At 36.1% G+C, this 288,358-nt stretch overlaps 1 long non-coding RNA gene across 1 annotated transcript; it reads left to right on the top strand.

The window, feature by feature from the left end:
* Window positions 1–124,868: 124,868 nt before the first annotated feature.
* LOC147584255 (uncharacterized) lies at window positions 124,869–238,320 on the top strand. The gene is made up of 4 exons (XR_015245548.1): window positions 124,869–125,027; window positions 219,671–219,740; window positions 221,123–221,183; window positions 238,116–238,320. It is a non-coding gene; the product is annotated as an uncharacterized LOC147584255 (long non-coding RNA).
* Window positions 238,321–288,358: the final 50,038 nt, after the last annotated feature.

Below are 288,358 nucleotides of genomic sequence, written 5' to 3'. Positions count from 1 at the left end.
TTCTATCTAAAAACTCAGCATCCAGCCAAGGTCACTTAGATTCTTTTCCATATTTTCTTCTAGGAGTTTAATAATTTTGTGCTTACACTTAGGTATATGATGTATTTTGAATTAATTTTTTATGGAAGGTATAAGGTTTAAGTTTAGGTTATTTTTTTTTAACATGTGGATGCCTAATTGTTCCATCATCCTTTATTAAAAAGATAATCTTTTCTCCATTGAATTGCCTTTGCTCTTTTATGAAGGATCAGTTTGCTCTATTTGTGTGGGTTTATTTCTAGTTTTTTTAAAAAAATGTCCATTTATCTTTGTGTCCAGTGTTTCACCAATACTATACTGTCTTGACTACTACAGGTGTGTAGCCATTTTTGAAATCAGGTGGTATAAATTCTCCATTTTTTCCCCTCAATACTGTGCTGATTACTCTAGGTCTTTTACTTTTCCATATGAATTTTAGAAGCAGTTTGTCAGTATCTCCAAAATAGCTTGTTAGGATTTTAATCATGATTGTGTTCAATCTAATCAAATTGGAAAGACTAAACAACTTTACAATACTGTCTTTCAGTCCATGAACATGGAATAGCATGTCATTTCTTTAGATTTTCTTTGATTTTCACAGTATTCTTGATTTTTAGCATATAGATCCTATACATATTTTGTTATATTTGTGCCTACATATTTTTTGTTGTTTTGTAAATGACATTACGTTCTTTGCTAGTATATAGAAAAAAAAACATTTGTATAGTAACTTTGTATATAGTGACTTTATTATACTTATTATTCCCAGAACTTTTTGTTGATATTTTGGAATTTTCTACAGAGATAGTCATGCCCCTTTTGAATAAAGTTATATTTCAGGGAGCCTGGGTGGCTCAGTCCGTTGAGGTCCGACTTTGGCTCAGGTCATGATCTCACGGTCTGCAAGTTTGAGCCCTGAGTCAGCTCTGTGCTGACAGCTCAGAGCCTGGAGCCTGCTTTGGATTCTGTGTGTCCTTCTCTCTCTGCCCCTCCTCCACTCATGCTCTGTCTCTCTCTCTGTCAAAAATAAGTAAACATTAATAAAACTTAAAAAGAGACAGTTATATTTCTTCCTTTCCCTTTCCTGCCTTAGTTGTAAGTAGAACTTCCAATATAATGTTGAATAGAAGTAATGAGAGAAGACATCTTTGCCCTGTTCCAATCTTAAGTGGAAAGCATCTAGTTTTTTTTTTTTTTTATTTTTTTTACCATTAAGTATAATATTGTCTGTAGATCCCACATTATTTTTAACTGATACTTTAAAAATGTTTGAGAATATCTAAGATTGTTGTGATATTATTTTATTTTTTATATCTTCCACATCTTGTTCCTACCAATAAACCACTTAATTAGTATCCTCCAAGAACTATAAGTTTGTTTTAAAGATGGGATAGGATAGGATAGGATAGGATAGGATAGGATAGGATAGGAAAGAATATAAAGATTTTCTACATAACACTAACAATAAATAACATCTGATAAGAATCACTAAGCTCAAGCTGGTAAGACACTCTCTGGGGCCAAATTAAGAAGAAAAAGGAGGATTTAAGTTTGTTTCTTGTTTGGGAGCATCTGCTTGGAAATACCTGTTCACCTCATTCCTTTGGAACTATAGCCATTCTTTAGAGTACCTTTTTGTAATTCTGTACCTAGGAAACATTGTTAGTATTTAGTAGGTCAGTCATTAGTGGTTGAGGGAGTTTGCCCATTACACAGGAAATGAGAAACTAGGAAAAGGGAGTTTTAACTGTCATTACCTGGAAGGTGTGTTTCTCAAATTCCAAACTGGAATTCTGAATGAATCCCACCATAGTAACTATCTATATTTAGTAGTTATTTTCACTAAAACTCTTGTTAGGATACTGTTCTATCTATTTCAGGTATTACACATTCATTCAAGAAACATCAATGAGTATGTTCTTTGTGAGAAACATTGGAAACTTATCCAGTATACATATTATCCCTTTGCATGGGCATGCTATGAATTCTCAGTAGATGCTTTCCACATCTGGTTTTGGATTCTGACTGTCTGAATCAGCTCAGCATAATTAGCAGAGTTCTCCCTTTGCAGGGACAAAGCAAAATCATTATATAAAAGGTCATTTTCAGCCCTGATGAGACTAATATCTCTGGGCTTATCTTTTCACTGTCCTGTCAAGTTATTCTGACCAATATCTTCAGTTTTCATTTTGGTTGTTAGCTGGTGTGAGAGAGATACAAGAAAATGTAATAAATTTATAAGTCATTATGCATCCTCCTGGATTGATTTACATAAGAAAAGTCTTTTCGTGGAAGAAGAGAAATGATAAGGAGAGATGGAGAATGCAAGAACAAAGATAGCAGAGTTTGGGGATGAAAGAAGGGGATGAGAGAGAGATAGGGGTGTGTGTGGGGGGGGACGGGGAAGAGAGAAAGAGCAAAAAAATTGTAGAATAGCCATGATGAGTGAGACTGAGTAGAGAGAAGAGCGAAGGGGGATTTTGCTATGTATTAGGCAATATAACCCTTCCATTGTGCCAATTTTAGAATGTTTAATAAACATTTACATTTAAAGATTATTTTCCCTCAACATTGAAATATTATTTTATTGTTATTATCCCACTCAGGTAGGTTATTTAGTTACATTACTTTCCTTCTTTCTGCCTAACATCTTGTATGTAAACATTCTTTTTTTTTCAATTTTTTAAATATTTATTTTTGAGAGAGAGAGAGAGAGAGAGAGAGAGAGAGAGAGAGAGAGATAGAGTGCGAGCTGGGGAGGTAGAGAGAGAGAGGGAGACACAGAATCCAAAGCAGGCTCCAAGCTCTGAGTTTTCAGCAAAAGCCCAATGAAGGGCTTGAACCCACAAGCCATGAGATCATGACCTGAGACGAAGTTGGATGCTTAACTGACTGAGACACCCAGGCACCCCTTGCATATCATCATTCTAATCAGACTGATTGTGATTTTGATTTCAGCTTTGTCCCTATTATCAGTTGCAGGAAGCAGAAAAAATAGAAGTATTCTGGTTTCGCTCTTCCATTTTCCAGTATCCCACCAGTGCATCCCATTGACCAAGTATAGTGAGAAGCCAATGGACAAAGAAGCTAAGAAATGTAATTTGCAGAATCAATCCCCTGCAATTCAGAGCAGAGCAGGTCTATTGCTATTACAGACACTATCTGCTCATTATTGTCATGGTTATAAGCATTCTGTCCCAGATGAGGATGTAACCAAAATTTCAAATATAGGAGTCTTGAGTGCTATGCTTTTATCACCTACAGCTATAGACAGTCTGTGTATCAATGCTGAAACTACAAATGGTTCTCTGAACTTGGGTCTATCACAAAGAGCACCATTACTGCTGCTCCCCCCACAAGGACAACTTCCAGGTAAATGTACATGGCATCTACCTGGTTTCATGATTTGCACAGAAGCCAGAAAACTGGGCCGTATACTGCTTTTGCCAGTTAGTCTGCTTGTTGAAGGTACATTATCTCCAAGCAGTACGAAACAACATATTTCAGCTTCAGTACTGGAGGGTGCCTACCAGTGAGATGGGAGGATTCTGGCAGGGGCAGAATCAATGACCTGTTACTGTGTGGAGTTTTGGCCTTAATTTCAGGATACAAAGAGGAAATGACTCAATTGTGTAGATGGTGAGTTTCCCTGTGTGTGTTGAATCCGTGGTAGTGACACACATCCAACTGAGAAACTGCTGAATCCTACACTATGCTAGATTTTAAGCCATGAAAAAAAAAAAAAAACATCGTCTAAACTGTAAGATAAAAACAGTACAGGGGTGCCTGGTGGCACCCCAGTCAGTTAGGCGTCCAACTTTGGCTCAGGTCATGATCTCACACTTTGTGAGTTCAAGCCCCGTGTCGGGCTCTGTGCTGACAGCTCAGAGCCAGAAGCCTGTTTCAGTTCTGTGTGTGTGTGTGTGTGTGTGTGTGTGTGTGTGTGTGTGTGCCCATCCCCTGCTCATTCTCTGTCTCTGTCTGTCTCTCTGTCTCTCTCTCTCTCTCAAAAATAAATAAACATTAAAAATTAAAAAAAGAAATGGCACAGAACTGCATTCTGTATCCTCTTTCCAATCCTAACTGTGCTCTATGACATTATTCCCTTTAGTATTATATTCCTCACACAGATATGATTTTCACCTTCCAAAGTAATCAATCAACCCAACTGATTTCCTCTGTGGAACTAGTTTTTGAGTTTTCTGGGTCTTTAAAGTTTGTGATATTTGTCCACTTATTTTCTTACCTCCCTGCTAGGTAAGTAAGGTAGGTAAATAAGATCATATTATTCAGCAACACAGAGAGACTTGTGTTTACATACTCTCCACTCATGAAAACATTAATCCATTTAACTCTCCATCACAGAAATAATACACAATCCTTTGCTGACTCTTGATTAAAGGCACCCTCATAGAGAATAGCTCTGCTTTCTCCTTGGTTCTTATCTACATTTCTCTTCAAATAACAACTATCTAAGCAAACTACTATCTGCCTAGAAAGATCATTAGGGCATTCTCTGGTGGACCAAAAGCTAGTACAGTGTCACAAACAGGGACCTAAGGAAGAATTCCTAGCAGGAGACCGTTTCTATCAGGCTTCTTGTAAAGATGTACTACTAGTGCCTCTGTTGGAGTTGAAGGGCAGCATCTGGCTTCCATTTGGGTTACAAAGTTTACTGATTCATTCACCCCACAATCTTCTACCATTTGCTCCAAAACTGTCTGAATAATCTATTTCTTTAACATACCACCCTTCCCCTGAATGGATAAAGAAGATGTGGTATATATATACAATGGAGTATTACGCGGCAATCAAAAAGAATGAAATCTTGCCATTTGCAAGTACGTGGATGGAATTGGAGGGTATTATGCTAAGTTCAATTAGTCAGTCAGAGAAAGACAAAAATCATATGACTTTACTCATGTGAGGACTTTGAGAAACAAAATAGATGAACATAACGGAAGGGAAACAAAAATAATATAAAAACAGGGAAGGTGACAAAACAGAAAAGACTCATAAATATGGAGAACAAACTGAGGGTTGCTGGAGGGGTTGTTGGAGAGGGGATGGGATAAATGGGTAAGGGGCACTAAGGAATCTACTCCTGAAATCATTGTTGCACTATATGCTAACTAATTTGGATGTAAATTTTAAAAAATAAAAAAAAAAAATAAAATAAAATAAAATAAAAACATACCACCCTTCCTCAACCAAGAAAGCAGGCAGGAAAAGTCTCATTCCTGCGCCTCAGCACTTCAAGGACTCAACTTATATTCTGTCCCTACCCTCATTCTGAATGTCCTTGCTCTGTTCAGATGCCTCTCATTTCTACCCTCTTTGTATGTTATGCTCCTTTCCCTGCTCATTCACTGTGATTTGTGTTTTTTTCTGTTTTGTTTTTGTTTTGTTTTTTGGTGTGTGTGTGTGTATGTGTGTCTCATTGGACATCTGGCTTGCAGATTTTATTCTGGCCTCTGTGAAACTCTTAGGCCAACTGTGACCCACTCCTGTGCATAGCCCAGACTCTGAGAAACACTGTGGTGAAGGTCAAGCCTCTAGGCCCTGCTTATGTAGGAGTTCATCCCAAGTAAGTATGGCTACATTTGGCTTATATGAACAACATGGTTTATGCCGAATATTGCTAGCTATTGAGTCAAAGATAAAGACATACATTGATCAGAGATAAAGACATACATTATTTTCTAATCTTTACTTTCTAAGTGTTCAGATTCTAAATGTTAACACACACAGACACGTACAAACTTGGTGTTTCTCTAATAGTTTCCCTCTACTAATCATCCTGGGATGTTAATTAAAAAAATATTGAACTTGATCTTCCTTAAAGAGCACTAAGAAAGCCCTCAAGTAGAGTTTTAATTGTCTCTGGAGTCACATAGTAGCTTTAAACAATTAATCCTCCTCCTTAAATATGAACAGTTTTCTTTTTCCTCACCAACTGGGTAAATATTTCTATAAATTCCATCCATGAACATTAGTTTAAAATCCAAAAGAAAACATCTTCTTATGAATTAAACATTTCCTTAATATAATTAGAGTTGAGCCACCATAAATATACTTCATCATCCACAATATAGTAAACTAAAACCCAAATAAATGGTGTGAGATATACCAAGTTTCATTGCAGAATTGTGTTCCCTGTATCTTTTTCTTAAACATCACTACCTTTATATTTTTTGCACCTCTCTCCTTCAATCACAACTATCTAATCCAGTGTTTCTAAAATTCTAATGTGAGTATAAGTCACCTGGATACCTTGTTAAACTACAGATTCTGAATTATGAGGCCAAGGATAGGGCTTGAGATTCTGTATTTATAGTAGAGATGATGCTGATACTCTTTATTGCAGACCACACTTTGAGTAGCAGGTATTTAATCAACTTCTCCATATCACCTAATAAGGCATGAGAAGTATTTCTTTTCTCTCAGATGTTGGCAGCTTTTCAGGCAATAAAGCAGAAGCCAAGTAAGAGGTCCTGTCTTGTGGAATTTCAGACAGCAGCTCTGGCCTTATGGGATCTAGAGGCAGTCGCAGTAGCCATTCTGGGCAGCCCCCTGAACTTCCTCTTCACGGTTGTAGCCAAAGCAGCAGATACTCTGATGAGCTAGTTTTGTGGTGGTGTTCTGGTAGCATGCAGATGAAGATGCTTTTGTAAGCCAGAGAGTAGATTTGAAAACAGATAGAATTAAGATATTCTAGTCATAGTACCCACTGCAGAGTTTGAACTGTTTGGGGACAGCTTACTTTCTCTTGTTTATTAGGAGAAGGTTACTAAGTGGCTTTGACGTTTCCATGATATTGGAAACTTACATCCTTTGCAAATTGACACATGGTACAAAAGCAATAGCTGTTGAGCCTTGTGAGAAGTACACAAAGTATACACTTTCATAGGCGATTGTTTTCTCAAATCAAAATTGTAAACTTTTTATAAAAAATACATTTCCCCACAAGGGCTTAGGGTGAGCAGAGTGTCTATGTGAGCAATGTGTGAACTAAAATGCTGCTGCCAAAGAATCAGTGCCTGGGACCATTTCAAATCTATTCAGATTCTTTGGGTTAGACCAGTCTAACTGAATTATTAATAGAACTTAAATTCTGCTTGTATCTTTTTCTTTTCTAAAATAAAAATTATCTTTGTTTAACATGTCATTTTATCATAAATTTACAGTAGTGATAACATGATGCACACAGGCTTGAGTATCTCTCTTATTAGCATCTCTAGGAGAAGAACGGCAGAATTACATTTTCATGCAAGGCTCTAAGAAATAAAAGAATGACCTAGAAGAAGATTAAAATTGGAAATGGGCTAGATTCTGGGGCTAGATACCATCTAGAAAATGTGGTAAATCATCCATGTTTTTCACACAGCACCACTCTGCACTGTGAAATTACCTGGGTCTTTCAGCATGCTGGCTACTTCTTTGTAAGTGGTTGAGTAAATTTATCATCTCAGTGTCATATGAGCTCACTGCTGGCACCATTTCAAGAAATCTCATTATTTTTTGATGTCTATGATGGATTAAAGATGAGAATATTGCTGGCCTAAGGGTTCGTTAGTCCTGCCTGTCATATTTGTCAGCTACAAAGCAGCTCTGCCGAAGGGTTAGGAGGGCGTTTGGGATAGTGAGCCATTAAAATGCGGTTCCATTACTTACACTCAGTTAGATTGAGGAAATGGAGGGTAACAAGTGTGAGAGTTGTCCCATGGGATCCATTTTCTTTGTTACACACCCAGAAAAGAATAATCAAGATGACAGCAGAAACAGCAAGAAGCTCTCTTTACGTGGGATGGCCACATCTTGTAATTTCTCACTGTGGGTGAAAAGTGCTTATTTGGGTAACCTCACAGGCAACTCTGGGAATTCTGTGGCCTGGCTATATCCTGCATGATCAGCCCTGATTCTTATAGGGAACAGACTTTGCATGGCTCTTTGGTCTCCTGGAGGCAGAACAAGGTTGCCTGAAGTCTTCTGAGCCTAAGAACAAAGACTATCATGGCATATATTCAGTAACACACTGTGATTGGAAATATTCAAGATATTTTCAAGAATATTTTAAATCCCTAATAGCCTAACGTAAAATTACCTTTACGGTTTTAATTATTAATTAGCCACTGTGTTCACAAACACCATATAGCACAAGGTAAAGCAACTGATATCTACAATGATACTGAAAAATTGATGATCGTATTCATGGTAATGCTTTCTGAGTTTATTTCTTTTATGTTCATGTAGGAGGTAATACTTATGGTTCAGATGACCCAAGGATGTAGATACGTTTGGGGATTTCTTTCCTGAAATCCAGTATAATCATTTATTGCACCAAGTAGTCTACTAGATGATAGAGAAATAGTGGTTTTAAAAAAAAGCTTATAATCTATTATGGTAATTGACCTTAAATCATCTTACGCACAAATCCATACCATGTATTTTGTTCATTTCAAAGTATTTCTGAATTATTACTTTTTCTTTTCAAGATACTGTTTTGGGATTTCTGACTAATACATATGGTAAAAACACCACCACTCTCCTAAACCAACCAACAAACACTCATCACCTTCTTGACCTGCATAATGATTATAGTCTTTTAGGAAAGAAAGACATGTAAAGAGATCATACAATATTTTGTAATATATTTTATGAAGCTGTGATTCTGTCACATTCGCTTCCCTTCTTTTCCTTTCCTTTCCTTTCCCTTCTCTTCCTTTTTTCCTTCCTTCTATTTAATTATCAAACTAATTATTAGGTTGATAATACGCATCAGAGACTATGTGCCAAGTGCAGTTTGATAAGATCAATTTCTGCTTATTATGTAGCAGACACAATGAAAATTATTTTATAAGCATTAACTCAAGCAATTTTAAAAATGGTACTATTATTATTTTTATTTTATTGATAAAGAAATTGGGACTCAGAAAGATTAAATAATTTGTGCAAATTGGTGGAAATGTTGGCTTTTGAGCAAAGATCTATATGATTTCATAGTGTATATTCTTATCCACTATATAATTATACAGGAGATCTGTGTTATATTGTGAAGTGTTTTCCAAGGAAAACACAACTTTTAGCCAAAACTGAATAAAGAGAAATTATTTCCAAAAAATGAAAATATTTATCCAAACCCTTGTCACTTAAATTCATTAACAATGTCCCAAAATCAATTAAATAACACTAATAATATATTTTAATGCCTTTTATTAAATAATAGTATAAAACAGTGTGTATATGTACAATTACATATATATGTATGAACACGATAGAAAAACTTTAGTAAAAATATTTTTATCTTTAAAATCTTAGCTCTGGGCTTAATGGAAAATTACTGGGACCTGCTAATTTGCTGCATCGAAAACAATGGTTTTAAAAGTATAACTCAGAGAAAGTAGGACTTTGGGCAAGTAGTGGCATGTACCGGGGGAATATCCACAGTCACCTCTGTCAACTTGGCATATACATCCAGGAGGGTGGAGGGAGGAAATTTGAAGTTAGTTGAAGATCTGAAGTATCTGTCATTTACTTAACCTTTTTTGAGACAGTGAAGCAGGATGGAAGGATTATGTTTTCCATTATCCCACTTAATATAGAGGTCACATGATATTATACATTAGCTTTCTTTAAGCCAAATTTTCAGCATAGTCATGCAACTGTGAAGTGTAATGACTTAGAGCTCTGTCAGTGATGTTTGAGGGAACAAAATTGGAAATTATCTACATAAGCCATTGGCTCTTATGTAGTGCTTCTGAGGGAGAAAGTGAGTGGAAAGATAGATTAGGTGCTACTTCAGGAAACATAGCCTTTAATAGGGTTGAGCTGTTACTTGACACCTATGAGGACCACAGGGTCTGACTAAATGTGGCATTGGCTGCTGTAATGAGTTTAGGCCACTCCTGTGTATTTAAATTCTCAGAGCTTCCCTAGCTAGGCCTGTTCCTCTACATGCACTGTGGACTCTGGCTTTAGAAACAGCTCACTCACCCACTTGCTTGGCTGTGCACATCCATCCCGCGGGACAGGCCATTCATATCCCCTTACCCCTACAGGCTCTTGTAAGGTAAACAGGAGAACTGTTCACTTAAGGAAAAAACTGGATGTCTAAACCCCCAAGATAAACTATTCATCTCTGCCTTAATCAAAAGCCTTTTTGGTTCTTAGACAAAAAGCTTGTAAACAAGCTTAAATTTGTAGTCCTTATTTTTCAGTGTCATACATAAAATAATATGATACCCCCAAATACGATTACATGCACCCAGTGTTTCAAGAATTTAATCCCACTATACCATCCTCCATATTAATCTCTAAAGCTTTTTTTTTTGTTCTTACATCCCTTATTCAACTGTATTCAGTAATGTACTCCATCTACACCCTTTGTCCCCTATATATGTGACTGCTGGCTATAGAATAAAGTCTGTAGTCTAGAATATTAAGGACAAAATATTTAAGTTTCCAGAATTTTTTCCCCATAAAAATTTTCATGAGTTCAAAGATTCTTGAGTACAAGGATATTGTCTATTTTTTTTAATTCCTCAGTGCAGTATCTAGTATGATACCTCAAACATAATATGCTTTCATTAACACTTAAAAATACTTGCTTTTTTAATATTTATTTTTTCTGTTATCAAAGCCACATTATTTTTAAAATATTAGTTAAGTTACTTATTTGGAAGTAAAGAGTATTAGCAAATGAGGATCATTTGTCCTATAATTTTTTAATGTGTATTTATTTATTTTGAGAAAGAAAGAGAAAGAGGGAAAGAGAGTGCACAAGCAGGGGAGGGGCAGAGAGAGGAAGAGAGAGAATCCCAAGTGAGCTCCGTGCTGACAGCAGGGAACGCATGAACACATGAGATCATGACCTGAGCTGAAATCAAGTGTCAGGTGCTTAAATGACTGAGCCTCCCAGGCTCCCCAGGTCACATTTTTTTTTTAATTAAAATATTTCTAACATTTAGCTATGCTTTCTCTGTGCAATATCATGTTCTATTAAACTTTCATGATTCATTTTTAGCTATCCATATTTTTCTAAGAATAGGAAAATGTCTATTTGGTACTAGGAAAATTTTGCTGAAGCTTAGTATTTTACACAACAGAAACATTGTCTCTTTTCTCCCTTTAGCATAGCTGGTGTTTTTAAATACTATTTAGCCATTCTACTCTTTAAGTACCACAGAAATACGCTCTCAGGGATTTTTTTTCTCCTTATTTTCATCTCAAGGGTAAAGGACACTCATGTTTCCTCTGTATGTTTTCCACAAATTCCCTATATCTTTCTCTAATTGCCATAACCTGTCCTGGCATTTTCAACATTTCCTATTGAAAAATGAAAACTTTAGGGATGCCTGGCCAGCTCAGTCAAAGGAGCATGTGACTCTTGATCTTTGGGTTGTGAGTTCGAGTCCTACATTGGGTGTAGAGATTACTTAAATAAATAAAACTTAAAAAAAAAAAAGAAAGAAAAATGAAAACTCTAATAAAAATCTATTAGGTTTCTTAAGTTATTTTTATTTTCATAAAGCAAGGTGCAACTTAAATTAGATATTAATATTTTCTATTAATATCTATAATATGGTATTATAGATATGTATGATTATAATAAATAGCTAACTATATGCTGAAAAGTTTCATGTGAAAATAGCTATATTTCTGAAAAAGTTTAAATCAGGTGAAAATACAGAATTTAGAGATATGCTCTGGCATTATTTGACAAAAAAAATAAATAAAAAAAGAGAAAGGAAAGAGAGGGTCGTTCTGCCTCGAGACTCCAACTGCATGCAAATGGCAAAATTTTGCAGTGACAGACAGTGACAGAGAGGAGAAATTAGGAATCTCCAAACCTAGGTTTACTCCAAATCTGACTTTTCTTAAGTATAAGAAACAAAATGTTAAATAATAGCGCATAAAACTAAGTGCTATATTCTCATAAATCAACGTAACCAGAACAAACATTTCATTTAAAACATCACCTGAATATTCAGTATTTATGCTTGTGGAATTATTATACAAGTTATTTATTTTAAAAATACTATGAGTGTTTTTGTAATAATTCCATCTTAATTCCATCTTATGAATATTATCTATACTGCACAGTGTGCACTTAATAAGTTTCACGGATATCTTGAATGTCAAGACAAAGTACTGAGCTCTTAATTCAAAGACAAATTACTACATTCTAAAGCTGGGATCATTAAACCAAGGAGTTGGTTACTTTTTAATAATTGAGATGAATAAATAGATGTATGAATTAAGAATTCAGAGGTTTTATTTCTCTTTTGGACTTTTCACATAAATTCTACACTTAAGTTATATGTATGTATGTGTGTGTGTGTGTATATATATATATATATATACCCCTAAAGCTTTGAATCACTCTGTATTTTATAGCCCAAATCTGTTATTTTATTTATGCCAGCTCAAAAGCATTGTGGAAAACCATATGAATTCAGTGACACAATTGTCCATAGTTCTTCTCCAAACTCACTGATTAAGAGACAAGTGGTTATTTATCCCAATGTATCAGGAAGATTGTTCTGTTTCTTGTTTTGTGGTTTTAATGGCTCTGTACTCATAATACTCATAAGACTCTAGTATAAACATTTATAAATTATCATTCTCCCATGCTATTATTTATACATAAGTATTAATAAAAGGCAAATTATTTTCTTATTTCAAATATTATGATATTTTCATTACATATACTAATAGACTGGGACATTAAAATACCAAATGAAATGTACAAACTACACAAATGGTAGTAGCCAAATTAATCCTGTTAAGAGGGATACATTTCAGCAAACCTGAAAGAAAAGAAAAAAAATTTAAAAATAACACAGATTTTACTTCAAACTGTCTAAATGAATAATGAGGACAATAAAATGAACCTTTATATATACTCAGTGAATTTTCATCAATCAATTCTTAAAGTGTCTGTAACTATAAATCAGTAGTTTATTTCTGATAGCAAATTGTTTGAAGGATCAGGTCCGCAAATGATAGCATTTTAAAGGCAACATAATGGTGAGTTACTGTGTATAAAAGATGTGGATCATGCAGTCACAAGTCTTGTATGCAGACAGCATTGATAGAGTTGGGGAAATGGGGTTAAAGGAAGTGATTGATCCAGCAAAGGAAGCTTCTATATCTAGATAAGTTATGTCCTAGGTTGTATGAAAAATGTACAGTGGTGTCTTACTAAATCAACTTCCAAGGACGTCATATTGGATGGTAAAGGTATTCAAACATGGAAGACCACAATTTTGTAAGTGATATAAAAAGTGGGTACTTGACAGTGACTGTCCACCTAAATAGTAAAATAGACTGACAGACAATCTAAAGACTTAGTTAAAAACCCACTCACTGATCACTAGGAGCAAATGTGAGTTTACTAAAAGCAAGTCATCCCAAATCACCTTACTTCTTCCTTTGTGGAGTCTGTCTCAGTTGAGAGAAAAGCAGGGCCTAAGCAGCAGGTCTTATTTAAATCTTTGGAGTCAGAGAATCTGGGGAGAGAAAACAAGCCAATGTCTAAGAGACCGCTGAGTAGAATCAAGTCAGACACTTTTCTCAATAAAAATCAGGTATCATTGTTGCCTCAGCCCTAAGATGGAGGACTTCATGAGGTAGTGTTTGATACTGGAAGTCACTCTTCAAAGAACTCTGCCCTTTAGCAACATGGAGTTGAAGAAGTGCAAACGTTTTTCATCGGCACATAAATGAGATAATACATTACAGATGCCATTTCAGTTTAGTTAAGAACAAAATTCTGGAAACAAGTGCATGAAGTCCCATTTCTGATGAGATTTAAAAGCTAGTGTTCTTGTTCTTGTTGTTTTTCCACTAAATATACATTTTAATAAGTTTAAATCCTATGGACATTAAGGTTTAAAATGAATTAGTCTCAATATGAAGATGGTTTTAGGAGTCACCTTGATTTTATAGACAGCATTATCTAAAATTTCAAGATGATTTTTGCTGTTTTCTTAACCAGTTCTAACTTCAACAGAAGCTGAAAACAATCAAGAATCACTCTGTTTTTATCCTAGTTCCTCCTCACTCTAAACTGCAACAAACTACAGACATTTTTGCAACTCTAGTGTATTGTGCATGGTTTTAAGCCACACAAAGATAGAAAGTGTTAGTTAATAAAGATCATAAAAAGCACAGAAGAGTTTGGTTACTTTCTGGAAAATGTGCAGAAAGGTGTTCTTCAAAATATAGCATTTAAGGCAAAACATTTACACAAACCAGCTCTGATTTGATCTCTGTCAGAAACATTGTGTCATCTCTTTGATTTTTATTTGCTAGATTAAATTTCACTGAACAAAATATATGAGTAGCAGTAATTTCCTCAGGAACATTGTTATTTGAGAAAAGCATAACCACAAAAGGACTGAATAAATACACAATAATCAAACCCAAGCTGATTACATTTAAATAAATTTGTTAAATTATCTCACTTTTAAATTAACTGAAAACTCAAAAAATACCTATATGAAAATCAAGATTTAAAAATAAGGACATCTTTTCATTTACTTAAATTTATCAGCTTGCCAAAACAGTGAAAATATTGGACAGCAAGCAAATTTTATCTAAAGCTTATATCTCTGGACTCTGTCCAAGAATATAAATCCAATTAATTATTACCATGTGTGCACAACATCACTACTTATTTCTTAGGCCATGAATAAATTGCAGGGTGGGAGTAGGGTTGAGTTCACCCTTGATCCACAAGAACTCTTTGGAAATATCAAGGAACTAAACATTGTGTTTCCTTGGCCTTTCTGCTCTGGTCAGAAGAGAGAATACCTCTGTTTTGCCTCTGGTTTAGGCTGAGCATTGAGAAGAATACAAAGCATTCTGAAGCAGCTCTTTGGAACAAAACTAGAACTTTTCTCTGTAGAGTGACAAAAAGGTTGTGGCATCTATACTAAAGGATCATAGTCTCTAAATAGCCCTTTAAAGGAAGCCTAGCCTTCCTGGATAACTTGTAAGGAGGTAACATGTGCCGCTTGACATCTTGCTTAATCTTTTATAAAACCTGAATGTGAAGAGTGAAGAGGAGAGATGGAAAATGTCATAAAATGCAATTTTATCATAAGTAAGAAATGAGCAATCACATGAAGAATGTTATTCTTTCTTACCTCACCTGTAGTGACACTCGTTATTTTCTCCTATCATTGTGTCTTCTCCCTATGCTTATTATTTACTTTTAGTGTTTTCCACATTCTGTCCTTATATGGCTTCTTGTTTTAGTTGACTTTCTCTGCCTATGGAATCTTACTTACTGTGTACTTTTTTTCTCTCTATCTCATCCTTCACCTTCCCAAATCCTTCACCTTTGCCTTCTGTCATTGATAGTGCAGCAGTTGCACAACCCTTCAAACTCCCCTTTGAACATTCAGCACACCTTCTTGATCTGTAAGAGAACTACATCTCCACTAAGGACACTGCTTCCCCTGCACACCACCCAAGAAGTATACATTTTCCCTCAAACCCCTGGGCCCCAGAGTGAGATATTTCCTCATTTCCATTGTTAATGACCTCTTGTTTCCCTTTCATTAGAACTCCTGGATCCCAAAAGTATATCACCTAGCTCTACTGAATCTCATGTCATACCCCTGATTTCTGGGAGTACCATTGCCATTCTTTTGTGTGTGTGAATTCAATATTCAGGCAGATTAGTCCCAGCACTCTCACCTCTAAATTATTTCAGCATCTCTACACTAATGATATGGTCAACCTCATCAACTTATTCATTCACCCCCTTTGGTCAGTATTCTTTTCATCCTCCTTCAGTAGTTGAAATTCCATTGTCATTCATTACATTTATTCTCTTGTATCTCTATCTCTCTTGCCCCTCTCTCCTTTCATGACACTCTCTTGAGCAAAACTAAAATCCTGATTAACTCAGTCTTTCTTTTTCATACCTATATCTGTACAGCTGAACACCATAAGGACAATCTCAGAACACTATTCACTGTTCTCTCCTTAATGTTATGGCCACAAATGTCAAGTTGGCTCCTAATACTGCCTTTCAGTCATACCACACTTCAGGAGTCCAGGTACTTTCCCACTTTCTTGGATAACTATTTCACACCTTATTTCTTTTTTAGCCGCCAATATCTTCTCTCTCAGCTTCCCATTCATTGATGATTTGGTTTCTAATTTCACCAAGAAAGCTCAAGCATTCAGAAGAGAGCTTCTGAAGACACCCGTTCACCTTTCAGCATCTGACCCCACATATCTGCCTTACTGTTTGTTACACAGAAGAGTATCTACAGTCCTGTGTACACTAGAACCCACCCCTATTGCCTCTCCAGAACATTGTGCTGACATTTCTCTCCTCTCTTTCTAGATTATCAGTATTTTGCTCTCTATTGGCTCATTTCTCTCAGCCTACAAATATGTTCTCCCTACTCTTAAGAGAAAGAAATCCTTCTCTTGACACCAATTATCTACCTCCTTGTTTTTACAAAACCCTTTTCACAAAAAAAATCTACAGAAGAGTAGTTTATATTTTCTAATACCTGTCCTTGATCCTCTTCAGGCCTTACTCTAGAGACAATGTTTGCTTTATACTTCATAAAAAAGGTGCTCCTTTCAAGTTCACCAATCCCTCCATGTTGTAAAATCAAAGAGTAAGTATCAAAATCTCATCTTACTTGACTTACTAGACAGTATTTTCCACAGTTGGTCACTTATTCCTCCTTGACATACTTTCTTCTCTAATGCTTTAGGACATTACAAACTACTGTTTTGTTTTGTTTTGTTTTCCTAACATGTCAATCATTTCTTCCCAGTGTCCTTTGCTGACTCTGCCTCTTCTCCCTGATCTCTAAATATTGTAATGCCAAAGGACTAAGGTCTTGGATCCTCTTATCTTCAATAGCTACACTCATTTCTTTGGTTTCTCATTCAGTCTCAAGGTATTATATCTGTTTATATATATATATATATATATATATATATATATATATATATATATATATTATATATATAACTATATATAATATATATATATATATATATATATATACACAAAACTATGTATATGTATATATGTGTATATATGACATCCCATATTCCAGGCTTATATATCCAACTGCAGCCTGCTGGACATCTCCACATGAGTGTCTAATTGACATTGAAACCTGAAATAGCCCAAACTGAACTCTTAGGCTGGACATCTCAACCTCATTTGATGGCAACTCTATTTTCCAATTGCTCAGGTCAAAATCATTATAGACATCCATGACTCCTTTCAATCTCCCATATCCTAACAAAGCCTGGTAGCTCAGACTTTGAAACATTCAGAACGTATCACTCTGCTACCCACTGCTACCATGGTGGTGGAAGTTATTTTGTACTCTTGCTTGGATTACAATGGCAATTTCTAATTGTCTCTTTAACACTTGCTTCCTACATCTATTCTCAATCAGCCAGTAAACAGGAAAGTTTTAAAATGTGACTCAGGCCATGACAGAATTCTGCTCAAATTCCTTTAATATTTCACTGCTTCTATCTGAACAAGTCAAGGTTCCTAAGGTGGCCTACAGCCCTACATCTTCTGCCTGCTATGTGATGACTTCCTAGTCTATTTCTCCAACTTTCCTCTGATGTCCACATCAGTATTTCTAAAAGGTTCCTAGATATGTCCATGTGCAGGTCCTACTTAAATAATGAATGCTATAAAACACACTTAACTCCATACTACCAACATCAGCCTCAGGTTTGGTTACTCTGTCACAGTGTCCCCCTACTCCTAAGGACAGAAGTCATTGTGTCAGCTCAGCTTCTTCCCTGTTATGCACAATTTACAAATTTACCACTGAGCTTCTTGCGTCTGCATTCTTTTTGCATCTTAATGGCAAGTATTTCAGATAAGACTTTGGTAATTTCTTTCATGGAAAATTACAGTAATCTCTGAAATACCTTGGAAAAACATTGCTTGTCAATTTTAATCTTTCAACTCTATTACTATATTCCCAGAATGATGATTTTTAAAGCACCAATCTAACTGTATCATTTCATTTTTTGTTTAAAAGTTTTTGATGACTCTTGGTCTTTTAAAGAATATATTTTCAATTCATTATTGTGGCATAGAAGACCTTTCCTTTCTGACCACAGCCTTTCCTTTTCAGGCACTCTTCAGTTTAATTCACTTATCAATTTATTTAATGTATGCTAGAGGGGCTACTCTATGCCATACCCTATGCTAAGTACTAACTATTACTTAAGAGTATCTTTCTTTTCTGACATAGGCCTAAAGTAAATTCTTAATATATTCTTAAAATATATCAATTCTTAATATATTAATAAATATTATTATATATTATATATAATATTAATATATATTAATTACTAATGTATATATAATATATAAAACTATTATAGTCATATATATAACAAATCAAAAGGTTTTCTACTATTCATAATAATGAATAACATCATGTTTTAACTATGTTGATGTGATTGAAAGAAATCACATCTTCCTCGCCCCATTATTACCTTCCAGGTGCAGAAATATTTGGTCATGGTGAAACTTGATCATAACACCTAGCTCATTTGAAATGTATTTGATTATTAGATCCCACTCCATACTCTGATAATATCAACATAACAACCTAAGCATTACTCAGTTTGTTGAAATGTGTGTGTTTTATTTTTATGAAATCATATAGATCTTAATTTGATTATCTAATAATGATAAAAAGTAATAATCTTTGAATCCTATTTCCTATGAAAAGAAAAGTAGTAATTTTAAGTTTTCGTATGTGAGGATAGGAGGCATGTTTCAGCATTATAAAGAGGAATTTGATGAAGGACTTCTCAGAACAAGTAAGCAGTTGTGAAAAAGACAGATACATATTCTTATACAACTTTTTGTTTAGCTGAAATGATAGAAACAACAAGCAAACAAATACATGTTTAACTGCACAGAATAACTAGGAAAAAAATAGGTAGAGTCCTAGTTAGATGGGGTGGTCAGAGAAGCCCTCTCTGAGGAAGAGTTTGAGTTGAGACCTGATGTGGAGAAGGAGCCATGTGAAGAATGAATAGGTAAGCATTCAGGACACAGGGAACAGTACTTTGTTGGAATGAGTTTTTATACTCAAGACTCTAAGAAAGTTTCTATAGCTGGGGCACAGTGTATTGAAATGAATTTGGAAACAAAGATGGACACTGGATAAGAAAAAAACCTAGAGAGCCTTGTTAAGGAGTGTGCATTTTATTCTTGGTACTGTGGGAAGCCTCCAGAAGGATTCCTGAAAGGGAATTATTTAAATCAAATATTTAAACAATATGATTCTAAATCCTGCGTGAAAACAGATTGTAAAGAGACAAGGGTGAAAGCAGAGAGACCACTATAAGATGTCTATAAGATTATTTACAAGTGGGGGTGTCAAATGGACTGCTGGATATTCATGTCTGGTATTATAGGATATATTAGTCTGCTTGAGCTGCCCTAATAAAATGCCATAGATGAGGTGGATTCCACAATAGAAGTTTAACTGATTATAGTTCTAGGGGTTGGGAAGTCTAAGATTATGGTGCCAGTAGGCAGATTTGTTTCTAAGGCCTCTTCTCTTGCTCTTTAGGTGGGTGCCATCTGGCTGTATGCTCACATAACCTTGTGTGTACAAAGAGAAAGAGTAAACTCTCTGGTGTCTCTTCTTATAGGGGCACTAATTCCATAGGACCAGGGCCACACCTTCATGACCTCATCTACCCCTAATTACCCCCAAAGGTTTCAACTGCAAATACCATCATATTGGGTATTATATCTTCCACATATGAATTTGGGTAGGGAGGGGGACACTATTCAGACCATAATACAGGTCTGGCTAAACACCTGAAATTAGGCAAGAAATTTCTTTTTTATAAGAAAATTCAGACTGTAGGATGAATGAGGTTTCCAAGGGTGAGAACACTAGGGCTTTCATTTTATAACTTTATGATTTTACATAAACTCTTTCTTCCATAGAACTTAAATCTGCTTTCTACTTTGGCTTCCGTTAAAGATATTCTTTTTTTAAATTTTTTTTTTCAACGTTTATTTATTTTTGGGACAGAGAGAGACAGAGCATGAACGGGCGAGGGGCAGAGAGAGGGAGACACAGAATCGGAAACAGGCTCCAGGCTCTGAGCCATCAGCCCAGAGCCCGACACGGGGCTCGAACTCACGGACCGTGAGATCGTGACCTGGTTGAAGTCGGACGCTTAACCGACTGCGCCACCCAGGCGCCCCAGGTTAAAGATATTCTTATCCTTTATTGAGTACTACCCATGTGCCAGGCACTTTATATACATTAGCTGTAATCACAACTTTGTTGGGTAGGCATTATTTATCTATTTATTTATTTAATTTTTTTTAACGTTTATTTATTTTTGAGACAGAGAGAGACAGAGCATAAATGGGGGAGGGGAAGAGAGAGAGGGAGACACAGAATTGGAAGCAGGCTCCAGGCTCTGAGCCGTCAGCCCAGAGCCCAATGCGGGGCTCTAACTCACGGACCGTGAGATCATGACCTGAGCTGAAGTCGGACGCTTAACCGACTGAGCCACCCAGGCACCCCTGTTGGGTAGGCATTATTATCTTCATTGCACAAGTGAGGACCATGAAGCCTAGACATATGAATAACTTGACCATAGTCCCATAACCAGGATTCAAGCTCTGCTTTAAAGGACTCTAAATTCCTCCATTTCATCTATCTTCCTTGATTCCCTAAACCATTCCCACAAACCTCTAATCAGGTGGTGCTGTCTGCTAACAAATATTACTCACAATTCTTTTCTCAAGCTTCCTGAGTGAATTTAACTCTCATTTGTATTTATGTAACATTTTGACACACCTCCATTTAATAGGTTTCCTGTGTATTTCAACTAACCTTGAGAATGACTAAGTCATATGGTATAGTTTTGTACCACTCCCACCAGAGTGAAAGCAGGCATGCGGTAAATGAAATAAGTATCCCAAACAAAATTAATATTTAAAACTTGCAAATGAATTTTTGAGAAGATAACTTATCTGTGCAACATTTTCATTTGATTTTATTTCATTTACTCTTCATAAGCTCTGCTTTTTACTTTTTAATTATAATTTTAAAAATTTATCAAAATAAATACTACTTTTGCCTATAGAATTTTGAATTTGACTGTAGAATAGGAATTTCTCCAAATGTCCAAAATTTATCAAAATGAAATGGATATGACAGTTATAAGCCTAAAAACTTGATTTACCATTTCTTCAATTTCATCATCTGTAAAATAGTAATGACAATATATATTCCTAAACAATTTGGCAAATTTCTTGAGCTGTATGTTAATCCAACAAGGGCAATTACTATTAATGACCACAAAAATAATTAAGTGTAGGCAAATTCTTCATTTGTGTAGGGCTTGCATTTCTATTATACATACACATCAGTTCAGCATTAAAACCCAAAAAAAGCATCCTAGTGTTTTCAAACTTCTGAATTTATGTATAAAGCTGATTTTTACTTTGAAAAAAAAAAAAAAGAATGCTCAGAGCTTCCAACAAAACTGAGCACCAAACAAATATTCCTCCAATAATCTCTCTCAAATGAGATAATGTGATATGGAGAAAAGAGCAATAGAGTGATAAGCAGAACTCTATTCTATAGCCCTGATGCTGTAATATCTTTTTTATTTGTCTCAATTTCTCTATGGCTCAATTTCTTCACCAGCAAATAATTTAATTGTGTTAAATCTTAAACATCTTAAAATTTTGAGATTCTAATGTTCTGTGATTATTCTTTTGAAGGGGAAGCTCAAATATCCCAACCATTTCTTCAATACAGTGATTCAGCTTCAACCTAATACCCTTTATAGACCTTTATAATAATTAAGTAATTCATAAGTGGCTTTATAGTTATGGTAGAATTATTTAAAATGAGGTATTCTGTGTTCACATTGCCATTTTTTCCATATTTGTGTGAGTTACTTGGACTTTCTGTCTAGTATAATATTTTCTTATCTTTAAAATAGAGATTATTGTGAGATTAAAGGAGTTTGTCCACACAAATTCTACCTACAACAAGTAGTATTTGACACAGAGTGAACTCTCAACTAATGACAACCATTTTATCCCTCATCAGTTGCCAAATACTATTTCCAAACATCCTTTCTTCCATTCAGCCTCATGATAAAAATAGTATGTTGTTTTTTGGTTTTGTTTTATTTTTTTAAGTAGGCTTCACACCCAGTGTAGAGCCCAGTGAGGGGCTTGAATTCACAATCCTGAGATAAAGATATCAGCTGAGATCAAGAGTTGGATGCTTAACCAACTGAGCCGCCCAGGTGTTCCCAGAATACTATGTTTTATAAGAGGGAATTGAGGTACCATTCTCTGTGGCTTTCAAGTTCTTTTTTTTTTTTTAATTTTAATTCCTATGTAGTTAACATACAGTGTTATATTAGTTTCAAGTGTACAATATAGTGATTCAAGTTGCATATATTACTCAGTGTTCATCCAGATACATGTGCTCTTTATTTCCTATCACCTATTTCACTCATTCCCCTCACCTACCTCCCCTCTGGTAATGATCTATTTGTTCTCTATAGTTCAGAGTTTGTTTTTTGGTTTGTCTCTCTTTTTCATTTGTTTGTTTTGTTTCTTAAACTCCACGTATGAGTGAAATCATATGGCATTTGTCTTTCTCTGACTGGCTTATCTTCCTTAGCATTATACTCTCTAAATCCATCCATGTTGTTGCAAATGACAAGATTTTATTCTTTTTTATGGCTGAGTGATAATAATCACATATGCATGTATATATATGTATATATTATCCATTCATCCAGTCCAGACACTTGGACTGCTTCCATAGTTTGGCTAATGTAAATAATGCTGCAATAAACATAGGGATACATATATCTTTATATCTTTTCAAATTAGTGTTTTGATATTCTTTGGGTAGGGGTGCCTGCATGACTCAGTCAATTGAGTGTCAGACTTTGACTCAGGTCATGATCTCACGTTTTGTGGGTTCGAGCCTTGCCTTGGGCTCTGTGGTGACAGCTTGGAGCCTGGAGCCTGCTTCAGATCAGGGTCTCTCCCTAATGCCCCTCCCCCACTCATGCTCTCATTCTCATTCTCTCTCTCTCTCTCTCTCTCAAAAATAAATAAACATTAAATTTTTTTTTTAAATATTCTTTGGGTAAATACTCAGTGGTGTGATTCCTGGATCATAGGGTAGTTCTATTTTGAATTTTTGAGGAACCACCATACTGCCTTCCTCATTGGCTGCACCAGTTTGCATTCACACCAACAATATATGAGGGTTCCTATTCTCCACATCCTCACCAACACTTGTTGTTTCTTAAGTTTTTTTTTTTTTTTTATTTTAGCCATTCTGATAGGTGTGAGGTGATATCTTATTGTTGTTCTGCTTTGCATTCCCCTGATGATGATGAGTGATGTCAAGCATCTTTTCATGTGTCTGTTGGCCATCTTTACTCTTCTTTGGAGAAATGTCTATTCAAGTCTTCTGCTCATTTTTAATTGGGTTACTTGTTTTGGGGGTGTTGAGTTGTATAAGTGTTTTATATATTTAAGATACTAACCATTTATTAGATATGTCATTTAGGGGCGCCTGGGTGGCGCAGTCGGTTAAGCGTCCGACTTCAGCCAGGTCACGATCTCGCGGTCCGTGAGTTCGAGCCCCGCGTCGGGCTCTGGGCTGATGGCTCGGAGCCTGGAGCCTGTTTCCGATTCTGTGTCTCCCTCTCTCTCTGCCCCTCCCCCGTTCATGCTCTGTCTCTCTCTGTCCCAAAAATAAATAAACGTTGAAAAAAAAAAAATTAAAAAAAAAAAAAAATAGATATGTCATTTACAAATGTCTTCTATTCAGGAGGTTGCCAGTTAACTTTTGTTCGTTATTTCCTTTGCTGTGCAGGAAGTTTTTATTTTGATTTAGTCCCAATAGTTTATTTTTTAAAATTTTTTTAAAGAATACATCTTTTTTTTTTCAATTTCTTTAATGTTTATTGATTTTTTAGAGAGAGAGACAGAGTGCGAGCAAGAGAGGGGCAGAGAGAGAGGGAGACACAGAATCCGAAACAGGCTCCAGACTCTGAGCTGTCAGCACAGAGCCCAGCGCGGGGCTGGAACCCGCAAACCGTGAGATCATGACCTGAGCCAAAGTCAGACGCTCAACCGACTGAGCCACCCAACCGCACTGTCCCAACAGTTTATTTTTGCTTTTGTTTCCCTTGCATCAGGAGACATATCTAGGAAAAAGTTTCTACAGCCTGTGTCAGAGAAATTATTTCCTGTTCTCTCTTCTTGGGTTTTTATGGTTCCAGGTCTTACATTCAGGTCCTTAATCCATTTTGAGTTTATTTTTGTGTATGATATAAGAAAGTGGTCCAGTTCCATTTTTTTGCATGTTGCTCTCCAGCTTCCCCAACACCATTTGTTGAAGAGACTGGTGTTTTTATTTTCCCATTGCATATTCTTTCCTGCTTTTTTGAAGATTAATCGGCCATATAATCACGGATTTATTTCTGGGCTCTCTGTTCTATTGGTCTATGGGTTTATTTTTGTGTCAGTAGCATACTGTTTTGATTGCTACAGCTTTATAGTATAACTTGAAACCTGGAATTGCTATCCCCTCATTTTGTTTTTCTTTTTCAAGATTCCTTTGGCTATTTGGGATCTTTTGTGGTTCCATACACACTTTAGCATTATTTGTTTCAGTTCCATGAAAAATGCTGTTGGTATTTTCATAGGGACTACATTAAATGTATAGATTTTTCTGGGTAGTATAGACATTTTAACAATATTTGTTTTTACAACCCATGAGCATATGAATGCCTTTACATTTCTTTGTGTTGTCTTCAATTTCTTTCATTAGAGTTTTATAGTTTTCAGTGTACGGGTCTTTCACCTGTACACTGGTTAAGGTTATTCCTAGGTATGTTTTTTTTTTGGTGCAGTTATAAATGGGACTGTTTTCTTAATTTATTTTCTGCTGTTTCATTATTAGTGTGCGGAAGTGCGGTGGATTTCTGTATATTGATTTTGTACCCTGAAACTTTATGGAATTCATCTATCAGTTCTAGTAGTTTTCTGGTCAAGTCTTGTGGGTTTTCTGTATATAGTAGCATGTCGTCTGCAAATAGTGAAAGTTTTACTTCTTTCTTGCCAATTTTGATGCCTTTTATTTCTTTTTTATGTCTGATTGTTGTGTCTAAGACTTCTAATTCTATGTTGAGTAAAAGTGATGGGAGTGGACATGCTTATTTTGTTCTTGACCTGAGGGAAAAAGCTCTCTGTTTTTCCACATTGACTATGATGTTTACTGTGACTTTTTCATATAAGACTTTTATTATGTTGAGGTATACTTCCTCTAATCCTACTTTCTTTTGGGTTTTTATCAAGAATGGATGTTATATTTTGTCAAATACTTTTTCTGCATCTTTTGAAATGATCACATGGCTTTTATACTTTCTCTTATTGACGTAATGTATCACAATGATTAATTTGCAAATATTGAACCATGCTTGCATCCCAGGAATAAATCCCACTGATAATGATGAATAATTTTTTGAAGTATTGTGGAATTTGGTTTCCTAACATTTTGAGGATTTTTGCATCTATGTTCATCAGAGATCTTGGCATGCAGTTCTCTTCTTTGTGTGATATCTTTTTCCAGTTTTGGTATCAGGGTAATGCTGGCCTCATAGAAAGAATTTGGAAATTTTTCCTCTTTTTCTATATTTTGGAATAGTTTGAGAAGAATAGGTATTAACTCTTCTTTAATGTTTGGTAGAATTTGCCTGTGAAGCCATCTGGTCCTGCACTTTTGTTTGTAGGGAGTTGTTTTTTGTTTTTTGTTTTTTGTTTTTTGTTTTTTTTTTTACTGATTCAATTTCATTGCTGGTAATAGATCTGTTCAAATTTTCTGTTTCTTCCTTCTTCAGTTTTAATAGTTTATATGTTTATGGGAATTTATCCATTTATCCTAGGTTGTCCAATTTGTTGGCATATAACTTTTCATAATATTGTCTTGTAATTGTTTGCATTTCTTAGGTGTCACTTATTTCTCCTCTTTTATTTGTGATTTTGTCCGCGTTCTCTTTTTTTATGAGTCTGTCTAGAGGCTTATCAATTTTGTTGATCTTTTCACAGAATTAGCTCTTGGTTTAATTGATCTGTTCTATTGTTTATTTTAGTTTCTATATTATTTATTTCAGCCCTAATCTTTATTATGTCCTTCCTCCTGCTGGTTTTGAGTTTTGTTTTTTCTTTTATTTTCTAGCTCCTTTAGGTGCAAGGTTACCTTATTTATTTGATATTTTTCTTGTTTCTTAATATGGGCCTGTATTACTATAAACTTCCCTCTTAAAAAGGTTTTGTTGCATCCCAAAGATTTCGGACTGTTGTGTTCGCATTTTCATTTGTCTCCATGTATTTTTTTTTTATTTCTTCTTTGCTTCCTTTGTCAACCCATTCGTTGTTTAGTAGCATGTTATTTATCCTTCATGTATTTGTGATCTTTCCATATTTTTCCCTTGTAATTGATTTCTAGTTTCATAGCATTGTGGTCAGAAGAAATGCATGGAATTACTTCAATTTTTTTTCAATTGTTGAGACTTTTTTTGGACTAATATGTAATCTTCTCTGGAGAATATTCCATGTACACTTGACATGAATGTGTATTCTGCTGTTTAGGATGCAGTGTTCTTAATATATCTGTTAAATCCATCTGGTCTAGTGTGTGTTCTTGAAAAGTCACTGTTTTCTTGTTTATTTTCTATTTGGATGATTTGTCCAATTGTCCATTGTAAGTGAGGTGTTAAAGTCCCTTACTGTATCCTATTACTACTGATTAATTTATGTTTGTTATTAACTGTGTTATGTATTTGGGTGCTTCCATGTTCAATGCATAAATATTTACAATTGTTTTATAGTCTTTTTGGATTGTCCCTTTTATTATTATATAGTGTCTTCCTTTGTCTCTTGTTTTAGTCTTTGTTTTCAAGTCTATCTTGTCCAATGTAAGTATTGTCACTCCAGCTTTCTTTTAACATTAATTTGCATGACAAATGTTTCTCCATTCCCTCACTTTCAATCTGCATGTATCTTTAGCGCTGAAACGAGCCTGTTTTAGGCAGCATATAGATGGGTCTTGTTTTTTTTTTTAATCCATTCTGTCACTCTATGTCTTTTGATCAGAATGTTTAGTCCATTTACATTCAAAGTAATTTTTGTTAATTATGTATTTATTTATATTTTGTTACTTGTTTTTGTGGTTGTTTTATAGTTTTTCTCTGATTCTTCTCTTGCTCTCTTTCATGGTGTGCTGACTTTCTTTAGTGATACTCTTGGATTCCTCTTTTTTCTCTATGTCTATTGCTGCATTTTGATTTGTGGTTACCATTAGATTTGTATTTAAATATCTTCTGTGTATAGCAGTCTATATTAAATTGATGATCTTGTAAGTTTTAGGTTTATGGTGTCATATTTTACATCTTTTTTATAGATCAGAAAGGAGTGGCAGGGTATATTCTGACTTATTTTTATAGATATATTTATTTTTATTGCTTATGTGTTTTCTACTTTTCAAGCTCTTCCTTATTTATGGTCTTTCCTTTCCAGTTAAAGAATCCCCTTTAACATTTCTTGTAAGTCTGGTTTAGTGATCATGAACTCCTTTAGCTTTTGTTTGTTTGAGAAACTTTTTATCTCTTCTTCTAATCCAATTGATAGTCTTGATGCATGAAGTACTCTTGGCTGAAGATTTTTTTTCTTTAAATACTTTGAATATATCCTACCACTCTAGGATTTCTGTTTCTGCAAAGTTTCTGCTGAAAAGTTACCTGATAGCCTTATGGGGTTTTCCTTGTATGTAACTGTCTTCTTTTATTGCTTTTAAAATTCTCTCTTTATCATTACTTTTTGCCATTTTAATTACTATGTGTCTTGGTGTGGACCTTCTTGGATTGATTTTATTAGGGGATTTATGGACCTCCTCGATCTGGTTGTCTATTTCCTTCCCCAGACTAGGGAAGTTTTCAGCTATTATTTCTTCAAATATATTTTCTGTCCCCTTTTCTCTCTCTTCTCCTCCTGAGATCCCTATCCTGTGAGCATTATTATGCTTGATGGAGTCACTGAGTTCCCTAAATCTATTCTTATTTTTCATAATTCTTTCTCTCACCTGCCCAGCTTGATTATTTTCCATTACTCTGTTCTCCATGCTGCTAATTTGTTCCTTTGCTTCCTCTAGCCTGCTGTTTATTCCATTTAGTGTATTTTTAATTTCATTTATTGTGTTCTTCATTTCTGATTGGTTCTTTTCTATCTCTTTGTTAAGGTCTCACTGATGCTCTCCACTGTTTTCTCAAGTCCAATAAGTATTTTTATGATCATTAATTTAAATTCCCTATCATGTATATTACTTTTATCCATTTCATTTAGGTCTCTCTCTGTGGTTTTGTCCTATTATTTCATTTGGGGTGTTTTCTTCTATTTCCGCATTTTTTCTAACTCTATTTTTCTGTGTTACAAAAGTCAACTATGTCTTCTGTCTTGAAAGTAATGACCTTATAAAGAAGAGGTCCTGTAGTACCCTGAAGTGCAGTGTTTGCTATTCTCTAAAACTTGGTGTTTCAGGGAGCGTCTCCTATGTGTGTTGCATTTGCTCTGCTGTTGTGTCCTGGCTGTTTTTTCCTTCAGTCCAGTGTCCTGCAGAGGCTCTCTTTGCCTGTGTAGGTAGTTTTGTTCCCTGGCTAGCGTGGTGCACACAATTTTAACAAGGTATGTGTGGGTCTGCTTGAGAAATGAGACCAGCAGTCACCACTGCAGGGACTGGGGCTATGTAGGCAGTGTAAGCACATTTTTAACAAGGTGCACCTCAGACTTCCACAAGCCCCGCTGTTGCATCTGTTGCCACTGCCACCACCAGGACTAAGGCCCCACAAAGTGCATGAGTCAGGAGACATGATGTTGGCAAGGTTTCCAGAGGTCTTATAGAGGAGGAGACCCACAGCACTGGGACTGAGGCAGAGGTGGCTGGAAAGGGTAGATCCACTGAACCATGGGAGTGTGGGGCTTGGTATAGGCATATTAAGTAGTGAATATCAGTATTTCCCTAGTTCCCACAGGTGGCTTTGTGTTTATCCTGAGGGGCAGGAGAGGGAAATGGCACATGCCTGCTCCTTTGTTCCTGGAGAGTTTTTCCTGTGATCCTTACCCCTCTGAGACAGACCCTGAGATGAGTAAATAGCCCTTTCTCCTGTATGACCCAGGTATTTTTCAAACTACCACTTCTATATTGTATCTCCATACAGTCCACTTTGCTCCTGGCTTTCAAGTTCTTTTTAAGATAAGAATATTCTTCCAATAGCCTTCTTTCTTTTTTCCACATTTATGAATCAAAATCAATGAAAAAGTATGTGATATTTAATAGTCTGGGTTTTTCCAGTAAAATCTCTGGCGTATGTAATGCATATCTGTATATGTGTGTTTATATGTGTGTATACATATATACCTGTTATATCTTTTCAATGGCTCTCAGTTTTCATTTTTCATCTGTTATCCCTAAATACCTTGAAAATTGAGTCTCTTCTGTTTTTAGGTTACATATTTATGAAACTATACCTATTTTTTGGTTAATTAATTTGTATGTTAAAATGTGGTTCTCTATACATCATGCTGATAATTCTCTCCCTCACGCATTTCTGGAGAAGGCAAACAATTTACTTGTCTTTCAGGCCCTGATTCTGTTGAGAATTGCCCACCTGCAGCCAAACGCCTTAATATATACCCTACATTCATAATTATATCTCCACACGGCACCAACTTCCCCTCCTCTTTTCTGCACAGGTATTGGATGTCAGTATCTCATTTACTACCATATGATTGCAAACTGCTCTCTTTTGTAAGGGTTACATACTAAAGGCTCTTATCTTTGCATCCACCATAATGTAACTCCCTTTCCTTTTCTTAGTTTATAATAAACTTTCTCTCTTTTGAAACTTATTTTGAGAAAGAAAAATATATTAACATATAGTTCCTGAGTATATTTATGGCTAGGAGTGTAGCTATTTACCCACTAGTATTCAGATTTGTCAAATTCAAACTGGAGGTATTTGTGGATATATCCGCATGTATATCTATCTATATATATATTTTTAAAATACACATTCATATATTACATATTTGTATATCCACATGTATGTCTCTTTATATATTTTAAAAATACATATACATGCATATATATTTACATATTTGTCTGGAAAAATTAGGAGATATGTGCTTTGAGTTTGCCTCAATAATGCAAGCTCCTGTTTTGTCAGGTATCTGGAAAATAACTTCTATTCTTAAAATTGTTTCCTTCAGTGTATCATAGTATAAATAATATAAACAATACCTTACTGTTTCCTTTTTCCAATTTCACTGGATAGTCAAGTTTTTCCACATTCATTTTCAGGCTCAAGTTTGTTCTTTTTCATCTTTTCTCTTTAGCCTCAGCATGGGAAATATCTTCAAATAACATTACTGTTTCAAAAATGTAACTCTAAAAGAAGTAGGCACTATATTTTTTATATACCTCACATATAATTAAACCCACCAGGCAAATCTGTCAATTCCTGGTAAACCCCCCATTGATGCAGGACCTCACAGCATATGTGTGTGCCCAAAAGGACACATCATATATCTACTCATGTTCCTGTGTGCTGCCAGTTCTTTGAATTACAAAACATCTCTTTTATATCGTTTTTCCCCATTCAGAATAGCATGTGGACAAGGTGAAGATGTAGCTACATTTGTGTTTCAGACAATCACACATGATTCATGTATTAATGCAAAGATGTTCAAGATAGGAACTTTCCTCTTTCTAGCATCTTTCCTCTGAAGTAAATTACTGAGTGAAAATTAAAACAACAACAACAACAACAACAACACAAGAAAACAGAAAGCAATTATAATCTTTATCTAGCTCCATCATACATCACCAAAGGTGGAGAAAGGCAAGTGGAGAATAATTGGATCTCAAATACTCTTGCCACATCAGGTTTTCTTACTTCAAAAGGACCTCCCATCTCTCTGGATCTGCTGTCTGTGGGTCCCAGGTGTGGTTGAGATTTAGATTAATAAAGACACCTCAAGGCACAAGAAGACATTCTGAACATGATTAGTAAATGTCCATTGCTTTCCTGGGCAGACAATATATAGTCAGTCAATTTAATTCTGCACAAAAATGACCTCTGAGGCCCTTTTGCAGTCCTGAAATTGTATTATGAGGATACAATTAAGCTGAGCGAGTTTCTAGTGGGTGCACCTGCTCCCCTTCTCTTAAGGGAATGGCAACAATAGAATGGACTAACAAATTGATAAGTTGAAGGTGGTATTGGTGCAATATTTTGAATGCTTTGCCTCATAATTTTGCCTATTAAAAACACAGCTGGTATATAAGGGAGATTTGTAAGAGCACGTGTTTTGAAATTCAGGTTTGGTTTACATGTAATATATGAAATCATTTCAGTTTGTATATATATGATTGTGCATGGAGTGTATACAAAGATGACGTGATGTCTCAGAGGTAACGTTTATTTTATTATTTGAAAGAGATACCCCAATATTACTAGAACTCAAGGATAAAGTAATACTTTATATTTTAGTGGTTGGGGCAAAAAGTATGCATCTCTTTGCATGTGTAAAATAAACCTGAATCTGAAGTCTGAGAAATAGTTCCCAAACACAAGTGGACCCTATCTTGTCTCTGCTCTCTGGTAATTAAGTCTAACATGCAAAATAGATTCAAGTAATAAATGACTAGTCCTATCTAATGAGCTGCTCATTTCATTGTTTGCCTCAATTCAAAGGTGACTGACGTAAAATACAGGCCAAAAGGACTTATCAAAGCAAAATTGCGTCTCTCCATTGATATTGCAATTTGTGGGGCTCCTAGTCAAAGGGGAGATGACTTAAAGCACTGAAGATTAAGATGGGTCATTTCCCTAACCTTTAAAATAACTGATTGAAGAATTGGCTATCAGGCAGCTGGAAAAGAGCAATGTCGTATTGTATTGTTGCTCTGAAAAATGGTGTTGAGGGAGTATTCACAGAAATGTTTGAAGGCTGGAAGCTAGGACATCTTGAGAGCTTTCCCACTCGTGACCTTTCACTGTGCCCATTATGGACAGAAAGGAATGTCAGGATGCACCAAGGGCAATTTTCTAGAGAAAAGTCAGAAGGGGTTGATAGGAATGGAAGTTGACCTTTTCTACAGCACCATTCCCTTGTCAATGCTTCATAAATACAGATATACCAACCTGCTGCTGCCCTTCTATGACACGCTCTGATTTAGAAAAAAAAAAAAGATTATTTATCAGTTTTAATTTCAGTTCAGAGTTTTTAATTCTTTGTGATGATTAGTTCATACCAAAGTATTCATTGACATTCTTTGAGATCCCCTAACATAGTCATATATATTTTAAAAAGAAGAAAGGGAGGGAGGGAGGGAGGGAGGGAGGAAGGGAGGAAGTCATCTGTTTCTACCAGTTGTGTGTTTGCACACCACCTACCTGGAAACCTATTCACCCCTACAGATGGTCACATTGTCACACTTGGGTGTTAATTTCTCTGTTCTCCTTGTTCCAGCTGTTATTTTCTAGGAGGGCAGAAAGTCTCTCAGAAACAAGTACTATCAAGACATGTCTTCCCATCTGTAGTACATAAAGATGTATTTATATCTTGCTTTTAAGTGTGCTGTTTACTAAGCATCCCTCTTGTAAATTTTACAATCCTCTGGGAGAAATAGAGTTCTTTTCTGTATTTCATTCACTCTGTTACCATCTCTAATTCACTGAGGCAGGCAGATAATATTAGAGTGACAATTTTAATGCAGATAGAGCATTCAGGCAAATATGGTACAGATCTGAAACAGCCAAACATTGTTTCTGTCCCACTACAGACTTACATCTTTTAGGTGAATTATATCTTTTTACCCATAAACCCTTATAAATGTTATTTTGGCATCAGATTATAAATTCTCTTTTGCTTACATCATCTTTCTAATGAATTAGTGAGATTAATGAGGCACACAAATAAAGAGTCTTGGTCTTAAGATATTATGAAGTGCAAGTATTCCTCCATGAGAGCCAAATGGAAAATTAATTTTCCTTTTTCAGAATTGGCAAAGCAGAAAACAAGACTGGAACATCACCTCAAGGCTTGTTTAAGCAAAGTGTCTCATGCATTCTAACACTGTTTCCTGCTCCATTAATGCTTTAATATGAAAATCTCTGATGTTCAGCCTCATCCTATTTTATCCCCCTGCCAACTCCCTTCTTTAATGGCAGATTCCAAAATGTTCTCTCAGGTAGGAATGCTGCTGTCCAGGCTGAAACATCAGGGATATTTTCCCCAGAAGAAACAGGTAACATCACATCAAGATTATTGGACACAGAGCAGTTAGCAGCCAGTTGCTGATTGTATTAGTTTGCTAAAGCTACCATAACAAAGTACTACAGACTGAATGCCTTACCAAAGCATAAATTTATTGCCTCATAGTTCTAAATGCTAGAGATCTGAAATCAAAATCTTAGCAGGGTAGGCCCTTTTTGAGGACTGTGAGGGAAGGAACTGTTCTAGGACTCTGTCTTTGGCTAGTGGATGCCCATTTTCTTTCTGTATCTGTTCACCTGGAATTTTCCCTGTGTATGTTCTATGTCCAAATGTCCCCTTTAATAAGGATACCAGTACTACGGCATTAGGGGCTCACTGTATTCCAATCTGACCTCATCTTAACTAAATATATCTCTAACAACTCTATGTTCAAACAAGGTCTCAATCTGAGATCCTGGGGGCTAGGATATCAACATATGAATTTTGCCAGACTAATTCAACCCATAGTACTTATATATTTTAGGGACATTCCTCCTGCTTCCAAAAGAATATGAAAGGGGTATTCAACATTATATAACCTTGGAAAGGAAAATTGAAGCCACAGAGAAATACATTATATCCCATCATAATGGCTAAGGACCCACATGTCTTTCAGTACTAGAATAGATACATGAATTGTGAAATATTCATTGCAGTAAGGCTTTGGAGCAACCAGTTTATAAAATGGTCCAACCACGTTGAGAAAATGCTTCGTGCTATCTACTAAAATCACTTATCCTATAACCGCAAAATTTCAATCATAGACAGGTACCAAAGAAAAATGAGGGCATATGTTCAGCAAAAGGCATATACAAGAATGTTTACAGCAGCTTTATTAATAAAACCAAAAAAAAATTGGAAACAAGCAACATATCCTACAATAGTAGAATGGATAAGTGAATTTTGATATGGTCAGTGGACTACAACACAGTGATTAAAAAGAACAATCTGCTACATGCAACATCAAAGCTAATCTTATAGACACAATGTTAAGCAAAACATCCTATAACAAATAAATACATGCTATAAAGTCCTACTCATATGAAGTTCAGAAACAGTGATAAAAATCAGGATAAAGATTACCTCTGGTGGAGTGGTATTGACTGTGGAGCAGTAAGCACATGAGAAAAAAATCTTGTGGTATATTTACTGTTCTATATTTGATCTGGGCAGTAGTATGGTAGGTGTATACCATATTTTTGTATATGTGTTATACCTCAAAAAAAGTTGAAATCACACAAAAATACAATAAAAACTAAAGAAGAGATCAAGTAACTTGTAAAATACTATTCCCATAAAACCATTAATACAGAATTTAAAAAGCAAAAACTTGTAGTAAAGACAGAATCTGGTCTTAGCCTCTAGTTTTAGGATTTTATGCTAAATGGCTCCATGACTCGGCTATAACAAGTAATGGGGAAATTCCCACTTAACCTGATAAACACAGCTTGCTCCCTATTTGTTTAACTTAAAAAGTAGTGGCAGTGTGATGGTTTCTTCCTCCTGTTCTGCCCCATCCCACCCTTCTCTCAGACATCATGCCCACACTATTTTCTCCTCATTTAATATATATCAGGAAATTTCCATTTAATAATGGGCATTTATGGGAAATATAGGGCTCAGGGGGATGATTAAGATGTTCCTATATGATACATTTATTTTCAATCTTTTACATTTGAATCAAAAGTCAAGGCCCAGGCCTGGGGCATGTTCAGCTCATGCCAAAATACCAGAAGGGGAATATTTCCATTGGAATGATTCAGGCTACTCACCAAATATTTACACATCCTTTCACACCCTTAACTCTGCAATGAAGAATTTGTGAATTTGGAGGTATTCCAGAATCATATAAATCCCTCTATTTTGAATTCAAAACCAACTCTCTTGAAAAAGAAGACTAATCCTTGTTGAAAGCATCAGAAACATTGTTTATAAATGTCAGGAAATAAGGATTCTAAATAATTTCCCTGGCATTTCCTATGGTTCTTCATAGGAAGAATATATACTCACCAGGTTAAGAAGTTGAATCTTAAGGAACTCCCAGGATTTTAATACTGGGTTGTGCATAAAGGAAGGAACCTTTCCTTGTGTCCATCAAATAGTAAGCCGATATATGGTTTTAAAGTGTTACAGGAAGTCCTCTTTATTTCTCTTTATTGTCTACAACGTATTTTTTTTTGTTTTGTTTTTTTTTTTAATTTATTTTTTGGACAGAGAGAGACAGAGCATGAACGGGGGAGGGGCAGAGAGAGAGGGAGACACAGAGTCGGAAACAGGCTCCAGGCTCCGAGCCATCAGCCCAGAGCCTGACGCGGGGCTCAAACTCACGGACCGCGAGATCGTGACCTGGCTGAAGTCGGACGCTTAACCGACTGCGCCACCCAGGCGCCCCTTCTCTTTATTGTCTTAATCAATTACCTAATTAATTGCTTTCTTAGCAGTAAGCCCTAAGGCAAGCAATCACCTCTGACTCTTAGGAGAGCAGTAACTTGTAGCCTTAATTCCTCCTGAGCCCAAGTATCAAAAATAGCAGGTCAAAGACAATAAAGAATTGTTAAAAAAGATTAAATATTTCAATTAACAGACTATTAATAACATAAAAATAGTTTTAGTAGGGTGATATTAGAATTAAATCCTTAAGGTTTTAGTGGTTAAAATTTGTATAAATGACTAATATCATTGGCTGGGCTAAGTATGAACTCCACATAGTAATTTCAAATACTGCTGCCATGTATTTTGGATATTTTTCTCCTCCAAATCAGTAAAATGACTGTTGCCACCCTTGGTGAATGCTTCTAGTCAGGATGGAATAATGGTGAGGTTTGGTCCAGTCACTCTTCTATTTCATTCTTGCTCTAAAACCCAGGAGCCTACTTGTCAAGGATGGCCTCCCTGGCAGGAACAGCCCACTGTGCCATCTCTCTGGTGAAGGGGAAGCCATGCTCCTCAAATCAGACTTTTATAAAGTAGTTAAGGAGGAATTTAATATTGGGAAATTCAGACAACTTTAAGAGACAATTGAAGGTAAGGATCCATCTCTTAATCTCCATCTAATCATATCACATAACTGTTTGCTGGCTTTACTTCTCTAATGCTGGTCTTGTCTACAGTATTAAGACAAAAATGGTAAAAGAGTAGGGTGGTGGAAATCATCCATGAATACAAGCTTTGCTTTCTATGAATCTAGGGTATAGGGCTGTGACATTCTGTTATATCTCTGGTTCCAGCAGCTGTAGAAGTGCAGGTGTATGTCTTCTTGATAGTGAGAAGTAGATATGTTGTTAAATCAATTCCTTCTCTAGGGGTTTCTTCCGTTGAAGCTTCCTGTGACACATGTAGGAGATTTATGGCAGGAAAAAGTTTAGAATTGGGCCCGGTGTGAATACTTTTATTAGGCCCAACATGCACTGAAATAAAGTCCTACTGCTGCTGGGACAGTTTGCAAACACTCTTACTTATGAGTGTGTTTCTAATTCCCAAGAGCCCATCTCATTCCTGCACACAAAGCTGCCTGGGAAGAAGTCAGCTGGATTATGTAAGTAAACCGTGATTGTATTTTATTGTGCATGGCCAGTGGATTAAGAGGTAGATTCATTATGTACTAGAGATGAGGGTATTTACCCCCTCCCTCAGTGCTCTGACATCTAAAGCACTAACACAGGTTTTTAAATAATATATGAGCAAGTACTGGACCTTTTCCTCTCCCAGGACTCTCCTCAAAATCAGATCCTTGATATTAGAGCATGTGGAATTCCCCATTGACTAAGTCCCTGGACAGCATACAGGAGTGAATACCACCAAAATCACTTTCCTCTGCAGCTGCAAAATAATGACCACAAAATAGTTTCTCAAAACAAAGAAAACATGGACTTACAAAAGAGCACTGGAAGGAAAAAAAAAATTGTCCTCACCATGTCAAAACTTTTAATTAAAGAAAAATATTTAGAAAATTAGTGATTTCCTATCCTCAAATGTCAGTTTGTTCATTCTTCTGTGTTGATATTTTATCAGGACTCCATATAGCATGGCAACTTAACAGTATAAATACTTTTGTTGTTTACTTTTTTACCATGTGCCTGAAAAATGCTGAGTAATTGAGGTCAGAAAGTGTCAGTTCTTAATTCATTTACTAATTGCGATATTATTTGGGAGAACTTAGATTGTACCTAATTTTTTTTTTTTGTTAGATACTAGAGTTCTGAAAGGAGAAGTGGGAAGGGCATTGCTTATAAACACTGTTTTTGTTGTAGGAAATACCTTCCTAAATCTTCTTATTTCTTGCTAATAATTGGTAGATAGATAATAGGTAGGTAGGTAGGTAGGTAGGTAGATAGATAGGTAGATAGGATTATAACTATCTGGGACACCTTGGCATATGGAGAAAATGTAGGCAGCACCAAAGTTTTGGGTGAGACTTTATCTAGAATTAGTGGATGAAAATAACCATGTTTCTCATATAATTTTGTGAGCTATCAATTTAGAAATAATTTCTTTGGATTAAAACACAGGCTGCTTCAGTCAGAGGAGAATATAATTAGAAAATGTTTAATGCTAATAGAAGCAAGGTAATGAATTTGAAAACCTGTCCATTATCTTACAAAATCTGCATATAGCATGTGGTTATTTGCACATAAAACAAAGCTATATAATCAGTATGATGAAAGATCCACAATCACAGAAGCAGAAAAGGCTTAGTAAAATATTGTCCTACTGATGAGAATAGTAATTATGTGCCATAAAGAATTATGTAAAACCTACAAGGCCAGCTATGGAAATTCATGTTATCCCCAAAGTATAAGTCACATAATGATTATTGTAATGTTCTAGCCAAGAATTTTGGGAATAAAACACTTAACAAAGCATGGAAATCTTCTCAGAGCATATTCAAGGCAATTTTTCCATTCTGAACTTTGGAAGACTGAGAAATATAACTAGAAGAAAAGACAGAGATAAAAGCAGGGAGGCCTCCCAGGACAAATGAGGAGTTTGTTTGTATAATGCAAAATAGAGGCAGGAAAAAAAAAATCTACTCTCAGAACATTAAGTATTTAATCTTAAAACAGGAGTCCTGTGATGTACCATACAAAGACAAAAAAGTTAAAACACATTCATATACAATATCTATTATACTATTAATTATAATCAGTCATATTTTGTATTCAAGTTCCTTTATTGGTAATATTGTTTTAAATCATATCAAAGTAAAACATAGTTTAAATTGGTCCTGATGGGGCATCTGGATGGCTCAGTCAGTTAAGCATCTGACTTTGGCTCAGGTCATGGTCTCCTGGTTTGTGAGTTCGAGCCCAGCATCAGGCTCTGTACTGACAGCCCAGAGACTGGAGCCTGCTTCAGATTCTGTGGCTCCCTCTCTCTCTGTCCCTCCCCGACTCGTGCTCTCTCTCCCTCTCTCTTAAAAATAAGTAAACATTAAAAAAAAATTGGGACTGAAAAGATAAAAGTAAATATTTTGTCACTTTGTGATTCATTCTGTATAATTATAGTGGTATCACACTTTAAGAAGTACCATCTTAATATGTAAAAAACACATTTGACACATACTTTTGCTTCTTGTCTTTTTTTTTCTTGCATCAAGAAAACTTTGTTTTAGAATTGAGAGAATACCCTAATTTCAATATCTATCTGTAAATCACTTAGTCATACTTTTTGTTCATATGTTTGTTTGTTGTTGTTTTTGTTTTGTTTTTTACTGCCATGTAACGGGAGAGATATTCAGGTTGTTGAAAAAAGTGTGAACTTATCACCTCTGGTAGAACTTCCTTACCCAGTCCTTACTTGAATCTAGTATACACTCAACCTTGTTCCTGAATTATTCCATAATTCTCAAAATTACATTAAGTAGATCCATGAAGGAAATTTTAAAAAATGCTGTCAGCTTATTGGTGAATGCATTCCTGAATTATTACCTTATTTTAATGATAGTTTTCCCCCAAATTCAATAATCACAGAGTATTTATAAAAAAAAAAAAAAAAAAAAAAAAAAAAAGCAGCTGCCAACTCAGTACCACCATTCAGTGAAAAATTGCCCTTACGAGAGCAGGTCTCTCCAAAGAGTGGCTCTGTGCTTATTTGAGAAACCCTAAATTATGTTGAAATTACTGCAGATGTATGTGAAAACCATAGGAATATCAGACAAGTTCATTGTAAATAGTTATATTGTTTTCTTAGTTTTCTGAATTAAATTTATTAATTCTTAACTCTAAAACAGCAACAGAGAAATGATTTGATTCTAAGTGTGACTTCAGCCCACATTTGAGCTTTGCTGTCTGTGATGTGATGTTTCAGTAACCAACATTTTGTTTCATAAGGGATCAGAACCAATTCTGCAGCATTCAATGCCATAATCGTTGTTCACTTGTAGTCCTTCCTTTGTTTTAAATAAAGAGGCTCACAGATTTGCACTGTGCAGTTAAATTTGAATAAACACATACCCAAAGATTTCATGATTTGATATTTAAACTGTTTACCTTAGGTAATTAGAAACAGTGTCATCATATTCCTTGAAATATTTAAACACTATATATTTTTTTTTAATTTTTTTTTCAACGTTTATTTATTTTTGGGACAGAGAGAGACAGAGCATGAACGGGGGAGGGGCAGAGAGAGAGGGAGACACAGAATCGGAAACAGGCTCCAGGCTCTGAGCCATCAGCCCAGAGCCCGATGCGGGGCTCGAACTCACGGACCGCAAGATCGTGAGCTGGCTGAAGTCGGACTCTTAACCGACTGCACCACCCAGGCGCCCTAACACTATATATTTTTAAAATAATTTCCCTGAACATTGTTTGGATATGTCTTAATGGGAAAAAGTCAGATGTCAGATATGGTAGAAAGATACTTTTTACTGTGACTTTTAACTGTGAAGTCTGTATATGTGTAAAGGCTCAAATTAGAAAGAACAAAGTTGCTATAAGATGCACCTCATTTTAAATCTGGATACATGCTTTATTCTTTTCCTTTAAAGGAAGTCTCCATTTGCAGTCTATGTTTACCGTGAGAAACACTGATCAGTACATTTTACAGATTCCTTGATGGAGTCCATCAGTTTTTCTCTGCCCCATTTTTCAGAGCTACGTTAACTTGATCTAGATACATAAACCCACTGAAAGAGTTTGTACCATTGACTCATGGATTCAATAGCTGTTTATTGAGTATCTGCAATGGACCAGACACATTCTAGGTACTGTAACACAACAATAAACAAAACAGACAAAAACCGCTGCCTGCCTTCATGGAGTTTGCATTCCACTATTAGAGACAGATAATAAATCAAGAAAAAATAAATATTTAGTACATTAGATGTAAAATTTTTAAGAAGTAAGAAAAGCTTAAGAATAGAAAAGGAAAATATATGTTGTGCGTGTGTGTGTGTGTGTGTGTGTGTGATTTTACACACATTGGCAAAGGAAAACTGACTCCAAATAATTCAAGAAATGCATTGAGCTAATTTCAGTATATGCCCTGAGAGAAATAAACCATTTTATTGAAGAATCAAAATGGATGACTTTTCTTTCAATGAATCCTCATGAAACTGTTACAAGAAGCATTCTATTTAAGAAGTACATTGAACATAGTATAATGCAGAATGTTTTTTATTATAATATGTATTGATAAATATAGGTTAGTTTGATCTGTCTTCCCCATGATCTTTTACAAAACTGGAAGGTTCTGAGAAACAACAAGGAAGTTGTTTCACCTAAGTTGGAGGTCTAGAATTGCAAATGAATTAACAGTAAGGGATAAAAAATATTTTGGCTTCAAACTTAAGTCCACGTGTGTTAAGAGTGGATTATAAAACACACAAGAACAAGTGATCTTTCATGCTGCTTGGCAAACTAAATGTAAGCATCTTAATATAGGAACTGTAAAATAATATTGCACATTTTTGTTGCTCCAACAAGTACCTTGCATTATTTTAAATAAAATTTTGACTGAAGGAAAAGGATTACATCAATGCCTCAAAGCCTACTAAAGAAAGGGGGAATATTTTCCACAGAGAGACACTGGAAGTACTTGTTCCTGCCTTTGAAGAGATGTCTGTATGTCATGGTGAAGTCATCTAGGTTTTAGGAAGAGATAAGACAGCTTATAGTTCCTGTAAGATATCTCATATTCCTCTACTATTTCCACAATAGAAGAATTTATAAATCTCTTTAATCCATGTTCAAACCACTTTACCCCATGCAGTCTTTAAGACATCTGCTTACCTCTAGTAACAAATGAAGAGAAGGACCCCTTGTGAGCATAAATCAGGACTCTCATCATTGGGGATTATATGAGGAACTAAAAGAAAAGATTTTCACATGGGTACTGAATGCATTTATGGAGGTCCCTGTCCCGAGATCCTTTGGGATGAAAGTCCTCATGGGGTCAAAAACTGCTTTCTTGTATGCAGTACTTGGGCATGTTTTCAGCACAGGCCACCATTCCCCTGACATGCTATCTTTCAGATTCTGGTCTTAGCTAAACCACCCCTGGCAAGGAGTGATCTGTATGTGAGATATAATGAAGTCCTCTGAACAACTGGCTTCTAAAACCCCGGTCCTGCTGGGTGCAGTTGAGTTTTTTTAGCAAGACATTAAGTCACTGATTTTGCAATTTTAAGAGCATCACTGTAAGTTGTTTACAGAATTACTTGCTGTTTTTCAAAGAGTCAAGGACCAAAAGTTGAATGCTTCAGAAGTGTTTTATCTTTCAGACATGATGATTCCTGCTCAGCGTACCCACTTCCCTCTCTAAAATCAAAGGAAATATTACCCGTGGGTGTAGTGTGCCTCTGCCAATTTCATTTTTCATTAGAGACAATCAAAAAAAGATTATGGCATCTTTTCTTTTGAGCAGAGTTCTCTCTTCTTGAACATGGGTCTACTTAGCCAATTATTGTGAACATACAGATCTTTACTGGATATGATTTAATATCAACAATGACAACCTATCCCTGAGAAGCTGACTCATGTAAAAGAAATTCTTTTAGATTTGGATTTTTAAGAAAGGTAGCAAAGACATCCTTCTATAGGGAAAAATCCCCTTTAAATGGCCTACATAGAAGTTGTGTTTTCTAATTGTGTGGGAGACGTACCCAGCAGTGCCTGACACCTGTGTCAGTGGGGAGGGCCCATTAGTGTTGTAGTGGTGACCAGGGTCAATTGACCACGTAAGAAATACCAGGTGTACATGCCCCAGGCCAGTCTCACAGGCAGGCTCTGTTCTCCCAAATAAAGCTGAGAACAGAATGTCAGTGATGTACAACCTTGAGGGAGCTAGTTCTAACAGTGTTGTGTATCCAACTGTGTTGGAAATTACCCAGGGAAGCCTGTTTCAACAGGACTTCTAGCTGCAGTTGTAGGTCCAAAAGGTTCAAGGGAGTCTTTGAACTTGAGGATGCCTATCATTCCCAGGTTTTGAAAGCTTCTAAGAACTGCTACCTGCCAGTTGCCAGGAAACTGAGAAAGGAAGTTAATAAGCTAACTCACTTCAGGTATAATTTATTGCAGTTCATGTTTTTCCCTGTCTTTTTTGCACATTTGGAATGCAGTGTTACCTCAGGAAGATCTATTCCCCAGAATGTATTTTGAATCTCTTTTCTAATTCTTGCTTCACAGAGTTCCACAATCTCTGAAAACTATGTGCCTTTAGTTATTCTTGTTTTTAAAATTTGTTTGGGATCTAGCCATAATCCAGCTCGTAGTCACACCTATGGAGTAATAGATATGTAGTCTAATAGGTTCACCTTACTGCCTACTGACTATTCTAGTGGTGTGCCTAGATGGTTACCCAGTATGACAAGTGAAGAAATTGAGTACAAGAATCAGAAACTGGAATGTGAGGCTGCACTCCACAATTACTACTGTAGGAATTTTCTCAACCTCTCTAAGCTCCCATTTTACATGTAAAAAATGGACATGATAAAGTATGCCCTATATCTCCAGAAGCTGGCATATGAATCGAAGAACAAGTTATTTAAAAGTACTTTGTTAGAGGCAACATATTACAAAAGTGAACATTTTTTGAAGGTACTGATAATTCTGGGGCTTTTTCAAATTTAGGAGTCTCCCATTAAAGATCTTATCTCTTGGGCCTCTTGTATCTACATGATTATATAATTTTCTTCTCTAGATGATTGTTATATACATAGGAAGGAAGGCACTTGACATAGGGAAATAGCAAAATGAAAATATTTGCCTCCCTAATTCTTGCTCCCCTGGGGAGTGCACTGCCCAGGTGACAGGCCAGATAAGAAACATATAGTAAAAATTGCAAAAAAAATTGTTTCATGATTTTGAGCCTCTATTCTGAAAAAAAAAGTTATTACACTATGGGAAACATGTTATCTTGAAGAAAAAAATCCATTACTTAAAAGGATCCATTAAATAAAATAGAAATGGAATAACTTCTAGTGGGGGTAAGGCCATAGAGGTAGAGAGATGTTTTCAAAGCCTCTGATGTTCTACATTCCATGAAACATACCTAAGTCATAGAAAACATGATTCTTGCCCTCAAGGGGTGTACAATTCAGTGTACCGAATACCTTTGATCTAACTTAACCACAAATTGGCCAATGAAATGATTGCTAATAAAGCAAATGAATATTAGCTATGTTTTATGTTATTACTGCATATTACTTATGAGTTAATTATGGATGAAAAGGAAAAGTATATGACTGCTGAGTTGACCAATGTGGTTTTAAAATACTACTGATTTTCTGCTTTCATTTTTGTATCACCCTAAAGTTATCTTATACAGTTTTCCTCTTCATTTGAATGATCTAAATAATTTAATCATAATTGGAAATTATTTCTATTATATTTCTTGCCTTTTATTTGAGTCCCAAAATGTCAGTTTCTTTACTAAAATTATTTGAAGAATCTAAGATACTTCCTTTTCCCAGGTAGGCCTCCAACTTAAGAGTTATCTCTCCTAGCTCATAGCTATTTCCTTTTTGCTACTCAAGGTTACTTTTTTTTTATTTTTTGGCTATTTCTGCATTTTTTAGTCTTTCAAGAGTACTCAGTTGTAACTACAACTTACCGTGAAGATAGAGTATTTATTCTTTTTCTGTTTCAAACACTTATAGACCCAAAGAAAGAACATTGTGAATTCTTAATTTTTAAAAAAAGCATCCAGAGGAATAAATATTATTTACAAAGTAAAATATTTCCTGAAAATAACACAAAAACTGAAGCTTGCAAAAAACAGATAGAAATTTTTCAAAAATGAACATAAATCTAAACTCAATGCATTAATAATGGAGAAAAAGAAACTTTTTAAAAAGTAACTAAAGGTAAGGGGCACCTCGGTGGCTTAGTTGGTTAGGTGTCAGACTTTGACTTTATGGACTTTCCAGGACTTGACCTGACTGTCTTTCCAGGATTTAGCACAAAAGGAGCAAGCAAAAAACACCAATCACCGAGTTTTTCCCTGGAAGGATTCTAACTCCATGATCTTCCAGCTGCTCTCTGAATGTCCAGCTTCCAATCATCCTATATCAAGGTGCTGATTATAATCCTCCCCATTGGGACACTAACAGATCTTGGCACAGCCTCAACTACCGGGAGCCACTAAGAACAAAGAGTGGCTTTGATGAACATGGATCATCAAAAGGTTTGAGAAACAATCAAGACCTAGGCCTGGGCTGAGTGATAAAGTTAATCTCCTGCATGAGACCACTCTATCAAGACTAAGAAAGGTGACTTTTAATCTTAGGACCAGAAACCACACAGATTAAAAAAGAACGAGAAGGAGAAGGAGAAGGAGAAGGAGAAGGAGAAGGAGGAGAGAAAGAAGGAGAAGGAGAGAAAGAAGGAGAAGAAAGAGAAGAAGAAGAAGAAGAAGAAGAAGAAGAAGAAGAAGAAGAAGAAGAAGAAAAGAGAAAAGAAAAAGAAGAATATCCAAAAAAAAGAACAAAATAAAATTCCAGAAGCAGACCTTATTGAAAAGGACAGAAGTGATTTATCTCATAAAGAGTTTGAAATAATGGTCATAAAGATGCTCACTAAGGTCTGGAGAGCAACGCATGAACAGAGTGAGAATTTCAACAAAGAGAAAATAAACAAAAATGCCAAAACAAATTACATGGCTGAAGAATACAATAACTGCACTGAACTGGTCAATAGAGGGGTTCAAAAACAGACCAGATCAAGTGGAAAAAGGGATCAGTTAACTCAAATACAGGGAAATGGAATTCACCCAATCAGAGGAGCAAAAAGAAAAAAAAGAATGAAATAGAGGCAACAAAAGCAAAAATAAACAAGTTGGACTATATCAAAATAAAAATCTTCTGTACAGCAAAGAAAACCATCAACAAAATGAGGCAACCTTGTGGAATGCGAGAAAATATTTGCAAACCACATATCTTAAATACATAAAGAACCCATACAGTTCAATAGAGAGAAAAAAAAAAAAAGAAACAAGATGCCTGGGTGATGGAGTCCATTAAATGTCTGGCTCTTGAGTTTGGCTCACAGGTTCGAGGCCTGCATAGGGATTCCATTTGGAATTCTCTCTCCTTCTCTCTCTGCACCCCACCCAAAATAAATAAATAGACATTTAGAAAAAAATCAATCTGATTGAAAATGGGCAGAAGAACTCAATAGACATTTTTCCAAAGAAGACATACAAGTGGCCAGTAGATACATGAAGAGGTGCTCAACATCACTAATCATCAGGGAAATGCAAATCAAAACCACAATGAAATGTTAACCTCACACCTATTAGAATGGCTATCCTCAAAAAGACAAGAGATAACAACTATTGTCAATGATGTGGAGAAAAGGAAATACAAATTGGTGCAGCCACTATCGAAAACCATATAGAGTTTCCTTAAAAAATGTTTAAAGTAAAAGTATCATATGATCAAGTAATCTCAGCTCTGGGCATATATCCCAAGAAAATGAAATCAGCATCTTGGACAGATAGCTGCACTGTTGTATTCGTTGCAGTATTATTCACAATAGCCAACATATGGAAACAACCTGTGTCCATCTTGGATAAATGGATAAAAAAGATGGTGTGTGTGTGTGTGTGTGTGTGTGTGTGTGTGTGTGTGTGTGTGTGAAATCTAAAAATAAAAACATAAAAAAAGTCAAACTTATAGAAACAGACTAGGAAAGTGATTGCTAGGACAAGGACATCAGGAAATGAGGAAAGTTTGAGAAAAGGGTATAAACTTTCAGCTATAATATGAATTAATTCTGGGAATCTAATGAATATCATGGTGACTATAGTTGATAATGCTGTATTACATAATGGAAATCACTGAGAAAAGAGAAATTAAAATTTCTCATATAATATATACACATACATAAATATTTGAAGTGATGAATATGTTAAGTAATTGGATGAGAGGAATCTTTTCACAATGTACATCAAATCATCACAATATGCATGTTAAATATATTATGATTTTATCAGTATAACTTCAGTAAAGTTGAAAAAAGTGAGATGCATAGCTGAGATAAATGAAACCAAAAGGATCAGATAAATTATAAACATATTCAAATGGGATTAGCAAAAAGTAAGAATTTTAATGACAGTCTAAAGAGTTCAGTGCATTTCAGAGTTAATTTAGTAGGTATGATGAAGACTCAAATTTGTTTAAAGATATATTAAATAAGGTACAAAACTTTTCATATATATATGAAGCTAGCATCTTCATGTGTACATTCATTTCAATACCTGAACATAGAGAAACAACATTAATGTGAATGGATATTATGTAAAATTGCAGCATCTAACTAATGCAGCATTTTGAAAATGAGTGTTTTGGAATTCCATGGTCTTAAAACCAAGACAATTTCTAGTCTTTCTTTCTTTCTTTCTTTCTTTCTTTCTTTCTTTCTTTCTTTCTTTCTTTCTTTCTTTCAAATCCAAGTTAGTTAACGTATAGCATAATCATGGTTTCAGGAGTAGAGTTTAGTGATGAATCACTTATATATAACATCCATATATGTTGGGTCATCCCAACAAGGTCCCTCTTTAATGCCCATTATGCATTTAGCCCATCCCTCCATCCAACATCCCTCCAGAGACATTTTGTTTTCTTAAAATTAGGTGCTTTTGGAAACTAATAATAGCTTCACATATAGATGTAATCAAGGTATAAAGAATAGTATTTTTCAAACATCTCTACACATTGGAATCATATGTGGAATTTTTGAAAACACTAATGCCTAGAAAACACATCTAGAAACTCAGATTTAACTTGTATGAAGATAAGGATTTTTTGAAATTCCCTCAGTGATAACAATGTACAATCACATTTGAGAACTAGTGATGCAGAAAGAATAGGAATATCAGTTGATACTTGTTTACATGACTACAATAAGCTAGCTTAGTACAATCACTTTCTCAATGCACTCTCAATTTATTTTCCAGCTGGGACTGAAATTATTGGCCAGAGAGTGTTTATGCAACTAGTAACAGTCATTCCAATTAAACATTAGCAATGATTTTCTTTCTATAGGGTTACACAGTAGTGTCTGATATTCTGAACAGGTGCCTGCATTAATGTGAATTTGCAGTGACAAATATCAACAGAGCTGCTGATTAAATATGCCAACGCTACTTACTGACGATGGTTGCCAGGTCTGTCCTTCGGGACTGACTGTCAGCCACCAAAAACAATTAATAATGAAAATCTGCTACTCAAATTTGCTACATGAAGATTTTCAAAACGATTTTAATATTCCTAGTGATAACAATACTCTTTTCATCAAACAGAAAACATACTTAGGCAAACATTAACTTTAAACTAATGAATAGTAGTTGAGAATTTTATAAAATCTGCAAGATATGCCTCAGAGATCATATAATACACTATAACTCTTTCACTGATGAAGAGTCCCAAGAGATGACAAAATTTCCGTATTGGCACATACCCAAATGAGGAGAAAAAGTCTCACCTGGTATGAACATCTCTCTATTCTTTCTGTAATAGAACACCTACTCTTGGAGATTTTCAAATACTACAAGTAAAAAGTCATTAGTTGCTGGAATCAAACATTTCTATAAACCTAAAGATCGTTTAACAGCCTTAATGAAAACATAAGTTAATTTCTTAGAGCTCTTAGTTTTCTCATAGCTGAACTTTAGATCAATCCAAGTTAACTACTAAAATTAAGTGACTAACATTTGAATTTCTCGAAGGCTTGCATCAAATTTCCCCAGATATAGTTCCATTAATTGAATGCATTTCTTTAAAATTGTTGACTGGGCATATTAATTTCCATTTCCTAAGGAAGATATTTTTTAAGTATACCTCCACTTTGGATCAAGAGTTCCAATATTCCATCTATCTAATGGGAGGCAGGGGAGCCAGTCCAAGCCCCAATTTCCATTTATGGAACAGGGTTCATGAAGCATGGCTTTCATCCATGGAACAGCTTACACAGCACTATTGTAGGGCTGTTCTTTATTGTAGTTTGGAGTGTTCTCAAGGTCTCACCAATACTCAGGCCAGTGTGGTTAGCCTCTAAACTTCTATTTTAGTTACTAGTGTCTCCCTTTTGCCCCCATGTACCATTATTTTTGGCCTTAGTTAATGCTTCTTGACAAATATTACTATATTCACAGCTTCATATTGAAACAAAATTCTAGTCAATGCAGCTGCCTTTACAAGTCTTACAAGTCTTTATTTGACCTTTCCTGTGACTATCTTTCACTGGTAGAATTATGGAACAGCAAAGGACCTTATTTCTATGTGAACCTCCAAAATCTCAAAACCAGAATAGGGGATTCCTCTATACATTTTAATGTAGTAAATTGTATGGTCTCCCATAATCAGGCATTGCTATCTGTTGTGCTATTTCTAAATATATGACTCCATATTTCTCTAATATCCTGTCCTTGCTGTTCATTGATTTTTTTCAAGTATTTTAGAAAATAAGACCAATTATAAAAATGAAATTCCTATATAACATTGAAGACTCAAGGTTTTGTTTATTTTATTTTGTTTTACGGAACAGTCAGCTTCTAAGTCTTTTTCTTATTTGCTGTTTTAGTTATTGGTGGCTTGTTTGACCCATTATGTCATTCTTGCCTCAATTTAATTTTCCTGGCACCCAAGACCTGAGTTTGAATTTCAGCACGCCATTTCCTAGCTGTGTGATTCTCAGAAATATATTTATTTAAACTCATAATTTCAGGGTTCCTCTTAATACAAATGAAACTAATAATAGTACCAGTCCCAATGAATTATTGTTAGGGTTAAATGTAAAGCCCACAGCATGATGTCTGGTGCAAAGTAGAATTTTTAAATGTTAGTTATTTTTATTGTTTGTACATTTGGAGATAATTGTAACAGTGAAGAATGGGCCACTACAGAGGAAAAAAGGGGCCAAACTGAGGTCAAACTCCAATTTTGACTTCTATGACCAGTGAAAACCTTATGTCCTGTTCCAGGGGAAAGAAGGATTCTAAGTTTTTAGTTGTCTCCCGTACTATAACAAGAAAAAAAAAAGTAGTCATTGTAATCAAAAAGGTCAGTGCTACTCTGGGTTTAATGTTCATGGACTCCACACTACTGTACTAGCTACATGTTGTTAAAGCAATGAGAAGTTAGCACAAAAAAGCAGCAAAGGGTAATATGCTCTCAGTAGCTCTCAGTTTGTGTTTTGTTTTGCTTTGCTTTGTTTTGGTTTGTTTTGTTTAGGAAACTCATGTATTTCATTCATAGTTTTCAGTTGTTTTTGCTGAAGAACATTTTCTAGCTGTCTGATGTTTTTAGGGTGTGTTCTCTTTTCTGTTCAAAATGTTTAATTGATATATACAGAGCCTGCTGTATTATAATAGTATAAAGACCAAAACCAAAAAAAAATCTAGGTTATCCTTTTCTAGCAAAAAAAAAAAAAAAAAAAAAAAATCAAATAGTATACCAATGGCTTTGTTTCTTCCATATTATAACCTCAAGTATAATAGGAGACTTCCATATACTTTTCATATTTTTAAGGTTATATAATGTTTGACCAAAAATTTATATTGTCTATGAAAGACAATGTGAAGTAAATCACAAGTCCACTGTACTACCCTTTGTTTTGCACATTTGTGTAACTATACAACATGACACATCCCTTTTTAGAGGGTATTGAAATTGCAGGTATCTTCATCATGATTTCAATTCTAATACAAATATATCTACATCTTTTCTTTTAAAGGATAATTTAAATAGACAATACAAAAACTTGATATGTTTATAAGTTTTCTTATACTCTTCATAAATAAAAAAGCCTCAGGTAAGAAGACAAAGTCAAAACCAGAGAATTAATAAGCCTGAAAACTAAATAATTCCTCAGGTAAATGAGATATGATACACCAATATTAAGGATTTACCTAAAATAAGAATTAAAAGAACATCTGAGAAATAGTGCAGAAAATCAAACGAGAGAGGAGTTAGTTAGGCCCCAAAGTGAAAGTAATAATCCTCCTCCATAAGTCAATAAAGGAGGAGATTATAGTAGTTCCGAAAAGAGGTCAGAAATCCAAGAAATCCAAGAAAGATAAAAATAAGGATTTCGGTGTGATTCAGTTTAGCACCTAAACTGAGAGAAAAAAAAAAACTATAGTCTTTCCTGATGGACATTCAGGTATCAAAAAAATAAATCATTTATTTGCACTGCAGGCCAGAAAAGTTGAGAGGTAATATGCAAAGTTGACAGTTTGACAGGCTTACGTAGGTGTGGGAAACTTGGACTAAGAATTTGAGACTTCTTAATTGATGAATTTATAATTAATGAAAATGGGAGGAAATTCACAATGATTGATGGCTTTACTGTCAAAGTTAGGCTGAAATAGTTGCCAATATCAACAGGAGGTCAATATAATGAAAACACTACATATTTCTTTAAAGTTTCCCAGGTTATGAGAATTTTCGGATACTCTATTTGAGACTCTAAAGGATTCTAAAGCAGGTGTGACAGGCATTATTATTTCACCTTTACAGAGAATGAATTGAACCTCAGAGAAGGATTTTCCTAAGCTAACAGCCATAATTAGAACTCTAACTCAAGGTTTTGTTATTGTTTTAACTAAAAGTCTTACACTCTTTCCAATGTGCTATACACGAAAAGAAGTGGGGGGAAGGGTATATAAATATGCATGTTGTAAATAGACAATTTTTAAGAATGTTACATTTGTGATTCAGTTTATTCCTCATTAACACCCCGAAATTAATCAATAATAAAAACTACCATTTATTATGAGCCTATTATTCTATTATGCATCATATACATCTATTATCCCTAAGTGTTTACAATAGCACTGCAAGGTAATATTGGTATTTCTGTTATAAAGGTCAGAAAAGTGATTCTCAAGAAATATTAGGTGACTAGTCCATGATCATTAATCCATCAAAGTATCTTTCCAAAACACACATTTATCATATCACCTGACACCTCTGTTAAACTCTCCAATGGATCTCTAATGATATTAAGATAATGATTTCCTATGTACAATCTTGACCTTCTTCCTTCTCCAACTTCATATTAACACATGATCCTTCTTGCTATCATTCCTGCCCCCTCTCTTTGCACATAACTCTAGCCTCCTTCATTCAATTAATTCATTTCCTCAGAGAAGCCTTCTTGACTAAGCCAGTCGCTACTATCACTTTCTCTCATTGTTTCTCTCATATAATCTCTTTTATAGCACTTATAATAGTTATGATTTTATATTTATGTGTAAAATTATTTGAGTATTGTTTCTTTTCACCCCCAACTATGAATTGGATGAGGACTAGGACTCTTTTTTTTCTTATCATTTTATCCCTAGTTCCCAGTAAAGTGCTGGCCACAAAAGTCTTTTTAAAATGAAGACTATTTATTCTTTTATTCAACATACATTTGTAGAATAGTACAATTTAATGCACCATAATAAAATGATAGAATGTACCAGTATAAAACAAACATTATTTTGGATGAATCTGCTCTTTGATAAAGTAACTGTCATTCTTGATGTATATCTTCTTAGTTATTCTACCTTGTCTTATGTAGGTGAGGAATTTTTCAACATATTGGTAGAAAAGAGTTTTTCTAAGTCTTCTTGTATGTCTTTAATTTCCTTGATCCTTCAAATATCAATCAAAATAAGCATTATTTACAGAGATGATGATGATGATCATTCATTGCTTTCACCCAACTCAAAGGAATTATTCAATTGTACATACTTCTATGATAACTTGGTTTTGCTAAAATATTTCTGTTTTAAAATATCACTCTTAAACATGAATCTCTTTAGCCAGTAAATTTAGATTCTCCATTGCAGAACCCATGTCGAATTCACCTTTCTGACTGCCATAGTTCTAGAAGAGTGACATCCACATAGTCAGGACTCAAGAAATTCAGATTAACAGAAAGCTAATGATTACAGAGTCATCGTGGTGAGGATTGTCGTTATTTATTTCTATTTCCCAATAGAATTTCGTATTTTGTGATGTGTGCATTCCAACCTCAATTCTCCAACACCAACTTGATGTCCAACAGTTCAATTCAACTCTGATACTTACAACCAGGGTTAGCATCAGACTCCACAGGTTTAAGAACTTAAGGAGCATCTGGGTGGCTCAATGGATTAAGCATCCAACTTCAGCTCAGGTCATGATCTCACAGGTTCATGGGTTCAAACCCTGCATCAGGCTCTGTGCTCCCAGCTCAGAGCCTGGAGCCTGCTTCAAATTCTGTGTCTCCCTCTCTCTCAGCCCTTTCCCTGCTCACACTCTGTCTCTGTCTGTCTCTCAAAACTGAATAAACTTTAACATTAAAAAAAAAAAAAAAGAACTTAATACCACAAGCCTGCCCTCACTTCAGATGACAGGGATCACCTCTACTTCTAACTGATGGCTATAAATTTGGGGTTCCCATGACTGCCCTTCAGATCTGATAAGTTACTAAGTCAACAAACAGAACTCTGAAAATCCTCTATTTATGATTACAGTTTCTTACAAAGGATACTAGTCAGGAACAACCAAATGGAAGAGATGTTTAGGGCAGAGTTGTAGGGGTTAGAGCTTCCATACCCTCTCCAGGCATTCACTTTCCCAACACGTCTATATATTCTCCATTCCAAAACTCCTGGAGCCTCATTGTTTCAGGAGTTTTATATGAACTTTCGGTACATGTAATGATTGAATAAATTATTGACCACGTGACTGAACTCGGTCTCCAATCCCTCTCTCATCCCCAAAGGTCCATCATGAGTTGAGACTAAAAGTACCAACTTCTTAGTCATGTGGTTGACTTGTTATGAGTTACAAAAGGCACTCCTATCACCCAGGAAATTCTGAGGTGTTTAGGACCTCTGTGACAAGAGCAGAGACAAAGACCAAAGGCATATGCCACATGCAGGAATTGGGAGAGAAAGTTGGTTAGAAGCCATAGTCCTGCTCCCACCCTTGCTGCTCATATCACATGTTGAGGAACTCTGGCAAAAATGAGATAGATTGTCCTCCAAATTTAAGAATGTGAGTTCAATAAAATGATCTTTATTTCAAATTATTTTTAATAAACTGTAAAATGTCTTAAAAACAACATAAAAATATTCAAGTACTGATTTTAGGATCAAAAATAACATGTCAACAATTTCAAAATAATTCTCACTAATAAATCATATATATTTTGGGAAATATAGAAAAGGTATAGCATTTATAAATGAGCTTTAATTCTGGAGAAATTCTTCTTTCCTCAAAAAACACAACCATCAACTAAGGGCTACAGAAATACAAAGGTCAATTGTTCCATATCTCCATGTGGCAGGAACATTTTAAAATCCAGTTCAGACTTGACTGATTCTGGTACTTCCATTCTGCTATTTTCTATAGCAGAATTTCTAATTCTATATTTTTTGGAATTATTCTATAATAATATTATATTATTATACTATTCTATAATATTATTCTATAATATTCTATAATATTATTTCTATATTATTCTATAATAATATATTCTATATATATTCTCTCTATATAGAATATATATTCATTACATATATTCTATATATAGAGAATATATATTCATTATATATATTCTATAATAATATTATATAATAATATTCTAGAATATATTCTATAATATTCTATAACATATAATATTAATTATTCGATAATAATATTCTATTCTATAACAGAATATTATTATATTCTATATATTCTATAATATTCTATAATAACATTCTATATTAATGTTCTATATTAATAGAAAATATTCTATAATATTCTATAATCTATATTCTATATAATATATTATTCTATAATATTCTATAATATATTCTATAATAATATTCTATAATAATATTCTATAATATTCTATATTCTAGAAAATATTCTAGAATAATAACAAGAATAGGCGGGAGAGAGAAAATAGGATCCTCAAAATGTATATGCACAACCATGGCTCTGTGTGAGGGTGGGAGGAGGACACATACTATTAAATGAAAGAGTAGTTAAGGTCCAACTGCATCAACGTAGGAGAGGGAAACATATATGACATTGTTGTATGACAAGAAAGCTACCAATTAGCTACACAAAGATTTCAAGTCTTGCAAAGCATATATACAAAGCCATCATGTCGCACTTAAAATATTGAATAAACTAAACAATATATTTGAATTGACTGTTTTATTTCACACACACACACACACACACACACACACACACACACACACAACACTGCTCTTTTCTGGATGAGCTTATATGTACTAAGATGAAAGTTATATATAGCTTTTCCTCATTTCTCTTTGAAAAAAATATGGTATTAGGTGACTGCAAAGCTCGGTTGCCATCCAATTAGATGAAGTGAGTCTTTTTTTTTAAATATAATTTATTGTCATATTGGCTTACATACAACACCCAGTGCTCATCCCAACAAGTGCCCTCCTCAATGCCCATCATCCACTTTCCCCTCTCCCCCACCACCATCAATCCTCACTTTATTCTTTGTATTTAAGAGTCTCTTACGGTTTGCCTCCCTCCCTCTCTGTTTGAAACTATTTTTTCCTACTTCCCTTCCCCCATGGTCTTCTGTTAAGTTTCTCAAGATCCACATATGAGTGAAAACATATGATACCTGTCTTTCTCTGATTGATTTATTTCACTTAGCATAATATTCTCCAGTTCCACCCACATTGCTGCAAATGGCATGATTTTATTCTTTCTCATTGCCAAGTAGTATTCCATTGTATATATAAACCACATCTTCTTTATCCATTCATCAGTTGATGGACATTTAGGCTCTTTCCATAATTTGGCTATTGTTGAAAGTGCTGCTATAAATATTGGGGTACATGTGTCCCTATGCATCAGGACTCCTGTATCCCTTGGGTAAATTCCTAGTAGTACTATTGCTGGATCGTAGGGTAGTTCTATTTTTAATTTTTTGAGGAACCTCCACACTGTTTTCCAGAGTGGCTGTACCAGTTTACATTCCCAGCAACAGTGCAAGAGGGTTCCCGTTTCTCTACATCCTCACCAGCATCTACAGTTTCCTGATTTGTTCATTTTAGCCATTCTGACCACTGTGAGGAGCTATTTCAGTGTGTCATTGATTTGTATTTCCCTGATGATGAGTGATGTTGAGCATCTTTTCATGTGTCTTTTGGCCATCTGGATGTTTTCTTTGGAAAAGTGTCTATTCATGTCTTCTGCCCATTTCTTCACTGAATTATTTTGCTTACTTTTTTTTTTTTTATTTATATATGAAATTTATTGTCAAATTGGTTTCCATACAACACCCAGTGCTCATCCCAAAAGGTGCCCTCCTCAATACCCATCACCCACCCTCTCCTCCCTCCCACCCCCCTCAACCCTCAGTTTGCTCTCAGTTCTCAACAGTCTCTTATGCTTTGGCTCTCTCCCACTCTAACCTCTTTTTTTTTTCCTTCCCCTCCCCCATGGGTTCCTGTCAAGTTTCTCAGGATCCACATAAGAGTGAAACCATATGGTATCTGTCTTTCTCTGTATGGCTTATTTCACTTAGCATCACACTCTCCAGTTCCATCCATGTTGCTACAAAAGGCCATATTTCATTTTTTCTCATTGCCACGTAGTATTCCATAGTGTATATAAACCACAATTTCTTTATCCATTCATCAGTTGATGGACATTTAGGCTCTTTCCATAATTTGGCTATTGTTGAGAGTGCTGCTATGAACATTGGGGTACAAGTGCCCCTATGCATCAGTACTCCTGTGTCCCTTGGATAAATTCCTAACAGTGCTATTGCTGGGTCATAGGGTAGGTCTATTTTTAATTTTCTGAGGAACCTCCACACTGCTTTCCAGAGCGGCTGCACCAATTTGCATTCCCACCAACAGTGCAAGAGGGTTCCCGTTTCTCCACATCCTCTCCAGCATCCATAGTCTCCTGATTTGTTCATTTTGGCCACTCTGACTGGCGTGAGGTGATACCTGAGTGTGGTTTTGATTTGTATTTCCCTGATAAGGAGCGACGCTGAACATCTTTTCATGTGCCTGTTGGCCATCCGGATGTCTTCTTTAGAGAAGTGTCTATTCATGTTTTCTGCCCATTTCTTCACTGGGTTATTTGCTTTTCGGGTGTGGAGTTTGGTGAGCTCTTTATAGATTTTGGATACTATATTTTGCTTACTTTTAAAGTAAGTCTTATCTCTTTACTTTTTAAGATTCTGATGAAAGTTATGAACTTCTCTAGAAAAATATGTTTCATGTAAGTATAATTTTAGGTGGCTCACAGACAACCCAGAAGCCTGGGTAAAATCCTCAGACAGAAGGGAAAAGAATACAGATTCTCAAAAGTACTCATACTTGGGCAGACCACTTTCTGAAAATATGATGGGGGCAGCATACTTACTCTCCTTTTCGCACTAGAAAAACCAGTGTAAAATGTCTGTTTCCCTTTGAGCCATACAGAAATATATGATTTATCAATAGGAGAGTTCACTTTATCACATTTTAGGTTATATTATGAGATTATATTTCCACTTCAAATCCTTAAAGCTTTTGGTTTAGTAATACCAAGAGAAAAAGGAATATAAAAAGTATGTACATCAAGTTAACACCTTTATCCCTAATTTCATCAGTCTCTTAATTTACATTCCAAAGAAAAAACAGAAGATTCTGTATGTATAAATAATTGTTTCCTTTATGATAAGACTCATGCCTTCCATTTAACCAGTAAGAAATATAAAAAGAGTCACTTTTAATGATCCTCATATATTCATCTATTTAGCAGGTGGTGAATTCCCAATTTAAGGTAGATTCACACTGTAACTTTTAAGTAAATAAGGACTGGTGATATTTATCTTTAACAAACATCCTAGGTGATGGATTGATTAGTCACAAACCATTTATTTCTTCAATGAATTAGAATGAATTATAATTAGAATTCTAATTGAATTAGAATGAAACCCTTGGTTCATCTATAGTATCTCCATTTACCTCAGGGGCTTACTGAAAAATGCAAATTGCAAATAGCTTCAGAGATCCCCTGAATAAGACTCTAAGGTATGAGGTCTGGAATCAGCATTTTTAGGACACTCCCAATGTTATTCTAATTCACACGAAAGTTTGAGACCTCCTTCACTGGAGATTCCTTCCAGCCCTATGATTTTATGACTCTGGTTTGTGACTAATCAGCCTAAATTTTAGTCGGTAGACCACACAACTCCCTGCCAAACTTCCTCCACCAAATATAGCAAGAGTTGACAGATGCCCAAGCAGCAGTGGTCTTTGTGTGTGCCCATCCTAAAAGCAGCTGGGTCTTGTGGCCTTAGCCCCAGCTGTCTGGAACTAGGCAGCAGGTGTTGAGATGGCCAGCTGTTCTCACAAGGCAAGCCTGGCAGCTCGGCTTGCCCAGGTCTTGAATTTTCCCTTGGGTGGCCTTCCTTTTGTGGGTGGTCTGGCTCAATTCTAATTCTAGTGAGTGTGCATTCCAAGGCTGAAATACCCGGGCCAGAGCCTACAGAGAGCACATGTGTGTTTTATGTTTATAAATATGTGTTCACATATTGAATTGGATGATCACTTAACGTCCCTTCAGCCTTAAATTCTATGTGTGTTTGTGTGTGTGTATTTATGTATAATTATCATGCAAAATGTTCTCATACGTGATTTTTAATTGCAGATGAAGATGGGCATGGTCCAATGGTCTCTACTCTTTCTCAGCCCTCTTCAATTTTCAAAATTAAGTCTGTTTTAAGAATAACACTAAAAAAATAAAGCTTAAATACCACCAAAATACTACCAGAGTAAAATAACTGTAACTAAGCAATCTCAGAGAAAAGGAAATTTTGAGACAATACACTGTCCATGTGCAAAAGACATAAAAATTCATGAAAATGTAAAGGGATAAAGAAAATGCATCTTTTTTTCAAGAGTGTAAGGTAATATTATGGCTTTAAATTACTATTCTCACATTTATTCCTTTTAAACATATGTTGCAAAATGATATATATTACAACAATATAATAGTATATTAAATTTGTAAAATTACCATAAAATTGAGTTTAAACTTAAAAGTTATATTTTGAGTACATTGTATTTATATATTCTTTACATTTGAATTATTTTCATAGCTCTTATCTTCTTGTTATAGTAATAAACATGAGAAACTCCATAATTTGATACTGTCAGATAAACTTTTGCTGAGTAGATTTACCACAATTTCAATTGATGACTGTCTGATGACTTTATATAATGAATCAGAGATTAAGGTTTCTGAGTAAAGTATACAGTTTTTAATACTCTGAGTCAATACAGTTTTAATCTGCTTCACCTACATGTTGAAGACATGATTGAATAGGTTGAAAAACTTTATCTTGTAAAGTACTTGGTTATTTTTCCTTTTAAACTTCTTATGCTAGATGGCATTTAAAAATATTATCACAAATCTTTCAAGAAACAATAACTTTGTTAAACAATAATTTCTAGGAGTACATGTAATATTGAAATAATTATTCTTTTGGAGGAAAATATGAAATCTCTACACTAGCCTATGTGAACAAAAGTATTTGGAACAATAGTCTCCATGTTGCAGTAGAATGATCAAAGCTTTATCTGGAAGAGGAAAAACTGTACTTTACATTATTTACTGTCAAAAGGAAATGAGGTTTAACATATACATTTATATATGTATACAAATTATACAATTATTCAAACTGCTAATGAATGTCATTATTTTAACCAAATACCTTCCTTCAAATGTCTATAAACCAGTTCGCATAGCTGAAAGAGGCATACACAGATGGCCTGTAAACAGAAGTTATAAAATGAAGAGGAAATTTGATGGTTGGTTATTTAATTTGATCAGTAAGATATGCAAAGTGATGGGAATAAATTGATGTGTAATCCTGAACTGCCCATGGTGTCTACACTGATCCACTTAAGCGGCAAGCCCATGAACTTCATTCCATTTTGTGGGAATTAGGACAGAACTCTTGCTAGGCAAAATGTGGCAAAAGCAGCAGTGATTTGCAGGGCCTCCTCTTGGATGTCCTAGTTCTTACCTTTTATTCTGTTTAGGGCAAGCTTCCTAAGTCCCTAAAGGTTCTTTGTTCTTTTATGCTCTCCCTTTCTACTCCATAAATGTTTTCTTGTTCTGCAGAAATTATCTAAAATGTAGCCACCAAAATGTGAACATAAATTGATATATTTTTATTTTGATAAAAAATATATGACATATGAGGTCTCTCCTAATAATTTTTTGTGTATAGTACAGATTATTGAACTATAAGCACAACTTGTACAGCAGATCTCTAGAATTCTCCATCTTGTATGACTGAAAATCTAAACCCAGGGAACAGTAATTCTCCCTTTTTCCTCTTCCAAACTTTGGCAACCACTCTTCTACTTTCTGTTTTTAGAAGTTTGACTAATTTAGGTACCTCGTATAAGTGAAATCATGCAATGTTTATCCTTATGTTCCTGGCTTGTTACACTTAGCATAATGTCCTCAAGTTTCATTCACATGGTACAATATAACAGAATTTCCTTCCTTTTTATGTCTGAATAATATTCCATTGTAAGTATATACATACACTGTATATACCACATTTTCTTTATCCATTCTTCTGTTGAAAGATGATTTCTTTATCCATTTACCTGCTGAAGTAGCCACCCCCTACTTTGCTTTATTTTCAGTGGTCCCCAGGTATCCAAACTATTATGGTTCTGTGAGCACATTAAGTAAGTCCAGACAGAAACTATGTCCTTGGACAGTCCTCTGAATAGCTAGAATTTTGGAAGTAGCTCCATTCTTTGCTTTCATCCTAAGGATATGTTGTGGGCTGGGTATTCTTTTTGGTACCAAACTGTAGGCTTAGAAAAGGAACTGATGTAGGTTAAATGAAATTGCTTTTGTTATCCATTTCAATGTGGCTATTCCTAGCTCTCTGCTCACCTACAGTACTGTGACTTAACCAGATACTCTAATCCTTGTAAAGATATTTTGGTCCATATGACATTGTTAAACCAGCACTTATATTGGAGGAAAATACTGGGACTTCCTATTCCGCCATCTGGCTGATGTCACTGCTCCCAAATGAATGAATATTTACAACGTTATCATTATTAAATGTGTTTAAATAATTAACCGTTGATAATCTTAATCATGAAATTCTGAATAAAAGCATTGATTACAATATTTCATTCAATAATTGAGGGAATGGGACTCTGGGAGAACTTGCTGGGGAGAAGGCCCCTTATAGATGTCTCTACATGTACAATTAATGGTCCATCTCTGCATAAAGCCAGTCTTAGCACACCCATAGCTTTGATGATGTATTTTATAAAATCCTGCCACTCTAAGAATAACTAAGGACTTAGACTTCTTTTGTGAGAGCTTATGCAACAAAGAGTCTAAGAGCAAAGACCCTGGAGCCTGCAAGCAAGGTTCATGCCCTAGTTTTGCTACTTTCTAATCATGTATGTTCAGGCATTCAAGGAAGGCATTAACTACACTGTGCCTCACTTTTCTCATTTCGCATGACATTGATAACATCCTAGAAGTTGAACCTCATTTGGCTTAAATGAGTATTAAAAGTTTCAATATTTTTAAAGCATTCAGAATATTGCCTGGTACATGGTGTTATATAGGTATAAGCTATTACTTTTATAAAAATAGTTGCGGGGCGCCTGGGTGGCGCAGTCGGTTAAGCGTCCGACTGCAGCCAGGTCACGATCTCGCGGTCCGTGAGTTCGAGCCCCGCATCAGGCTCTGGGCTGATGGCTCAGAGCCTGGAGCCTGTTTCCGATTCTGTGTCTCCCTCTCTCTCTGCCCCTCCCCTGTTCATGCTCTGTCTCTCTCTGTCCCAAAAATAAATAAAAACGTTGAAAAAAAAAAATTTAAAAAAAAAAAAAAATAGTTGCTAAAAAAACATACTGCAACACAAAAATTAAATGTATATTTGTTAAAGATGACATAAGTAAGCTTAGAACAGAGAAAATATTTGTAACATAGGTAACAGATAAGTCATAATAAATTATACATAATATATAGCATATTAATACATAACAATTATATAAGAAATAACAGTAATAGCTTTACAAATTAAAACAAAAATGAAATTCAGTTTTACGATGATATTGGCATAAACAAAAAAGATTAATGATATCCAGCATTAGCAAGAAATCCGTTCTCAAATACTGAGTATAAATGGAATAACCAGGAACATTTTTTAATTTTTTTAAGTTAATTATTTATTTTGAGAGAGAGAGAGAAAGAGAGAGAGAGAGAGAGAGAGAGGGAACATGCATCAAAGCATGAGCAGAAAAGGGGCAGAGAGAGAGGGAGAAAGAGAAAACCCCAAGCAGGCTCTGTGTTCTCAGAGCAGAGAACTATGGGAGCCTCCATCTCACAACTGTGAGATCATGACTTGAGCCAAAACCAAGAGTCAGATACTTAACTGACTGAGCCACCCAGGGTACCCCAAAATTCCCAGGAAAGTTTAGAAAAAAATCATTAAAACACAAAAGTATTCATCAAAACATAAAATATCCTTATCTATTAAACAAGAAATCCCATCCTAAAATTCCTGTAGAAATCCTTAAAGGACCATTTAAGTTTGTAAAACATATGCCTATGCATATTGAAACATGCTTTTAATAGGTAACATCTAAAAATAAACAGACATTTAGTTATCAGTTGAAGTTAATAAATTATACTCCAGTTACCCTATGGAATATTAAGCAGCTATTTTATATATCACCCATTACAACCCTTAAATGCATAAGAGAAAATTCACCACTGTGTATCAGACTATTAACTCTGGTTACCCTGGTTACCTCTAGGGAAAGGAAATATTTGGAAGACTTTGACACATTTTGTATTTTATACTCTAATTTTATACCGGATATATTTTAATTTTAAAAAGGCATATTCTAGGGGCGCCTGGGTGGCTTAGTCGGTTGAGTGTCTGACTTTGGCTCAGGTCATGATCTCGTGGTCTGTGAGTTCAAGCCCTGCATTGGGCTCTGTGCGTTCGAGCCCTGCATTGGGCTCTGTGCTGACAGCTCAGAGCCTGGAGCCTGCTTTGGATTCTATGTCTCCCTCTCTCTCTGCCCCTCCCCCGCTCATGCTCTGTCTCTCTGTCAAAAATAAATAAACATTAAAAAATAAATAAATAAAAAGGCATATTCCAAAGCAAAAATGAATTATTTTCTATTGCTAATCAATCAGTAGCGAGGTATAAAAGGCTATATGTAGTAACATTCCAAAGAGAAAATAAGATTAGTAAAAAACACAACAAATGTTGGTATTTATCAACCCTAGATAGTGGGATAACAGGTGACTTTTATTTCCTCTTACATTATACTTTTGTAAAGTTTCCTAATTAACTTGTATTATATTTATATTATAGTCAGGGGAAAAAATAAGCTTATGTTCTTTAAAAAACTTTAATGTCCTCAAACCCCATGATTGAAGAATTTATTGGAATAGAGAACATATGACCAATTAAGTCTAGAGTGAAAATCAAACTTCCTCTCACCATTTTGTCCACTTGTAGGACCTGAATTTCTGTTATACATATCCTTGTCCTCCTTGATTTAATGAACCAAAGCACAGATTATAAGCAGCAACATAGCAACCTATATGAATTATTCAGCCTGAATACTCCTAACAACATATTGAAATAAATCTATCAATCATTAGGTGGGAGCTATGATTTAGAAAATGTGTTACAGTAAAGTCTCTATAAACATAATATAAGAAACCTGCTGAAAATCATTCATTAAAATTTATATTAAATAATTTGGTGTATAATGTTTCAGCCAATGTATATGTCTTCTTAAATGACTATAGAACTATTGTTCACTTAAAAATATTAGCCTCTAAAATTATGTAACTTTTTTTACCTTTCAATTTTCTTTTAGATTTTCTTTTTCTATTGCACTTGGCCAAAAACCTCTGAAATTATGTCAGAATTGTAGCTTTTGGAGGTAAAATCTCAAATGACCAAATGGATCAAATCAAATTTAATATGTGATTTTAAAGAGGCCAAGATACTATATTTTGAAAATTGATGTTTATTCTGGAAATATTAACTAAATATTTTGAAAAAATTACCAAGGAAGCAACCTTTTTTTCCTTGTACAGCTCTGTTACATTTGGCAGTCATTTCTAAAATCATTTTTCTATAACCATATTCAATTTAATGACTATCCAAGAATTGTACCATAGTGACATGGGTGGGAATAGGGCTGCTTATTAAAATTCACAATTCACAAATGGGCTACTCTCAATTATCCACATAGCGTGAAATTTGAAATTCAGAAAGAGAAGCCTCATTTTAAACAATAGTTTGGAGCCTCTAAATTTTTTCCTAAGCTTAAAACAAGCAGTCCAATTTCTGATTAAAGTTTTATCTCATTTTCCCGGAGCCCACACATGAAGGGGAAAAAAAGAGGAAGAAAGAGAGAAGGAAACTATATAACTCATAGTTTAAAAAAGGAAAATTGTCAGCACTATAGTCCTCAAGGACTCCCAGTAAAGTCAGCAATGAAGAAAAAATCTCTATAAAAATAAATTAAACAAAATGAGACTGTATGTTCTTGACATCAAGGGCGTTAATTATTGTGAGAGTCCAAATCTCCTTAGCAAAAAAAGAAAAATTAATCTGTTCTCCCTGGAAGACAGGGAATCTCATAGCTTAGAGTCTGAGGCAGTAATGATGTGGCTGTCTCGAATACAAGGTATATTGGAAGAGGTGAACCCTTTTTCCTCCTCCCCAAAAGATTGACCAGCTTTCCCAAAAAATCTATGGCTTGTTGTGATGAGCACCGGGTGTTGTATGTAAGTGATGAATCACTAAATCCTACACCTGAAAATGATACTACACTGTATGTTAACTAACTGGAATTTAAATACAAAATTGAAAGAAAAAAAATTAAGCCGAGTCACAAAATGGGTGTGATACAGAGAAAGAGAGAAATTGAAAGTCCTAAGGCATAAATTATTTCCTAAAGCGCTAGTTATTTTAAAATACATTTATTTAGGGGTGCCTGGGTGTCTGAGTCGGTTAGGTGTCTGACTTCAGCTCAGGTCATGATCTCATGGTTTGTGAGTTCCAGCCCCGCGATGGGCTCTGTGCTGACTGCTCAGAGCCTGGAACCTGCTTCCGATTCTGTTTCCATCTCTCTCTGTCCCTTCCCCACTCATGCTCTGTCTCTCTCTCTCAAATATCAATAAAACATTTTAAAAAATTTAAAAAAATACAGTTATTTTTACTATTATGCCCTACAGCAGTTTTTCTCAAATTTATGCATAAGTATCATTTGATTACTTTAGTAAAATACAGAGTCTCATTCTGATCCCAGGTGATGCTAATGTTACTGGCCCAAGCACCACAGTTTGAAAAGCAATGCCTACCATATACTTGATAATTACAAAGAAATGGACTCTCTTGTGAAAAAGAAATAAAAATAATCCTATTTATAATAGTATCAGAAACAATAAAATGCTTAGGGATAAATTTAACCAATGAGGTGAAAGATCTCTATACTGAAAACTACAACTTTGATTAAAGAAGATGAGAGATATTCTGTGTTAAGGAATCAGGAGAAATGATATTTTTTAAATGTTCATATTACTTAAAGTCATATATATATTTTTTTTTCAGTCCAATCCCTAACAGAATACCAATGGCATTTTTATAGCAATAGAAAAAAATTCCAAAAATGTGTATGGAACCACAAAAAAACAGCCAATAGCCAAAGTAATCCTGAGAAGGAAGAATAAACCTAGAGGCAACACACTTCCTGATTTCAAACTACATTACAAAGCTATCATAATCAACATATTATGCTACTGGCATAAAAATAGACACATAGCCCAATGGAACAGAATCAGAAGTGCAGAGATAAACCCTCACATTTACAGTAAACTAACATTTGACAAGGGAGCCCAGAGTACTCAGCGGGGAAAAGATAGTCTCCATAAATGCTGTTGGGGAAATTTGATGATCACATGCATAAGGAAATTGGACCCCTCTCTAACACCACTCATGAAAATTAACTCAAGTAGATTAAAGACTTAAACATAAGACCTGAAACAATAAAAACTCTAGAAGAAAACATAGGAAAAAAAACTTCTTGACATTGATCTTGGCAATGCTTTTCTTAGATATGTCAAAATTACAAGCAGAAATAAATAAGTGGGACTGCATCAGACAACAAAAAAAGGCTGTATACAGCAATAGAAACAATCAAAAGTGAAATTCAGCCTATGAAATGGGAGAAAATATTTGCAAACCACATATTTGCTAGGGGTTAATATCTAAAATATATAAGGAGTTCATGTAGCTCAATAGTAATATATATATATACACACACACACACACATACATACATATATACATATAGTATACATATACATACATGCATATATATACATATGTGTATGTGTGTGTGTGTGTATTGCTTGAAGGACCTGAGTAGACATTTTTCCAAAGAAGATGTACAAATTGCCAACAGGCACATGAAAAGATGTTCAACATTACTAACCATTAGGAAATGCGCATGTGAAAAACCACAATGAGATATCACCTCATACCTGTTAGGATAGATATTATAAAAGATAGTTGGCAAGGATGTGGGAAAAAAGGGAGCCCTGTGTATCTTGGTTGAAAATGTTAATCAGTATAGCCACTATGGGAAACAGTATGGTGGTTCCTAAAAAAGTTAACATTAGAACTACCATGTGATCCAGCAACCCCAATTCTGGGTATAGATCCAGAGGAAATGAAATCAGTATCTTGAAGGGATATCTGCACTCTTGTGTTCATTGCAGCATTATTCAGTTATTCACAATAGCCAAGATATGGAAACAACCTAAGTGTCTGGCTTATTTTTAAGTGTTTATTTATTGTTGAGAGAGAGAGAGCGTGAATTGCGGAGGGGCAGAGAAAGAAAGAGAGACCCAGAATGTGAAGCAGGCTTCATATTCTGAGCTGTCAGCACAGAGCCCAACGTGGGGCTCAAACTTGGGACAGTGAGATCATGACCTAAACAGAAGTCAGATGATTAACCAGTAAGCCACCCAGGCACCCTTCTAAGTGTCTGTTAATTATTGAATGGATAAAGAAGTTGTGAGATATATAGAAATAGATATAGGTATAGATATAGATATAGATATAGATATAGATATAGATATAGATATAGATATAGATATATGTAAGTCTTCAGGATAGCATGAAAGGGCCAACACGCTTGAAGTGAGACAACTTAACTAAAATTCTGACTTTGCTCAACCAACTCTTCACCAGATAGAATCTCGCTCCTCTTAGAAATGAGAATAATAAAATAATCCAAAATCTCGAAAGGCAATTTGTAGACTACCCAACTTGAGGGGACCTAATGTGATAAAAAAAAAATGTATTACCCAGTTTAAACCCAAGGAATTAATTTATATTTTGTTCAAAACATTTTTTCAAGGCATAGTAATAAAGATTCAATGAACTATCTTGCAAAACTTAAGAAACATTCCCAGCTTACCCATTTGCTAATCTTCAGTAGAAAAAAAACTTTAAACATTCAGTGAAATATAATTTCAAGAAAAAAAACTCACTGATTAAATATTGTTCGGTCAAATATGAAAACATATCATCATAAATCATTCATGATTTTCAAAGTATTAGATATTATTTTATTTCTCAAACTCAAATTTCTATCCTGGTTTTTATGAATTAATATTTAAAACAGAATAGACTTTTAAAAACTGAGAACAAACTAAGGGTTGATGGGGGGTGGGAGGGAGGGGAGGGTGGGTGATGGGTATTGAGGAGGGCACCTTTTGGGATGAGCACTGGGTGTTGTATGGAAACCAACTTGACAATAAATTTCATATATTGAAAAAAAATAAAATAAAACCGAATAGCCTGGAGAATTTTTAGAGTGTGAAATAATAAAATATTATACTATTTTCTTTCTTCTAAAAATTATGTCACACTGTATTAAAAGTTTTTAAGAGTTTATTTTTTTGTGATTGATTTGAAAATGGAGTTATCTTCTTATTCGGGAAGAATAATACAATATTCTGGCATGTATGGCAGAAACAGACATTTCTATTTGAAAGAATTTGATTATTCAGTATAATTACTTTTAAACATGTTACAACTTTCCACATTAGTCAAACAACAACAAAAATAAAAAAAATTAAACAAAAATCATTAATGAAAGAAATTTGAACAAAGAATTAATTCTAATCAGATATAACTCCTATTTTAATTTTTTAAACTAGGTATTGTTTAAATCCTACTATTTAGATCTTATACAAAATAAAGCAACAAGTAAACTTCATTTTTTCTTCTATATATTTATACTGTATACCCCTTATGATTCCCAAAACTGTTTTAGTGTTGCTACATTCAAAGACACACATACATGCATGAACATACATACACACAAAGTAAATTCAGAAAAAAAAATAGAGATAATAATTATATCAAAAACTAGACTAATGGCATAGCCTAGACTGAAGAATAAATATGAACTTTCTTGAAGTAATGCATAGGTGAGGATTTAAGTAAGGTATGAACATTGAATAGTCTTCAATATCACTTTTATTTAATACACAGAGATGTAAATTAACCAAGCCTGAAGTAAGAGATTTAACGTGAAAATTCGTTAAGGATTAAGAACATATAGATAACTAGGGACACCTAAGTGGCTGAGTCAGTTAAGTGTCTGACTCTTGTTCTCAGTTCAGGTCCCCATCTCATGTTTCATGAGTTCAAGCCTCACCCGCTTGGGAAAGTACACTTTAGGGTAGCACTGGCTCCAGAAGTCCCCACCAAGAAGAGTTAACTGAAATGAGTTTTCTCAGGTAATTGAATGAATTGGTTTTCCAAGTTGGTTTATTTAGTGTCATTGGTTTGGATATTTGAGAACATCTGCCACAAACTGATATTGGTGTTAGCATAAGTAATATTAAACTATTCTTTATGTATATATTTGAACAACAGTATGTTTTGCTTTGTGAAGCTATTTCTGACTGCCAGTGGTAAAATTATGTCATTGAAAAGGATAGTTGTTTCCTATTGGTTCTGGCAGAAGGGTATACATTAAGTTCATGAAAATGTGGCATTAAATTACTTAAATACAGTCAAAAAATTAAGTAAAAACTAGAGGACCCTACACAGTTTTATTTTACACAATTTGGGCATGAAATTTGATCCTGATATCATGAAAATAGTTATGTTTAATCTGATTCTCACTGGAATTTTAATCCAGAGCACTGGCATCATGGGTTAAGGTAAAAACAAAACAAGACAACAACAACAACAAAAATAACCCAAAAAACAAAAATAAAAACAAAAACAAAAAACTTAAAAATGAAATTAAAGGAAGGAAGAAAACTATGTAGAGAAGATTAATAATTAAAATCTCCTTGAGGGCAGAACTTTTTGATTCACTCCTTTGGAGAAGTTGAGTGCAGACTACATGAGTACTGAGTGCTTTTTTTAAGGCTTTGTTTATAAATTGAAAATTATTTCAAATTAAATATGTATTCATTTTTTGTCCTTTTTTATTCCTTCTCATTTTAGATTACATTGTATCCTTTCCACTCATAATTAATGATAACATAAAGTGATGAGTCAGAATTGAAGTGTTATACTTAAAGTAATGTCAAAATTTTACTTCAGAAAATGCTGTAGGAATGTTTCTGCCCTTTTTTATTAAAATCAAATGTAATTATGTGTTTCTAGCAAAACCCAGCAACTAGTTTGATTCTAGTCTCTTGCCAAGCCTGAGATATTAAATAGCTTTGATCTTGGCAATCAAAGTGTATGCAAATACCATCAAGAGGAAGTGCCTATGTAATAAACTTGCATCTGTGTCTATCAAAAGTCTGCCTTGCAGTGGCCTGGGATTTTTTTTTTCTTTAACTGTTATTTTTCTCCTTTAAATAAACATGTTATCATTAAACATATTGGCAGGCTCTTACTGGTGGGCCAGATTAATTAGCACAATGTCATGGAAAAAATTACATGTTTTCTAAATTAGTCTTCTTATGCATTCAAAGCATTTGAGGTATTTTAAAAATTATTTATTTACTTATTGAGAGAGAGAAAGAGAGCGAGGAAGGGAGAGAACAAAGGAGGAGAGGGGCAGAGAGAGAAGAGAGAGAATCCTAAGTAGGCTCCATGCTGTTAGCAAGGAGCCTGAGTCAGATGCTTCATCAACTGAGCCACTCAGAGATCCCTGAGGTATTTTGATGTTTAACACCATTAATCATTTAACAACATTTATATTAAATAAAATTGAAGTCATTGAAGCAGATTCTAACCTTTATATTTAACTTTTCTGTCTTCATGGATATTACAGCAAAACCTACTAACATATTCATAAATATCTTGAAAGTTTTTATATTTTAGGTACGATGACAAATTACTTTTTCCAAACGCATCACTGGAGTATACTGACTAATGTGCAGAACAGAATCCAACTATTATTATATATATATATATACATATATATATATATATATATATATATATGTATATATATATATACAAAAATTTTTGACCTGTATTTTTTGATAATGAATATTTCTAAAACTACAAATTTTTAAGTGTTATTTTTTAATGTGTAAATGCCTTCAAGTCAATTAATATAACAGACAATTCACATATGGAGAAAATGGATTTTAATATGAAAGAAGGTGAATAGAAAACATTTTCATGAATTACACATCATAGTATTTCGTAGTTTTTCAAGTGTGGAAAGTGAATCTTCTTTGATATAGGAAAATACTAGCAACATTTACAATAAAATCTTTGTATTTAAAAAGTTAACATTTGCTTTTTTGATAATTTGAATTAAACTTAAAGATCAATGTGGTGTCTTACGTTGTAATTTTGCTAAAGCACAGACTTGAATCTCAGACAGTTGTAGGCTATTTAGGTGGAACAAATCACTGAGCCTGTAGTGAACCTACTTGGCTAAGATCAACAGTCTTAACTGTTATTTTGTTCAGACTTCTATCATTGGTTAAAAATAACTCCCACATATATCCAAGTGATATTGTTTATCAAAGAGAACAAAATATGAAAAGGTCCAAAACAGTTATCTTTAAAATAGGCATTTAAGTAAGATACAGCAATGTGTCTTTAAAAGATTGTTAACACCTGATTTTCATTTAAAGGAGAATTATGCAGTAAAGTAATATTTTTGATGGGGAGGTTGCAAAGGTTGAAATGTACTTGCAAAAATCTAGTAATAGCTTATGACTTTAATCCATTTTATTTTCACTCCTGTTCTTTCTTTGTGTTGGAGTGTTTCATTTCCTATTAAAATATAAATTTCTTGATAAATATATATTTTGGATGGCTATTTAGCTGGTCTTAATCAAGTCTTGAGGAAGCTATAAAGACTTCCAAATAAATAAGTCATTCTTCAGGGAAAACTATCTGATTAAAATATTTACAATATGCCCCCTATAAATGCCATGTGAGTAATCCAAAAATAGAACTAAATTGAAACCAAAAATTATGTGTCTGTCTGACTGTTCATTCCATGAAAATAGAAATATTCTTGTGGTATAGAAATTATGACATCTAGGCATCTCAAAAACCACATTAAACAAGAAGAGTACATTATGGGAATAAGATCTTGGCCCTGGATTTCTTTGCCCCACAGGATAAATATCTGAAACTTTTTCATGGTGGCTTACCTAAATGTCTACTGACTTGTTGGGAAACAAACCATACAGGGCAAGAACTAAGCCATACACTTTACTAAGTCTACAGGTAAATTTGTATGCCCTTGAATACGAGATAATTTTAGCCCTGATTCTCCATCCCCCATTTGTCCCCTTCAACAAATAGGCACCCTGCTGAAACAACTATATTAGGTATATTCATTTTTGCATCATCACATGGACCGTAACCACAAGATATTGAAATGCACTCTACCCAAAGTCAGCCTGGTTTTAATCTTGTGGTAGGAGACACAACATAAGAGGCAATGAACATTGACATTCTAGTCAGTTATAAGATCTTGGCTATAATTACACTAATAGGGTTCAGTATCAATTTTTTTGACCTCCCAAGGAAAAGCTGTTCATATTTCACATATTTATGTACCAAATCTATAAAGTTTTAAAAATCTTGAATAGAGAAAAGAACCTTTTCAGTGTAATTTATGTCTGCTATGATGATATCTTTTCTACTCTCTCTTTTGATGTTTTAGGATACCAAATAAGAAAGCAGACAAGTTTCTGCCAAATGCTGCTTATTTACTTTTACCTAAGATTTTATTTTTTATAAGATCCATATGATTTCATACTAGTTTTTGCTTTTCATACAGTGTTTATATGTTTCACAAAAAGATCACTCTGAACCAGTTTTCAAGTTAATCAATCCCTAAATAATGATGTCACAGAATAAACATATTACATGTTTACCTTGTAACATTCAGAGTACATTCTCTACAACTATAGTCTATTATACTTGCCTATGGAAATCCTAGTGAAAATGATTACTTGTGCATCAGTGGGTCTTAAAAATGTAGTTGTAAGAGGACTACTATTAGTCCACAAAGTTTTCCCCAGGTGATCCACAGGTTGGTCTCTTGAGGGCTTAGTGTTATTATATGACAATGTCTAAATGCCCTACTCTGTTATGAACTAACAACTGTGACATTTATTTAAAAATAAACATCACTTCACATTACCATAGTAAAATACCAATAATATTGCTAATGTTGATGTTTGAGTTGTGCTCGCAGTTGGAGTGAGTGAGATACTTGGTGTGTCATATATTTTCCTAGAGTCACCCTTGACCTGAAAAATGTAGAATAATTGTAGTTCAAATGCTGACAAATTACTGTGTTTGTTCATATGTTTTTTCTCTGAATGGCTGTTTTTTCACAACAATCATCTTTAGTCAGTAGCAATTCTTCTGATCTGAGCCTTTTTGAAAAACATTTCTATAACTAGGGTCAAAGTATCTTGGTTTAATATTTGTTATTCTGGGATATACTTGAGTAAAATTAGTAATTATTTATAATTTCTTGATTATTAGCCTGTCTAGTTTCGCTTCAGTCAATATATACCCCCAAATGCAAAGTAAAATGGAAATACTATAAATTTCAAGCCACATAACTTGAGTTCAAATCATTTTTTGCATTTATTAACTATGCAAATCTCAGTATATTGATGAACCTTGCACAGCTTCTATCTACATTTAAAAATACCTATCCCTAAAAAAAAGATTTTGAGTGGGAGAGAGCCAAAGCATAAGAGATTCTTAAAAACTGAGAACAAACTGAGGGTTGATGCGGGGTGGGAGGGAGGGGAGGGTGTGTGATGGGTATTGAGGAGGGCACCTTTTGGGATGAGCACTGGGTGTTGTATGGAAACAAATTTGACAATAAATTTCATATATTGAAAAATAAATAAAAATAAAAATAAAAATACCTATCCCTCAGGGCAAGTGGGTGGCTCAGTCGGTTGAGCGTCCGACTTTGGCTCAGGTCATGATCTCATAATTTGTGAGTTTGAGCCCCACATCAGGCTCTCTGCTGACAGCTTAGAGCATGGAGCCTGACAGCTCAGAACAGGGAGACACAGATTCTGTGTCTTCCTCTCTCTCTGTTCTTCCCCTGATCACATGCTGTCTCTCTCTCAAAAATAAAGATTTAAAAAAACTTTTTTTAAATATCTATCTCTCAGTGTTCATATGAAGATTAATAAGGCAGCATGGTGGTCTTAATAATAAGCACGTGGTAAGCATATAGTGTCATTGACCGTCTCTCTCCCTCCTCCACCTCACATGAGGTATATTAAATTGATATAGCCACCATGAAGGGCAATATGATGGTACATATTAAAAATGGAAATGTGTGACACTTATGTCCTAGGATGCTATGACCATCAATTCTACTTATATTTGTCTCCCTTTAAAAAAAGATGCTCACATGTACCAAGAAACATCATTGCAGTGTTGTTTATAAAAGATGGCTCAGTATAGCACAGTGACTCAACCCAGACGCTTAATGTAGAATCTAGATCTGAATCTCAACTCTCCCTATCACTAGCTGGATAACCCTGTACAAGTCATTTTGCACAGATTTTTCCTCATTTGTAAAATGGAAATAGTAATGATACCTTCCTTGTGTTGTTGGGATTAAATAAATTAATACAGGTAAAACATATAGAACAGCATCTGCCAATAAATGCTAAGCAAATATGAGTATTTCTTTAATACAGCAAAATGTGGCAATATGAAATCTGAAAATATATAAGCATGTGTGGAAATTTAAATGGCATTTCAGTAGGAATCAGCTGATTTGTTTATTAAATGGTATATAATTGGCTCTTGATCCAGAAGAGTGAAGTTCCAATTGCTAGTTCATGCAGTTTACAAATTTAAGCTTCAGATGCATTAAATATTTAAATCAAATAATAAAGCCATTAAAGATATATTACAAGGAAATAAAGAAGGATATTTGTGCAAATTTGCTTGGCATTCTTCCTTCAAGGAACTGTAGTCATTTATCAACATGGCCCTACCTTAGCCCATGACATTGCTAAAACCTGCTCTATCTGCAGTATACCGTACTTTTGTTTATATGTGTCAAGGAACTTTTGGTATATTAGGGACATTCAGCCATACATATTAAACTTTTTCCACCTAAAAGATTTAATTTCCAATCTTTCTCTTTTATCTGTATAATTGACCATAATTTTTATGATATAGTCAAATTATGAATTTTTCTTTGTTACTAGTTTTCAGGTCTTGTCTGGAAAGGCCTCTTCCAGCCTCTCTCTCTCTCTCTTTCTATCTATCAATATATATATTTTTTTAATGTTTATTTATTTTTGAGAGAGAGACAGACTATGATCAGGAGAGGGTCAGAAAGAGAGGGAGACACAGAATCTAAGGCAGGCTCCACACTCTGAGCTGTCAGCACAGAGCCTGACCCAGGGCTTGAACTCATGAACTGTGAGATCATGACCTAAGCTGAAGTCAGAGGTTTACCTGACTGAGCCACCCAGGCACCCCCATCCAAAATATTTAAAAATTCACCCATAGTTTTTCTTGATTAATTTTGTGTATGCAAATCTTTAGTTCATATGAAATTAATTTTCCTAAAAAAATTTGAAAATTCAATTTTATTAAAAATATCTGACAGATTTTATCCATGTTATTAAATAATCCAGTTCTCCCTAAGTGATTTAAATTGCCCTCTCTATCTTTTTATCTTACACAAAACTTGATATGTATTTTGTTGCTAATACTTATCCTGATCCATTGATTTGGTGCCAAGTCTTATACATCAGTATTTTAATTTCTGTGGTTTATTATTTTCAATTTATATCTTCTATACCCAATTTTACCTCATTAAGCTTCTTTTAAAAGTATTCTTCTGGGGTGGGGCACCTGGGTGGCGCAGTCGGTTAAGCGTCCGACTTCAGCCAGGTCACGATCTCGCGGTCCGTGAGTTCGAGCCCCGCGTCAGGCTCTGGGCTGATGGCTCGGAGCCTGGAGCCTGTTTCTGATTCTGTGTCTCCCTCTCTCTCTGCCCCTCCCCCGTTCATGCTCTGTCTCTCTCTGTCCCAAAAATAAATAAAAAACGTTGAAAAAAAAAAAGTATTCTTCTGGCTATCCCTCTCATGACTATAAATCTAAGTGTTGCTTAAAAACATTGGTCTGATACCACCACCACTCAACTTCTACACCTGTATAGTCCTCTCCATCCCTAGATGACCTGAGCATTACCTTGAATTCATATAGCCTTTCTGTATACAAATGGAGTATATCGATCCATTTATTCAAGCCTTCCTTTATATTCTTCAGTTAACTTTAAACATTTTTTTAGATATGTTTTGAAGATTTTGTTACATATGTTTTGCTGGTATTGTGTTTATTGCACTTTCTACCATTTATATCATACTTTGTAATTAAAATAAGTGGGCAAATTAAAAATTCATTGACTTATATAATAATTTTATAAAAAGCTACTATAGTGAGCTGTCTTCTAGTTTTTATGACTGAGTACAACTGAATCTTCCTTTCCAATGTTTATACTTTTTTTTTTTTGAAAGAGAGAGCACGTGTGAACAGGGGAGGGTCAGAGGGAGAGTGAGAGAGAGAATCTGAAGTAGCCTCCACACTCAGCACAGAGCCCAACACAGGGCTTAATCCCACAACCCTGGGATTATGACCTGAGCCGAAATCAAGAGTTGGATGCTTAACTAATTGACCGCCCAGGCATCCCCCCCAATGTTTATACTTCTTATTTAAGGGCCCTATCTAGTGTCAGTCAGTTGCATTTCTAGAAAAAAACAATAAAGTTAAAAAACACTAGTGTTAGAGGGGCATCTGGGTGGCTCAGTCGGTTTAAGCGTCCGACTTCAGCTCAGGTCATGATCTCCTGGTTAGTGAGTTCAAGCCCCACGTTGGGCTCTGTGCTGACAGCTCAGAGCCTGGAGTCTGCTTCGGATTCTGTGTCTCCCTCTCTCTCTGCCCCTCCCCTGTTCATGCTCTGTCTCTCTCTGTCTCAAAAATAAATAAAACATTAAAAAAATAAAATAAAATATGGGGCGCCTGGGTGGCGCAGTCGGTTAAGCGTCCTACTTCAGCCAGGTCACGATCTCGCGGTCCGTGAGTTCGAGCCCCACATCAGGCTCTGGGCTGATGGCTCAGGGCCTGGAGCCTGTTTCCGATTCTGTGTCTCCCTCTCTCTCTGCCCCTCCCCCGTTCATGCTCTGTCTCTCTCTGTCCCAAAAATAAATAAAAAACGTTGAAAAAAAATAAAATAAAATAAATAAAAACACTAGTGTCAGAAACCCAAGATCTATTTTGGGTTAGAGTTTTTAATATAGATTTTATTAAGAATAAGTGTTAAATTTTATCAAATGTACTTTGACATCAGCTGAAATACTAAATGATTTTTCTGTTTTAGACTCTTACATAATTTTTGTCATAGATGTACTATTATTAAATTTTCTGGAAATATTGTATTAAGTTTTCACCCAGATATTAGCATCAGACTCAAATTCTAGCTATGTTACTTTATACTCTCTGGTTTTCATTTTCCTCTATCTGTAAATGGAGATAATGATAGAACTGAACTTATGTTTTATGAACAGTAAGTTGAATTAATGTATTTAAACCACTAAGAACAAATTCTTGAAAAGAGCTTATGCTCAAGAAACGTAAGCAGTTACTAATAGTGTTGATTTCAGATGCTGTCTCTGTCAGATTTAGGAAAGTGTTATGCTGCTTATGTACAAAATCTTAGGAAATATAACTGCCCATCCATGAAATCATATAACACTTTAAAAACAGCTTTTTAATTTCTTCCTTTAATATTGATTTAGTTGGGTTTCCTATCTCTTTTTGTAGCTAATTTGGGTATTTAATAATTTATATTAAAATGTCCATTTTAGCTGGCTTTCTAAGTAAAGGATTCTCTTTAATTAATTTTAATTAATTTTTAGTGTATATTTTCCCTTTCTAATGGCAAATTTTGTGTATGTGTATATTTTTGTTGTTGTTCAGTTCAGCTAGTGCTTCATTTATTTGATTGCCCCTTCTCACAAAAACAAAACAAAACAGCACCTGCACACCACTCAGTGAGAGTTTCTATTTGTGTGTTTGTCATCTAATTCATTATTTGTTTCTCTGTCTTTATGTAAAAATTCCTTTCTGTCCATTCTTTTATCACCTTTATTTATTTTTATACCCACTCTGTCTTACTTTACCAGCTTGAGAACAGAATGAGGTCACTTTCCATTTAATAATTCAAATCAATTGTGCAGAATCCTCATCCTGCCCATCTTGAGAGAAGCTTTGTATTTTCTACTGGAGATTCTCAATTCTGTGAGAATGTTCTATACGTAAAGTTTCAGCCCTATTTACTATTTCTTTCAGGAATAAAAATACCTGTAAAATCTATTCAGATGCATAGAAGCCTTGTGCTCTTCAAGTGTTACTGCCATTGCTCCCTCAGGCACTCTTGATGGATGGGTAGTCCTGGTCCTCTGCCCTGTCTAAAGCAAGCACTACCATCACTGCTCTGTAGTAGTTACCCAGGGGAGGTAAAGGTAAGTGTTAGAGAGAGGGGAGAAGAAATCTGTCTTCTCCAGTACTTTGTTCAATCATGGTTGATCACACACTATTTCTTTGTTTTTTCCTTTGTTTTAAAAGATTGAATTCCAAGTTAGTTAATATACAGTGTAATAATGGTTTCAGAAGTAGAATTTAGTGATTCATCACTTACATATGACACCCTGTGCTCACCCCAACAAGTGCCCATCACCCATTTAGCCCATCACCCCTCCAGCAACCCTCAGTTTGTTCTGTATTTAAGAGTCTCTTATGGTTTGCCTTCCTCTCTTTTTCTATCTTATTTTTCCTTCCCTTCCCCTATGTCACACTATTTCTTTATAGGAATTTATTTCTCTCCAGTAATACACACAAATATATGCACAAGCATATAAATACCTGCATATAGATGCCTAGTGGTCACTAGCCTACCATGCCTTGGTGAAGTGTTACAATAATTCCAGCAAAATCTTATGATAGGCTCTACTGCAGGTGTAGCAGAAATCAGGGCAAAGGGCTAGACATATGAAATTATTTGTAGTAGGATTATATTTGGAAAGTGAAAGAAAGGGAATAATGCTAGATTTCTGGCCTGAATAACTAATTGGAAGGGTGGTAATGTACTTTGTTGATATGGGTTAAGGCACAAAAGGAAGATTTTCTGAGCAAACAATTAAAACTTTTTTTTTTTTGAAATGTTAAGGTTGAGCTTACCTGTGAATCTAAGTGAAAAAGAGCAGACTCCTGGGTCCTTTCTTTGAGAAGCTCAGGAGGGTAGCATTTGATTAGACTACAGAAACCAGAAAAGGAGATGAGAAACAGCAGATTAAAGAATAAAAGGAATAACAGAAATAAATGGAAACCAAGAGAGAATGTTTCAGGAAGGAGGGCAGAAACATTTGTTTTTGTTGGGCTAGACAGTACCCTGGGCCAGTGCACACCTCTGAGCTCTAGGCCAAAAGACAGGGCACAGTAGATTAACATTAACTACCTTTGTGTCTTATGCTATTGATTCCTTTGTTAATATAAAGGCGTGTTAGGATTACCAAATCCTGACAGGGAGTCACACATCCCATCTGTAGTGTCTATCTCTAGAAAGAAAGTACTATAATTAATACAACTTCCTAAATTAAAAAACAACAAATTTAAAAACAAAATAAACAAAATCCAAGAACCATTATGTAAAGATTATCCCTCATAACAGATTTCTGTGAAAAATTCTGGAATGTGGCTCCTTATTACCTTCCTCTTGCCTTCCAATGTTAACTTCAGTATTCTCCCTTTCCTGAGTTAAACAGTTTCTTAGGTATATAGTCAGGTGGGTGCCACTGCGATTAGGGGCCTTTTGGTTAGTGCCTTGGTGAGAGATTTGGTATAAGGATTTCTCTCACATAAGCAGAAGAACCCTAGAGTTTCCAGTTAGTGTCAAATTCTAGGAAAAGCATAGACTTCAGAGAACCCTGTTTTTTCTGGGAGATCATTAGCTTCCCATGAGTGTGCTCATTCTTCCTGGGCCCCAGGAGACTGAGAAGAAGCCAAATAGATAGAATCATCCTAGCTTCTAAAGCTTGGAGATAATGGGCACCTTTTCCCTCATGCCTCAGCAAGAGACTGGAAACCTATACTTTTTGAAGCTCTTAATTATCTTTTGCACTCTCCCCTTCTCACCCCTTTATGTTCCCCACCCTTCTCTCCCTCTCCCCCCAACTTGAAACATTTGCTTGCTGCATTATATCTAATAGCCCATGCTGCTGATGAGATATCTGATGCCATGCTCATGCTTATTCCCAGGCCATTAACATCTTTCTTTCTCCTTGAAATCTTACAGAATTTTCTCTTTGTATTTATGGTTCTGTCATTACATTAGATAAAGCTTGTATTAGCCTTTCCGTTTGAAAACTTGTTTTTAGCCCAGGCAGATGTGTAGTGTTAGATCTTTAATGGTCTCCACCATTTTAGTATCGCTATTTTCTTGAAGTTCACATTGGATAAAATTTTACGTTTCTGGATTCATTCTCCAGATGACTTTATTTTTTTTAGTTCTTGTTCTCTGTCTTTTTGTCTGTCTTCTTTGTGAGTAGCTATTGCTATAACAAACCACCCCAAAATCAGTGGCTTACAACAGTAATTATTTAGTATTGCTCACAAGTCTGTGTGTCAGCTATGCAGTGCTTCTGGTCTTGGCTATATTCATAGATATTTCTGTGACTGTTTCTAAGATTGAAGCAATAAATGTGCATTATGAGTATTTTAATGATTTTAATATATCAGCTGTCAAGGAAGTTATTAAATACTAGTAGGATATTTAGAGGAGTCAGGAGGCAAGTTGAAGATACTCCTAATGGCCAAGATGAGATAATGTGAACATCAATAGTGGCAATAACTGCAATGTATCAAAGTACAATTAATGTGTTTAAACTCACGAGTACATAATGATGCTAAGAAAGAAAAGTGAAAAGCCTAATCAGTTACTTTTGAATGATATTAAGAAATTTAATTCTGAAAACTAAAAGTAAGGAATCAAGAATTTATCATATCTCTCCTGTACAAACTACATCTCTAGGTAACAAAATAATAGATAAAGTGACATTTTTCTTCATATAGGCATTCCAATAAAGAAGTCAAGAAGAAATGGTCAAATTAAACATCACAGTTGTGCAACTCCTAATGGATTAATGATTGAAGCAATGCACATCAGTGTCTGCTAACATTACAAAAAAGACAGCAAACCAGAATGTGCAATATTCTCATTAAAAACACAAGCCTCTAAATCCAAGTCAATTTACAGAAAATGTAGAAGGACATTTTAAACTATGCCATGTGAACACAAGCAACCAAGTTCACACTGGGAAACTCTACAAGACCAATTCTCCAGTTTCTCCAGCAAGTAAATTACAAGGGATAAAAGAAAATGATAAAGAGGGCAAACTCAATTATGATATTTAGGGATGCACACCTGATGATAAAATCATAAAGAAAAGCAGATAAGTGTTTACCATAGAATTTATCATAGTGGCTACTTTTGGAGGGAAAGAGGGATTGTGTTTTGAAGGGAGCACATGGTGGTCACAAAAATTATTCCTACTTGGGGAGTTGGTTAAATGATGGTCAAATTTCAGTAATTGAGTAAGCTCCATATACGTTTAAATATTTTATTTTTATGTATTTGTACTAAGTTTAAAAGTATTTTTAACTGAATGAAAAAGCAAAGCTTGTAGGATGAAGTTAAGCAGTACCATGAAGCTCACCAGCCTTACTTATCTTAACCATAAAAAAGACCCAATAGATCAATGCAATCGAGAGCTATACCCTGACAATCTGAACAAATTAGACCTCTCTGCCAGGGACCAACGCTTCCAAAGAGCTAATGGTCTGGCAAATGTCCTAACAGTTTCCCAGTCTTGCTGGGAAAGCTCTATGGAGTCCTGATCTTTTCCAGGATAAAAAGCAAATATGTAATGATACATTTAGATTTAATGGGGAGAATTTTTTTGCTTATATAGGATATTTAAGAAAGAGCTGCTGTAGGAAACAAATGAGTAAGACATATTTCTCGATCCTTTCGCATAATTTCCAAACACAAGATATGTGCCAATTAGAATCTGAAATCTTTCATATAAACCTATCTTTATTCCATATTACATAATGCTTTTGAATCCAAGAACAATGAGATAATAATTTTCATTTAGAATGAAAAAAAAATTATTACTCTGAGCAATCATTGTTTTTTTTTCTGTTCTTGTAAAAGTTTTTATTTAAATTCCAGTTAGGGGGCGCCTGGGTGGCGCAGTCGGTTAAGCGTCCGACTTCAGCCAGGTCACGATCTCGCGGTCCGTGAGTTCGAGCCCCGCGTCGGGCTCTGGGCTGACGGCTCAGAGCCTGGAGCCTGTTTCCGATTCTGTGTCTCCCTCTCTCTCTGCCCCTCCCCCGTTCATGCTCTATCTCTCTCTGTCCCAAAAATAAATAAACGTTGAAAAAAAAATTAAATTCCAGTTAGTTAGCATACAGTATAATATTAGTTTCAGGTGTACAATATACTGATTCAACACTTCTGTACAACACCCAGTGCTCATCACAACAAATTCGCTCCTGTTTAACCCATTCCCATATGCTCCTTTCTTCTCCTAACCATCAGTTTGTTTTCTATAATTAGAGTCTCTTTTTTGTTTTGCCTCTCTTTTTTCCTTTTGCTCATTTGTTTTGTTTCTTAAACATATGAGTGAAATTAAATGGTATTTGTCTTTCTCTGACTGACTTATTTAGTTAGCATTATACTCTCTAGCTCTATCCATGTCATTGCAAACGGCAGGATTTCAATCTTTTTTATAACTGAGTAATACTCCATTCTATATTTATACCACATCTTTTTTTTTCAATATATGAAATTTATTGTCAAATTGGTTTCCATACAACACCCAGTGCTCATCCCAAAACGTGCCCTCCTCAGTACCCATCACCCACCCTCCCCTCCCTCCCACCCCCATCAACCCTCAGTTTGTTCTCAGTTTTTAAGAGTCTCTTATGCTTTGGCTCTGTCCCACTCTAACCTCTTTTTTTTTTCCCTTCCCCTCCCCCATGGGTTTCTGTTAAGTTTCTCAGGATCCACATAAGAGTGAAAACATATGGTATCTGTCTTTCTCTGTATGGCTTATTTCACTTAGCATCCCACTCTCCAGTTCCATCCACGTTGCTACAAAGGGCCATATTTCATTCTTTCTCATTGCCACGTGGTAGTCCATTGTGTATATAAACCACAATTTCTTTATCCATTCATCAGTTGATGGACATTTAGGCTCTTTCCACAATTTGGCTATTGTTGAGAGTGCTGCTATAAACACTGGGGTACGAGTGCCCCTATGCATCAGTACTCCTGTATCCCTTGGGGAAATTCCTAGCAGTGCTACTGCTGGGTCATAGGGTAGGTCTATTTTTAATTTTTTGAGGAACCTCCACACTGTTTTCCAGAGTGGCTGCACCACTTTGCATTCCCACCAACAGTGCAAGAGGGTTCCCGTTTCTCCACATCCTCTCCAGCATCTATAGTCTCCTGATTTGTTCATTTTGGCCACTCTGACTGGCGTGAGGTGATATCTGAGTGTGGTTTTGATTTGTATTTCCCTGATAAGGAGCGACGTTGAGCATCTTTTCATGTGCCTATTGGCCATCTGGATGTCTTCTTTAGAGAAGTGTCTATTCATGTTTTCTGCCCATTTCTTCACTGGGTTATTTGTTTTTCGGGAGTGGAGTTTGGTGAGCTCTTTTCTTTTTTTTCTTTATTTATTTATTTATTTATTTATTTATTTATTTAGAAAATTTACATTTTATTTTTTTTATATATGAAATTTATTGTCAAATTGGTTTCCATACAACACCCAGTGCTCATCCCAAAACGTGCCCTCCTCAGTACCCATCACCCACCCTCTCCTCCCTCCCACCCCCCATCAGCCCTTAGTTTGTTCTCAGTTCTCAACAGTCTCTTATGCTTTGGCTCTCTCCCACTCTAACCTCTTTTTTTTTTTTTTTGTTCCCCTCCCCCATGGGTTTCTCTTAAGTTTCTCAGGATCCACATAAGAGTGAAACCATATGGTATCTGTCTTTCTCTGTATGGCTTATTTCACTTAGCATCACACTCTCCAGTTCCATCCACGTTGCTACAAAAGGCCATATTTCATTTTTTCTCATTGCCACGTAGTACTCCATTGTGTATATAAACCACAATTTCTTTATCCATTCATCAGTTGATGGACATTTAGGCTCTTTCCACAATTTGGCTATTGTTGAGAGTGCTGCTATAAACACTGGGGTACGAGTGCCCCTATGCATCAGTACTCCTGTATCCCTTGGGGAAATTCCTAGCAGTGCTACTGCTGGGTCATAGGGTAGGTCTATTTTTAATTTTTTGAGGAACCTCCACACTGTTTTCCAGAGTGGCTGCACCACTTTGCATTCCCACCAACAGTGCAAGAGGGTTCCCGTTTCTCCACATCCTCTCCAGCATCTATAGTCTCCTGATTTGTTCATTTTGGCCACTCTGACTGGCGTGAGGTGATACCTGAGTGTGGTTTTGATTTGTATTTCCCTGATAAGGAGCGACGTTGAGCATCTTTTCATGTGCCTATTGGCCATCTGGATGTCTTCTTTAGAGAAGTGTCTATTCATGTTTTCTGCCCATTTCTTCACTGGGTTATTTGTTTTTCGGGAGTGGAGTTTGGTGAGCTCTTTTCTTTTTTTTCTTTTTTTATTTATTTATTTATTTATTTATTTATTTAGAAAATTTACATTTTATTTTTTTTATATATGAAATTTATTGTCAAATTGGTTTCCATACAACACCCAGTGCTCATCCCAAAACGTGCCCTCCTCAGTACCCATCACCCACCCTCTCCTCCCTCCCACCCCCCATCAGCCCTTAGTTTGTTCTCAGTTCTCAACAGTCTCTTATGCTTTGGCTCTCTCCCACTCTAACCTCTTTTTTTTTTTTTTGTTCCCCTCCCCCATGGGTTTCTCTTAAGTTTCTCAGGATCCACATAAGAGTGAAACCATATGGTATCTGTCTTTCTCTGTATGGCTTATTTCACTTAGCATCACACTCTCCAGTTCCATCCACGTAGCTACAAAAGGCCATATTTCATTTTTTCTCATTGCCACGTAGTACTCCATTGTGTATATAAACCACAATTTCTTTATCCATTCATCAGTTGATGGACATTTAGGCTCTTTCCATAATTTGGCTATTGTTGAGAGTGCTGCTATGAACATTGGGGTACAAGTGCCCCTATGCATCAGTACTCCTGTGTCCCTTGGATAAATTCCTAGCAGTGCTATTGCTGGGTCATAGGGTAGGTCTATTTTTAATTTTCTGAGGAACCTCCACACTGCTTTCCAGAGCAGCTGCACCAATTTGCATTCCCACCAACAGTGCAAGAGGGTTCCCGTTTCTCCACATCCTCTCCAGCATCTATAGTCTCCTGATTTGTTCATTTTGGCCACTCTGACTGGCGTGAGGTGATATCTGAGTGTGGTTTTGATTTGTATTTCCCTGATAAGGAGCGACGCTGAACATCTTTTCATGTGCCTGTTGGCCATCCGGATGTCTTCTTTAGAGAAGTGTCTATTCATGTTTTCTGCCCATTTCTTCACTGGGTTATTTGCTTTTCGGGTGTGGAGTTTGGTGAGCTCTTTATAGATTTTGGATACTAGCCCTTTGTCCGATATGTCATTGCAAATATCTTTTCCCATTCCGTTGGTTGCCTTTTAGTTTTGTTGGTTGTTTCCTTTGCTGTGCAGAAGCTTTTTATCTTCATAAGGTCCCAGTAATTCACTTTTGCTTTTAATTCCCTTGCCTTTGGGGATGTGTCGAGTAAGAGATTGCTACGGCTGAGGTCAGAGAGGTCTTTTCCTGCTTTCTCCTCTAAGGTTTTGATGGTTTCCTGTCTCACATTCAGGTCCTTTATCCATTTTGAGTTTATTTTTCTGAATGGTGTGAGAAAGTGGTCTAGTTTCAATCTTCTTCATGTTGCTGTCCAGTTCTCCCAGCACCATTTGTTAAAGAGACTGTCTTTTTTCCATTGGATGTTCTTTCCTGCTTTGTCAAAGATGAGTTGGCCATACGTTTGTGGGTCTAGTTCTGGGGTTTCTATTCTATTCCATTGGTCTCTGTGTCTGTTTTTGTGCCAATACCATGCTGTCTTGATGATGACAGCTTTGTAGTAGAGGCTAAAGTCTGGGATTGTGATGCCTCCTGCTTTGGTCTTCTTCTTCAAAATTACTTTGGCTATTCGGAGCCTTTTGTGGTTCCATATGAATTTTAGAATTGCTTGTTCTAGTTTCGAGAAGAATGCTGGTGCAATTTTGATTGGGACTGCATTGAATGTGTAGATAGCTTTGGGTAGTGTTGACATTTTGACAATATTTATTCTTCCATCCATGAGCAGGGAATGTCTTTACATTTCTTTATATCTTCTTCAATTACCTTCATAAGCTTTCTATAGTTTTCAGCATACAGATCTTTTACATCTTGGGTTAGATTTATCCCTAGCTATTTTATGCTTCTGGGTGCAATTGTGAATGGGATCAGTTTCTTTATTTGTCTTTCTGTTGCTTCATTATTAGTGTATAAGAATGCAACTGATTTCTGTATATTTATTTTGTATCCTGCAACTTTGCTAAATTCATGTATCAGTTGTAGCAAACTTCTGGTGGAGTCTATCGGATTTTCCACGTGTAATATCATGTCATCTGCAAAAAGTGAAAGCTTGACTTCATCTTTGCCAATTTTGATGCCTTTGATTTCCTTTTGTTGTCTGATTGCTGATGCTAGCACTTCCAACACTATGTTAAACAACAGCGGTGAGAGAGGACATCCCTGTTGTGTTCCTGATCTCAGGGAAAAAGCTCTCAGTTTTTCCCCATTGAGGATGATGTTAGCTGTGGGCTTTTCATAAATGGCTTTTATGATCTTTAAGTATGTTCCTTATATCCCAACTTTCTCGAGGGTTATTATTAAGAAATGATGCTGAATTTTGTCAAATGCATTTTCTGCATCGATTGACAGGATCATATGGTTCTTATCTTTTCTTTTATTAATGTGATGTATCACATAGATTGATTTGTGAATGTGGAACCAACCCTTCATCCCAAGAATGAATCCCACCTGATCATGGTGAATAATTCTTTTTCTATGCTGTTGAATTCGATTTGCTAGTATCTTATTGAGAATTTTTGCATCCATATTCATCAGGGATATTGGCCTGTAGTTCTCTTTTTTTTACTGGATCTCTGGTTTAGGAATCAAAGTAATGCTGGCTTCATAGAATGAGTCTGGAAGTTTTCCTTCCCTTTCTATTTTTTGGAATAGCTTGAGAAGGATAGGTATTATCTCTGCTTTAAATGTCTGGTAAAACTCCCCTGGGAAGCCATCTGGTCCTGGACTCTTATTTGTTGGGAGATTTTTGATGACTGATTCAATTTCTTCGCTGGTTATGGGTCTGTTCAAGCTTTCTATTTCCTCCTGATTGAGTTTTGGAAGTGTGTGGGTGTTTAGGAATTTGTCCATTTCTTCCAGGTTGTCCAGTTTGTTGGCATATAATTTTTCATAGTATTCCCTGATAATTGCTTGTATCTCTGAGGATTGGTTGTAATAATTTCATTTTCATTCATGATTTTGTCTATTTGGGTCATTTCCCTTTTCCTTTTGAGCAGCTTGGCTACAGGTTTATCAATTTTGTTTATTTTTTCAAAAAACTAACTCTTGGTTTCGTTGATCTGCTCTACAGTTTTTTTTAGATTCTATATTGTTTATTTCTGCTCTGATCTTTATTATTTCTCTTCTTCTGCTGGGTTTAAGCTGTCTTTGCTGTTCTGCTTCTATTTCCTTTAGGTGTGCTGTTAGATTTTGTATTTGGGATTTTTCTTGTTTCTTGAGATAGGCCTGGATTGCAATGTATTTTCCTCTCAGGACTGCCTTCGCTGCATCCCAAAGCGTTTGGAAGGTTGTATTTTCATATTTGTTTGTTTCCATATATGTTTTAATTTCTTCTCTAATTGCCTGGCTGACCCACTCATTCTTTAGTAGGGTGTTCTTTAACCTCCATGCTTTTGGAGGTTTTCCAGACTTTTTCCTGTGGTTGATTTCAAGCTTCATAGCATTGTGGTCTGAAAGTATGCATGGTATGATCTCAATTCTTGTATACTTATAAAGGGCTGTTTTGTGACCCAGTATGTGATCTATCTTGGAGAATGTTCCTTGTGCACTCAAGAGGAAAGTATATTCTGTTGCTTTGGGATGCAGAGTTCTAAATATATATGTCAAGTCCATCTGATCCAGTATATCATTCAGGGCCTTTGTTTCTTTATTGACCGTGTGTCTAGATGATCTATCCATTTCTGTAAGTGGAGTGTTAAAGTCCCCTGCAATTACCACATTCTTATCAAAAAGGTTGCTTATGTTTGTGAGTAATTGTTTTATATATTTGGGGGTGCCTGTATTCGGCACATAGACATTTATAATTGTTAACTCTTCCTGATGGATAGACCCTGTGATTATTATATAATGCTCTTCTTCATCTCTTCTTACAGCCTTTAATATAAAGTCTAGTTTGTCTGATATAAGTATGGCTACTCCAGCTTTCTTTTGACTTCCAGTGGCATGATAAATAGTTCCCCATCCCCTCACTCTCAATCTGAAGGTGTCCTCAGGTCTAAAATGAGTCTCTTGTAGACAGCAAATAGATGCATCTTGTTTTTTTTACCCATTTTGATACCCTGTGTCTTTTGGTTGGCGCATTTAGTCCATTTACATTCAGTGTTATTATAGAAAGATACGGGTTTAGAGTCATTGTGATGTCCGTAGGTTTCATGCTTGTAGCGATGTCTCTGGTACTTTGTCTCCCAGGATCCCCCTTAGGATCTCTTGTAGGGCTGGTTTAGTGGTGACGAATTCCTTCAGTTTTTGTTTGTTTGGGAAGACCTCTATGTCTCCTTCTATCTAAATGACAGACTTGCTGGATAAAGGATTCTAGGCTACATATTTTTTCTGTTCATCACATTGAAGATCTCCTGCCATTCCTTTCTGGCCTGCCAAGTTTCAGTAGAGAGATCGGTCACGAGTCTTATAGGTCTCCCTTTATATGTTAGAGCACGTTTATCCCTAACTGCTTTCAGAATTTTCTCTTTATCCTTGTATTTTGCCAGTTTCACTGTGATATGTCATGCAGAAGATCGATTCAAGTTACGTCTGAAGGGAGTTCTCTGTGCCTCTTGGATTTCAATGCCTTTTTCCTTCCCCAGATCCGGAAAGTTCTCAGCTATGATTTCTTCAAGTACACCTTCACCTTTCCGTCTCTCTTCCTCCTCTGGAATACCAATTATGCATAGATTATTTCTCTTTAGTGCATCACTTAGTTCTCTAATTTTCCCCTCATACTCCTGGATTTTTTTATCTCTCTTTTTGTCAGCTTCTTCTTTTTCCATTATTTTATCTTCTAGTTTACCTATTCTCTCCTCTGCCTCTTCAGTCTGAGCCGTGGTTGTCTCCATTTTATTTTGCAGCTCATTAATAGCAGTTTTTAGCTCCTCCTGGCTGTTCCTTAGTCCCTTGATCTCTGTAGCAATAGATTCTCTGGTGTCCTTTATTCTGTTTTCTAGCCCAGCGATTAATTTTATGACTATTACTCTAAATTCACTTTCTGTTATATTGTTTAAATCGTTTTTGATCAGTTCGTTAGCTGTCGTTATTTCCTGGACGTTTTTTTGAGGGGAATTCTTCTGCTTAGTCATTTTGGATAGTCCCTTGAGTGGTGCGGGACTACGGGGCACTTCCCCTGTGCTGTCTGGAATAACTTGCATTGGTGGGTGGGGCCGCAGTCAGACCTGATGTCTGCCCCCAGCCCACTGCTGGAGCCACCATCAGACTGGTGTGTACTTTCTCTTCCCCTCTCCGAGGGGCGGGATTCACTGTGGGGTGGCGTGGCCTGTCTGGGCTACTTGCACACTGCCAGGCTTGTGGTGATGGGGATCTGGCTTATTAGCTGGGGTGGATCAGCAAGGTGCACAGGGGCAGAAGAGGCAGGCTCAGCACACTTTTCCTTCGGAGATCTGCCCCGGGAGGGGTCCTGCGGCACCGGGAGGGAGTCAGACCACCGGAGGGATGGATCCACAGAAGCACAGCGTTGGGTGTTTGCAGGGTGCTAGCCAGTTCCCTGGCAGGATTGGTTCCTTTGGGATTTTGGCTGGGGGATGGGCGAGGGACATGGCACTGGCAAGCGCCTTTGTTCCCGGCCAAGCTGCGCTTTGTCGTCTGGGGCTCAACAACTCTCCCTCCTGTTGTCCTCCAGCCCTCCCGCTCTGAGTATAGCTGTTAATTTATAACCCTCCAGATGTTAAGTCCTGCTTGCTGTTGGAACACATTCCCACCGGCCCCTCTGCTTTTGCAAGCCAGACTCGGGGGCTCTGCTTTGCCATTGGGCTGCCCCTCTGCCCAGGCTCCCTCCAGCCAGTCCGTGTAGTGCACACAGCCTCTCTGCCCTTCCTACCCTCTTCCATGGACCTCTTGTCTATGCTTGGCTCCGGAGAATCCATTCTGCTAATCTTCTGGTGATTTTCTGGGTTATTTAGGCAGGTGTGGGTGGAATCTAAGTGAGCCACAGGACACGGTGAGCTCAGCGTCCTCCTACGTCGCCATCTGATTTGTCCTTGGGTGAAACTTTTTTCCTCCTAGATTGCAGAGTAGAGAGGATACTGGCTCTCACTTTATAGTTCACCTCTATTTCTTCTCAAAAGACATTTTGGTATGGGATATTATGCCAATTACAACCACATTAAAACCGGGTATATCCACGCCACGACGCCGGCGCGCTGTGTTCGGGCCCTGGTGGCTGCCCAGCCTGGTGGCTGCCCTGGGGCTGGGTTCGGGCCCTGGTGCCTGCAGCCACCAGCCGGACTGTAGAGACTGCTGTTTCCTATACAGCCGCGCTGCCACTCCGCAGCCCCACATGTTCTTTATCCATTCATCAGTTGATGGACACTTGGGCTATTTCCATAGTTTGGCTATTGTAGATAATGGTGCCATAAATATTGGGGTGCATGTATCCCTTTGAATTAGTATTTTGTATTCTTTGAGTAAATACCTAGTAGTGCAATTGCTGGATCATAAGGCAGTTTTATTTTTAACTTTTTGAAGAACCTCCATACTGTTTTCCAGAGCTGTACCAGTTTCTATTCCTACCAACAGTGTAAGATGGTTCCCTTTCCTCCACATCCTTGCCAACATCTGATGTTTCCTCTGTTGTTGATTTTAGACATTCTGACAGGTGTGAGGTGATCTCTCATTGCAGTTTTGATTTGCATTTCCCTGATGGTAAGTGATGTTGAGCATCTTTTTATGTGTCTGTTGGCCATATGTATGTCTTCTTTGGAAAAATATCTGTTCGTGGTTTCTGCCCATTTTTTAATCAGAATCTTCATGTTTGGAGTCTTGAGTTTTTTAAGTTCTTTATATATTTATCTAGTGCAGGCTTAAAACTTCACATAGTTCATAAGCCCTACTATTTCTTTGTAGGAATATGCTATATGGAAGCCAGAAATAACTGTGTAGGCAATCATAGAGGATCACAATATTTTTATTCTTAAATGTGTATTTAATCTGAACTGGGCACTCTGGAATGAACATTTTCTTTTCCTGAATGAGGTCTGTCATCAATGAAACCTAATCATCAGAATATTAATCTCACAATATTATTTGTCATTATGCCATTATCAAGTCTACTTAGTAACCTTTAGCAGAAATAATTCAATCCTTATTACTCTTTAATATGCTCGAACATTAGCTCTATTTTGAATGTGGAATGAGCATTGGGGTAGAGAGGATCATGAAAAGAGCCAACAGCAAAGGAAGAAGGGATTCTCAGAGGCTAACACCATTAAAAAAAGCCTTGATAGTTGCAAACTTAAAAGATGCAAATTGAAAGGGTTTTACATGTAAAATCCCAAAAAGTGGACAAAAATCAGACAGAAAAGTCAGCTGCCTCCTCATGGCACTCCCATTGAACTTATTGAAGATGACTTGATTTCTAATTTCAGCATTAATAGGAAGAGAAATAAATTTAATCCTGCATAATTATAATAATTTAATTTTTCTGCCATCTGGATGTAAAATTTGGAATTATTGGGGTGGTTTTAATTAAACCAAAAATACCATTTAACATGACTAATAACAACTCCCTTATTGTAGGTTGGCTTATAAAACAAACTCAACCTAGCTGTATATGTACAAAAGGTACATTTAAAGTTAAAAGAAAAGTGGGAAATAAAATTCTGTGTAAATACATAACAGGAAAAAAAAAATAGATTAATCATGTTAATACCAGATAAAATGGTATTCAAAGCCAAGAGTAAAAATGAAGACAAAACATTATCATTTTTTTAAGTTTGTTTATTTTGAAAATGAGAACAAGAACACAAATGGGAGAGGGGCAGAGAGAAGGAGAGAGAGAATCCCAAGCTGGCTCCACATCATCAGCACAGAATCTGATGTGGGGCTCAAACTCCTAAACCATGAGATCATGACCTGAGCCAAGATCAAGAGTTGGACACTTAACTGACTGAGCCATCAAGGTGCCCCAAGACAAAACATCTTTAAAATAGAATCGTTCTGCTGCACATGAGTGGCTCAGTCAGTTAAGCAAGCCAACTTGGGTTCAGGTCATTATCTCACAGTTCCTTGGTTCCAGCCCCGCATTGCGCTCAGTGCTGATAACTTGGAGCCTAGAGCCTGCTTTTGTCTCCCTCTCTCTCTGTCCCTCCCCTGCTCATGCTCTGTCTCTCTCTCTCTCAAAAATAAACCTAAATAAATAAATAAATAAATAAATAAATAAATAAGTAAATAAATAAATAAATAAATAAATAAATTGGAATCTCTCCAAAAGCAATATACAGATTTAATGTAATTCTCATTAGAAACCAAATATTGCTATAGTTTCTGTTACTTCTTTTAAAATGTTTTTAAAATTTTTTTTACATGTTATTTATTTTTGATAGAGCACAAGTGGGGAGGGGCAGAGAGAGACAGAGACATAGAATCCAAAGCAGGCTCCGGGCTCCGAGCTGTCAGCACAGAGCCCGATGTGGGGCTGGAACTCACAAACCAGGAGATCATGACCTGAGCTGAAGTCAGACGCCTAACTGACTAAGCTACCCAGGCACCCCTGAATAACTGTATTTTAAAATAACTAGCACTTAACTGAGCCACCCAGGTGTATCTCTATTAAAATATTTTTAAATTAATATGGATGACTGAATGAGTAATAATTGCCAGATATATTTTTGGTGAAAAAAAAATTAATAATATAAGGTAACTGACAATACAAGATAACTGAAACCATTTTAATGTTATCATAATAAATATACAAACACAATGTTGTGTTTTACTAATGAGATCAATAAAATAAAAACAGGGTTCAGAAATAGATGTCCTAGATATGGAAAGCATATGAGAGAAATGTCAACTTAATTCAGAGGGAAATGGATCTTTCCCTTAATAAATAATACAGGCATAATTAGTTAATCATCTGAAAATACAAAAACTTATACACTCTTTTCGTACTATATAAAAATAATTCATATAGAGATAGATATCTAAATATAAAATAATAATAAACATGTTAAAATAAACATAAAGAGAATATTTATAAACCTTTAGATGGAAAGATCCTCTGCAAGACACTAAATCTGAGATCTGGGAAGAAAGAGAAATAGATTTGAATACTAAAATATTTGTAATTATAGCTCCATAAACAAAGTTGAGAGGAAAAAAGAGAAAAATAATTTTTGAAAAACATAGGATTAATTTTCTAAGTACCTACAAAATATAAAAGTAATAGTGTTTGACAGAAAAATAGATAAGAGGAAATGAAAATTACCAAAAACTTAAGAAAGCATACTCAATCTCATTAGTAGTCAATAAAATGCAAATAAAATAACAAAGGGACACCACTTTATATTCCTTTGTTGGAAAAAATAGTTTTTTTTTAAAGCTAATATCCAGTATTTTTGAACTTGTACAGAAATGTTGACTGGTTTATGAAATTGAAATCTTCATAAATAACAAGAAATATTATAGGAATTGTTAAAAATTGAAGAGGAACATAACTAAATTCAGAACATGATCCTACACTGAATCTTTTTTTCTATAAAGGACATTAATGTGACATCTAGCAAAACTTGATACAAGATTAAATAGTATTATGAATCAGCATTGATTTCTTGATATGGATAGTTGTAATTTGGTGATGTTGGAAAATGACCTCCTTTGTAGGAAATGCAAGCTAAAGGATTTGGGGATAGAGGAACATCATTTCAGCAACTTACCCTACATTCTTTGTTTTGTAGTTGCAAATTTTCTCTAAGTTTCAAATTGTTTTATACTCAATACTCCTTAACACAGAAAACAAACTTTTAGAAATCTATTCTGTAAAAATATAAAAACAGAAAGGACAAGATTATTTCTAATGGAAATTAGAAAAAAATCTATTTATCCTTCTATTAATTAAATTATCATATACCCACGATATGTAAAACTTTGTAGCCATATGAATGAATTAATAAAGCTTTGTGCTTAATTTGCACATCTGACCATGCATAGACTTACAGAGGACCAATGTGAGGAAAGGCCTCTGCTGAGTGTCATTGTGGTCCTGTTGGTTTTCTTGGTTGGCCTGTAGGGTGACTATGCAGATGAACAGAAAAATGCTAACAACCTATGCACCTAGACACAAAAACCCATCAAGAGAAAACTCATGTTTTTCATTCCGATAAATCATTTGAAGGCTTTTTTTTACTTTTTTTTTTTTTTGGTAGTAACAAACTAAACCCATTCAACATAATGTAATTTTCCTTCTTACATTGAAAATTTTCAGTCCACCACAACATAACGATGTGTTCCCATTCTTCAGATCCATACATTTCCATAAAATCAGGAACCAATGTCCTAACACTGTTGATCCTAGGCTTTTACTTATTTTATTAAAGTTATGATCTCCACAAGACAAATGGGAATGATGAACTGAAGTTAATTCTAAGTATAATTCTAAGTAGAAAGATGAAGCAGAAATACCAAAAAACAAAAAAAAAGTTTATTGTCCTTGAAAGAGTTACAATTACCTTTTTTATAATGAGCTGCTATTCTTTAAGAAAGCTCCAGGTTAAATATTTGTTGTTTTCAAAATTTAGTTTGTTGATGTTGGTGTCATTGAAATGCAGATGATAAGGGAAAGAGACACTGCTCCCCAAGGGTAGAGAGAACAGAATCAGCACTCTAGGGTCAGAAAATAATTCACAAAAAATCTAAACAAATTTAAACATCACTTTCTAAATACTTAAGTTAATAAGACATTTCATCCCCTCCTTTTTACATTTCTCTACCAAACATCAGTTTGGAGCTTCTACTCACTTGAGTGCCTTTGGGAATTTGAATTAGAGCCTGAGGAATGTTGGTCTCAGTAGGGCATGCCAAAGCTCTAAGGGCCACTTGAGCTTTATTTACGCTGACTCTAGATTGATCATAGCCTCATATTCAAGTTTTTGCTTTAGTATACACTCTTGACAATGGCTTATTTTGCCTCTTTGAAAAATAGTATTGCCATTCATTTCAAGCCAAGTCTGTTCTTTGATTCAGAGGCCTGAGAAAATTTTCTTCCACTATGAGAAGGAACAATACAGAAAAATTACCAGAGTGGGCACTGGATTTCTCCACCCTAATTTGGTGTAATTCATTTCAATATGGTTATGTTGAGCATTTACTATTAACCATGTTGTATCCAGCAAAAGGAAATATGTGACAAAGTTCTCACTCTCAAAGGACACATAGGGAAGTCTTTCTAGATCACTCCCTAACCCTGAACTGCTCTAGGTATTTGAAGTACCTAAGTTCTAAGATGAAGTACAAAATATTTGAGACTTTCTGCTAAAAATAATTTATATGGGTAAGGTTGTAATTTTATTGTTTTCCTCTTCAAATTACATTGTAAGTTCCTCAAAAATAAGAATTATCCAGTATCATATAATTCTTTTCCATCCCACTGCTATGTCCTACTCACAGTACATATACATGCACACACACATATTCCTCAAAAGCTCCTCTTCAGATGAATTGCTCACTACAAAGGTAAAATGATTTTTCATTAACTTAGCCTTCAAGAGTATACTATTTTTTGATTGCTGATTTCCTTTATTTGAGAAGTCAGATCAGATATCATTTTTTTTCAGTTTACCAATTTTCCCTCTAAAATATCGGTTTAACAAATATAAACATTCTTGATTAGTAATTACTGCGAGAGATAAAGCAGCTTCTCTTCCTCCTTGAAGAGAGGCTCTAACACTTACAATAACTCTTAGCTTTATAAAGGGAAGGATCTTCCTTTGTGCTCTCCTCATCCTTCATACTACATCCCCTAACCCCAGCCAGCAATGGAAAATGGCCATTAATTATATGCATATGGTTAGGATGGTGTAAGGACTGTGTTCTACACTTATGCAGTCTTCATCATACAAGTAGTTGATACAATTAAATATAGAAATATTTATTATATACCTTAGGTATTAGTTTTCTAGAACTGCCATTACAAAATACCACAGACTGAATGGCTTACACAAGAGAAATTTACTTTCTCATCGTCTGGAATCTAGAAGTCTTAAGATTAAGGTGCTGGAAGGGTTGGTTTCCTCTGAGGTCTCTCTCCTTGGCTTGCAGACGACCACCCTCTGGCTGCCTCATGACATTCCTTCTGTACGCACACATTCCTGGTGTTTCTCTGTGTCCCCTGATCTCCTTTTCTTATAAGAACAGCAGTCATGTAGAATCAGAGCCCACCCTAAGAAACTCATTTTAATTTAATTACCTTTTTAAAAGATCTGCTTCCAAATATAATCACATTCTGAGGTACTGGGGAGTAGATGTTTCAACATATGAATTTTGGAGGTCACAATTCAGTCCATAACACCTTATTAGCAGCTATTCAATGGATATAAAAGTGGCACAGTCCCTGGTTTTAATAAGTGGAACATATACTCTATTAGGGAGATAAATCGATAAACAAATAATAATAGTAGGTATGATGTAAGTACAACAAAATTAAGCCTGCAAAATGTTAAGTTTGAAAAGGAAGTGATTATACTAATTTGGAAGGATCAGGGAAGAGTTCAGGGAGCAAGTGACATTTGAGCATAAGACTTGAGGAATCCTTTGGATAGAAAATAAAGATCAGACATTAATTAAATGCCTTCTGAGGTTTTAATCTTCAACACACTCTTTAGGTCGATAGTTCTCATTTTTAAAGAGGAACATCAATATTTAGATGATTTTGGTAAGTTATAACATCAAGCAGCTTTCAAATAAAATGTCAGGATCTGTCTTACTCTACTTTCCCTGAGATGATGAGTTGACAAAGGAAGATTTTAAAAGAATATTTTAAAAAATGCAAAATGAGTCTATCAAAGTATTATAACAGTTTTTAACATGAAAAAAATCTATAAATATAACCCATTTCATAATATGTTAAAAGAGAAAATCACATGATCACTATAAATAGATACAACAAAATTATTTAATTATTCAACATTTGTATTAAGAAAAACATTCTTAGTAAAAACAGAAAATTTCTTAATCTAATAAAAGAAATATATGAAAAATCTATAGCTAGCATTAGTCTGAATAATGAAACTTAGGAAGAAGTCTCTTTAAAATCTAGAAAGAAAATTTAAAAGAAAAGAAATCTAGAAAAAACATAGTTTTTTGTTGTCTTTTTTTAACTTTTTAGTGAACATACTGGCCATAGCAGTGAGTCAAGAACAAGAAATAGACAAATTTCAGGAAAAAAGGTATGAGTGATATGGTTATTGTTAAAAAAAATCATAATACATGTTCCTAGAGGAGAACAGAGATATGGAATAGGGAAGGAGCCCAGAGATGATACAGCTGTTGGGATTTTCTTTGTAGGTTGACTGATGAGGTTTGGGATTTTGTTTTGTACATTTGCGTCATAGCCTACATATACACTGAATTCATTTTATATATTAAATATTATAAAATGGTAATTGTAAAATCTGCAAAATGTGAGCTTTCATTCTAATAACAAACTAATGTTTAAAAAGTTTCTCCAAAGTGACCTCCATGCAATATCCATGGTTTGGGCTTACACATGCAAGCCACTTTTATTAAATTCAGTGATATTTTTTCCCAAACTTAGTTCTCTTGAAAACAATCACACAATTGCTAAGTAAATATAAGCTACTGGAATAACTTATTTATATAAACAATATTTTGTACATTTTATACATAATGCAATGTCTGTACTCCTATACTTTTTTAAATGAATCTTATTGTCTCTCCCAACCTATTTTTCCCGTCTTTTCATGTTAATCTAGAATTTCTAAACGGGTTACCTATTAGCACCATGTAAGATGCCATTAGAAAGAAAGCACCATAGCAACAATATGTTTTCTATGTTTTTTCTACCCAAATAAGTATGTTCTGTATGCTTGAATGATACAGGAACCATGGAAACTAAGCCTTCCTTTATTATTTAAGAAGACACAGTCACCAGTTCTACAGAGGAAGGAAAGGGACGCAAGTAACAACCCATCCTGATAGTTTTCTTAAGTCATACATCATTTGTAGATGCTGCTTTTTAGAACTTGTGCTTATTAAGAACTCTATTTTCCAGGCACTGATCTGGTATACACTACTAAATAATGTATCATGTCTAGAAGGACAAGCAAAAAAACCAGAAATTACACATTAGACTAAATGCTGGGGTAGAGATGCTAAGGGAGCACAAAGAAGAGGCACCTTTCTTGAGAGTGTTAGAGGAAAAGTATTTAGAATACTACTAAAATGTGTACTGTATGGGCATCTGGGTGGCTCAGTCGTTTGGGCGTCCGACTTTGGCTCAGGTCATGATCTGACCATTCGTGAGTTCAAGCCCTGTGTCGGGCTCTGTGCTGACAGCTCAGAGCCTGGAGCCTGCTTCAGATTCTGTGTCTTCCTCTCTCTCTCTCTGCCCCTCCCAACTCACACTCTGTCTCTCTTTCTCTCTCTCTCTCTCTCTCTCTCTCTCTCTCTCAAAAATAAATAAACATTAAAAAAATTGTTTTAAAATGTTTACTGTAGGGATTTTATATATGCTGTAGTCAGCAGAATATCCCCCAAATCTGCCCATGCCCTATTTCCAGGTCCCTATGAATAAGTTATGTTACGTGGCAAGGGAAAATTAACGTTGCAGATTGAATTAGCGTTGCTAATCAACTGATCTTAATGAGATTATTCTAAATTAACCAGGTCAGCCAAGTGTGATCACAAAAGTCCTTTAAATATGGAAGAGGAAGGCAAAAGTCATATCAAAATGAAGCAACATGAGACATAATTGTCTATTGATAGCTTTGAAGATGGAAGGGGGCTATCAGCAAAGGACTGTAGGCAGCCTGTGGAAGCTAGGTACAAAAATTGGATTCTCCTCCAGGGCTTAGCCTTGATTAGCCTGGTGATAAACATTTTGGACTTCTAAATTACCAGAACAGTAAACTAATATAAATACATTGTTTCAAGCCACTAACTTTGTAATATTTTCTGACAACAATCACAGAATAGTATAATGCCTTTTATCAACTTAAGGAAGTGTGGTTGATTCCTAGCTTTCTAAGAAATTTTAATCATGAAAGAATGTTGAACTATGTAAAATGCATTTCTGTATCTACTAATACGGTTATGTTTTTAACCTTTTTATGGTGAATTATACTGATTGATTTTTTAATAGTGAACTAACCTTGCATTCCTGCTATAAATGACACTTGGTCATAATGTATTATTCCTTTTATATACTGCTATATTTGATTTACTAATATTTTGTTGTAAGACATTTGTATCTATGTTTATGGGAGCTATTCGTATGTAATTTCTTTCCTTGTAAGGGATTTTGTTTTGATATTGGGAGAATGAGATGGAATAAGAAATGTAAAAAATTCTATAGAATTGGTAGAAATTTTCCCCTAGACCCTCCTGAGCCCTCAGATAGTTGCTTTTTGCATTGTCTCTGTTGATTTTAGTTGTGACTAGTGTAACTAATGTAGCTTTCCCATAGTGGTCTCACTCAATATTTGCTGACAGTAGAAGGTGTGTGTAGTATTTGGTTTGGTTTCTGTTTGATGCATTGTGCTTCTCATATCTGGGCATTTGTATCTTCTATTATTTATGGAAAATTTTCAGTCATTTTTTTTCTTCAAATATTACCCTCCTCCTTTAATTTTATCATCCCTTTCTGGGTTTCCATTTAGACGTATATTAGAACTTTTTTTGCTCTGTCTTTGTCTCTTAACTATTCTTTCAATTTCCATTTCCTTGTATATCTGCATAATTTCTTCAGACATATTTTCCACTCTAATAGTTTTCAATTTAATTCTGCCCATTTTGCTGCTCACTTCTTCACCAGTTTTTAAAATTTCAATAATTTGTACTTTTTTCCTTTTAAAAGTTTATTTGTTGTGATATTTAATTTTACATATCAAACTTGGCTAGGCTATAGCAACCAGTTGTTTCATCAAAATTAAGTCTAGGTGTTGCTATGAAAATATTTTGCACATGTAATTAACATTTGCAATCAGTTAACTATATGTAAAACAGATTATTCTTGATAATGTGGCTAGGCCTCTCTTTATCAATTGAAGGTCCTTTTTTTATTTTTTTAAAATTATTTTTTAATGTTTATTTATTTTTTGAGAGAAAGTGAGAGACAGAGTGCAGGCAGGGGAGGAGCAGAGAGGGAGACAGAGAATCCAAAGCAGGCTCCAGGCTCGAGCTGTCAGCACAGAGCCTGATGCAGGGCTCGAGCTCACAGACCATGAGATCATGACTTGAGCTGAAGTTGGACGCTCAACCGACTAAGCCACCTAGCTGCCCCTAATCAGTTGAAGGTTTTAGGAGTAAAACCAGATTTTTTGAAGAAGGGATTCTGTATTAAGAATGTATCATAGAAATCCTGCCTAACTTATGGTCTGCCACCTTGCCCTATAATTTATAAACTTGTAGTCCTCCACAAGCACATAAGCCAATTCTTTAAAATAAATTTAGATAGCTAGAGCATTCAACTAATAGATAAATGATAGGGGCGCCTGGGTGGCTCAGTAGGTTGAGTGTCCGACTTCAGCTCAGGTCATGATCTCATGTTTCCTGAGTTTGAGCCCCATGTTGGACTCTATGCTGACAGCTTGGAGCCTGGAGCCTGGAGCCTGCTTCAGATTCTGTGTCTCCCTCTCTCTCTGCCCCTACCCTGCTCATACTCACTCTCTCTCTCTCTCCCAAAAATAAAATAAGCATTAAAAAAATATTTTAAAAAATAGGTGACAGTAGATAGAATAACATCTATCATAATATCCATTATTAAATATAAGATATGTAGTATGTATAGATTTATATATAGATATGTATAAGACATATATAGATTTATATATATCTAGATAGATAGGTATATAAGATATGTGTGTGGGGGGAGATAGATGGATAGATAGATCCTATTAGTTCTGTTTCTCTAAGAACCCTAAATGATACAGTGATACCAAATGATTTCTTAACTTTTCTGTAGTTTCTTGTTAATTTATATTTTTATTATCTCATTTTTATTTTGGTAAACATTTCCACCTTAGGGATTTAAAAGTTTATGTCTGATTTTTACAGTTTTTTAACTCTTAGGGAATCTAAATTTCTTGCTTATTGTTTTGATGGCTATTTCATAGTGATTTGGTTCTGTGTGTATCTGGTGATCTTTAGTTGTAAGCTCATATGTGATGAGTTTTATTATATGAATAATACACTGACAAAAATTGAGATTGTTTCCTTCTTGACAGGATTTTCATTTGCTTCTGCTGGGAGCCAGGCAGTGTTACCACACTGGGTCACTTCTGCCCTTTTTATGTTTTCAAGTTCCCTTAGAGTCTCATATCAGCTCTACCTATTTTATGTTATTGGTCTCAAACCAAATTTTGGGACCATTCAGCTGATACTGAAACCTGATCTCAGATAACCATATTTTTTGTGGGTTTTTTTTAATTGTTGGCTGCATAAGAAGTATCTTACTCCCTGTTGAGTGTTCATGAACATAGATACATGAATACACACTTTATGTAATATCTAATCATTTTGTGCCAGGAACATCCTTTCTTAATATTTGGTCTGACATTGCCCACAGCATATTGCCAGTCCTGAGGATTTTCTTAACTAATTAACAGATAACTGGGTAGTTGTAGAAATAAAATATTATTTTATTTGAAACCTACAGAATTTGCTTAAAAGAGTGCTTTCAATACACTAAATTATTTTTGTATAATGCTTTGAACTTTGTTTCTAATAGCGTATCAGAGAATTCTGGCCTTGGATATAAAATAGGGGGTGGCTGAACAAAACATATCTCTAGAATTCTATAAATTCAACTTTCGGTGATTTACCATCTCAAACAGCAATGTTGAGTGTAATATTTATCACTTGGAGCCTTACAGAGTCAAAAAGTCTGCTTGAAACATTTTTATACTTAGAGGAATCTTATTTTTGGTGGCAAGAGGGAAACAGGGATTGGAAGGACCATCAGTCAGGAGCTAAAACAATTTCTCTTATGTATGAATCACAGACTCATGGAAACTAAAGTTTGAAAATGACGCAATAAGTCATCTATTCCATCTCTTTGTCAAAAAAGAATTACTTCCTCAACATTTTAAAATTTATAGTTTTGTTCCATTCATTTTTTTAAACCTCCTTTCAGACCTGTCTTTTTTTTCCTTTTGAACTATCCTGGTTATATTAAGATTTGCTTGGTATAACATTGTTTTAAAAATGCCATAGTTAGAACGGTAATATTCTGAAAAAATGTTTGGAATGACAGGAGCGCCTGGGTGGCTCAGTCGGTTAAGCATCCAACTTCGGCTCAGGTAATGATCTCACACTCTGTGAGTTTGAGCCCTGCATCGGGTCAGCACAGAGCCTGGAGCCTGCTTCAAATTCTGTGTCTCCCTGTCTCTGACCCTCCCCCATTCATGCTCTGTCTCTCTCTTGTCTCAAAAATAAATAAACATTAAAAAAATTTTTTTAATGTTTGGAATGACTGATAAATCAACAGTAAATGTTATTATATGAAAATTAGAAATTTTGTGTCAGCTAATATTATAAAACATCCTAAGTCCTAAATAAAATAACAAATGTTCTAAATAAATACTGTTTTAGGTAATAAATAAGTCAAATTCAGCCTAAGCATAAAGACATATTTGAAATTTACAATATACATTATAGCTTAACGTCAGAGCAACCACAAGTGAGTGTAAATGCTGTCAGTCCAGGTCATAGTCAAAAGTAGTCATACTAGTTCAGTAACTCACTTTTGCTATGATTTAACTGGATTGCTTGCTTCTGCCCACCCACTATTCATATTTAGTGCTTACGTGTCTCTCTAAATCTTAGATTTGATCTTGTCACATGACAGTTCAAAAACTTCTGATGCCTCCAGTTTACTATTGGATAAAATTGAAATAATTCAGCCTAGAATTGGTTTTCTGCCTAACTTTCCGGTTTCATTTCCCACACATCAGTGTTCCGTCTCCCTTCTAAGTTCCCTATAGTTTGTTGATAGTCCACCTGCTATTTCCTAAACACATCTTTCGTTCTCTGGAGGGTTTGTCTTTGCTTGAATGTTTGCCAGTTGCCTCTCCCCAGCAGCCCCACCAACTCTATAATCACCTGCTGGGGCTTTAAATATTCCCTAAATCTCATTTCAGCTCAAATCTTATCTGAAAATCATTGCAGACTCCTCTAGTTAAAATTAATCTCTCCTCTGTAACCTTTGCTAATGTTATTATCTTCTATTATAACACTTAGCATAGCATTGCATTTCAATGATAGACATAAAAGTGTTTACTACTAACTTATATGCTCTGGAGTTGTAAGTGTTCCATAGTAGCCATCTTTTGTTTCTTCTGTAGAACTTTCATTGGGCAAGTTCACTGAGCATCATCTTATTGCTGCAGTGAGTTAACTAACTGTTCATGTAAGTGGACACACATAAAAATACAGTGTTTGAGTTATACATACAGTTTCTGGAGTCAGAAATATGCAGATGAGAACCTTTGTTTAGCTGCAACATAACTAGCCTTAGACAATTTAACCTGTCTTTGTATTAGTTTCCTCATCAATAAGATGAATTTAGAGTTGTAATTCAAGGTTTTTGTGAGGATTAAATGGTATAATGTCATGTAGTGAATAGTGCCTGACATAGTAAGTACTAAATAAATATTACCTATTATTGTGATTATCATTTTAATACTTTCACATGATTGCTATTTGAAATAAATCACTGTAAAACAAAGAATCAATATCAGATATCAAATCAAATATAAATATCTCAACTATCTGAGTTTAGAGACACTTAAAGGTGCATAGACACCCAAATCTATGTCATGAAACATAGAATTTTAGGCACTAAATTTATGCTGATGGAAGCTCTATGTGGCAACCAAAGAATGTCCTACAATAAAGTAGGAATAAATAATTGACATAGAGTCCATGTCCCCCTACTCCAGCCCTATGTTCATTGGCAAGCATTCCTTGTGTTCCCCTTTGTGCAACTGTATTTAAATAAATATAACTCAGGCAACCAAGCAGTAGGATTCAGTTTCAGAGCTCAAGAACTAATTTATTTGGGAGGACCAGTATTCATGTATACAGCTCTCTCCTACATTCTCCAGGGAAATATTGCTTCGTTATGTAAATGCTTGATAAAATTTTACAATATATGCAAGTTTAAATTTATTATCCTGAGCTTACAAGGAGCTAAGCCCTGTTTTGGAATTTGCCTTACAAGGTCTCTCAAAACAAAAGTCCATGACATTTTGTTCACCAACTATTATCCAACAGAAATCCCAGCCTAGTGTGCAGGGTCCTGCCCAAATACCTCTGTACAATAAATTTTTCTAGGACTTTCCCATTATTCCCAGAATAAGAAGTTGTTCCCTCCTATGGAGTTTTCCTGGTACAAAGTAACAAAAGGAAACTAGGACTACAACAGAAAAAAGAACTAATTGATCTTCAGAAATTTACCTCACCTAATAATTGTGAGCTCCTCATGGCATGAACAGCATGTTTTTCAGTCTTTTGCCACTTGATACCTAGCTAGTCACTGACTCATAGGAGGTCCTCTCTATATATTTGCTCAAGTAACAAATGTTCACAACTTTAGAATCAAAGAAGCATTTGTGAGAGAAAATTCTCATTAGGAAGAACTCAGGGAAAGAAAAGATTTAAAATTTGACTTTAGTTACCTCCTCCTCCCTTGGTATCTCTCCATCCTTTGCTCTCCCTTCTCTCCCATGTTAGCCTGCTCACACATGCTCTCTCACATGCTTGTGCACATGTACACCCATACACTTAACTAGATTTTTCCAGGCTTTTCCAGCTATCTTAGTAAGTGACTTTACTATCCCTTTAGTGGGGTTGTCATTGAAAAAACAATGCACCAAGCTTTAACTCTAAAATGCATAAGCACAAGCCTCTTATATAAAGGTACTACTCTTTTTCAAATATGTGTAAATGTAAGTAAAAGGAGATCTTATGCTCAGAACAGACTCTCCACTTAAGGTTTTCTGGCCCACACATGAATCAGTCCTTTTCCTCCTGGTTCACCTAAGACTGAATTGGAATTTTTCAAAAGAAACATTTCTAGGTAGCTAAGGGTGTAGCAAGATTCTCACACAGAGAGTCGTGACACTGAGGCTTTTTTTTTTTTTTCCAGGAAACAACTTCATTTGTTCTGGCGCTTCTCACTTGGGTTCGTCGGGAGGAACTGAACCCTGAATGCCACGTGGTGTAGTTTTGTATTCTTTTTCTTTTTCTTTTCCTTTTTCTTTTTCTTTTTCTTTCACTTTTTCTTTTTTTCTTTTTCTTTTTCTTTTACTTTTTCTTTTTCTTTTACTTTTTCTCTTTCTTTTTTCTTTTTCTTTTTCTTTCTTTCCTTCCTTCCTTCCTTCCTTCTTTCTCTTTCTTTCTTTCTTTCTTTCTTTCTTTCTTTCTTTCTCTCTTTCTCTCTTTCTCTCTTTCTTTTTCTTTCTTTCTTTCTTTCTTTCTTTCTTTCTTTCTTTCTTTCTTTCTTTCTTTCTTTCTTTCTTTCTTTCTTTCTCTCATCTCCCATATGTGGTAACACACAAACGTGTAGTCTGATTAAGTGGTCTTGTGTTACACAGCCTTGAGGGATGTTGTCACGTAATCATATAGCCAGGTTGCCTTGAGGTTTTTGTTTTTTTTTTCCTTCCTTAGGGAGGGCTCCCTACCACAATGGTACCACAAGCACAGTGGTAGCAGGAGCAAACACAAAAGAAAATTTAAAAATGGAAGTTTTATAATATGCAGAAGTTCAAATGTATTAACCAACTAATCTGCCCTTAGCCCCTGTTGGTTTTGCCTTACAGTGCCTCCGAAAATAAAATCTATGACACCTTGTCTTACTCTTAACTAATTGAAAATTCCAGCTCTAGAACTTCATAATTTCAATCCAGAGGTACTTGGAATATAAAAAGTATGTTTCTGCCTTGGTACCAGTCCATACACTATAAAAGGCATGAAAGAAGCTCCCCACCAATAAGCAAACCAAATTAGAAAATCAGGAGGGTGGTGTGCTAACATCAGTAACAAAAAAATGATGAAACGTGCATGGTATAGGAAAAAATGTGTCATCCAGCTTCAAAGATGTAAATTAGTTCTTTTGAAGAAGAACAGATATTTGAGGCTGTAAATTACCATGTCAAATTAGATAGAAATCTTCAATATAACTCAGTCACAAAATGATGCAGGACTCTTTTGTACTCAACACTGAAAGAGATTGTATCACTTGTGTCATAAAACTGAGAGACGTGATGTGATAGCATTTTCCATATGAATGATGGGTCCACACCTGGAATAAAGCATTCAGCTTTGTGCTGGTAGGTGCCCAAAAAATGTAGATAAATTGAAAGGAATTCAGAGGAGACGGAGAAAAAATGATAAGTGGAATGAAAGATTTGATGGATGGACTAAAAACAAAAAGTACTACATTTGAGATTTCTAAGGAAAAACCTTGAGGGAGAATTTGATTGGAGCAGTTCTACTGATAGCAGAAGGCTCTAACCTTTGGGTTGAGTGAAGAATAAGGATCTGGGGGATAAATCAATCTATGGTATTTTAGACACATTCTAAAGTAATGAGGCAAAATTATGATGAAGCATATTATCAGTGAAAACTTTACAACTTCAAATTAATGACCACCAAAGCCCTTCAAAGTGTCGCCCAGGGAAAAGCAGCATCATCATCCCCTACAAATGTAGAATTCCAGGTCCCCACCCAGAGCTCCTGAGCCTGGATGTGCATTTTAGCAAGATCTCCAGGTTATTTAAGGATGCACATTAAGACTTGAAAAGCACTGGTTAATACCAAAGAACAAGTTTTAGTGAGGGCTGAGTTTCAAATTTGATTTGCCACTTACTAGCTATGTGACCATGAACAAATCATTTAATCTCTGCATGCTTGAGATTCCTCACATGTACAATAGGTAATAGTAATAACACCTCAGACTGTTGAAGATTATTGAAATTACACATCTTAAACGTTTATTGGAGTTGTGAGGGACATAAAAATGGAAGCATACATAAATGGCACAATGGGTTGCTATCTCTAATGGAGGATAAATGGAAAGCTGGAGGAAAGAAAAAGGAAGAAGAAAGTAAAGGGAAGAAGGAAGAAACAGTAAAAAATTATATTCTGAAGAGCAGTGAGAGGACTCTTCCATCTTTGTCTCATGAATTTCAGTCTCCACAACTCCCGGTGAAGTTTTGCTTCATCATCAACCCTTTCAGGCTCTTCCCTTGACATAAATATTCTTTTGCTCTTATTCTGTGATTCAAGCACTTTCCCAATGTGTCACACGTCTGAGACTTCCCACAAAGGAGTGGTAGGAGACCTGCTCAAACCACTGGAGTGAGAAAGTTGGGAAATCACTGCATCCATTGCCCTCCTCCACATTCTTATTAACCATAGCTCTGAATACATTGAAAACACATGCAGTATTGGTGTTTCTACATCACTCTCCAAATTCCAAAGGGAAGGTGCACAACAGTGGTGAGAAGATGTTTGCTCCCTGGAAATTCTATCAGGTGAAATTTCCAGTTCCATTTGACTTCTTTTGCTGGGACCGGAATTAGACTGAATTGTTGATGATGGGGATACTAAGAAAAAAATTTTCTGACATTTGTTAAAGAGGAAAGGAAAAATTTACTTAGAACTATTGTGATAGGTGTCAAGACTATTGCAATAGAGAGAGACTGGCCTAACTTCAAATATAGCAAAGATAGCTGGGGAATTATAGTCATTGAGCAGAATGGGGGGGGGGGGGGTGGAGGCAGTCAGTGGATGAAAAATTCCTAAGAAGAGGCATCGAGGTGAGGAGTGTTCTTGCTAAAGAGATTTAATAAGATTCTTGTTGAATGCAGGCCAGAGTGGTCAGATAGCACACATGGGGAATGAGAAATTTGACCAGTTAATAAGAGTGAGGGATTCTCTTAAAACTGACTAAGGGGGATTCTTGCTAAAATTGATCCATGGAGGTGAAGGCCAGCAGAATATGCCACACCAAAGTATGCCTGTGTCTCATAAAATCATTTTGAACTGAAGGCAATTGAAAAGAAGTAGATACAAGAAAAGCTCTCTGCTCTTCCACTGTTTGGCTGAAAGCAGGACATACATTTATAAAGGTGTCCTCCTTCCCCTCTCCACCACAAAGGACAGAAGTTAATTCCTAGACACAACTCTAGAACGTTATCAAGTTCCTCCGTATATTTATCTTCCCACAATTTGCCACCTTAGGAGCTCAAAGTTCTTTTCCTTTCTCTTGCCATTTCTCTAAAAAATTATTATTCTCTGCTAAGATGCTATATCAACTCAAGTTCAAAGCATCCCTTTGAGCTACTCATCATTGAGTACTCCCATGTGTATTTGCAACACATGTGTTAATAAATTTTTGTTGAAATCAAGACCCAAAGATAAGGTCTAGTCAAAAAGAGGACTCAGAGGAGGCTGACTAAAGTTTAGTAAAGGAGAAAGATTTTGTCAGGGGCCAGGGTCCAAAGTGTTCACACACACAGACAGACACACACACAAATATACACATGCTTGCACATACACACACACACACACACACACACACACACACACACACACACACACCACACAGCCTGTATGGGAATTCAGCTCCCTAATCTGCCCTGCCATCAGGAAAACTCTGTTTTCTAGGGACATCTTTGCTGTAAATATAAGTTAATAAGAAGAAAAGACTTTAAGACTTTCCTTTTATTGAGGAAGCTGAAAAAGTGAGGCAAACAACATGCAGAATAGTTTCAAGATGAAGAGAATGACTTGTTACTGATGTTATTAAGCACAATAAAACAGAACAAAATAAACAAACAAAACATCATTATGACCTAGAGGCTGGTCATGTTGGGAGGAGCAGTACTGGTATGTGTGAGTGTGTGTGAGAGAGTCAGAGAGATTGAAGAGTTCTTACAAAATTTAAAATTAGGACAATATATTTTTGCTAGTTAACTCCTTCAGGGTTATCAAGTTAAAAAAAATTGAGACGACAAAAAAACTCCCTGATTTGCTGTCCTATTGAAATACATTTCACCTAATATGAAAGAAATGAGTTAATGTGATATTAAGCTTAATTTTGTTACTGTTTTTACGGGTACTTGAACCTCCAATGACAGCGTCTCTAGGACAATGGCTATTACCACAAGTCAGAGTATTGTAAATTTCTTATCAAAAACTATAAATCTTAATATCACTTAGGAAACATCCTTTTATGGATAAAAATACCCCTTTGCTAGTAAAATAGCAAAATGTGTTCCAAAGCACATCTTTTTTTTTTAGTTCAATAGGTTGATTTCTAAGGTTCCCATTTAGCTTGTATTTGAAAATGAATTTTCACATTGTTATTTAAAATGGCTCTGGAGTGCTAAAAAGAACTCCTGAGATAGAATTCTCTGAGAATAGACAGGCTCTCAAAATTATTTCATAATGAACAGGAGTGTACTATGGAGGCAGCAGTGATTTTCATTAAAATAAAATCAAGAAACATACATTTTGTTGGCATAGAACCTTATGTTCCACAGATATGTCTTAGGCCTGTACTTCCATTTAAAGGAGGTTGATAAATGCAGTCTTCATATTTCAGATAGAGTAAACCTTAACAAAAGGAGTAACATGTGCCTAACAGCTGTTGCATAATTAAAACTACACTTTGGGTATAATAATGAGAAAGGGTAAGTAATGACAAAAAAGGGAAATATATAAATCTCTTCTTTAAATAGTAACAGCTTGGTATTTGGTTTGCTATTGACAGCTATGTAACACAAATTTGATGTTCATTTCAATATTTGCTATTGGCAATATAGATGTGTGTAATAAATGCATATATTTAAATTTTTAAGTGACAGATTAGTACTAAGACTGTTGGGTGTACATAATCCTTGCTTTGGTGATTATATTTTTCCCATTCACAAGATGTTTCAGTGATCATTTTCTTTTTAAAAATTCAGTAAACATGGCAACTGCATATCTGAACACTTTTCTATTTCTTAGAGAAGGGGAAAAAAAAGAATCACTTGAGTTCCGAGGAGAAATTAAAAGCATAATATATGCCTGTGAAAGACTTGTATTTCAGGTTCTGGAAATCTGTGAAGACAAAGCTGTTACATAGAAAAAGATTGAAAACATACACAGTGGGGTGAAAAGTCCCTCAAAATGCATCTTAATGTCCATTTTAATTTCATTTCCACTAGAGTCATCTTCACAGGGACTATCTCTGAGAAAAGCACACAGTCACTCTATCTACTATTAAGAGCTCATCAGTTTCATTTACCTGCCCCTTGGCTGGGGGTCACATATGCTGATGACTTCCTAAAGAGACCACAAAAATACCTTGTTCATGGAACAATGCCAGGTTTATTTACTGCAGTCAGAGAGACCACTGTCTTGATAGTCTTAGGTGAATTTTTGGAGAAAAGGACAAAATCGGGAAATCAGTAGATTTAGAGGAGCTATTTAAAGGTTTTTCAATGCTGAGGACCTGATAGGAGCTAAGTTAAGGTTGTGATATGGTAGTTTAAGATTAGTAAACACGGAAATATGAGAGTTTGAAAAGAAACTTTAAGAGTTAAAAGCAGTTTGATGATTCCAGTTTAACAAACTATTGAAGAATAATTTATTGTTCAGATAGATGGATTTTCAGGAATTATGTGAAATAAACAATATGGTATTTACAATGTTATCTTTCTGAGCAAAAATTTCCTGGAACAATAAAGTCATGTTATTATAGACAGTAAGCTGATGACTATAGATGGCTTCAGTTCTTATGGTCTTATGGGACTTAAGAGGCTGATAGTCTTGTTATTAAGGATAGGACTCTAGGATCTTTGATTTGTTGTGCATCCATATTGTTCTTATCTTCACAATCTTCTAGAAGTGATTCCTAGGGCTCACCAATGTTAATAGCATTTGACAAAGAGTAGAATGTATACTGCTTCTTTGATCCTGATCATGAGTTCTGGGAAAGAGAATTCAAAATAAGTATCCAGAAATTATCCTTCACTGATGCCTCCTCTTTCAACACACTGTAACCCCAACTCACTATTGTGCAAGATTGGAAGTACAAAGCATATATTTAAAGTTTTATGTTGCCTGGTGGAGGTGACACTTTTTATTAATACTGTAGGTCAATCTGACTTTGGGAAAGGAGTTTGGCACACAAGAACCACCAATGGCTTTAAGCAAAGAAGATTCTTTGACAAAATGATAATCTGCAAAATCAGCAGGCTATCTAAAGGAGGGAATCAAGAAAAAAAAGAAGGCAAGTTACATTTTTCACTTTATTATATTTATTTTCATTAATTAATACATATATATTTTGCACATGAAAACAAACATAAGTAGTGCTGTATAGAAATCTTTGTGTATCAATAAATCTTATAATACACACTGACTTATCTAAACTGATAACCCCAGGGAGGAAGCATTGTTATATGGAAAACACATAAAAGGACTGTGCATCCCAACCAGAGGACATGGAAACATGGGCAAGGCTTTCCATTGTCCTAACCTGGTCACTCTTCTTGAGTAGCAAAAATTATAATGTTAGCATATTTCACAAATTAGTAATGAGGATTAAATGAAATACCTAAAAGATATTGGAAAATTTATTTATAAGTAAAAATAGAAGTGGTTACTGTTAAGATTAGTTATATATAATTAGTTATTTAGCTTCTAAAAACATGGTATGGTATGGGATTCTGTTTCTCTTCCCAAACAATTGGAACCTATGTAGAAAGTGTAAGGTAATCATAATAGTATCTACAAGCTTAGTTACTTTACAAAAAAAAAAAAAAAAAAGGAAAAAGAAAAAGAATGAATAATCAATTAAAAATTAAATAATGCTGACTTACCAAAGGAAAAATAATAAATGGAAGTTAGTTAATGGGGTGATAACACAGTCATCAATATCAAGTTTTTTAATTCATTTTCACTATATGCATCATCTTTATTTAATAAACAGACTGGAGAAAGCTAGTGCAGCATTCTATTTTTATAGTTCTTATACCTCTTTAACATATTTTTGTAGATGAAATATGATTTTTAATAAAGTTTTCCTTACATAAAACCCAGAACAATAGAAAATGTAATTGTCATTTTCAAGGGTGAGTTGAATTTTTAGCTTTCTCCTATACATCAAGGGAATGGAATGAAATGTTTGAAGTAGTGATGAATAAAAGCAAGTTGAAGCAGGTGGGCTCTCCTTTACAGTCAGAACACAAGGTTATTCAGGTTTCTGTAATATTTTGTCAGCATCCAGACCATTCATTCATCCTTTTAAATAAGACACTTTATTCTATCTTCACATTCTGAAATTATGTTAATTTGGGCCACAGTTAGTATTATGCAAGTTAGAGCTGAGTATAGTCCCCAAATGTGAGGGAAATAAGAGCCTTGCTGCAGAGGCTAGTTGAAAGAAGAATGGAGAGGAGCAGACAAGAGACTAAAAGACAGTAGAGACTTAGAGAAAACAAAGCACTAGTAGGTAGAAGATTAAGAACAGCCTAAGTTCATGAATTTCCTTCTGACTCCATTGGGGAGTCCATTGGGGACTCCATTGGGGACCCTTTTCTCATCCTGATTGCTCATAAGGTTTTCCTGAGCTTTAGCTGGCATAGTTTTCATTTGCTATTGCCAAGGACCTTAGATCATTAACAATTTGAAGAACACAAAATATCACTTCTGAAATGTACAGTTGTACAAAATGGATAAGTCCATGAGCTGAAGACATGCCCCATCCACACAGATAGCTGAAAAACTTGTGGATGATAAAGACTTGGCAACACAAATATCAAATCAAGTAAAATGTATGTAGCCAGAAGACAAAGCAGAAAACATTTGCACTAATTAAAGTGGTAACTCTTTGCATAGCTATTTGCATAACTCAGTAGTTATAGTCATAATAGTTTGCTAGTAACAAACAAAGATTTGAGGAAAATGGGAAAGAGTATAAAAATTTTCTGTGCTTATCCAAAAATATCCAGAGGAGAAAGTACTCTGATCTCACACAAGGCTTGGCGTTAAATGTTCTCCTCACTTTTAGCTTTAGGAATCAATGACAATAGAGTAAGGATGAAATTGTATTACTTCTTTGAATAGACCTTCATACTTGTCAAATGGCTTTCAAAAACATTGCCTCATGAGATTCTCACCACTCCAATGCATAGCTGAGATTTTACTTCCATTGCAGAATTTCATTGCAGAGATTCAAAGTAGTTAAATAACTTACTCAGATCCCAACCAGGAGTTATAAGGACAAAATAAGAACACTAGTGTTTTTGTCTTCTAAATCAGTGCTGTAATCTGTAGCTGCTAGAATAAATTTAAGGGAATCTTGTATTGAAGAAAAGTGTATATCTACTTTAAATTTTAACAACAGATGAAAGGTATCTTTAAATAACGGCCAACCTAACTTCATACAGTATTGGCCTCTAGGGCAACTACTTCTACTTTGTCTCTTGTTATATCCCCAAGAGCAAGGCTCATATAGAGATGCAAGAAAGGGCAATTTTGAGCCTTGGTGCTAGATGTGGAGTTTTCTGGTAGATGAAGGAAGGAGGTGAAAGGCCATCGAAACTCTATTACTTATCTTTTCTTGAAATCTACACTCATTGCCTTGTTTCTTTCAACTGTTCCTTTTCTTAACTAGTATATTTTATATAGTAAGAGAAGCCTATAATTATTTCACATTTTCAGGGAAGTCTCTCTTTCTCACTCCCTCATCTTAGATACTTTAACAAAAAACTAAATGGTGATTTCCAGGATATAGTGGCTACAAGAAGTGTTATACCCATCTTTACGATGAAAAAGAGCCAGATTAACTTCAAATTCATGATTTTTGCACCCATCAGAAACCTGAGTTCACAGAACAAACCAATGGCCTCAAATCTGAGAAGAGATTGGTGCTTGCAAAGATAGAGGAAAAGGAAGCACTCACTTCCATAGATGAAACACCATCCCCCCCCCCCCTTAGACAGACACTGGTGATAACTGATGAAAGCAGAGTGTAAGTTGGTGGGACACTGTGAAGTCCAGCAGAGATAAAAAGTGGAGGAGGTAGCACATGCTTGTAGACGTTCTTTCATGAACACAAAAGATGCTCATAGAAAAGATCCAAAAGAGACTTAAAAATGTGTTATTGTGGAACCTGTGGACTCAGAGGAGGGGTAGAACAGCCTTGAAAGATTGGAAAGTAATTCTTGCCATTAGAACACTGGGGAAAGATGAGGGCAGCCTGAAGAAGGGAATTGAGGGGGGAAAACACCTACTCCTGGGCAAGGAACAGAACTAGCACTAGACTCAGAACTGAGAAGAGGGAGTGAGAAGGAACTAGAAGATTCTACCCCTGAGACTCAGGATTTAGAATCTGCCTAAGACAGAGACTTCATCAAAACAGCAGAGAACTTCCACTAGCCAACTAACACACTTTGAATTACAAATTAAAAGTAAGAGCAGAATATTTCAGGGAGTGGACAGATATGGACCACAAGCATTGCAAAGGGATATTTTTTGAGGAGAATCTTTAAGAGGCAACCTGAAGTGTAGCATACAGATGAGATTCTGTTCTGGCATACAAACTCCTACACCAAACACAAAGTATGACTGCAAGAATTTGAAGCCCATGGCACATATTGAGGGTAACCACAGCAGCGACAAACACAGTTCAACTGTTAACTCAAACAGAAGCCATATGTAGTATGTTTTCAGATCATAATGGAATTAATATAGAAATCAATAGCAAAAATTTTGGAATATCTCTAAAATTTTGATAATTGAACAACACAAGTTCAAATAATCCATGAGCCAAAAAAGAAATCTCACAGAAAATTGAGAAATAATTCGAAATGAATGAGTATGAAAATTCAACATATCAAAATGAGATTTGCCACAAAAGCAGTGCTTACAGGAAAATTTATAGCATTAAATATTCATATTAAAAAATAGGAAAGGACTTAAAGCAGTGATCTACTTCCTACCTTAAGAAACTAGAAGAAAAGTAAAGTAAACTTAAAGCAAACAGAAGAAAGGAAATAATAATGAGTCGAAATCATTGAATTTGAAAATAGAAGAGTGAGAAGTGAAAAACTGTGAAGCCAAAAACTGGTTATTTGAAAAGGTAAAATTGGTAAACCTCTGGGCAATGACAACAATTAAAAAAAAAAAAAAAAAAAAAAACAGAAAAATGCAACTGCCAATATCAGGAATGCTAAGTGGATGTGACTGTTAACATCAAAGATATCATCAAGGTAATACAGAAATACCATGAAAAATTCTATGCCCATAAATTTTAAAATTTAGATAAAACTAACTGATTCCTCAGAAAACACAGACTACCAAAACTTAGGAGAAATAGATAGCTGGAATAGTCCTTTATTGAGTAAAGAAATTGATTCTTCTCCAAAAAGGAATTCCATGCCCAAGTGATTTTATTGGTAAATTCTGCCAAATAGTCAAGGAAGAAATAATACCAAGTTCATGCCATCCCATTCAGAAAATAGCAGAGAATACATTTCCCAGCTGATTTTATTGGGCTAATTCTAATGTTAAAACCAGACAAGGGTTTGATAAGAAAACTACCAAAAAATATCTCTAATGAACATAGACATGAGAATCCTCAACAAAATATTAACAAATAGAATATAGTAGTATATGCAAATGATAATCTATCTTGACCAAATGAGATTCATCTTAGTAATGCAAGCTTATTCAACATTTGAAAATTGAAAAGTGTAACTCACCAAATTAACAAACTAAAATCCTAATACTGTCTTTTCTTAATCATAAGCTTATTCTAAAATTTGTACAGAAAGGCAAAGGAACTAAGGTAACTTACATGATTATAAAGTAAATGGACAAATTTGGAGGACTCATACTGTCTGTTTTCAAGACTTACTCAAAGCTACAGTATTCAAGACGTAGTATCAATGAAAGGATAAAAAGATCAGTGAAACAAAATATGAAGCCCAGAAATACATTTAATATAGTAAAATGACTTTGACAAAAATGCAAAGGCAAATCAAGAGAGAAACTATAGTCTTCCAACAAATAATGCTCATACAACTTAATTTCTCTATGCAAAACAGTGGATTTTGACACATAACTCACACTTCACACAAAATGGATCATAGAATTAATGGAAATCCTAGATTTGGAAAATCTGTGTGATTTGTGTTTTGCCGGTAGTTTTAGACATGACTTCAAAAGCAAGATTCAAAATAAAAAAAACATTATGACTTGGATAAATTATCAAAATTAAAATATTTTGCTTTATAAAAAATACTGTTCAGCAACAAAAAGAAAAGACATATCCTAGAAGGAAATATATGCAAATTACTTACCTGAAAATAGGCTTGTATACAAGGTATATAAAAATTGATAAATTTTTTAAATTAAAAAAGAAGGGGCATTTAATCTGATACTTCATCAAAGAAGTTATACACGAGAAATAATCATATGAACAGATGATCAAAATCATTAGTCACTAGGAACATACACAATAATGAGACAGCACTACACATTAAAATGGCTAAAATTAAAAAGAAAAATGCAGCATCAAGTGTGGTGAAAGTAAAGAGCAACTTGGTGGGAATGCAAAACACTATGGCAACCTTGGAAGCTGTTTTAGCAATTACATATAAATATAAACAGACCATCTACTTAGCATATAACCTAGCTTTCCTACTCCTAAACATTTACCCTGAGGAATTGTGGTATTATATTTATGAACACAATTCACAATTTATGAATTGTGATATTATATTTTTGAACACTTTATGTTCATAGCAGCTTCATTCATAAGCTCCAAAGTTGGAAGCAACACAAATATCCTTCAGCACAGGAATGGATGAACAACTGTTGTTACACCCATGCAATAGAATACTACTCAGTAATAAGAAGGAAAAAAAAACAAAAACAAAATGATGGATTCTCGCAGCATTATGCATGAAACTTAAAAATGTTTTTAAGTGAAAGAAACCAGACTAAGAGTTTCATACTGTATGATTCCAAAATATGGCATTCTGGGAAAATGCAAAATAATAGGGCCAGAAAGCAGATCATTGATGCCAAGGTCAAGTCCAGGAGGAGGGGATGACCACAAAGAGTAGTACAAGGCAATTTTGGAAGTGATGGAACTATTTGATACAGTACTGCGGACATGAATTTATGACTTGGTGCTTTCATCAATGCCCAGAGAATTTTATGCCATAGTTAGGAAACTGTACTGTTTTTAGGCTTTAAAAAAAAAAAAAAAAAAAAAAAGCTACAATGTCAGGGGAACCCAGGAGAAAATGTAGACTCTGACAATTAAGTGCATTATAAATCCACAGTAACACAAGTGGTAAAGAAAAGAGCTGACTTAGGTCACTTTGAAAAATATTGTGTTGACTAGATAATATAAGACTGCAGGTGAAAATAACTGAATACAAACACTGTGAAAAGAATAAACATAAAAATAGAATCTAGGAAAAGCTGCTAGGATTCCATGGCTCAGTCTCTGTGATCTGTAAGCCTAGGAGGATGGCTGCTCTTTCACATACTCAGCAGACTTTCTTGGGGTTTGCCACCCCTTTTTTTCTCTCTCTTCTCATCATTGGAATGGTAGGGATGTACAAACATGAACCCAGGTGAAAGGGTTCATCGTGCCATTTCAATTAATATTATCTAAGTATAGGCTGGTGTCTGACATGTCTAAAGAATTTCCTATAGCACTCTAAGTCCCATTTAGTAACTTCATTTCCCTGGCTTTGTCACTGTGTCCAGATCCCTTCCTGGGGGCCACAGTGATGGAGACTCAGTGTTTCTAATTCTAGGATTCCATGAATTAATTGTTTCTTTCTCTACCACTCATGCCCATATTTAAAGACAAATAGACATTTCACATATGTGACAGGACACAGTTGGAAAGACAGATCTCTCTACTTAAACTAGGCTGTGGTCAGAACCCAAACTTAGAGTCAGAAAATGCTGACCTGGATCTGTGTTGCTTCAACATTGCCTTTTCATAAAACAATTCTATTTAATTCATATGCAAAAACCAGTAGTGTCATTGCAACCCTACTCCTCAAGGTGAAACTCACATACATTCAGAAGTATTTCTAGGGAGATTATATAATGGAAAAAAGATTATATGTGGCATGCTTGGAGCTTTGCACATTTAAGAAAGTTAAAAGGAATCTATTCTAGTTATATGACCAAAATGTTCCATGTGTAATTTAAAAAAATCATAATATTTATACTCTTTTTCAAGGATATGTCAAAACATTTCAGCAACTTCATTCAGTTCTTATCTTTGTGTCCATCTGTGAGGTGTCAATTCAGGAGTGTTTTAAATGATCAAAAATTTACATATTTGATTGATTAATGCAACCAAAAATTAAATGACTAGGGAAGAAAGGCTGTAGCAATTTCTGTTTTTTACACATTTTTAATGGGCTAAATAGGTGATGGATATTAAGGAAGGTACTTGTGAGTACCAGGTGTTATATGTAAGTGATGAATCACTAATTCTATACCTGGAATTAATATTACACTCTATGCTAACTGGAATTTAAATAAAAACTTGGAAACAAACAAGCAAAGGTTTTTTTTACCATAGCAATTTGTACAGCAAAATCATATCTGTGTGTGTATGTATAGAGTAAGTGTGAACTTACTGATAACCCCATATCAATAATGTATATTTTAAAATGAATCTCGGGGCACTTAGTGGGTGGCTTAGTCGGTTGAGCAACCGGCTTTGGCTGAGGTCATGATCTCACAGTTCGTGACTTCGAGCCCCGCATCAGGCTCTGTGCTGACAGCTCGGAGCCTGGAGCCTGCTTTGGATTCTGTGTACCCCCCTCTCTCTGCCCCTTACCCACCCATGCTCTGTCTCTCTCTGTCTCTCAAATATGAACCAATTTTTTAAAAAAATTAAAAAAAAATTAATCTCAGGTAAATTGGTTGCAACATCACACTTGAATATCGAAATCTTATTCATGCTCTGTAATATTTTCAAGCACTTTCTTCATTTTCTATGTTGTATTTCTCAAAGAAGATCGAAATAATCTTCAGTTTAAAGACTATGTATGCAGTTTCTTTAGACTGAGGCCTTGAAATTAGTATAGTCTTCACACAGTGGTCCTTTAATATGCATTATATGATTTAATCAGAGAATCGGTTATGTTATATGGTATCTTACAGGGCAAGGAAAGGAATACCCAGATCTGCTGTCCAGTGGTAGTGAAGAGGCACTGAAGCCCTAGTGTGAACATCACAAAAGTTGGTTCTGTGGGGAGAGAAAGAAGGAAAAGGTTTTCTGTTAAGTGGGACTTGTAGACCTTATTTGTACCCTGCTTCTGAGCTCTATCCTTCAAAGTTTTTAGTGGCTCCTTTCTATCTCTTTGTGTTTATGTCTGTTTCCTTCACTGGACCCTGGGTTCTCTGATGAGAAATTACATCTTGTTCACCCTAGTTCCAATAGAGCCCTAGCCCAGTGATTTGCAAATACAGTAAGTAAATATTATTTTGGATTAGCTTCTGCTATTGGTTCAGATTTTTGCTTACAGCCTTGACCTCTTTACAAATTTAGGTAATCTCTAAGAGTTTCTTCTCTCCCTTAGCTGCTTCTAAGTATTCTTGTTCAACACTTTGATGTTTTGGTGACAGTTGCAGGTTAACTAACTTGGGACATTGTAAGTGCAGAATCCTTCCAACACAAGGTTAGATGGATGAAATACTTTGGATGCAGAACAAATCAGAGCCTTAATCTCATTTTGACCTGATAGAAACTTTCATTTTGTCAACTGTGGCTCAACTTCTCCTCCTCAGCTTTTCACAGGAGAAGCCACAGCCTCTCCTTCTCTTCTGAGTAAATCTTTTTCTTTGGCTACAGGTGGCGTTTTGTCCATAAATAAAATGGTTTTGTACTTGTCTCTGTCCACTCTCTACTGTGAACTTCAACAGAAAAGCCTTAGCAAACTCTTTCCTCTTCAGTACACTCACCCTGGGTTGCTTCTTTTGATTTGAATATCTGTGGGAGTATTTCTCTTTTTTTTTTTCATTCTGTTGGAAGGGGTTAGGTGATCAGATTTCACTTCTATAGCTAAACCAGCTGTAATTCAGGCAAACCTTCAGGAGATATGTAGCACAACTCCAGCTGTTTCAAGGCTGTGGAGACCTGAAGGTTCCAGCCAACTAAACCCCTTTAGGTATCAGAGAAAGTCCCTCAAAGACAGCAGCAGCCATTGAGCAGATGGCTATTTTTGTCTGTTTGTCTGTTTGTTGTTTTTATACCTTATAGAGTTGACTCCTTTGTTCTCCTTTTAAGCTAAATTTAGTCATTGTCATTGAAAAGTTAAGAGGATGAATCAGAAGAGAGAAATAGGAGAGACTGAACCTGAAGAGAAAAAGCTTAAGTGCAGTGCTGGCAAATCCCTTTTTAGACTGAAGATGAATAGTATAGACTAAATAAAGGCATAAGAGTAGTTCTAAATCAAAGAAAATGGACGTTCCCAGAGGTAAGGTCAGTTTTTACTGTAACCACACACAAGTAGAGAACCCTTGGCCAAAAAAAAGTAGAACAAAATAGGACGGGCTTTAATTCTGTGTACTTCTGTGGATTTTTACTTTACTCTTCCATCTCAGCATGAGACAAAAGCATTCTTCTTTGAAGAGGGTTTTTTTTTTTTTTTTTGTCTTTTTTTTTCCTCCCCCTAGTTACAGCTATGTATACCATAATATGGTCAGTTCCTCTCAGGGTAAATGCCTTCATTATACAGATTCCCAGAAAATCTACCACTTAATCTGACACATTAACTTTTCTGAGAAGCAGAAGTACACTGAGCTTTACAAAACGGAAAAGTGGAAAGGACCTTCCTGAGAGGCTTGGTGTGTGCTCACACAGCTAACTCAAGTTGATTGCTCAAGCAATTGAAGGCCACAGGAGAAGCACACTGGACATGGGCTTCTGCTTTCTACATTGTTAAATTGCCACCAAATATGACCCCATCCCAGGAAGAAAACATTTTGTCAGAAGTATTCTATCAATGACTCATGTTTGATTTCCTGTCAGGAATCTTACCATCTTAGTAAACAAGTGTAGAAAACCGTCAGATTAGAAGACAGGCTCAGTATCTATGGTGGTAGCATAACTAAAGGAAAAATACAAATCACCTGACCTATCCATCTGAAACAGTATTCTAGGACTGCAACACTTCTTATTTTACCACATTCCATACAGGAATGATGGAAATAAAGACAGCTTGGTTGAAAAATCATACATAAGGAAAGTACAGAACACACCAAAAAAAAAAAAAAAAAAAAGGAAATTAATCAGATTATTTTCTCAGCTTCCAGTGGTTATTGCAGATGTTCTCATAGGTCTCAGGACATCTGCTGTTCATCAATTGCAGCAAATACATGGTGTCGCCATAAAGCACAGCGTTGCTCTTGTATTTACAGTCTGGGTATTTCCCACTTTTTCTTTCATGCTTTGCTTCTATAATTTATAGTGTTCAAGAAATTAGTTATTCTAGGCAGCTTTTGTTCATGGTAGTAAAGTCAGATTCCCTTCATTCAAGGCATCTTGAAGGTGGAGAAATCCATGCCTTTTGATGAGCATAAAAGAAGCAGTGGTTAATCCGTTTTTTTAAACATCTACTTTGTTTGCTTTTTTGTTCATTTTTTTTATTCTGATCTTTATTTCCTTAAATTAAGCACTTGGCAAATTAACTTGAACCATTCATTACAGAAAACAATTTAAGGACCATGAGTTGTTTGTCCTCAATTTATTAGCTGCCAGACTTTTAGCAAAACTGCTAAAGATGACTCTTTATAACAATTCTATCTTTATAATTTCTTAATACTCAGATATGAAAGAACATTTTTAATAATAGATATTTTAGTTAGAAACAATTAAATTTACAGATATTGGAAATTATCTATGCAAATATATATAGACAGTTTATAAATCAAAAAACTTAAAAGTGCATATCACATAGGAGCATCAAAAAATCTGAAACCAATAAATACAGTTTAACTTATGAACCAATATAGGATCTGATACAGGTTTATAAATACAAAAAGAGAGATATCTATCCTGTCATTTTATGACTTAAGTAAAAAATAAAAATAACAAGGAAAGAAATAAGACTATGTGTTGATATGTAAATATAATTGCAAATGTGTTTCTTGGTTGTTTAAATCACACATTATGAATAAGTGCTTTTGTTTTCCATGTCCCTGTAGGATATATCAGGTCAAATGTCAGCTCTGGCCTCAAAATATCCTCTTAAAATCCTGTCTCTCCTTCCTCCAAAAGCAGGTGCATGAAATAAACCAGCAGGCAGTCAAAGTTGAAATTACATTTGTGTGTCCTAAATCATGACATTCAGTCTTGAAGAGAAAGAAGAAAGCACAGATGTCTTTTCACCAAAGGACCTATCTCTGTGGAAAAAAAAAAAGTGGGGGTAGGGACAGGAAATCACAGAGACACCACATTCCTGTTTGCTCCAACTGAGCACTTCTACAGACCTTCTTTGTATCAGACCGAATGGAGAGCAGACTCTCACAAGTGTTCAGGCCAAGATTAGTGCTGCAAATTCTCAGCAATTCTGTGTTCACCCTGCTCTCTTTAAATTACCAAAATATTAACATCATTTTATACTTGATCATTACAAATTTCATTTCCTGGGTAAGCAGGACAAGTTTTAGAATATTGAGAAAGGGTGAGGGAATCACTGCTGAGATGTGAATGTGGGCCCCTTTTGGACGATTTCTTTGAATACAGTGTCCATTACTGTGGTCCTCCTATACAATTTCCTCAGTAATTTCCCTAGAATTAACATTTGAGCAACTTTTAAAGGAACTATTTGAAGATCTAGACATGTAATTTAAACATTAAGATTAAGCTGTGGTGTACACCTTCATTTTCTTCCATCTTTAAATGTAAAATTTAGGATATTTTCCAAATTATGCTATTGATTTATGTGTTATTTTCATTATTAATGTTTCAAATATATATTTTTAGCTTTTTAAAAAAACAGAAAAATGGAATGAAAACAAAACAGAAAACAAAATGGAAATAAAATTCACACTTAACCCATATTCTTTTTTAAGGAAAACATTCTGGAAGTGAAAGTCCCACTCCTACCCCAATCCCATCCCCCGAAGTTATGATTATTAACATTTGTTTCTTAGCTTTCTGGACTTTATATTTCTTGCTTGTAAAGTGTTAAAAAAGAAACAACAGGCCCAAAATGGAGTCACTTATGCTAAGCCCCCTTCAGCAAACCAAGACTTAATACCTAACGTGATAGCAGTTTCAACATCTCCCAGGGATGTAATCGTAACCAGTCTGGAATTTCTTAGTTGTGGTAATGAAGTAATGCATCTGATAGACTCTTTCCATCACCCAAAGAAAGATGAGGTAATCTACTTTTTCCTTGCCCCTCCTCTCTTCTGTCTATAGAAACATTCCATTTTGGGGCCCCTGGGTGGCGCAGTCGGTTAAGCGTCCGACTTCAGCCAGGTCACGATCTCGCGGTCCGTGAGTTCGAGCCCCGCGTCAGGCTCTGGGCTGATGGCTCAGAGCCTGGAGCCTGTTTCCAATTCTGTGTCTTCCTCTCTCTCTGCCCCTCCCCCCGTTCATGCTCTGTCTCTCTCTGTCCCAAAAATAAATAAACGTTGAAAAAAAAAATTTTAAAAAAAAGAAACATTCCATTTTGCACCGTTCCTTGGAACTCCTTTTTCTTTGCTAGATGGGATGCTTCCTGATTCATGAATCATTGAATAAAGCCAATTTGATCTTCAAATTTGCTTAGCTGAATGTTGTTTTTTAATAAAAGATATGTGTGTGCATGTGTATGGATGTATACATATACATTAATAAATAGTATATTCATGTATACTTTACAAAAACTGATCATATTTTATCCGATATTTGTATTTTAAATTCTTTAACAAAAATATCCTAAACACATTTTCATGGAAAAATGTGTCTCATTTAACAGATATATTATATATTATGTGTAAATACTCTATTTTTTCTTGGTTCTAAATTTTGCTGTTAAAATTTTGTGTTTTTATAGACTGATAATCTTTGTGCATAGTTACATATTACACAAAGATCAAGTCCAAAAACAAAAAAAAAAATTGCTGTGTCAAAGGATTTGTGCATTTTAAATTTTTCATGGGTTTTTCCTTATTGTCCTCAGCCAGCAGGAGTATGTGAAAGTACCTCTACTTCCTCCATACTTATAACTAGATATTATCAATCTTTACAATTTATACTAAAACTGATAGGAAAGAGTTTTGCTTTGTTTTGAGTGTAAGTTGATTTGTTTGGTTGGTTCTCTTCTCACAATGCAATTTAATATTATATGTTGAACAGCTTTTTATGTTTTCTATGAATTGCCTGTTCAAATTTTACATCTTCTTTCTAATGGGCTATCTATTATTGTTTTATAGGCACTGTTTATATATTATGGGCTAAAAGATGACTTGCTAAAGATGTTTGAATATTTTCTGAGTCTGTTCTTTGTCATTTAAATTGATGTGAGGTATATTTATCATTCAGAAAAAAAAAAATTCAGTGTCCCTAAGCATATAGATTTTCTGAGCTTTGTGGTTTTATATCTTGCTTAGGAAGTTCTTCCTTAATAAAAGGTATGCAGCACCCCCAAGCCCCACCCTTATCCATGGTTTTGCTTTCCTCAGTTTCAGGCACCCATAGGCAACCAGTCAACCACAGTCTGGAAGCAGATAATCCTCCTTCTGACCTATCATCAAAAGGTTAATATTAACCTAATGCTAGGTCGTTCACCTTGCTTCATCTCATCACATGGGAATTCTATCATCTCACATCATCACAATAAGAAGGGTGAGTACAGTACAATAAAATATTTTGAAAGAGAAAGAAAAACCACATTTGTATAACTTTTATTTTAGTATATCATTATAATATTTCTATGTTATTATTAGTTATTATTGTTAATCTCTTACTGTTCCCAATTTATAAATTTACCTTGTCCTGAGTATGTGTGTAGAGGAAAAAACATAGTGTGTATATAAGGCTCAGTAATGTCTGCAGTTTCAGACATCCACTGGGGGTTTTAGAATGCGTCCTTCGTGGATAAGGAGGACTACTATAAAAGAGTCTCCATTATTTTAAGTTTAGACCTTTCATTCATTTGGCTTCTGTGTGTGTGTGTGTGTGTGTGTGTGTGTGTGTGTGTGTGTGTGTGTAATGAATTATACAGGCATCTAAATGACTTATTTACTTTATTTCAAACAAATTACCGATTAAGATAGATTTTAGAGAATGAGAAACATTTTATAGGACAAGTCCTCTTCCATTATTTTTCTTTTTTTTTTATGTTTATTTATTTATTTTATGAGAGAGAGCACACACAAGCAGAGAAGGAGCAGAGAGAGAGAGAGGTAGAAAGAGAATCCTAAGCAGTGCAGAGCTGATGTAGGGCTCAAACTCACAAACTGTGAGATCATGACCTGAGCCAGTCAAAAGTCAGACGCTTAATCAAGTGAGCCACCCAGGCTCCCCCATTTTCCATTTTTTAAAATAAACTTTTAATCCACCTCTCAAGGTCGTACCCTCCAAACAGATATGCACATAATCCCCCCCAACACACACACATACCCTCACTCTATAGATTAAATTCTAAATACAATAAAAAAATCACTTATATCAAATGATGATGAATTAATCTATTTATAATGTTAAGTCCTCCTATTCAGCACCGTGGTATGTTTTGCTATTAACTCAATTTTTATGTTATGACTGTCAATTATTATGATTTTCTTTATGTAGGTCAGATGTGTTAGTAAGAGGTATTCGTGTAGGCAGTGGCTATCTCATGATATCAGAAATGGGAGAAGGCAGCTCAGAGCCATGCAAATGGAAACTGTGCAGAAAAGATTAGGTAATATCTATGGCATTGACTGTTAACCCCAGGAATTTTTAAAAGCATGATCACTAAAGGGTTTCTTGTAATAGTTAGGCCAAAAAAAAAATGCAACTATTTGGAGCTAAAAAAAAAAAAAAAAAGAGGGGGGATTACAGGGACTAAATTACAGCTGTGGTGAGTTAAAACTTTCAGCCAGTTGTTACCGATAGTTGCTTTCAATTTTTAAGTCACAACCCCCCTGATGTTGTGCCCTCCCTCTCATGTATCCAGTGGCAGTCCACATGGAAACAACCACCTGGCTTGTAAAGTCTCAGGCCACTGACTCAGCACCAACGGCAAACATTTCCATTCAGTTCATTCTGCTGCTTCCTAGCCCCAGTTCCGACACAGAACATCAATATTAAACTAATCTTTCAAGCACCTGGTACGGATCTTAACTCCTAATTACTTATTACAGTGTTTAGGCCCTTAGTTTTCTGTTTGAAGGATTTGAAAAAGTGAAGAAAGGTTTGACCACAAGAAGAAGCATCAAACATTAGAGAAGCAAGCAGAACTCAGTTATGTTTTAGAAGCCATTGGGTTGGCTGAGTGGTGATACCTCTTGGATCCCTAAAAAATCCTGTTTATAAAAACTGATTCCAATACAGAACAAAATTAACTATTTTTGTGATTTTCACAAAGGTTTGCACAAGGGATTTTATTTAAATGCCAGTATAAGTCAGCAAATGTGCTTTAAATTATCCAGTATTTTCTTCCCCACTGAACCTTTTCAGACATAGACTGTTGAAGGCACCATTCCAGATTGTTTTATTCTGTGCCATCCATGGTTTTTTTTAGGTTTCTAAAAATTTTGCAAAAATAAAAAAACTTGTATTGGACTTCCTTGTAAGGGTGCTTGGGTGGCTCAGTTGATTGAGCGTTCATGTCATGATCTCACCACTCCTGGGTTCCAGCCCCACGTTGGGCTCTGTGCTGACAGCTCAGAGACTGCAGCCTGAGGCTCCCTCTCTCTGTGTCTCCCTTTCTCTCTGTCCCTCTCCACTCACACTCTCTCTGTCTCTCTCTTAAAAATAAACATTAAAAAAGATAAACTGTGGTACATGCACACAATGGAATTATTTGATGATAAAAAAAAAGAGTCGTCAAGTCATGAAAACACATATTACCATGTGAAAGACGTAAATCTGAAAAGGGTACATACTGCATGAGCCCAGCTATATGCTATTCTGAAAAAGGCAAAACTTATAGAGATAATAAAAAGATCAGCAGTTGCCAGGAGTGCAGGGGCGGAAGGAAGAATGAATAGGTAGGACACATGGTATTTTTAGGACAGTGAAACTATTCTGCATGATGCTGTAATGGTAGATACAGGATATTATGCATTTGTCAGACTCAGAGGATATATAGCACAAAGAGTGAACTCCTGGCAAACTAAACTTCATTTAATAACAATCTGTAAATATTGACTTTTCAATTATTACAAATGTACTACACTACCGCAAGATGTTGGAAATAAGGGAAACTAGGTATGTATGAACCAGCAGAGTGGGACATCTCTATGCTTATTGTCCAGTTGATCAGAAATAAGGGAAACTAGGTATGTATGAACCAGCAGAGTGGGACATCTCTATGCTTATTGTCCAGTTGATCGGTAAACCTGAAACTGCTCTAGAAAATAACATCTGTTAATGTCAGAAATGCAAAAAATAAAAATAAAAAGCTTAAGGTAAAGTGCAGTGTTCCCTCAAGCACATTGTTCACTACAATTTGAGATAGTGAGATAATTTCATAGCCATATTTAGAATTCTACAACTGAATGCACTGATGATCTGTTTCCTACCAAGTTTTTTACAATAATTTATCCAAAAATTTCCCTCTGGGTTATTTAAAAAAAAAAAAAAGGAAAAACAGAAGAAAATGATGTATGAATCAATTCACGAAATTGGTCAGTTCGGGAAGGTACAAACAGGAACAGAGAAGAGATCATGCCTGAGAAGAGATGCTTTGGGTTGTGTTTAGGATGTTTCTCATTTCAGAGTCTCCAGATTTGCTGCCATCAGCTTTGCTCCATTTATATTATAGATATTAAACCAAATTGTCCAGTTTAAAGTCCACTGGACACAGCCAAAACACTTCAGGCAGACTGCATATTGGGAATCTGCCTCTCAGCAGTTAGTGCTGAAATCTGGATGGTAATGACTGGTCTCAGGCATGTCTGAACTGGTGTCAGGAAAATGGATCAGGATCCCAGAATTCATCTTTATATAAGTAAACATCACAGTAGATATGAACGAGGAATACGAGACTGGGAGATGAAGTGCAGTGCAGGTTGTTATTTCATTTAAGAGAGCTGTCATACCGGGGATTGGGTCTGTGTAGTACTGAGATGTATGTTCCCAACAATGTTCCTAGCTCTATACCACTTAAAAATAATGAGGAGAATCTTTTCCCCATACATCCCAGCAAGTGGCAGAGCTCAAAAAGGAATGGCTGATTTTAAAGAGACATTTTTTCTCCTTCACAAAGCTTCTAAATGTTAATATGGTATATTCCATAAGTTTTATCTTTACAACATCACCCTGTGTTCAATTTCATAGCAGGGGTAACAAAACAGACAAAATATTTTTTAAAAATTAACAAAGAAAAACTATTTCTTTTGTTGCAAATCAATTTTTAATTTAACTCTCATAGTATTTTGCTCTCTTATCTAAGTTTATTTTAAAATATGAGATGGCTTTGTTAAATTGTGCTGTCTTAGCACTTGGGATATAGGCTTCTGAGGAATGAAAATTAAGATGACCAGATATTGTCTTCATTATAATAGCAATGTCACTTAAGTTTCTGTCCATTAACTTGAGGAACCTCCAATGGATTGCAATTTCAGGGTAGCTATTTTTTTTTTTTTTTCAAAAAATCCGAGAATCAGGCCAGAAGTAGCCCAGAAGAATATTATGCCCAAAGTACTCTGTAACAATAATGTACAAAAAGATTAACACTTTAAAGATAACTTTAAGGGATGCTCAGAATTTTTTTTAGTCAAATCCAGGGTGCACTTAATTGTTCTGTACATCCTAAATGAAACTAGGTTTTAAAAAGTCAGTCTTAAAAATAAATCTCAGATCCTATATGTTGGTGCAGACTTTAGGAATTAGTCTAAATCTCGCCAATTCCTTCTAAACCAGAGTTTCTCACCCATGGCCCTGGGGACATGTGTTGGATAGCCATGTTGTGAGGGGACTGTCCTCTGCATTACAGGATGCTTAGCAGTACCCAGGCCTCTACCCACTGATGCCAGTATCATCCTCCACCAGAGTAACATTGAAAAATGTCTCCAGACATTGCAATATCTCCCCCCGGGGTGGGGCAGGGGGAGGAGGTAAAATTCATCTGAATTGAGAATTATTGTTCTAAATCTCCCCCAGTGCTTTTCATCCAGAATATGCTTGAACACATGTAGAGATAGGGAAATTGCTATAAAGTGAGGCTTTCAATTCAACATTTGTAACTTTGAGCTACATTGAAATCAAGGTGACTGAAATGTTATTTGGGTCACTGCCCTTCTCTATCCAACACCTTCTACTCCCCCTGAAAACAAACCACTCATCTTTTGAGATTCAGAATGAAGGTACAATCTTCACGAAGCCCTTCCTGATCTCTCTTCAAATTTACAAGTGATTCTTCTCTCCCAAGTGTCTCTCCCAAATCCCTTTCTTTTCTTCCTATCTTCCTTCTTTCTCCCTCACCCTCCTTCTTTCCTCTCTTTTATCAAAATAATAATAATAATAATTAATAATAAAGTACATACATAAACTCCTACTATGTGCCAAGCACTTTTCTAAATTCTGGAGTTAAAATACTAAGCGAAGTAGATGAACCAACATCCCTCATAGAGTTTATTTTCTATAGTGAACATGGAGGGAGAATGACAGTTATTAAGATAGTGATAAATTCTAAGAAAAAATAAAATAGAAAGTGAAAGAATTGAAATTTTATAGAGAATCATCATTGTCTCACAAATCATCAAGATGGTGTTTTGAGAAAAGATAGGACAGAGGTGTGGGGTGAATTACAGCTCAGTGTGATCAAAAAGCATGGCAGCCTGAAGGAACAGCAGGTGTAACTGGAGGGTTGCACTGTGTTTCATTCTTTATACACATAAGGAGAAGACACAGAGATGAGTTTTGGTTATCCACACACTTCTTGAAATATAAACAGTGCTCAAGATATTATTTTAATGAACACAAACATTTTTATTTACCTTTTCCAAACACAGGTCTCCTAACTGCAAGAGTCAGAAAGTTTTACTAACTTCAGACTTCTTTAATTTGGAGCTGTATGAAAATGTCTTAACATACATATGCTTTAGAATTCTTATGGAATTCTTTACTATCTACCTATGCATCTATCTCTCTATATACCTACCTAACAGCATCTGTCTCTATATCTACTTAACAAAAGCAAATGTAATTGTAACAAACCAAAATGGCTTACGTTAGGAGTCTAGTATTAAGGTTGAAGTCTTTCATTATTTTGCTTGTTTTTTTTTTTTTTTTTTTTTTTATTGTTCCACCAACAACTGTTAAGGACTCTCAGTCAGGTGTTACCACATGTGGTCTTTCTTCTGGCCTGGGTTTCTCTTGCTCTTAGGGTGTTGCGTTCTGCTGCAACTTTGCATCTTGCTTCTTAAAGCAGAGGTTGGCCTGATGTTACCTGTTTCTTCTTGTATCGAGGGACTTACAATTATTTGTGAAAAATCTTCAGCCTCTCCATCTATGACTGGTTCACTCTAGAGAGTAACAGTCTTTCTGCAGTAATTCACTATGTGCTCACCACAAAATCCTGTTTGCTCCCCGAGACCTGCTTTCCTTTCTCCCTTTGTGATTTTGTTAGAGACTCTCTCTCTCTCTCCCTCTGCTTTCAGTCTGTGTCTCGTGTGCCACTGTTGTCCATTCGCCTGCCCCACAGAAATGTGAGGTGTGTCATGCACTGTGCCTTCTGGGCTGGAAGAGGAAGTTCCTGGCTGATGACAGAGAGGCAGTAATTCCAGTATCCATCCCACGCAACACAACATCTGTCCTTCTGTGCTGCAACGCTCCAAGGGTTTGGATTCCCAACCAATTAAGATCCTAGCAGGAAACTGATGCCACACAGCCTGGAGTAATTTGTAATGACTCTAATAAAGGAAATACTTGCAAATATATGGTCAGAAAGTAAGGGAATCCCCAAGTGGAGTGTAGTACTAAAGGGCTAATAATATGGGCCGGGTGGGCCTGCAGGAGCAAGAGGAGAGAGCAGTTACTGTGATTTGGAGAAGGCTTACTGACGGGCTGTAGTCTTTGGTCACACAGGCGGGCTGTGGCAATGACATCCAGGTAGGAAGCAGAAAGGATTCATACCTCCCACCTGTCAGAGAGCAAGGAAGTCTATCGATGTGACTGCAGAGACTGGGGCACAGCAGTACAGAGAGGGCTGCAGTGTGAGCAGCAGATGGAGGACATTCAGCACATACAGTTACAGCACTCCACCCCTTCGGTCAGCACTCACACCTCACAGGTGGATTGTCCCAAATTAAAATACTCAGAAAAGTGATGTTATAAACTATGAAAGCTAACTGGAATCCAAGTAATCAATCATTTAATCACTAAAAAAAAACAAAACAAACAAACAAAAAAAACCTCTAAGCATATGAAGAAATTGATGTTTGCCCATCCTATAGTGCCATTTCTAAGACAGGAAACCAGACCTCCCAACCTACAATCAATGTAAAATATTCTCATTTTAGAAGCAAAAAGAAATCTAAAATGGCAAATGGATGTTAGTCCATGTTGCAGTATGTGGGGTGTGTGTGCGTGTGCACATATGTGTGTGTGCATATGTGTAGGTCTCTCTCAGTCAGTAGATAGAGATAAATGAGTCGATATCAATATAGATATTTATCAAAGCTGGGGTGTCGGAAAGCACGGATGACCTTTCAGTAGGGGCCACCAAAATGCACAGGCAGAATTTCAAAAGTTTAGCAGAGTTCCATTTAATCACCACAAACATACTATATGAATTCAGGACATGGGGATATTCTTCTTTTTCAGTTGAATATCTTTATACTTCAAATTCAGTCCACGTTTCTAGTAATTTTCTCTCCTTTATAACATTTAAAACAATATTATTATCACATCCTTATTTCTATCCCATCAAAAAATTTTGACTTGAATATAATTGCTTCTAGTCTTTAGAAGTCTGAATTATTTGCATAACTCAAAAAGCATCTTATTTATTTTCTACTCTTGGAGAATAGTTATTAACATGTTATTACATTTTTCAGAAAACTTAAAAACTAATCACCATGTTTCATAAGTTTAAATGTGTGAGGTGGGGACATTTATGAACTATGTTAAAACCTAAAAAAAAAAGAACACTTGAAATGTTATTACCTTTACTTGGCAACACACAGTTGTTACTATAAATATAAATTATTAAACTGTGATCAAATTCCCCTTTAAGTAGAAGGAGAAGAGCTATTTGTCTCTACATGAAATAATTCCAAGTTATTGTGGGTTTTTTGAGTTTTTATATCTACCCTGTATAGATATTTGGCCTTCTGACGCATTTCTACGTCACGAAATATCACATTTTATTGTCAGGCTACCTGATTCTTGCATCACCTTCTTCACAAACTAATACCACCAATTTAATTATGCATTTATTCAGTCAACAGTATTTGTTGAATATATTCTAAGGAAACTTCGAGGAAAGACATTGAATCAATATAAGCCATTTTCCAACAAAATTGTCCAAAGATAAAATAAACTGCCTCAAAGTATATAAATTTCCCATCACCGGGTATTTGGATACACTAAGCCATCAGCAGCAATGTCAAAAAAGAGATTTTAGTATGACAAAGGCATGTTGTCAGAAAGACAAATTTGTGCTATTTTTCCAAACATGAGATGCTATAATTCTAGCTATAATTATCACAAGATCTACCCTATCTTACTGCCATAGACTTAGTCTACTTTCCTAGCTTTTACATTGCAATTTAGCAATGCCTGAAATACAAGTATGAGATTGTTTAAGATGGTTTTCAGCTATTACAAGTTGAATAGCTTTCAGCTATTACAAGCTATCTGTTCAGAAGTTAAGTGATACTATATGCTATTCAAGAAATATTTCATATGTTTTACTCTGCTAATAAATCTTATTTTACTCACTATTCGATCCCAGAAAAAATACTCAAGAGCAATAGTGTGTTTTGTTTGATTCAAAACCTAAATTAAATTCTAAAGAGAAGCCCCCAGTTAGTCAAATCACAATTCAACACTTCCATAAATGTATGACTGACTATCGAGGAAAAGGTTGTCGACCTCCATTTTCTGTGCTTGTGAAAAGATATGACTTCTTTTCTCACAAAATTTTCTTATTCAGTTGCTTGTCAGAATTATGGATATGTGATGAGCCCTAAGAGTGAGAAGGCATCATGTAAAATAGAACTTACCTTGGTGTAAGAAGCTAGAAAACCATGTATTGGACTCCAAATGGGATCATTCAGGATCATTCACTCCACAGTGACTATGGGGTACCCATCTCGGCCAGGCACTCTTCCAGCATAGACAATTCATCATTGAAAAAAACAGGCAAGAATCTCTGCCCTCAAAGAGTTTGGGTTTTAGGCAACGGAGTAGAAAATAAGCAAGAAAATAAACGAGGTAATTTTTTAAAATTTAGTATGTATTATTTAGTAATACTAGTGCTAGAAATAAAGTGCTAGAAATAAAAACCAAAAGCAGAGAAAGAGGATAAATGTGTGTCTCTGTATGTTACATGCTCAGAGGAATGCCAAAATTTTAGTTATACTGCCTAGTATATATGTCACCAAAAGAGTGACTTTTGAGTCGAGACTGATTAAATGAAAGATTAGCCCCATGGTTATCTGGGGGGGAAAAGCATCTGAGACATAAAGAAGATGAAGTATGAAGGACCTGAAACAGACCTTCCTAACAGCATATTTGAGGCATAGCAAGGAGGCCAGTATGGCTGGAGCACATAAAGTAAGGCAGCATGGTAGGTCACATGGTTGAATCATGTAAGGTTTCATGGTCAGAGTACGAACATTTGCTTCTACACAGAGTGAGATAAGATGTCACTGGGGACCTCTGAATGAAGGAAAAACATGATCTGGCTATGTTTACACAGTGTCACTCTGGCTGCTCGATTGAGAATAGACTAAAGGGAGATGAGGTGGAATGAAGGAATGCTAGCTAGTAGGTATAATATTGAAGCATGGGCAGGATAATGGTACTTGGACCAGGGGAATAGTAGTGGAAGTGGTGAGAAGTGGTTGAATTATTCCACGCATTTTTGAAAGCACTGCTGACAGATCCAATGTGAAGAATGAGCATCAGCATGAGTTCAAAGATGACACCAGGCTTTTTTGGCCTGAGCAAGTAAGAATGGAGTTGTCATTAACTGAGACTACATCAGGACCTGAAACTTAATTTGGTTGACATTGAATCGTCAGTGTCAGGCATCAAGATCCCATCAAACTGAGGATAATCCAAAATATACGTCAGCATGTTATATGTTTTAATTTATTTAAAAAAAAGTGGCAAAGTAGACTCGTGTAAACCAATGGGTACTACACAGTCAACAGGATGAAACAGAAAATAATGGCTATGGGGGAGAATTTGTAATGAAGCAAAACGACTAGTGATCTTTACCTCAACATGTAATTATGAACATTGCCACTTAGGCAGACTAAAACGTTTGATTAAAATTAGCTATTTTATTTCCAATTAGTTCCCCATCAGTTAGACTTTTTCGACTGTCCATTTCCCAGCATTAACAAACATGCTTCACTAAATCTTTGCATGCATTCTAGACCATGTGTATAAAAAACATTCCACTATGTAATTCTTGGCTTAGACTAAGGGTTCACTCTGGGGAAGTTATAACTAATATGGTCACTTTTTTCCCCCTGGCTCTCTTTCTATGTCTTTTTTTTTTTTTTTTAAGTATAGTTGACATACAGTATCAATTCCCAGAGTACAGCATAGTGATTTGCCATTTGTGTACACTCTGAAGTGATCACTGTGAAAAGTCTAAAACACTTTTCTGATTACTACCAAGCCATTTAACTGGTATGTGTAAAGTAAAATAAAAGCACTTACAAAGTGGTTTACACTAATTTGGTGGCTGTGAAGTACTCAGAACACTTAGGTTGAAGGGCATCTCAGGAGGGCAAATGATGCTCCTTTTATTTTAACTGCCTGAGTTAAGCTCTCCAACATCTTGTAATGCTATTCTATTTCCTGTCACTGGTAAAGATTTATCACAATGAATCTGGTGAGATAATCCCTGGAATAGTAATAGTCATTATGAAGCAGTTTCATTGAAATGTGTTACAGAATGGTGACCACTTATTTCTATTTGTTGCCAACAAATACATGAGTCTTTAATTGACTGAACGACAATAACACATTTCTTCTTCCTTCCCTCAGCACAATCTGTTCTGATTAGGGGAAAAATTATTAACAGTGTTCCGTGGTGTCATGCTCCACTGGAATACAACACTGGAAACAATAAGATGTAGGCCTCTTCTCCACTGGAGGAGATATTCTGTCTTCTTTTTATTGCTTTTGCTTGCTTAAAACATCGCTCGTTATTAATGTCACACTTGGGATCATGGTGACCTCTCTACAACTCTTCCAGCAGATGCAGCCAGGCTATGACAAAAACAAAATCTCAAACACAGGAGTATAATTCTATTTTGCATACAGAACAGCTGGGTATTAACTGCTTCAAAAGTTTCCGAGTGTTCGCCACTTCAAGAGAAACCTCTCTCTGAAGGAAATGCCTCCGTGTGTTATGATTGGTGAAGTGGCCGAGCTGCTCTAAATGAGATGGATTCCGGACTGCAACCTTCCTCCACAACTTTCTCCACCAACTGCCTCGGGCCCGAAGCTTCCTGTTGGTTTCACATTTGCTCTCCATTTATTTCATTTCTTGAATTTCACTCCTAGGGCCAAAATTACATTTTTGTCTTTTGGGGCTAGAATCGATTCACTTTTTCTCCCTTTCCAAGCATGTTTCATTAAAACACAATGTTGATATACCTCCATGAGGGAATTAAATCTGTCCTCTACAAATTAAAGTGAAAATGCGAGATGGGACTGCTGCTGGCCTACTGAGTCTTCTTAACGTCCCTTCTGTCTCACTTTTCTTTGCAAACATGAATTGAAAAGCTTCTCTGAAATAACAGTTCCTGTATATGTTCCCAGGTATACAGATGCCAAAGGGAGTATTCAATAAATATGCACTGGACTCCTACTTTATATGAGACATTATGGTAGGTGCTAAGGTAAATACTGAAAGGTATCAGAATGCCTCCTGTCCTGAGAGACCTCCAATGTATTGGAAAGTCTGAGAAAAATAAGTCAACAATGGCATTGCAAGGGCATTCTGGGTGCTGGTGAAGTGAGATTAAATCCGTAGAGATCATAGCTTATTTAAAGCACATTATAATATTTTATACACTTTCACATTTGATCTGCATGATAGCTCTTTGCTGTCATTAGAGCATGTGCTACTATCCCTGTTTGGCAAACAAAAAAACCAAGTCACAGCGCCTTACTTGCAGAGTAACTACTAGCAGAAACAAGGTCTCCTGAATCTTTGTGTGTATGCTGTTTAAAGTAGATAGATAAAAGATTCTCCTGGACCTCAAACTACAGCCCTGTCACCTTCATTCTATAAGTTTTTCATTATTATTGGAATTTGAAACAGCTCTGTATTAATATCTTAGTTCTTTTTCCCTGGGAAACAGGCTGTGAGACAGATAAATACAAGCAAAGGTTTGATGGGGCATACCCTTGGGATCAACATCTGTAAGGGAATGAGAGAAACAGGAGCTGGCAGAAAGAGGAGTTGAATTTAAATGCAGTTGCTACAGGCAGTTCTGATGCTCCTTCTTCAAAGCTGTTCCCTGTTGAGGCAGCGGTGTTGAGTCTTATGCCGCCTCATCTACCAGTCATCGAACGCAAGATGCTCTGTAGAGACTGAGCCTTGGGTCAGGAAACTTTTTATAGCTACTGCGATTCCCAGAAAGGTATTCAGCTGTGAGTAGCCTGCGGCCAGTTACTAGAGAAGTGAGCAAACTTTTTAGAAGTCAAGGTCTAGCTGGTGCCTCACAATCTCTGCTACAGCTAGTCAAGAGAGGCTAGGTTAATGCTATGAAAACCAATGAAGCTCAAGATGCCAGTGACAACACAATACAGGTTTGTTTCTTGCTCGCAGGACATATCCAATGAACATTAGGCATTAGCTTTCTTGGGCAGCTGTCCTCAGGGCAGTGGCTCAGTGATCTCTTTTTGTTTCTTACCATTTCCACACATGGTCTCCACAATTATGCAGGGCTTTTTACTGCCTCATTATGAAAGTGACATGTCACTTCTACACATGGCTTGTAGACTAGAATTGGTTACAGATCCCTGAAAGAGGACTGGGAAATGTGTGCTTTTTTGTTCCTAGAAAGGAGAGAACCAAATGAGGATCAATGTTAGAAGTCTCTCCGTATACTCTTTTGGATACCAGAATAAATTACACTAAAACATTAAACATCAGGTAATTAATTAGTAAGTACTTCCTGATCATGTTAACAGTGATGCATTATAAGTTTTGACAAGTAGTATAGCAGGACAACAAAGCATTAAAAATTTAGATGGGAGCTGGGGCACCTGGCTGGCTCAGTCAGTTAAGGGCCCGACTTCAGCTCAGGTCATGAAGTCATGGTTCACGAGTTCGAACCCAACTGTGTCAGCTGTGCTGACAGCTCGGAGCCTAGAGTCTGCTTCAGATTCTGTGTCTTCCTCTTTCTCTGCCACTCCCCTGCTTGCACTTTTTCTCTCTCTCTCTCCCTCTCAAAAATAAATAAACATTTTTTTTTAATTTAGATGGGAGAAAAGATGATCCCATTGGCAAAATAAAAGAAAGTAATCAAGGCAGACGTGATTGAGAGTTACATTGTTAGCCTAAATACTGTAAGAATGTAGAAGACATACACCAAAGAGAAGTAAGGAAAGACTTCACAAAAAAAACAAAAATTGAGTTAGGCCTGAAAACTAGAAACCTTATAGAGAGAAGAGCAGTTTGCCTCCACAGTGAGAATAAGGTCTGCATCATGATCAATCTAAGAATTTTTAGATGGTTCTTTGTTCTGAAAGTCTCATGTTCTCAAGGATATTCTGCCCTAATTAGTGCAAAATCATTCCTTAACATGAGGGAGAGCTGATAAATGACAAAACAACCTCTCACAAACCAAGAAACAAGTTGTTGAACAACAAAAATCAGTGAGGTGCAAATGTGCACATAGCAGAAAGCACTTTGCTAAAATTGCCTGTTGAATTCTTACTATTTAAAGACCCAAATTAAGCTGCTAAAGTCATTGGTGCCTGTAGTGCTCATCCCCGAACACCATCTGACTTCACCCCTTGAGTAATTCATGGCATGATCTAATGCTACTCCCTAAAGGATCCCCCCCAAAATGAAGCAGTCTAATCTTTTTTATGGCTTTTTAAAAGACTCCTCTCAGAATATGTAGTAAAACTTCATACACTCATTTTTGTTGAGGAAAGAGAGCTGAAACATGCACCTGCTGTGTTTCAGTTATGTCACATGTTCTCTCACTTAATCCTAACATTCCCTGAGGTTGAACAAGTTTATCCCAAATGCCAATTTTATATGTGATGATATTGAGGTTTAGAGAGTTTACATCGCTTTCCCTAAGGCTAGAGTTAGTTACCTTGCTTGCCCAAATGTAATTCAAATCTATGTCTGAGATTCCTCCTCTTTTCACCATGAAATTCCAAGTAAAGTCAGTAATTCTATCAAATTTAGCCTACACAGGACCCCAGAATTACTGCAGAATTTTGCATGAGGTGAACCCTGTTTTGAATTTTAAAGTAATTCAATTGCTAAAGTTCTCTAAGTGTTTGCACCATATGTCAATCCTAGGCCATGGACTCAAGGAAACCACATTATGGAAGCTCAGACATAATTCACTCTGTGGTTGTCAACATTTACTCCATATTAATAATCTGTAAGAAATTAAGCTAAGACCACCCAATCTGTGGGCTTATTCCTTCAGCTGTTTCTGACCTGAGCCATACTCATGGCAATGACCATAAGATTGACCATGCTGTGTTCTATTCTCACCCTACTGGATAATGCAGGTCCTTTTGAACACTTTGAAAACCACATGCTTTCAAAGCATCTGCCCACATTACTATGCAACAGCAGTTTTCAATGGACCATGCTTGAGATGAATGGAACTCAGGATATGTCTATCACATATAGCAAGGCACTAGAGATTAATGAGACCAGATGTTCTTAGGAGTCCTGGGGAAAAAGCAATGGAATGTTGCTCTGCTTTTACTATTGACTTTCTCCCTCTCTCATGTTTGCTGGAATAGACAGTATAGCTTAATCAAGTACATAAGCAAAGCTGCTCCAAATAATTCAGAAAGTATTATATTTGAGTTGCTAGGTGACCATATAAACAGTCTGGGACCCCAGCGGGACATTCCAATAATCTGTTTATCAGTTAAGTAAGTAGGTAAGTAAGTAAGTAAGTAAGTAAGTAAATAAATAAATAAACATATAACATGGGCAATCAACAACAAACAAAATAATTTAAGAGGAGAAATGACCCAAGTGACACCAAAAATTTAAAATTTTAGAAACTCCGTATGTGTTGGAGAGAAGAGAAAGAGAAGGCATTAAAAACAAAACTGCAGACGAATTTGAATTTTGAGCTAAAGTAATAAATGATCCCAAGCACTGATTTTGTTCTTTATAGAGATCCTTTGGTAAACACCACTGTATTTGACCTTGCCCTTGACAAGATGGCCTATCCAGAAATTCTTAGTGAGAGGCATCTCACTCCTAAAGCTCCAGTTCCATCAAAAATAAGGCAAGCCACAAAAGTGCTGAGTCAGAGAAGCTATCAACACTTGCCTTTCAGTCTCCTGCACAGCCTAGAAGCCAAAGGGAAGACTAAGCGGATGAGGGGGAAATGCAATCATCCCTCTCACCAAGCCATCAAAATCCCCTCTGTGGTAATCACTGGGAAGCTGCTGGGAAAAAAAACATTTAATCTAAATGTAAAACGGAACATACTGCTGACCGTCCCGGCTTCAGTCCACTGAGGAGAAACATGTCATCTTCTTACCTTTTCCTTCCCTGGAAATGAATCTGTGTGTTCAGCTTTGAAACTCATCAGCACACCCCTGTTTTCACTTTCCCCACAATAGATAAGAAATCTGTAATTTTGACTGAGAACGAGCACCTTGCAGACATGATGATTTGTGTCAGATAATGCAATTGGTTCCAACAGTGTGATGTGAGATCAGAAGCAATGTGAACAATCAGTCTGCAAAACAGTATGTCTTCAGGTCCAGTGCTGTCTGTCACTGCATACAGAAAAAAGCTTATGCATAAAACAACTCTGACCACAGATAACCAGCTCCAACTATGATGTTCATTTGTTGATGCATCATATGATAGTTGCCTCAAAACAGAGAAGTCGGCCGACAAGGAGTCTACGTTTTCTGTGTGAAGAAGTTTTGGGATATTAGTATGTATTAGAAAGGGAAAGTACATCTGCAATTGAGGGGGCAGCTTCTCTGCTCAACTTCACAACAATGTTAGGAAATTCATCTACTTTTTCTGCAAATACAACTTTTTTTTATCTAAAATGTTGCTTTACCCTGTCACAAGAATTAAGTCACTAAAACTTTTTATATTCTCTCTCTCTTCTCCTTAATAAAAGAAGTTTTCCCTGAAGGAAGTCTTTCCCCCATTCTGTGGCTTCCTATCATGAAGTTACCTTGGTGTGACAAGCCTGAACCCTATCCACTTACTTGAGACATGATAGATACTGGTACAGTTGAATAGAATGAACTAGGCCCAGTGGGCTCAGCATCTCCTCATCATGGAACTGAGTAGCCTGCAGAGGGCCGATGCATTCTTCTGATGCTCTGTTCTTACTCTAATCTGGGCCAGTCTGTCTACATGCAGAAGACTAACCTGAACGAAAAAGATTCCATGGCTGTGAAAACAACTCCTCTCTACACTCTCTCCCATTCTTTCTCTTTCCCCTGTGTGTGTGTGTGTGTGTGTGTGTGTGTGTGTGTGTATGTATGTATTGTGTTTGTTCATCCCCCATCTCACTGGCTTTCCCACAGGCAGAAGGAATTCTCTGCAATGCCTTCAGGATCAAGTGTATCAAATGTCATGTCCAGCACTCCTATGATATTAAGGGTGGGTAATTCTAGGGTCCAATATTAGAAAATTAATTTGCTTTTCACACTAAGCCACAGCTTGCAACTTACCTTGATCAGTAACATAGGTAATATTTAGATTTCTTATCTGGCTAAAACTGTATTAAAATGCTAGATACAAAATTTGTGACTTTGATGAATGATATCCCAGTATATGTGGTCACATACATTAGTTCCCTAAATTTGCTTTGCTTTGCTACCCTTCAGACCATCAAACAGAGAACAACATGAATTGGTGCTGGACTCACTGACCTCTAAATAGGATGGCTGTTTAATTCAAACCAGAAAACATTGAAGAGTTATGGGGGTAGGAGATGAGTTAACAATGCCACTATAACAAATGCCATACACCAGGGATATTCCAGGAAATAGGACTTATTGGACCCTGCTTATATGGGGCTCTCCAAACCAAAATTCAATGTATTTGTCCTTTTTGCCTTATATTTTTTCTCTCCTCTGAAGGAATTTCTAATGTAGCAGGATACCTTAAATGAGAAGCTCTGTTAGCTCTGTTAGTTTTATTAACTCAATGCTGTTTTACATAGATTAAAATATCTACACCACATCTATGTCCATGCATTTGTTTCTGTCCCTCATTTTTCTCTATGAAAATTCCCTAATTCCCTAGTGAATACTTTACTTGCTAAGAGGAGCATTTTAAAGGCAGGAGTTCCCATGCAATATTAACATACAGCCCCTCTCCCCATCTGAAAGTAGAGTGTTCCTATGAAATCTTTCATAAGCTCAAATGGAGTAAAGCACAGAAGCATTTACCATTTATTCAATGTGAGCATTCAGACTCAAAAAATAACCCCTTTTAGGCTTTTTTGATACCTTTAGACACATCTTGCTAATGGATACATAAAATAAATCGAGATAAAGCACAGATGCTCACAGACACAGCTCAAAGTTTTGGAGGCTTGTTGCTGAGTATAGTTCCCAGGAAAGAAGTTTGACAGTGATATTCTTGTTGCCCGGGAGAAGGTGGCCTCTATAACAACTCACTGCACTAGAAACATTCAGCACTATTTTTGCTTCTCGCCTATTTTTGTGGTAAAAGTGAAAATTCTGTCAGATTTCTTTCATTAGTGAAGACAGACACTAATGTAAGTCTTTCATAAAAGCAGAGTAGTGTAATACAAACTTTTGAATAGTGGGGGATACCTATAACTGAGGCCCAAATTGCTTTGTGATCATCATTATCTGGAAAGCTGTCTCAGTTCCCCACTCCATCTTGAAGTTAACGTAACTATCAAGTGTGATTTTGAGAATATCAGTTCCCATTATTCCCATCATTCCCAAAGAGACAATGTCATGAATCCTTGCTCCCCTGAAGAGTTGCATTTTGATAAAGTGGACTTCAATATTACTTGAGGTCTTAAAAGTCCTAAAAGATGTATTAGAAATTCAACTCCAGGGTATTTCCACCAAACAATTAATGTTTTGTAACACAAGACTGACAAGAGTTCCCCCTTTTATGTCAGGAAAGCAAAAGCAATGAGGATTCTAGGGCAATGGCATATTATTTCATTTTCCTTTCCCTCTCAGGAGACTCAATTTACTTAGAAAATTTCTAGGGTATCTGAAACTCATAAAAGTTATTTTCTGCTATCAATGACGTTCCAATTCTCTCTTCTAAGAAAAGGTTGATATCTTTTAAAAAGAAAAAAAAAAGACTTTATATTTTCATGTCGTTGAGAAAATTTACCTTATTTCATAAAAATAAGAGTTGTAAGCCTACATAAAGTTGGTAATCTAATGATTTCCTCCATCCTTTGGATGAGGAAGAAATACTTTGGATAGAAATATTGTTTTTACATTGAATTAAAGCTGTAATACCAATGTGTAAAGGCAGATTGTTTGGATTCTGAAGAACTGATACGCTGTGGGATGAAACAAATCTGTCTTTAAAATTATTTCCCCATCCCCTATGAAAATTTATTTTCTAGATAAATTATAAGCAACATCATTTAACTTACCTAGCATCAAAACCTTATCTGATGGAGAAGAGTAGCAAAATTAAAAATAAGGTATATAAAATTTGTCCTGGCTCAGTTCTCTCCATATTTTCCCCTGCAACAAGATTATCATTTTATTTCTTCTCTTTATTGGCACCATTTCATATTTTCTCTGATTTTAAGGAATAATTATAAGCATAAAAGTGAAACTTCTGGCAACTTAAATTTTATGTAAACTTTATTTATGTTTTAGAATAGTTTTATAAGTCTATAAATATTGTAAATGTAGGACAGAGAATATATAGTTTTCCACATGTTAAATATATTGGTACATTACAGTGAACTAAACTCCATACTTTCCTAGATTTTTTGTTGTTTATTTATTTATTCTGAGAGAGAGAAACAGAGAGAGACAGAGAGGGAGGGAGGGCCATAGGGATAGGGAGAAAGAGGGAGAGAATCCCAAGCACAAAGTCACAAACCATGAGACCATGACCTGAGCCAAAATCAAGAGCTGGATGCTTAACCAACTAAGCCACCCAAGTGCCCCTTTTTTGCTTTTATTAGTTTCTAATACCCTTTTTTTCTGTCCCAGAGTCCCATCTGGAAAATCACATGCTGTTTTAGTCTTCTTGTCTTTTTAACCTCCTCTGCTCTGTGACAGTTTCTCTGATTTTCTTTGTTTTTGATTACCTTAATGGTGTTGAGGACTGAATGTTCCTCAATTTGGAGTTTGATATTTTTCTTGACTGGAGTTTTGAGTGTTTGAAAGGAAGACCCCAGAAGTAAGATGCCATTCTCATCACATCACCTCAAGTGTAAATACCAACAACGTGAGTTATCACTGGCAATGTTAACCTTGATTATCAGGCTGAGATAGCATTTGTAAGATCTCTGCACTGTGGTTAACACTCCTCCTTTTTCATACTCTATTCTTTAGAAACAAGTCACTAAGTATAGATTGTGCTAAAGAAACAGGGAGTTAAACTCCACCTTCTTGGGGGTAGTTGAATTATTTGGTGTTCTTTATAGGAGATGTAGCTCTTTGCTTTCATTTATTTATTCCTTCAATCATGTATTTATATCATGAAGGAATCATGGATATTTATTTTATAATTTGGGTTACAATCCAGTAAAATGTTATTTATATTGCCTCTCAAATTGTTTTATCTTTCACCATTGTAAGCTCTATCGGTTGCCTCCTACGTCCCTTTCGCATACCCACATCATTTTGTTTTGAGCACTACCTTACTTCTTGACATTGTAATATGCTTCAGGCCCATCTTGTATATAGAAGGGCCCATCCCTTCTATAGCTTTAGGATCAGCCAATTCCCCAAGGAGCAATGGTTTCTTTTACTTAAGAATGGTATTAGTAACTATGACTTTTGCCCTAGTTAAGCTCAATATTCCCAGAGTGTCACTGCTTCAAGGCCTGCTCAGCACGCAGGGCTAAGAAATACATGGATATATGCTAAGATATATGTCTCTCTATAAGTATATTTTTTATCAGTTTGTATCTATACTAAGCTAAATGCGAGCTCCTACTGAATTCAGTACGAATTTTAATCCAGTACCACAGAACTCATACTAGCCTTACTCCCTTACTTATCTGTAACTCCTACTCCAACAGTAAGAAACTCCTACCAGCATGATCCTTTACTTATTTGTTCAACCTCATCATATGTGTGTAATAGTTTCAGAGTTATTAACATGTACCCACTTGAGAAAAAAAAAACCTTTAGTACCTAGAATACAGTGTTTGTACATTTTCAAAGTCAGATCAGAGTCTTTTTCCTCACCTTCAGTGAGACTTCTGTCATACATGTGTAATACAGTTAGTTTTCTGTCACATTCCACATTCTATCTTGAGACCTCTGAATCTCCTGATTTTTTTTTAAATCTATATACTATTAGGGTACACTCTTTCTTTGGTGCTGTAAAGTCCTAAGGGTTGTGATGAACATCTAGGGGCGTATGGGCACCACAACATTACCATACAAATTGGTACCCCTACCCTAAAAAAGGAAAGAAACAAAAAATGAGGTAAAGGGAGAAAGAGAAAGAAAAAGGAGAGAGGGAAAGAAGGAAGGAAAGGAGGGCAGGACTTTAAGTAAGTTAGTCATTGAAATCCATGATCTTACTACCACATTTCTTCAGTTTTTTTCCATTAAATCATTTTACCAACTGAGACATTTCAGCTGGATAAAGTCCAGTGTGTCCTTTTCTTATATACAATGCTTTTATGGGCTGTCATTCACACAGGAGACCTTTCTTATGGTTGATCTAAAGAAAGCATTAGATGGCAGCCAGAATAATGCATCTTTTTCCATGTTAGATGCATTGTTTCTCTTACTTAGTGCCAGCCCTAGACAGACTGTACTTTCAACAAATAAAATTTTGTACAAGCTGTCACTTCAGGGTCTGAAAGGATTTGTCTCTTTTAGAAATTAATTTCTAACCTCAAGATTGCAGTTTATATCACTTATATCCTTTTCTTACTAGAATACAGAAGGCATCTGAGGCACAAGAGTTGGTGTTTTGTGCATACTGATCAAGCCAATCGTTGTGGGTTATCAGTTTCTCATGTATACGCTAATGCAGTTGGACTAACAATTTGAAGAGCTCAACGATTATTCTGTTGGAAACTTCTAAATGACAGAGACAAGATAAAAAATATATACTGTAGACTTATGGGAAAACTGTCTTTGGACAAAAGAAAATTAGAACTACAAAATGGTACAGTTTGTGGTAGTCCTTAGTTGTGTGATTTTTACTTTTACAACTCAATGGGCCTAAAAATATCTTATCAACCCATCACCAGTAATAAAATTCAATGACATGGATGGTTGTTTACAATGAATACGTCAGGCAATTCCATATGTAAATGCTATACACATAGCCTTGCCAATTAGTTTTAAAACTTAGTTTTACTCAATGGAATGACTATGAATTATGCACGTTCTCCTGTCACTTGGGCAGCTACCTTAGATAATTCCATGTACTACGTGAAAAAGCATTCAATGAACCTGTGTTACTAAACATAGATTCTTTCTTTAAAATCTATGTTCCCATGCCAGGCATCAGAGTGGCTCTTGCTACTGGTCCCTTTAATTTCTTGCATTTTTTTCTTCATGTAAAATTCACGGCATTTCCATGTTTCCCCAATCTCCTCAAACTTTTCATGACAGGAAATATGCTGATTCCTTGGGAATATTTTGCAGAATAACTATTTCCCTTCTGCCAAAGGAAGAGCTGAAAAATCTATTAGTTTAAAAACAAAAGCACACTAGACTGAGCGCTAGAAGTTTGTTTTAAGAGCTTGGTCTGCTCCAAACTGGCTAAAGAACTTGAGGCTAATAACACAACCTGAATGTTTACTTTTTATCTTAAAAATATGAAATTTGAACTAAATGATTTTAAATTTCTTTTTAATTCCAACTTTCTAAATTTTAATGTTTTATCAAAGTATAGGGATTCCGTAAGTAAAAAAGATTTTCTCAAAATGTGTTTGCTAAAATAATGCTTAAATATGTTACGTTAATGTAATGTAACACACATTATTCATGAAAGGGGAGACACTTATCTTGCCTCTGTTCCTACTTCTCCACTATCTCTATTACAACATGGCCCTAAAGGACATCATCACTCAGCAATCAGTAATGAAGTGGAGCCCATTTGGTCAAGACACTCATTTTCTTTTGCTTTACAACCTCTTTTGTACTTTGAATTCTTACATTTTAGAGATACAAGTTTTCTATAAGTATAAATGATTCCCATAAAAAGGCAGGAGACATAGAATTTATTTCTTTTGAAATAACATTGTCAATAAGGTTCAATATTCAAAAATGGTGTAAACGCTTTACTTGAAAATTTAAAATAGCAGGTTATTTTTTTGGGGTGTCAGGCTGGGGGGAATTGCCTGAAAATCCCAGGGAACAATTACTGTTTGTGACTTGGAAACATGTCATGTCCTGGCTCTAAATATTGAGTCTAAACGATACTACAACAATTTGCCACATATTCTGAATTGCTGAGAGCCATAGCCTTGATGGGATTACCTGCCTCATCTCACATATGTCTTTTTCAGTGTAATATCAGTGTAGTAGGGACCCTTTCTCCCCCAAGTGACAGCATGTGCAGGTAACCCATATAGTATTTACAACCACTCCTGATCTTTTCCAAGAGGATCAAAAGAATAAAAAACAGTTGAGGATCAAGTAGTCTGACGAACTGCAACTAGAAAAGGTAGGGACATTGTGGAACTTAGTAGTAGCAGTGTTCAAAGCATAACCTCCATATCTTCCAGAAGAGAAGACAGTGGGCTGATAAGTTGTGCATCTGGAGTATTGAATAGGTGCCCCTTGGTTGTTCATCAGCAAATGAGTGGGTAAGACCTGACACAGAAAGCTAGGGGAGGTGATAGCCTTCCAAAAACTATTTAAGATAGAAAGAGGAATACTGCATGGATTTGAAAAAAGTTTAATTACATGTATTTTTTAAAAAGCCAAAATCATGTTGGGACACTTGGGTGGCCTTCTACACTTGCCTTCTACAACCAAACTCTAAAAGCACATGACTATTTTGAACTATCAAAAATGAGCTGGAAATAAATCATTTAGGCAACGGAAATAGGATTACTGAGTTTAATATAGCTATCAGGAAATTGTTTTTTTATTATCTCAAAACTAAATTCTGAGTGACACAAACCTAGACTGAATGAAAATATATCAAATGTGCAATCAAATAAAAATGCTATAGCTTCACAGAATATTATTGTTGGCACTTACCTTTCCCAACCTACATTTAATCAACTAGAATTATTTTTAAAGAAATAATTTATTGCAGTGAGTAGATCCCTTCCAAGTTCAAATCTCCTGGGCATGAGTAAGGTCCCCATCACCATGCTTATTTCATGTAGAGCCTACCAGTGTGGCCTGCTTAACACCAGTGCTTATCTCATTCTGCCATCAGAGTTCTCTCATTTAAGAGTGAGAGGCTCTTATGTCCCACTTTCCTCACCTCTGTGTCTAAAGCAAAGCACAATAGATCCCTTTACATTTTGGAAGGACATATTTAAAGTTTCAAAGTTTAAATAAATAAATAAATACGGAAGCAAGCAAACAATAAGTAGAGTAGGAGCTATAACACACCTTTAAAATCCTAGTATTAATGGTCCCTGGCCTCCCTGTCAATGGGAATGGGACAAGGTGGGTTCACTTGAAACTGCTTTTACTAAATTCCTTACAATTTCTGTCCTTCCTTCCTATATCGAATGTAAACCCAATCCACATTGAAATTGGCACTGGCTCAAGGCATTGAGTCAAATTAAGGGATACCAGTCTCTTCCTCCTACTCTTCTATTTGTGTTTCAGTCCAAGGAAATTTCTGATCTGAGCTATGCTGCATGTCTATTATGCCAACTCTTTGATGCTCTTAGTTCCTGTCTTATAGCTTGAGTTCTTAAGGACAGGAAGGCAATTCTCTGTTGACCAGCTAAGTAAGGTTCCTGCCTTAATCCTTCGTTCTACTCTGACTTTACTTTCTAGAGAAATTTTAGGTTCATAGCAAAATTGAGGGGAAGGTACAGAGATTTCCCATATATTCCCCACCTTCACATATGCATTATCAATATTCCCCACCAGAGTGGTACATTTGTAATAATTGATGATGCTGTGTTGACACATCATAATCACCCAATTTCCATAGTTTTCATTATGGTTCACTCTTGATATTGTATATTCTATGGATTTCGACAAATGTATAATGACATATATTCATCACAGTATTATACAGAGTATTTTCACCGCCTTAAAAATCCTCTGTGCTCTGCCTACTCATCTTTCCCCTCTCCCCTGAAACCTCTGGCAAGTACTGATCTTTTTACTATCTTCATAGTTTTGCCTTCTCTGGAATATCACATAATTAGTATCATAAAATATGTAGCCTTTTCAGATTGGCTTATTTCACTTAGTAATATGCATTTGAGTTTCCTCCATGTATTTTCATGGCTTGATAGCTCATTTCTTTTTGTTATTTGAATAATATTCCATTGTCTAGATGTACCAGAATTTATTTATCCATTCACCCAGAAGACATCTTGATTGCTTCCAAGTTTTGGCAATAATGAATAAATTTGCAATAAACCTATGTACAGGTTTTTGTATGGATATACTTTTTCAACTCTTTTAGGTAAATATCAAGTAGCGTGATTTCTGGAACATATGGCAAGAGTATGTTTAGTTTTGTAGAAAACCACCAAACTGTTTTCCAAAGTAGCTATACCATTCTGCATTCCCATCAACAATGCATGAGAGTTCCTGCTGTTCTATATTATTACCAGCATTCAGTGTCGACAGTGTCCATATTTTGGGCATTCTGATAGATATGTAGTAATATCTCATTGTTTTGATTTGACAGATAGTGTGGAGCATCTTTTCATATGCATATTTGTCATCTGTACATATTTTTTGGTGAAGGTAGCTGCTTAGTTTTTTGGCCCATTTTTTAAGTATGTGTGTGTGTGTGTGTGTGTGTGTGTGTGTGTGTGTGTGTGTGTGTGTGTGTTTTCTTATTGTTGAGTTATAAAAGTTCTTTGTATAAATTTGGGTAACAGTCTTTTATCAAATGTGTGGTTTGCAAATACTTTCTCCAAATCTATGGCTTCTCTTCTCATTTGGCATTGTCTTTTGCAAAGCAGAAGTTTTTAATTTTAATAAAGTCCAGTTTATCAACTCTTTCTTTCATGAGATACCTTTGTTGTTATATCTAAAAAGTCATCACCATGGTTATCTCAGTTTTCTCCTATATTATCTTCTAGGAGTTTTATGTTTTGAATATTACACTTAGGTCTGTGATCCATTTTGGGTTAATTTTTCTGAAGGTTGTAAGGTCTGTGTTGTCATTCTTATTTTTTTTCTTTCTTCATGAAGGTGTCCAGTTGTTCTAGCATGAGAACATTGTTTGAAAAGACTCTCTTTGCTCCATTGTATTGCCTTAACTCCCTTGTCAAATATAAGTTGACTATGTGTGTGGGTCTATTTCTGTACTCTCTATTCGTTCCTTCAATCTATTTGTCTGTTCCTTTGCCAATACCACACTGTGTTGTTACGTGGCTTTATTGTAAGTCTTGAAGACATGTAGTATCAATCCCCTAACTTTTTTTTTCTTCAATATAGTGTTGGCTACTGTGAGTTTTTTGACTATGTACACTTTAGTTTCACTTATTCAATATTTACAAGATAATTTGCTGAGATTTTGACTGAAATGTATTGAATCCATAGATCAAATTGGGAAGAATTGACATCTTGACAATATTGAGTCTTCCTGCCCACTAAAATGGAATATTTCTCAGGGGTGCCTGGGTGGCTCAGTAGGTTAAGCATCCGGCTTTGGCCCAGGTCATAATCCCATGCTTCAAGGGTTCAAGCCCCGCATCAGGCTGTGTGCTGACAGCTCAGAGCCTGGAGCGTGCTTTGGATTCTGTGTCTCCCCTCCCCTGCTTGTACTGTCTCTCTGTCTCCTAAAAATAAATGCAGATTTTTAAAAAACAGAATATCTCTCCATCTATTTAGTTCTTTGATTTCATCGATCACAGTTATGTAGTTTTTATCAAATAAATCTTATACATATTCTGTTACATTTAGTCCTAAGTATTTTATATTTGAGAGTGCTAGTGTAAATGGTATTGTACTTCTAATTTCATATTCCACTTGTTTATTGCTTCCTGCCTTGATTTAGAAGTCACCTCCTTGGTCTTTATGGGGATCAATGGACTTCTGAAAATTCTACCTTTCCCAATTAATTGTGCTGTGTACTCTATCCCACCCAGTCTATTTGTTTCACTAGCCAGTTATTTAGATGGCACATATTTTTTTCATTTAACATTTGTTTATTTAACAAATGTAGTCCTTATTGATAGCTGTTTATGTGCCAGGCACTCTACTTAGGCTTGGAGCACACTATAGTGAACAAAAAGAAATAGTGCCTGAATTAATGGAGCCTAATAAAAATATCTATCTGTATTGATATAAATATAGATAAAGATATGTAGAGGTAGAGATATGTAAATATAGATATTACAGATTAATTATACTGGAAGAAAAGAAAAGTATCATATGAGGAAGAACAACAGGGATCTGCTTTACATTGGGTGTCTAAGGGAAGTGACCCAAAAAAAATAAGGTTTTTAACTGAAACATTAAGGAGCAGAAAAAGCAATTCTGGAAATGAGTGGGAAGTATAAGCATTAGAGGCACAGTGAGCATCTGAGATAGTCCTAAATTGCACCAGGGTGTCTTCATACAGTTGCTCAGTTCATGTAGTGGCACAAGTTGTTGGGGACATAGCTTATTCCATGATTAGATCTTGTCTTATAGGAAGCCTTAACTTCTACTCTGAGTTGGGGTTTGGAACTATCTCATATATGGACTTGACACCTCATGCCCTCATCCGTTGGATCAGAATACTGTACTACTTTGAAAAGACCAGTAGCAGCCTTCTGTTGCTCTCTGTTTTAAAGTTTATACCTCTGGTAGTTCTCAAGCTCTTCTTGATCACGTTGACAGCTCTGACCCTTCTCCCATGCCCTTCCAGAAGGCTAAAGTCCAAGGTCTTCCCACAGTTTCAGCCAAATATCAGAAAGTATGAGCAATACTTTAAAAGGCACAATTTTTGTTGAGAAAGAAATTTGCATTTTAACTTAAAATTAATTTTTATTCCTTTCTGCAGATGGTCTTTTTTTACTACTATATACTTTTAACATAGTAAGAGATTTAAAAGCACAGCAACCATATCTCATGGACAGTAGTTTAAGGGCTCAGTTTTAAATATATGCAAATATAATCATCTTCCTTTAGCATATGCAAGTAAGACATAATAAAAATTTGAGTGTCATAAAATAGAATTACAAAATGACATATAAGCTAAGAAAAAAGATAGAATGGGTGGTAACAGCAGTTAGAGTTGTTAATGAAATCTGAAAGTGGATAGTAAAATGTTTAAGCAATGGATAGGCACAATGGGACATTTTTTGAAAACTTTGAAGAATATGTCAAATATGCCTGGAGCCTGCTTCGGACTCTGTCTCCTTCTCTTTCTGCCCCTTCCCACTCATGCTCTGTCTCTCTGTGTCTCAAAAATTTAAAAAAAAATTTTTTTTAATTAAAAAATTTATTTAAATATCCTCTCAATAACAATGTCAATAAAGCAGGCATATTTGCAATTAGAAATGATACTTCTCAATATAGAAGCATAAATTTTTGCATTTAATGTTTATGAATATTGATTGTGCTATTTCCTCGTGCCTAAACTCTGATGAATATACTGATGCTGTGAAAACAGAGTAAAAACCTAAAGAGATTATTGATTTATTGGCTTTTCCACTTTATTTGAAGACATTAATTTTTTTTCCAAAGGAGAATTAGATTAAATATGTTTATTAAATATCTGAAATTGAAGTAATATAATTTATAAAATCTACCTTTGTATACATGTTTGTTTTAAAAAGAATATTTCATTCCTGAAATATTTACTTCCTATAAAATTGAACTGATAATAGGTCTTTGCAGGGGCACCTGTGTTGCTCTGTCAGTTAAGTGTCTGATTTCAGCTCAGGTCATGATCTCATGGTTTTTGAGTTCAAGCCCCACGTTGGGCTCTGTGCTGACAGCTCAGAGCCTGGAGCCTGCTTGGGATTCTGTGTCTCCCTCTTTTGCTGCCCCTCTCACACTCACACTCTGTCTCACTCTGTCTCTTAAAAATAAATAAACATTAAAATTTTTTTAAATGAATAGGTCTTTTACTCCTAAGTAGGATTTTAAAAGAAAAAGCTGTGTGTCATCAAGACTGTAAGGATCTTTTTTAAATTGGTTAATTATATTAATAAAAGTAATATATGAGGAATAAAGTAACAGCCACAGCACTGGTTGGTAGAGCATAGATATCCCTGTTGAAATTGTAACCAGAAAATTTTTATATGTCAGTCTAGGTAGCCACCTCTTACATGCATTTAAGATGCATAAGACTATATGTTTTTCTCCTTTCTGTTGCCCTGGAAACCCATCTTGAACTTGGCAAGTGTGTTCTGGAATTGATGAACTCAACTGTTTTTCTCAAGGGCTGGTGTTAACCAAACTTACAGTGGAGGTGGATCCTATCTCTGCATTTCCATTTGAGTTCTATCACCATCTTGGGCTTCTTTCTCTTCTGGTCCTCATCTGTTTGGGGGTTTTGTTTTGATTTTTCCCCCCTCATGTTATAAACAATCCTTTTAAATTCCCCTTAAATTCCAAAGACCTAGACAGAAAATGGAAATATATAACTCTTGGAAACTCATTAGAAACTCTGATTTTAAAGTTTGTTTATTCATTTTGAGAGAGAGAGAGAGAGAGCACATGTGTGCACATAGGTGGGGGAGGGGCAGAAAGAGAGGGAGAGAGAATCCCAAGCAGGTTCTGTGCTGTCAGCACAAAGCCTGACACAGGGCTCAATCCCATGAACCATGAGATCATGACCTGAGTCAAAACCAAGAGTTGGATGCTTACCTGCTGAGCCATCCAGGTGCTCCAGGAACTCTGGTTTCATACAAACAAGATTTTCACGTGGTAACAAGAAGGAGGTGAACAAAATGCAAATCACACTCCTCCTGGCCCATGCAAAGCCATGAGCCTTTTTCTGGCTCCCCACACACTTCTGGAGCCAATTGACTGTACTTGTTCAGGAGCTTTACACCTTGAGAACTTTGCAGGGGAAGACCATGGGTAACTACAACATTGCTAACACATACAGCACATTTGTTGGCCTCATGGCATCAGTCACTAGATGTCTGAAGTACTAACTAATAACCCACAAATTAAAAGTCATTTCTTCATTGAATGAACTTTGCAAAAAGATGAATACTGTTGATTAATGAAGATTCTGATGTATAACCTCTCAAATCAATTAATTAAATGCATGGAAGATTTTATACAAATAAACATTTGGTCAGAACAGCAAGCCACAAACTTTGGGTTCTACCCATTGAATATTTCAAGAATGGTAAAAAGACTTCACCACTGACCTGCCCCAGAACAAAGCCCTGACAGTACGAGAGCCTAAATTTGCCTTACGGTACCTGTGAAGAGCATGGATATTTACATTTAACCTTTCTGGACTCTGAATTCTGGTCACAGTTTTACAACCAGACTTTCTTACCTGAAAGCAATCATCTCTGACCCCAGCACTTCTCAGCCTGTTCATCTTCCTCCACATCACCTTTATTTATCAATTATTCCATCCTCATGCAAGTACTGAGTCAAGCTTCCTACATTTAACAGCCTAACATATAATCTGTGAAGTTATAAATAATTATTACAACTCTAGAGGCAAGGTTGTAGAATTTGTACTTACTTTAACTAGTTTGTAACAAGTCTACAAAATTTGAGAGTGCCTGTTCTGTGGTTGAATCAGCAGAATGTATGCGTGTTAACAAAGGTATCTTAATCCTAGACCTGTAATAATTTATAATATTACAATTAAGATGACTTCCAATGTTATAAATTTCAAGGAATTAGAATATCAATTAGATGATCTCTTGCCACACTTCTCTTGCTTGCTCTCTCTCCTTTTTTTAAGGGAAAAATTAAATATCTGTGAAATCTCCAGGATAGCTTTCTATGATGAGTTGCCCCAGAGCCAGATTGCCATGTGTGAATTCTGGCTCTGTCATTTACTGGCTGAGTAACCTTAGTTAATTATTGAATCTCTACATTCTTTGGATTCCTCATCTGTAAAGTGGGAATCCTAAGAATATAGTATGATGCAGATTTGCTTGGGGGTTGAATGAATTAATATGTATAGAGAACTTATATTGGCTAATACCAATTGGCTAATACCATACACTAAACAAATGTTAGATATTATCAGTGTCAGTGTTTAAAACACACACTAGTATATTTCAGCTCTTGAAATGGCAAAATAGTGTAAGAAGCTGATAAATGAAGGGAATTGTGTAACTTATCAGTAAGAACAAGTTAAAGATGGAAATCATGATCTGGAGGGTTCAGAAAATCATTCATGCAAATTCCTAATCCATAGAAATAGCTAAAAATATACAGCATATGACTTGACAAATAGTAGCATGTTCTTGGTTAGGATGGAAGCATTTTGCAAATCTCTACACTTCATTTCCCTACGTGTAAGACTTTTGACTTCCATATTGTCTCCTCATTCAAGGGAAAGCTGCTGAGTTTTCTGTCCAATGCATTAAACAATATTTATTTTACACAATAAATGCATCTGATGGTATCTCCATCATTCCCTTTTCACCCTGTCTTGTGTCTTCTCTCCTTCCTAAATTGAACATCCACAGCAAAGTGTAAATTCTGCTTGGGTCACCTGGGTGGCTCAGTCAGTTAAGCCACCAACTGTGATTTTGGCTCAGGTCATGATCTCATGGTTCCTGAGATCGAGCCCCACATGGGAGCTCAATCTGCCCCTACCTTGCTCACTCTTTCTCTCTCTCAAAATAAAGAAAATAAACTTAAAAAAAAAAAGTATAAATTCTGCTTGAGCAACAAGTCTCTAACATTTTTAACTCAAGATCGTTTTATATTCTTAGAAATTATCAAGGCTATTTCCAGAGACAGTGCGTGTGCACACATGCGCACCCATGCACATGTAATCGGGGGAGGGGCAGAGAGAGAGGGAGAGAGAGAATCCTAAGCAGGCTCCATGCTGTCAGCTCAGAGCCTGATGGGGGGCTCAAACTCACAAACCATGAGATCATGACCTGAACCAAAATCAAGTCAGAGGCATAAGTGACTAAAGCCACCCAGGCACCCCTCAAAAAGCATTTTTGGTAAGGATTATGTCTATCAATATTTATTATAATCTAAATGAGAACTGAGAAACTAAAATTACATATTTGTTTATATATTTAAAGATAACCATAACAAACCCATTACATTACTATAAATGGCATATTTTCTGAAAAATAACATTATATTCAAACCAAGGCAAATAATATCTTAATATTATTATTAAAATTATTTTCAACCTTTAGATCCCCTAGAAGTGTTTTAGGGATCTGCAAGATTTCCTGAACCCTGGGGGTGACTCAGTTGGTTAAGCATCCAACTTCGGCTCAGGTCACGATCTTGTGGTTTACGAGTCCAACTCCCACATTGGGCACTGGGCTGACAGCTCAGAGCCTGGAGCCTGCTTCAGATTCTGTGTCTCCCTCTCTCTCTGCCCCTCTCCTTCTTGCACTCTATCTCTCTACAAAATAAAATAAAAATAAACGTTAAAAATATAATAAAAAGATAAATTAAAAAAAAAAAGTTTCCCAAACTCTGTTGTAAAAACCACCGTCCTTGAGAATTCATTTATTATCTACCAAGTATTTGTTATGTAGTGATGTACACTATGGAGTATACAAGAAAAATAAGATGCTCCTCAAAATACTTATACCCTTGATAAGGAGATTTAAAATATACATATTCAAAAGCAAGTAACATTTTAAGACAGTTCATTTTCTTCTTTCCTATCCTGTACAATGCTAACAAGTTTATACACATTATATCCTTAAGTGAGATTATATGTCATAACCTTAGGGGTAAACCCACATAGTTCAAAGGGGAAAAAATATCACTGTAGCCTGAGAAGATTTTAAGAATGTGGAGGAAACTTAAGTTGGGCCCAGAATACTCAATAAGATATAAATAGGAATTAAATATTGGGAGAGGAATTTCAAACACGATGCCATAGCCTGGTGTATTCAGGCTACTTTCAAGAGAAACACATGGTTAGTGAGCTATTTTTATATCCTATTAGCTGTAACTGAACATATGCTACTCCTAACTGCAAGAGAATCTGGGAAAGGCAATCTTCTAGTCTGTCAATCTTTCTAGTAGAAGAAATCAGGGAAAAGGTGGTTGTGAAGGAAGGATCACAGAGTCTGGTTTAGTACCTAAAACAGAGTAGCATTATGACTTTTGTGGGCCCTTGGTACATAAATGAAGAGTAAATTAGGACAGAATAAAGTAAGGAACTCCTAGGTAGTGATTGTTAATGGTAACCAAATAATTGGATCAAAAACTGTTGATACATCTACAGGATTTGAATCAGGCTGACAATACCTGATACTACTTACCAATATTAATATTACATCATAGAGACACCTACAAAGTATAGACCTCCTGATATGATACAAAAAAGAAAGCACATGATTCTCATGAAATATTCAGCCAAAAATTCATCCATAATCTGCTCACCCCTCTAAATCTTCCTCAAGTTTGTAAAATATATGACAGAGGAATATGTTAAGTGGCAGCTGGACAGTTTCTTCATAAAAAACTTTCAAGGAAAATAAAAGGGAATGATAACATATGGACTAAAATATGGAAGGTAGGAGGAAAACTGCAAAAGAAAAAAAAAATTCCCTGAAAATTGAGGATAATTGAACACTGGATAACATTAAGGAATTAATGTAGTTTTTTAACTCTGATAATATTTTGCTTATGTTAAAAATAAGTGAAACAGAATCCCTCATATTTTAGAGACTCATATTGAAGAATTTCAAGATACAATAATATTTTTTGAATTGACTTTAAAATAATGCAATGACACAAAAAAAGTAAGCAGAGATATAAGAGAAACAAGATCAGTTATGTGTCACTAATTATTGAAGTTGTTTGATAGGTATTTAGTGATGCTTTATAATTTTCTTTCTATTCTAAATGTTTGATAATTTTTAAAAATTTTTTAATGTTTATTTTTGAGGGAGAGAGAGAAAGAGTGAGGTAGGGGCAGAGAGAGAGGGAAACATAGAATCTGAAGCAGGCTCCAGGCTCCGAGCTATCAGCACAGAGCCCGATGTGGGGCTCAAACTCACAAACCATGAGATCATGACCTCACCTGACGTTGGATACTTAGCCAACAGAGCCACCCAGACACCCCTAAATGTTTGGTAATTTTTAAACATCTTTCAATAAATATAAAAGTCCAGGTACTCTATCTAGCATGGAGTATTTAATAAATGTTTAGCTAATAAAATGCCCCTCCCACAAAAAGCACTGTATGAGTGGCATTTACATGTATCTGTTCACTCTGTGCATGGGTATATATAATGTACATTAATTTTTTTAAGTTTATATTTCTCTTCCAGTAATGGAAGAATAACTTGCATCAGACTAACTCTCCCACCAATAATTAATATAAACGATGAGAAAAAAATATAATCATATATACATATCTATATACATATATAATACATAAATATACAAAGCATATATATGTAACATGTATGTAAATAATATATATATACACACCATATATGTGTGAAAAATATAAACCATATATATTATACATGTAAACAATGTATAAAACAATAATACATATGGTATGTTTATACATATGCTTTATATATATTGTTTATATATAATATATATGCTTTATATATGTTATTTACATATAAAATATATATATATATTACATATGTGTATATGTACATATATATGTGTGTATATGTGTATATATATTTATATGTGTGTGTATGTATGTATGTACAACTTGCAAGGCAAGTTGCATTGTGTGTATATGTATGTATATGTATACATACGTACATACATATATGTACACACACAGTATTGGAGGGAATACAATCCTTGAAAGTTGGGAAGCAAATTAAATGAGCACCCAATTTAAACACTGCTCCCCTGCGGGCCCTTCCCAATTTGCCATGGAGTCCAGTATGGTAAAGCTCAAACAAAAAACAGCAGCTCTAAAAGGCTGAGGAGAAATAGATCAGGCTGTCATGAAAATTCTGGAAGGGAGGCAACCACAGAGAGGAAGTATGAAATTTGCATAAAAATTCTTTCAAATTATTATTGGCTGACTGTGGAGCTGCTTATATATAAGATATATGTCACAACCCAAAAGACAGCAGTAGGTAGAAGGCAGTATTTCATTAGCCACATAATTCTGGGGATGCCTAGTTTAATTTTTAAGGTTGCTCAAGCTTGGTAAAGACCTCATACTTTTCTCCTCAGAAGGGCCATACCTTAGAAATAAGAGTAAGATTAAAGACTATGCCCTATAACTAAGGACAAAAATAACAAAAACCCACACTAACATGAAGTAAAACTAATTATCCATAGGTCGAGATGATTCATCAACAATTTAACTGCCCTGCAAAACAAAACTCAACACCTTTAGAGAAAGATAATGAAATCCAGAGTTCTACAACATAACACTCATAATATCCAGTATATAGTCAAATAATACTAGACATGCAAAGAAGCAGGAAAATCTGATCCATAATCAAAATAAAAAGAACGTCAATAGAAGCCATTCCACAAATGGCCCAGCTGTTTGATGTAGCAGGCAAGAATTTTAAAACATCTGTTACAAGCATGTTAAAGACTTTGTAGGAAAAGATGACAGAATGAAAAATCTTGGCAGAAAACTGGAAAGTATTAAAAAATTAAAAATTTATTTGGAAAATGGATTAACTTACCAGTCAATCAACTAGTAAATAAATATAGAGCACAATGCGTGAGAGTGGCCCTGTTTGGCACATGCAAGGGTGGGCAGCAGAGAGAAGTTGCACTGCTGTTTGTCAGCCAAAGTAGCTTCTATTCCCTCCTCTCTTCTTGTCTGGCAGGCCCGGTCTTTAATAAAGACTACGCTGGGACAGATCCAGGTCGATAAAAGCCTATAGATTCCAAACCAGGCAGGTGGCTTTCATGTTTTCATAAGTGATTGAAATTAAATATTAACCACAGCAACGTCAAATTATAACAATAGATCCTTACATCCTTATACTATGTTATATTTAGTAAAGGCTATTATATGCATTTCCCCAGTGTTTCTCAAGCATCATGTATAGTATGAGTACCATGGTCTCTTTATAAAATAACTACGTCCCTCAGAAAAGGTTTTAAAAAGATGGTCATGCAGTAACCTAAAAGGATTGCTAGACAATTAATTGGTAAAAAGCCCAAGCTTCATTAGAAAGAACGTTATTAGCTCTGAGCTTCGGGACCCTGAGCATATGGGGGTACCAGGTGATTTATTTACTTTGCAATTATCCAAGAGTGCATGGCTAAAAGGTAATTGAAAATCCCCCAGGCACTAGATGTTGATTTACTTCACAGTTTCAATTGTAGAATCTGGCCTATACCCAGCTCATACCTCAGAAATCATTGAAAGAATAAATCATTATAAACTTACCTACAAATCCCCACATATCTGAATCTAAATTCTACCAACTTCTAGAATTTCTAAGAGTGTCTTAAAAACCAGTAATAATCACTAAATGCTTTTTTCAAGCCAGTCTATGCAGTTCAATGTTTCATTTGCAAAAGAACCATATACAGTTCACAAGATAATAACCTTGATGATGCCTTACTTTGCCATTATGAGATAGGATGAAAGTCTGAATTAGATTTCTGATAATAGTGACAGCAAGTAAGGAGGTCTGAAAGACACAAAGTCACATAGAAGGAATTGGTATTTAGATTGAATCCAAAGGCAACAAAAGTTAAATGCCCTCTTCCAAATGGCACTTAATTCCTCGCTGAAAGATCCAGTTAAGTCTCTTTATGACAGTTCAGTCCATTGAAAAGCTGAGTTTATTTGGTTCTATATTAAAATTCTCAAGACAGGTGCTGTAATGCAAAAATGTGTATTATAATTTCCGATAAGCCTTATGAAAAAAATAAAATATTTTTTCTATGACATCCTTATCATGAGATAGAGTCATATTTCTGGGATGTTTATAAAAATATAAGAACATCCTGGGGACATCTATATATAATTTTTTAAAAACATTTTCACTAATTATCACTTGAAAAGACCTAATAAAAGTGATTAACCATTTCCTCATAGGCCATATTTCAACTTAAAACTCCAATTTCAATATTCAGAGTCATAGAGTAAATCTTATGCCCTTAAGATAAATTTTGATGAAATCTGAGGAAAAATTACTAGAATTTTATATAACCTCATAGCAGATTTACTGTCTTAAAATGAAGTGCATGAAACCATCAAGATTTTGCCATCTTTTTTTTAAATTTATTTACTAAAAACTTGATAATACAAAGTTTTGCTTGAGGCCAGCTCTGATATATAGAAATATATAATTTATTACTATGTTTATATAATACCAAATAAATTATTAATTTAATTCCTAAAGAATAATCAGAGGATAACATTCATTGACTTACTTTTCCTGTATCTAGGGTAAGATGCCATTCCTCTACCCTAATTAGTGTGAACCTTACTGGAAAGCTCTAAATTGAGTTATTTTCTAAAACAGAAGGCTAGAAAATCATTTCCCCTAGGCTTCTAGGGAGGTCATTTCCCCTTCAGGATGGACCTGTGGTAGTCATAAATTCAATATGCACTTAGGTCTTGGAGTTATAAGCAGTCTTTCAAGTTACTCAAGAAAGAATACCTATTCTTTCTTTGTCAAAACTACTGTCATTAGAAACCCATTATATCTACTGCTTAAGTGACCATTTTTGGCCAACTCTTCTGTCTGTCCTACAAATTTGCAGGCAAGTGACAATATTTTTAAATTCACCAACAGAGGGCATTTACTGTTTTCTTTGTTCCAAGTTTCAATGTAGAAGTCTAGCATTGCTGAGATTTCCCCTTACACTCCAGTATTAAAAAAAAAATGTATGCCATGACAGTTGATCTTTTCTTAGTGGCAAAGGCTCAAATGAATTACAACTGAGAAAAGTAATGTGCAATAAAAACCACATTAGGGAGTGACAAAAAGAGCATTGCCTGAGAAATATCCTGTTCTTTTTTATGGCATTTGTAACTGGCTAGATATAGTTTATTTGTTCTCATTGTAATGGGACCAGATGCCCCTCAGAATGTAGCTTTCATTCCATGTGCAGAACCAGATTAAAATGAAATGAGGTTTGTCTGTCCCAGGCTAGACAAAGAATGACTGTGTAAGAGACAAGACAGGATCTACATAAAATAATGACCACAGATTTACTGGTCACATCTCTTTGGGTCCATGTTGTTTTCAAAGAGAGAGATATAAAATTGGGTGGCAGAACAGGGTGGTATAGAGAGATGAAAGATCTAGAAATGGCTAATCTCAGCTGCATTAAGTCATGTTTGGAGGGTTAAGTCCAGAAGTGATAGGCCACAGGTCGGGCAAATAACAGAATGTAAGAAAATACCCTGACTGAGAGGTTAGTTGGCCCTGGAAATTTGAGAAATATTTAGAAGCTTGCAACATTTCCTCATATCTTCCAAAAAATTAGAGTTCAAAAGAAAGGGCAATAATTGGTAACAAAATAACAATAACCATACCTAACATGTGAGTTGCTCCATACACATTTAATTTCATTTTAATCCTTACTGTGATTATATAGGGTATTAGCTCCCCACTGTAAAGATGAGGAAATGAACTCAGAGAGACTAAAGGGCTCCATGATATACAGCTGGTAAACAAAAGGCTCAAAAGAAGAATTTCTGTTTCTAAGTTCATATTCACTGCACCATAGCATAGCTGCCTCTACAAGCAGGAGAAAACAAACAAACACACAAAGACTCAAAACATTATTTCTTCTTTTCATTCAAATTCCATACAACTCAACTACTATGTATTACTTTAAACACTATGTTATGCACTAGGAATATATTAATAAAACACAGCTTCTCCCTTTCAAAGACCTTCAAAATAATTCCAAGAGGAAGATACAGATAAAGAAATAGAAGTATAGATGTAGATAAAATACCAAAATGCATGTGTGAAATATATACCTATATAGTAAATATAGAGATTTATTTCTATAAACCTCATAAATTTGTGGAAAACTGCCAATTCTCAGTTGGTTGTAAGGAAACTTAAAATACATTTCCCAAACTTACCTCATGATAATAACAACAAAAAATTAAGTGCTAACCGTTAACTCATTTCATCCTCATAACTCCATAAGGCAGAGAGCAATAGACCCTATTTGATATGTAAGGAGGTAAAATAATACAACTAATAAGTTGCAGAGTCAAGATTCAAACTCAGACAGAAAGATGGTCTCATGGATGAACTTACCTTATAAAGTATAAAATATTAAGCCCCAAAATATACCCAGGCTACTCCAAAATTTTATTACTTTCCCTTCTCTTACTAAATCAGCAACAAAGGTGGATAGCTGTAACCCTTGTATTTAAAAACAAAACAAAACAAAACAAAACATTTAATGTCTACCAGGCTCCAAACTTCATCTGAAAAAATCAGTCATACATATTTCCCTTTCTTTAAGTAACATGCTTTATAATTTGGGAGCCAATATCCTGACATATGATTTCAAAAAAATGGACAACAATTGGTGTCTGTGTCAATGGTAGCTGTCTGTTAGTGAGCCAATGGCAAAAGAAAATCCCAAATAGGAAATTTACCCCATACTGGATGAATTAGAAACATTACAAGGAATGGTTAGTAGAACACAAAGGCATGGACCAACTTACTGAAGAAGTGAAAGCTTTTCTTTTCCTGGAGACAATCTTTTGAAGACCCCCGCTTTGCTTCTTTACTTCCCTGTATGTTCTTAAAATACATCCTATAACTTTGGAGAGCATAAATGTGTTTTTGTTCTTGTAACCTGAAGAAAATTATTCCAATAAAATATACCAAATTTTTCTCGAGAAAATACCATTTCTTTTAGGCTAAAATTCATTTCTCAGTAAATCTACAAAACTGCACAAAATATATTACACATACACAATATTACATTCTTCCCTAGGGTACTAACCATCTTTCATTTTTTATAAGAAATTAAGACATTCTCAAAAATAATAGAAAATAAATTCTTCCTCATTTAAGAGAATGCTAATCCAATTCCCACCCCTGTTTATAAATTCTGGAGAGAATGAACTAAATAATAAGATCTGGTCACAGATGGGTCCTAATACTTGCTGCCATTTCTTCTGTCACTGAAACATGATTTTGGCCTTTTAATACTGGACCCACCCACCCGACATACATGGCCTTGCTTACTGCTTCAAGGATGCCCTTGAATATGTAGATATCTACAGAGGCCACAGTGATGTCCTTGGGAACCCCAGGATTACACCTCTTTGGTTTACATACACAATCCAACAACTGTTTAGCAAAGACATCAGTTGAACCAGGAGGTTAAGTCAACAGAAAGTTCCTCATTTATTTGTCTTTACCTAGCTGAAATTAGAAGAGACTACTCGAATGATTCTTTAAAAAAAAAAGAATTCCAGGGAAATTTGCTGTTTCCATCTAAAGAGAAAAGGGTCTGGTTCTTCTTGTCTAACCAGGTACTGCCTAACCAAAATTCTCCAATCCAAGAATTCTAGAAGTCTATGTAACAAGGAATTATTGCCACTGTTATGGTACTTAAAAAATAAGTGACTCATAAACTCACAATTACAGATATCTCAGTAGCAAAAAGAAATTTAAAATGCCATGGAATTTGCTTCCAATTCTGGCCAAGGTGTGATCACAGGGACTGGATTTACCCTATTGCCTGAAACAACCAAAAAAACTGGATAAATTACTCAAAACAATGTTTTTCAAGACATTGGACATCAGGCAATGGAAGACATTGATCTCTGAGAGATGGGAAACAAATGAGGCATTCTTTATAATTGGTCCAGATTCCTACTTAAATTTTTGGACACTGGAGAAAGAAAATATAACAGGTTGCAGAGTCTTCACAGTGTATTATTCACAATGCCCAAATATAATCCAAAATTTGTCAACATACAGAGAACCAGAAAAGTGTGACCAAGTCTTAAAGAAAGGCAATCAATAGGGCCCAACCTTGTGATAACCCAGATGTTGGAATTATTACACAGAAAGTTAAAGCAATATTCTAATTACATTAAGTGAGATAATGGAAAATATTCACAAATTAAATAAAGGATGGAAAATAGCAAAGAAATGGGAAACATAAAAAAGCAAATGGAAATTTTGCACTGATGAAGTGTTATGTATGAAATAAAAAAAATCACTGGAAAGGCTTTATAGCAGAACAAAAATGACAGAAGAGACCATCTATGGACATGATAATCAAAAGAAATCCATTCTAATAAATGGAGAGAAAAACTGTAAAAATAGAAAAGCCTCAGAATTCTGTGGGGCAGTATCATAAAGGTAACTAGAATGTGAAGAGCAGAGAGAGGTAAGTTAGAAGAATTTTTAAAGAAAAAAAATGTCTAATGGTCTTTCAAATTAGTTAAAGATATGAATTTATAAATGTAAGAAGTTCAAATCACTACACAGTAAAAATATGAAAAAAATCATACCTAGACCCATTAAAGTGAATTTGTGGAAAGCTAAAGATGAAGGAACATTTTTTAAAGCAGCAGAGAATGAGAACCAAGATTATACACAGCAGAACAAAGACTTGAATGGCCACAAGCTTCACATCAGAGAGTTTGGAGCCTGAAAGACAGGAAATAGCATCTTTAATGTACCTAAAGAATAAAACTACAACCGAGAACTCTCCATCAATTGAAAATATTCTTCAAGAATGAAGGTGAACTAGAATCATTTTCAGAGAAAGAAAACTAAGAACATGTGTCTTTACCAGGCTTGCACTAGTAGAAATGTTAAAAAAAGTTAAAGAAAATTATGCTAGTGGGACATCTGACCTTAAGCAGCAAGTAAAGATCACTGGACATTTTTATTGTTGGTAAATTATACCTCAATAAAGTAAAAATTTTAAAGGAAATTAAGCTAATATTATGGTACCAATTAGAACAACAAAATGAAACGAATGAATTAGACGTATGTCAATTGTTTTGCACCAAAATAACCCAGTGAAGTTGAACCTAAGAACAGATTTTAAGCTTTCTTTGATTCATTGTTTCTCAAAGCAAAATTATTCTAAGTCAAGAAGAAATATGTGGTTTGAAATGATTGTTATAATCTAACTGGACTGAAGCAAAGTGCATTCCATCTTGGAGAGGTTTTCAAACTCTGGTAGAACTTAACTATTGGAAAAGAATTAGAGAACAGCTGTGGCATTCTATAGACCCTGCACAAATTCTAGCTCTTTAGATTGCTTAAGAAGTGAAAGGAAGGGTTAATTGTGGAACTAAGAGATTAAAATGTTGCAAATTCATTGGAAGAGTTTAAGCAAAAAGTCTTTAAGCTGTTGACAATCAAAACTTTAAAAATTAGATTTTGCAAACAAAACAAGCCTAGAAAGTTAACGGGATGATATCATGAAAGAAAAAGAAAATCCAAAATTAGAAACATAAAAATGAAATGACTTGACTAAGGACAGGAATCAACAAAGTACTATGAAGTCAGTGAAGGTCAAAGAGGCCTCTGTCACAGAAAGACAGAGGTGTGCCCCAGTCTGCTGTCTGTCCAGGGTAACAGCCTGCTAAGAACCATCTCTCCAGTTGGAATAGTCCTGTGGAACCCAAGTTTGCAAGCTCCCCTGGCTACCAGAGCCAGGTGATCAAGAGGCATCCTCTGGAGAGCAGCTGCAAAAACTGGGGCACCAGATGTAAAAACCAGGGCACTAACCACGTGTAAATCTCCCCTCCAGGAGACACTAGTACTCTGGAGTGCAGCAAAGGGAGAATGTGAAGATAGCACCTACATCTGAAGTCTCTGGAAAGGATTAAGGTCAGTCCCTAGATGAGTGTTTAATTAGAAGGCTGCCCCTCAGGCCACAGCCATGATGATTAGCCTTCTTCACAAAAGACAGGATTCTTAGGTCTGTTGCCTCTTGCTCTCCCCTGGGGTGGTAGCTATTTAAGAACTAGAGAAAGAGGTCTAGTGGTAACAGCCCAATGGGACCCATAAGCATAAACCCCATTGGCTGCCAGAGTTAGGTGATACAAAGTTATCTCCAGGAGCAGCTGCAAAAAATGGGTGTACCAGACAAGGGTATGAGCTCATTTCTGAGTGGCACCTATTATTACAGTTCCACAGGACTAGGAACACAAGCTCCTTTGGTTTCTAGAGCCAGACAGTCAAGATGTGTCCTCTGAGTAGAAGCCACAAAGATTAGGGCACCAGGAACATACATGTAAAAGCTCCTCCCAGGAGGTACTGATGTTCTGGAGCATGAGAAAGGGAATGCATGAAGATGGCATCCAACAGTCTCTATCCCCACAGTGTTCCAGCAGGCTGCTAGATGTGTGTACTAAATTCAATGCCTGCCCCTAAGGCCCATGCTTAATATAAGCAGGTGAGCCTTCTTCACTTTAAGTTTGGATATAATCACCTACCTCGAGCTGGGCCCTGGAGTGCATAAGTCTGACCAGGGGGGCCCTTTAAGAGCTGTCTCCCAGATTGCTACAAGCTTGTGGGTCTTAGGATGTCAGCCTTTTTGGTTGTCAAAGTCAGATATTTTGGGGACTTGTTTCTCTGGTGCAGGCCCTAAAAGCTGAAATGTTCAATGTGGGATTCAAACCCTTTCTTTGCTTCTCAGAAAGAAGTTACGGGTTTTGAGATTTTTCAAAGCTGTGGGTTGCCAGACTGGGGGTGTGGTTTAGGGTGAGAAATGTGTCCCAGACACTCCAACCATTTCGATGTAGTTTTCTTCTTGTTTCTCTGGTATGTAGTTGTCACTCAACCAATTTTAGGGTTTTTTTTTCTTTCTTTTTTTTGGGGGGGTGGGGTGGTTGTTTTGTTTTTCTAAAGAGGAAATTGTTTTATATGTACCTAGAGACTAAGTATGTCTAGGGGAGGAGTTGAGTTCAGGATCTTCCTATGTTTCTACCTTGAACTGGAAACTCTGCTTTGCTCCAGCTTGCCAATATCTTCCAGAAAAGAGCTTATATACTCATCTTGAGCCCGAGTTTTGGTGATTGCAACTCAGGGAACACCACCATACTGCCATGGCAATGGGGCTTACACTAACAGTTCCACAGTACATATATTTTTGCATACTTTTAAAAACTACCGCCTAAGGGTCTGGCTTCCAAATAGCTTGAATCTAGGTGCTGAGATCCTCCCCTTAGGGACACTGGCTGGTGTTAGCCCATCCTAAACTACTGGGAGCTATTAAAAATATAAAAGGCTATTTGGACAGCCTAAAAGTTTGAGAGAAAACAAAGAGTGAGGGCAAGATTAAATGACAAAGTTCATTTCCTACATAAAGTCACCCATTCAGGACTGGGAGAAGTGATTGTTTTAACTACTGTATAGAAACCAATATAGAGTGAAGAAAAATGAAGAAACAGAGAAATATGTTCCAGATAAAAGAAGAAGATAAAACTTTAGAAATAAATCTTAATAAAATGGAGATAAGTGATTTACCTTATAAAGGTAATGGTCATAAAGATGCTCACCAAACTGGGAAGAAGAATGCATAAACACAGTGACAACTTCAACAAAGGATGAGCAATATAAACAAGTATGAAATAAAAGTCACAGAGGTGAGGAATACAATAATTAAACTACAAAATACACTAATGGAGTTTCAGCAGTAGACTAGATGAAGCAGAAGAAATGATAAATCAACTAAAAGACAAATCAGTGAAACTCACCCAATCAAAGTAGCAAAAGGAGAAAAAAAATGAAAAAAAGTGAAGATATTTGAAGGGGCTTATAAGACAACATCAAACAGACTAACATCTGCATAACATTACAGGGGTCCCAGAAGCAGAAGAGGAGAGAAGGGAGCAGAAAGTTTTGTGAACAAACAATGGCTGAAAACTTACATAGCCTGGTGAAGGAAAAAGACATCCAGATCCTGGAGACCCAGAGAGTTGTAAATAAAATGAACCCAAAGAGACCCACATTAAGATACATTATAACTAAAATGTCAAAAGTTAAAGACAAAGAATATTTAAAGCAGCAAGAAAAAAAAAATCAACTTGTTTTGTACAATGGAAGCCACATAGGGCTATCAGCACATTTTTCAGCAGAACCTTTGCAGGACCAAAAGGGAGTAGCAAGATATGTTCAAAGTGCTGACATAATAAACACTTCCAATCAAAAATACTTTACTCGGCAAAGTTACCATTTAGAATTGAAGGAGCAATAAGCAGTTTTCCAGAAAAGCAAAATATGAAGAGGTTTATCACCACTAAATTGGCCTTCAAGAAATGTTAAAGAGATTCCTTTCAGCTGATGGGGCCAGGATGGGGGGGGGGGGGGAGGGGAGGCACTAATTAGTAACAAGAAAACATATGAAAGAATAAATCTCACTGGAAAGGTAAATATATAGTAAAGAAATGGATTAATCACTTGTGGAGAAGGTTAAATGATAAATGAGTAAAAATAACTGATTACAATAATTACTGAAGAGATACACAAGATAAAAAGATGTAAAATATGAAATCAAAAACATAAACACAGGGTAGTATAGTAAAACTGTTGAGTTTTAGAATGGGATCAAACTTATGTTGTTATCAACTTAAAACAGACTCTTATAGATAACAAGCTATTAATGTAAGCCTATAGTAACCAAAAAGCAAAAACCTATAGTAAATATACAAAAGATAAAATGAAAAAATATATATATATACCACTAAAGAAAGTGATCAAACCACAAAGGAAGAGAGCAATAGAAGAAAAAGGAACACAAGGGAACTACAAAACAGCCTATAAATAATTAACAATATGGCAATAGGAGAAAAAGTACATAATTATCAATAATTAGTTTAAATTTAAATGGAATAAAGGCTCCAGCCAAAAGATGTAGAATGGCTAAATGGATGAAAAAAGATCCATCTATATACTGCATACAAGATATTCACTTCAGATATGAGGGCACACACAAACTGTAAGTGAAGGAATGGAAAAAGAAACAATGCAAATGGAAACTAAAAGAAAGCTATAATAACTATACTCACATCAGAAAAAATAAACTTTAAAACAAAGACTGTAACAAGAGACAAAGATGAATATTATAATGATAAAAAGATCAATCCAACAAGAGGATATAACTTTTTATAAATATTTATGCCCCCAACATGGAACATAAATATATAAAGCAAACATTAACAGCTATAAAGGGGGAAATAAAATAGACAGCAATACAAGTATAGTAGTGTATATTAATATCCTACTATATCAATGTATAGATCATTCAGATAGAAAATCAATAAAGAAACATCAGCCTTAAACATGTTAAACTAAAGGACTTAACAGATACATACAGAACATCCCACCCAAAAGCAACAGAATACACATTCTTTTCAAGTTCACATGTAATATTTTCCATGATAGATTATCCTTTTGGCCACAAAACAAGTCTTAGTAAACTTAAGAGGATTGAAATAATACCAAAAGTCTTTTTTGACCACAGTGGTATTAAACTAGAAATAGAAACTAGGTAGAAAGTAGAAACTAATTACATGACAAATGGGAAAATTCACAAATATGTGGATATTGAAATGCTACTGAACAACCATTGGGTCAAAGAATAAATAAAAAGAAATAAAAAAAAAATACCTTGAGACAAATGAAAATGGAAATATACCAAAATTTGTGAGGTGCAGCAAAAGCAGTTCTAAGAGGAAAGTCTATAGCAATAAATGCCTGCCTCAAGAAATAAGAAAAGTCTCAAATGAACAACCTAATTTTATACCTCAAGAAACTAGAAAAAGAATAACAAATAAGTCCAAAGTTGGTAGAAGAAAGGAAATAAAGATTAGAAGAGAAATACAAAAAAAGACAACAGATAAATCAATAAAACTAAGAGCTGCTGCTTTGGAAAGGTAAAAAAAATGACAAGCCTTTAGCTAGTCTCACTAAGAAAAAACAAAAGAGGACTTAAAAAAATCATAAATGAAAATGGAGATTACAACTGATACCACAGAAATACAAACAATTATAAGAGACTAGTATGAATTATTATATGCCAACATATTAGACAACCAATAAGAAATGGGTAAATTCCTAGAAATATACAACTTACCATGACTGAATCATAATGAAATAGAAAAATCTGAACAGGCCAATCATTAATTAAGAGATTGAATCAGTAATAATAATAATAATAATCCCAACAAACAGAAGTCCAGGACCAGACAGCTTCACTGGTGAATTCTACCAGACACTCAAAGAATTAATACCAATCCTCAAATGCCACCAAAAAAAAAAAAAACAAAAACAAAAAAACAAAACAGAAGAGGAGGGAACTCTTCCCAGTAGATTTTATGAGGCCAGCATTACCTTAATACCAAAACCAGACAAGGATACCACAAGAAAATAAAATTAAAGTCAATATTCTTGATAAACATAGATGCAAAATCCTCAGCAAAATATTAGCAAACCGAATTCAGCAATACATTAAAATGATCACACACCATGATCAAGTGGTATTCTAGGGATGCCAGAATGGTTCAACATCCACAAATTAGTCAATGTGAAAGAAACACCACATTAACAAAATGAAAGACAAAAATCATTTTATCATCTCAATAGATGCAGAAAAACCATTTGACAAAATTCAACATCCATTTATGATAAAAACTCTCAACAAAGTGAGTATGGAAGAAATATATCTCAACATAATAAAGGCCATATATGAAAAGCCTATAGCTAATATTGCACTTTATGGTGAAAAGCTAGAAGACTTCCCTCTAAGATTAGGAATAAGATAAGGATGCCCACTCTTGCCACTTCTATTCAACATAGTATTAGAAGTTATAGCCAGTGCAATTAGATAGGAAAAAGAAATAAAAAACATCCAAATTAGAAAGGAAGAAGTAAAACAGTCACTATTGGCCGATCCCATGATACTATATGTAGAAAACCCTGAAGACTCCATTAAAAAAACATTAGAATAAACAAATTCAGTAAAGTTGAAAGGTACACCATCAATACACAAAAATCTGTTGTATTTCTATATACTAATAACAAACTATCAGAATAAGAACTTAAAAAACACCCTATTTACAATTGCATCAAAAAGAATAAAATATCTAGGAATGAATTTAACCAAGGAAATGAAAGACTTGTATAATGAAAACTGTGAGACATTAAAGAACAAAATTGAAGAAGATACAAATGGAAAATTATTCCATACTCATAAATGGAAAGAATCAATATTGTTAAAATATACATAGGCAAGGCAATCTACATACCCAAGGCAATCTATATAGGTTCAGTTAATTCCCTATCAAAATATCAATGGCATTTTTCAAAGAAATAGAACAAATAATCCTCAAATGTCCATAGAACCACAAAAAAACCTTGAGTAGACAAAGCAATCCTGAGGAAAAAGAACAAACCTAGAGGCATCACAGCAGCTGGTTTAACACTATATTACAAAGCTACAGTAATCAAAACAGTGTAGTATTGACATAAAAAAGGACCTAGATCAGTGGAACAGAGTAGAGAGACAAGAAAAAAAAAAAACACCCCTATATAATTAATTTATAAAAAAATGATTCAAGAATACATAATGGGGAAAAAACAGTTTCTTCAATAAATGGCATTAGGAAAACTGAACAGCCATATGCAAAAGAATGAAATTTTACCATCTTACACCATACACAAAAATTAACTTAAAATAAATTAAAGACTTGGGGTACCTGGGTGGCTCAGTCAGTTAAGTGTCTAACTCTTGGTTTTGACTCAGGTCATGATCTCATGATTTCTGAGTTTGAGCCCCACAGCAGGCTCTGTGCTTAAATCACATGTGGGACTCCAACTGTGCTTAAAGCACAGAGCCCACATGGTATTCTTTCTCTCCTGCTCTCTCTGCCCCTCCCCACCTTGTGCTTTTTCTCTTTCTCTCTCAAAATAAATAAATAAACTTAAAAAAACCTTTAAAAAGAAAAAGCAAACCAATAAATAAATAAATAAATAAATAAATAAATAAATAAATAAATAAATAAATAAGTAAGTAAGTAAGTAAGTAAGTAAGTAAAGACTTAAGGGCACCTAGGTAACTTGGTCATTTGAACAACTTACTCTTGATTTTGACTCAGGTCATGTTCTCACTGCTCATTTGGGAGATCGAGCCCCTCATTGGGCTCTGTGCTGACAGCTTGGAGCCTGCTTGGGATTCTTTCTCTCCCTCTCTCTCTACTCCACCCCTACCCATGCATGTACCTGCTCTCTCATAATAAATAAATAAGTATTTAAAAAATAAATTAATAAACTAAAGACTTAAATGTAAGACCTGAAACCATAAAATTCCTACAAAAAAAAAAAAAAAACATAGTAAGCACCTGGACATGATGGTTATGATGTTTCAAATCTGACACCAAAATCAAAAGCAACAAAAGAAGAAAAATAATAAGTGGGGCTACATCATACTGAAAACTTCTGCCCAGCAAAGGAAACCCTTAACAAATTGGAAAGACAACCTAGTGAATGGGAGAAAATACTTGCAAATCATATATCTGATCAGGTGTTAATATTCAAAATATATAAAGAACTCATACAACTCAATAGCAAAACAAAAAACAAACAAACAAAAAAAACCAAAAAACATCAGATTAAAAAATGGGCAGAAATAGACATTGTTCCAAAAAGATAGACAGATGGCCAAAACATGTAAATACAAAGATGTTCAAAATTATTAATCATTGGGGAAATGCAAATCAAAACCATAATAAAATATCACCTCATACCTGTTAAAATGGCTATTATCAAAAAGACAAGAGGTAACAAGTGATGGCAAGGATGTGGAGAAAAGGGACGCTTGCACACTGTTAGTGGGAATGTAAATTGGTATAGACACTATGAAAAACAGTAATAAATTTTTTGAATATTCTCAAAAAATTGAGATAGAACTACCATATGATCCAGTATTTCTACCTATATCGGTTTTTATCCAAAGAAAATGAAACGTTAACTCGAAAAGATATATGTATCCCTATGCTCATTGCAGTATTATTTACAGTAGCCAAGATATGGAAATAACCTAAGTATCAATGCATGAATGGAAAAAGAAATTATTGTGTATATGTATACAGTGTAATGTTACTCAACCACGAAAAAGGAATAAAATCTTGCCACTTGCAATGGCATAGATGGACCTTGACAGTATTATGCTAAGTGAAATAAATCAGAGAAAGATACGTAGCATATAATTATGTGGAATCAAAAAAAAAAATCTCATAGAACAGATTGTGGTTGCCACAGGTAGGGCTCTGGGTTGAGAGAAATGGGTAAAGGGGTCAAAAAAAAAACAAAAGATAAAAAAGAAAGAAAGAAAATGGAATGAAGAACACTAGTCAAAAAGCACTATGAAGCCAGTGAAATTGGACCCAATTTTTCTTTACTACTCAAATCACTATTTATTTAAAAATCAAAACTAAGCAGCTTGACCTTTCAGAGATTCTGATTTTCTAAATAACATTAGTTGTTATTTCCAAATGAAATTGCAGAGCATTTCTGGATAGGAATGATTTATTTCCCTTGTGTTTTAAATGAAGTAATTCTGATACCTGTTTGATTCTATGTATTAGTGTGGCCAAATATTTCTAGTCCCTTTATTCATTTGTAATTCCCATATGTCTCAAAAATGTGTTCGTCTAAAGCAGGGTTTCACAATTATGAATATATATTGCTCTGTAAATTAATTGTTCATATATGCACCTCCCTTGTTATGATGAGCTCTTAAAGAGAAGAGTGGTCCTTATTTACCTTTGAGTTGCCAGCCCAGTGCCTTGTATATATATTAGATGTTCAGTAAGTTATTGTCAAGTAAGTGAATTCTATGTCTATTTATGCAGAAATGGCTACATAATTTGAGAGTCTAGTGTGTAATATGGAGCTTCTTATTAAAGAAAGTCCTTAAGGTTTTCAAGATGGTTACTGTTGAGGCTGTGCAAGTGCGATAGGTCACTTACCCACTAAGCCTGCCCTACCTTCATGCTGTCAATTACCCACAGACTTTTACTTTTGTTCCTGAGCAGGAAGTAATTTAGAAAAGATTTTATTTCATAATGGCTGTAAAAAATATATTGACAAGGATACCAAATAAAGGCAAAAGACAATAGCTTTGGGGCTGTTACTTACAACATAATAAAGACCAAAGAGAGTTTCCAAATAAGGTTTGAAATACAAAACAGAAAATTGTAGTGAAGTAGAAGGAATAAATGTTCAACATTTTATTGTCAATATTTGTAGCTTTTTTCTTTCTAAACTACCTACTTAAGAATAACTTCACAATTCACCATATATTTGGTTAGCTTAACATTTTCAAATAATTTAAAATAAGCTCCCCATGTTCATGTGCAGTATTGTAATGTCAAATATTTGGAGTACAATACAATTTCACTAATACTAAACAAATTAATGATTTCTTGCATGATTCAAAAGGCACTTCAGGCTCTCTCAAGGTCATTGTTAAAAGATAGCATTTTTCCTTGACCCTCAAGTGCAAAGGACTGAGTTAATCAGGGCCCATAGCTCACGACATGTTTTTAACATTGGCCATTAAAAAACACCTCTCTTTTTTTTATTCATTTAGTGCCTTTTATACCCTTACCTGCCTCCCATTACTACTTCCTCTCCAAGCAGTCATTCAGTTCTGTTCAATGTATTTCTTTTTGCTTATATGTCTTACAAAAATGTGATTTTGTTTGTTTTGGATGAGTGCATTCAAATCATGAATTCAAATTTATGGATTCATTTAGGTACATAATTTTGTGTGTTACTCATGTTCTTACTTTTCTAAGCACTGTGTTTTTAAGATTCATTCACATTTGCTACGTGAACAGAATTCATTGTTTCTAACCACTACATGATATTCCATGGCATACACCCACCACTTTCTATTATCTGTTCTCCCAGTGATGGACATCCAGATTGGTTCAACTCCCACCACCACAAATAATGGACCAATGAATATTCTTGTACATGTCCCTTAATGAATCAGTGTGAGACTTTCCTGGGGATATACATTGGGAAAAGGAATAGTTTAGATATAAGTTATAAGAAAAGTTATTGTGAGTAAGTCAATTTATATCACTCTTCTTAATGGCTCCATTATTTTTATCTCCCACTAGCAATAAATGTGGACTATTCTATCACTACCACCCTGTCAATACTTGGTGCTACCTAGCTTTCTGATTATTACTAGGAGTATAGGTATAAAATGATAGCTCATCATCCTTTTATTTGTGTTTTCAGCATTACAAATGAATTTGAGCATCTTTGATAACTCATTAGGTTGCCTTTTTGTAAATTTCAGATCTTATGCCTATTTTATTGGGTTTTCTGTCTTCTTTTTGTTAATTTGCAAAAATTTCTTTTATAGTTTAGATATTAGTCCTCTCTCAGTTGTAGATATTACAAACCTTTTCCTCTTTACCATTCTGTTGTCTGTGTATTATCTTAGTCTATGATGTCCTTCACTGAACAGATCCTTTATTCTGATAAAAATATGTTTTCCTCTTATGTTTTACAATTTTAAAGTTTTGTTTTAAAAAACCTTCCTAGGCCCCAACTCACCAAAATATTTTTCTGCATTGTCTTCTACTACCTTTTACATTTATTTTTCACATGTAGACATTTATTTTATTTTATTTTTTTCAACGTTTATTTATTTTTGGGACAGAGAGAGACAGAGCATGAACGGGGCAGGGGCAGAGAGAGAGGGAGACACAGAATCGGAAACAGGCTCCAGGCTCTGAGCCATCAGCCCAGAGCCCCACGCGGGGCTCGAACTCACGGACCGCGAGATCGTGACCTGGCTGAAGTCGGACGCTTAACCGACTGCGCCACCCAGGCGCCCCTTCACATGTAGACATTTAACTAGGCATGTGTTGTTGGGTTCTCAATCTATATAGAGAACCAGTTTTCCATAATGCTACCAATAAACAATCTATTTTTTACCATTGATTTGTGCCACAATATCAAAATATCATTGTGCTAATTAAATACTAAAATGTACAAAAAATGTTAAAATGATCTATTTCAGATAAAATAATACATTGTTTTATTATTTGTTTCTAATAAAGAAGGACTTTGAACTTTGCTAAAGGGAAATTTGTATAATAATTTAAGACACTCAAATGTAAGGGTAGTAGCCACAAGAAAAGTGAGCTCCCTGTCTCTGGAGTTGTTTAAGTACAGGTTGAATGGTGTATAACCTCATTGTGCAAAATAAGAGGATCAGGCTATCTATTATCTAGGGTCCTATGTGAGCTTAAGTTCAATGATTCTATAAGTCTATGCCATCTAAATTTCCTTCCAACTTATTGAAACTGTGATTTTTTTTAATGTTGTCTTCTCTCCTTTATAAAATATTCCTATAATTGTATCAACTGTCTTTGCCCTGGAAACTTATGAAGTAATTATGCATATATCTTATATAAAATACTCACAGAGCTTTGACTGCAGGTTCTATGTAAATGAGATGAATTATGCCCTATATCATTATGCATCAGGCTTGCCTTTGTTCACCTTTGCCAACTCCTTGACTGATATCTTCAAATAAATAATGTATCTCCTGCAAGGTTTTCCTAAGAATTGTAGAGCTGTCTTTGCAGAGGTAAAAAGTGAAGTCAGGCATACCGATTCATTGAGGAAACAGCTTCTTTCCTTCCTTCCTTCCTTCCTTCCTTCCTTCCTTCCTTCCTTCCTTCCTTCCTTCTTCCTTCTCTCTTTTGAACTTACTAAGAGTTCTTTACACATGTAGGGGAGGAAAAAAATCTTTTCTTCTACCCATTTTAGGTTCTCCAGCCGGAGCCCTGTAAATTAGACGAGTTATAGACAGATTAACAAGGGAAAAACAAACAGAACTGTATCAATATGTGCATGCTACATGTACACATGTGAGCACCCCATGATGAGTAACCCAAAGGAGTGTTTAGAATTGGGGCCTATATACCATCTTAGGCTAAGCAAAGGAAAAGGAATCTGGGACTTCTGAGAGAAGAAAGCAAGTTATGGGAAGGTAACTAGGAAAAGTTTGGTGAACAAAGGTTGTTTAATTAAGCTTTTTATGCAGATTTAAGCACTGGCTACTAGTTAAGAGTGCCCCTCTTCCTCTTCCTCATGCTGGAGAGAGGGAGACATCTACAAATGGAAATCTCTTTTACAAAAGCAAGACCTCTCGGTTTTTAGAGCTTTTCCTGCATCTTATTCTCAAAGGCCTTTACCTCAAAATAATCCATATGTCAAAATGGCATATTTCGAGGCGGTATATTCTGGAATCTGTCATACCCAAAAAATATTTCTACATTCTACTACTTTTCAGGTTTTTGTTTTGTTATTGTTCTTTTTAATCCTGACTACATGCAAAAATCTTGTATATAATGATGGAGTAAAAAGTCAAGTCTTGATTTCAAACACTATTCTTAGTTCAGAAGGAAAGAAAAAGGACATCTCTCAAAAGTTAATGTTACTAGCCTCAAGACCATGCCGGAGTCTTGACCTGTGCTTCCTCTCCCAAAATAGTTGCTTATTATAAGATACTGAAAATTAATATCCAAATCAAGCTTCACATTTTTTTCTCTGCCAGAGACCTTAGTGGTGCAATTCAAGTTAGAAAGTGTCCATAAAAAAGTGACATTTCCTTTCAAATCTAAGTAGGAAACTCTGAGGACAATGAACCCATACGAATGAATAAGTGAATTTGCACAATAATTGTGTTGAGAAGGTTGTATTATAGCAATATATCACTCTCCCAGCACTATTTGAGCCAGGGTAATTACACTGCCATGAAATGACAAGAACAACAGTAAGATGCTGTTTGATTTTCTAATTACTATTGAGGAATGCCTCCTGAGCCCAGCCTTGAAGGCTTCTCTTTGGAATCATCTCAGCTCATGCTGCTTCTCATGCATTATACATTAAACGCATATGGCTGTTTGAGGTGGAGGGTCTCTAGAGGGAAGTTCCATACTGCTCTTTTCACTGTGGGAGGGAGAAAAGTAGGAAAAACAAGAAAGAAGGGAGAAGGCCAGACTAGTGAGAGACGGAAGGAAGGAATACAACTGGGCTAAGTTCAGAATTCAGGCAAAGGTGAGTCGCATTAATAACCATTAAAAAGAGATGGGAGCCACTTCTAGAAGATTTTTTGTGTTTAGGTTTTTGTTGCTAAGCTTGAAGAAGCTCCCAAACAAGCTTTCTCTGTCAAAATGTCAGTTTCTACTAAGAATCTGTCAGTTCTATCATTTGCTAAGGAGAAAGAGCTGGAGATATTTGGCAAAATGGATCTATGCACTTCATGTTTGATTTTAATGGAATCATGTTTAAAAGTGATATTTAAAGGTATCTATGCAATATAATGCATCCAAAAATATTTTTATTTGACCAAACATTTGTAATTTCTTTTAAAAAGAAAGTATAGGCATTTTTCAGTATGCTCAGAATCCACCCCCAACAGTGTCCCTTTTAAAACAAATAGCAAATTATTAATTCCTCAGAAATAAATTACAGAAGGAATCCCTTCAGCTCTTCTCAACAGAATAATGCATCTAACTTTTAATTTATGCAAATCTTGAAAGTTATACCTATTTATTAGTCACATTCACTTTTGTTTCTCTGCCCTAGAATGATATTCTTCAGATTCCATAGACTTAAAAGATCACCTAATAATATAAAGAATTGAGCCAAGCACAGTTATGTGTTTAAAATCCATTATTTTATTTATTTCTCATAAGAATCCAGTCAGATATATATTTATATTAATCTTATTATTTCCCCCTTACAAATGGAAAAACCGAGGCTCAGAAAGGCGATATATTTATAAAAAGCTCAGCTCTCTATATTAAATGTTATCATTAATATGAAAGATTATAAAATGTGCACTTTACTTTTGTTCTTGCAACTGGATACATGGTTCAATGTAATTTTATTTTTAATTTGATTAGTCATCTTGCCTACAGATATAAATACAGCCTTGAAAGTTGACAGGTCATTTTCATGGTACTTCCTTTTTCACAGAAAAACAAAACTAAACAACAACAATAAAAAAAACTGTATGAATTAAAATAGTAATGGCATTTCAGCCAATGGGCTGTTAAATGTCATCCCACTCACATTTTCATTATCAACACCTCTTTATAAGTTGGGTAACATGGTTTCCTGTCTGCAAATGTTAAATTTCCAATTAAATATCTACCAGTTAAAAAATATTTTTAAAAGAATCTGATATAGGTTAGTAAGCACAGGCGTGATGGATGGAAGAGAAGCCTGCAAATAGCTCTGAGCAGATTCTCTGTATTTTTTTTAAATGAAGCAAAGCTCTAAGGAGACATTACATTTTATTGTTTCCAAAAAGATGGTGTTTTTCTCTTTACAATTCTGGCTTCTTGCCCCTGTGCTCCTATATAGTTAGGAGCCTAAGGGGGCTCCAGATCTCCGTCCCTCACTCTGCTTTTTGTCAATGACAAATGAAATCTCTCCCTCACAACCAGTCTATGGTTCGACCTGTGCCTAGTGCACTATCCCTTATTAATCAGGATGAGACATGCATCTGCTGCCCTGAATTACCAAGCATATGAGTTATAATAGTTGAATACAAACTAAAAAGAATCTTCAAAAATATTAAGCTGTCTGGTATGCAAATTCCTGAGCACTTTTTGTTTTAAAATAATATACTCAGAAATTTATTTTTTTTTTTGCTTGTTTGTTTCTCTTGAGGGCAAATGGTCCTCAGAAAATAATAGTTCAATTACAATAAGAAAAAAAAATTAAGGCACATAACTATTCTATTCTCCACTTTTTAAATTAGTAAATGAGCTTAAAATTCCATTTAATAAGTGTAATTATAAGCAAGTGTAGGGAAAGAACAACACTTTTCCCTCTATCCTTCTGATTCTTGGCTCTCTGCTATAATAAAAGATGGAATAAGAGAAGAATTAGAGAAGTTTATTAACATATATACCTCATATGTACAGGGGAGATACACAGGGAAAAATGAGTAACTCCCTGAGGTGGCCTAAGCCACCAGTTTAAAACTATCTTCAGCTAAAGACAAAAGAAAGAAAGGAGTGTGTGCTGGGGGGTGGGGATGAGGCCAATTATGTGAGATTACCAGGAAAAGCAAGGGTAAACAAGGCCTAGGTTTGCTCTGCAAATTTAAATCTGTGCCTTCTCCATTAATAAGATTCTCTTGTGATTTAGTGTCATCCTTCTGTTCTTGGTACGCAGAGAGAGACATCCTTACAAATGGAGATTTATTTTATAAATGTAAATTTCCCTTGCAAAAGGATGACTTATACTCTGTTTCACAGCTTGTCCTGTGTCCACTGTTTCTCAAAATAATCAGTTTTAAATAATCTATATGCCAAAGAGGCAAATTTTGGGTTGGCACATTCTGCTACTCTTCATAATGTAGTCATTTGTTTCTGTTTGTGTTCTTCACTAGATTGAGTCAAAACTAGGAGGCATTTTATACATCTTTGTAATCTCCCCCCCTCTTCCTAGTGCTTCCTGCATTATCTGGTAAATAGTAGATACTCCAAATGTATTAGATGATGGGCGAATAAGCAGCTATATAAATAAAATAATGTGTAGAATTGTAGAAAAGAGAGCTTTAGAGATTATTTTGCTCAACAAATGGGAAAATCAGTCCCTTTAAATGTAAAAATTAAAGATGTAAATAGAAAAAGTCTGAGATCTGATTAGAGTCAGAATCAGAACTCAGTCCTATTTCACTCACCATGCTTTTTACTGTTTTACACTTAAACTCTAAAGTACATCCATGTAACAGTGAAATACAAAGAAAGGCTTAATGAGTAAAAATGTGCATAGGTAGACAGAAAGAAACCAAGACAAATGGGAAAAGACACAAGGAGAGGCATAGAAACACAGTAACAAACTAACAACCCCAGAGAATATAAAGAATCAAACTCAGAGATACACTTCTATGACCTGGTATCCCCACCTTGTGGCGTTTTGTATAATTCACCTAAAGACTTTAAAGTTATGTTGCATTTTTACAACTTCAAACTTTAAAGCACTTTTTATCAGTTGATATGCACTGTAAGGTATCTATCAATAAAAAACAATTAAGTGGATCACAGTGCAGGTGTATGATGGAATACTATACAAATGTGACTTCTATTATGTACTTACACTGATGTGGACCAAACTTTGTTTTAAAAACTAACTGTAAAAAACAAAAACAAGAAGCAAAAATCATATGCTACTAAATGGACAAAAAAAAAAAGCAGCATAGATATGTATGTACATACTTGACAAATCTAGAGTTTCTCAGATTATATATACACAAAAATTAGACAACAGGTTGACTTTGGAGAGGAAACTAAAGGACTAGAGATGAGAAGTGGGCATTGTGTTGATGTGCTCCCCATGGCAATGTTTAAATTTCTCACTAGATATAGATAATCTTCTAAAATAAAAAAAATGGAAATAAAGAGCTGGTGTGGCTCATAAGGTAGTAGAATCCCATTGCTGACACTTTTTAAAAAAATTCTTCAAGTTTTTCCAGGATTTTTGAACACCAGTAAGTAGTCACAAACTAACAAAATAAAATGAAAGGAAATTATATTAGAAATTGAATGTAACTATGCCTTCTAGTTCAGAGCACAGTGTTTGTCACAAAACCTGATGCTAGTCAATGAGTTACAGATAGTGGTTTCTTTCACCCTCTTCTTTTCTACCTACATCACTCACTGAGGTCTACTTACTTTTTCTCAGAGGCTCCAAGTCAAAAAGTGGTTATTTTCTGCTTATGTCCTATCACTCCTTGCCTAAGCCTCTGACTAGTGGACATAGGGACATTATTAGACATATGGTTTGATGTGAGCATTTCCATCAACTCATGAGACTAATTGTACTAGATAATTTGTCTCTAAAATGGTAGGTATAATAACTCTTGAAAGGAATATTACTCAGCCATAAAAAAGAATGAAATCTTGCCATTTGTAACAATATGAATAGATCTCGAGGGTATAATGCTAAGTGAAATAAGTCAGTCAAAGAAAGACAAATACCATATAATTTCACTCATGTGTGGAAATTAGGAAACAAAACAAACAAAATTAAGAGACAAACAAAAAACAGTAATAAATATAGAAAACAAGCTGGTAGTTGCCAGAGGGCAGGTGAATGAGAGATGGATAAAATAGGTGAAGGGGATTAAGAGAACACTTATCTTGATGAGCACTGAGTAATATTTAGAATTGTTGAATCACTATATTGTACACTTGAATCTAATATAGCACTGTGTTAATTATCCTGGAATTAATACACATACACACAAAGAAGTAAATAAATAGAAAAAATAAAAATAAAGCATAACTTTTGAAAGAAGACATTTCTGAAAGGGAACAGCTGGAGCAATACGAAAAGATTATGTGGAAAGAAAACCATACACTTGGTTAGAAAAATAGGTTCAGTGATCTAAATATACATTCTGAGGACTTCAAGCAGTAATGCCACAAAATATCTCCAGCTGCCTTAAATCTTTCTTAGAATAATATGAAGATATAAACAAGTATGTATTTATTAACTCATACTGATTACATTATATGTCACCAGTAAAAAGGGAAGCATACTTTTTATATCTCCATGGCATGACCCGATTGCTGATCCTACCCCTTGATGGGGGAATGCCAAGTCACATTGCAAAAGAACATGTGTCTTAGGAAATCTTATTACAACTATCTTTGGAAAATTGAATAAGCCACACTGAAGTGTCTTCCAGAACCCAAACGATGTATTCATGGGCTGTAATTGTGTTATAGTAGAAGACCACATGCTTAGGAGTCAGAAAACCAAGTGTTAGTTCCACCCTTTAATAACTTCATAACTTGTCACAAACAAGAATATTAATTAAATAATTTTGATTGACTAAATATGGAAAATACTGACTATACAATAATTTTGAAAATTTAAAAGTTAATATAAAATTACCTCACGATTCTGTCCTTAATTAACCTTATTTCTTATTCTCTCTTTCTATAGTGATTTCACCTTAACTATTGCCTTAGTAACTTCACTTCCATCCTAGCAAGTGACTCTCAAATCTACATTTATAACAATGAATTAATGCTCTAGCTCTATACCAGAATCCCAATATGGATTTCCTTCCAACAAAACAAAAGCTAGAAAAGACATTATTGGAAATATTGGGAAAATGTGTATACATAGTAGGTTAGATAATAATACAATAATTTTAAGTTTCTTGGTTCCCATTTTCACAAATCTTAATGGTCATTCACTTGGAATATTGAAATTAACATATTTTAATGTTACTTTCCCATTCTTCTTTTTCATCCCAGATTACCACTCTAAAACCTTCCCTGTCTTCCTGGGGGGGAAAAAAAAAGTCTTCAATGTTCCTACATATGCTTAAAACAACGAAGTCTGTATTCATGTACCTCCTTCTATATCCCTCCACCTTAGTATATAAATTATAAATATCCACCTATATTTGCAATCATCTTTTGCTCTATGACTGAACATTTAAGAAAAATTAAACCTAAACTAAGAAAATGTGTTTATGCGTCAGAAATGAGGATGCTGCAGACAGTTTGCAATGTGGATGGGAGGAGCCTGTGTGAAGAAAGATATGGATTTGTAATATGCTATATAGGATTAGGCACTGTAGTCTGGTGGCATCATTAATCAAAGCTAAAAAATTACCTAACAGAACCCAGCAGTCCCAGACACCAACCATCTATTTTCTTGCTGCTTTCTTGTACAAGCATGCCACTGTGACTTTGATTAACACCTTTCTCTAATCTTTCTGTTCAGCTCTACCACCTGTTTTATAAATTATTATTACTATCAGTCAGGATTGGGATTGGTTTATTTGTCTTCAGTTAAGGCAGACCCTGGGGAAGAGTTTTCTGACCTAATCACATGTTTTTTTTAAAACAAGTACACCCACATATTCTTATGGACTTGGCAAGCTTTGTGCCTACAAATTGTGATGTTCTGATATGCGGTAAAATTATTTCACTCTGAAGTAACTTCAGATTGAGCCATTATCTCAGAACATCAAGTGCTGTCTTAAAAGATAAAATGAATTGTAGCTCAATTGTCTAGTTAATTTCCTAAAATGGAGAGCCCTTGTCAGTGAGCGTTACTCATGTACACACCCAATCTCCTTTAACTAGACTCTAAGCCTCATTTTAGGATTCCTACCACACTCAATACATACACATACACATACCACTTAGTCCAGTGCCATAGACATAGTAAATGTGCAATATACATTTGATAAGTGAGTAAATCAAGTACTCCATCTTGTCTTTTATTTAATATATGCTAGATATTTTTACCTGAATTATCAAATTCAACTCTTCAGTTTATTTTTCTGAACACAGCATGTTAGATTTGTGGAATTGCAGAGTTCACAGGCAGCTTTGGGTTCATAGAATGCAGCTCTTTATTTCCCAGATGAGAATACTGGAGTTATAAGAGATTAAGACAGTTTTCTAAAGTCATGCAACTAAAGAGTGGCAGTTCCAGAACCAGCCTCAATATGAGTTCTAGAATTCTCACTGCACCATACTAAACTGCCTCCCATCCAAACAATCTAACTACATGTTGAAAACACAATCACATAAACCTTAGTATTATATCTGCTTATTTCTCTGCAGAGCATGTCCTTTTTGCCTTCAAATGAAAAAATATGTATATTTGTCTAAAATATTGTATAAGTTGAATATGCACAAAGAAAGTCATTGAAAGACACCAACAACCTTTGGCATTATCACAATAAATAACAGAGACAGAAAAAGTTCTTGAGATTTTTCCTGAGTTGATCCAACCCAGGATTCATTAGGCAAATTTATTATCTTGTGTAGAATTTGAAGGGAGTGCAACAACAGGAGAGTAAAGGAAAAAGAATACACATTGACTTCATCTAGTCATTCAGAAACCTTGATTGAGAATCACCTTTGCTAGATAATATGTAGTATATAGGGAGAGAAATAGGTGGACATCTTCAAAGGCCTAACAGTTTCATAAGATGAAATCTAGTAGTGCTTTTTTTCTATGAATCACATACTGACATTCCACAGCCCACAAAAGGAAGCTTTTGTGACTTTTACATAGCCACAACTTGCATGCAGAATGGCAACTGAGCTTTAAAAATAAAAATGTGTAAATAACTGATAAGTTCCCCTTCCCTCAACAACAACAACAACAAAAAAAGTGTTTAAACTGAAGAGAAAAAGCACATTTCAGCTATAGTTGGAATAATTTTTAAAAAATCAAAGAGTGATCTTCAGAGTCACTTAGGCTGAGTATTATAGACAAAGCAGGCAGTCTTCTAATGACCTATGGTGTAACCTTTGTGTGCCTGAGCAATGGCTCTTTACAGAGACTGTGGGATCACTGGATTTACATGCTAGGGAAATTTACAATGAAGTTCCTAATCTTGGAAATAAAGGAAAGGTGATGGGGACAGCCAAATGTCTAGGGAAACCAAGGAAGTTACTTTTTACTTCCAGATGAGTTGCTTCTTGGAAATCCCAGCCGATCTAAAGAGAGTATTGTGGACTGCAGGAGGGGTAGTGACAGCAATAACCAGCTACCATTAATCTACTGGAGGTATTCAAATTCTACCATGCCATTCTTATGTATTGACTGGCAGTCAGTATATTTGATTTGATCAACTTTCTGATCCAATAAAGTCAAGACAACCAAAATAACAAATGCAGATTAAGTGAGCAAATGTGATTATCCTTATATAAATAAACTCTATTGGAAAAAATAAAATAGCAGCAGCTATAGAAATGAAAACAATGATGCCAATATTTATTGAGACTTAGTATGCTTCAATTACTGTATGTAAATTATTTTATTTAATCCTGACAGTAACCCCTCTAAGATATATATTATTACTTACCATCAAACCCCAAGCTTCCCCCTTCATTTGAATACACATTTCTAATGTACTTTGTTGGTGATCTCTTCTAAGTCATTTGGCATAGTCTATCTTGATTTCTGAGTTATGTGCCTGCTTATTTCTTTTTCTAGATTATAAACCTTGAGGGCAAGAACCATGAGAGCAAAGTAACATTACTTTTCATTTAAGTGGGTATCCACAAATATTTGCAGGATTGGATTGAATTACTTTTAATTTAAAAATAGCTTGTAAATGTGTAAGAAAACCCAAGTTACTAAAGAGTTAATTAGTAAACCACCGTTCAAACTCCAGGTGTTTTGTTAGTCACCATGACATCTATGTGGCTCTAAATCTAAGCCAATTTGCTATTTCTAAATTTGTATTCTACAATAATTTGACAGTTTAACAATATTATTACTAATTTCTATTCATCTAAGGGTGGGCTAACTAGGAAACTGAGGTTTTCCAAGTATGAAATGGAGTGCAGACCTCAAAGCAAATAATTTCTATGTAACCAGATATGGATATGCAAGGTTATGAAGGCAGTTATTTATATAAGTTAATAACAAGTCATAAGGGGAATTTATTATACTAGGATCAAAAATAATACTCTAACAAGCCTTTTTGATGCTCTTTCCCTCATTATTACTGTCATTTCACAGATACTGTCCTGAATCACAGCTTTCAATGACTTAGTGTCATATAAAATATAATTTGCTTTGGACTGCATTGGAAAACTATACAATTAATTTCTTGGCAGAGAAAAATACTTAAGAAATAAAAGTAACTTTCTCAGGAATTTAATGCAAGCATGCTACTTAGCAATATTAAATATTTTACATTCACAAATATTCTAGTCCTTTTCTGTCACATCATGCAACAATATTTTGAAAAGATACTTACTGCTTTTACTTGTATTTTTTTTAGATGAGGAGGCTTATATGGGGAGTTTTGATATTGCTAGCCCAAGGTTAATAATTATATCATTTTGAAGCTAAAGGTAGAATTATAAACCTTTGTTTTATATAACTACAGATCATAGGACAACTTACAGTAATATGAAACAATCTCTTGTAGCTACTTATATAGCCTCTATTTCCATTTTCCATGGCATACTATTTCATTCCAGTGCCTTTCATTCAACTCTCAATCACTCCCAATCAGATAAAATATTTTTCTGGAAGACCAATTATTTATTCCATTACTCTTTGGCCTCATATTTGTAGTGTCCTAAGGTTCATATCTGAGTTCCTAAAATTGACTCCCCTAACTCAGACCTACCCATTCTATCCCACCTAATTCCTTAGTTGTCTTTGTGTACTCGATGTTGTAGACAAATCTGTCCTTTGAACACAAATGGACCTACCTTTTCATCTTCCTTTTGAGAAAAGTTTCCCAGTGTCTCAGCACTGATCACATCCTACCCTTGTGGAGCAATTCACACCTTATTCAAAGCTTCTCTTTATGCTCTTTTTAGCCTAAAAGTAAAAATGGAGACAATATTTGCACCAGCTATCTTTTTTGCATGGCATATTACTCTATAGTTCAGTGATTTAACAGCAATTATTACTATTTCTCTCTGTTTCTGTGGATTAAGTATTTGAAGAGGGTTGTGTGAGCAGTTCTGTCTCAGTTTCTCATGAGGTTGCAGTCAGATGTTGGCCAGGCCATCATCATCTGAAGGTTTCAGTGAGGCTGGAAGATCTGCTTCCAAAGTATTTTACTCACATGGCTGGCAAATGCAGATTTTTTTATGGGAGGCCTCAGTTACCCTCTCTGTGGGCCTCTCCACAGGGCTACTTGAATGTCCTTAAGATATGGAGGCTGGCTTTTCCCAGAGTGAACAATCTAAAAAACCAAGGTGGAATCTTTATTGCCTTTTATAAGCTACCTTAGAATCACACTCTATCACTTTCACAATATTCCATTGGTGACATGGGTTAGCACTGAATTACTGTGTATTTGCTTCAACACAAGGACATAAATATGAGGAACCAAGGAGTATTATGAGGCATCTAGGAGACTTGGTAACAACATTAATTGTAATAAACAGCCTCTTTAGCGCTCTGCCTTTATCTAGTATTGGGATCTCTAGAATCTCTTAAAATCTCCCCTAATTATTTCTAAAAGAATCGCATATGGATTGAAACAGAGTTCTCTTAAATACCATGCAATCACTGCCTTCCCCCCCGCCCCTCTTTTGTTCCATTCCTGGCTCTCAGTGCTAAGGTCTGCTCCTCAGGCTTAAGGCTTATAAAATATCATGAAGACCTTTTTCTGGCACAGATCCTGATAATTAATATGCACTATGCAAGGCCCTCCTGGGCTAAAACCTCTCTGTTGTGCCAAACATGGTGTAGTGCCTGATGTTGCTGACATCATGGAAGCCACCTCTTCACTGGATGCCTTCAGAGTGTCAGCAATGCTGTGCTATACGTTCTCTACATAAATAGGAGAGAATCCTCAGTCAGCCCCTGCATTTTACTCCAATGCATGGGCACAGAGCTCCCGGTGATTTCAGGTTTTTTGATAAAAGAGCTCTGTCTGTCAAATATTACCTGGGTCCTTCTAGCACTTGACCTGAGTCATTTGGGGTTGAAGGGCTGGGCAACAGACACCATTCTATATTAATAATGACTCTTTCTTTCCAGTACTGATGATATTGTTGGGCACAAATATGTGCCAGATTCCCTTCTTCCTTGTAATAGTTATTTCCCAGGAGGCTTTCTTTCTCATAAAAATCTGCCTTTGGTAGACCTCTACAACAAGAGTTTTAAAGTGCATTCAATTTAGGTCCAATTGGGACTCCCGTTATACTCCTCCAAGTAACATTTCTTAAAGGTCTGTATCCACATAGATGGACAATTATTTTATTGGAATAAATGGAGCCTCTTTCTATGTTTGATTCTGAGAGATGCTGAAACTCATACCGTAAATGATCAGAAACTAACTGTGTAAAACTTTCCAGAAGTTCTGATCACAGGAGTAGCATAATCAACTTTGATTCAGTCTGTCTTTAGCAACCTCTCCTGTGAAAGTTAATTCCTTTTAGAAGAGCCTTCTCCATTCCCTCACCGTACCATTTAGGGAGGCAGAGTAACTAATGAGATAGCCCACAGGCTTTGAAGTCAGACAGATTAAAAGCCCATTTGTCCACATAGTAGTTAAATAAAATTGGTGACTTTACTAAACCTGATTTTCTTCATCTGATATTATATGGTTATTGTGAGAATTACATAAGAATATTTAGGTCTGTGCTTTACAAATAAGTGCTTAAGAACATTAGCCATTATCATTATCTTCAAAATAGTTATAGATGCTGGTCCTTAATAAAACTTCTTGGCATTCTGGAAAATTCCCCTTCATAGCCGGTGACTCATAGTAAACCAACATCTAGCTCTGAATTGATTCTTGAGGCCACATTATCAGCTACCACCTTTTTGTCCCCAAAAGTCAAATTCCACTTTAGGATCCTCAGGGTGCAAATAATTGGAGGGGTGAATCCCAACTTACCTTTTGTCTTTATTATGGGTTCTAGGACATTAACAACAGAGTTCTGCCTATGAATCAATTTCAAAAGCAGTATATTACGGTTCCTGGCAACATTCTGCTCTGCATTTTCCTTTTCTGGTGGTTGCCTTCATCCCAGAATTCATTCATCAGTATTCATTTGCCAAAAAGACTGTAGAATTATGTTTCTCAAACTATGATCCCTACATTACTTTGAGAAGGAAGCTATATTAGCTAAAATTTAGATTCCTTGGCCCCATTCCAAACTTATTGAATCCAAATACAAGGTGGTAGGACACAAGAGTAAATATATATTTTTTTCCAACTTTCTCTTAACATGATTGAAATGCAGGGAGCTTGTGTATAAACTTTGAGTAGTACCAGCTCACAACACAAAAAGCTGGAAAACCAAGAAATCAAAACATCATGAACTAAGCCTTATCCTTAAAGGGCCAGAAAAGCTGAATTTAACAATTTAACATGGCTCACCAGGTAGATGATTTGGCTTTTCCTTTTTCACGTGCCACAGGGAAAAATGGTATGGATGAATCAGTTACAAAATGGTTTGTAGCTCCAATTCTCAGTTCTATATATTTATTACACATGACATTAGAGAAGGGGTTGATGATCAGCCACTAGTTTGGATGGACCTCAAAGTTATTTCTTTTTTTTTTTAATTTTTTTAATGTTTATTCTTGAGAGAGAGAGAGAGAGAGAGCACTCATAGTGGGGGAGGGGCAGAAAGAGAGGGAGATACAGAATCTGAAGCAGGCTCTGGGCCCTGAGCTGTCAGCACGGAGCCTGACATGGGGCTTGAACTCACAGGCTGCGAGATCATGACCTGAGCTGAAGTTGGACACTTAACGAAATGAGCCACCCAGGCGCCCCCTCAAAGTTATTTCTAATATGACACCTTGAAATCCTGGCTTATTTGGTAGCTATTCTATGATTTGTGCTCTACCCCCCTCCACCTTGGATTTTGCTTATCTTAATGCTAAAACTGGCTTCCTATTCTCATCTAGTATGTAGTAATTATGGGAATCTAGGATGCTGTAAGTTTTTTCCCCTACAATCTAAGCCACCATGAACATTTCACTATGGCAACCATTTGCTTACAGTGATCCCCATCTCACCTCCTGTCCCTGTTAAATGTTTTATTCCTACAACATATAAGTAGAACTTTCCTGCATTATGCTATATCTTAAGAAAGCTCAAATCACCCCCTTTTCCCAGCTATGCCTTTACTGACTTCTATGGAGTATTCAAAATCCAACAGTCAAAAGTGCATATATATACATATATATATATATAACAGTTTATATATATAATATATATTGTATATATTGTATATAATGTATATAAATATATACTGTTTATATATATAACATATACTGTTTCTATATGTATACATATGTGTGTGTATATATATAAGCATAAGATGCTCAAGGCTGGTGTATTAGTTATCTAAACTAATTAGATAATAAATAAATAAATTACCCCCAAAACTAATGACTGAAAACAACAAACACTTATTATCTCACAGTTTCTGTGAGTCAGGAACCCAGGAGTAGTGAGGCTGTGTAAGTCCTTAAGACTGTTCGTGGTGTTTCTAGGCCTTCGTTTATCTTGGGGGTCAAATGGGGGACAACACGCTTGCAAGCTCACTCACATGGTATTGTTGGCAGGCCTTGCTAACTCTTAGCTGAAGGAATTCATTCCTTACCAACGGTCTCCCCATAAGGTTTTGTAACAGCATTGCAGCTGGCCTTCCACAGAGTGAAGTTTCCAAGAAACAGAGAGACAGACAGAGACAGACAGATAAAAAAAAGAGAAAGAGAAAAATCAGTGTTCAGAATTCCTATTCCTGATTACATGAACTTTGTGTGTAAGTAACTTCTCCATAGTAATTTGACAATATTTCAGGATGGAGTCATTTTGCAGTGTTTATTAGGAAATTCTAATGAGTGCTGAGCTAAAGTAGAACTCTTAAGAAATGGCACATGACAACTGGGTGAATATTAAATTAATTTATTGCCATAACACTGAAGAGCAAAATATCAAATATATCCAAAATAATTGGCTGTTTAAAATCACATTTATAAAACAGTCTGTGATTAAACTATAAACTGCTTGTTTGTTTAACAATAGAAAAATAGGTTAGTTTTATACTGAAAAGCTTTTAAAAAATATTTCTACCAAAAAAAGGACTTTTACTGAAATTATTTGTGAAAGACCTTGCATAAAGCCATACCACAAAGAAGGTCATCAACTTCATACTTCAACATTTATGCTTTCTTGTGGTAACCTAAATAATACCCACCACCACAGATGTTACTTCCTAATCCCTGAAATCTGTGAATGTTACTTTACATGGCATGAAGGATTTTGCACATATGACCAAATTAAGGGTCTTGAGATGGGGAGATTATTCTGGATTATCTGAATGGGCCCAATGTAATAATAATAAGGGTTTGCCTAAGAGGGACCTGAGAGTTGTCAGAGTAAGTCGGACAGTAATGTCAAAACAGAAACAAGGAACTTCTAGAAAGCGATTTGAAGATGCTATATCACTGGCTTAGAGGACAGAGAAAAGTGGCCACAAGCCAAAGAATTCAGGCAGTTTCTAGAAGCTTGAAAAGTCAAGAAAATGGCTTCTCCCATAGAACTTCTAGAAGGAATCAGTCCTGCTGATACTTTGACTTAGTATAGTGAAGTTGATTTTGAACTTCTGGCCTCCAACATTTATAGTAATTCATTACAGCTGTGATAGGAAACACATATATTTCTGGAAGAAATAGAGTTCTGAAAGAAACAAGTGTTTCGTGATGGATTGAACATCTGGAAGGTTTGTCAATAAATGTGCACCCCAGTTCTCCAAATACATAGAAGGACACTGCTTCTAAATGATTAAAGGCCTAGGCTGGGAAGAGCTTCCTTGTAAAGCAACTTGTCCCTCTTTCAGATGGAGGTGCACCCTGCAGAAAGCCCAAGCATCAGCCATAACACAGATCCTTTATCAAGGGACAAAAAGTGAGAGACCCTTGCAGCAACCCGTTCTGGGCTCCCCAGTGGGTGAGAACCTGAGGAGCATAGTCACTGTTGTATATATAGCAATCCATGGATTTTGGCAGATTACACAGGAACTCTATCCCTGAAGATAATTAGGGTTATATTCACCCATGCCATCTCCACAATAGGTATAAATTAAGGAGTAAAAAACATATCCATGTCTTTCATGGCCCAGGTTATTCACGCCATTACCTCCCTAAGCTATTCATTATATACTGAATTGACCATGAAATGAAATTTCAAACAAGATTCTTGGAACTTATATTAAAGAGAGTAACTTGAAATGTGAAAGTATTTATTTTAGAAAATATGTGTACTTCCCCCAAAAACTTCATACAACCTCAAAGAATTAGAACTATATGTAAGATGAAATTTAAACACATTCCTAGCTACTGTGGGCTAAATTGTTTTATTTAGAGATAAATACATTTTAGTATGACATTTAAGAATCAACTTCATCATGGAAGATGAATGGTGGATAGATCCCCTTCTTACAAAACAAAGAGAGGTCTGCAAGGGCACTTCCTAAAATTTCCAGAATTAAAGGAATTTTGTTGCAGCCTTGGGGGTGAAGATAACTGTTAAGGAGTGAGGTTAGCAGACAGAGGGCATTTCAGTTTATAACTGGGTTTCAGTGGCTTGGTTCTGACAGGCCAAACTTAGGAAAAGAGTGAGGGCTCAGTGGGTGAAAAAGAGTCTAGAAGCCTAACATGGAGACTTATGTATCTGCCCCTTCTTCTAGCCAACACCTCAGAGGTGGCGGGGGGAGGGATTGTTGTGCCTATTCTGGGTCAGGGCAGGCACTTCGAGTGTATGTGCCCAGCATAAACACCACTATGTAAGCTGAAGAAAATTACTGTGATTTAATGCTCAACAGAATCTGACAGAGCCTTGTTCTGAGTCTCACAGCACTCCATCCCTTAGTCCTTGGGGCTAGGAAGAAGCCCTCAGCAACTCCACAGAATACCTTCTTGATAAACCATGATAAATTCAGGCCACTGCTGATAGCACCTAGCTTCAGAAGGACTTGTGTCCCCCTTCAACTGCCCTCAAAACTGGACTCACAGGATATGATGCCTATCCATCAGAGTTTTGCACATTTTCCCTGATCCTCATTGTCCCTTTACTAAAGATCCATGATATTGTCATCACCTGAGGGACCCACAAGCTGTACTTCTTCTCTGAGCATTTCCAGCAGCACTGCCTACAGACCCTAAAGGATGCCATCCCCAGAAAAGAAACAAGTAATTCTGAATTTAAAAGCTCCAAATACTCAAGGATGTCCAGTGGCTCCTGGGTTTTTCTTAAGTGAGCACCTTAAGTGCTCAATTTCCCATATCACTAGGAGTCTTTAAAAAGGAAAAAGATTTATTAGATATTTACGACCAAGCAAAATATTCCAGCATTTGGCACCTCTGTCTGTTTCACCTTATTTGTAGTCTGCTCTGATCCAACCCAGAACATCAAAGATAAAACTAATTGCCCCAACATCAGAGTGGAGGCCATCCTACCACTACTTTGGTAGAAGGACACCCTGCATCTGCATCTTCAGTATCTTGGTCTCAGCCATGGACACCTGCCTCATGAGGAAGCAAGAGTTTCTGGTCATTAAAGGTATTGCAGTCAGGGGGCACCTGGGAAGCTCAGGGGGTTTGGCTCAGGTCATGATCTGGTGGTTCGTGGGTTTGAGTCCTGCCTGGGGTTTTATGCTGACAGCTCAGAGCCTGAAGCCTCTCTCTCTGTGTCTCCCTCTCTCTGTGCCCCTCCCCTTCTCTCTCTCTCTTTCTCTCTCTCTCTCTCTCTCTCTCTCTCTCTCTATCTATCTCTCTCTCTCTCTCTCTCTCAAAAATAAATAAATATTTAAGAAATTTTAAAAAAGATAAGAGACATGGAGGTCAGGTGATATTACATGATAAACAATCTTATCACTGCAGCTTTGACTGTTGAGGCAAAAGAAAACACAGTGAGTCTCTGTTGGGTAAGATGGAAATATTTTTTTAATGCTTCAACAATTAAATAATTTATGGGTCAGACTGCATAACCACCTAAGAAAAGCTTAGTTTTGCAAAAGGCAAAAAAACAAAGAGTAGTAGAGATTGTGCTACATTCCCTATCTTCTCAATATAATATTTACTAAATACTATGGCTGCCTGCCACACTGGCCAAGGACTGACATGAAGGCAAAAGGGCTAATAAAACTTCTTGCTGTTACCGCTTGTTCCCAAGACATTAACATAACCAACTCTGGCAGAGATTTCCCTTTCCTCCATGACTTGCTATTATCTGGGTGGTGGTGGACCACTTGTTGACATGTTGCCTTCATCCTATACGTTGTCTTCTGTTCTAGCCACCACTACACTGTTCACCAAGGAAATCTCCTTCCATGTGCCATACAGACAACTGAGCTAACACTATGGCTCTTAGTTTAAGACTTATTCTGAAAAGTATTGTTCAGATTCTTCAGCTTTTATATTCTCCTGTTTGCCAACCTTTAAATACAAACATATAGACACATAGTGTTTATTAACCCAACCATGTTATAGAAAGCACACACAATCAAACTGACCCCACAATCAGGGGGAAAATATATGAGCAGGGCTATCTACATTATTGCAAAGTCCAATGCAAATTAAAATGTGGGGCCACTTGTGAATAAAATATTAATAATTTCAAAACAGTAGCAGCACAGCATTAAGCAAACATGGAGCCTTCTAAGCATGGAGTCCTATGTGCAGCTGTGTAGGTTGCACATACATATGAAGCCAGCTCTGACTATGAGGAATCATTTTCTACTTCCCAAATTACTGCTTTTCACTAAGGAGTCACCAGAATATGTCAGGGCTTTCTAATCAACAATCCATGAGAAGCCTTAGCTTACCTCAACTGGAGAAGAGAGACTATAGATTATGGGACTGGAATCTGAGCCTGACCCAGCACTACTACACCTGGGCTGCAGATCTTATATATATTATATATATTATATATATTATATATATTATATATATTATATATATATTATATTATATATATAATATATATAATATATAATATATTAATATATATAATATATATATTATATATATAGATATATAGATATATATGATATATATCTATATATCTATATCTATATATATAATATATCATATATAGATATATTATATATATAGATATAGATATATAGATATAGATATCTATCTATCTATCTATCTATCTATCTATATATATATATATATATATGGAAGTTCCAGACACCTCCCATCTATTCTCAGCTTGCTTATGCTTGTTCTAGTCTTTGTAGTTTTTGCCTTTCTGGCTCCATAACCCACCTTTGATATCTGAATCTGGCATCCTCTCTTTGGTAAACATCCAGATGCCACTTTCTGACTTCTTAGACTCTAGCTTCTGGCACTGGTTTCAGCTCTGCTGGCTCCTCAGATTTTATTTTATTTTTTTAATTTTTTTTTTCACCATTTATTTATTTTTTGGGACAGAGAGAGACAGAGCATGAACGGGTGAGGGGCAGAGAGAGAGGGAGACACAGAATCGGAAACAGGCTCCAGGCTCTGAGCCATCAGCCCAGAGCCCGACGCGGGGCTCGAACTCACGGACCGCGAGATCGTGACCTGGCTGAAGTCGGACGCTTAACCGACTGCGCCACCCAGGCGCCCCATGATTTTAATATCCTGTATTTCACATAAGAGATTGTCTGTTCCCTCCCCTAGTTCTATGTAATCTCACCGGCCAGACCAGTCCTTTTCCTCTATTAGCTAGGGAAAAAATATATAAGCAGAAGGTTCCATATGTAGCCTTGACCTGGTAGTTAATTTCATTCAAGAGTTGATAAGAAACCATTACCATGTTCTTTCTTTTTACCTCCTTCTTGGCATTCTTTATTTATTTATGTATTTGTATATGTGTGTATGTATTTTCATTTTAGAGAGTGTGCACAAGGCAGGGAGAGGGGCAGAGAGAGAGGGAATCTTAAGCCGACTCCATGCTCAGCATGGAGCCCAATACCGGGCTCAGTCCCACAACCCTGGAATCATGACCCAAGCCAAAATCAATAGTCCAACACTCAACTGACTGATCCATCTAAGCGCCCCTTGAAATTCTTTTTTTTTCACCTTCTATGACACTATACTCTTCTTGTCTTCCTTCTACCTCACTAAAGTACCTTCTCTTTTTTTCTTTTCAGTTAGTCCTTCTACTAATTGGCTTCTGCATCTCTACCAGCACAACTATCATCTCCTTACCTTACTTTGCCATAAATATTGGAATGGTCCAATGGTCATTCCTCAGCTCTTTTCTATGTATTCTCATTATATACCTTTATTAATTAATGACCTCCAAATTTTTATCTTCATCTCTGACTTCATCCCATATTCCAGATTTATATATTTCACTGCCTTCTTCATGTATTCATGTTTTTCCTATCCCTTGGCACATATAAATATATTCCCTGACTCTAAAAAAGACTGTTATTCCTCCAATCTCAATAAGTCTCAATAAGGGGCACCATCAAATTTTTCAAGCCAGAAACCAAGCATTTGTCATGTATTCTTGTCTCCTTTATGTATTGAATCCAGTCTGTAAGGCCTACTGGTTGTACTTCCTAGTATATCTTTTATCGATGCAGTTCTCACCAAAGCCTCTGCCATTATCTGCCTTATTTGAGCCCCATCAATTCTTTTCTGAACCATAGCAATCACCTTTGAAATACCTTCTGATACTTTTTCCCACTAAAATCTCTTCAAATAAGACCAGGATAATCTTTTAAAAAATAAATTAGATAATGTAATTGCTCTACTTAGAACTTTCTAGTGGCCTCTGACTGCATTTAGAATGAAATCCAAATGCTTTACAATTGTTACACTTTCCTCTCCTACCTTAAGTCGTAATACTTTCCCCTTCAAGCAATTCGCTCAATAATGCTACATAGCTCTCTTCTCAGTCACACCACAGGGACTTTGAACTTGCTTTGCCTCATTACTGAAATATTCTCCCTTGAACTTCACATAGTTGACATATTCTCATTATCATCTCTGAAAAGTATTTTCTGTCCACCCTTTCAAATGTTGCCTGTCCTACTATCTGATTTCTCTGTATCATTTCCCCCACCTCTTATTTCCTTTTTTCCTCTTTCCTGTTTTTTCCTTTCTTTTTTTCTTTGTTTATTTCTCTTTTTTTGTATATATGTTTTATTTTTTTTATTAGGGCAGAGGCATTTTTTTACCTTGCCCAGCAATGTGAGCATTTAGAAGAATTAGCACATAGTATATACTCAATAAATGTTTTCTGAACAAACAAGTCCATAAAGTTATGAGGGATACTGTAATACAATAATATGTGCGTCGTTTTACACAAACCCATGGGACAAATCTGGCCACTGCCTATTTTGATAGATAAAATGTCATTGAAACAACCATATTCACTTGTTTACAAATTGTCTATGGTGGCTTTTGCACTACAACCACAGAGCTGAGCAGATGCAACTAAGACCAAAAATCTTGAAAAACTGAAAATATTTTTAATCTGGCTCTTTCCAGAAGGTTTTCTGACCCCTGCAATAATATATACCAGGTCAAGTTGCCATTCAAATAAAAAGAAATGGACATCTACCAAGGAAACTAAAGCCATGTGCCCTTTCTGGAGATGCTGGGACACTACTTGAGAAAAAATTCAGCTAAGCAAAGTATGATGCAAAATAGAAGATTCCAGAACTGGAGAAGCTAAAGCGAAAGTTTTTGTGGGTGATTTGAATCTACTTAAATATTAAACTATAAGACTAAAAACAATAGCAATTTTTATTGACAGAATGCAAAATTTAGTAAGTGAAACAAACCTTACTAGCATGACCAACAATAACCAAGGAAGAAAACAGGATTAAATCTAAACATACTACTCTCCTCGGTAATCATCACAGCAAGTTGACAAGGGTTCCATTTTTCAATGGAAAAAAGGTAGTCCTATTCAACAAATGGTGCTGTGTAACTGAATATTCACATGCAAAAGAATAAAGTTGGGGCCCTTCCTCACAAGATACATAAAAATAATTCAACATTTTCATATAACTGGAATCATACACTATATGCATTGTGTATTTGGCTTCTTTGACTTAAAAAAATGTTTTCAAGGTTCATCCATATTGCATAATGTATAGGTATATTTCTTTTCATTGCCAAATAATATTCCATTCTATGGCTATACCATAATTTTATCCATTGTTTTTGTTTATCCGTTCATCAGATGAAAGTACAAAGACCTTTGTACTATAAGAGCTTAAGCTATAGAACTACTAGAAGAAAATAGAGATATATAAATCTTTATGACCTTGGCTTAGGCAATAACTTAATAGATAAAACACGAATAGCACAAGCAAAGAAAAAATAGATAAATTAGCCTTCATCAAAATTAAAAAAGAAAAATCTTTTGCGTTTCAAGGACTTATCAAGAAAATGGAAAGACAACCCACAGAATGAGAGAAAATATCTGCAAATAATATATCTGATAATTGTCTAGGACACAGGATATATAAAGAACTCTTAAAACTCAACAATAAAAAAACAAATAATCCACTTTTTAAATGAGCAAAGAATTTAAATAGACATTTTTTTGGAAGATATACATATGACCAATAAAGCCATGAAAAGATGCTCAACATCATTAGCTATTAAATAAATGCAAATCAAAACCACAATGACATATTACTTCACCCATACTAGGATGGCTATAATAATGTAGGCAGATAATAGCTAGTGTTGACAAGAAATGGCAAAATTAGGGCCCTTATACACTGTTTATGGGAATGTGAAATAGTTCACCTGCTTTGGAAAACAATTTGACATTCCTCAAAAAGTTAAACATAGAGTTATCATGTGACCCAGAAATTCCAGTACATGGAAACAACCCAAATGCCCATCATTTGATGAATGGATAACCAAAAACAATGGATAAAATTGTGGTATATCCATAGAGTGGAACGTTATTTGGCAATGAAGAGAAATAAAGTACCTACACATTATACAACGTGGATGAACCTTGAAAACATTTTGTTAAGTCAAAGAAGCCAGGTACAGAATGAATATATTGTATGATTCCACTTACATGAAAAATACTTGGTTGAGCTTGTGGTAGTCTATAAAACTGAACTAAGTAACACCATTTAATTTGGCTGTCAGAAAATGGATGAGTCCTGAAAAATTATATGGTGATATAATAGAGACCACCATCCCTAGTCTTTAAATACGTAACTGAAGCACTAATCTCCACCAGTATGTGGCAATCTTTTTAAATTTAATATCTTGCCCAGGGGGCAGGACAGAACAGTTTCAGAGGTTTCCACTTAGCATTGTCCTTCTTTGCTATGGTAACTCTTATTGATCAATAATTCAGTGTATGTGTTAACTGCCAAGAATATCAATTCTTATTATACTCTCAGAGACGGGGAAAATAATAACCAGATGATTCCACCCATAGACCCAACAGCCACTGTAAGCTTGACTTTAGTCAGGACTCCATCTACTACTTGGCCTTCTGATACTTCCTTCTTTCACAAAGGAAATGTAAAAAGCCTTGAGTCTCCTAGTATAGATATTAATTCAAATTCTGTGTGCACGAGTTCTTATAATGTCTGGGTATTCCCCTTTCTCCAATAAAGTAAGTGACTTTGAGCCCTTTTGGAGATGAACAGGGCGTGTCATTATAGTATATACTTGCTGTGGTGTAGCAGGTCCCTTTTCTTCTGTTAATAGATTCTATATGTGAAAATCAGCTGAGGTCCAGAAACCCAACAAAGAATTATGACTGTTTATTGAAGAGACTGTCCTCAACTCCCTGTTTTTTCCATTCTTACCATCTTCTGGTTAGAGATATTGAGCAGCACTCTTGCTGGTTGCCCATCTATTTTGCTTATATTGATACCATCCTCTATCAACCATGTCTACAAATCTTCTTGACTGCCCCCCTAGTCTTTCTGGTTGTTACAGTAATTGTGACCTCCTGGTTTCTGGATTTAAGCAGTGCCCCCTGGTGTCTTTTACTTTGGTGCCTTATAATCCACTTGGATGTTAAAATGCCCAGGTCTGTGAGCCCTTCTCCTAGTACAAGTTCTGGCCTAAAGAGAAGATTCACCCCTGGATTTTTCAGTGATGCTGGTACCCTTCTCACCAGCACATTCCTCATGGCATTAGTGATGGGACTTAGTCATCAGAGTGGTCTTCTGGCTTTACACAAAATATCCATTCTACAATATCCGTCTCCCTGGGATCTTATTCCTTTCTCTACCAACTACCAGAGAAATTCAGGAAAGTCATCTTGCCACATGATCTCCTGAATACGTACTATTTTCATCAGTTCATGTCCTTCCAGTCAAGCATCAAGAGAGGATTAGACATTCAAGAGATTCATTGTGGTGTCTCTGAAGGATAAAAGTGAGCATAGGAGTGGACAATAAGAAGATTCAGACCGCTGGGGCGTCTGGGTGGCGCAGTCGGTTAAGCGTCCGACTTCAGCCAGGTCACGATCTCGCGGTCCGCGAGTTCGAGCCCCGCGTCGGGCTCTGGGCTGATGGCTCAGAGCCTGGAGCCTGTTTCCGATTCTGTGTCTCCCTCTCTCTCTCTGCCCCTCCCCCGTTCATGCTCTGTCTCTCTCTGTCCCAAAATAAATAAATGTTGAAAAAAAAAAAATTAAAAAAAAAAAAAAAAAGAAGATTCAGACCAGTGTATAGGTTTGACACTTGTGAAAAGAGAAAAGGAATGGACAAGTCTCTGAATGCAGTGTAGTTCTAAGAGACTCCTGGGCAGGCCAATGGGCAGACCCAAAGTACAAACTCTTCTTGAAGAAACCTAACATTGAGTATAAATAATCTGGTTCCTATGTCCCCACCAAGCTCGGTCATTGGTTCATAGAAGTTTGGGGAAAGCATTACCTATGATGGTTAAGTCAAAGATATAACAGCTGAGACTGTCAATCAACTTGCTCCCTTTATTGGGTTCTTTAAGAGATGTGAATAGCCTGCTTCCATGACTGCCATAGGGTGAATATTAATACTTTGACTTGATTAAAGAGTGAGGATAGGATACTGCTATTTTCCTACCAAATCCACTTTACTTCCTTATCCCTGGCACTACATTATCCTACCTCGCTGAAGTGAGTGGGGTATGTGACTCAGCTCTCATGATAGAATGTGTACTTTCTCTATGCCTGAGCCATTAAGTTTCCAAGCAGTTCTCCACTCTCTATTTCTGAGGCAAACTTGAAGTTATGTGTTGAAGAGGAGCCACAAGATGGAGGGAGAGTCTGGGCCTCCGAATAACCACTTTGAAGAGAGAGGCCAGACTGCAATGGACTATGTGATGTGAGCAAGCAACAAATCTCAACTGAATTAAGATTCTGACATTTGAGTTTCTTATTTCAATAATTAGCCTATATTTTTTGTTGCCAGAGTCAGTTTACTTTCTTCATAGAAACATTTAAAAATAAGCAATATTTTAAAGTTCTGTTTTGATTACACAGCTAGAATCATCATGCAAGAGTGTGTGTTGGAATGACTGAATGAAGAGGCAATGGAATACAGAAACTGAGTGACGTCTTATTCTTATCCACCTTATCTTTTAAATAATAATATTCTGTAAGGCATAGCTGAACTCTACTAAGTAAACATGTAGAGCTCTAAATAACTAATATAATACACACTTTTAAATTTCTTATACAAATTATTTCGTATTAACTTGCCAAAGTATTGCCAAAGTATTGCTCACTCCTGTTCTCTAGACATGTTTTCCCAAATGATGACTACAGTTTCTAAATGACTTGCAGATTATCATCATTCAAATTGTCTCTGAACCAAAATAGCATTGTTTTCCCTCCAAAATAGCATTTCTTGTTTTCTGTAATGATGTTTTAGTGAAGTAAGTCTTTACATGGTCCCTCCACAGTGACTGGTAAAAATTGTGTGCAATGTTGCAGGACTGTGAGAATAGTTCTCGGAAATCTTTCTGAGCTCAGTAAAACAGATACAATCAACTTCATCTCCAAGCTGTGCAATGGTTAAGTTATTTTATATATTGAATCTAGAAGCAAGGGCCAAATCACATGTGAAGACGTGAAATGAGTTGTAATCATCCGAAATCTATTGTAATTCACCTACTCAGGATCATAACACTCTATAAGTTGTCAGAATGATTGTGTTCAGCATATTATAAAAGGCACAAGATCTATTATTTCATTCCATGTTTTAAAAATCCTAGATTCCTCTTACCTATCATCCTAAAGACATAAAATATCTGTTAATTCTAGTAATGTTTCAGTGGTTCCACTTTTAGTAATTTCCTCCAGTAATTATACCTAGATTGACTAATTACTCTGTGTTAAGTTTTCCTTATTTCTTTAATGTAGTGTTTATATTTATAGGCACCTAAGAAATATCAGATGCTTTGCAAACACTGGAAAATCCCAAAGTAAGACAGTGACACTGGACAGAGAGGCAATTTTAAGTATGTGTTCCATGGACAGACTCTCTGAAGGAAGCATTTAAGTTACAGACTGAGGCAACCACCTGACATCAAGGAGACTGCATCCCCTGGAGAAGACGAGGGGGCAGCTGGTGCAAGGTCTCTAGAGCAGAAACAAACTTGGACAGTTTGAGTAGGAAAGGAAAGGCTAGCATAGCTGGAGAGCATATATACAAAGGAAATGGGAGCTAATGACATAGAAGAAGGACTTTTATATTGTGTTTATATTTTTAGATAGGTTTGAGACTTTTATATAGTTTGAATTTTATTCTAGATAACCCAAGAAACCATTAAAGAGTTTTTAAGCAGAAAAGTAATATAAAACAAATTATATTTCCAGTGCAAAGGAATATTTTGTGAGGGTTCTTAAACATGGGAAGATTTTTGGATACTCACTGGCACTACCAAAAACAATATACTAACAAAATCTTTAGAAGATAAGGGTATAACTTTTGACCTAACACAGTACTTATTCACTCAGACATGACTAGAAGAAGTAATAATAGTCTATAAATTTTGACAATATCGAAACTATAACCAATGTATAATGAGCTCCCATTTTCCATGTAAGAGATTCAGACTACTTTCGATAAAAGAACTTACTCAAGATCATAGGACAAGTACAGAGGACAAAAACCCATGTGTTTCACCCCTCTTCTTGGTCTAACCTCAAAAGTAAACCCCACCATGCTTCCTAAGAATTAAGAATGTCAATTGTTAAAAGAAGGAGGAGCAGGAGAAGAAAATGTTCATTAATTTATCAAAGATGGAAGTTAAAACTACATTTGTCTTTGTCTTAATTGAAGTCACTTTAAAACACTACCAAAAATTTATCTAGCTATCTTCATTTCTTTATTTTCCATTGTTTCTCCATTTATCTTTTTCCAAATTTGATATAAGATGTTTTAACAGAAACATTATATAATATTATAGGAGAAAATAGAGAAGGAAAAAAAGGAAATGTGCAAAGAAGGATAGAAAATTATCTAAAGATAGGAAAAGGCAGCAAATTGTAAAAGGGGCCTAGTTTTATCTTATTTGCTGGCTAATTATTTTTGAAGAATCTTTGGGATTATGCAAACAAAGCACTTAGAGATGAATGGAAAATGTTCCTCTGACTATCCTGGATATAGAACCAAGAGGTAGATATAATTACCATAGTGTAAAGCATCACAATCTCAGTGACATAGATATATATCAAGTTTAACATGGCAGATTGACTACAGGTATTTATCTTCACCATCACCCAAACCAACAACTTTAAAATGACAGTAAATAAATTTTAGAAAGAAAGTGGACAAACCAATGGAAAACATACTGGACAAGAAATCGCAACAAAGTTTTGAAGGACAGAAGGTCAGGAAACTGACACCAATGTGAGAAATCTTCAGAAGTACCATTGAGAATAAACTGGTTTAAACCATTGTCTCAAATACACTGAGAATGGATAAGAATTGGGGCTGAAGACAGCCATCAAAAACCTGAATAAAACATGTTTGGACTTCTACTTTTTCCTCCACCCCTAGGGGACTATTTATGCTCGGCACTACCATCTTCTTCCCCAAAGTGTAGAGTTTCAGCAGAGGGTGGGAGGCAGGAATGAGATTTCAAGAAAAGGGAATAATTAAGGTGTAACTGAGCAGTGGGAATCTCTCACCTTCCTACCTGTGCACCAGAACCAGAATCCTCACAGCTAGACACAGCTCTGATGCAAGAGACTAGTGGCATTACTACTGGAAAAACTGAGCAGGTCCAGATTAAAAACAAAAACGAAAACCATAGATACATTCATTTGGGGGATATCTCAGTAAAGAAAAGCTGCCCACTTTTGATAAACACCATCCACACATTCAAAGCTAACTATATATTTCCTCACATTTAAATATGAATAGGGAGATATGAATTACCAGAGATGTGACCAAAACCTCCACATATAAGACAGAATAAGAGACGACACAAAAGTAAAAATAAAATCAAGAAAAGACCAAGACAATGTAAGAAACAAAGGAAAATGTCAGAACTTTACAATCAATATCCTGAGATAATATACAATATCCTGCCCGTTAAAAAAAGAACAGGAATTATTAAAAATATGAAAACATCAGAGAACAAGAAAGAGCTTTAAAAGTTTTTTATAGTGTATCTAAAATTTAAAAATTGATTTCTAAAATCAAGGACATTTTTGAAAAAGTCAAACAAGAACTCAAATATGTGAAAAGAATGAAAGAAAGGATAAGCAAATAATAGGTCCAGTTTAAGAGGTTCAATATCCAAACAATGAGATTGCTGAAATAGAAAACAAATGAAAATGGGAGAATTTATTTTCCCTAACATAATATAAGCACAGATAAGAAAATTTTCTAAAACATAAAGACATTAGACTTCAGATTGAAAGGGCTCCCTGAGTGTTAGCACAGTGAATTAAGAAAGCCTCCTAATTAAAAGATATCACTGTGAAATTTTGACACCAAAATTGGGAAAAGAATTTAAGAGCATATACACACACAGCAGTCTCATACAAAGGATTTAGAAATCAGAATGGCACTGAATTTGAACTACAAAGCTTGAAGTTAAAAGATAATGGAGTAATGTATTCTAAAATTAAAAGGAAAATTATTTTCAACTTATAATTTAACCAAAAGATCCAGGAAGAGTATAGAATGAAGGTATTTTCTGACATGTAAAATATTCACACTGTTAACAATTAAAAATCCTTCTAGGAAGTACACTGTAGAAAGGGTACAATCCAAAAGGAAAGCTATGCAATTCCAAAAAAGAATATCCAACACACAATCATGAGGAAAACAATGAATATTGAAAACAAAACTTCAGATTTAAACAGAAGGAGAGAGGGCTCTAAAGAGAGAGCTTTGGGGTAGGAGGCAGTGATTAATTCCTGACCAAAGAAATTATTGTTCAAAAAGGAAAATGTGAGGGGGAAAATGCTATAAAGAATAGTATAGGGTCCATTGACAATGCAATATGAACTGTATTTACCTAAGACAAATGAAAATTTATGTTCATGCAAAAACTTGTATACTAATGTTCCTAGATGCTTTATTTGTGATAGCCCCAAACTGAAAATAATCCAGATGTGCTTTAAAATGTAAATAGATGAGGGGCACCAGGCTGGCTCAGTCAGTAGAGCACGCAACTCTTGATCTCAGGGTCATGAGTTTGAGCCCCTTGTTGGGCATGGAGCATACTTTAAAAAAATTTTTTTTAAATAAATAAAGCACACTGATATAAAAAGTAAATAGATGAACTGTAGTATACCCATAAAATAGCATATTATTCAACAACAAAAAGAGCAAAGAATTGACAAACACAGCTACTGGGATAGATCTCAAGGGCTTTATGCTGAGGGAAAAAGCCAATCCCAAAAGATTGTATCATTTATAATTACATTCATAAAACGTTTTTTTTTTGCACTTTTCAAATTAGCTCTAATGGCTATTACATTAATAAAATATTGGAAGAAGAGCTAATAATCCATGTTGTTTTATAGTTTTAAGTTTTCATTTCAATTCCAGATAGTTAACATACAGTGTTACATTAATTTCAAGTGTACAGTATAGTGATTCAACAGTTCTATATATCACCCAGTGCTTATAACCACAGAGTACTCCTTAATCCCCATCACTTTTTTAACCCATTCCCCCACTGGCTTCCCCTCTGGTAACCATCAGTTTGTTCTCTATAATTTAGAGTCTTTTTCTTGATTTCTCTCTCTCTTATTTTTTTTCCCTTGGCTTGTTTGTTTGCTTGTTTGTTTTTTCCTAAAATTCCACATAAAAGTGAAATCATATAGGATTTATCTTTCTTTGACTGACTTATTTTGCTTAGGATTTATTCTCTAGCTTTAGCCATGCTGTTGTAAATGGAAAGATTTCATTATTTTTTATGGTTGAATAATAGTCCATTGTATATATATACCACTCTTCTTTATCCATTCAGAAATCAATGGATACTTGGAGTGCTTCCATAATTTGGCTATTGTTGATAATGCTGCTATAAACATAGAGGTGCATGTATCTCTTTGAATTAGCATTTTTGTATTCTTTTGGTATATACTCAGTAGTGTGACTGCTGGATTTTAGGGTTCTATTTTTATACTGTTTTCCAGAGTGACTATACCAGTTTGCATTCCCACCAACAGTGCAAGAAGGTTCCTTTTTTTCTCCACATCCTTGTCAATACCTGTTGTTTTTTTGTGTTGTTGATTTTAGCCATTCTGACAGGTATGAGGTGATAGTTCATTGTGGTTTCAATTTGTATTTCTCTGATGGTAAGTAATGATGAGCACTTTCCATGTATCTGTTGGCCATCTGGATGTCTTCTTTGGAGAAATGTCTATTCATGTCTTCTGTCCATTTTTAATTAGATTATTTGTGTTTTGGGTGTTGAGTTTTATAAGTTCTTTATTTTGGATACTAACTCTTTATCAGATATATCCTTTGCAAATATCTTCTCCTGTTCCATAGGTTGGCTTTTAGTTTTATTGATCATTTCCTTTGCAGTGCAAAAGCTTTTTATTTTGATTTGATGAAGTTCCAATAGTTTATTTTTGCTTTTGTTTCCCTTCCCTCAGGAGACACATCTATAAAGAACTTGCTATGGCAAATGTCAAAGAAGTTATTTCCTGTGTTCTCTTCTAGGATTTTAATCATTTCAGGTCTCACATTTAGGTCTTTAATCCATTTTGAATTTATTTTTGTGTGTGCTGTAAGAAAGTGGTCTAGTTTCATTCTTTTGCATGTTGTTGTCCAGCTTTCCAAACACCATTTGTTGAAGAGATTGTTTTTTTCCCATTGGATATTCTTTCTTGCTTTGTTGAAGATTAGTTGACCATATAGCTGTTGGTCCATGTCTGGGTTTTCTATTCTGTTCCATTGATCTATGTGTCTATTTATGTGCCTGACCATACTGTTTTGATTCCTACACCTTCATAACATAACTTGAAGTCTGGAAATGTGATGTCTCCAACTGGAGATTCTAGACTCCGAACTTTCAAATTCCAGACTTCACTCTTCTTTTTCAAGATTGCTTTGGCTATTTGGTGTCTTTTGTGGTTCCATATAAAATTTAGGATATTTTATTCTACTTCTGTAAAAAATATTGTTGGGATTTTGATATGGACTGCGTTAAAAGTGTAGATTGCTTTGGGTAGTATAGACGTTTTAACAATATTTGTTCTTCCAGTCCATAAGCATGGAGTGTCTTTCCATTTCTTTGTGTTGTCTTCAATTTCTTTCATCAGTGTTTTACATTTTTCAGAGTACATAGGTCTTTCACCTCTTTAGTTAGGTTTATTTCTAGGTATCTTATTATTTTGGGTGCAATTGTAAATGAGATTGTTTTCTTCCGTTCTCTTTCTGCTGCTTCATTACTGGTATATAGAAATGCAACAGATTTCTGTACATTGATTTTGTATACTGTGGCTTTACTGAATTATAATACTTTTTTGAAATGACAAAACTATAGAAATAAAGAACAGATTAGTGGTCACCACGAATTAGAGGATAGAATGTAGGTATAAGGGCTAACATGAGAGAGTATCAGGGGTTGATGGAACAGTTCTGTATTTTGATTGTGGTGCAAGTTACACAAATCTATAAAAGGTGATAAAATTTCATAAAATAATACACAAAAAATGCATGATAAAGCTGCTGAAATCACAGCTAAGGTCTGTAGTTAATAATAGTTTTATACCATTGTTAATTTCCTGGTTTTTATCCTTGTTTAGATGTTAGGATTAATTAAGATGTTCTCATTGGGTGAAGCTGAAAGACTAGAATGCAGGAACTCTCTACACTATTTCTGAAACTTGTATGTGAGTCTAAAATTATTTCAAAATAAAAAGTTAAAAATAAAAATACTCCTCTCAAACAGTATTCCCAGAGATTCCAGTTCAGTAGACTGAAGAGAGGAACAGGACTTTTTATTTTAGCAAGCTCACCAAGTGATTCTCATGAGCTGTTGCATTTGAAATTCCCTCATAAAATACATGATGTCCTCAAAAGATCCTTTGGCAATGAAGACAACAGCCAAGTTCTACACAATAGTTCCTATAATGCCTCTTATTGCAAACTGAAGTTATCATACCAGAAGACAGATAACAAATTCATGAGGGGCCAAAATTGTGCACATCACATCCCTGTGGCATGGCTAGATTCCCAGATAGCAACTAGATGAAGGTTGGACAGCTTCAGATCTTTTAAGCAGCACTCAATAAGCATTATTTCTTATGTTTAAATGTCTCATAAGATGTTTCATGTTTCCAAGTAAGGGGAGATGAACAGATGAACCTGGTTTGATATTACACCAAATGGTGAGGAAGGGTATTACAGAAGATCCCTACTTGAAGGGTAGACCTCCCACTTTTATACACAGTTGGGCTAAAGGAAAATATGTGAAAAGGACCAAGATTTTAATATGAAATCTACATAGAATTAAATGAGTCATAGATGCCTGAGGCAATATCTTTTAATTATAAGGAATCTAAAATGTGATTTATCTTAATGAGTATCAGCTGAATTTAATGGGAAAGGTCTATAATGTGGTAAAGGCTCAGCACTTCTATATTTCTTAGTATCAACTTTTATCATTTTACTATCATGAAAATTCATTCTCATGAAGAGAATGGCTAAGTCTAAATATTTTTCCCCAGTTATTTTATTCAAGTATTAATTTGTTAATATAAAAATTAGATGGCTAATTCATATATATGAATATATATATTCATATGCATATATATTCATATGTATATATATGAAAGAAGACAATTATTAATTAAATAGACCCATCTTTTAGCATCTCTACTTTATATCAGTTACTATGTTAGATATTGAGATTCAAAAATGAGTAGTGTATTGTTTCTTTCCTTAAGAAGCCAGTGGCTACTGGAGTGAGAAAAAATTAAACCAAAAACTGCAGTATATTAATTGATTATAGTATAGGTAATTTCTAATCTGAATCTTGAAAGCTGAGTAGAATCTAGCTACATGAAGAAAAATATATAGTACATTATAGGGAGAGAGAAGAGTTTATGAGAATGCATACAAGAATCCATTATGATGATGCATTCAGGTAACAGTGACTCTATCTGAGGTCAATGTTGCATTTGGGTATAGGTGTGTAAGTGGCAAAAGATAGGTAAAGCCAGATAATGGTGAGGATTTTTATCATGACAGACTGCCATATAAGGCCACCTTGAAAGAATTCAAGCATTTTGAAAAAAGCTTGTAAGTAGTAGTGTTGTCATTGGACTGTGGTATGATTAAAGTAAAGGCAAAGAGAAAAATGAAATTATTGAACCAAGAAAATGGTTTGGGGTGCAGAAAAATTATCCGTTATGATTATTTCCATTGTCATCACAACTTACACTCATTTTCGCACATTGGAACGACACTTCTTTGTTAGAGCAGCTGAAATTACTCAAAACCCCAAAGGTTGGTTACATTTCATCTACAGTCAAACCATCTGTATACAATAATTTGAAGAAAATTTTAAAAATTTCATGTGTAGCCAAGTCTCTGTTAAAAGAAAAACAAGTATCCTTTGGATTAGAAACACCATCTGGATCACTTAAAGCTTACCAGGCACCAAATGCAGCACTGAAAAGCCTAAAGTCTGAAATATATAAACAAAACAAAACAAAATCTTAAAAGAGATTTCAGATCTTTACAAATTCCCTCCAGTAAGACAGGTTGACATTTTCTACACTGTACCTGTGTACATTAAAATGTCATGTTACTTCCTAGAAGGGATATTGTGAAGATTAACAAGATCATGTTTTAAAGCTCTTTGAGTTCCTCAAAGAGTAAAGCTCTGTTCAGTTCAGGTATAACATTCATTTTTCAATGCATAGTCACTTGAATCCCAGTTACATGTGATATCAGAGTGAAGCAGACTCAACTTCCTTTCAAAGATCTTACTACCTACATGAAATAGATAAATAAAATTCATTAGAGAATTATAATTATTAATGTTTGAATTATTGAACAAGAACTGTGCTAAATAACTGCATCCACATTACTTATAGGTGTCTTGATAGGCCCTTAATAGTACAGAAAACGTTTTTTACTCATGTGATGAGAACGGAGGGATTTCCTCATTGATTATTTAGGTGGAGGGAAGGAAAGACTATTATTGCAGGTAAAAAGAAAGGTACAGCAAAAAAATAAGTTTTTAAAGTATAGGCAGTTCAAGTTTACTTATTTTAACCAATTCAATAATATACTAAGTACTCTGAGAAATTATAAAAAGCTGTAAACTCAACAAAATAATCAGAATCATTTGCTTTTTTAAAGAGACTTAAATTTTAATGGTGAAGATGTTATAAAGATAAATAGGTACATTCACAAACAATGGAAATATTGCCTGATATTTGCTCATAATACTGTCTATGAGATCTGTGCCAAAAGCTATTAAAAGTGAAGATGTGCTTCTATTAATTCATCCAAACGGCATTTATAGATTATCACCCGATATAAATCCTTTTGTAAATGGGCTAATATGGCCTGAATTATAATTCCTTTGTTTATTCAAACATTTATTAAGACCCAATCGCAAGGGCAAATACAAAATAAAATAAACTGCAGTCAGTCTCCCTAAGGTCGTTTTTCAATAGCGGTAGAGACATATTCTCAACTCATTTTATATGTAAGGTAGAATAGTAATTAAGATGTATAAATAATATAATGAAGTCTAAAATACTAAGTCTGAAGTTCTGAAACCTAGTGACGTTTTGGAATCACTTAATTTTTTTCTTTAAGTAAAGTGTACAGCCCCCTCCTTCTGCCAATTCTGGTTTAATTGGGCTAGAAAGGAACACTAGAGGGTTTTTTTTTTTTTTTAATTAAAGTTTATTTATTTATTTTGAGAGAGAGAGAGCATGGGAGGGGTAGAGGGAGAAGGAGAGAGAGAGAGAGTCCCAAGCAGGCTCCGTTGCTGACAGCACAAAGCCCAACACAGGGCTCGATCTCACAGAGATCATACCAGAAGGTAGTAGTCTACATTGACAGCCTATTCCACCAGGAGCTATAGTTCTACAATTTGGAGTTGTCAGTTTTCCTTACTAATAAACAAAACACATAAAATAAAAATACAAGGGCATCTCTATTTAAGAGTTTTGCAAGAAGTTCAACTTCCAGGTATTTGTGAACATTAGATTTACCATTTCCACAGCTATGATAAGAATACAAATAAGCCACAAGGTGATCTTTTATTGAGCCAAGCCAAGAGAGGCTTAACATGAATAAAACCTCAGTACCAAAATGTACTATATTGAAGTCCTCAATCATGAATTACCCAGAAAATCTGAGACCAAAGTTTTACAGACTTATAAAAATATTTTCTCAGTAGCATCACACCTCCATGTAATATTTTTAAGCATGCTAAGTAAGTTGGATTCAGCACAGTTGGAGAAAAAGAATCATATAAATGAATAGGTAAGTTTCTTCACCGGGGGATTTTAATATACCTACATTCACCTCCCCACCACCCTTCACTACTGTTTTTGAAGCTTCTTGCCTTGGATTAAAAACATGGTTCTGTTTAATTAATAAACCTAAATATATCTTTAGAATATACAACATTTTTATAAACCTAGAACTGTCATCAAACACCCATAATGCCATTTTTCTAACTTAAATTTGCGATGCACCTATAGCTTGTTGGCAAGTTATTTTCTTGCAGTTTGGGATGTTAGAGTAAAATATGGGGCTATATAAACATGCATGGGTAATATTTAAAGAATATTCTTTACAGCTACCATGCATGAGTAGTCAAAAGAAATCCTTTAACTATAAGCTTTATTTACAGAAGAGATAATAAACATGTGCACTTTTCATCCTTTTCGGTTTTCTAAACATGACAAGGTAGGTCACTGTACAAGTATGTTTGTTATTGGGTCATATCATTGTTTGTGGTGTTGGCCCCACTGAGGCATTTGGTTTTTATTCCTCATCTATTGCTATAAACCCCTCAATTTTTTTTCATCACTCATACAACGCATACTTAATAGTAGGCCTAATCACTACCAAAGGAGATATTGGGAGGCTGGAAGTCCATTGGCCGAGCAGTTTCTATCACAGAAATCTCCAGGTAAGCCTCTGTATAAGGAGTTCCATTAGGTGACATGAAATAATGTATCTAATTTACCAGAAGTGTCAATTCCTTGAAAATATTCAGGGACCAACAGTAGTGAATAATACACAGTGCAATTAGATATGTAAGAGATCTTTCTTATTTAGGCTAAATAGAAGCTGTAGACACTATGTGGCAACAACATAAAAGACAAAATATGGCAAGGACAGTTGGCCTCACTTTAGTGCTTTCAATTTCATTATTAAACAAAGATAGAGATTGCCATAATGGTGGCATCTTCTGAAACAAAGGACAGAAATCAATATCTTCTGAGCAGGAAGCAATATCAATATAATATCTGAATCCTCCTTCTGAAGATGGCAAAAAGTGTTTCCTCAAGCAGCTGCTGAAATCCATTTTGCCTAATTTTCACAAACAAAGAACACGATGGTTTCGTTTCCCTGACAACACTCTCACGTGTGACAGGCTTTCACCCTTTGTCTTCTGATCTGTGCCCAAGCAATAGACCAACCTCTCAAATTAATCTTTGCATCCAGTGGGCAATCACAAGGCAAGTGGACACAGGTGTTCCTGAGGTCATTACTGTCATGTGTTGTATTAAAAATTGCAAAGATAAGAAAAGCTATGTGTCCTAGTCTATTTGGGCTGCTATAACAAAATATCACAGACCGGGTGGCTTATAAACAACATAAATTCATTTCTCAGTTTTGGAGGCGGGAATTCAAAAGATCAGGGTGCCAGCATGAAAGTGTGAGGAATCTTTTTCAGGTCCCAGACTTTTCTTTGTGTCTTCTCATGGTGGAAGGAATGAGGAATCTCTCTCTGGTCATTTCTATAAAAGAGATTCCATTCATGAGGGCCCTACCCTCATGCCCTCCTAAAGGTTCCACCCACCCTCCTTGAGGGTTAGGGTTTCAACATATGAATTTTGGAGGGACATGAGCCTTCAGACCATAGAGCACTATGTCTTCTGAAATGTTTGGGTTTTCCATGGCTCTAGTAACAGAAAATGTGTGTTTAATCCCTTGTAAAATAGCAGATACAGGGTTTAGTGTTTTTTTAAGTGTTTTGTTTTGTTTTTGTAATGCTGGTGAAAAATAGTGCCTTGGATTAATTTGTAGTAAATGTATGTAAGATATAAGAAATGGATTGGGGTGTTCATCCACTTCATGACAGAAGTTGTCTTTGGGAAAGGAGAGAAACTAATGGAATAGCAGGGAGTTTTCATAGGAGACCAACTAAATTTGTAATGTTTTGTTTCTTTAAAAAATGATGGGGCAACTATAACTAGTGGTATGTTTTTAATATTGTATGTCATGATGGATGTTTTTTAATGTTCTTTCATTTTTTTCTGTACCTTAAGATCTCAAAAAATTAAGAAAACAGGACTATTAGCTAATCACATGCCCATTGTGCTGTCTCTTTTTGAAGGAGATGATTGCAATTAAAACACCCATCCTTGCTGTCCAATTAGCAGTTTGCATCAAAGAAATTTTCATTGGGTATTAATCAATTCAAGATCACAATTTTAATGTCACCAGTCACCCTGCTTTTAAATAAATACATTAATATTCAAATTCATGTGAAAGTGCCCCATATATCTGATTAACTGGAAGTTAGACAAGCCTTAATATATGCAGAACACCATTCATGTGCTCTAAAAAGCAAATGAAGAAGCTGGAATAAATATATTATGAGTTATATGTGTCTGTCTTTTATGGAAATGAACAAAAATCCCCTCAGGAAGATTCCAGATATTTGGCTGTTTTAGCATCAGTAAGGATAAGAATGACTACATTCATTTATAATAAGTTATGAATAACATTTATATTACATATAGGTATCACACATAACAACTGCATGTGTATAGAATTTCTCTGAGTACTGTGTTGTTTATAAAAACCTTCCAAAAAGGATCCCCAAATTATTGATGACTGTTTACTTTCAGTCCATGAATCATTTCCTGAAGATATTTTACAATTGAGATTCAGCTGGGCTTTTAACTGATTTATTTATTAATTTTTTTTGGTTTCCTTTTTTAAAAAAAATCACCATTTCTGTTTTCAGATTATTCCCAGGTTTGGCCTATCTCATGGGTAACACCAGACACATCTGTGATTTCTCCCAAAATGATGATAGCAACAATAGTGAGTGCACTTACAAAATAAAGGCCAGAGAGCGAGAGTCTTTCCAAAACACAACAGGGAAAATAACCCGAAATGAGAGAAATGAGATAACCAGCAGATGCTCCAGAATATGGAAGTCATCTGTAAGCATTTAGTGGGATGGAGAATACTGAAACAGTTCTCCATTTGCCAGACGCCTGAAATAGAGACAGATGAGCTATTTCTCTGAACTTCAACAACAGCGCCAGCTGAAAAAGCAGACCCTTTCTGCCAAGGGTCACTTGCTGAAACTGTTGACTGTAAATCAGAGTTCTCTTTTTGGACTTAGGGTGCCCAAAAAACACAACCCAAATGTTCTTATGTGCATCTTACCTGGGGCACAAAGATGATCATCTGTTGTTGCTGAAGGTCTGTGAAAGTGGGGACAAATAGTTTACATGTTTTGAACAAAGATAACTCATTATGAAATCCACATTTTGTACATGCCATTTTTTCCCTTTCCTTGGCGAGTAAGAAATGTTCCCAAACGAAATAACCCACCTTTCAGCTGCATTGGTAAATAGTGGTAAGGATATTTAGGTCTGGAAATAGTCATGAAAAGGCCCTTTATGTATTTTTTTCTCCCTAAAATAATTGCTGCTGCATTACACCATGTCTTCAAACCTGTTTTAGAAGAAAGGAATGTCTTTGTGTGAAGTGTACTATCTGGAATCCTTTTCCTCAGATTGTTGAGATCATGAGTCTGTTTTTTTGCACTTGCTCCCAGGGTGTCTGAAACATTTAAAAATAACAGTGGGTAGTCAGAGCTGCTCGTGCTGGCAGTGGGTGCCTTACAGTTTGCCGTCATATAAATGTCAATTTTGCTTTCACTTATGGAGCTAAGCAGAGATAAATCCCAGTAGCACTGAAAGAAGTCTATAGATTTCATAGTTTCCTTCATTTCTGTGTGTGGCCTGACCACTCAAACCCAAGCCTCTCTGTTCCTCTCCATCCTGTTTAACTCCATTACTCTTTTCCTTTAATTTTTCCCACTCTGTCAAGGGGCTAGAGGGATCGCTAGTGGAGTTAGGATACATTCTAGGCCAATGGTTCTCATGCTGCGGTCCCAAGACAGCAATATCACCCAGGAACTGTTAGAAATACACATTCTTTATATCTCACCTATTGAAACTGAAACTCTGGAATTGAGGTCCAGTAATCTGTGTTTTAATAAGCCCTCCAGGTCATTCTGATGCACACCAAATTTTGAGAAACAATGGTATAGGCCACAATGCAGAATTTCCCCTAGGAACTCTGCAAACCATCACCTTCATCACTCTCCATCAAATAACTCTTCATCAAATAACCCCAGTGAATTCCCCCAGCATGAGGGCCTGAACATTGTCAGATGCCTCTTTTGCATCTAAACTATGCTGGCCTCAAGGTATAAAAGAAATCCCATTTAAATTAAGGCCGGTGTCAATTTCTGGAATAGGTAATGGTGGATTAATTTGCATTAAGAATTTATCCTAGATCAGCAAAACTGATCAGCTAAACTATAGTCCCAATGCCTTCTAAAGATGACACTCCTTTGATTTTCGCCTCCACTAATGTATACCAAAAGGGAGATTTTAAAGTCTTGCAGAATAGCACTGCCAGCTGTGTAGAAGACAGGCACTCCCCCAGGTTGGTAGATGGATTATACCTACCAATGAAGTGTCCTTATAAAAACAACTGATTCATTATCTTCTTTAATTAGCTTTTGAATATACTGAATGAATGAATGAATATACTGAATGAATATACTCAACTGAATGAGGCTCTGCAGGATTTTTTAGGTTACATTCCAGAAGAATGGATGGTCAAAATATGCAAGTCAGGAACTACAAAGTCAGTGTTTTATGACATTTTAATCTAAAAACTGGTGACATTCAGGGGCACCTGGCTGGTTCAGTTGGTAGAGCATGTGACTCTTGATCTCAGGGTTGTAGTTTTGAGCCCCACACTGGGTGCAGAGTATACTTAAATAAATAAAAATTTTTAAAAAATAATAAAATAAAAAAATGAAAACTGGTGACATTACAAACATAAGAAAATATCAAAAGGGGTTTGTGAAGTGACAGAATTTATGAATCACCTCAGAACAAAAGTACTGAACTTACATTAAGAAAATAGATGAGGAGGGGCGCCTGAGTGGCTCAGGCAGTTGAGTGTCCGACTTCAGGTCAGGTCATGATCTCACAGCTTGTCAGTTCGAGCCCTGCATCAGGCTCTGTGCTGACAGCTCAGAGCCTGGAGCCGGCTTTGGATTCTGTGTCTCCCTCTCTCTCTGCTCCTAACCCACTCGCATTCTGTCCTTGTCTCTCTCAAAAATAAATAAACATAAAAAAATCTTATAAAGGGGGTCCTGGGTTGCTCAGTCAGTTAAACATCTGACTTCAGCTCAGGTCACCATCTCATGGCTTGTGAGTTCCAGCTCCGCGTTGGGCTCTGTGCTGACAGCTCGGAGCCTGGAGCCTGCTTCGGATTCTGTGTCTCCCTCTCTCTCTGCCCCTAACCCATTCGCATTTTGTCTCTGTCCCTCTCAAAAATAAATAAACATTAAAAAAAATTTTTTTAAACAAAAAAGAAAATAGATGAGGGGCGCCTGACCTGGGTGGTTCAATCGATTAAGCATCTGACTCTTGATTTCGGCTCAGGTCATGATCTCACGTTCTTGAGATGCAGCCCTGTGTCGGGCTCTGAGCTGACAGTATGTATCTTGCTTGAGATTGTCTGTCTCCTCTGTCTGCCCCTCCACCAGCTCGTGTTCTGTGTTTCTCTCCCCCAACCCCTCTCTCGAAATAAATTAATAAACGTTAAAAAAAAAAAAAGAAAATAGATGACTGCTTTGTGTTGTGCCTCTCAAAGGTATTGTTGCTAAGATCTGTTGAGAGTATTTCCTCAGTGTCACCTACACATAATCTTCAAAGACCCCTGCACATTCCCACGTAGAAATTAGATTCCTTTTTTTTCCCCTTCTCCATTCAGCCTGTAAACCAGGTAAGTGCCCTCCCCATACTACATCTGTAACCTCTGTTAACCCAGGTCAGAGAAAGATTGCTTCACAGGGCAAAGACAAGAGGAAAGACTGGCCTAAGGAAATGCCAAGAGCTGGAGAAGTGCTTGGTTGTCAAAAATGAATCAGCAGCCCCTTTGCTTTCAAAATGGGAACAAGATTTATTCTTTCTTCAAGAAACATCACCATCAAGTATTGTAGCAATGTCTTTCAAACTGAAAATGCCATTTCATTCTGTATTTCTTATTCTTTAAGGGTTGAGAAGACCAAATTGTAACTTGGTATTGCCCAGGGCTAGCTGAGTTCTGGAGTTCGTGGTCCAAAGGTAAGTTCACCCCCTCTCTGGGCTCAGACCAATAGGCTCAAGCTGTTTCTTCCAGAACCACATACAGGTCCAAGAATCCCTGAGGCTTTCTTAACAGGAGCCAGCCAAGCAGCCAAAAGAATTTCAGGCTTCCACAATGATCAGCACACAATAGACAGTGTTTCAACATTGAAATGATACCCTTAATTATTAATAATATACTTCACTGCCTGCTACTGGCAGAGATAACCTCAATGTTCTGAAAAAGCAAGAAAATATAAAAAAACATAAAAACATTCCTGTTCATTTCAGGAATAATTTTCAACTCAGCTGGAAAGAACAAACCAGTAGGAATGAAGTGGCATCAGGGTGCTACAAAGGAGTGCACTCATTTCAAGTCAGGGTGTTAAGCACCACTTCTTTGCACCCAGTCCCCACTTTCTCTACCCTACAACTCTCTGAAAGAAGAGAGTATGCTATGGAGACTGTTATCTGTAGGACTTGGAGGCATTAATGAAACATGAATAGATGCAACCGGCATACAACAGGGACTGCCTCATGTTTCAATCACTTTTGACAAAACCATTTATGCCATACTCTAAGCTCAGAAATGCAGTCCTTGTTGCAAATATAGGGACATTCCACCCTAATGATTAATCTGAATAGTCATAGAAGGGGGAAAAATTCACAGGGAATAATTTAAATCTTTCTCTTCTGCACTAGAGGTGAATCAAGTATCAGAGAAATTCTGCCTCTAAATAAAAACGAAGGTATTTAGCATTCTAATTTTGGTGGGGTTTTTTTAAAACAATATTTTTTTTCTCTTCCCCTCTTTAAAATAGATCCAAAACTCAGGCCATATATATTACATATACTACATATACTACTTTATACTACATATAGAGTATGTATGTATGTAGTACACACACATAGTATTTGGTTGCATTTTAGCACTAAAATCCCTTTTGTGAAATGAACATTCCTCAGTGTGACACTACATCCCCTAACAATATACCATGATGTTTCCAAAATATAACATTATGTTCTGAACTTAGAGCTATGTGAACAAATTCTCACCCAAAAGAAAACCAGCAAAGTGCTGTCTTGCTTCCAGTTTCACTTTCCTCATTGTTTTGGAGGAATAAAGAGCAATTTTGTGGTTGAAAATGAAAATGTCTTTTCCCATTTGTGATCAGCTCTTCTGACCTGGCAGAAATGACTTGAAGCCTGTGTCTTTCAGGCCTTGAAGTCTTCTGCCCCAAAACTATTTCTGCTCAAGAGGACATTCTCAGCAAGTTTAAAGCATCTCAAGTCGTGGTCTACATTTTCTGCTTGATCTTACCTTGCTTTCTTGCATATGTAACTTCTTACTAGAGTATCATAAGTTCTCTTTTTATCCCAAGGCTTCCCAAGAGGAAATGTACTATCTGAGGATGGGACTTAGGGCCATTTCAGGATGTACAGGTAAGAGTTAAGATTAACTAAGTCTTTAAATCAAAGTGTCTATGGGGCTAGGCTCAGCACAGCGTGCTCTTCATATAGTATAAAATGTAGACAGATCATTGTGGAAGCCTAAAATTCTTTTGGCTGCTTGGCAGGTTAAAGTCAAAAATCCTCATCAGTGCCCAAAGTCATTCTTTTATCTCTTTTACCTATTTTATTTTATTGTCACAAAACAAGGGGCTATAGGGAAAAGCCACTCTTGACAGCGGTAATTTTTTTAAACAAATTATAAAACCACTGTGACTAATTTCACATTAAATATTTACAAAGCAAGGTAGTTATGTAAAAACAAATGGAACTAAACTTTGGAGAATTAGCTCCTAGAATCTTATTGGTGACGGAACTGTTTTTCCATTGGTATTATATAAATAACCTCAAATAGAGAAAAATTAACAGTAGATAAAATTTACTGGATAGAAGTGGTGTTTTTTCTTTAACGGTAGAAATGGAGGAGTGAATTTGTTAAGAGTTCTATGAAAAATTATATAAATATAAATTTAAATTAGTGAGAATTAATTATTCTATGGTATTATAAAAATGTTAACATTATTTCAGTTTTAGCAATTGCAGATGGCATTAAGTACATATTTTAAATCCAATTCCACTCAACAGAACTCAAATTTGAAATTTTCCAAGATCTGTAAAGTTTAAAATCATTCAAAATGTGAGAACAATATTTTGAAAACTAAACAGAATCAACTACTTTGCAAAATAAAAATTCAATCCATTGATTTTCAAAATTTTTAAATGAAAAAGCTAACATATTTTTCCCTTCTACCATCCCTTTTTCTTTATATGCCTGCCTCTGCTGGTTCACCCCTTTCAGTGCTTAAATGTTTTCTTCTAAGTACAAGATTTATAGTGGATTTTCATTTCTTTTTTCATAGGCTTCTCAGGTGTCTTAAAATTCCCCAAAAAGGATACCTTAACAATTTCAGAGGCCAAACACTTTGTATTACCTCCCCACTCCCTAAAATAAATTAATATCATTCAGTACCTTTAGAAATGAAGAGGTAAGGGACGCCTGGGTGGCTCAGTCGTTTAAGCGGCCGACTTAGGCTCAGGTCATGATCTCACGGTCCGTGAGTTCGAGCCCCGCGTCGGGCTCTGTGCTGACAGCTCAGAGCCTGGAGCTTGCTTCGGATTCTGTGTCTCCCTCTCTCTCTGACCCTCCCCCGTTCATGCTCTGTCTCTCTCTGTCTCAAAAATAAATAAAACATTAAAAAAAAAAAAAGAAATGAAGAGTTAAATTGTGGTGTTATATATCCAAACAAATTATAAATCCATTACATTCTCCTCCTATTAAAAAAGGATATAACTATTAGTTAAATAACTTAAGGAATTGAGTTTGAGTTGTTTTAAAATATGCTGAAAATTGTAATAGAATCTATTGCCATTTGAAAGAAGGAAGAGCTTGTCTGGGCCTATTGACTCTTACCTCTATTAGCATATATATCATTGCTGGGCAATGCATGCAACCTACAGAACCTAGCAAAATTTTACCCAGTAGAATAAAGTAGAAGCTGAAAGAGAAGTAATGCCTATGCATTTTCTAGCATTTTACATTATGGAAGGCTCAGCCATAATAGGTCCCTCTGCAGTAAGAACAGACTCAAGCGTAAGATGGAAAGAAAAGTTGTAAGTCAATCATTTCTCTCCTTGCTTTTCCTAAAATGTCAGAAAATCCTACAAATGTGAAGCCAGAAGGGACCTTCAAGATCACCTGATTGACCTGCATTGTTTTAAAAATTATGGAACTATGATCTGCAAACTAACAGGCTTATCCAAGGTCATATATCTATGCTCTGAGAAACTTAGCTTCTCAACTGTTTCATCGTACAGAGCAGAGCAGGACACTTACCAGCATGGACCCATAGCCATAGATAGCCACATAGATAGCCTAGATGTACTGTTTTAATGAGAAACTGTGCTGCCAGATATTTCACGTCTCCTTCATGACTACCTCTGCTCTTCCAGTTGGCAGAAATAGCAAAACAGGAAGGAACACAAATCTATTTCTATGGTCAAAGTTTTTCTGATTCAAATGATGGTTTTCCCAACTAGCTTAAAGGTTAAAATTTAACTAGTTTGTTGTTAATTTAAAAGTAATGGAAAACATTACCTTGCTTCTGCAATATCTAAACTTCATACACAAGACTTCTGGCCCAGGGGTAAGTTACCAGTGGCAAGATATGTTAGTAGTCCATAAAGCCACATAGGTTCACAACAGGTTGTTAGGTAGACAAAGCCCAAAGAACATAGGTTTCTTCATTTATTACATATCATGTACCACCGATAAAGACATTCACCCTAAAGTCTAAGGGTGAAATAATAATAGTAATAATGATAATAGAAATGCCTACGATCTGCTCAATTTCTATGCTGGGCAGAAGAGGAGGGGATGAGTAAGGAGCAGACCTTCCCCTCAGAGAGTTTGCCTTTGAGCAAGTGAGATATGATGGCATGCACACAAATGACTATAGTTCAAAATAGGTCCCTTTCACTAAAAAAATTATAAGACTCTAAAGGAACTTAAAAGATCTAGCTTTCTTGGGAACATGAAAAGCATTATGAAATAAGTGGCATGTGAAATAAAACTTGGAAGCTTCCAAAGCCTGGGACTGGCAGGGAAGATGGAAATGGTTTAGGGCTGATGTGGCCTGGAAGCCACCTCAGACCCTCTCATATGTTCTTTGTCATTTTCCCACCTCTGTGCCTTTGTTCATGATGTTTATTCTTCAGAGTTACCTGCCCCCACCTCTCCAGCTCCTCACCTGCTCAATTATTTGTGGAGCAGCCTGGTGGATGGGTATCAAGGGCTGAACACTCCAGAAATGCCAATAACCACTTGCCAAAGGTTATACCCCCATCTCTGCCTTTAGTGGACCCCCTCCCAACAAACCTTAACAAAGCACTGCACAAAGAGCAGCTGGACAATATTCATTTACTCTTTCATTCATATATGTTTACTGAGCACCTTTTAAGTGTGAGACGCTATGTTAGGAGATAGAGGATATAGACAAAATTAATGTGGTCCTCATTTCCATGGACTTTATAGATACATAAATAAACAATTGCAACAGTATGATAGATGTTATGCCAGTGGAAGCACAGACTGGTATGGTAGTACAAGGCAGGGACACCTTCCCAGATTAGGAGGGTCAAGAGAGTCCAAAGTGAGTGATCAAGGATGATTAGGAGTTAGTAGGTGTCATCGTGCAGCAGAAGCTTGGAACTGCCACTACTCAGGAAGCATGTTTTTGCAGTGAGGTGTAAAATGGAGGTAGTGACAAGTGGGAACATCAGGCAGTGATGCTGATGCTAGCACTTTAAGTAAAAATCTCACAAATACAGTGGGAAAATGAGTTTCCTGACCAAAGGTCAAAGGAAAGGTAGAGGGTTTGTGAAAGGAAGGACTGCCATTGAGATTGGGGGCAGGGAATTTATTAAATAAAGGGAAAGGAACCTGAGATAAAGAATGGGGGATTGCAGCCTTTTGAAGCTCTCTCATTACTAATTATGGCCAGGAGGTCAATCCACCCAAAGTCAGAACAGATAAAGCTTTCTAAAGGACAGGACTTTTTTCATGCAAATGTGTCTTGAAATGCAAACTAAAGAGGGGGGCGGGGAAAGAAACAACGCGTGAAGGGTAGGAGACTTCGGAAGCAATATCTTTAAACTCAACAAAACAAAAAAACAACCCCTGCAAAACAGGTGGCAAAAACATCTCTATACAGTAGGTTGCACAGTATCCTCCCTGTAGATAATGTTCATCTACAGCTGTTTAAATTCCGTCTTTTGAAACGTTACTCTAGATTCTGTCTTTTAAAACATTACTCCTCCAAACGGAATAGACCTTATGAACATCTTCACTTTATAATTTTAACGGAACAGGGACGTAGAGCCCTCCAATACAAAGGAAATAATCTTTAAATAACAGAATGACAGCTCTGTGCAAAAACCATACGAGGTGTCCTGTTCAGAGGCTTAGAAAAGAAAAAGAGTAGATTTAAAGATAGGGTACTTGACTCCAAAAATGGTGCTGTGAGACTGAATATTGTGGGCTGAGGAAATGTGTTTTGTTCTGTTCTGTTTAATTCTGAGGTTAAAAGCAGTAGTCAAACCATGACAGCGAGGAGCTTTCTGCTCTGTTATATTACAGTTCACTTATTTCCCTCCAAATATTAAACAATGCCAAAAAAACTTTTAGTTATTTGGGATGCGATCCATTTTCATTTCACTCTTGTCCTTTTTTGGTTGGGAGATGACAGTTTAATATTCCAGGCTCCAAACCAGAGCTTGGCAAATGGATTTAAAAAAAAAAAAAAAAAGTTAAATGCCGTAGGGAAGAAAAAAGGCATGCAATTAATTTTCCACAAGAAACTGTGAAACTGGTGCTAAAGATGAGTATGTTTATTATCTATTTACCTCATACAATTCTTGAAATCTTTCATAGCACGATAGCATGTCAGTAATTCTACTGAAGTTAGTTAGCTCTTGGTATTACAGTATAAAAATTCACATTTATTATATTCTACTTCAGCATCTTATTTTATTAATTTTTTAAAAATGTTTATTTATTTATTTTGAGAGACAGAAAGCATGAGCCGAGGAAGGGCAGAGAGAGAGGGAGAGACAGAATCTCTGCTATGAGTGCAGAGCCCAACCCAGGGCTTGACCAAACCATGAGATCATGATCTAAGCCAAAATCAAGAGTCAGGCATTTAACCGGCTGAGCCACCCAGATGCCCCACTTCAGCATCATCTGAAATTAAGTACAATATAATAAACATAGTGATTAAAAACCCAAATCTGAGAGCTGATTTGAGTTTCAATCTCACTCAAGGGGCTCCTGGGTGGCTCAGTTGGTTAAGTGTCCAAATCTTGGTTTTAGCTCAGGTCATGGTGTCATGGTTCGTGAGTTCAAGCCCTGCATGAGGCTCTGTGTTGACAGTGAGGAGCCCGCATAATATTCTCTCTCTCCCTCTCTCTCCAAATAAATTAAAAGAAAAACTGTTTTAAAAATTAATAATAAATCTCACTCATGTTTTATAAATTGTGTCACTTTGGGAATGTTACTTAACCTCTCTCAGTTTTAGTTGTATCATCTTTAAAGGGATCATATTAATAATTCTAAATTCATTTTGCTTTTCTGAGGATTAAGTAATATAAAAAGAGCTGATGGGGGTAACTGGGTGGCTCAGTCGGTTGAGTGTCCAAATTCAGCTCAGATCATGATCTCACAATTCATGAGTTTGAGCCCCAGGCAGGTACTGTGCTGACAGCTCAGAGCTCAGAGCCTGCTTCAGATTCTGTGTCTCCCTCTCTCTCTCTCTGCCCCTCCTCTTCTCATACTCAGTCTGTCTCTCTCTAAAAAATAAATAAATCTTTAAAAAAAATTAAAAAAAAACTGATGCATATGAAAGGGCTGATACATAATGAGCTTTTAGTAAATAGAGGCTCTTGTTATTGTTAAATGAATATTCTGAAGATTTAGAAGTTTCCTTGGCCAGGGTCACCTTTTTGTTCACACACAAAAGTTTTCTAGGTATTTCTGTACTTTATTCCACTGCAAATAAATGTCAATCCAAATATGTGGACAATATCACAACTAGCTCAAAGAATGAAATACAACATTTTACTCCATCGATGGCTTTTTGGATATACCTAACCTGTTTACGAGCTGAAAGTTGGTCACCCTAAGCCCACACTCAAAAATTGCCCCCTCATTGGGGTGCCTGGGTGGCGCAGTCGGTTAAGTGTCCGACTTCAGCCAGGTCACGATCTCGCGGTCCGTGAGTTCGAGCCCCGCGTCAGGCTCTGGGCTGATGGCTCAGAGCCTGGAGCCTGTTTCCGATTCTGTGTCTCCCTCTCTCTCTGCCCCTCCCCCGTTCATGCTCTGTCTCTCTCTGTCCCAAAAATAAATAAACGTTGAAAAAAAGAAAAAAATTAAAAAAAAAAATTGCCCCCTCACAATCCTGTATGCCCATTTCAAAAAATGAAACAGAAAAAAGCTCATTTGCCAGTTGCCTTGCTTAACACCAAACATGGTAGGGAAAGCAGTCCATTAGTGACTAAGTAGCTTCAAGGCTTTCTTTCAAATCCCAGTTTTTTAAAAAAAAATGACTATTGCCAGGAGAAATTCCAGTTCTGAAAATGCTATGCACTGTTGATACATTTGTCTTTTACTTAGGGAAATGTTAAGTAAGTTTTTGAAGTTCATTCTGGGTCTAACAGTCTTAGAAAATACTTATACGATGATCTTCTCATGGTTGTTTCATTCAACATCAATTGGGCACATCTATTTTATGTGTCTGACCCTTGGATAGTTCTGGGGCTGCAGTAAGGATTGAAATGTCACCCCTGACTCATTGAGCTTACAGTCAGAATTAGGGATGGGGGAACAGCTAGAAATTAACAGGCATTACTATATGATATAGTACACTACTATCATAGTATATATGATAGTTCTATAATGGAGGAAATGTAAGATAATATAAGAATACATTTGCATTTGATTTCTAGAAAAATGTTGAATAATGGTTGGGCTTTAATCAACCAGTTAATCTCAATTAATCAATATTAATTGAGAACTAGTATTAGTGGCAAGGAGTGGCTTGACAGTAGGAAAGTGATATAGAAAAATATCCCCTATGATTTCTAGGGGGTCTCCTCCCTAGCCAAATCAAGTAAACAAACAATCCAAACAGAAATCGCAGTCTTTTTAAGCAAATGTGGCTTTAGGCTGAGCTCCCTAGTACCTTCACTTTCCTACCAGTTATCTTCTTTAAATTCTTTCTGTGCAATTGAACACAGCCATGATGTTGAGACTCTTCTATGAAATAAGAAAAATAATTATTATAACCCAGAGGCTCAGCCCCCAAAATCTTTTGGTTATAATTTTGCTTGCAGAGATTAGTTAAATCCCAAACATGAAATCAAATCTTTACCACCAGGGGAAATGGAGAACTCTTGACTAGCTAAATATTCACCAACTCTAACAATAGATTTTTAAAGAAAATATGTCAAATCATATTCAGCATTAACTTGGTACTGCATGTGCAAGTTGTGACACCATTTATTTGATCCAAGTTTGTTTCTTACCTCCAAGTTATCTGTAACTATCTAAGTCCATTCTTGTCAATTATTTTTTAAAAAGTACTTGTAAGATGGAAGGGGTGGGGTGCTTAGTTAGCTTAGTCAGTAGAACATGCAACTCTTTTTTTTTTTTTTTGATTTAAAATTTATTTATTTTGAGAGAGACAGAGAGCACATGAGCATGGGAGGGGCAGAGAGAGAGAATTCCAAGCAGGCTCTACACTGTCAGTGTGGAGCCCTTCACAGGGCTCAATCCCAGAAACTGTGAGATAATGATCTGAGCCAAAACCAAGAGTCCATAACTTAACTCACTGAGCCACCCAGCCACCCCTAGAGCATGCAACTCTTGATTTTGGGGTTGTGAGTTTGGGCCTTATCTGTGGCTTAGAGTTTACTTTAAAAAAAAAAAGATGCAGGAGGAAAAATAAATCTTAATTATGCTGCTGATCTTAACCCTGAAGTATTTTATAGATGTGTCAAGAAGCTATTCACACAACAGGAGACTTACTAATAATATTCTTATGATTCTTTCATTAATTAGAGAACAGTTCACCCTCCCACCTTGGTTCCTGTTTAAATTTTTTTGAAAACTTTTTAATGTTTATTTATTTTTGAGAAAGAGAGACAGACAGAGAGCAGGGTAGGAGCAGGGAGAGAGAGGAAGACACAGAATCCGAAGCAGGCTTCAGGCTCTGAGCTGTCAGCATAGAGCCCAATGAGGGGCTCGAACTCACGAACCCTAACATCATAACCTGAGCCAAAGTCAGATGCTCAACCAACTGAGCCACCCACATGCTCTCCTGTTAACTTTTTGATCCCAATCAATGGGAATGGGTCTTGGCTCATTGACTAGTTGCCCTTTATCTGTTATGACAGGAAGACAAATTATACACATTTATGTAATTTGGTACATGTGACAGATATTTTAATCTCAATTTTGGACATTTAACCAATGATAAGTATTGAAATAAAGGTGAAATGGTTATGAAATTGATGTATATCTAAACACATGTATATACCCAAAGTATAATCCCCATAAACAATCTTCTTAAATCTTCTCTGGAATAAGGTAATAGTCAAGTTACAAGGAAAATTTATACAGATAATCACACACACATACGTTTGGTGAAAGGCCTAAACTGGGTATGAGAAAGTAGAAAAAATTAAGTAAGCAGTTACTCTTTACTAAGGCCTCAGTTAAGATGCTCTCTTAAATGAGGGACAAAATATGCAGTGCAATGACTTAAAATTTAACAGGAGTAAGTTTTGAAAAATATTCATTAGTAGAATGAGGCAGTGGAATATGTCAAAGCCAGAAGAATTTAATTTTATTGTCACAAAGCTCTATTTAAAAATAAAAGCTTACTTGATATCAATATATTTTTCCACCTTTGTGCAATATTTAGAGGAGGAAAATAACCCATTTTATGCCATAGACTTAACAAAAGTACCCTTAAAATACTCTCATAATTTAAAGGCAGTGTTGGTTTCAATCAAGTCAGAATAATTAGAGTATAACTGGGACATTTGGGGACACAGGTGAGTCGAAATGACTTGAAAACTGCTACATTAGAGGAGTACCAAAGAGGCAACCAATGCCAGAAGTACCTGATGCTTATGTATTGTTTCAGCATCAAGACACCCTTTGGGTTACAAGATTACACACAAATGAGATTAACCCCATGTGCCATTTAAATTTCATCCACAGTCTAAAAAGCACAAGGACTAATTTACCTAGTTGTTGCCAAAAGGAATATCAATTAAAGATTTAGGATAAAATAATGCCTGCTCCTGATTTGGATTGAAAAAAGCAAGAATTTAGTACTCAGGATGGGATTTAAATTATGTTTTCATTAGTAAATACTCATGTCCTAGTAATTTCAAACATTTTACTTGATGCTAGAGCTGCAGCTGTGATACTGCGATGCACAAACATGTTTCTGCCTTCATGGAACCAAAAGTCTCATATTAGTCTTTAGTAGCACTACACACACACACACACACACACACACACACTTATGTATATATGTGTCTATAGTCTTTCCTCCTGTATGTGTGTGTGTGCAAACCTTAATCAATGCCTCAACTGTGCAGCTATATTTTATTGGGTAAGTTGGAGTAGAGAATGTGCAGTTACTCATGTTTTGTTTTGTTTTTTTAATTAGAAAGTCAATTCAACTTTTTGAAGCCAAATATTACGTAGATGACGCTGCTAAAATGTAAAAGAACATGTACTCAAATCAATAAACTGAAAAAAAATATATTGTTTGGTTGGTTTCTCATTAATATAAGTAGGAACCTCATTTGCTTCCACAAAAGGTAGCTTTTAAAATATTTGATATTAATATATATCATGAGGAAGATGTGGCTCCTGGCATAGAGGAAGTCAGACTCCTATAAGAGAAACCAGTAACAGAACATGGAAAGAGGGATAAATTTTACCTAAAGTTCAGGGAAGTCCACCCAAAGACAAAATTGGGGCTGAGATTTAAAAGATGAGTTTAGAACACCCTGCATAAAAAATAAAAAAGTGTTCTAAGCAGAGCACACATACTTATCATGGAGATCTGAAAACATATGGGTGTCATGACTGGGAAAAGACTGAGTGAAGACTGATTGAAGAGAAGAGTATAGGGAGAGAGAAGTGTTTCAGAAATGGTTTCAGGGATAGATTTAAAATAGCTAGAATGGCAAGCAGAAGAATATGGGTTATACTCAATGAAAAAGGAGGAAACATTTAAGGGTTTTGAACATAACTATTCCATGATCATAGCTGTGTTTTAGGTATGTTTAGGTATGTTTAGCTGTGTTTAGGTTTTAGCTGTGATAAGTTGGGCTGGGAAGAGAAGAAAGGGAGAATCAACTACAATAAAGACAATTTTCCATGTTAGGGGCAATAAATGCTTCATCCTGGGACTGAGACATAGTAAACCCTTGTGAATGAATGAAAAAAAAATGTAACTAAGTGACAATGGAGATAGAGTTAAGAGTCATTACCTAAATAACACATACGTGATTTGAGAAGAAATTGATTCGGGAAAGTGAAGGAGAAATAGGAAAAAGTAATGATTCCAAGGTTTCAAGGTGAACTATGAGGGTAACTTTTGTTGCCATTAACTGAGATGTGGAACTAAGATGAGAAGCTGGTTATGGGTTGAGCTTGGGTTAAGGGTTGAGCTGACACCTTAATAAAGATGTACTACGGGGCGCCTGGGTGGCGCAGTCGGTTAAGCGTCCGACTTCAGCCAGGTCACGATCTCGTGCTCCGTGAGTTCGAGCCCCGCGTCAGGCTCTGGGCTGATGGCTCGGAGCCTGGAGCCTGTTTCTGATTCTGTGTCTCCCTCTCTCTCTGCCCCTCCCCCGTTCATGCTCTGTCTCTCTCTGTCCCAAAAATAAATAAACGTTGAAAAAAAAAATTAAAAAAAAAAAAAAGCAAAAAGAAAGATGTACTACACTAGGTATGAAATCAGTATTTGAAGTCTGGAAAAGAACCCAGAGCAAGAGAGAGAGTTGGATATCATCTGACGTTAGTTGAGTTACAGAGAGCTTGAGATTACATCAGAAAGGGGTATATGGCATGAGAATAAAAAGATGACTTTCACAAGTTGGGTTCCCAAGGAAGCAGGCTCTGAGATGGAGATTAGTCAGTGTGATGTTTATTAGGGAGTATGTTTGGGATCAATACATTGGGGAAAAGGAGAGGTCAAGATGGGATCTGCTTTCCTTTTTTTTTTTTTCTTTTCAAATTTTTATTTAAATTCTAGTTAGTTAATATACAGTGTAACATTGGTTTCAAGAGTAGAATTCAGTGATTCATCACTTACATACAATACACATAAAACAAATGCTCATCATAACAAGTGCCCTCCTTGGGGCACCTGGGTGGCTCAGTCGGTTGAGCGTCTGACTCTGGCTCAGGTCATGATCTCTCAGTCTGTGAGTTCAAGCCCCACATCGGGCTCTGTGCTGACAGCTCAGAGCCTGTAGCCTACTTCAGATTCTGTATCTCCCTCTTTCTCTACCCCTCCCCCGCTCATACTGTCTGTGTCTCTCTGTCAAAAATAAATAAAACATTAAAAAAATAATAACAAGGGGTGCCTGGGTGGCGCAGTCGGTTAAGCGTCCGACTTCAGCCAGGTCACGATCTCGCGGTCCGTGAGTTCGAGCCCCGCGTCAGGCTCTGGGCTGATGGCTCAGAGCCTGGAGCCTGTTTCCGATTCTGTGTCTCCCTCTCTCTCTGCCCCTCCCCCGTTCATGCTCTGTCTCTCTCTGTCCCAAAAATAAAAAAAAAATAATAAACGTTGAAAAAAAAAAAATAACAAGTGCCCTCCTTAATGCCCATCACCCATCTAGACTATCCCCCACCAACCTCCCTCCATCAACCCTCAGTTAGTTCTCTCTCTAAAAGTCTGTGATTTGTTTCCCTCTTTTTCCCCCTCCCATATGTCCATCTGTTTTGTGTCTTAAATTCCACAAATAAGTGAAATCATATGGTATTTGTCTTTCTCTACCTGACTGATTTTGCTTAGCATAATACACTCTAGCTCTATCCATGTCATTGCAAATGGCAAGATTTCATTCTTTTTTGATGACTGAACAACATTCCATTGTGTGTGTGTGTGTGCGTGTGTGTGTGTGTGTGTGTGTGTGTGTGTGTATCTCACATCTTTTCGGTCAATGGATGGACATTTGGGCTCTCTCTCTGTAGCTTGGCTGTTGATGATGCTGCTATAAACATTTGGGTGCATGTACCCCTTTGAATATGTATTTTTGTATCCTTTGAGTAGCAAAAATCCAAAAGTAGACAAAAGTACTACCTAGTAGTGCCATTGCTGGATTATAAGGTAGGTCTATTTTTAACTTTTTAAGGACCCTCCATACTGTTCTCCAGAGTGGCTACACAATTTGCGTTCAAGGTAGAATCAAGTTACAACAGAAACTTCAACTAATCCTCCAAGGTTTTCCAAACATGGTATGACCCTTTATTCTCCATCCCAAGATGGAGCAGAGGCTGGGCCTTACACCTCTATACCAATCAGCCATTGGAAATGACTGCCCAGGGAACTAGGCATGACCCTTGGCTAGATGTCCCTCTTCAACTGAGGTAACTCCTTAAAGGTGCTATTAGTGGGGTCTGTCTTCTGGCAGTGCACACCCAGCAGGAGTTATAATTACTTCTTACTCTAAAGGTGTTCGTGGTGGCACATCACATATCTACCAGGATGGGTGAGCATGAAATAGTATAGGAAAGCCTGTATTGATGGAACTGGATAGTGAAGGGTGAAAATAGAGCAAGGGTTTCTGGGAGTGTAAGATCACTGGAATACAGGTACTCTTTGAAAGCCAAGATTCAAGAAAGAAGAGAAACACAAGCAGATGTAATATCTGCAGAAAATTTAACTTTAAAGAATAAGAAAAGGACATTGGATTTGGCATAAATATGATTACTTTTTTAATGTTACTGTTTACTAGGAGAGAAAATAGAATAAAATTGAGAATTGCATTTAGCCAAAAGTGATCATTGTTGAAATCAGAGAAACAAAAGGGGAAGTCAATATGCTAAGAAACAAAATAACAGGCTGCAAAAGAACATGTTCTCGTTCTATTAAAAAATTCACCTGCCATTACTTATCTCCTACTCTGATCTGATTTCATCCAACACAAGAAGTAAAAATGCTAAAACCTAGAAAAGAAGATTAATTAAATTGGCTCAGCAATATGTTCCTTTCATATGAGAAAACCTATCTAATGAAAAGAGTTTTCTTCATTCCTGTGAATTTTCTGGTAACAGTCCTCTTGAAAGATTCCAAGTTATGTTTCATTCAAGACGTTCAAGAAATGTTTTCCTAGATATCCATTTAGAGTGCTAAAATTCTCCAAGCAACTTTATGGTCTGATAAACTTCAAGCTATTTTCCAGATTAAGCCTTGGATAGAGTGAGCGCCTTTGTCTGGTTAGAAGCCCAGTTCTATGGTACTGCATAAATAAAAACCCTTATTTAAAGTCACACAGAGGTTGACAGCCTTCTTGACAGCATATTGCTAAAAACAGCACAAAAGTCTTCAGGAAAGATAAAAGACAAAGGAACATTTATTGGCCAATTATTATTCTCGAGACACTTTTTCAGATGTTTGCATACAATATGTCATTTGTCCTCACTCCAAGTCTGTGAGCTATTCCCTGTCTTATAAATAACATTTCTGTGTTTCAGTTTTCCAAATAACCTGACCAATGTTACTCTATAAGGATTAGAACTAGGATTTATTGAATGTCTGAATGATTATTTCATTCATTCACCAAGTATTATTAAGCATCTGTTTTTTTGCATTATTGGAACTCAAATCTGATAGCAAAGCTTATATCCTAAATTTTTATTTTCTTAATTATTTTAATTTTGTTGTACTTATTTTCATGTATCATAATGGTTTAGAAACACATTCAAAAAGTCCAGCACAGCTGCCTGCAATGGTAACTCAAGTTACCTGAATGAAAATACTGAGGTAGTCACCATTGCTCCAAAGATGCAGTTATTCATAATGCACATTAGGAGACACAAAAAACAGTGGCTGGAAGTGGTGAAGATTAATACATATTGGTTTTGAAGTGACTTATATAATGTAAAATAATCAGTCTTTATTGAGTGATATTGATGTTTTTTTTTCTTTTTTTAAAATCCTTTTTTTTTCAATTAAAATAATTAGAAAGAATGGGTAAATCATAGTGTGTTAGGTAAACTAGCAAAAAGAAACAGAAATATTTCTCTCATTTTCCTATCTATTGGCTATAGAACTTCTGTGACAAAGAAAAAAGTGTTTTGGCACCAAACATATACATTCAACTCATTTAACTTATTGGAACATTCACGTAAGTTCTGATAAATTAATTAAACAATGTGGCCAGTAGACTAAGATGGTTTTAATACCTTAGTAGCCTATGAAAACAAACCAAAACCTAAGCCTATAAGTGCCTCAAGTTTAAAAAATCAAAACCTAAGGACAATCAGTCGCAAACAGCCAACTTAGCTTTTCCAAATAATGTCACTCTTAAACCATATCAAATAAGCTTTTTTCCACCTCTTCAGTAGAAAAGTCTTACCCCTCACTCCCGAAGGTGGAGGGATCTGGACCACTTCCAGTTTGGTGATGCCTCATTCCAGTCAATTTTTGCTCAAACTCTTAAAAATTTTATATTCCTCAATTTATCTTTTAACAGCTGAATGGTCTCTAATTCAATTCTCTTTTATATTTACATGCTGAGTAACAGAAGACTATTCCTATTTTAACATCTATGTAGTAAAACTATATAACTTTCTACATAATGATGCTCTATAAACATATTTTTTAGAACTAAATCTGAAGAATGAATTGCTGGAGGAAAATACGTTGTATTTTCAAAATAAGATTTTAGTATCAGTTTTTGCAGGTAGAAATGAGTTAGCAAAGTCTATTCTTAATAAGCTTTATGCAGAAATGTTTGACCTCTCTAAACTTGTCTCAGCATTTCTGTGGTACAAATAAATTGATATGTTAATACAATATCTACTTTTGGACAATAGTTGATATAGTGTGCCTTATTATTCACCAATGATCTTTTCAATAACAGTCGAACACATAGGAGTTGATGCCAGTAATTGAAAATATTCTTATGTAAAGAAAGGTAAATGTATAATTCTTCATAAACCTGAATTCTCACAAACATTTATATGGGTGTCTACTTTGGATAATATATAAGAATTAACTAATATTGATCAGTGATTTAACAAATTAATACGTTGTACTTATACTAACACTTTAATCTCCTGATTATCTGTTGTCTTCACAAATACTTAAAGTAGCTTTTTAAATGTCTTACTGCTTCATAAAAGTAAAACAGGAGTACTTGAATAGGAAATAGATTAAGGATTCATCTCTATGAATGGATTCATCCATTCTGTATTTATGATCAATATATAACTCAATATTTTCCCTAGGGGATGAGACATATTTGTAGAAATTAGGGAAAAAATTTCTTGGATCTGTCCATTTGACACAATCTGTCACCAGTTCTTACCTTAGGAAGATAAAGAACATACCTGATCAGTGAAGCTCTTTGTTTTATGTGTATACTGACAAGTAGAGGAGGTTACATCATATAGCTAAAAATTTAAATATATATAAATGCGTGTGTATATATATATATAAAATATATAGTATATAGATAGATATTATATATATACTATATATATATATAGTATATATTCTTTTGCCAGGCCTGGTGGTGAGCATTAAATGCATAATTACTTATAGAATACTAAATGAGGGTTCAAAAGGAGACATTATAGTGTATAATACTATATGTTTGACAATGTAGATACAGGACAATTATATTTTAAAAGGATAAAAGAATGGGGAGAACAAACGAAAAAAAGCAATAATTGCTTTTATAAATAATGTTGGTAGTAACATAATTAGAATTGTCATCTTAAGACAATAATGCAGATGATATGGAATAAAAGAAATGAGAAATTATGGGATACTCTAATTCTAAGATCCCCTGCATCCTTGAGAACTAGTGTTTCCAAGAAGAATGTGAAAGAAGAAACAGATGAAATGTAAAACAAAATAAGTAAAAGCTGTATTCTAAAATTTTATAGCAAATATTACTATGAGTTCATGAGATATTTTATCTTTAATACGCACTTACATGACATATGCAATATACATATACATACATGTATATAATATATACAAAATGTATTAGCTCTGTCCACTAAAATGATTATATTAATTCCATCCACTGAAAAGCTCTAGAAACGATAATCTAGCCACCTGCAGTGAGCAAACCAAATATTGTATGCCCCCCAATGGAAAAACAGAATACCCATCTATAGTCTCGCCAAAGAATCAAACCTGGAGTAGATTTGAAATAAATGTTTTGAGTTCGTCTTTGACATGCTGTGTGCTACATAAGAAGAAGAGCATAGTAACTATATGAAAATATGATACTGAAGGCTTTATAAAACTAGAATAAATATTTGAGGGTCATTTTTATGGTGTGGTACTTGAGACAATAGAAATTAATGATATGTATGTTAAGAGAAATAGCACAGGTCTAAGGTACGAACCATTAGAAATCAAAAATCAAACATGGAGGTGGTTGGGAAATATGTGAAATAGATAAAGGGGATTAAGAGTACAGTTATTGTGATGAGCACTGAGTAATATATAGAAATGTGGAATCATATTGTACACCTGAAACTAATATAATACTGTATGTTAACTATTTCAATATAAATAAATAAATAAGCATAACAGAATGTTAAAAGGAAGAATCAAAACATGGATAAATGCTAATAAAGAAGATCCATTGCAATTTCAGAGGAGTAAGAGAAGTAATAAGATCACAGGGGTCATTTATGAAGAAAGTTTAAAGAAGCAAACTTCATGATGTATCAGTTTTCAGCCAAAGACCTAAATATTCAAGATGTAGTCATCAGTTCCATGGGCTTATATCTTAAAATTGCAAAAACCAAACAAAAAGTGCCAGAAACTTCATTTGCACTTTAAATTTAAATAACCACAACAATAAAACCTTTACAAATGTACATTGTGCAATTATTAATGTTCTCATTTTCCAAAAGAGAAAGCTGACACACAGAGGTATCAAGTGACGTTGGAAATCCAAGTTGAGAATGAAGCCAGTTTTTTTTTTTTTAATTATTAGCATGAGGGTCTTTTTAGACCACCCCATTTCTGTGATTTCACACTCTGATTAAAACCTTAAACAATCTTCTTATATGTATTTATCAATTATCAGTGTCCACTGAAGAAGAAATTGCAAATTCATAGCCTGCTTCTATGTTTTGAGGACACAGAAGAGAAGCATCATAGCAAGATGGACAACAGAGGGTGCCCTCCACTTTGTGCATAAGATGCATTGACTAATCATTTCCTGAATCATTACTAAGTGATGCTTCATAAAATTCTTGGCAACTGAGTCTTTTAAACTGCAACAGATGTGAAATGGTGAGTAATATACTTCCGTATTTTTCTCCCTAAAGGCAGTTGAAATTCAAATCATCAAAGTCAAAGCAAAGACAAGCTGACTATACTTAATTAAATGTTGATGCCAATGGAAAGCCTTATACAGTATCTGGAGATATTAACAAAGAAAACTTTGCAAAATGAAATCAGCAGCTACTTGGTGTTAACGGATTTCCAAGTCAAGAGAGAGGGTCACAAGCAGTTGGCACACTTCCACGCTGATAGTTAACAACTGACTTCCAGGGAAATGTCTTTCTGAAACGGTGCCTTTGCTAATTGCTTATTTTAGATTTTTCCACTGAGCAGAATTACAGATTCCCTCTACAATTTACTAGGAAAACATTTACTTAAACCCTCCTTGACTTTTCAGTGCAATAACAATAAAAGGCATCACCTTCTGGTATTTAAGTTGAACAAAATGCTTTCAGCAAAGTCACTCTATATTTGCAATAAACTAATTTCTCACAAAGGATCAAAGTCCTCACATATGGAAAAAGTAACCAACCATTTTCAATATGCTTTGTAACAGATGCTTCCATAAGCAAAATGAAGCATAGAATCCACAGGTTTCAGATGAAGAATGTAACTGAAAATAGTGTGAACAGCTGGCAAACTTTCTGATTCCTCAAGAGGCACATGCCGAGGAGGCCGTTGCAGTGTTTCTGCCTTCCTAAGCCTCCTACCACTAACCCCACCCTCCTAACACACACACGCAAATTAAGCATTGGAATCTTTAAAAATTACTAAAATCTCTGCCCAAGACCTGATGTTCTGGGAGCTTCCTCAAGACTCCTGGGAACAGTTTTCCTTTCTAGGTGTGTAGATTTTATATTATCGATTATTTCAAAGCAAGATCATTTATACCTCTAATCCTTTTACTCTACATTCAGAGTCAAACAATGAATTTCAATTTTGTTATTTTCAGATTCTCCCAGACGTATAGCTCCTATATACCACTAATATAAGTAATTCTCCAGGAAATAGAACAGAGGTTCTCACCTTTCCATAGGATTTTCTTTTTAATATAAAAAAACTGCAAACTGCTTATGATAATACTTATATTTTTATTATCAGGTTATTAAAGGCTTACCATGATGGCAAAACATTACAAGGGTCCAGTATCATTTTGTAATGATATATATTTTATGTATAACATCAACATCTATATACACTTGAAAAGATAATATTTATTTCATAATAATGAGATCTATACCCATAAGAATTTGCAAGTATTATAAAATATCCACCTCCTAATTTTACTTTTCCCCTTCAATTCTCAAGAGCACTAATACTATTTTCAGAGAATTCATTTTTGTCTGTTTTAATATTTTTTAAGAGTTTATTTTTTGAGAGAGAGAGTGCAAGTGGAGGAGGGGCAGAGAGAGGGAGAGAGAGAGAATTCCAAGCAGGCTCCACACTGCTAGTGGGGAACCCTATATGGAGTTCAAACTCACAAACTGCAAGATCACCACCTGATCACAACCAGAGCCAAAACCAAGAGCCAGCCACTTAACCAACTGAGTCACCCAGGCACCCCTGTCTTAAGATCTTTCATGTTTCTGAAGAAAATTCAATATAAACATAAGCATTATCATCAGAAGTAAGGCTGTTTTCTCACTCAAGTTCACTGGCTCCACCAGACCAAGGCTATATTACAGACCCAGGCTGAAGCAGGTCAGATAATCCTTTATGGTGTTTCAAACATGCTACTTCTCTTATCTCACTAATCGCAACTAATGATACACACCACTCATTTCCTGGACGCATGCAAGATCTCTCAACCCATTCAATCCATCTCCAAGTTATGCCTACTACTACTTTTCAGTTGAGCCTGTATTATCTCTCCTGAACAATTACTGAATTGTCTTCCTAGGCATAGGCTGCATGCAGTCACAGATCGCATTTCATATAGTAAGTCCTTCCTCTCCTCCCTTCTTACCTCCTGCAGCATGTCTTCACTACCTGGTTGATCATTGAAGACTCAGAGCAAATGAGACTTCCACTGTGAGGTTGCCTCAGTATCTCTAAAACTGAGTATTTGCACTCATGGAATCTACACTTCAAGTGACCTACACAAATGATGTCAAAACCGTGTAATCTCTCTGATGGTAGTTTGCAAGCAACACAGGGCAGACACTGTATGATAGTTGTTACAGTCTGTTCAATACATGTCCTTCAGTGATTGCCAGAAAATGTCTCCTAGCTTTTAATAACTCTCTCAGATTATACAAAATCAAGTTCAAGGAACATAGGTTTATCAAAATCCTTAATAAGTAAGTGGCCCCAATCTATTTTTTCATACTTACCTCTACATTGGCCTTATACCTGCCTACCACTTTTCCAGTAATAACGAGACATTTTAGTCACATGACTTTATTTTCTGTATTTCAAATGTATTTTCTTTTTACTTTCACAAAATGCTATCATTCAAGTTGATACATGCTATAATCATATAGCACAAAATGCTGTATCAAGTTGATATATTTCCTATGACACCCTACTGATTCTTATTCAACTTCATCCCCTAATCTTTCTATTGAAGTATTCTTCATCTTTTACACAAAATTAAAATATTACTTCTTCTTTGGAAACATCTTTAATTTACCAGTTAGAATTTGTTGTTGTTGTTGCTATTGTTTTCTCCTGTGTCTCAGAATACTTCTCATATACTTCATTTAAAGCAGATAATACAGGATAGTCTTTGTCATGATGTGGTAACAATAGGGCCTGAAATCTTAGCAGTTATCCCGGCAAAGTTTGTTTCTTTCTTTAAAAAACCTAATGTAAAAAAAAAAAAAAAAATTAAAAAAAAAAAACCTAATGTAAGTCTGGTAACTTCGCAGAGTAGCTGTTCTACATCAAATGACTTCATCAGTCACCATGTTTCTTGTGTGTCTGCCATGGCAACATGAGGCTTCCTCAATCATTTCAAGAGGGAAGAAGAAACTGGAACACTATGCAGGAACTTTGCATGCCTCTACCCAAAAGTGCTCAGTGCATGTGATCCCACCTAGTGCAAATAGGTCTAAAGGAGAGAAGATGACTGGATATTAGTGAGCACTCATTTTATTTTATTTTTTTTTTCAACGTTTATTTATTTTTGGGACAGAGAGAGACAGAGCATGAGCGGGGAAGGGGCAGAGAGAGAGGGAGACACAGAATCGGAAACAGGGTGAGCACTCATTTTAAGTACCAGAGAGACTTACTCACTTTATAGATATTTATGTATTTACTTGTCTTCTTTTGCTAGACTGTGAATTCCTTAAGGGAAAACCTTCATTTCTATACCCCAGAACTTCAGCCAATACCGTGCTTTGAGTATGACATCAGTTATTGTAAGACAGAACTGAAATAAATCACAAGGGAAATAAGGTTGTGCTTATCTCTGAGGAGAAGAAACAAAAATTCTGTTCTTACGTCCTCAAATATTCACACAATAGATTCTCCCTTTCCTATCAAAGGGGTTAACCATGAATATTACCTTCCATTCCATTTTGAGCATTAAACACATGTTTAACAATAGCAGAAGTTGCCACATGAAATATGTGTTTTTACTTTCTAAAAATGTAGGTTCTGCAGAATGTATAACGCATGAGAGGGTCAGGATATGAACTGTCTAACTCCGAAAGAAAGAAAGCTTCAGAGAAGTCACCCAAAATCTACTACATGTCCAGCTTGCTTGAGAAGTTTAACCTTATTTTTTAAGATAGTAATTATATAAACATGTCAGGAATACAATGTGTCCAAGTAAAGAGTCCAACTTACCCAAATTAAATGCCGAGGTATTTTTATGTCTATCCATTAAATCTACCTTTGTAACACATATTAAAATATCAAAATGCTTATTAAAAAGTGAAAGGGTCGCCTGGGTGGCTCCACAGTCAGTTAAGCATCCGACTTCAGCTCAGGTCACCATCTCGCAGTTCATGGGTTCCAGCCCCACATCAAGCTCTATGCATACAGCTCAGAGCCTGGAGCCTGTTTCAGATTCTGTGTCTCCCTCTCTCTCTGCCCCTCCTCTGCTCACACTGTGTCTCTCTCTGTCTCTCAAAAATAAATAACATGTAAAAAGTTTTTTAAAAGTGATAAACAGTGTTTCAATTTTGCTAAAAAGATAATGACAATATAGTATAGGGAAAAGTGCCCTGAATTAAAAAGTAGGTGACTTGATTGTTTAATCTAAACTCAGTCACAGTAGCTTGTTTATAAAATAACTAGGTGGTATTTAAGGTCACTTATTAACGACCAATCTGTAACAGCAGTAACTATCATTTATTGAACCTTTATTATACTACTATTAACATCTAGTTTTTAATATAAGAATTTGTATAGGTACCAGCTGTTTTCATAAGTTCCTTACATATTTCATTTATTCCTTACACAAACCCTTTGAGGTAGGTACTATTACCTCCATTTCACAAATGAGGAAATTGAGACAGAGAGAGTTTAAGCAGTTTATTCAAGGTTACATGGCTACCACTAGTTTAAACTCCATCTGACCCCAATTTCTGTACTCTTGACCTAGGCCATATTATCTCATTTAATATAAAACATTGTGGTGGTTTCAACTGCAAGTACTCAACTAGACAACTAAAACTGATTTAAACAATATATATATATATATATATATATGTATGATCTCATATAAAAGAAATTTTCCAGGTTGGTGATGTCATCAAAGGTTCAGACTGTCCATCTTTCTGCTCTGTTATACTCTGTGGGTCAGTGATCCCTCCCCTCATGGTCAGATGACCTAAGCAATTGCAGACATCACGCTTGGGAATGACCATACCAAGCAAACAAGACCAGTATTTTTGTCCATGAGTATATTTTGGAGGGGAGATGACGTTTCCCAGAAGATATTCTGGTATTTCCCTAAGTCCAAGTGACCAGGACTAGTCTGACTAAAGGAGGCCTAGAACATGATCTGATATTTGGAGACTGTAGAGGGAAAGACAGACTCTGATAGAAAATGTGTGTGTAGGGGTGCCTTGGTGGTTCAATCGGTTGAGTGACCAACTCCTGATTTCTTCTCAGGGTCATAAGATAGAGCCCTGCCTCACACTCCATGTGTATAAAAAAGAAAGGCGGCATGTGCTGTGTGGAGGGAAGCAAGCTGGAGAGGACAATAGGGTAGCTATGGATAGGCAATCAGCAGCAAGTAGTACCATAAGAAAATATTACTACCCTTATTTTATAGGTGAGAAAGCATACTTAAAGAAGTTAAAAACTTGCACACAGTTACTTGGGGTGGTTTTTTGTTTTGTTTTTTAATGTTTATTTTTAAGAGAGAGTGAGAGAGAGAGAGAGAGAGAGAGAGAGAGCAGAGGAGGGGTGGAGAGAAAGGGAGACACAGAATCCGGAGCAGGTTCCAGGCTCTCAGCTGTCAGCACAGAGCCCTACATGGGGATCGAACTCATGGACCATAAGATTATGACCTGAGCCAAAATCAGATGCTTAACTGACTGAGCCACCCAAGCCCACCCATCCTTATAATTTTAAAAGGAAAAATTGCATAAATATGAAATGGCATAGGTGGTTGAAATAAGTATTTTTATTTTCTTAAAATACAATCACATTAAAAAGTCATGTCATAAGCTTATCATCCTAACTTAGAATTTAAGTGCTTTTCCTTCCAGACTTTTTTTCAAAAATATTGTTGCATAATTGGAATCACAATTTATATTAATATTTGGCATTCTTATTTTTTACTTAACATTACAACAGAAATATGCTTGCCACGTGCACTTCAAAATCATCATTTAAATATGTGATATTTCATCAATTAGATGCATTGCACTTAATTACTCCCTAGTGTTGAATACTCGGTGTTTTCCTTTTTTTTGCTATTTATAGGCAATGGGTGATAGCCATCTCTGGGCATATTTTGAATTATTTTCTTAGATCAGATTCCCTGGAGTAGAATGACTTAAGACCAAGAATATGAAGGTTTATTGTTTTTTTTGTTTTGTTTTGTTTTGTTTTGTTCTGTTATTTGTTTTTGTTTCAGGGTCTTCATGGATTCTGCCAACTTACTTTTGGAAAGGATGGGTCAGTTTACAGTGTGATTAGTAATGTATGGGAGCACTAATTTTCCTCTGCTTTCACCCTTAGTGGGAAATATATTAAGTTGATACATTAAAATGAACCTTCATTTTGCAATGGGAGAAAAAAAACAAAACATAGCACTCTGCTACCAGCTCAGGGAAGACAAAATAAACACAAATATAAATAAAACAGTTGTGCATAGAGGAACTAGGTGGTGAAGGAAACGTGTCCTGATCATTATGGAAGCTTAGGAAGGGGAACAGCATTTGAAATACCTCTTTAAAGAGTGAGGAGAAGAAAGATGTGTGAAGAGGGAATGGAAATTATGGGCATGATCAAGAACACAGAGGGTTGAAATGGCAGGGCATGTGGTGAGATAATGCAGTTTGCGTTTATAGGAGAATCAAGTGGGAGTCAGAGAATGGAAGAGAGAATCCTGGTGAAGTAAGAATCATAAGATTTGGACAACGTTATATGACATAATAAGAAACTTAGGTCTAATCCTACAGGTTATGGGAAACCACTGTGTGGTTTTAAGGAAGGGGTAGATGCAATACAAACTTTTTTAAAACCAGTGTTTTTCAATGTGCAGTCTAGAACAGTGGCATCAGCATCACCTGGGAACACAGAAATGCAAGTTCTCAGGTCCCACAGGACACTTACTTGGTAACAACTCCATGAATGAGACCTAGCAATCTATATTTTAATCAGCACTCCAAGTGAGTCTGATGCCCAATAAACAATAAAGTTTGGGAACCGCTACCTTTTTTTTTTTTTTAATATATGAAATTTATTGTCAAATTGGTTTCCATACAACACCCAGTGCTCATCCCAAAAGGTGCCCTCCTCAATACCCATCACCCACCCTCTCCTCCCTCCCACCCCCCATCAACCCTCAGTTTGTTCTCAGTTTTTAACAGTCTCTTATGCTTTGGCTCTCTCCCACTCTAACCTCTTTTTTTATTTTTCCTTCCCCTCCCCCATGGGCTTCTGTTAAGTTTCTCAGGATCCACATAAGAGTGAAACCATATGGTATCTGTCTTTCTCTGTATGGCTTATTTCACTTAGCATCACACTCTCCAGTTCCATCCACATTGCTACAAAGGGCCATATTTCGTTCTTTCTCATTGCCATGTAGTACTCCACTGTGTATATAAACCACAATTTCTTTATCCATTCATCAGTTGATGGACATTTAGGCTCTTTCCATAATTTGGCTATTGTTGAGAGTGCTGCTATAAACATTGGGGTACAAGTGCCCCTATGCATCAGTACTCCTGTATGCCTTGGGTAAATCCCTAGCAGTGCTATTGCTGGGTCATAGGGTAGGGCTATTTTTAATTTTCTGAGGAACCTCCACACTGCTTTCCAGAGCGGCTGCACCAATTTGCATTCCCACCAACAGTGCAAGAGGTGGGAACCACTACCTTAAACTGACATTCTGGCAACTGGGCAGAAGGTGGTTTTGGTGGAGTAAGGTTGGATGCAGGAAGGCCACTCAGGAAGCTGCTGCAAAGGTCAACCAGAAAAATGATATGTCCTGAACTTATCCGTGAGATTGAAACCAGTCAGGTTTAAATTATTTGATGTAGGAAAAAGTACACAGACTGAGAAATTTTGACTGAGGACAGAATCCTGGGATATACAAATTCTAAAGGGGCAGGCTGAAGAAGTGACCTTTAAGAAAAGATACAGGGGGCGCCTGGGTGGCGCAGTCGGTTAAGCGTCCGACTTCAGCCAGGTCACGATCTCGCGGTCGTCCGTGAGTTCGAGCCCCGCGTCAGGCTCTGGGCTGATGGCTCAGAGCCTGGAGCCTGTTTCCGATTCTGTGTCTCCCTCTCTCTCTGCCCCTCTCCCGTTCATGCTCTGTCTCTCTCTGTCCCAAAAATAAATAAACGTTGAAAAAAAAATTTAAAAAAAAAAAAGAAAAGATACAGTCAGGAAGGTATGAAAAGGAAGAGGAGGGTAAGTGCCATGGAAACCAAAGGAGTAGAGAGCTTTAAGAGAGTCAGATGGATAATAGTATCCCCAAAATATAAAGACTCAAAAACACGTACTGGGTTTTACAATTAGGGCACCATTTTTAACCATAGAGAAAGCAGTATAGTGTAGTCCTAAAGATGGAATCAGACTTAAGGAAGATAAAGAGGAAACGAGATTTGAAAGAATGCAAGAAATTTGTGGAATAGTACTACTTTGGAGAATGCTGGATGTAAAAAACAGCAGTTGGATCCTGAGGTTGGTAAACATTTTCTGAAAAGACCACATAGTAATATTTTCAGCTTATGGGCACACGGTCTCTATGGCAGATATGTAACTATACCATTGTAGGGCAAAAAGCACCCATAGGCAGTATATAAATGCATGTCAATGGCTCTTCCCAACAAAACTTTATGAAAACAGGCAGTCTGCTGGTGAACTATAATTTGCCAATTCCTGGGTTAGACAATTTCTGAATTTTTTTTTCTTTTACTTGTGTTTGTTATTTTTTAATGTTTATTTTTGAGAGAGAGAGAGAGAGAGTGTGTGTGTGTGTGATTGAGAGAGCCCACACATGAGCTGAGGAGGTGCAGAGAGAGGGAGACAGAGGATTAGAAGCAGGCTCCACACTGACAGCAGAAAGCCCAATGTGGGGTTCGAACTCACGAACTGTGAGATTGAGATCATGACCTGAGCTGAAATCAAGAGTCAGACCCTTAACTGACTGAGCTACCCAGGCACCCTACATTTGTTATTTTTAAGATAGGAAAGTAATGCACATATTTATAGGCTGAAAGGAAAGAATATATAGAAATGAAGATAGTGGAGGATACATTTACTCTTTTATTTAACTATATTTACTGAACTCCTCCTATGTTCCAAGCATTATTCTAGGCACTGAGAATGAATAAGAGTGAATCTTTTTTCTTAAGGAAGTAAAAAAAAAGAAGTCTACAAATAACACATAATAAGGAATACTAGGTGATAATAATTGCTATGAAAAACAATAAAATGGATGGAGAGTGCCAGTTGGGTTATTCTAGGTTTACAAAAGGAAAATCTCCTCTGAGGCATTTATATTTAAGCCTTGACATGAATGGCTAGAGAATGAAGTAGAGAGGGGTAGTAATTAGCAAAGCAAATATCTAACAAGGCAGAAGAATAGGGACCGAAGGGATGAACAGGGTTTCAATGGAGAAGACCTTCTCATCCTATCAGACTAAGAATAAGGTCAAAGATGGAAACAGCAAGAGGTTGAAGGTTCATCATGAGATTTTATGATGAATGAAGAGACAAAGTTATCCAACTAGAGTGGTTAGGATGGAGTCAAATAAAAGATTCGAGTTGATTAGTGAATAATTATGTGGTAAGGAAAAGGAAATTCACTGGAGTCAAATAAAGAATGGATTGTGACAGTGAAAGCCCATCCATATTGGCTGCATCTATGCAAAATGTCTGCCTGTGGTAATGCTGCCAACACTTTCAGGAAGAGAGATTTATGGTATGTTCTGTAGAGCATGTGGTATACTTCAGACACACTTAGTCCTGCCCAAAGAACTACATCCATGTTGTATTTGAAGAGTTGGTAGTATAGCCTACAGATATCCCAGAGAGGTGAGCTCACTCAAGAAAGTATCTTTCAAGAAATACATTCAAAGACTAAGAATTGTGGAAGTAATTTACATCACCTAGCTTGGTCATTCATAATTATTAAAGGACAACGAAATTGAGGCCTTGTAGAATATGAAAAAAAAAAAAACAAACTCGAGGTGCCTGGGTGTCTCAGTCGACTCTTGGTTTAGGTTCAGATCATGATCACAGTTTGTGAGTTTGAGCCCCACATCAGGCTCTCTGCTGACAGTGCAGAGCTTGCTTGGGATTCTCTACCTTTCCCTCTCTCTCTGCCCCTCCCATGCTTGCTCACTCTCTCTCTCTCTCTCTCTCTCTCTCTCTCCCTCAAAATAAATAAACTTAAAAAAAAAAAAACACTAAAAGCTGCTGTGGTTCACTACAGCCTGTGTGCCACAGGGCAGAGAGATAACATGTGTCATAAAAAGGGCATCCTAAAAAACTCACAAAATCTAAGAAAGAGGAAAATCATACATACAGAATCTGGCAAATAGGATAAAGCAGGAAAGCAGGCTTTAGCCAATGTGATTGAAAGCAGGGTTTCATACTTGAAACTCTAGGGGCTATTTGGGTAGAAAGAAGACATAGAAACTCTGATACCTGGAACCCAATTTTTTAGCTAATTGGACCTTGAGAGTTGACCCTGAGTTGTAACATTCTAGAATTTTTAGTTCCAAGAGACTCAGGGATAAGATTTTACTTTCCAAGTGTTAGCTTGCAAAGAGTTGAAAAGAAAATACTAGAGTTGAATTCTGAGGAAATGTTAAAACAAAACTTTGGGCATACCATCAAAATAAGCCAACAATTTCATCAGTTAAAGGAGAGAAGGAGAATTCAAACACTGAGCCAAAGATAAAAAAGATACAAAGCAAAGGTTTTGAGCGGAGGCTGGTAAAATGCAAAAGTTACTTTCTGTTCCAGTGAGAGTAGAGCAACTGTGGATTTTTCTGGAATGTCTGAAGTCTTGATGTAACCAGGAAGATAGCCCTGACTGTCCATGAGTGGATCCAGGAGGCATCCCAACCCCTCAAACATGCTAGGGTCATGCTCAAGGAATATTTCCACTCCTGGCCATAGAGAAGCCAGAATTTATTTTTTTATTTTTTTATTTTTTATTTTTTTTTTTTCCAACGTTTATTTATTTTTGGGACAGAGAGAGACAGAGCATGAACGGGGGAGGGGCAGAGAGAGAGGGAGACACAGAATCGGAAACAGGCTCCAGGCTCCGAGCCATCAGCCCAGAGCCTGACGCGGGGCTCGAACTCACGGACCGCGAAATCGTGACCTGGCTGAAGTCGGACGCTTAACCGACTGCGCCACCCAGGCGCCCCCAGAATTTATTTTTAAACCCAAATGCCACATTGAACAAGAGCTGTCCCAAAACTCTTTTCACAGTTCCTACTGTGTGTAGGATTAGGGCTGATGATCCTGCTATGAAAAATGGAATTGAGACCAGGACAAGGCAGTGAATGGCAATCAATCACAATGATCACATATTCAGACAGAATTAATGATCTCTTTTTTTTTTATTTTTTTTAATGTTTATTTACTTTTGAGAGAGAGAGAGAGAGAGAGGTGTGAGAGGGAGAGGGGCAGAGATACAGGGAGACACAGAATCCCAAGCAGGCTCCAGCCTCCAAGCTGTCAGCCCAGAGCCCGATGAGAGACCAAACCCACAGGCCATGATATCATGATCTGAACTGAAGTCAGATGCTTAACCGACAAAGCCACCCAGGCACCCCTGATCTTTTTTTAAATAAGAGTCAGAGCCTTCTTTTTTGTTTTGTTTTGTTTTAGAGAGAGAGAGAGAACATGAACATGAACATGAGTGGGGGGAGGAAGAGAGGGAAAGTGAGAGAGAGAGAGAGAGAGAGAGAGGGAGAGTCTTAAGCAGGCTCCACACCTAGCTTGGAAGTTGATGTGGGGCTTGATCTCAGGACCCTCAGATGATGACTTAATCCAAAATCTAGAGTTGGATGCTTAATTGACTTAGCCGCCCAGGTACCCACAGAATTAATGATCGATTTCCTGCCTATTCTAGAATATAGATGATATATAATTTTTTTTATGTGTCAAAAGGACACAATAAAAAACTCTATGTAGTGCTATAGTGTTGGTGCAATAAATAAGTATTTCCAAAATGTGTTCATTAGAATATTGGTACCATAAAATATTAATGGATATAATGAACAAAAAGGATTCTGTGATCAAAACCCATGGGAACCACTGGGTTCAATAAAATTAAACACTTCCTTTTATTGCAGAAATTTTCAGAGCCATTGATATGCTAATGTTACCATGGCTATTCAAAGGAGGGACACAGAATACAGTACTTAATCACTATTATTTGGCCATGGGATACAATTTAATAGTGTGGTTAATATATTTAATTTTCCATAGAACATACTTGATAAAATCATTAACATTTAAGGGAAATAGAAGATATTCAACATGTATTATAATATCACCTTCTTTTCTATAGCATCAGTGTATTGCTCACTCAAGACAAAAAAAAAAATCCTAGAAAAAATTGTGCACATAAAAGCCTTACTCATAACAACCCTACCTAAAAGTCCATCAACAAGAGAATGATAGTCTTAACATAGTCACACACAGAAAAACTCTTCAACAATGAAACCAAAATAAATAATACCTAGGGGCGCCTGGGTGGCTCAGTCGGTTGAGCGTCCGACTTCAGCTCAGGTCAGGATCTCGCGGTCCGCGAGTTCGAGCCCCGCGTCGGGCTCTGGGCTGATGGCTCAGAGCCTGGACCCTGCTTCCGATTCTGTGTCTCCCTCTCTCTCTGCCCCTCCCCCATTCATTCTGTGTCTCTCTCTGTCTCAAAAATAACTAAATGTTAAAAAAAAATTAAAAAAAAAATAAATAAATAATACCTCACACAGCAACACAGGTGAATCTTAGAAACACAACATTTAGTCCAAAAAGTCACGTTTCAGAAAACTACATATAGTATAAAACCGTTGTTATAAGATTTGAATATTGGCAAAATTAAATATTCTAGGTTAGGATACATAATTACACGATGAAACTATTTTTAAGAAATAAGGGGATGGTAAACACAAAATTTAGGGTGGCCAGGGAAGGCAAGGACACTGAAAGAAAAAAGGAACCCACAGAGGCACCTGGGTGGCTCAGTCAGTTAAGTGTCTCACTCTGGACTTCAGCTCAGGTCATGGTCTTAGGATTGTTAGATCAAGCACTGCTTCAGACTTTGCATTGACAGCACAGCCTGCTTGGGATTCTTTCTCTCGGCCCCTCCCCTGATTGTGTGTACTTACTCTCTCTCTCTCTCTCTCTCTCTCTCCTTCTCCCTCTCTCTCCCTCTCTCTCAAAATAAATAAGCGTTAAAAAAAGGGAACACACAGACAGATAAAACAGTAATGATAAGTCCTAGTTATTGCTGGGGAATTATTCATGGGTATTCATTTTGTTTTTATTTTTCATAATACACATATGTGTTGTGGTTTTCTTTTGCAGTTCTCAAATATTATATGCTAAAATGTAATTTTAAAAAACACATAATAAGCACTCAATGAATATTTGCCTAGTGAACAAAATTACTAAGATAATTGGTGTACCAAACCTACAGAGCAGCCCACTAAGACTTTTAGGTGGTTACCAGTGGCCAATGTCCAGAGAGTTGTTAAGATAACAGAAGCCCTTGCAGAGCCTGAAGGGTGGTAGGACCTAGTACTGAGACACTAAATTTTCTGCCATCCCCTCAAAATGGAGGACTCAGACACAGACCTGGAATATTTAAATAAAATTAAGAAAAGTGATATTTCACACACATTGGCCAATATTCATACTTAACACAGTTTTACTTTTGAAAATAGTCAACTACTGTAGAGCAAATCTAATACCCAGTGATATAAGGTATTGTATTTGACAAGAGAATCCTAACATTGGAGTGCTTTCTGGATGTCACCTTCTTCATCATCATGATGCATTACAATAATATAAATTACTGTTTGGCTCATGGAACCTCCTTCTTGTAAGATGGTAACGCGTTCAGCCACAAAATGCTGGGTGATGCCGAGACTCCAGCTGTTTATTCAAAGGACCAAAAACCACAACAGAACTAAATCACAAAGTAAGGAAGGCTTTGTTGCTATTGCAAGCATCAAAACTTCCAAAAATGTCTTTTTTTTTAATTAAGATATAATTGACATATAACATTATATTAGTTTCCGGTGTAGAACATGTTTCAATTTACATATATATTGCGAAATAATCTCCACAGTAAATCTAGTTAACATTCCTGACCACATTTATTTACAGTTTTTTTCCTTTGAAAAGAACTTTTAAGATCTACTTTCTTAGTGACTTTCAACATGAATAGATATTGAGGGTATTAGACTAAGTGAAGTAAGTCAGTCAGAGAAAGATAAATATGATCTTACTTATTGTGGAATCTTAAAAAGAAGTGTTTAGGGGCGCCTGGGTGGCGCAGTCGGTTAAGCGTCCGACTTCAGCCAGGTCACGATCTCGCGGTCCGTGAGTTCGAGCCCCGCGTCGGGCTCTGGGCTGATGGCTCAGAGCCTGGAGCCTGTTTCCGATTCTGTGTCTCCCTCTCTCTCTGCCCCTCCCCCGTTCATGCTCTGTCTCTCTCTGTCCCAAAAATAAATGTTGAAAAAAAAATTAAAAAAAAAAAAAAAAAGAAGTGTTTATTATCCATTAAATAGGGACCCTCAGTATCCAGCCTCCGTACTGTAGTGGTTTTTAAAAGGTGTTTCCCTAGACCAGTAGCATCAGTGTCACCTAGGAAATTGTCAGAAATGTAAATTCTTAGGCTTCACTCCACACCTACTGAATCAGAAAATATGAAGGTAGAGCCCACCAAGCTGTGTTTTATCAAGCCCTTCAGATAATTCTCACACTCATAAGGTTTGAGTTCCACTGCCCCAGAATAATAGAGAAATCCTCACCTAAAGAACATTTTATTGGTTAAAAGATTATTTTTAGCTGGGGCACTTCGGTGGTTCATGTATGTTTTTGTCCTTTTTAAAAATCTGAACTTACTTAATAAAGAGTTTGTTCAGGGTGGCTTTCATCACAACAATGACTCAGAGTTTTACCTCTCCTTACCTGTTTTGCTAACCAAACATATGTGAGCTTCTCAGGGACGGCTGAGGAGTATTCTGCAGGGAAGGGTAAAGTAGAATTTTGAAACAAATTGAACAGTCAATCAAGTGTTTGCATGACTTGCCCCAAACTCTCAGAGATCTCCTGGGTAGAGGGGAAAAGATCTTGTTGCTATGTTTCCTCCCAAAGGTTAATGAGAGTGTGGAATTTTCTTTTAATTGTCCATGTTCAGGGTAGATGATCCATGAGAGGACTGGAGTAGTTTAGGAATGAAGACAAGCTCCAGCACAACATGGTGCATCTTCCTCTCACAAGCATTAAAGATTGTCCAAAGCAAAAACAGACATTTGGGTTTTTTCCACGTGTAAAAGATATCTCCCTTTTCCTCAGGAGCCCTGGTTTTGCATAATAATGTATATAGAAACTTAGGAATTCCATGGGGAAACGATACAAACAGTTTACAATAGAGGGAGAATGTGGATAAAAATTCTTGCAAAGAAAAGTTGATTTTAATGCATCTATAAACAAGGACTCTTGGAAAACTTGTAAAACTATTTTAAGAAGTTCTCAGAATTTCCAAAGAGCTCAGAAGTTCTAAAGCAAAGATATGGGAAAGAACATGGGATTTGTAACTATCTGTGAGGTAGCAAGAAGGAAGTAGAGAATAGTGGGCAGAATGTAAACAAGTGATTTGACAATTAATTATGTATTAATCTGAGACATTTTCATAGGTTTAAATTTGTTGTTTTTGACTATATTATTGTTCAATATCAGTGTGTGCTTCTGCTTTTTTTTCCTAATAAACTAATAGGCAGAGACGACCGTGTCATAGAAATGGTCTTAACTTTCCATCACAAGACACCCAGAGGAAGGTTATGTCAAGTGAATCCTTTGCAAATCTAATTATACTGTTCCATAGCTAAAATGCTGTAACTGCCATCTTCTACAACTTGAGGACATCATTCTTACCGCAGTCTGTTTGAATAAACCCTCTGGAGCTAAACAACACTCTGGTCCCAGATTATTTAGAATGCCATAAAACTGTAGGACATTAGAACTAGAAGCTTAAAATCCATCTTATGTCAGATCCCTTTTGTTGATGAAGAAATTGACACTTCTAAAGTCACATAGTTACCTGAAAGAGCTGGAATTGAAGAACAGATTTTGTGACTCATGTCCAGTAAAAACAAAGCCTCTCCCTCTCTCCTCCACCATGGCTTTTACTACTCTCCACATTTCTCACTATGTTCTGAACACAGTATAGTGGCTAGATTCCCTAGAGAACCAGCAGAGGCTCTATATCCCTTTATGACCTAGTTTCAGAAGCCATAAAGCACCACTTCCACCATAATCATCAAGATTCAAGAGAAGAGAAAACAGGGCCAATCTCCTAAAAGAAATGTCATAGTCACATTGAAGAAAGAAGATAAGGGATAGGAGATATTGTGATCATCTTCAGAAAACACAATCTGCCACAGATTGAACACATACATCTAATTTTGTTCCCTCCAAAAATTTCACTCAAACAATAATAAATTGACTCCCACCCAAGGCATAAACCCACCAGCACAGGGAGAATGAAAAAAAAAAGAAGCAACAGCAACAAAATTTTAGAAGCTGGAAAGCAGATGTTCAACTGGCAAAAGACTTAAGAGAACCCAGAAAACTGAATCTTAAATTAGCAAAGGGGAAAAGCTTAAAACTCATCACATTTCTAACCCAGAATTCCCCAAGGGCTAAGGATATTGTAGCGTCAGATACCATTATAAGTGAGTAGGAGGAAAGAGCTAAAATAAGGAGGATTTTAAATAGGAGTCAAATCTCTAGATTCCCCTTCCCAGGTTTGGGGAGCCAAATGACAGCACCTTCCAAATGCTCTGCCCAACAATGGAGGCATGTTTTCTTCTAGGAAGGAAACAGGGAGGACATTAAATACTTCTCAGTGTTGAAGACAAAGGTAACATGACAAAAAGAGGGACGTCAAGTACAAGCACTGATGACTGAGACCTCCAGCTCTCCTTTCCTAGTGGGTTTCCTGGTAACTAGCAGTTAGGCCCTCACCCACTAGTCAGAGTACTGGAAACACTTTCTCTAGGATTCTGATTCCTTCAGAATAACATGTCTAAAGGGCATGAAACAAAACGCTCAGCTACATCACCCTACTGCGATGTTCACCGATGACAAGATCCACTCATGTCTCAGGACTTCCAATAAACTCTTTTGGTCTCCTGGAATTACCATATATTTGAGGAAAGCCTACAACATGAAAAGTAAGAAAAAATAGAAGAAGCAACTTGAAAGAAACAGACTGTGCAAAGAGGTGAGAGCTTTAAAGACAAATGTATTATTAATGTCCAGAGAGATGTAAAAGGAGATATTGCAACTGTGGGAAAAAAACAACAGGATGTTATAATAAAAGAAACATCCTGAGAAGTAAAAGAGCTCTAGCATATTCAAAATATGATAGAACATAGGTTAAACAATCTCTATGACCAAAAAAAAGTAGAACAAAGTGCTAAGTAGATGGTAAGAATTTCCAGATCATTTGACTTGGAAGGAGGTGATGCATTTGAAGTGGTAAATTGAAAAACATAGGTCTAATAATGTTATATCAAATTAAAACCTAACAAGTAATAGAAATAAAAAGAAATTATCAAAGGCAAGAATACAAAGAAAACATTGACTTCATATGGCAGAACAGAAACAAGAATAGCAAGAAATAAATTTATTTCAAGAAAACAAAAATAACAAAAAAAAAAAAAAAAGAAAAATCAGTCCAGAAGGTATATTCCCAAAAGAAAAAGGAGGGGGGGGGGCGCCTGGGTGGCGCAGTCGGTTAAGCGTCCGACTTCAGCCAGGTCACGATCTCGCGGTCCGTGAGTTCGAGCCCCGCGTCGGGCTCTGGGCTGATGGCTCGGAGCCTGGAGCCTGTTTCCGATTCTGTGTCTCCCTCTCTCTCTGCCCCTCCCCCGTTCATGCTCTGTCTCTCTCTGTCCCAAAAATAAATGAAAAACGTTGAAAAAAAAAATTTAAAAAAAAAAAGAAAAAGGAGGGGGAAAGGAGGAAGAGAAGGAGGAGAAGAAAGAAGAAAGAGAAAAAAAAAGCGGGAGATGAAGGAGGAAGAAGGGGAGGAGGAGGAGAAGAAGAAAGAAAAAAGAAGAAGGAGAAGGGGAGGAAGAAGGAGAAAAAAGAGGAGAAGAAAAACAGGGGAGGAGGAAGGGTCGGAGGGGAGAGGAGGAGAAGGAAAAGAAGAAGAAGTAGAAAGAGAAAGAAAATGTGTTCCAGAATTGGGAAACTGGAAAAAAAGAAGAAAAGTAAAATAAATTTTTAAAAAATTCGAAAACCCAAAGAACATTAAGTCTCCAGGTTGAAACACCCATTACATGCCTAACGTAACAGATGCAAACAGACCTGTGTCATACCATATCTTTGTCATACTTCAGAATACTGAGGACAAAAAGAAAATACAAGAAGCTTCTAGAGGGGTGAGAGTGAGAGAGAGAGAAGACTTCACCTAAAAAAAAGGATTAAGAATTAAAGTGGCTCCAAATTTTTGTCAGCAGCAACTTTGGAAACTGGGAACATTGAAAGCCAAAGAGAAGTACCTTCCGATTTCTGATGGAAAGTTGGTAGAGAATTCTATATCAAGATCAACTATCAGTGAAATAGAATGAAAGTAATGACACTTTCACACAACACAAAGCCTCATAAGTTTCCCCACCACACACATCCTTTCTTGGAGCTCCTAGGTGGCTATGCTTTACAAAAGGAGAGGAGAGAACCGAGGGGAAGGGAGAGGAGGGGAGCAGGAAAGAAAGAAAGGCATAAAAAATAGGAAAGAGCACAGGGAAGAAAAATTTAAACTTGTGCCTGAAAGGAAAAGTAATACAGTTTACTAAATGGAGCAGCTGTGATAAGTGTTTACATAATCAAAATAACATAAACAATGATTATTGATCTATATAACTTTTCTAGAGGTATAGGGAGCAGTGATGTGAACAAAAACATTTTAGTAGTGGGAAGTCAATAGATTCTAACCTGACACTGAAAAATCAAGATGTAGCATTATAAGTACATTACTAGCAACAGGGAGAGAAGTCCCAAAACATCAGCTAAAAGTGGTTTCCTCAGGGAGCGTGGTAAGGAGTGCTGTTTTTCTTGCAACCCTTATACAACTTTTTGACTTTTTAGTATATGTACGTGTATAACTTTGATAAAAATAAAAAAAGAATATGGGTCTAAAATGAGAGAAAGCAACATTCAGCCAGGAAGGAGCACACCAGCTTATTCAGAAATTTAAGAGTTAAAGCATATTTCCAAAGTGGTTTAGCTATGCCAGCAAGGAACTATAAACTATCAGAACTTTGCTTCCTGAGTTCTCTATTATCTGGATCTGTGTTACTCTGGCAAGAATCTTCTCTTTAAAAATCAAAGGCACTATTTATATTTTCAACTGTTTTCAAGTTAGTTTCATTATTGCTTCTTATTAATTCTTTCTCATATTATATCAAAGAGACATTTATTGGCAAGCTGCATCCAAGGAAACCATGAACTTAAAAGTAATCATGTACAATTGATTATACAAGCATATGTCTTCTAACAAGGATGGATCTTCCTATCTAATCACGCTGTTATTCACAAAGTTTCTAAATTATCCTATAGGGATGATAATAATGCACTTGAAAATAACACTTCTTGGCCATTTCTTTGAGGCCAAATGTTTCCTTCAGTCTCCCCATCACTATAAGACTAATTTCAAATGCACTTTTCTGAAAGGCCATAAAAATTGTTTGGAATAATTTTGTTTGTAAAAATGTTAAGGATATTCGGTGTCCATCAAATTTTAGAAATAATTGTTTTCCCAAATAACAATTATCTAAATGTTAAATTCTGGAGTTGTATATTTTGCATTTCTGTTTCACCCAAAATAAAATTTCTCCTACTAAACCATCTGTAGGCAGTTTCCATATTAGCATTCTGGTTAGGTTCACCTCCGTATATTCCATTTCTCTCAAAAACCCTGTCAGTAACTGTTCATTTCATGCCTATGAGCATAGCCTTCCGACTGCCTACAGCCTGACTGATCTGTTCATTTTGACCATCTTATCAAAGGTGCAGAAATGATAATGAATGCAACTCAAATGAAAAAAACTGTTTTTCCCCATCTGATTTGCCTACAGAGATTAAACACCCTCTGTGTCAAACGAATGTCATCCTCATTTTCCAAAAGCAATTTTAATACATTCACCATCGTGAATATTATGGGTTTCTGAATAGCACAGAATCTGGAAACCTGCTTTAGGTTGATATATCATAAAAATGGGCATCAATTCATTCCCTCCTAAATCTAATCCTCTATTGTTGCTGAGATTTTCAACTTTCTTTGCTTTTCGCATGGCAGATTTAAGTGAAAGATAATGCAAAGCCACATAAAATATTTCACCACATTAAACTTAACTCCCTAAGCATACCAGGAACTCTTGAATTTCCTAGAACTAAAAACCATTACCTTACACTTCTTGTGATTTATTTTGAGATTATATTTTGTGCAGTCCTCAAAGAAAGCATTGAGTTGCTTCTGAAGGCCAGTTGGGGTTTGAGAGATTAATGAATACTGAATCCTCAGTCTTAAAAAAAGAACAGCCACACAGATGTTAAAAACATTTTGGGCATGAAAACTATGCCAAAAGTCTCAGTGATATCATATAAATAGATGCTAAATAGTGAAAGGCTATCGTCCCAGCATCCTCTCTTCTGAAGGATTTGATTATAATCCAGCATGCATCCTTCAACCTGTAAATTATTAACTATAGCTAAAAGGAGATTTAGGAAATTTCATAGTGACTCATAGTCCTCCTTATATTTGATATTTGCATAAATAAACCCTTAGAGACTTAAATGTCATCTTGTTCATGTGAAACAGGAGGTTGAATTTTGATCTAAATCACCCTATTCTAAGTCTGTACTGGGCCAAAATCTGGTTAGTGTGAGGCAAGTGAGAGAAAACAGTAACTGCATGAGTAAACAGGCTCAGAAGGAGACTTTGGCAAGTTAGATCTAAAAACGGATGAGAAAAAAATAGGAACAGGAAATGAGAGGAAAATAGAAAGAACATTGCAAGTTATGGTATAACTCAGAAGGTCTAGAAATACTCATTGCCTATCTCTGTCCACTTCTTTCCCAGTGACATGTCTCTGTTTAAAGATCGCTGATGTTGCGCTGACTCTAGTATATAGATTACACACTAAAGTAAAAAAAAAAAAAAAAAAGTATGTTTGAAAAACAACCCAAGTCGTTAATTGGTCACGTACATCAATATGTGTGTGTGTATAAGGGTGAGAACACGTGCCCATGTGTATATGCACATGCCTGTGTACATAGATCTACTGTCCAGAGCAAAATGTGAAGTGGCTTCTGTACTAGGCCACTTGCAGCCCCAAATACAAATAATTAGCCTCACAGTGAGATTCTTAGTTTTGAACAGATGGAAGAGAGAACTTAGCATGCCCAGAAGATTCAAATATCTATACTCACCAGCTGCCTATCACAAGTCCATAAACCAAAAGAAAAGAAAAGCTTTACAGTTTACCCATGTGAATGGCAGTTATCCAGCTTTATATTACAGGCATGCAAAAGATGTTAAACACCATATTTTGTTTTATTTTTATTTTCTTTTTCATGACTTTTTGAAGCTTTCTGTTTTTCATTTCTAGCAAGATCTAGTTTAGGTTTATTCTGGCAGTGAAATATTTAGAGATAATTATAATTTAAATGTTTTCATTTTATGTTGAAGCCTAATTATTTAATAAATGTCTCATTTTTATTGTATTATCAGGAATTAATCCTAATCATTTTTCAGAACAAGACATATATGTGAAAGATCTATAGTTTTTCAGATTTCTGAAACTTCCCTCAAGTTAAGTTTTGTAAAAAGTTTTCTCACTATTCAGTTTTTTTTAAATCAGAGGTGGCTTTAACATGGCAATTTCATAAATATTTTTGAAAGTGTATTGGCAGATTTGTGTTAAGGTTTAGAGATAACAGAGTGTTACATTTAAAATATATGGAGATTGGTATTATATATGTGCACACAGATAAGAATTCTGAATTTCAGTTGGTTAATCAGTGCTGTAATTACTTATCCCCCAAAATTTAACTCTAAATGAAATAACTTCCAATTCACTAGAAAACTTTATTGTCCAGAACATTCTGTTCCCTACCCATGCTAGTCCTTCACTCATTTAAATAATAACAATAATAATAGTAATAACCTGTGGTAGACACAATTTAGGTTCCTATAACCTACACCTCCTCACGTATGACTGTAAATACATTGTTTCATGGCAAAAGAGACTTTACAGATGTAATTAAAGTTACTAATCATCTGACCTTAAAATAGGGAGATTATCCAAGAGTATCTGGGTACACACAGTGTACTCACACAGTCCCTAAAAGGCAGAAGAGGAAGGCAAAATAGAGAGATGTGTTAGAAGAAGATTCCAAAGCACAAGAGATTCAAAGCACAAGAAAGAGTCAATGTACCATTGCTGGCTTACTGTGGAGAGGCCCAAATGTCAAAGAAACAGGGACCTCAGTCCCGCAATAATAAACAATTGATTTTGCCACTCAGCTGAATAAACCTGGAATCAGATTCTCCTTCATAGCCTCCGCTAAGAGCCTAGGCCAGCCAACACCTTTTTTTCAGCTTTGGAAGTCCCCCAGCAGAGAATCCAGTAGAATTAATCCAGACTCTGAGCTATAGAATTGAGAGATAATAAATGAGTATTCTTTGAGATCATGAAATATGTAGTAATTTGTTACAGCCACAATAGGAAAATAATACTCAACCATAGAGCACTTACCATGTGTCAGGCACTAAGCACTTTATGTATATAAACTCATTAAGTCTTCACAAAAAAAAGCCTTATAGGATGAACACCAATGTTTAGGCAAAAAGAGTAAGACACAGAAATTGTAAGTAAACAGGGACACAAGCAGTAAGTGTCAAGGCTAGATGTGAGCCCCAACAGCCTGACTCCAAAGGCTGTAATATTAAAACTATCATTGTGCCTCATGGAAGTGAGGTTCAGTTCAACCAGATGTGCAAGATTAGCTTAAAAAATAGAGGAAGGAGAATAAGAATGGATTGCATGGGGAGAAGAGAGGAAAGAGAATTAAAGGCAAAAGAGGTGGCTATCAGAAAACTGGAGGGAAAAATCAGAATTCGAACTGCTTTTGTCTAGCTTCCTGTCACCAAAACTGAATGATTCAGTAATGACTTACTCATAAAACTTTGGATGACTCCCCATGAGTTTGACTATTTTTATTATGGTTTTAGAGTCAACACATATATTTCCCTGAAATAAATGCATCACAGAACTTGATTCCATGGTAATGTCATATCCATTCATTTGTCTGAATCCTCCAGTGAATTCAAAGCTCCTTGAGGAAAGTGACTAAATTCTACATTCACATCCTCTACACTCCCTATGCTTTCAAAACAGATAATGAATTTGTAGGATAAATGGGGGAAAATAGAACAAATGTTTTAAAACTGTAAAGCATTAGTTTTTTAAAGTAAGGCTTATTATACTGTCCTTCAAATGACATTATTTCAAATTATTTTAATTCAAAAAGCTGGGAAGCCAGTTACCAAAGACTTTTGGCACATGCAGCAAATCCAGTTAGAAAGAGCTCTCAATGCTTATTTTTTTATGCCTGTGCAGAACTTTCTCTATAGTTCATGCTAATGTAGTCCTGAGCTCCATAAATAAAAAATTGAGTCCACTAATATCTTGGCATCATCAAGGCAAATGTTAGGATGGCCCTGAGTCATCCCATGAGTTTTGTAGGTGGTTCTTCACATTTGTATGAGACCTACATGTCCATCACACCTTTCCCTACAACAGGCAGCTACAAAAGTTAGCCAAAAAAAAAAAAAAAATTTTATTTGAGTCATGGACTTGGATTCTAGCAGCTATTTTCCACTGACATGTAGTAGATAAAAATGGACATTATCTGTGGTGCTTAATTTCTATATTTAAGACGTTGATTTATTGATTTATGGTTGCCATTTCTTGCTGGTTGACCTACTGTCCCCTTCTGGACTTGTTCCTGCTTAAACATCTTTTCTTGACACAATTCCTCCATCTTCTCCAAAATCCTTCCCTTACCCTGGGGCTGATATAACATTCTACAAGTCCATCTCCTGTTAAATGAATCTTTCCAATTTATAAATTGACCTGATTTCCCTACTTACCGAAATACTTTTTTTATTGTTGTTATTGGAACCTCAGTCACACTATTTTGGTTTGTTGGCCTATAATATATTCTTACCCATTTTTATTTATAAAAGTGATATTTCTATACAAAGAGATTCCAATCCTATTTCATTGTTTTTATATAAAATTTTCATCTCTTTTTATCTCTTGCATAGAACATTACAAACTCTGCCTACACATGCTCAGAGATGTTCCTAAGCTCAAGGTAAATGTGGTGATATTTTCTACAAATACACCGAGGATCTCTCCTTGCCCGAAAAGTCTTGCATTCATTAGGTTAATGCCAGTAACTATGACAAACCCTGAAATTTCAGTTATGTAATGCAATAGAAATGAATCTCTCCCTAGGTCTACCCAGTTTCTCCTGATGAGCAGCTTTTCTTTGTGTGGAAGTCAGAGACCTGTGTACCATCCATGTTGGGATGTTATCTCTGAGGGCTTTATCATGATTTGCATCCAGCCAGCAGAAAGGAGGGTGGCACATGTCATTTCCGCTCCATTCCATTATCAAGAATTAGCCACAAAGGTAGCTGGGAAATATAGTCTCTGACGAAGCAGCTACTTCCAGTGGTAATTCTACCCTGGAGGAAAAGCAGGGATTGGTGGGCATCCGAATTATTGAATGAATCAGAAAATCAGAAACTAAATGTGGCCGAAGGGTGAAAAAGCACGCACCAGAACAAGTTTCCTCCCTAAGTAGAAAAGAAGAGTTAGAGAAGAGGAATTTTCAAAAATATGTAAACACAGTCCAGAGAGAGAATGGGAAGGCATAGTGGCCTAGATACAAATAGAAATTATACAGCCAAGCAAAACTAATCAAGCTGGTCAAACTTCTTAGCATTAAAGAGAGACCTACACAGGTTAGTGCTATAGATCATACTGCTAGCACCCACACAATCTGGAATAAGTTGAGAAACTACCTCATGAGGTGGGTAGTAATGCTACTCATAAAAGATTATATAGAAAGAATGCAGTTGTTTAATAGAAGCCTGGACTTAAGGGACCAACTTTCTCCATGTTCATCTAGAATATTAGCAGAGTCACCAAAGGCAGTTGATCAACCCACATGGATAACCTGGCATTGTTGCCTTTTTATCTGTGGTACAGTTAAGTGTGCCTGGGGTAGCAAGACAGCTTTCACCTGCAAAATTTGCTGCTTAAGCCATGACCCTGTATACAGGAAATTCCACCCTTGAGAGTTGGCATGTACTTTGTAGGCTCTTCAGTCTTGTGGGTACTCAATTAGTCTCAGTACAGGGATGCAAGGCTGACACAGAGAATGGGTCCCCTGTTGCCGTGTAAAAGGAGTGTCCTCAGAAGATTCTGCTCACGGACCTCAAAAGCATCTGAAGTGAATCAATAGATAAATCCCCAGACATACTTAGGCATGAAATTGAAGAAATATTTGTCAAAACTTGCAAATATCCATTATAGGTGGGAAGTCCCCATTACAGAAATTCTAGCAGTAGGGGCACTGTGAAAAGATGATTTAAGTTAGAACAGTAGGTAGAAAAGTGGTTAGATAAATCTCAATATGAGAAAAAGTAAGGTAATGTATTTAGCCATAAATAATGCAAGCTTTAAGTACAAAACAAAGACTTCTGACCTAATAGTTATGACCAAGAAAAAAGACTTAGGATGTGTGGAAATTGTTTGCATTAGGTTGCCATGGTTTTTAAAAATAAACCAAACATTGATAAGGGCAATTAGGCAATTTTAGTCAAGAAATCATTATTTTCCTCATTTAAAACTATGGTGTGTCCACACCTGAAATTCAACTGTGGCAGTCATTGAAGTGTGCTGGCAGATCTCCTTTCAAAAGAGAATCTCCTGGGGGGAGTATATTCTATGGACAGCCTGTGGTGTTGCACCATATAATCCATATAATAGCCATGGTATTCCTAGATTGTTCATGGCCAGTGACAGATCGCAGAGGTTGTTCTAGATCTATGCCACTCCTGCCCCAAGTGGGGCTCCTCTAACAGGCTATCTTTTCTCTGGGGCTACCTATCAACCCTCCCATGCCTTCTCAGAAGTGTATCACATTGTAAGGCTTTGTCTATCCCACCCTACTGTTTCCTTATATCCATTTACAGATGTCAAATGTGCATCACACTCCTGCATAATCCTGGTCATGGTTCTCTAGCCTCATCTGGTCCCTCTCCCCTTTATTTTCTGTGGACCATTCTCCAAATAAAACTCTCACACATCTATTTCCATATTGGCATCTGCTTCCCAGGCTGACACAGTTGGTACCAGAAGTGATCCAAAAAAACATGGTAAGATGAGGTCTGGGGATTATATCCATTACTGCCCACCTAGAAGGAGGTACACATAGTCTCTGGTACAAACAGAGAGCCCAACTGCTGAAAATTTCACCACTCGTCCTCTGAAAAATGGCCCAGCAGAAGGGAAAACTTTTGCTGGTGCAATGATTCAAGCATTTGAAATGTATAGTGAGAAAAATGCAAATAAAGACAGTGAAATTGGCTGGTTATACTAAATTGTATTGATACCCTGCAGAAGGACAATTTGAAAATCAAGTCAGTTAACAAATAATTAAATGCTAACTATGAGAGCCAGAGGGCACTTTTTTTTTTTTGAAGAGGTCTTCATCGTGTGCGCGCGCGCGCGCGCGCGCGCGCGTGAGCACGTGTGTGTGCGCGTGAGCACGTGTGTGTGCGCGCGCGCGTGCGTGAGCACAAGCGTGTGCACGTGTACGTGGTGGAAAGGCAGACACAGCTGCCCAGGGGCCACAGGCCCTAGGATTTAGGATTGCCAAGCCCCAGAATCATTTAAAAGATGAGCTCTGGAAAGTCTGTTATGCTAAGGTCAGGGCCAGGTTGAGAAGATTTAGGCCACTGAGATAAGGGATGGGAAGAACTGGGTAGATGGCCCTAAATATCAAGGCTCTGCGACTATGTAGTTGCAGATACAACCACCTGGCGATTAAGAAATGGCCCTCCTCCCCTGCAGGAGATGCTGAGGGGCCTCTCCCCAGCTTGGTAACAAGTGCATCTCAGAAGCTGCTCTCACTGCATCTTCTTTCACAGATGTCAGACCTCCATCAGGTCTTAGGGACTCTTTGACTCATTCTGCTCCTCTCCCCTCTTGTCCTTCACTGGCATTTCCCCTAATCATTCTCTTAAAAATATAATTTTATCTGAGCCTCTGCTTTCCAGGGGACCTCAGCTACACTCTAGTATTCCATTTCAATAATTGTACAGAGAGATAACTTGAGAAGGTCTACTCTAAGAAAGAGCTAGAAGGAACAAGAGTCTTAGAGACTACTAAATTAGTAAAATGGAAGATATTAAGACCGTATAGCCCAAGAGTTGCTGTGATAAATTCTCTAATACAAACTGCCTTGGCTGTAAGTTTATCTGAATCTCAACAGTGGGTCAGAAAGAAAGAATAAAGAAAAAGACAGAAGGGAGGAGGGAGGTATAAGACTAGAACGGATCTCATAGAGAAGACCCTCAACACAAGTAAGCATCCCTATCTTGGTATCTAGGGAGTCAAAAAGGTGGTAAGAATGGCAGGTGTTGCACTTAACATAAATTTTAAAAATTGCAGATAGTAGTGACAAAAGTATAACAATCCCCAAAATGTTTTGGCAAGATAATGAATGGCAAAAAATTTTTAACAGTAAAGCCATGCTAATTCTCCCATTGCATGATCTTAGAAGTGTTGTTAGGTAGTTCTGTCCAACTATCTTCTGGCTTCTGGCTCGGTTTAGCAATTTTCATTTGCTATATATGCGCAACACAAACTCTATGATCCTTTGTCAGTCTCTATTTTGAAGTCAATTTATAATAAGAAAACATTTTTTTGTTTCCCATTAAAAAAGTGCCCATACATAAGAGGTTTATACTCTCCCTCAATTTGTAAATTATTTGTGTCCTCAGCTTAAAGCACCAGCAGTTGCAATGGACATTTTTGCATTGGGAATGAACTTAAATTGTGAGTTGGGTTTATATAAGAGCCTTCAGGTAATAAATGTTGTTTGCTCCTGAAATTTTAATCTATGATTTAAGGTGACTTAAATCATATGATGATGAATCTATGATTTAAGGTGATTTATTGTGAAATATTTGGGAATAAATTTAAAGGATATCAGTTCTAACCAAGGGCTCCATTTTTTTTTTTTTTTTTTACTTTTCCACAGCTAAATGTAACTTTGTATAGTTGTAGGTGTTAGGGAAACATGAATCATTTACCTAAATCAGCTTCAATTCCATTACCTTTCCATAATCTGAATACATAATTGTTTCAGTTTATTTTTAACTTACAAGGAAACTCAAAGGACACTTCTTCACTTGTTCTGGGTTGTTTATATGGTCAGATTCAGTTACCAAGGCTTAGATCTAGTTTATGTTCATTGCTCTGGCATGGGGCTTTCATGTGTGCCTCTGCCTAATTCTGTGGGGGTGTGAAGAGAGGCATTATGTTCATGTGATATGATGCAAAGCCACTGAGCTCATCCAAGGTGTCAAACTTGGAGGCTGATCCTTGCTTCTTCCTTCCCAATGTGTAAAAATAAACATCCCAATCTCCGGCTTCTCTGATTGCACCAGTCACAAGTTGTCAGATGATTCCTTTGTTCCTAAACATTTTTAATGACTGGAAATAACAATTTTAGCCTCATCTTTAAAAAGCATCCTATTTCATCCAAACTTTCTAACAATTCCAACTCTGAACATATAATTTTAAGTTTCTGAGTGGCAGGAAGTGAACTAAGCTTTCTTTTTTTTTTTTTTTTTTTTTTTTTTTTTAATAAAAGTTGTCAAAAGCAAAAGCTAGCTCTTTGTCAGTCTTCAGCCTTGAGGGGAATTTCTGAATGGGAATTCTAGGAAAAACATTGCAAATGTAACACTATTTTATTCTTTATCAATCTATTGGAAAGCTTTTCTTGGTCATTTCTAATATGCTAGATACTGGAATATACAAAGTATGTAGTGATCAATTGCTATCTGAGACTTCAAGGTATCATGGGAGAGATAAAATGAATATGCATGAAATATACACTGAATGAGTAAGGGTGAACCACAGGTCGCTGAGTTTAAGAGTAACAGGTGTTTGGAACAAAAAGAGAGATTGGTAAAGATCAATGCAATAAAAGATAGCTTTATGGAGGAAGCAGTGTTTGAACTGAGGCTTGAGGGGTGAACAGGGGCTAGCAGTCAGCAAGGTGGTTAGGACTAATGTTTCTCTAAGGAGGCTGACCTTAGCAGCCCTGTGGTGGGGAGGTATGGATCTCTGAGAAGTAAGATAGCTTAACTTTCCAAGTCTTATATACCTCATCTGTATCATGGTATTAACAATAATAGCACCTGTCTCACAGTTTTGTTTTATTTTGTTTGGGATAATGGCAAGATATATGCAAAGTGCTTAGCCATAAACGTTATCTGTTAGTATTAGGCAGAGAGATGGGGACATTTTAAGGAAAGCAATACAGTAAGTCAGAGAACAAAGATGGGATGGAGCTTACACACAGATCCGTTTGGCCAGAGTGAAGTACGGAGTATGTGGAGGAGTCTAAGGGGAATGAAACCAAATAGATAAGGCCACACTATGTCAAAGGGAGCTTAAAAGCTTGATATATGTATTAATACATTCATTCAAAGATAATTAGCATCTACCATCTCAGTACATAGTACATAGCAGTCACATTGTGCTAGGGGAGATTCTGTAGTGAAGAGGCTAGTATCCTTCCTGCCCTCGTGGAGCGTCAGTCCTTTAGGGAATACAAATATTAAAAAATTACAAGGGGGAAAGGGAAATATAAAAGTTTAAAAGGTTTTATATTTTTCTGGATTTTATAAGAGTTGATATTGAAAACGAAAGTCTTTTAAGCATAAAAGGAATTACCACTAACCTGCATGAGTTAAGGCATGTGGTTAGGTATAATGTATTATCACTCTATCCACATAACACAAATTAGTCAGGCTGATACAAGAAAAATCAAGCCTGTAAAACCAATATGGAACTTGATCAAACTTTTGATATCAGGTAGACACAGCTTCAGTTCTTAAAAGTCCTTTGAAACCTGCACAACTAGCTTTATCTTCCCTCAAACTTTGAGCTAGGTCCAAATCATTGTGTTCCCATTTTTCTGGTCTAAACCTACTCATATTATCACTAGTATGTGTAACTCCTGCAGTCTATGATGCCTTTCCTTATCTCCTCATGATTTTGTTTCCCTGTCCCCCCACATTCCTTTTTCTGTGTTATAAGATGGTATGTGGACAAAAACCTCCTTCCTTGCACACTTACTTTCTCATGTAACCTAATCCAATTGAAAGAATATTTTCTGAGTACCTCCTATGTTCTTATCACCGAAAGAGCCACTAATGTACATTTTATTCTTTCCTGGAATATTATTTTACCATAAGCATGGAGATCACATGCAGTCTTAATAAAGGTAGAGTTACAGTTGGTCAAATATTGCAAACATGTATTTTACATATTACAGGTATTTCCAATCCCAGATGGCCAATTCATATAAATAGTACCTTTTACAGCAAATGTTATGTATTAGTTAGGACAGGCTAATTCATGTGCTATAACAAAAAACACCATCCTTTCTGTGTCTTAACACAGCAAATGTCTGTCCCTCATACATAGCACATAACCCATATGGTCAAGCTTGGTTTACGATGGTCATCAGAGACCCAGGTGGACAAAGTTTCTGCCTTCCTGTGAGCTGCTTTCATAAGAGCCTTAAGGTTTCATTAGGGTGGAGAACAAAGAAAATCATGTAGAAGCTTTTCTGTCTAACTTTTGTCTAACTTTAATGGGGCAAAGACATGCAACTCCCCCCCATGCTTCCAGAAGGATTGAAGCAATATTAGTGAGTAATATCCATCATATCCTACAAGACAAATTGACTTGCTCATTTGAGAGCAATGCCCCACAGAACACCATTTGTTTGCAGCAGACATCTGAAGTGAACTGAACTGCAACAGTTAACAATTCTCAGATCATTTGTCACATAGCAGTTTTCTGTCAACTTCACTACCTCAAACCTTGCCATTTCATAAACAACACTGACATAAATTCTCGAATAGCTACCAAATATGGAGAACATAGTTCTCCAGCAACTTTTCAGAGGAATGACAGCTTCATGACACTGACCAGATTTCCCCAGAAGAGCCCAGGAACATCTCTTCTGCTAATTTACTTCAAGAGGCTTCAGTGGCTTTTTGGGGGCAAACCCAGTTTCTGACTATATTCCAGGAGAAATTTCATGATGTCAAATTATTTGGGCTCTCCTTAACTTTGCTCTGATAATGTTCCTATAAACCTGGAATATCAAAAGGACTGGTTATCATTTCTAGGGTGATTGTTTTCCTAAAAGTTGGCATGAGGCTTACTTAGAGTCATAGGTAATTTTAAATGTTTTATGTGTATCAGGACTGATATATTACTACAGCTGAAAGAGAGAAAACCAGTAAATGGATCTAAAATGAAATTCTTCAGCTCACCTATAGTAAGTTAAACCTGAAGTTATAATCATGTTCATTAAGAATCAAAAATTTTGGGGTGGAAAAGTATGTAGGCCATTTTTCCAAAAGATCCTGTCATTTTATTGCTCTCTTCATTCAGAGCAGGTGTATTTGCTCTTTGTTTAATTTCTGTTATTTGCATCAGTTTGGGGTATATACTTGTCAGTTTCACACACCATGATGTAAACACCTTTGCTGGTGATAATCACTGTGGTCTTTTTATAATGATAATAAAATGATAAGAATGATACTTTGCACCATGTACTTTTCTTCTAATCAGCTCAAAGCTTATGACACAATCAATAGGATAGCTTTTATATTGCTGTCGCAGGCTTTCATTGACATACTAACACAAGCAGCTGTCATAAACCAGCCAAAGAAGAATGAGGCCATTATGTTGTTCTTATTGATTTAAACTAAGTGAAAGTGGCCCATATGTCTTTGAGTCCTTTTAGCACAACTTCAGTTATGACTTAAAACTGTTTCTTTGGAAGAAAGATATGAGTGTTAATTTTTCCTTTCATGTGTTTAAAATGTAGTGTTCCTGTTCTTATTACAGAAATATGCAGCCACTGAACAACTCTCAGAATGATGAGTTCTTTTAGAGGGTTTTTTTTCCCTAGTTGTAATGCTCTGAATTAAGTGTTCTTATGAGAGCTACCGTGCACAGAGCTATGTTGTTAACTGATCTGACTGAAGGTGTCACTGATTGCCTCAATCTCATGGTCTCACTTACTAAGTGAAAAACTCAGATTTCCTAATCTACCCATTTCCCTTTACTCAGTTTATTTAACAGGTCTGAGACTATTAATTCACGTAGGTGTTGGGATTGTGTGTCTCAGTATGAATTCTCTCCATGCAAAAGTTAAGACAAGGACTTGGATACAGGCTATTTACTTAGGGGTAACTTCAAAAACAGGAGTGAGAGAGCGAGGTGGATGAAAACAGGGAAGGATGAAAAAGAATTAACATAAAAATATATTGGGTACAATTTAGCCAGATGTCTGAGAGGCATGCAGAATGTGTGCCGCTGTTGTTCCATTAGAAGGACAGGAGGCTGAGGACACCCAGTAGCTCACCTGGAGCATTAACACTCAGTATATTCTTGAACTGGTTTTGTCCATGGGCTGAGCATGAGCTGTGGCTTTGGAGAGGGTCCCCGACAGAAAATGAGGAGAAACATGGGAAGGCTTTGATGCAGGATGTTGTCAGCATGAAGCTAAGATCCCATAACAGTATGCCCTACAGCTGTGGCTAAAGTCAGAGATGGTCTGAAGGATGGGACGTGAGGCAACAGAAGTATATGCTACACTATAAATTTGGTAATACGCTAACACCTTGGTTAGCAAGCATAATTCGTTTTGGAAACGTGTTTGTCATCCAAAGCAACTGTATATCCAAGCAAATTTACCCATAAGAAATAATGGGAACTGTGATGATTTGTTCCACAACCCAAAAATATTCATATAAAAATTATTTCAATACTGTAAGACAATACAAAATAATAAAGAAAGTGCAAAACATAAAGAAAAATAAACAAATGAACCTGAACTTACGTTTGAAAACCATGGCTAGTGTGAGGGAGACAGGACAGAGGAGGGTTATTGTGTAGAATGACCTTCACTATCACTAATAGAATCACTGCTATCTATTTGCTCAATGGATTTTTTTTCTTTTCATGCAACTTTAACAAGGAACCTATCCAATGGTACTTGCTTTTCCCTCCTTTTGAAGATTTTGAGGAAATGTGACATTGCATTGTCATTAAACAGATTCATCGCTCGCAGTGCTACAGCCTTATTCCGGTGGTGCTTTTCTACAAAATTTTGTGTTGTTTCCCACATTTTATACATCTTCCTAATCTCATTTGAAGTGAGGGATTCCTCTGCCTTTTTCTCCTCTTCCTCTGCATACGAGATATAGACATAGACTTATAAAATCTTGCAATTTCGGCTACTCTCATACCTCATTCATACTTCTCCATGATTTCCTTCTTAACTTCCACCGTAATCATCTCCTTCTTTTTACCGGCTTTCTTTTCAACCTTTTTCTGCATGGGGGCCATAGTATACGCTCGCACAGATTTTGACTACAGTAGAGTATTAATGAACTAGTGTCATAATACTATATTTAATATAACTGGCAATAAGGCAGCAGAGGAGAGGGTGTATATCTGCAGGCAGCCTGACCTAGAAGAAGCAAAGCATTCCTAAGCCTACTCTTGTATGGAAAAGCAAAGGTGCTTTGAAGTGACAATAAATATGCTAGTGCCAGTTGTGTGTTCTGAAAAATCACCGATTTCTGCCAAACACCACAGCCTGAGACCAAGCATCCAGGCATGGGAGAAAATCATCCACAATCCCACAGCAAAAGACAGAGAGAGAGAAAGAACCATTGGCTCAGTTTTGATCATGTGACATTCAGCATCGTGTTCTTGCTGTAATGCAAGACATCATTCATTTATCAAGTTAAAAAATATTAGAAATGTTTGCTCGTATTGCAGAACACTAGCAGAACAAGTTACTCATGATCCAAGGTTTTACTGTACATATTAAATATCTAAAATTAATTTTTCATATCTTATTATGCAGCATATAGCATATTGGCCTCACAACCTGAGAGTTTTTTGAAAAATGTACAGTTCAAAGAAACTTTGTGACGTGTTACCCAGAAATTATGATATAGGCCTTATAAACTTTAGATACCGTATGTTATTGTAATTAAGGAAAAGGTGTAAACCCTTTCTCACCAGCATGCCTCCTCTTTAAAAATGGATTTTGATCCCTTTGGGCATAACCAAGTACAAAGACCTTTGCTGGTCTCAAGGACAAACTCTACCAGTGCCCACCCTGTAAGACATTCAGTGCACACACTATGGGCACAGAACCCTCCATCTGGCAATATCCACCAAGCTGCCAGAAATGTCCCAGAGACACTGGCAGACAGCAGTTAGTGCATTTTATCATGTTCTTATTTATCTTCAAAACTTTATTCTTTTTCCTCTGGAAAATTGATTCAAAACTATTTCAATATTTGTAATTCACTTATTTATTGGTACAAGCTTATATAATATATATTATTACAAATATGTGCATTTATTGGCTTTTGGGTCTGGTTCATGAATATCTTTTAAGCTCCCCAGGACAGGGACTATATATTGTTCACTTTTGTATATCCCAGCACCCTGCCAATAGAAGTGGAATAAATATTTGTGGAATTCAAAATTGTTACCCATCAAGTGTCATGGAGGAGAGAAAAAGACAAAAAGTATTATGAAGTACTCACTGTGTTGGGAACTATTACTAAGTACTTCGTAAAAATGATTTCATGTAAGGTTCACAGTAACCCTGAGGTAGGTACTAGTATTAACCCTGTCTCACCAATGGGAAACTGTGATTAAGAAAAATATAAACAGTGGACCAAAGTCTTAAAGGCAGTTAGTTGTGGAATGGTGGTTTAACCTGAGACTTCCAGACCACTGGCTTCTGCAAAATATCCTTACAATATTTTCCTGCTTCGGAAAAGGCTAGAGTGGAGGCATGCTATTTACAATTTGTGAAACCATTGTCTGATATGGCAGAGTGGCCTTCCTGAATTCATACCCTTCTGGCCTTTAGTGCTGTCTCTTCTGCCTGTACTTTTGCCACTTTCTTATAAAACTACCCCTCAACACTCACTGTCTGCCTTTCCCTGAGCCACCAGCATCTCGCTCGACCAGTAGATCATTGCAGGCGCCAGGCCAAAACACTTGGAGGTTTCTGCACTAACTTTACAGTCCATTCAAATTCCTGGTGTTCTTTTGTCCATTTTGGATTAATTCCTTTCCTTTGTCAGGTCACCACCATTATCTCGGTACTCCTCAGAAGGGAGTACTGCTTCGTGTTACATAACAACAGCAAAATGCTCACACAGTGGGGGCAACACGCTCCGATTGCTGTTGTGATGTCTGCGTTTCCTTCTGAAGCAGCATGAATCAGTAGTTACAAGCCTGCACTCCCTCCGACAGCCTGAGTTCAGTCCCTGGCCCTATTCTGTGACCTTGGGCAAGGTGTTTAAATCTTTCTGGGCCTCAATCACATCATGTGTATAATGGGGATAATAAGAGTATCTACCTTATAGGATCCTTCTGAGGATTAATTAGTAATTACATGCAAAACTTAGAACGCAGTGCCTAGTAGATAATGAGCTCTGTATAAGAAGCTGACAAAGAAATGCAGTCCCATCTAGGAGTATGAATGCCGGGTCTTCCATTGATCTAAATGTAGTATCACGCATAAGTTTTTGAACAAATAGAACTCGAACATTTGACAATAGGCAGAAATTCTAGTTACAAAAAACAAAGACAAAAACAAAAACAAAAGAATCCCAAGTACCATCCTCAGTAAGTGGCTCCTGGAAGATAAACTGTCTTCAGCACTGCTCTGAAATGACTCTCTTGACTCTATTACCTCACTTTCTCTCTCCCTTTCTCCAGTCCTTCCCTTCCTCTTTCCCTCCCTCTCTTTGGAGCTAAAGACTGTTACTTCAAACCTTTACCACTGCTTCCCATGCATAGATATCATGCCCAGAGTTAGTTCTTTGACAAATTTTCCTGGAAAATGGCTGAAGATGAAGGCCACATTAACATGTAGGAGTACTGTGCAGTCCTAAGCGGTCCATTCCAGGCTGTGTCCTACTCCCTTGGAAACACCTTGCCTCAGTCAGGCAGGACTTGGCCTCTATTCTTATCTTTTTTTCCTTTAACATTGACTGCCCTCACTGCCTGAAAAAAAAAAAAAAAAAAAAAAAAAACACCTCGGAAAGATTAATTATTAATTTAAAAAAAAAAGTTACTTCAAACACTTCAAAAGTCAGCACAGAAGAGGGAAAGCCCCAATAAGTGGTTGTATAGTCACACTTGACATTGACTTCATCATTTTATTTATTCTTTTTTTTCTGTCTTGAAAAACAAAAGGTCATTTCTGTTTTATGGCATCTGAGGTATAAATGCATATGAGGTTAGGGTGGGCTGGTGTTAAAATATTTATTGGTTAAGTCTGACACTCATATTTATAGTCTTATCTCCAAAGACCTGTGAAGTGTATATTATTAAATGGAATCTATACTCAGAAGTTTTGCTCTCAGAATACATAATTTACCTATTTAGTTTCTTTGCACATACTTGTTTTAAGCTAAAGAATTTCAATGGCTCTGGATATTCAACTATTCTTTTTAAATGTCTGTGGAATCGAGTATGCAATAAATCACTATGATTGACAGTTTTGGCATTTCACAGAGGTGATTCTCTAGCACTAACTATGGGACTGAGGGTTTCAACACAAGGTACCAAACCTGTCAGAAATTATGTTTTCCATTTTTTTCAAACAAAATATCAGGTTACTTGGGCCCACATGCTCCTTCAAGTAGCTATAAAAATGATTTAAAGATGATAAGTTATCAAATATTCATAGTTTGGGTATTTGGTATCTTTTCAAGCTCCAAAGATTTTAGTACATTTGACAAATATTTTAAGTGTCTAAAATGTGCAATAAGGTGACCCAGTCTCTATCAAGATAAAGCAAGTGATTGACAATAGCTAACATTTCCTGGGTGCTCGCCTTGTCCAGGGCACTGTTCTAATGGGATTCATTCATTGAATTTTCCCACAACCCTCTAAGAAGGTGGTATCGTATCTCCCAGAGGAAAATAATTTGCTAAAAGTCACACATCTAGTAAGAAGTAGAACCTGGATTTAGAATAGGCTGTCCTGTCCTAAAGCAGCTCTATTTATATTTTACTTTGGTCCTTGAGGGCCTGTCAACATACTGGAAGAAAGGAAGGAAATAAAATTAAATATATAAATAGTCATAGAGCAAACTATCAGATGGAAAAGTAAAAGTGTTCTGAAGTTGAAAAAAGGAGGAATTACACCCATTTTCATCAAAACTGAAAAGTCTTATTATTAAAGTGGCCTATTGACTGGCATATTGAGGATAGTTTATATTGGAAGAATTGGAGCTGATTCAAGGCATTATGAGTAGAAAGAAAAGTAAGAGCAGAGGTGTATGGCAGGGTGTGAGGCATGTCGTAGGATGAGCAAGTAGTCAGTTTGGTAAGGTATGGGCTAAGGAACAGTAGTAGTAGCTGGTGAAACTGGAGAGGTAACATGAAGAATAACCAGGCAATGTATGGAAGTGTTGAATCACTATATCATACACCTGAAACTAATATAACACTGTATATTAACTAACTGGAATTCAAATAAAAACTTTAAAAATGTGGAAGAATATTAAATGCTAGGTCAAAGAGTTTTAGAACTTAGCAATGTTGAAGTTTTAGAATTCTTTAATAAGAAAAATGATTAAAGCACTGTTGGGGAAATATTGCCTAGCCCTGGGATTTTATTATATTTATCATTGATTCCACTTCTAGTTTTAAACTATATAAGATGAAATATCTATACGAGGATTAGGGAATAAGGAAAGGAGAAGCGGAGATGAGATTCACTTTTAGTAAGACCCAGGAGGAACCAGTCCCTGTAGTGGTTATCATGTTAAATCTGAGTGAGTGGTTTGCAGGATGGACGGGACAGAGGAGAGCTCATGGCCGTTGGTCACTGGTTCCACTCCCTGGCCACACTGTAGAATCAATCACCTGGGGCACTCTCAGTATCCCGACACCGAGGGCACATCCCAAATCACATCAGGATTCTCTGAGATTCCAATTCAGATGTCAGTATTTTTAAATTTTCCAGAGAGATTGTATTGTGTCACTAAGACTGAGAACTATTGCTCTAGTAAGTCATGAGGATTTGATCTTCAGGGCTGACAGTGAAAATGGAAAAGAGGAAAGGAATCTGAAAAATAGTTTGAAAGGAAAATCAACATTTCTTTTTGAAAACACTAGGAAAATTGCTTCCATTAGCCCATTCATTAAATTAAAAAACAACAACAAAACCCCAAAAAAACGCCCAAAACTTCCATGGGATAAACACATGTGGAGAATTTGACAAGCTTCATCAGAACATAGAGCTGCATTGATACCAAGGCAAAGAGTCGTCCAGGGTAGGTTGCTTAGTAATAACCCCAGAGTGAGGAAAACTTCTCCTATCTCCTTCATAGAGGGTGTAGGAACATCAAATGCAGTAATACAGGATAAAGAACTCAAATGAAAAGGCAGCACTCTTTTCATGTGAGCCATTACTTTAAGAATCCCGCTTTCTAGCTTTGCATTAAACTTAGATTCCCTCTCCCCTGGGATAATTTTGTGATCCACGGTGTAATCCTTAAAAACACCTTTGGAAGTTGTTTCTGGAACTTCAATAAGTTGAACCCCAAATTCGAAGTTCATATGTTGTACCCATTGCTCTGCCAACAGAATTGATTCCTTTGCTACCTCACTTTCTTTTCCTTTTTTTAAATTAAAAAAAAATTGAGTATAGTTGACCCACTATATTTCATTAGTTTCAGGTATACAACACAGTGATTCAGCATCTCTCTATATAATGCTATACTCACGCCAAGTGTTACTACCATTTGCTACCTCATTTTAAATAACAACAGCAACACAAGCTACCTAAATTTTTGATAATCACTTATGGATTCAGCTCTTGGTTACCTTTGACTGAATAAGTAACTAGATGCCAACAGTCAAGGGGTTTGTCCCTACTGTCTTTGTCAACCTTTCCTGTGTTTTCCAGGGGAACATTCAAACTGGTTGCAAGACAAATCAAGTACCTTTACTCTACCCTTTGACTACTGACTGCTATTACTCTTAGAAGTTATTTTCAAACGAATTCCAATATGCTACCAAACTTTAAGCAGGTTTATGTTATTTTTTTTAAGTTTTTATTTGATTTTATTTTTTGAGAGACAGCACGTGAACAGGGATAGGCAGAGAGAGAAGGGAACAGAAGATCTGATGCAGGCTCCATGTAGACAACAGCGAGCGCAATGTGCGGCTCGAACCCATGAACCAGGAGATCATGACCTGAGCTGAAGCCTAGCACTCAATCAGCTGAGCCACACAGATACCCCAATCAGGTTTCTGTTATATTTTTACCAGCATATAAGGAAAGGAGGTTAGAAAAGGAACAAAATGAATTTGAGCCACCCCCTTTAAAAATGTAATACAAATGCGACTTGCCTCCCACCATTACCTTTGGAAACCCTATCCAGTCTCAAAATTATGAATATCAATTATTTTACCCAGTACTTTATACCCCCAAAATGTTTTACAATCACATTTAGCTAATCCTCATAAAATCCCATTGAGGCATGCTAGAGTTAATATTCTCATTTCATAGCTAGAGAAATCATGGTTCAGAAACATTAAAGAACTTCTAAGAGACTGAACAAGCCAGTTGAAAAGTGAGATTGAAGGAACATGTAGCCACTCACCCTTCTGATGCTCTCCGCCCTCCCTAAGAAATTTTCATGTTAATATATTCCACTGGACGACTTTTCTTTCCTTTAACTCCATGGATTTACTGGGCCAAAATCTTTATATTTGGTAATAGGTCCACTAAGTAATCAAAGACAGAATTTTTGAAAGGTTACTTAAGTTCTCTGCAATCCAAGCATCTTTGTAAAAAAAAAAAAAAAGTACTGATTCAGAAGAGTGAGAAACTAGGTCTAAGATAATTCCTGAAATCACACACTGCTTCACATTGTTGGAGTGGTAAGAAGTAGAACACCAAATGCAGGGTCCAGGCCAAAGAAAAATTTATGGATGTGTGTAATGAAGTCAGTTTTCCCTGTTTTGCCTTATTTTCCTGTTTCTTTCCTCCCAGCTATATCAGTGTTTAACCAACCAAATTTATTTATTCAACATACTGTTACTGGGAGTCTATTATGGGTCGGGCACTTCATAAAATACTGGAAATATACAAGGATGAATAATAAATACACTATCCCAGTCCTGTGGTTCACAGCTTAGGAGGGGAGATAGATTCATAAACAAACAGCTAAGGCTACAATGTGTCACACACTGCCACTGGGTTGGAAGTAAAGGAGGCTGAGAGAACACAAAGGAAATGCTAATTAACGGTCCAGAGAAAGGAAGCACTGGCTGTGGTAGAAGCCCCCTCTTCCCTAGGTCTTAAGTGAGTGTGTAGGAGTTTGCCAAGGAGAGGAAACAACACATGGAAGGGGGAAAAAAAAAAAAAGGTGATGTGCTTTCTAAGCATATTTAATTACATTCTAACAAGATTCTAAGTCTTGGCTGGAAAGAGTAGTGTTTTCCTGAGCTGAGGCCTTCTCCACGTGCTCCAGATCAAAGTCATAGTCAGCAGCTCATTATACATTTTCAAATTTGCACAGCCTAAGTCTAAGTAGTAAGGGGCACAGAAACATCAGAGGCTGAAAAGACAAGTGGTTTTAAAGTTAGGAACCTCAAATTCAAGGTCATGATTTGGGGAAATAAGAAGGGAGACAAGAAAAGCGAGAGAGGCTAGAGAAGGAAGAAAAGGGAAACAAAGAAGAACTGGCATTAACATTTACAAAATTGTTCTCTTGGGTGTGATCACCCAAGACTGGGCCTCATAAGACCGGGCCTTATGAGGTTATTGTATCAAATGCATTAATGATGATGAAAGTGCTTTGTAAAATGCAGAAGCTGTCCAAACAAGTACCATTATCACTGAGGGTGAGCTTCAGCCCATAATGGAGAGGGGGCCCATTCTCGGGTCCAAATGCAGCTGTGCTCCAAGAGCTGCCATCTCTGAAGAGAAGACAGAGATGAGAGGACTTCTGGGAAGAACTGAAAGGGCATATGCGTGCACGGGGGTGTGACCTCCCTCGGCTCTGTTGCATTACAGAGGGAATTTCCTGTGCCAGCTCAGCCATAGCCTGCCTTTCCTACAGGATATCAAGCTCCAAGTTTACAGTTCCTATCAGGGAGTCTCTTTGTTTGAACAAAGCCTCATTTGTTAGGAAGTGTCACAGATCATCGTGTATCAGATGCAAGATTGAATGTCCCTCAAGCACAAAGACATGCAAAGCTATGCCAGGATACCAGCAATGGGGCTTTTCACCATGAGAAAACAGATGGTCAGAAGGAAAAAGGCCAGTCTTTATGGAAAAGAAATTCTTCCAACCCACCCCCACCCATTCCCCACTTCCCTTTTCTCCCCCACCCCACCCCCTGCTCTCCTTTCACTCCATTGCCCTGACAGGGAAACATTCGATATGCTGCAACATCATCTGATGTTTGTGTCCTTTTAATTAAACCAAGAGATCTGGAATAGGGACGCCCTTGTCTTCCCAGAGAAATGATTTCAAAAAGAAGATAATAGAACCTCTTTTTCTTCAGGCCTGCAAGAGCCTTGTGTGTAATTTGTCCTTTGCAAGAGCAATCAAAGATAACCGGTACGCAATTGATTACGGGCTTTGTGTCCTTTTAATTACTTGTTTCTACACACTGGTTTAGTTACATGCTGAAAGCAGATCTGTCTGAGTTCTCTCTAAGCTGCAGTGCTTTCTTCTGCTTACATGGTTGAATAATAAAGCTATTAGTAAGCCACCACCACATAGAACAATCCTATCAGACTGAGATAGCTCTTGAATCTTGCCTTTCTTTATTCTTCCAATAGGCTATTAGATGTTTTTATGGAAAACAAGGTTAAAGAACACAACACCATTGCTTAGCTATACAAAAATACACTACAATTTCAGGAGAGTAAAGTCTTCCTTATTCCTCAAGGAGAGTTCACAAAGACAGAAAGGTTAGAATTTATAGAGCACATTTTTAGTTGTTTTTTTTTTCTTAATTGGCAAAGATAAGAATGCATTTTTTCTCTCTTTTTGCTGAACACTAATCTATTGACTCGTATAACTGAATTACTTTCAAAAACCATAGGAAAAACCTAAAAAGTTAGTTAGCACAATACATAGATCAGAGTTGTTATTTTTGTATTTCATGTACTGAAAAACGCTGTCAAATCAGCAAATGCCAGATGAAAATATAGGAACAATTTTATTATTTTAAGCTCTACCTAAAAACAGACACAATAAAAGATGAGTTTGCTAATGATAGAAAACTGACCAAATCTCTATGCCGCTATTTACTTACCTGCTACTAACTTCTACCCTAGAGAGAAAGAACAGCTAATGGTTGTGACCACATAAAAGAAAACCATCTAATTTCAGTATGTAGACTCTGAGACTACAGCTGCTGAAATAGGAAATGAATGGAAAGCTTAGCCAAGTGTGTGATCCCCAGTAAGCACACTAGATCCAAGGGCCCAGCCTCCTGCTTTACCAAATCTCCAGAGATGTGAGCTACTGCAAATGGTGAACCTACCCCAAAGTCTGGGAAAACCTGGGAGTCTAGATCCCCACCCACCTGCCATGCTCAGATCCTTTATGCATCACTTCTCCCATGACATTAGATTCCTTCTCCTTCCCAGAAATGCTCTCTACTTGGCAAGCATGTATCTATCTCAAAGTGTCTGATGTGTCCTTGGTGACATGGGAAAGACCAACATTTACCTTCTTTGAATTATGGTTCCTTCTGACAAAGAGTGTGTAGTCTAGGCAAGGAAACGAGCTTTGAACACATGAAATAGTCAATGGAAAATGAACATATGAGTTCTAACTTAGAGGAGAAGGAAATCAATATAAAAAGAGCAGACAGATGAGACCTTGTGTGGGATGTAAACTGTGCTGAAGCATAAGGGACTATAAAGCAGATTGGGAAAGGCAAAGAAAAGAGGAGAAAGCATTCTAACATGGCTTCATGAGGCAGTGAGGAGTAAGGCAAGAGTATGAATAGGGAGAAATGTAAAGTTAGGAACTATGGACAAGATCAGACTGATTACAAAAAGATCAGACTTATGTACCAGACCAACTTTTTTTTCCTTTTTCTTTTAACAAATATTTATCCAGCACACTCTGCTAAGTGTTGAACTAAGCCCTGGAGATTATAAAACACATAAGATACAGATTCTATTCCCATGAGACTCCTCATCAGATGGAAAAGAGAAACTGAGTATACCAACCATCAAAATGTACAAGTATTTGTATGCCATTCTAGGAGATCTTCATAGTTACATTAACAAAATAGGACTGTTCATTTGATATGTTTATCTTATACCCAATATAACGTATTATCTTGCTGATAGCTATTAACATATGTTCCTATGTCATGTTCCTCCCTGCTGATTATTAGTTGATTAGTATTTCATGAATCCTCTTCTGTTTCTGTTTTCTTCCCTCTCCAACTGTTTCCTTTTTTCAGCATTTTGTCTTCATTATCAGACAATTTCATTTAGCTCTTATTGGATCTCTCCTCTGATGTTTCACATTATTAGGGTTCTTCCCCAAGTTTCAGTCATTGTTTCTTAAAACAACTAAGTATATATATGTACATAATTAAAAATATGTATGTGTGTGCATATATATATGTATATTATGTGTATTTATATATGTAAAGGGGTCTTAGAAAGCTGGAGTATTGATATGAAAACCACAGTAAGCTGACCTTTGGGAAAATATACCTAAGCGTTATAAACATACAATTTAGTGAAATACATGTTTAAACACCGGTTTTATATGGTTCTATAATAGAGTTATAAGCAAAGTACTATGGGAGAACAGAAGGAAGGCCAACCTGCAACTATAGGGGATGAATTTGATACAGATCTACCCCTCTGAGTAGCAAAATGAGTATGTAGTATATGTAGTATACATAAAAACAGATATTACAGTATCTATGTAGTATATGTAGTATAACCTAAAAACAGGTTCTATGTAGTATAACCTAAAAACAGATATTACAGTTTCCTTATCTGCCCCTCTTCCTTTGGTGAATCTTCTTCCAAGTTATTTAGAAATGAAGTATTTCTGGTTTCCTTCTCTTACAAATGCCCGCCCAACAGAATGTGCATTGTTGGTGGGTTCTGATGCAAATCGCTTCTCAGCAGAAGCCACTCTGCCATTATAGTCTAATTTGCAGCCAAGCTGGCTTTCAGCTGGTGCCTTGTCCTTGGGCTATCGTTCACTGTCAGGGCCTCTCCAGGGCGCACCAGCTGTTATCTTAACAACGGAGAAGGAGGGAAGCAGTCATATGTCACTGATTCCCAAGAAAAGCCTGCCTTGGGTGCTGCCATAATTCCACCTTGGTTCCGGGATGGATAATTGTGTAGCTAGGATCAGGGCCGCCCCTGGGCAAGCTAGGGAAGTACATAATATATTTCTTAATTAATATCCATTTTTCCTTGGCCCCTACCTTTCTCAGGCCTCAGGCCAGACTCAGCAATTCCTGAACTTACTCAGGATACCCTCTTTGGATAAGGATTCAATCTATATAACAGCGATTTTCAACTGAAGTGCTAATATTTTCCCCCAAAATAAACTTCGCACGTATGTATACATGCACACACAAACACACACACAAATGTAAAATTTTGCATACAGTGTCAGGTAATTTACAAAATTCTCTGTGAGGCCAGCCTAGGATAAGAACCCCTGTCTTAACATTTTCTCTTTGTCTTTTTTCCATCTCCATCCTGATTTCCGTTCTTTCACACCTCATTCTTTGATAAGAAAGAACATTCTAATCTAATTTAGAAGAAAGTGTTCACAAATATTTTTAAATATATACCTTTTTAAAATGTATTTACTTTTTAATAAAAGGGTCAATGAAATAACTGATTCTAGAGCTGGTTAAAACCAAACTCCAACCAAAAGGAACTATGGATTTATTTCCTCTGCACCCTCTGCTCACACAAATAAGACAACCGTAATAAACTTGTTTTGTGAAACTTTACTTGCAAGGAATTCTGAAAAGAAATTTCTTACTTTGCTTCTGAGGGTAATTAAGTATTAAGTTGGAGAAACCAATGGCTAAAATCCCCTTCCCTCTGACTTGTGAGCAATGGTGATCCAGTTTTAACATTTGCTTACTGCCCCTCAATGACTACGTTTTCTGGAAGCACCACTTAATTTATTGCACAGCTGTGGGTAGTACTTGATCATCCGTGGGCAGGTGTCTCAAACGGCTATTGGTATCGTCACTTCTCCTGGTGGCTTTCAAAATGGCTCTGGCCTTCTCTAGGAAGGGAGAAACTAATAATTAGAAAGGTTCATGAGAGTACACCACTAACTAGGTAAATATATGTGCAGAAGAACTGGGAGCTAAAGGAAGACTTTTAAAAACTGTAATCCTACATTGCCATCCTCTCCCAGAATGCCAAAGAGTAATAGGTATCTCATCTGAGTATTTCATAAAATGAGTTGGCTCTGAAATCCTGCTTAATTCCATCTGATAAAATATGTTAAATGATCTTATCATTTCTATACTAAACTTAAACAAAATTTTTGAAAAAATGGGCAATTGCATTGGGTGACTCCTGAGCCAAACTTGGATCTTTGTTAGGCTCTTGAAAAAATCAAGCTAGAAAAAGCTTTGGAGGCACTAGAGTGAAAAAGTTTCAGTACCTGAAGGCTCAGGCCATGTTGGTCCTGTATGTTATAAGACAAATGATGAAAACATGAGGTATGCTACTCCGTCTTCCTCAGTGACTGTTTTAAACGTTGCTAATTGATTACGACATATTTTTCTGTGTAGCAGAGACATAGTCTCAGAATCCTTCTGAGCACAGTTGTACAAGCATTCTCTACCAGTGTTTAAAAGTGACAGATGAGATAGAGCTCATTTGCTATTTCTGTGCTAGATCATTTATAGAGTCACTGGGCTATCGCAAATGCAACAGAACTACTTGTGCTACACTGGATAGAGGACAACAGTCCAATGTAACTGTTCTCCATGCCATGTGACTGGAGCTGGAGCAGGAGTCCCAAACCACAGCCTCTGGGCCAAAGCTGACTTGCCAAATGACTTTGTAAATAAAGGCTTATTAGAACAACAGCCACACCCAGTTGTTTATATACTGTGTATGACTGCTTTACCTACTTTAAATTACATGAGCCAATAATTCAACAAACTAGTTTCAGTTTCAGTTTTCATTTTCATTCAAGAATGACACATAGTTCAGACCTCTAGATTCTGGTTTGGACTCCATGAAGATCTTTATCTCCTCCAAGGAGTTAATATGAGAACTTTCTATAATAGCAGAAAAGACAAACCAAGAAGCTATGATTGACTTATAGGTCCTAATGGCATTTGTGTTGAAAACCATGAAAGCATGCTCCTACCACCAGAAGCAGATATGGAAGATGATGCAAAACCAGGGTTCTTTTCCCTTCCTGTTTCCCTTGCCTTCCCATCACCTCTTTCTCCAGCATAGGGATTCAGGTTTGGCTTTTACAGAATCCATGAGACTTTTTCTAAGACGGAAAATGGATCCCTGGTTAGCTCTATGGTCAAACAACATGTAAAACCTTAGCAACCGCCTAGCCCTAAGGGTTACGAAGGCTCTGATAAGGAGGTATGCCTGTTAACACAGCACCAAGCTGCAATTATAGATTTCTATTTGTAAGCTGCTCTATATATTCATGTTTATGTCAACTCTGATAAATTCTGTGTAATTCTTTTCATAGCATTCTGTTCTCAATTTACTGTTTATAAAGGATCAAAACAGAATAATGCCTTCAGGAGTTGTAAGACACAAAAAAGAGAAAGGGAAGTAACATTTCTTGAACACCTCCTCTGTGCTAAATACTGAGGTTTATGCTTTCCCATGCACAATTCCATTTATTCCTTGTAACATCCGGTGACACAGAAACAATTCCATTTATTTTATTAAAGGTTTCCTGACACGGATGAACTCAACATACAACTCTGATGACTGAATAACGAAAACTCAACTCTCATTCTTAAAAACTGTTTTCCACAGAGAATGATTCCTGGGTTTCTGTGCAATGCCATAGATTTTTTTTTTTTTTCCGTTGTTCCAAACCTCTGATATCCAAAGAGAAGGAAATGGGGGCCGGGGTGGAAAAGGAAAGGGGAAGAGGTCAAGAAAATGTTGGGAAAGGAGTCAACAGAAAAATCTGGGAAAGAAAAATGAAGGATGATATTTCTCATCCTCAAAACTACTGTTAAAGCATATTCCCAAAAGACATTCCTGTCCCTAGCGAAGGAACCAGACGAAACTACGTGTGTGCCTGATAGGAGCAGATGTGTTTCCACAATCAATGGTGAGAGATAATAAAATCCTTTGATGGGAACTTCAAGGAATACAGTGTCAGCCTGGCATTATTTAATCTCACCATACCTGGCAGCCACGGGGACAGATTTCTGAGAGGTTTTGCTGTGACAAGAATAAAAGGATTCCAAACAGGAAATTCCTGCTGATGCTCTGTAGCTGGGTCTATTGTAAAGACTTCAAAATCAGCTTAAGCAACACAGCATTGAAGAATGGCTAACTGCTCACTTAATACCTCTGCTCCTTTGCCACAGTTCCAAAGCCACAACGACCTCGCCGCGGTAGAGGGTGATAATGCTGGGAGTGGAAGAATAAATAGGCGGAGTTCTGCACTTGGACAGCAGTGCACTGGAAGGGACAAGAGGTCAGTCAGCTTTCAGAGGCATTTTCCAAGTGACTGGCAAATGCTTAGCGTTTTCATCCCGGTTTACCAAGGAAGGGAGAATGAACTGCAACCCTATTCTGCTGAGTTTTAATGGCAGACAGACTTGGTGGATATCTTTCAGGTTTATTCAGCTTTATTCAGCACATTCTTCTGCCAACTGAGCTGTAAAGTAACACTGTTTGACAAAACCAGCATAGATATCATGCAAGTCATTTGACTGTTTCTGCTTTTTCCCACCCCCCACACCCTCTAGCAAAGGGTAGATTTAACCAAATGATAGTATAATGCAGAGATTTTCTTTTTCTTTTTTTTATGCCAATCCAGATTTGGCCAATCTGGATTAGCAGTTAAACTGCTTTTTCTTTGGGATGTTTCCAAGTCTTTCTTCTTTAGCAGAATTCACTAACCCCTAACAACTAGTGCTTCTCCATGCTGCATCTTCCAGAAGTTACAGGGGAGTGGTGAGTGGTGATGAGTGTATAAAGTCTGTGAAGTCTGAAGCAAGACTACTTGAATTCACATTATGGCTCTGCCACTGTGTAATCTTGGGCGAGATAATTAACCTATCAGTTTACTCATCTATAAACTAGGAAGCATCCTGCCTTGTAGGGCTTTTTTTTTTTTTAATTTATTTTTATTTTTGAGACAGAGACAGACAGAGCATGAGCAGGGGAGGGGCAGAGAGAAAGGGAGACACAGAATCCGAAGCAGGCTCCAGGCTCCGAGCTGTCAGCACAGAGCTTGATGTGGGGCTCGAACTCAAGGACCGTGAAATCATGACCTGAGCCAAAGTCGGACACTCAACCGACTGAGCCACCCAGGAACCCCAACTGCCTTGTAGGGTTTTTATGCAGTTCAATGTGCTGATGCAGTCATATCACTTAACAGAATGCCTTGAATAGTATAGGAAAAGCTCTAAACTCTCTCTCTCTCTCTCTCTCTCTCTCTCTCTCTGTGTGTGTGTGTGTGTGTGTGTGTGTGTGTGTGTGTGTATGCTGTTATTGTAATCATTTGTTCTCATCAGGAAGTTTTATGATGGTCTTTTTTAAAAACCTTGTGGAAACTTTGTCTCCCCCTGTACTGAAACAGTAGTCAGCTTTTTCTTTAGTGCTAAGCAACATGCCACAAGTTCCCTTCCCTCTACCCATGAGCTATGACTTCTGACCCATTTCTAATGGAGTGTTTCCTGGCTCCCTGTGACTCTAACAACAGACTGTTATTATTTCTTTGTATCTTGCAATGCAGTATTCTTTCCTCTATATCTAGCAGGAAAAAAGAATATAAGAGGGGAAAGCACAGGTAGAAAAAAAAAAAAAGACACTGAAAGGAAAGCTAGATGTATCTCATGCTATGAACTTCTGGTTTCTCATTTTGATAGTTGAGATTAGCCATCTATTTATGATGCATAGGTCACTTGCATTAGGGAAAAAAAGAAAAAAATTACAACCCTTTTGTCTTCAGATCTTATTTTAGTGTAGCTGTGCATACTTTTACACTCAGTAATTGATAAACCTTAAATTGTTAGGTGGTTTTAATAGAAACCTGGACCCATTAAAAAAACCCAAACAAGTCTATCTCTGCAGATAGTAGCACCACTTTCTTGAGGCTTTCTGTATAAAGCGACTTACATTCACAAAAGCAGTGCCTTCAGCTAGAGGAGTTATTTTCTTATTGGTACTCAATATCCCTGCAATTCCTGTTCATGAAAAAGAAATTGACTGCAAATGAAGAGAAGTAGGGAGGGAAAAAGAAAAGACAAAAAAGAAAGGAAAATGACTGATGTGCTCAAGACATCGGTGTGAAATCCACATCTCCCTTTCGATTCATTCTGAATTCAGCAAGTAGTGCATGACACATGCCAAAGTTGGATCATGAGTACAAGCTGTACAGATGTGCCCATCTGGTATGCAGGTGTTTGCACTGAGTCTCCCCAGCCAAACTTCCAGGGGGTAGCATTTTTGTGGAGCTGGCTCCACACTAGTAGAGGGGAAG

This window comes from Puma concolor, chromosome A1 (genome assembly GCF_028749965.1).
Source record: "Puma concolor isolate L17-30 chromosome A1, mPumCon1.1.hap2, whole genome shotgun sequence".
NCBI lineage: Eukaryota > Metazoa > Chordata > Mammalia > Carnivora > Felidae > Puma > Puma concolor.
Note: the sequence above shows the minus strand (reverse complement) of the source record. Positions and strands in the feature narration are given on the sequence as shown.